Raw genomic sequence first — 243,793 nt, forward strand, 5'->3', positions numbered from 1 at the left:
TGAGATGCAGCCCATCGTTACAATATAGTCTTTTGTTTTTTCCATGTATTGCCCAATCCTCCTATGTACCTAAATCCTTTTTGATGACATCAGGCTTTGAGCCGGCTATTGAAATTTCAGTACTTTGCAAATCTTTTCTCTCCCTTTCCAGAGGTAGGTAGTACTTCAGAGAAAGCTATATTATTTTCTAGTATGTTGGATTATTTTGATTCATATCTGGTGATATTGAGGCATATTTTCAAAGCACTTAGCCTTCCAAAGTTCCATAGGTTTCTATGGAACTTTGGAAGGCTAAGTGCTTTGAAAATGAGCCCCATTGTCTGTGTGTAACATTTAAGGCTTTTATGATCTTTATTTTTATATATTTTATGTTTAAAAAATAGGCATTTTGGTATCCAGTTTTTATTGTATGTGTTTGTTTCAATGCCCCTGACGTAGCCCCAAGGTGGGTGAAACGTGGAGGGGCATAATCGAACAGAAACGCCTATCTCCATGGGCGTTTATCTCTGAGAACGGGTCCGTGAAGGGGCGGACCCAAGCGTATTTTCGAAACAATTAGACGTCCATGTTTTATTCGCCAAGTTGTGAGCTGGGCGTTTTTGCTTTTCAGCGATAATGGACAATGAAATCGCCCAGCTCAAAAACGAATAAATCCAAGGCATTTGTTCGTGGGAGGGGCCAGGAGTCGTAGTGCACTGGTCCCCCTAACATGCCAGGACACCAACCAGGCACCCTAGGGGGCACTTTTACAAAAACAGAACAAAAGGTAAAAGAGCTCCCAGGTGCATAGCACCCTTCCCTTGTGTGTAGAGCCCCCCAAATCCCCCTCAAAACCCACTGCCCACAAGTCTACACCATTACTATAGCCCTAAGGAGTGAAGGGGGGCACCTACATGTGGGTACAGTGGGTTCGGGGGGGGGTTGGACGACTAAGCATTAAGCAGCACAATTGTAACAGGTAGGGGGGGGATGGGCCTGGGTCCACCTGCCTGAAGTCCACTGCACCCCCTAACAACTGCTCCAGGGACCTGCATACTGCTGCCAGGGAGGTGGGTATGACATTTGAGGGTCAAAATAAAAAGTTGTGAAACATCATTTTTTGTGGTGGGAGGGGGTTTATGACCACTGGGGGAGTCAGGGGAGGTCATCCCCGATTCCCTCCAGTGGTCATCTGGTCATTTAGGGCACTTTTTGGGGCCTTATTCGTGAAAAAAACAGGGTCCAGGAAAAGTGCCCTAAATTCTAGCTAAAAACGCATACTTTTGTCCCATTATCTGTGAAATGCGCCCATCTCTGTTCGGCAGATAACCACGCCCCAGTTCCGCCTTCGCCACACCTCTGACACGCCCCCATCAACTTTGTCCGCATCCGCGACGGAGTGCAGTTGAAAACGTCCAAAATCGGCTTTCGATTATACCGCTTTAATCGTTTTTGTGAGATAAACGCCCATCTCCCGATTTAGGTCGGAACTTGGGCGTTTTTCTCGTTCGATTATAAGCTGGATAGTCTGTGTCGGGCAGTTTGTATTTATTTTCCAATAAACATTTGGTTTGACTTTTTAAATCTGGTCTGCTTTTTTTTTTTTTTACTTCACTGGCAAAGCAAGGTCTCAGTTAGAAACTTCTTCAAAAGTTCTTTCTCTGCAAAAGCAGGGTCCCAGGTCTGAAAATTACTGCCATACCATACTGTTATAAAAGCAATGTCTCAGCTTAAAAGTTTTTCAACAGTTCCCTTGCCGCACAAGCGGAGGCCCAGATCCAAAAATTATGGTTTCCTTGCATGGAACCATGGTCTCAAAAAGAAATTAGTGCATGGTCTCAAATCAAAATACGGTTCCCTTGCAGCAAAAGTGGGGTCCCAGATCCAAAAATTCATACGTGGAAACATGGGCTGAAATCACAAACAGGAAAAGAAGCCACCCGCTTCTTAACTCGGATGAGGGGTGCATGAAGGAGTATCAGCTGCAAAGAGTGGCTCCCTTGCAGAGAAGCATGATCTCAGCTCAAAGATGGCTTCCTTGTAGCATGTGAAGCTGGAAAATAGGAAGAGAAGTCATGCGCTTCTTAACGGCAACATGATGATGTCACCGGGGGAGGTCTGTTGGATATGCCAGATGCTTGGATTAGCGGACTTGTGGAGGTCAGATAGTCGAGACTCTACTGTATGTTGCCATTTGTATTGCTAGTGTTGAAGAACATTCATATTCACTGCTGATCACTGCCACTACATTCTACTGAGTTTATAATCTGTCTGTAAAGTCGCTGAATATGCATAGCTTCAAGTAGCCATTCTTACGTTGCCCTCACACACTATACAGATAGTGATGGAACAGTTAGATGGTTTTGCAGCCCACTGCTATCAATATCGCAAGGAGGTTTTATGACAGGAGATGGCATGATATAAAAAAGTTGAAGCCGTTATCCCCCGCAGAGCCGCCATATTGTGTGACCCCCAAATATTCACAGATGCTATTGAAAACAATTGCAAACTTGTGAGTTTATGACTGCCTATGTTTTTTTTTATTTGACATTGTTTTTATTTATTTGAAAGCTTCCCATATGTAACTTGAGGTTTTGTTTTACCTCTGGTGGGGTCCTGGGGTGTGAGCTGCAGGCGCAGGGGCTTCAGAGCGGCAGGCTTGTTTTGGGAGCCGCTGGAGGCTTGAGTTTTGTAGAGGGCATCTTTAGGAAAGGCCCCGACTCTGCCTGAGCAATGGGGCCAAGTTGTGAGGACTCTCGCAGCTCCAAAAACAACTCCAGAGCGCCCATACCTGCGGCAGGACTGTGGCTCATCCCCTAGGCTCATCCCCCCCCCCCCCCCCCCCCCCCCGAGGTTAAAAAACCCTCATGTTACATACGGGAAGCTTTCAAATAAATAAAAAAGCTGTCAAAAGAAAAAAAACACGCATAGGCAGTCATAAACCTTTGGGGTCACACAATATGGCGTCAAGATCCGCCTACTGGCTTCAGCCCACAGAATGGGCTAGATGGGCTCATGCCGTCTCCTGTCATAAAACCTCCTTGCAATATAGGAGGTAATTCTCAAAAGGTCATTTAAAGTTAGACTAGCCGTTGAGCCCGTAAAAACGGGCTGGTATTGGGGTTTTCCTTCCCCCTCCCCGCAAGTTCACCACCTCTACCTTTCCCCCCCCCCCCCCCCCCCACCCCCAGAGTCGCCACCATCCCTCCACCCGGCCCGGGCCCTCTCTCCGCTACTAAACTTACACATCCATTCGCCAGAACGCAGCATGCACATCAGCTGAGCTGCCGTCAGCCCTTCCTTCTCTGCCTGTGTCCCGGCCTCCTGTGACGTAACGTAACGACCTCGGGCAGGGGGAGCGGTATCAACCTCGGCGGCGCAATTTCCCTCTCTGTCCCGCCCTCGTCATCACGTATTGACGCGGGGGCGGGACAGAGAGGGAAGTCTCTACTGCGCATTTGCGAGTGAGTCGGTCACTCGCCGTTTATATGTTTGATACCTAAAGCGTGTGCACTAAGCACACTTAGTGCATAAGCGCTAGGATGTCCCTGACCTGCCAATGCCTCCTCACATCCACACACTGTTCACAGTTGTGTGCTTAAGAAATTATATTATGTTATAGAATCCTAAGTGCAGTCAAACATGTAACTGCAAATTACTGCTAAATAGCTCCAATTATAGCCAATTATTTTGCTAATGCCAATTAGCATCTAATTAAACAATTAAGTTATGGGCATAACTGGCAATATTATATCACCTGCGTGTGCAATTTTGCACGTTAAGGATAAAATGGCTATGAATCAGGGGGATTGTGGACCTATACATTTAGGCTCTAGTGTACCAAGGGCAAGGCGGTGAGGGTGGTCCGCCCCAGGTGCAGGCAGCAAGGGAGTGCGCTGAGCTGATTCTGCCGGTCCCCTGCCCTGAAACAGGAAGTTGATGTCAGATGGGGGCAGGGGACCGCAGAGCTGAAAGTCACACGCCTGCTCAGCGCACCCCCTTCTCCGAGGAGGGGGATGCTCCTGCATGTAGGAGGCAAGTCTATAAACAGGAGCCCAGAATTACACAACACTCGTGCAAAACATTGGTGCAAATAATCGAAAGTAATGTGCATTTATGCACTTGATGCTACTGTATAAGAGAACCTTATTCTACCACAACATTACTGTATTTGCTCATGCCGGAATTGGCAAACATCTTTACGGTACTATGTAAGCCACATTGAGCCTGCAAATAGGTGGGAAAATGTGGAATGCAAATACAGCAATAGTAAATAAGCAAATCTACTGAAACAGAATGTAGGATATCAAAAAATGTGTGGAGTGGGGGGGGGAAGAGACCTCAGACAGGTGAAAATCAGCCAAATTGCTGAAATTGCTCATAGAGAATCACCAAACTTCAATCATCGGTCATCACCCAACCGCCTCCCTTAGTGTGGAAAAATATATTTTGTAAAGAATTTTTTATAAAGAGAATGCTACAGGGGAAAGGCCGTCAAACAGACATCACTATTTGCTATTTGAGCAGTGATCCTTAATTGGGCGTCCTTTCCCCTGAAGACGCCCCAACAGCGAAACGGGACCGTTGGGCGGGGAAGCCCTTTCTTGACGCTGCTTCAAGCTAAGTGTTTTTGTTCTGCACTTGATGTCTTGAAGGTTTTGATTGACACAGTGGATGTAGCATTCTCTTTAGAAAAAATTCTGTAAAAAATATATTTTTCCACACTAAGGGAGGCGGTTGGGTGATGACCGATGATTGAAGTTTGGTGATTCTCTATGAGCAATTTCAGCAATTTGGCTGATTTTCACCTGTCTGAAGTCTCTTCCCCCCCCCCCCCCCCCCCCCCCCACACACACATTTTTTGATATCCTACATTCTGTTTCAGTAGATTCCCTTATTTACTATGGTTGTAATTCACAAATCTAAGCGGCTCTGAGCATGATACCAAACAACATGCACAACTTATGGAATACTATCAGTTGTGCGCATTGATTAGCACGCTTAGAGGGAGATTCTATATAAGGTGCATAAAAATTCTCGCGGAAAACATTTCCAAGCAAGCGTATTCTACAAGCGGTGCCTAGATTTAGGCACGGTATATAGAACACACTCAGTCGATATCCCAGCGCGTAAAACTACACGCCTCCATTTACAGCAGTGAAAACGTGACATAAATCCTGGCGCAGAGGGCCATATTCTATAACTACGAGCGTAAATTTTGGAGTGCCTACAAAATACCCATAAACACTCCCCTTTTTGCCTGCGCAGATTAGACATTAGGTGCACTGCGTTACAGAATAATCTTAATGAGTTATGCGCGTAAATTCTAATTTTTGCTAATTAGTGCTCGTTATTGCTTGTTAAGTGCTATTAACAATGCTGATAGGCTTGTTAAGTCAATTAAGTTGCACTTGTTGTTACAGAATATGCTTGGATTTCAGTGCAGAATGCTAGGCACGCTATATAGAATCCGGCAGTTGCTGTGCCCACTTACACCAGCCATTGACCTGGCAAAGTGATCTCACCTACCTTTTAGCGAACCAAAGCAGATTTGTGCTAGTATTCTATAATGACGTTAGGCACATTTAAGTGCCATTATAGAATCGGCACCCAGCACGTCCTATTGCGATGCCTAATTCAAAATACCCAGTTATAGAATTACCTCCTTAATGGCCACCAGAAAACCTGTAAAACTGGCCCAAATGATTCCTGTTTACATTTTGTTGATTCTCGTTTTAAGTGACCTTCGTCAACTGTTTTAACATTTTCTCTACTAATTCCCTTACTAATCACTTTAAAAATATGCTAAATAGACTAACCTATTTAGTCTGAATTGACATATCACTTTTACTTCACATCATCCGTTAGCTTCTCTTTAATTATTTTTTATTGGTGGTGGTTTAGAAAGTGTTTATTCAAGTTCCCTCTGGCAAAATCCATCAGGTCTGGACGCCTTTAATGTTATCTATTTAAAGAATTTATATGCCACCTATCTCCAGTTCTAGGCCTCATTCATATTTATGGCCAACTGGAGTAGCTTCATCTTGTTTGTGTCCAAGCCCATATCCCATAGCTACTATTAAATATACAGTATGCAAATTTCCAAATATTTACATCCTTTTATTGCTGACAAAATAGCATCTTAAATTTTAAACTTGGACTTTGGCCACAAAACTCAAAATGATGGGTCGTACTATTTGATCTATACTCAGAAGCTTACTGCTGGCCTAGGGCACATTTTGCTTCGTTTAATAATTTAGGGGCCCTTTTATTAAGCCACGGTAGGCTCTATGCGCATGTAGCACGTGCCCAAATGAGACTAGCACCAGGTCAGCACGCCCCCTTGGTGGTAATTTCAGATTTGGCATGCACCCATAGTGCCTGGATGAATTATTTATTTATTTCCTCCCACGCGCCCTGTCTCTAGTGGTAATCAGCCATTGGCACGTGCCAACCAGTCACCGAGCGTGCAGCACGTGAGCCCTTACCGCTAGATCAATGGGTGACATTAAGGGCTCAGGCCGGGTTTAGACGTGTGCTGGTTTCAGTTTTACTGCATGCCCTTTTCCCGTCACATTTTAAAAAAAACCTTTTTTGGCAGATGCGGTAAAAACTGGTCTTTGCCACGACCACTAGGGCCAGTTAATAAAACAAATCTAAATGAGCAAAGTTCTTTGCCTTTGATTAAAAGGTAAATCTACTCAGGCTAAGCTGAATACGTTAGTGCTTTAATTGCCTTCTCCCCCATCATGCACTGCACATTGTAGCTGCTGAGCAAATAAAGTTTTAGACTAAATTAAAAAGGGAATCTTTTGTAGACCACGTCCACTTTAACAACGGGCATAAAGGGCCAAGGGCATGCATGTTATATGTTTTGATTATTAACCACTGTGCTTTATTGTAACTGTCTATTTAGAACTTGTCAAAAAGGTGCTAGAGGACATGAATTGAGGTTGAAGGGAGGCAGACTCAGGAGTAATGTCAGGAAGTATTTTTTCACAGAAAGGGTGGGAGGTGGTGGACATGAAAATGGTAATGGAATTCAAACATGCATGGGATAAACACAAAGGAATCACGTTTAGAAGGAGTGGATCCATGGAATCTTAGTGGAGATTGGGTGGCAACACCAGTAATTGGGAAGGAAAACCATTGCTGGGCAGACTTCTATGGTCTATGCCCTGATCGTTACTGAATAGATATGGATAGGCTGGAGTGTATATTTTTAAGGGGCTTCGACGTTAGCTTCAGAACTTTTAGTACAGGAACAGTGCTGGGCAGAATTTTACGGCCTGTTCCCTGAGAATGGCAAGGACAAATCAAACTCAGGTATACATATAAAGTATCACATATCATGTAAAATGAGTTTATCTTGTTGGGCAGACTGGATGGACCATTCAGGTCTTTATCTGCCATCATTTACTATGTTACTATGTTAGGTGTCATGAAGCATTGTAACCAGACCCCAATCAATCGATTTTCTTACTTTCAGAGCCATTGCAATAGTGTAATTGTAACCAGTGGTGTGCTGGAGCCGGCTCGCACCGGCTCGCAAGAGCCGGTTGTTAATTTTTTAAAGATCTTGCGAGCCGGTTCAGCACAGCGAGCTGGCTCCGGTAAATGAGGTAAGCATAGCAGGAGGGCGCCACAAGTGATGCTTACCCCGTTTACCTCACCTCCCACCACTGCCCTCGTTTGCCTGCGCCACCCAGCGATTCTCCTCACTCCCCTGATTACCTCCATCGAAGTGGCCACGTCATTCAAAGCCCTGCCCGTCTCTAGCTTTCCCTTCATGAGTTCGTTCCCTCAGAGTCCCACCTTCTGACGTCATTTCCTCTTTCCGCAAGGGCAGAAATAATGCGGCCGCTTTAACGGAGGTAATCAGGGGAGAGAGGAGAATCGCTGGGTATGGATGGCTGGAGGGGGGCAGGGGAGAGAAGAGAATCATTGGGTATGGGTGGCTGGAGGGGGGGCAAGGGAGAGAAGAGAATCGCTGGGTATGGGTGGCTGGAGGGGGGCAGGGGACAGAAGAGAATCGCTAGGTATGGATGGATAGAGGGGGCAGGAGAGAGAAGAGAATCGCTGGGTATGGATGGATGGATGGATGGAGGGAGGCATGAGAGAGGAGAGTTGCTGGATATGGATGGAGGGAAGGGGAGAGGAGAGTTGCTGGACATGGGTGGATGGAGGGGAGGGCAGGGGAGAGGAGAGTTGCTGGACATGGGTGGATGGAGGGGAGGGGAGAGGAGAGTTGCTGGACATGGGTGGATGGAGGGGAGGGGAGAGGAGAGTTGCTGGACATGGGTGGATGGAGGGGAGGGGAGAGGAGAGTTGCTGGACATGGAAATACTTTCAAAACAAATAGGAGGAAATATTTTTTCACTTAACGAATAGTTAAGCTCCAGAACTCTTTACTGGAGGATGTAGTAACAGCGGTTAGTGTATCTGGGTTTAAAAAAGGTTTGGACAAATTCCTAGAGGAAAAACACACAGTCGGCTATTGAGACAGACATGGGGAAGCCACTGCTTGCCCTGGGATCGGTAGCATGGAATGTTGCTACGATTTGGGTTTCTGCCAGGTACTTATGACCTGGATTGGCCACCGTTAGAAGCAGGATACTGGGCTAGATGGACCATTGGTCTGACCCAGTATGGCTACTCTTATGTTTTATGTTATCAAGTGCATTCTATGGTATTATTTAGGAGTATACTCACACCTATATGTCTAGTGCCCCCCCCCCCCCCAAAAAAAAAAAACAGTCTGGCTACACCCCTGATCTCACCTGAGCTGTAAATGCTACTTCTGTGACATCCTTATCTTTATCCAGACTGGGGAGTAGATCTGAACTGGGAATCAAACCTAGTTCAGTGTGTACAGCCACTGAAACACCAAACTGGTCCAAAGTCTCTGTTTTTTAAATCAGCTTTGGCAGAACTGCAGAATTAATGCAACTGAACAATCAGCAAAGTTAAGACACTGAATTGGTAAGACAGGAAAGAAAAGTGAGTACACTCAGACCATTAAGAGAATTTGCTAAAAATGCAGGGTAATAATTTATGCACAATGATTGCCCAGCTATCTGTGGCTAAGAATAAAGATACAGTGTTGATGACATCCCTTTTTTTCTCACAAAGCATCTGTTTAGTTCTTTCTTTGTGCATATGTTTGTGCATATGGTATTTTTGGAAACAGCACACCTGTCTTAGGCTTGTTTGTATCTGAGGAAGATTCTTTTGTGCTCACAGCCTGCTCTCTTCAAGTGCTGTTTCCAGATCATCTCCAGCGTCTTACCTCTCCTCCAACAAGGTATTAAGCACTGATCTTCTGCTAAGTGTTGCACACATTCACATACATGTATGCACTTGCTTGTGTGCGCACACGTCCTTGTACATAATAGGGTCAAAGGGTCATGGATTTGATATACTGTCTTTCTGTGATACAACTAAAGCGGTTTACATATCCTATATAATAAAACGCACCTCCAACGTTCTGAAACTGAGAAACTGAAGCCTTGAAGCATTTGTGCTCTCTCTAAAGCTGTATCCATCTCCTTAAGTGATGTCAGCGTACTTCCGGGTACGTCACATGCAGCACTGACCAACCACAGGTGGGAGGGTGGGCACACGGCGGCGATTGGCTCTACCGTTCAGTGGGTGTGCACGCTGAACTGTGCACAGCAGCGGAGGTTGGGCGGTTGGTGGAAGGGTAGAGATTTGGGCTTTGTGGTGCTGTAAGGGGAAGGAGAATCGCTGGGTGGCTGGAGGGGGGCAGGGGAGAGAGCAGAATCGCTGGATGCCTGGGGGGGGCAGGGGACATAGGAGAATCGCTGGCTGGCTGGAGGGGGGCAGGGGAGAGAGGAGATTCGCTGGGTGGCTAGAGGGGGAGCAGGGGACAGAGGAGACTCGGTCGGTGGCTGGATGGGAGCAGGGGACAGAGGAAAGTCGGTGGGTGGCTGGAGGGGGGCAGGGGAGAGAAGAGCATCGGTGGGTGACTGGAGGGGGGCAAGGGAAAAAGTAGAATCGCTGGGGGGCTGGAGGGGTAGCAGGGGAGAGAGGAGAATCGCTGGGTGGCTGGAGGGGGGACAGAGGAGACACACTCACACCCAGCAGTCTCACTCTCTGTCATACACACACACTCGCACATTCACTCTTTCTCTCTCTCTCTCTCTCACACACACAGTCAAACTCACACACATTCTCTCAAACATACACACTCCGAGGAAAACCTTGCTAGCGCCCGTTTCATTTGTGTCAGAAACGGGCCTGTTTTACTAGTATTATATAGAGGTATCTTCTCTGTCCCTTGTGGGCTTACAGTCTAAGAGGCTTGCCTCGCGGAAACCTGGAACAACCACCAATCCAACGCGGCCATGGTGGTAGTTCTATCTCGACTGTGCACTGTTTCTGGCACTATGGAAAATAATTCTGTAATTTCTAGTGCAGCACTAACCCGTCAGTAATCGGGCAGTACCGCCTGGTTACCGCTGGGTTAACGCAGGAGCCCTACCAGCACCTCAGTGGGTGGCAGTAAATTCCCCCCCCCCCACCCCCCCACCCCCATGGTCATGCGGTAAGAATAATCTTACTGCATGGCCCTGTCTTGTGTAGAAGCTTTTTACCTGCTGTGGTAAAAAGGGCCCTGGCAGGCAGCAAAAACTGCCCCTGCTGCTACCGCAGGGCCTCTTTTACCGCAGCTTGGTAAAAGGACCCCTAGGTTTTGTACCTGGGCTATTCCTACATAAGTACATAAGTATTGCCATACTGCTTATCCCAGAAATAGTGGATTTTCCCCAAGTCCATTTAATAACGATCTATGGACTTTTCCTTTAGGAAGCCGTCCAAACCTTTTTTAAACTCTGCTACGCTAACCGCCTTTACCACATTCTCTGGCAACGAATTCCAGAGTTTAATTACATATTGAATGAAGAAAAATTTTCTCCGATTCGTTTTAAATTTACTACATTGTAGCTTCAACGCATGCCCCCTAGTCCTAGTATTTTTGGAAAGCGTGAACAGACGCTTCACATCTACCCGTTCAACTCCACTCATTATTTTATAGACCTCTATCATATCTCCCCTCAGCCGCCTTTTCTCCAAGCTGAAGAGCCCTAGCCGCTTTAGCCTTTCCTCATAGGGAAGTCGTCCCATCCCCTTTATCATTTTCATCGCCCTTCTCTGTGCCTTTTCTAATTCCACTATATCTTTTTTGAGATGCGGCGACCAGAATTGAACACAATATTCCTGCACTCCTTAATCACACAATGGCATATATTTACACAAATCCTTATGTGTACCAGCACACATATATGTATGTGTACATGGCTGTATAGGTTTGTGTGTTCATGTGCACTCATGCATGAACATTTTCTGCTGTTTATGCATTCCAGAGTACATATCTGTCATGAATTAGATTTTTGGCCCAATATTTAGCCAGCAGCTGTATGCTACCAGCGTTAAAACCGGATATTCAATGCCAGACTAATTCCAGCAACTGGCATTGAATATCCGGGGTTTTGTTAACCACTAAAAAGTTAACCGATTATGCAGATTTGCAACATTAACTGGTTAACGTTTTAGCAGTCAAAGATAAGTACATACATGTCAGACCTGATAGTCTTCAAATTTATCAATAAAACTGTTTATTATTCAACATCCTCCAGTTTCTGGCATCCTTGGTCGCTCTCCCACTTTTTCTGCAACAAGACCTGATAGACTTACCACCTAGGAATGCTAAAAAAATCATCCCGCACATTCCTTAATCTGCACTTCCCCAACTGTAAAGGTCTAAAATACAAACTAACGCATGTGTCAACCTTCTCGTACCTGAGCACACAATTCTGGAACGCGCTGCCACGCAACTTAAGAACAATTCTTGAATTAACTATCTTCCGCAAACTACTGAAGACCCATCTCTTTAACAAGGTATAGCTTGTCATACTACTAATCATGTTTTATCATTATAATGTGTACCAAGATCCTTCTGTAAAACTAAATGTCTATTTTCTTATATATTTCCACCATTCATGATGTATTGTAAGCCACATTGAGCCTGCAAAGAGGTGGGAAAATGTGGGATACAAATGCAATAAATAAATAAATAAATATTGCCACACTGGGACAGACCAAACAGGGCCATGCCAAGGGTCTCTGGTGCCCCCCTGCAGACTATCAGTTGGTGCCCCCCCCCCCCCCCGTCTCACTTCTTCATTAGATGTTTCTCCATTGCTACCTGTCTTTCCTTTAGACTGAAAACTACAGGCTCAGCCAGACCTGACAAAACGGTCTACCACACCCTTCAATGTCAAGCATATACTAGAAAACTGTAAATTAGCTTACACAGGAAAGCAGTTTAAAAAAATAAACACAATTCCTGCTGTTTCTTAACACTGCTCTCCAGAGAAAGCACTGCCTTTATAAAGAGGCTTTTCAGTGGGACTTAGCCTATTAAAAACTATTAGCATAATTAGGAATGGCCGGCCCTTGTAACTGCAGAGACCTAAGCTTTGATTATGCATGTTCCTGTCTTTGTTACAGTGGGGGGGGGGGGGGTCTCTTCATCTCATTTACACAGTCTGACCTCGGACCCTGGCTCACTGGGAGCCCAGTCTCTTGGAGACTGCTATACATTGCAAAATAAGATAGCAGATGTAAATTCTCAAAGTGGACATATTCCAAACACTAAAATGAAAATAAAACGATTTTTTTTTTACCTTTGTTGGCTGGTGACTTTCTTTTTCTGATCATGCTGGCCCAGTGTCTGATTCCGTTGCTCGTATCTGTCCTCTTAACTCTGTTTCCAGGGCTTCCTGTATGTATCCCTCATTGATAAGTCTCTGACTCTAAAGTTTAGCAATTTCATTAAAGCAAAATGTATTTTCAAATATCACAAACTCTCCCTATCCAAGCAAAATGTTTTATATAAAAACAAACACACAAAAAAAGCAATCAGATTTTTACTTACCAGCTATTCTACACTATACGTCAGCTAAACTTCCTCTTTGAAGCTCAGCCAATTAAATGGATTTTAGCTGTAGCTATGATAATTATGTACACATCATTGCAGTCATGCCTTGCCCTCCTCTCAGTGTACATGCTCAAAAAACAAAAACTTTGAACCACTTACAGATAACAATTACACTATTTATTTTTTATTTCTCCCCAGTCTCACTTGCACACCTGTCTCCAAACCTATTCTCTTTAATTTGAATGTTGTTCCAGCTCACCCTGAATGAAAGTTGTTCACACACCAAAGCCATAAATAGCTGCTGGTTGTACTCTTTGAAGCAGCTTTAGCAGAGCAGTGTGTCTGTCTCAGCACTGCTGGGCTACCTTCACTTCCTGATGTGGGAAGGGCAGGGGAGAGAGGAGAATCACAACTTCAGGTAAAAGATTTTGCAAGTGAGTGGCGCCCTCTAGAGATCGGCGCCCCCCTGCGTTGCTTACCTCGCTTACCGTGTCAGCACGGCCCTGAGACCAAAGGTCCATCAAACCCAGCATCCTGTTTTCAACCGTGGCCAATCCAGGTCAGAAATACCTGCAAAAGATCCCCAAAAAGTTCAATACATTTTCTGCTGCTTATCCCAGAAATAGCAGGACAGCCATTTATGTGGTCCTATTTCACCGCTAAACTTTTCTGGTTAGGCGCTGAATATTAGTGCCAAACCGGATAAGTCATATGATATAACCCAGAGATTTTCATCTTTTTTCATCTCACGGCACACTTATATGGCATTAAAATTGTCAAGGCACACCCCCCTCACCAAGAGTCCAGCATTTTACCTTCCCTCCCGCCCCACCTTCACAAAAATAGTATACGCTCTTACCTCCACCTCCTCAAAAATAGTCCAGCATTTACCTTCTGTTCTCTTCTCCAGCCAGCAACCAAGCATCTTCCCTTGTCTCTCTTGACCCCCCCCCCCCCCCCCCCCCCATATATTTTTTAAAGTTTTCTTGTCTCTAGAGGTCCTTGGCAGGGAGCAGTGGTTTATACGGCCTGTTCATACCAACGCCAGAGCCTTCTGTCTGATGTAACTTCCTGCTTCCACATAGGCGGGAAGCGTCAGAGAGAAGGCTTCAGGGTTGGTGCGAGCAGTCTGTATGAATCACTGCTCCCTGCCACCGACCGCTAGAGACAATAAAACTTACTCCATTCTGGCACAACTTAAGCTGGCCCAACTCCTTCGGCACACTTGGGGTCAGCTGTGGCCCACTGGTTGAAAAACACTGATATAACCGGTTATGCTGTAGGTGCTAACTAGTAATATTCAGCAGACCACTTATTTCCAGCTGAATATTAGCAGTTAGGGTCAATCAGTCAAAAAAAACCAACCAAACAAAAAACATTAAGGGACAGCGTTTTCACTACAATACATGTGCGGAGGAGCATGCCCCGTTACTGCACCGAAACACAGCCCATGGCGGGTCTCTGAAGATAGTTGTCTAAGCTGTATGATTAAAGGAACTTTTGTCCTGAATTTGAAGGCTCTTGGTGCTTTCTTGTGACATTTGGACTTCTTGTTATGTACTTTGAACCCTCTCTGTGTTGTGCTGTAGCTAAAAATGGAGAACACGTTCCTGATTCTCTTTCAGTATCAAAAGACCTCTCATTGAAGTTTGATTTATCCTCCAAAATTCTTGGCATTATACTTGATTCTTCGCTTACAATGGAACCTCAAGTAAATCATTTAACTTAAACTATTTTCTTTAAATTACATCAGCTCTGTTATATTTGATGCATCAAGCCCCCCCTCCCGGCGCAATGACACCCCCTCCCCAGCGCATCGGACCCCCCCCCCCCCCCCCCCCGGGTCCATTCTTGGCTGCTGGAGGGTGCAGAGAGCAGCCACACGCCTGTCGGCTCCACTGGCTCCCTGCTCCTTCCCTGTTCCGGGACAGAGGGAGCAGGGATCCAGCGGAGCCAACAGGCACGCGGCTGCTCTCTGCACCCTCCAGCAGTGTGCACTCAGGGCGGACCGCCCCGCCCTTGCTACGCCACTAAAAAGGACCCCTCACACACCTAGGCCTAGTCACGGCAATTCCAGCCCCAAGTATAACCACTTAGATTTTGGCTAGATTTAACCTAATCTTCAAATGCAAATCTAGATGGCACGAATGCTCATAGAAAGTGTGTTGGGGGAGGGGGGGCATACATAATCTAGTTCCTTTTCCAGTCCTTCTCGCCCCCACACTAACTGGCTAGATTCAGCTGAAAATGTGCTTAATTTAGCCATCCGCAATCTGTCATCGAAGTCAAGCATTCAAAAGCCCCCCCCCCTAACATCAGCTTGTATTTAAATACTCCCTTTGCTCAAAGATATTCAAAGACAGTGGGGATAATTTAGCCAAACTTTGCCATGAATGCAGTTTAAATAAATCACTCAAAGTGCTGAAAACTGTTCCCTGTCTAACAGGTTAAACGGTATGCTCCATTTTTTCCAGATCTTTGTATACCTGATTATTTAATAGCTGTGTCTCTAACAAATTAGTGAAAATCATATTTATTTTGAACAGCTGATGCCCAGGGTGTGTTAGACAGGACCAGACTCGCCGAGTTTCAAACTTGTTAGTTGTTAGGTTTGTTTTGTTTGTTTTTTTAACAACAGATATAATTTGCATAAGATTTACAGGCATGGCTGTCTCTGAATGTGAACCATTTAATACCCTCAGGACGTGGGCCATTAATTGCGTTGCGATGGAGACTCTGTCCCTGGAGCAACAGATCCAGAGTGTGCAGAGAAACATTGCGTTCCTAAAGAAAGCACAGCTGGAATTACTCCATGACCTGCACCTGGAAATCCTCCACCTACAGAAACACTGCTCTGGTGAGTCCTGTCCTATCATATTAATGAAATCTTGCAAAACATTGGGCTTTGTTCTGCAGCTGGGCAGACTGGATGGGCTGGTTGGTCTTTCTCTGTAATTGGCCAAGATATATGAAACTGCAGATGAAAAGCAAGGAAAGACAACAGATAATGGAGAAACTGTGAATCATTCCATTCAGTCTTTAAAATAAGTAGACTATTGGGCTCATTTTCAAAACAGAAAAAACATCTAAAAAGTGGCATAAAGCAGCATTTGGATGTTTTTCTCACAAAAATGTCCAAATCGGTATTTTAATAAACCTATTTTTAGACGTTTTTCTATGAAGTGCGACCAAATCGCAAGGGGGCATGTCAGGGGGATGTTCAGGCCAGGACTTGGGTGTTCCTAAGACTTAGATGTTTTTCAGCCATAATGGAAGAAAACAAAACCGTCCAGGACTAAAACTAATACTTTTGAGTTAGACCTGTTTTTATAATGAATAAGGCACAAAAAGGTGCCCCAAATGACCACTGGAGGGAATCAGGGATGATCTCCCTCTACTCCCCCAGTGGTCACTAACCCCCTCCCACACTCAAAAAATGTGATTAAAATCATTACTTGCCAGCCTCAGATGTTATACTCAGGTCCATTAGAATAGCATGCAGGTCCCTGGAATAGTCTAGTGGTGGGTGCAGTACACTGCAGACAGGTGGACCCAGGCCCATACCTCCCCCTACCTATTACACTTGTGGAGGAAACTGTGAGCCCTCCAAAGCTCACCAGAAACCCACTGTACCCACATATAGGTGCCCCCTTCACCCGTAAGGGCTGTGGTAGTGGTGTACAGTTGGGGGTGGTGGGTTTTGGGTGGGTTTTTGAGGGCTCAGCAGACAAGGTAAGGAAGCAATGGTGAGATGTGTACCTGTCCACTGCAGTGCCCTCTAGGGTGCCCTATTGCTTTCCTGGGATGTCAGGGGGACCAGTCTACTAAAAATGCTGGCTCCTCCTACATCCTAATGGCTTGATTTTGTGCATTTTCCACGTGGACGTTTGTTTTCGAAAATGGCCCAAAAAACAAAACGTCCAAATCACAAAACCTTGTTCAAAGCAATATTTTGGGGGAAAAAGATAGACATTTTTCCTTTTTGAAAATGACCTTCTTTCCTATTCAGATTTTGGACGTTTTTTGCAAAACGTCCCAATTCGGACTTAGACGTCATATCGAAAATGCCCCTCCACACCGACTAGGATCTATGATGCCAATTGAGGTCAATCTGTGGCACAGAAGACTCGACATAGCCATATTTAGGCACTTGGCCAGCATCAGGAGTCAGCAGTACTTCGCAGAGCAATAACATAGTAAATGACAGCAGTTAAAGACCTGAACAATCCATCCAGTCTTCCCAACAAGATAAACTCATTTTACACGATATGTAATACTTTATATGTATATCTGAGTTTGATTTGTCCCTGGCTTTCTCAGGGCACAGACTGTAGAAGTCCGCCCTGCAGCGGTTTTATTCTCCAAATACCGGCGTTGCCACCCAATGTCCGCTAAGGTTCCATAGATCCATTCCTTCTAAACAGATAAGATAAAGTGTATCTATATCACAAGGTCGCTTTAACGTCGTCGTAGTCTACATGTTGTTTTCCCTTGCTTTTAATCCACATTTTATCATCATGAGGATCTTATCCTTCTTCTGTTTCTCTACATAATATGAAACTGGGCAGCCTCTTATCTCCAAGTTCTTGGAGATGCTGTGGTTCAGACTGTCTCTTCATCTTAAGTACTGCAAAGCATTCTGGACACAAGCATTGATTTCTAGTTAATAAGATGGAGACTAGAAACTTGAATATATAAAAGAAAACAATCCTCTCGTTCCCTTCTTTTCTGGCAGGAATTGTTATTCCTGGGGGAATTTTGCACAAAAAAAATGTACAAATTCTGCATGGTTCACATAAACAGTCGGGTCGATACCGGTGAAAGAGGAGGAAGTGGCCCCGATGTGCAGCGGGTTCACTTCCTCCTCTTCTTCTTGTGAGAATTCTGTGGGGAAGAAGCAGAAGATCTTGCCAGGTATTTGTGGCCTGGATTGGCCACCGTTGGAAACAGGATGCTGGGCTTGATGGACCTTTGGTCTTTTCCAGTATAGCAACACTTATGTACTTGGGATTCTAAATGGAATGTTGCTACTCTTTGGGGTTCTATATGGAATCTTGTTACTCTCTAGGATTCCAGAATCTTGCTATTCTTTGGGGTTCTACATGGAATGTTGCTACTATTTAGGTTTCTGCCAGGTATTTGTGGCCTGGATTGGCCACCGTTGGAAACAGGATGCTGGGCTTGATGGACCTTTGGTCTTTCCCAGTATGGCAATACTTATGTACTTATGTAAGAGTGAGCAGAGCTCCTGCTACCCGTGCACAACTTCTGTGAAGCGCAGTTGCACAGAATTCCCCCAGGAATAAATTGTGAGGGCTTGATTGCCTTCTCGTGAAACTTGAATGCCTCTTATTCTGACAGAGCCAGACGATGGCGTACCTACATTTATTGCCACCTAGGGCGGAGCACACCCCTTCCACCCCCAGCCGGAGCACCCCCTCCTCCGAGCAAGAGGGTGCACAAAGCAGGGGCACAGCTGTTGGCTCTGCTGGTTCCCTGTCCCGGAACAGGAAGTTGACGTCAGAGGGGGCAAGGGACTGACAGATCCAACAGCTGCATGCCTGCTGTTCACACCCCCTTGCTGCCTTTCCCCCTGGGTGGACTGCCCCGTCTTTGGTGCACTAGAGGGGCCAGAGATACTAAGGGTTTTCTCCCTTCAAATGCTTTGTGGTTATTCCCACTGTTACTACTACTCATTTAAATACAGAACAACTAGATGTACTCAGCAGTGTACATAAACACATCAGAGACAGTCCCTACCCTGTGGAGCTTACAAAATAGTGGAAACTATTATAAAGAATACAATTACGGAACACGTAGACAAACATGGTTTAATGGGACAGAGTCAGTATGGGTTCAGCTGAGGGAAGTCTTGCCTCGCCAATTTGCTTCATTTCTTTGAAGGCGTGAATAATCATGCGGATAAAGGTGAACAGGTTGCTATCTAGATTTTCAGAAAGCTTTTGATAAAGTACCTCATGAGAGACTCCTGAGAAAATTAAAGAGTCATGGGGATAGGAGGCAAGGTTCTGTACTGGGACCGGTGCTAGTTAACATATTTATAAATGATATTGAAATCGGAATGACAAGTGAGGTGATTAAATTTGCAGATGATACAAAACTATTCAAGGTTGTGAAATATTGCAGGAAGACCATAGGAAATCAGAAGACTGGGCATCCAGATGGCAGATTTGTAGATAATACGTTGAAATCTTCTGTTCAGTGTGCAGCGGTGGTCAAAAAAGTAAACGGAATACTAGGAAAGGGATGGTAAATAAGACCAAAAATGCTATAATGGCTCTGTATCTCTCCATGGTATGACCGCAACTTGAGCATTGCATTCAGTTCTGGTGCTGTATCTCAAAAAAGGTATAGCGGAATTAGAAAAGGTTCAAAGAGAGCAATCAAAATGATAAAGGGGATGGAACTCCTCTCATATGAGGAAGGGCTAAAGAGGTTAGGGCTCTTCAGCTTGGAAAAGAGACGGATGAGAGGAGGCATGATTGAGGTCTACAAAATCCTGAATGGTGTGAATGGGTAAAAGTAAATCAGTTTTTTTACTCGTTCCAAAAGTACAAAGACTAGGGGGCACTCAAGGAAGTTACATAAAACAAATAGGAGGAAAAAAATTTTCGCTCAACAAGTAGTTAAGCTCTGGAACTTGATGACAGAGGATGTGGTAGAGGTTAGCATATCTAGGTTTAAAAAAGGTTTGGACAAGTTCCTGGAGGAAAAGTCTATAGTCTGCTATTGAGACAGTCATGGGGAAGCCACTGCTTGCCCTGGGATTGGTAGCATGGAATTTTGCTACTATCTGGATTTCTGCCAGGTACTTGTGACCTAGATTGGCCACTGTTGGAAGCAGGTTACTGGGCTAGATGGAGGAAAAAGAACATGAGAAAACCTCCACATAATCAGTCACAAGACCAAAAGACAGCAGTTGTGGTCCAGGAAAGGAGGAAGAAACCAAAGGTTTCAGATGGCAGATAAGTACTCTGGAGTGCATAAACAGCATGTGAAGGTCCCCACAGCCCTGGTATTCCTTGAAACAGGAAAGTTTGCAGCATATTGTCAAATCAACACACATATCTCTCAGTTGGCCATCTGTCACTGCATTGAGTCCTTCCTGTGCTCAGAAGGCTTCATGATTTCATGGTCTTCCTAAACAGCTAAGAAGCAGAAGGAGCAAATAATGAGGACCTTGTAAGCAGGGGCGGCTCGAGGCAATCTACTGCCTGAGGCAAGAGATGAGATGGCACCCTCACCCCCCACCCCCTCCTCAGAGCTACAATCAGGGAGTAAGGTGGTTGGGAGTGATAGAACACTACAAACTGACAAAAGCCAAGCAATTAAGAAGGTGTGTCAAGGGCATTTTGGGGACAGGATTTGGGCGTTCCCAGAACTTGGAAGTTTTTCTGCCATAATGGAACAAAGCTTTTACTATGTTACTATGTTATTTTAGAAACTATTTAGCATCATATGTATGTTAGTTGAATTCTCTAATGCATGCTTATTAGTATTATGGTAACGTTGTTTTGTACGTTTTTGGGGATCTTGCCAGGTATTTGTGACCTGGATTGGCCACTGTTGGAAACAGGATGCTGGGCTTGATGGACCTTTGGTCTGTCCCAGTATGGCAACACTTATGTACTTGGGATTCTGAATGGAATCTTGCTGTTCTTTGGGGTTCTACATGGAATCTTGACACTCTTTAGGATTCCAGAATCTTGCTACTCTTTGGGGTTCTACATAGGATGTTGCTACTCTTTGGGTTTCTACATGGAATGTTGCTAACTCTTTGGGTTTCTGCCAGGTACTTGTGACCTGGATTGGCCACTGTTGGAAACAGGATGCTGGGCTTGATGGACCTTTGGTCTTTCCCAGTATGGCAACACTTATGTACTGGTATTTGAATTCCAGTGCTGTTAAATGTGTATATTTTTGATACTGTTTCACGGTAGTTCTATTATTAGGTTGCAATTAACTGTTCTCAAGTTTACCTCATTTATTATATTTATGTTGATTCTTGGTTATTTTACTATTATGGCGTTAACCAAATTTTAAGTTTTATGTTAAACTTTACCTGCTGTACACTGCCTTGGGCGAATCTCTTCATAAAGGTGGTTAATAAATCCCAATAAATGCATAAATATAGTTGTTTAACATCATTTTTCTCTGGTAAAATATAACATATGTGCTGGTGGATTCATGTTATTCCACTGTCCTTTCCTTTTGTAGTGATGCCATTAATTCATCTATCACCAACGTCAAGTTGGCTGGTCTGAAGTTAATACTATTTCTGCTTTTATGGCGAGAGACAAAGGCTATGTCAGTCCATCTCCAGTCCTCTGTAAGCCCTCCTCTTATCTGGAGCCACCAGATTCCCCCTGAACTCCCTTAATTAATTAATTTATATTGCATTTGTATCCCACATTTTTCCACCTCTTTTGTTACGTCTGTGGCCGTGACCACCCTCAGACTTACCCTGTTTCTGGGAGTCAGTGGCTGTGCTGGCTTCTGCTTGTCTCTGTGTCTGTCTCTGTCTTAGTTTCTCTCTGGCTCTGTGTGCTGATTGCCCTACTGAACCTCACCTGTGTGGGCTATGCCTTTTCCAAGATGGCTGCTGCCGACTCCTCTATGCCAGTATCCAAGATGGCTCCCGCTGGGCTGACTGCTCTGTGTGTCAAGCCTCTGTTTGGATGCAAGGTGATTGCTGCAACTGTGCCTCTGGTGTTGAAGAGCATTATTAATCACTTAGAGACTACAGCCCTTGCCTTTGCATCTCATCTAAGGGCCCTGGTGTATAGCGTGTTCTGTACACTGTTTGCTCTGTGTGAGTTTCTATGTTTGACTAGCTAGCTTAGGCACCGTGTGGCTTGTTAGCCTGTGTATAGCTTTGCTAGTTCTCTGTGTTTGTTCCTAGTGTTAGACTAGCCAGCTTAGGCACCGTGTGGCTTGTTAGCCTGTGTACAGCTTTGCTAGTTCTCTGTGTTTGTTCCTAGTGTTGACTAGCCAGCTTAGGCACCGCTTGGCTTGTGAGCCTGAGTATAGCTTTGCTAGTGCTCTGAGTTTGTTTCCAGTGTATGACTTGTTAGCTTGGGCACAGCTTTGTTGTTAGCTGGAGTATAGCTTTACTAGTCTCCTGAGTTGCCTAGTGTATGTTTCTTGTGTATGACTGGTTTGCCTGGGCATAGCTTTCCTATTAGCTTGGGTACAGTCTACTAGTCCTTGTGTCTAACCTGCCGACTGCCAGAACCCGGACATTCCCTGCCTGGCTACCTTGCCTTCGCCGAGGTGCCAGGGGGCACTCCTGGATCCTCATTCCTGCTGTTCCTGCTTGCAAGTTCCAGTTCCGGTTTTTCCTGTAAGCCCTGCCGGCCGCCCGAACCTGAGGGCTCAACCCTCGTGGAAAGGTGGTCAAGCGTAGGTGAAGCCTAGGTCCAGTGTGTTCCAGTCCAGCGGGTTTTACTCCTGTATGTTCCAGTCCAGTGGGGCCCTCCAGTGTGTTCCAGTCCAGTGGGCTCCACTCCAGTGCGCACCCCCGTCCGGTGCGTTCCAGTTCCGTGTATTCCTGTGTAGAACTCCAGTCCGGGGTTTCGGTCCAGTTTTGTCTTCTCTACCTTGGAGGTGATCTTGCCTGCCACTGCCGCTCCACGGTAGTGGCCCACGGACTCACAAACCCAGTGCTCCCGGGGAGGAAGCCTGACAGTATGCCAAGGTCCTCAAGCATGCGACACTTTGCAGACTCAATGCGGCTTACAGAGTTATTGTTGTTACATAGAGAATAGCAAAATCGAGAGTTAACAAGTGGATATAAGAAGCAAAAACAATATTAATAGTAGGTGCAGGTGTCATAAGGTAACGTGATCGAGATTTGAACAAGCAGATAGAAGCGAAACATTTCTGATATTAGGTTATCGTTCATGATGGGTAGGCAGAGATGTCACAGAATATAACGTAATCAAGTTCAATAAACAAATATAAACAAACACATTCCTGATAGTAGGTAAGGTTGTGATGTATTACATCGGTAGTAGCTGATCTTATTGGTATGCCTTGTTGAATAGGTGGGTCTTCAGGGATTTGCGGAAGTTGGTTAGTTCATAAGTAGTTTTTAAGATGCATATCTCATTTGTCCCCATTTACCTTATACGCTCTATTGTGGTAGTTTCAAGTTTAGACAAGTTCCTGGATTGATCTGGATGAGGTGGCAGGCTTTAGTTACTGATGCTCAAGAGAGCACAGGAACTGCTGAAGAAGCTCTCTCCCTCACAAACTGTCCCTCGCCCTTCTCCCTATGATTCAGCAGGCCACCACATCCGTTGTTCCAAGACTCCCATGACCTGGCATTGACCCTGCTACAGATGTTCTGCACAAGTCCCACATCAGGCAGCACTACATCGGCTGCAATACAGAAGCAGAGAATTAATTTCCGACTGATCAGCCAATTTCCTGGATTCCTGCCAGGCTGCTGAGAGATTGAACCAGGCTCGGGGTAGGGGCGCTGCCGCCGGGCCCGGGGCAGGGCCATCGCAACCCACAGGATCGTCGCTGCTGCTGCTTCCACCTCCCCAGCATCGCTGCCGCCCGCCACAACTGTAAACACATGCTTGGTTTCAAAACTGAACATGCGTGGCCTGAGGGGAAAAGCAGCCGCTTGGCAGGCCATGCAGCAGAGTGAAGAACAGCAGCACCGAAGGAAGATGTCTTCTGCTGGCGGGGCCTGGGGGGACCTCCGCTGGCCTGCTGTGTCTGCTCCTCCGGGTCTTCCCCAGCCTCCAAGGGGGGCCCGGCGCTGGAGTTTTTTCTCTCTTGCTCCTGTCTGAATGCGACCACCCGGATCCTGTCAGGAGCAGGAGAGAGAGAGAGAGAACCCGGCGCCCGGCCCCCCTACCCCCCCCCCCCCCCAACAGCCCTGGATTCCTGTTTTTTCCCCATGGAGTAGTGTCTCAGATATCAGCCATCCTCACGCACTGTGTGTGGAAGTCAGGCAGTTTTTCCCTGGATGCTGATCATGATGGATGGGGTGGATTCAAAAGACTAATTATTAGCAAAATGTCTGCAGCAGAGCAGGGGGTGGTATTGATTACTTCCGAGTGCCATAAGACAACTCAATGGAGTTTTGCTCTGAATGACTGATGGGGGAGATAACTAGTTTATTTAAAGACAAATCAGTCTTTCTAAGTTCCATATGGATCTAAGTGGTTGCCAGTGTTCAGAATTACAGCCACAGTTTCTTGCTTCATGTGACTGTGTGAATATTTTCTCAGGGCCGGTGCAAGAGTATTAAGTGCCCAAGGCAAACCTTCAGCCCTGTGCCCTTCTCAGTTGTATTTCAGATCCTTAGAACACCCCCACCCAAAGATTCTGATAATTCAACCCAACAATCATGAATATCCCAGCATCACCCATCCCAGGATAATCCTGAAAAATTGTACAATTGGTCATGGTCATCATATTTTTAAATATTAAGCTCTTTTTTTTATACGATTTCCAAAAGCTATTTACCCAGTGTGTCCTGGCAAATGAACTCTTTGAAACTTGCATGCCTCCTTGTGGGTAAAAGTATTGCTAGTTTTGATTCTTTGTGTGGCTGTCGGAGCTATTGGTTTGCTTTGAATGCAGCTGTTCTTTGCTTCCTCCAAGAGGGGCCACCCTAGGTGCGCTGAAAAATGGATCTGCATGCGACCAAAACATGCGCCTATAATAGATGGATTTCACAGAGGCCATGGCAAGGTGCAACCCCCCCCCCCCCCCCCCCCCCCCCATATATTTCTAGTTTTTATTTTAGTATAGCCATATTGCATTTCTGAGCTGGGAACAGACCTGAAATTGCAAGACAGCTATAAAAGTGTTTTTTCTTTCTGAAAATTACCTTTCTAAGGCTGTAGACATTTGTGGTTTGACATTTGGCCTATGCTAACTTGTGATAAGTTGCTGGTCAGCAACCAAGAGTCAGAGACTCACCTGCAGTATCCAGATAAACAATCAAAAGGAGAAGTAAGTGGGTGTGCGTGAAATTGTATATTCAGCAAGAGGGTAGGGGCATTAGCATGGTGACTATGCATAACAAGGACATAGGTCAAACCATTATCTAATGAAAATGTATGCTTATATGACAGGCCTTAAACAGTCCATGCAATGAGGAGTTGGAAGATGGTAGAAAGTGCTGGAACAGGATTCGCCATAAAAGGAAATGGAATGTTCTGGAAAGATGCATATTCATTAGGTAGGAAGGGTAATTAAGATAAAAAAGAAAAAAAAGAAAAAGGTGTATAAGAGGAAATAGAACTGAGGATGAAGAGCCTCAGTGTGTCTAGACTAGCAGGTGGACATATTGACAGCTCCCAGGGAAAACTCTGCTTGTTTATTTGCTACATATTATACTCTATTGGGTTTTTAAAAAAAATTTCTTATTGGCTTCTTTGAATAAACATGTATTAAGTCTAATACTTATTTGGTAGCCAGAGTTTTTCTTGCCTGGGCTTCTGCCTGGAGGAGAAAAGATTTACTAGAGGGTCCAGGAGACCTCCAGAAGGTTACTCCTGTCTCTGAGGCAAGGACAGGAATGCATAGTGCAGACCACTTTTCATCGCACCTTTGTAAAAGGACCCCTAAGGCTCTTACAACAGTGGGGTTAATGCAACATGGCTTGTTCCAGAGTCTTTTCTGTTTCCATGTCACTAAAATTTTCTTTACTCCAGAGATTTTAACCGAATTACTCAGCTTCTCTTGTAAAGTCCATAATTTGTAAATGGTTATTCATAGCCCGATACAGTGCTGGGTTTCGCCATATCGGCATCTTCAGGAGCTATCATGGTAAGCTACTATGAATCCATTTATAGCAGGATAGAGGACAGTATATTACATACTTGAATTAAGTTGCAATGAGTGAGTGTAATTAGATACTCCTGCCAGGTTGTGATGCAATGATGGTGGTTTCTATTTCTCCTTTGTCGGAAGGGTGGATTGACAGAGCACTTATCACAAATATTTTAGGTTTGATTGTTTCTAGAATATGCAATTGATGGTTTCCCATTATTTGTTATTGGGTATAGATTTTAGGGGATTTTATATATAATAAAAATTTTTTCCTGAATGTAGTAGTATTTAGTTGTTCCAGAGTTTTGCCATTTTTATTGGCAGGTCTTGATACTTTATTAATTTTTCCAATTATTTTCTTTAATTCTTGTATCTTCTGCTACTGGGATTTCAGGCGTCTTTATATTCCACATGTCGGTCTGTTTGCGGGGATGGGACGACTTCCCTATGAAGAAAGACTAAGGAGGCTAGGGCTATTTCAGCTTGGAGAAGAGACGGCTGAGGTATATAAAATAACGAGTGGAGTGGAACAGGTGGATGTGAAGCGTCTGCTCACGCTTTCCAAAAATACTAGGACTAGGGGGCATGCGATGAAACTACAGTGTAGTAAATTTAAAACAAATCGGAGAAAAACTTTCTTCACCCAACGCATAATTAAACTCTGGAATTCATTGCCGGACAACATAGGGTTTAAAAGGGGGTTGGACGGTTTCCTAAAGGACAAGTCCATAGACCGCTATTAAATGGACCTGGGAAAACTCCACAATTTTGGGAATAACATGTATAAAATGTTTGTACGTTTGGGTAGGTTGCCAGGTGCCCTTGACCTGGATTGGCTGCTGTTGGGGACAGGATGCTGGGCTCGATGGACCCTTGGTCTTTTCCCGGTATGGCATTACTTATGTACTTTTGCCTTGGCTTTTTCATTTCCTATGACTTTTTCTATACTGTAGTTATACCAGCATTTGTTGACTCAAAAGTTGTACCTCAGTGGATCATTGTGGCTACCCTGTATTTCCAGTTGGTCACCATTTTACTTCTCTTTCACCGTGATGATGTTCTCCCTGCAAACTTCCGATTAACTTTATCTCATTGCTGGTCTTGATTCAGTCCTTGTTTTTCCTCCTCTTCAGTCTAACTTGGAGTAGACCCCCCCCCCCCCATACACTAATTTTTTTGTGATAAATATAGCCAGTCAATATCACATCAGGGGTGCAAAGCAGGGTACATTGTCATCAGCTTTCACATTTCCCAGTCTAAATTATTCAGTTCTAGTTGGGTCCAGTCTACAGTTCCAGCTGCATATCTGACTACTGGAATGGTCCAGGTATTTATGGCCCTGAAAGTGTTTTCACCATTTAGTTTTGAGTTTAGGACTATTTAGGTATTCCAATGTTGTTTTACATTTAGCTGCTTCAACTAAGATGTTATCCGATTCTAAAATTCCTAAGTACTTGTATCTGCTGTCTGTGGGCAAACATTTTATCAGCTCTTCTTTATACTGATCATCACACACATCAGACCTAAAATCCATCTTTATGTCTTCATGTAAATTCTTACTGTGTTTAGCAGTGATTCAGTTTCAACTCTCAACTCTCCATAAAGCTTTAGATCATCCACATACAATTACGTAACTGTAGTTCAGTAAACAGCTCTGGACCCTTGGGGGAAGAAAGTGGTCTATAAATACAGGATTAGATTAGAATAGTTAGCGGCCCTTTTATAGAGCGGCAGTAAGCCCAACGTGGGTTTACCACTCATTCTTCCGGGACTACCGCTGGCCTAATGCAGCTGCCGGCGATAGTCCCACCCCGAGCGAGCGTCATTTCTGGGAGAAAAAGAAAACCCCGGAAATGGTTTGAGCGGTGTTAACCCAGCGATGATCGGGTATCGCGGGAGCCCTTATTGCCACCTTAATGGGTGTCGGTAAAGGCGCTCTGCCGCATGGCCATGCGGTAACAGTTCTTCCTTATATGGTGTGAAGCCCTGCCCATGCATCCCAGTATGCACTGGGCAGGGCTGGGCGCTACCATTTTCGAGGTGGCGCCATTGGAAGAGGAGGAAGGCCACATCCCTCCTCCACTGAAAGTATGGGGGTGAGGAAGGTCTGCTAAGACCACCGGGGGGGGGTGGGATGGGGATTGGCTTGCGGTCTACTGGGCCACCAGGACTCCATTCATGTGAGGGGATGCCAGGGGGGGGGTTAGGGGGACTGGAGACCCACCGGATCTCGAACCCCCCTGAACGTGTTGGGGGGTCAGGAGGACAGGGGGGTTGACTCGCGGCCCACTGGGCCACAAGGGCTCTATTTGAGGGGATGCTAAGGGGTTAAGGGGGGGTTGGAGACCCATCGGATCTCCAGCTCCCCCATGTCGCTTGTCTCGGGGTGGGGGTACTTGGGGTCTGGTGGTCCCATGGGCCTTCAGCCCCTGTGCTTGACAGGTCTGGGCTTTTCACAGCCTAGACCTATCAAACAAGTGCGGGAGGATTGTGCCCGAGCGCATGCTCAGACACAATCCTCCCGCACGTTGAACCTATGATCAGAGAGAATACCGTGCTTAAATTTGCATGCTATTATCTGATCATAGGGACAGTAAAGCCGCATGCTGTTCCAGCGCTATTTATAGAGCGCTGTTTGGAACAGCGCAGCGCATTCAATCATCTGCCCATAAGCAAGGCTGTCGGGCTGGCTGCGGCACCACTGGAATGAATGCGTCACAGTGCTGTGACTTCTGTGATACAGAAGTATTTTGGTTGCTGGCTGTTTATATTGATACTAGACTTTGAGCCCGTAAAAACGGGCTATTATAGGAAGGAGGGGTTGAAAGGCCCGCCCCCACCGCCGAGTTCGCCGCTGCCCCTCCCCCTCCGAGTTCGCGCCCCCACCACCGAGCCGTCACCACCCACCTTCCACCCGGCCGGGCCCTCGCTCCGCTATTGAAACAGCGAGGGTCCGGGAACGCAGCACTGAGCTCTGCTGAGCTGCCGACGTCGGCCTTCGTTCTTCTTCTCTGCCTGTCCCGCCCTCGTGTGACGTAACGTCGTCGAGGGCGGGACAGAGGCAGAGAAGAACAAGGAAGGGCGATGTCGGCAGCTCAGCAGAGCTCAGTGCTGCGTTCCCGGACCCTCGCTGTTTCAATAGCGGAGCGAGGGCCCGACCGGGTAGAAGGTGGGTGGCGGCGGCGACTCGGGTGGGGGGAGCGTTAGACGGCGGTGTCCCTCCCTCAGCAATGCGCAGTACAGACCCTCTGTGTTCCGCCCCCCGTCATCACGTATTGACGTGGGGGCGGGGCAGAGAAGGTCTCCACTGCGCATTTGCGAGTGAGTACGGTCACTCGCCGTTTATATGTTTGATACTTTTTGCTTTAGTTAGTTTAGTTAATTCGAGTGTTCAAGTAATAAAAAGGAATAGTGCTTCAGAGCTAGAATAGCTGTGTGCTAGAAGAGATCCAATAGTCTATTTTATTGTTGTGTGATGCCTCTTGGTCATAGGTATTAAAAACTGTATAATAAGTGAGATTATATTATATCCTGTATTTTCTTTATATTGTCTATGCCTGGCACCAGGACCTCCTTGGAGGCTGGGTCCGGGGAATCTTGCCCTCCCCCCTTGGCGACCCTGGACAAGTCATTGTAATTGGCGTACAGAACAAGACATAGTAGACAGGTGGTGTGCTGTTCTTACAAACTGAGCAAAAATGAACAATGAGACATACAGACGGAGCCTATTAATTAAAGAAAAAAAGGAGAAAAGTCAGAATAATTAAATAGACACTTTTTTTTTGCTCTGCCTTGCAAATAAACAATGCCATTGACTTTTGGCTGAGATTTTAGGGATCTTATTTTTTCAGATTAAAGCTGGCAAATTTAGGGGTCCTTTTACTAAGCTGCGGTAAAAAGTAGCCTTTGGTAGTGTGGGCGGGTGTTTTGGGCATGCACTGGGCCATTTTTTACCATGGCTGTGAAAAAGGGCTTTTTTAATGGGCAGGGAAATGGGTGTGCACTGAAATTAAAACTAGCCTATTTATGGCCTGAGCCCTTGCCGCAGTGGCGATCCTAGGTTGGCTGCCACCCAGGGCAGATCGCCCAGGGTGCAGCACGACACCCCCCCCCCCCCTGGCGCATCAAGCCCCCCCCCCCCGGGTGCAGAGAGCAGCCTAGCGCCTGTCAGCTCCACTGGCTCCCTGCTCCCTCTGCCCTGGAACAGGAAGTAACCTGTTCCGGGGCAGAGGGAGAAGGGACCCAACGGAGCCGACAGGCGCGCGGCTGCTATCTGCACCCTCCAGCAGCGTACATCTGGGGCGGACCACCCCCACCACCCCGCCCTTGCTATGTCACTGCCTTGCCGCCACCCATTGACCTAGCGGTAAGAGTTCACGCGCTACCTGCATGGTAACCATGCAGCACGCACCAACTGCTGATTACCGACGGGAACGCCCTCCATGGTAGAAAATAGAAAATTAGGATTCAGCGTGCGCCAAACTCAGAATTACCACCGGGTGCATGCGCTAGCCTGGCGATAGTGCCAATTTGGCATACTTTAGCTGCGCATTAGCCCTCCCATGCCTTAGTTAAGGGGCCCCTTAGTTACATTCTTCCAGAAGGGGGTTGAGGCTTGAGGAAAAAATAGCTATAGGGAATTATAGGATGATTTTCCATTTGCCTTTTGTGGCCACTAGAGAGCAGTAGAACTCAAAGAACTCAGGTCTGTGTGCCAAGAGATTGAAATAAAACTTTTATTTATTTACATTTTGCTCACACCTTTTTCAGTAGTAGTTCAAGGTGAGTTATATTCAGGTACACTGGATATTTCTCTGTCCAGGAGCGCTCACAATCTAAGTTTGTACCTGAGGCAATGGAGGGTTAAGTAACTTGCCCAAGATCACAAGGAGCAGCAGTGGGATTTGAACTGGCCACTTCTGAATTGCAAGACCAGTGCTCTAATCACTAGGCCACGCTTGAGTGCCTGCTGCTTGTGCTGTCTTCAATATGCTCATGATCCTTTATTCTGCCCTCCCCCTCAAAAACCCTTTAGAGGAGCAACCTCAAAGGTCAAAATTTTACATCAGGCATGGATTCTATTCAAAAACACCATCCTGGAAGCCCAGACCAGATATATTCCACTATTTAAAAAGGAGGAAGGCCAAAGGACGGTCAGCATGGTTAAAAAGTGAGGTGAAAGAAGTTATTACAGCTAAAAGAAAATCCTTCAGAAAATAGAAGAAGGATCCGACTGAAAATAATAGGAAATAGCATAAAGAATGGCAAGTCAAAGGCAAAGCTCAAATAAGGAAATAAAAGAGAGACTTTGAAAAAAAGATTGCATTTGAAGGCAGTCAGAAGATATCACTAGGACTGCAGCCTGGTCTGATTTGAAGGAAATTTTTATCAGATTGAACACTCCATGAGTCAGTGCAGTTGTTAAACACATTTTTAGCTCTGCTAGATTAATAATGACTCACAAGCGCACCTGCATGAGTGGCAGTAATTTTCAAGATTTTGTTTTTACAAAGTGGATTGAATTGTACAGCAATAAAGTTTGATTTGATGAATTAAACTTAATGGATTGCCTTTCCTCAAAAGATGACAAAGATTTACAATATACAATAAAATATATAAGAAAGGGTAAAAAGAACGCCTATTTCAAAAGGAAAGGAAAGAAAGAAACGAGAGAGATAAGAGAATAAAACAGTCATAATGATGATACTAGCAACCGCGAAATCAGTGGATTGAGAAGGCTTTCTCAAAGAGTTGAGTCTTAAGGAGAATTTAGAGTATGAATACTCCAGACGAATGGGGGCAGGGAAGGAGTTCACCAGAAGAATGCTCGGGTGCGGGTGGATTCGTAGTATGCTTCTTTCAGAGGAGGAAGTTGTTGAGATAAATACATGAACAGCAGTTGCGGTACTTTTACTCCAAGTATTATATTAGGAAATAACTTTTTTACTTTCATTTAAGTAAATTTTCTTCACTTTTCATTAAGTATGGCTGCCAAGGTGAGTGGTGTGTGCTGGTACCTGTGATGGTTAAGAGGAAGGATCGTTCTTAAGGCACTTCCTCCTTGAGATCTGCCTCACAGATGATGAAGATGGTGTAGGCTAATGTCTCCTGCTATGGGGTCATCAGCATGCCAATGGTAAGAATTGTGTCTGCTGATGCTGAGCTGGGAGAGGGCGTCCCTTTCAGCAGCATGGATTCTTCCTCACGAAGACCAGCCTACTGAGCTCTCCCACTGAAGCAAATTTCTCATAATTGGTGTGCAAGTTCCAGACCAGCCAAGCTTTCCTGACTGGGTTGATAGATCAGAGGTGGGGATGGATTCATGCACCTGACCATCTAATAGAGATTCAAAGAATCAGCCTCCTTGGCCCAAGATCCTCTACTTCTCAAGCAATGGAACTCATTGCCTGGTGACCTTAAGAAAATTGATTCATATATTTCTTTGATGAAGCTGCTTAAAGCTTATTTATTTCAGAGGGCATTTCATAACTTTATTTCATGAATTGAGTAAAGATAGGGACTAGCTCTTGATTGTTATTTGTGATGCGATGTGGAGTTTGTTTTGTGTAATTTGTTAATTTTGCTTTATTTTGTGTATTTTATTATATGGTAAATATTGGTTATATTGTAATCCGCTAGGAAGTGTGGACTAAGTGGAATATAAATATTTTAAATAAATAAATTAAATATTGAAGAGCACTCAGCAAGGGTCATCAATACCAGAGGACAGGAAGATATTTTATCTACTGGGTCCCGCGCAGTGGCTTTGAGTAAAAAGACCACTGAATATTGGCTGGTACTTGCATAACTTTTTTTTTTATTTCAGTGATGCCATAACCCTCCCTGTCCCCAGCCTGTGTCATGTAAAAGCCCCACTCCCACTCCCTGGAACGTTGCCCCCCCACCCTGGTAGTACATGTAGGTCCCCCCACAAAGCCTACCTCTGTTCTTGTTGGACCACTGGAGTGTTGGGGCAGGAGTAAAGCCCCCTCACTCCTGACCCTTATGGTAGGCTAGAGAAAATGGCTGCCATGACCTCTCATGGTAACCTGGCAGTACTAAACAAGCACCGAAAGTTGCCATGGGAGGTTGCGGCAGCCATTTTCTCCAGCCTGCCACAAGGGGGCAGGAGCAAGGGGGCTTCACTCCTGCCACCAATACCCCATTGGACCACCAAGCATAGAAGCTAACTTTTCAAAATTATTGGGGGTGCTAAGCCCAATGGAAATAACCCCTCCCTGGACAAATACATGGAATTTTCTCAATATTGGGGGTGTTCAAGCACTCACAGCACCCACAGAGCCGGCTCCTATGCCAGCAAGGAACAGAGGTACACCCAGAGGGCCATTGGGGTGGGGTGGGGTGAGAGAGGCGACATTCTAGGGGGTGTGGCATGGGTTTTTACATGACAAGGGAAGGGTGGGAAAGAAGGAGGGGGTTGGGAGGGGGATCTTGGTGCTGAAAAAAAATAAAAGTTATGCAGGTCCCAGCCGATATTCAGCTGGGGGCCACATAACTATCTTATGCGGGCCCCGGCTGAATATCGGTTGGGGCACAGCCAGGGCTCTTTCTGTTAGCTTCAGATATTCAGTGCTGGTGCCTGGATATGATCCGGCACCGAATATTGGGGGGCTAATCTAGCCGGTGACAGTTATTATTTTTTTTAAACATTGACCACCGCCGACTGAATATTAGCTGGAAAGTTTATGGGGGTCCAAATTTGTTGTTTTTCCATATATTTCCAGAGTTTCCCAAGACAGATGGAAGTCTTTCTTGGCAATGAGACAGAGAGTTATTGCCTATGAAGTGTTTGGGGGTTGCTCTGTTTTCCATGCTTATTTTGTTGTTAATTATTCTAATGTGAAATATATTTTCAATGACCCTGTTCAACTGAAGAATTTCCTTGATTATAAATTTCCTGTTCCTGCTATTTCTTTGATTGTGGGAGGAGAGGTGGGCTAGATGATTATTATCTACTATAATAAAACTCACCCTCAACATTCTGAAGACAACGTTCTGAAGTCACTCAGTCACTCACTGAAGGGTTCATGGATTCATGGTGGTGAAGCCACAACACTGACCATGTCTCTCTGCCCCGCCCTCGCATGACTGACCAATCAGAAAAAACACCCTCAACATTCTGAAACACATAGGACCATCACAACACCGTTCCCAGGCAACACTAGGCAACGTAAGACGGACCAATCAGAGGAAACTACGTGACAATAAGGGAGGAGCATTCCCCAGCAGAATGGCTCATTATCTGTGCAGCACGGAGAGCACAGAACCACCGCTGGAATGAGAGAAGAATATTCCTGCTGTGAGTATGTACAAAAATAGACCGGGGGGGGGGGGGCGGAGAAATTTTTTAATTGGGATCGCTTGACATGGAGTCAGAGGAGCCGGAAAACAACGTGCCCGTCACCATCTGGGACGTGGGCGAACAGGACAAGCTGCGGCCCAGTTGGAAGGATTACCCGCGACCCAGCCAGCAGCAAACAGCGACCAAGGAAGGGGGAGGAGTAGGGAAACATGCAGAGCGTGTTTCCCTACTCCTTCCCTGCCTAGGAATCGCTGGAGACTGGCTGCCAAACTAACAAAACAACCGCACACCGACGCACCACCTCCATCATTCGAAAGGCATCCACTCTTTCTTCAACAGAAATGCAAACTAATAATACAAAACAAAGAATACATGGTTTCTCAGGCGGCTGCAGGTAACTCCCCACCCCCTTCCTCTCCCCCTTTTGCCGAAGCGGCCAAGGACGTGCCCAACCATCCCCAGCCTCAGGCAAGCTGTCTCCCACCTCGGGGATTCCCCGAGCACCCGGAAAAAGACGGCGCTGATTCCTGCAGCGCATAAATGTTCCAGCATTCCTCTGCAGCCGTCAACAACCTGCACACACTCACACACACACAAAATAACTCTGTGACACATACACACACAAAAAAAACCACATGCTAGCGCCCGTTTCATTGGTTTCGGAAACGGGCCTTTTTTTACTAGTAATCACTATCAGCAGGCTTAAGATTTCTTAGTTTTTCTTTAGTTGTAATTAAGGGGTCTTCTTAACAATCAAGATTGTCTATTTGCAATTTTGAGGGTTTTCCCTGTTTTTTGTCTTGAATTAAATGATTACCTGAATTGGTTATTATTCTGTTTACCATTAACTTTCTCTTTGCTTCATGTACAAATTTCTCATTCATACTGTATTGTAAAATTGGATTCTTACAACAACAAATTACTTTCTTATGCATTATTCTTTGTTATGTATCCTATACTGTTTATTTTAAGCTACACTGAACTCAAACTTGTTTGGGATAAAGTGGGATACAAATGTCAGAAATAGATAAATGAAACCGACTTGTAACAAGCTACTTATTGAAAAAACAAAAACATGTTATAAAATCAGTCAAGGTACTTGTTAAACAAGTAAGTCTTCCACAATTGTGAAAAAGACACATATAATTAGGCATAGTCCATATAGAAGCTGGGAAAAAGTTCCACAACCTACTAGACTGATACTTAAAAGATTTTGTGAAAGTTCATTTAGCTAACACATGCTTAACTATGGGAAAGCCTAAACTTAATGTGGAGCAAAATCGAGATGTAGATCTGTAAGGAATGGATAAAAATTGAATATGAGAACTTGAACATAAACCATAAATAATTTGTAAAAACCATACAAGCAACTTTAAACTCCACATGTGCAGCAACTGGTAACCAGTGCAAATCTCTCAACTATGGTGTAGCTTGATCAAACTTCTTAGCTGCAAAGATCAATTTAGCAGCTGCATTCTGCATTAGAAAGCTCTAATATCCCTAAGCTGACATAACTTAAAATATTTATTTATTTAGTTGCATGTGTATCCCACATTTTCCCACCTATTTGCGGGCTCAGTGTGGCTTACAATACATTGTAAATGATGGAAATACAGTTTGTTACATTACGATTATGGGTTACATTGTGAATAGTTAAGGAAGACAGAGTCAGGTCACTCATCTTTGGGGCGTAGAAACTATAGGATATGACGTTGGGGGATTACTAGGGTGATCGAATAATAGCAAGAGAGCGATGGGGTATAACAGTTTTTATCTGTGGGTAGATTATTGAATGGGAGAGAGTACGGGGAAATGGAGTACATGAGGTAATGTCTTGAGGCATTGTTATGGTGTATATGGGATTTATATGTTTTGATCCTTGCAGTATGTTTTTTCAAAGAGATAGGTCTTCAATCGTTTGCGGAAGTCGGTCAACTCATAGACCGCTCTCAGGCATTGCATTGTTAGCTGAGAGTCCAATATAACACCCAGCAAGTCACTTAACCCTTTGTTGCCCCAGGTACAAAGAAGTACCTGTATATACTATGTAAACCGCTTTGAATGTAGTTGCAAAAACCTCAGAAAGGCAGTATATCAAGTCCCATTTCCCTTTCCCTATTTGAGATTCTACATGGAATGTTGCTATTCCACTAGAAACATTCCATGTAGAAGCCTGCCCTTGCAGATCAGCAATGCGGCTGCGCAGGCTTCTGTCAGATTCACAGAAACAGAAGCCTGCGCAGCCGCATTGCTGATCTGCAAGGGCAAGCTTCTACATGGAATGTTGGAGGAGTAGCCCAGTGGTTAGTGCAGTGGACTTTGATCCTGGGGAGCTGGGTTCAATTCCCACTGCAGCTCCTCATGACTCTGGGTAAGTCACTTAACCCTCCATTGCCCCAGGTACAAATAAGTACCTGTATATACTATGTAAACCGCTTTGAATGTAGTTGCAAAAACCTCAGAAAGGCAGTATATCAAGTCCTATTTCCCTTTCCCCTTTCCAAAAGTATCAAAACTTAATTGTTCCCCTTGTCAAAGATTTGGCTGTGTGATTTGTAAGATCCCATTTCTGCATGTAAAACATGCTTCATACACGGACAATGATTTATAAAATCACCTCCATACCAGGTCCACAGTCTGGCCCTCATCTCCATACAAGGCTTCAAGGCAAGAAGCATTCTGTAATGCAGGGTTGTCCAACCTTGGTCCTCGAGGGCCACAATCCAGTCAGGTTTTCAGAATTTACATAAGTACATAAGTACATAAGTAATGCCATACTGGGAAAAGACCAAGGGTCCATCGAGCCCAGCATCCTGTCCACGACAGCGGCCAATCCAGGCCAAGGGCACCTGGCAAGCTTCCCAAACGTATAAACATTCTATACATGTTATTCCTGGAATTTTGGATTTTTCCAAGTCTGTTTAGTAGCGGTTTATGGACTTGTCCTTTAGGAAACCGTCCAACCCCTTTTTAAACTCTGCTAAGCTAACCGCCTTCACCACTTTCTCCGGCAACAAATTCCAGAGTTTAATTACACGTTGGGTGAAGAAAAATTTTCTCTGATTTGTTTTAAATTTACTACACTGTAGTTTCATCGCATGCCCTCTAGTCCTAGTATTTTTGGAAAGCGTGAACAGAAGCTTCACATCCACCTGTTCCACTCCACTCATTATTTTATATACCTCTATCATGTCTCCCCTCAGCCGTCTCTTCTCCAAGCTGTATAGCCCTAGCCTCCTTAGTCTTTCTTCATAGGGAAGTCGTCCCATCCCCGCTATCATTTTAGTCGCCCTTCGCTGCACCTTTTCCAATTCTACTATATCTTTCTTGAGATGCGGCGACCAGAATTGAACACAATACTCTAGGTGCGGTCGCACCATGGAGCGATACAACGGCATTATAACATCCTCACACCTGTTTTCCATACCTTTCCTAATAATACCCAACATTCTATTTGCTTTCTTAGCCGCAGCAGCACACTGAGCAGAAGGTTTCAGTGTGTTATCGACGACGACACCCAGATCCCTTTCTTGGTCCGTAACTCCTAACGTGGAACCTTGCATGACGTAGCTATAAATCGGGTTCTTTTTTCCCACATGCATCACCTTGCACTTGCTCACATTAAACATCATCTGCCATTTAGCCGCCCAGTCTCCCAGTCTCGTAAGGTCCTCTTGTAATTTTTCACAATCCTGTCGCGATTTAACGACTTTGAATAACTTTGTGTCATCAGCAAATTTAATTACCTCGCTAGTTACTCCCATCTCTAAATCATTTATAAATATATTAAAAAGCAGCGGTCCTAGCACGGACCCCTGAGGAACCCCACTAACTACCCTTCTCCATTGTGAATACTGCCCATTTAACCCCACTCTCTGTTTCCTATCCTTCAACCAGTTTTTAATCCACAATAGGACATTTCCTCCTATCCCATGACCCTCCAATTTCCTCTGTAGCCTTTCATGAGGTACCTTGTCAAACGCCTTTTGAAAATCCAGATACACAATATCAACCGACTCCCCTTTGTCCACATGTTTGTTCACTGCCTCCATTGTATGCGAATAGATCTCATGCATATTCATTGGGGACATCCTGAAAACCCAACCTGGTGAGGGCCAAATTTGGACACGCCTGCTGTAATGGATGGGACCGGGTTAGGTTCTAAAACTAGGAGAAATACTGCATTTCATTGCAAATGAAATCTCCCACACTTCTTGGAGCAAGTATCAGCTGAGGGGAGATATGATAGAGGTCTATAAAATAATGAGTGGAGTGGAACGGGTAGATGTAAATCGTTTGTTTACTCTTTCCAAAAATACTAGGACTAAGGGGGGGCATTCGATGAAGCTACAAAGTAGTAAATTTAATATAAATCAGAGAAAACCTTTCTTCACTCAACATGTAATTAAACTCTGGAATTCGTTACCAGAGAATGTAGTGGGGTTTAAAAAAGGTCTGGTTGGCTTCCTAAAGGAAAAGCAAATCCAAGAAAACAGGAGGAGCCTCCATGGAGAATCAAAGCAAAGCAGCAAAAGTAGAGGCTGACAAATGTGCAAACCAATAGGGAGATAATATCAAAAACGTTTATTCAGAATATTCATATCAAGGACCCGACACGGTCCGTGTTTTGGCGCCAAAGTGTTGCTTGCTGATCGGTTGGCTGTTTCTTTGTTCTCTCTGTGGATTAACTTGTTTTTATAACCACGTGTATACATAAAGGATTTATTCAAACCAATCAGCTTCTTCTCAGAGAAAGCTGTTTGTGACCCCTGAGGCAGGCGCTTTGGCGCCGAAACACGGACCGTGTCGGGTCCTTGATATGAATATTCTGAATAAACTTTTTTGATATTATCTCCCTATTGGTTTGCACATTTGTCAGCCTCTACTTTTGCTGCTTTCCTAAAGGAAAAGTCCATAGACCATTATCAAATTGACTTGGGGAAAATCGACTGCTTATTTCTGGGATAAGCAGCATAAAATGCATTGAGCTTTTTTGGCATCTTGCCAGGTATTTGTGACCTGGATTGGCCACTGTTGGAAACAGGATGCTGGGTTTGATGGACCTTCGGTCTGTCCGAGTGTGGCAATACTTATGTACTTAAGTATTGACTAGGAGATTACTTTCTCTCTGACTGACTGTTGAGCACAGTTATCATTGCAGAGGTCTTTCACCATCGTAGACAGTGATTGTGACCCCTGAGGCAGGCAGGTTACAGCTGAAACATGGTCCTGTGTTGGGACTTATTGTTTATTCAAGTATTTGATATACCACTATATCAGAGTCTGATAAAAGCAGTTAACAATAAAAAAAAGCAAAAATAAAACACAGTTCTTGAAAGGAAAGCAAACACATTCATAGCATGAAGAAATGGGAAGGAAAGACCCAGGGGTCCTTTTACTAAGCTGCATAAGGCTCTATGCGCGCCCAAGGCACGCCAAATTGGAATTACCGCCCAGCTACCACGTGGCTCTTGCGGTAATTTCATTTTTGGCGCTCATCTGATACGCGCAGCCAAAATATAATTTTTATTTTCTGGTGGCATTTGGCGCGCGTAGGTCATTATTGCCCTGTTATCGCGTGAGACTTTACCGCTAGGTCAACGGCTGGCGGTAAGGTCGCAGACCCAAAACGGACTCGTGGCAATTTTGATTTTGCTGCACGTCCATTTTCAGCAAAAATTTTAAAAAGGCCTTTTTTACAGGCGTGCTGAAAAATGGATCGGCACGTGCCCATAACCTGCGCCTACACTGCCGCAAGCCATTTTTCAGTGCACCTTAGTAGTAAACAGAAGGGGGGGGGGGACAAGGATGGGCTGACTGTCCCCCAGTCTTTCAGGCTCAGTAGTATTAATTAGAATCATACCTTGAGTGGCCCAAAGGCTAATTCAAAATATGATGTTTTAAGGTAAGCCTTAAATTTTGTAAAGGAGAATTCCAATGTGATATACTTTGGTGTTTCTACAATAAATTTTACAAATCAGAACATTGTACTGGAGGTCTGTTCTCCATCCCTATTCTTTTCTTTTCTTTTTATATTATGTAAAATGAAATCTCACGGCATCACAGAGGATCAAAAGAGCAGGAGAAACCTACTGAACCATAGTTTCAGTTTTTAGAAAATGCTGAAAAAGACAGTCAAGCAGACAGAGAATAGAAAACCCAAGTGAAAGCAAGGAAAGGAAAATCTGATCTGCAGTGTGCAAACCGATCGATGGGCAGTTACAGTAAGGATACTCTGCCCTTGGTTTTGTGGTTTTTCTGCAGCTGCTTGGACAGCACATGCCTCATTCTGATTAAGTGAAAGGCGAGAACCATAGCAAAATAATCCTTCCAAAAGATTTTTCCAATAATGATTCTTTTTTTTTTTTTTTATATTATTCCTCTTTTAGAACTGACCTGCCAGCTTAAAGCAAAGCAACTGAGACAGCTTCAACAAGGTAAGAACAAGGCTTTATGAGAGAAGATACCAGGTTAAGGTACTAGATGCAGCAGGCTCTGGTTTGAGATCCCGGTCTCTACCATTGAAAGGAAGTACGGAAAAACTAGACTTCTGTTATAATTAGATTTCTGCTGTTAAAGCCATTTGACAACTAGCAGGCTCATTTTCAAAAGAGAAGGACGTCCATCTTTTGACATAAATCGGAAGATGGACGTCTTTCTCCCAGAGACGTCCAAGTATAATCGAAACCCGATTTTGGATGTCTCCATTTGCAGTCCGTCTTAAGGACATCCAAAGTTCAAGGGGGCATGGCGGAGGCGTAATGAAGGCAGGACTTGGGCGTGCCTAACACTTGGACGTCTTTGACCCATAATCGAAAAAAACAAGGATGTTCCTGACGAACACTTGGACGTTTTCACCCGGGCATGTTTTTTTTATATAAATAAGGCACAAAAAGGTGCCCGAAATGACCAGATGACCACCGGAGAGAATCGGGGATTACCTCCCGTTACTCCCCCAGTGGTCACTAACCCCCTCCCACCATCAAAAACATCTTTCAAAATATGTCATGCCAGCCTCAGATGTCATACTCAGGTCCGTGACAGCGCATGCATGTCCCAGGAGCAGTTTTAGTGGGTACTGCAGTACACTTCAGATAGGCGGATCCAGGCCCATAGCCCCCCTACCTGTTACATTTGTAGAGGAAACAGCGAGCTCTCCAAAACCCACCACAAACCCACTGTACCCACATCTAGGTGCCCCCCTTCTCCCGTAAGTGGTGTACAGTTGTGGGTAGTGGGTTTTGGGGGGGGGGGGTTGGGGGGCTCAGCACACAAGGTAAGGGAGCTGTGTTCCTGGGAGCATTTTATGAAGTCCACTGCAGTGCCCCCTAGGGTGCCCGGTTGGTGTCCTGGCATGTCAGGGGGACCAGTGCACTACAAATGCTGGCTCCTCCCACGACCAAATGGCTTGCATTTGGACATTTTTAACATGGCCAAAAGTCAGAAATGTCCATGTCTAGGGACGTCCAAATTTAAGGATTTGGATGTCTCTGATGGTATTTCGAAACGAAAGATGGACGTCCATCTTTTTTCGAAAATACGGGTTTCCCCACCCCTGGATTTTGCCATTTTGCAAGGATGTCCAAATCGCAACTTGGACGTTTCTTTCAAAAATGCCCCTCCACGTAAGTTATGAGTATCTAAGTTGGGATCTAACTCTATGTACCGTGGCAATTAAACATTTTAATTTATTTAATAAAAGACAAGTAGACTAAGAATTATAAAGTAGGCAGTGGCAGGCATAGAGTTATGAGTGGCTTCAAGTCATCTAGGACACAGGCCCCTGATATCCAACCGATGGCCACTGTTCCTACCAAGCTGAGCAGGAGTCCTCCACCTACAGTCCTGACAGTGTGTGATACAGTTTCACTATCCCTTGTTTAATAGCAGGAGACAGGCAAGCTTTATAGGACTCCAGGGAACCTGCCTGATCCCAGAGATCAAAAACACAATATTGAAGCACCGTCCCCCAGTGGCGTACCGAGGGCGGGACGGTGGGGGCTGTCCGCCCTGGGTGCATGCTGCAGGAGGGGTGCAGGGAGCAGCTGCGTGGCTGTTGGCTCCCCCAGTTCCCTGGTCCCTCTGATTTTACTTCCTGTTCTGGGGCAGAGGGAGCAGGGAACCGGTGGAGCCGACAGCCGCGTGACTGCTTCCAGCACCCCAGGAGGTAAGAGCAATGCACCCCAGGGGGGGTGTATTTGGAGGTAATGTGCCAGGGTGGGGCGCTGCACCCGGGGGATGACGACGCTGCATCCAAGGAAGTGCACAGCGGCGATCCGCCCCGGGTGACAGCCGACCAAGGAACACCACTGCTGTCCTCCACTGACAGCAATACAGCTGGAGAACTCCTAGTCAGCTTGGAGGGAACAGTGCCTGTGGCAGCCAGCATTTATGACAACACTGACTGCTGTGGGCAGAATTAGGTCCTGATATTCTATGTTAGAACCTAACCAGGTTCTGGCATTGAATATCTGGGTGCTTGGCATTGCCCGGAAGTTATTGAGGTATGGCCGACCCGTATTCAGTGGCAGTGCCTAACTATGCCCTGTTATATCACTGAACATCTGCAGTGCCCAGATAGCTCCTGAGTTCACCCTAACTCTGCCCCTAAAATGCCCTGGCACTCACCAGATTGGGCTGCAACAATCAGCACTAATATTTACAGCCAGATGCACTAAAGTCGTCGTTAGAGCCATTCCCTACCGAATTCCATAGCGAATCGGTAGGGAACGGCAATGCATCAAAAAAAGGGAGTACAAATGAGCTGCTCGTTGCAGCTCACTAGCATTCTCTAATCCCTCATAAAACAGTCGGAGAATCGGCCGGTAGAGCATGCGCAGAGCAGTCAAGCATTATGCTGGCTGCTCTGCGCATGCCAAGGACGTCAAAAATAAAAAAAAATTAAAAAAAACAATGTGCCTATGGACCTCACCCTAGGGTTTCCACCGTAAGAGGAATCGGTAAACATTAGTGCATATCATTTTAATAGCCTTGCAATGGTACTAAAGCTCATTATAATGATTTGCATTCTGTTTTCGTTATCTGCTACCGTGATAGGGAAATGGCGTTTAGTGCATGTCAGGGTTTACTACTTGCTCGTTAATGGCTCATTAAGGGCTCGTTAAGTTTAGTGCATCTGGCTCTTAGTGCCTTTATCTGGTTAGGTACCTCTGTATATTACAGGTTCAGATGGCCAGTAAGATTTTAACTAGGCAGAAGCCTCTCCTGCTCGGTTAAATTGTTTTGAATATCGGCCCCAGACTTACCAACTTTTTAAGAACAGGTTTTGCCCTCCTCCCCTGCCTGCATAAGCTTGCAGATCTGCCGAGGTACCAAATCATATGGAAGGAAACTTCTTGGGCGGTCCTGGATTTGAACCTACGTTCCCAAAGCAGTATGGTATCTGTAGTCCTTGATTCTATACACTGAAATCAGTGCTTTAGGTATGCATCAGGATAGGGCTGACTGAAATCCAGGAAGTGGTCTAAAATCTTCCTTTTCAAACTGATTAACTTGGTAGTTCCTAGCTGTGTGCCTTGTGAACTTATCTGTGAACTTAAAATTCAAATTTCTTTCAGAACCACCAGGACGGTGCATTTGTAGCTAGAATGTGGCAACACACCATGGCAACATAGTAGATGCTGGCAAAACCCACCATTTGGCCCATTTACTCTGCCCAGCTTCCTCTACCTAAGAGTGTGTCAGAGCTTTGCTGCCATTTCCTAGTAATTGAATTGTCTCCTCTTCTTGGAAGGGGCTGAAGGGATTTTGGATAACACGGGATAGTACATAAGGTGAGGGGGGGGTAAAAATTGTTCAGGTTCATCTCAAAACCAGCATAGCACTCAGGTGGCAGACATCTAATGATGTCTGGTGGTGAAAAGATTGCGGCAGTTAGTTTCAATGAAAGGGACCTTGGACAGAGAAGATTGCATTCCTAGTGTGTTTGTGGAAGATTTCTCGAAATGAAGGCACGGTCAACTGGTTTTGAGTTGAGGATCTTAAAGGTCTAGAGGTCGAATAAGGGATTAACAGTCATTAAAGGTATGGGCGCTCACCACTGTGGTGGATCTTAAGTACTAGGAGTTCTGTCTTTGTAAATTATGCGGTGGGATATTGATAGCCTGTTACATTATAGGAAACAAGAACCAAACTAGCCATTTGTTAAACAAAGTTGCTATCACCCTACCCTGTGGATACTGAGTCATTCCATGCCTCAGTATTCTCCTCATTCCCTTCCACATGTGGTCAGGAAACAATTGGAACTTCAACCTTCCAGTCACATCAAAGCTCACCTCCCCCACCCCCAACCTTCCACATCCTCCTCCAACCTCATCTCCCCCCTTTCCCCTCTTTCCCCAGTATCTAAGCATGTCTTCTGATAATACAGCAGACCTCTTAGGAAGGAAGTAGCAGGCAGGAAGCGTGCATGGATCCATCCAACGGTGCGGTTCCTGTCGCTCAGTAACCCCATAAAAATGATTAAGCAGAATTCAAAATTGTGTAGCCTTTTAATAGTCTTCCAAAGGTACATCCACACAATTAATCTTCATCTGTTCTCTCCCATCATGGTGCACTACTTTGCAGTATTCTTGGTCACTCTCTACCAACTAGGGTCACACAGGGCCCTTCTGGGTTGTGACGGCATCACATTTCCATACTCCTCTACCTGAGGCATATGTCCAGCTGCAACTAGATGGCTCTTAACCTCCGCCACTGATCTACCGCTAAGTTTTGCGATTCAGTGCGAAATGTCTGATATTCATGGTACCATCGTAGGGTGGCAGGCACAATATCCACGTGAAGTTCTACCTCATACTCTGCTCAGCTCACTTTGCCAACCATGTGGCACACAACTCTCAAGCCTCTCCTTCTCATTACATTTATGGAAGCAGGCAATTATATCCCGGGGATAATTGCCCACATGGAGCCCCGCCACCCTATGACCTCAATCCAACAGCACTGCTGCCTGCTCGAGCTGTGTCTCCTCATCCAGCAATACAGTGGTACCAGATTTGCTGAACTACCTGTAGACATCGGGCTTCAACCACCGTTTCATGGACATCCCAAAATCTGAGATTATGGCACCAGGACCTATTCTCAAGGTCCTCTAGCTTCAGGAATAACTCATCCCCCTGCCGTTCCAGTTGTCCCCCCTGCTCTTGAACATAGCTGGTTGGTATCTTCTCCATGTGTTGCAAGATGTGCCTCAGCTTTCTCATCCCTACATCTTTTTTTAAGTCCTCCATGGCCTCTTGAATTTGACTTCTCACTGCTAAATCCAATTTTAGTTCCAGGAACCAACTCTGCATTTCCCCCCGCAACACTAATAGCTACATGTCATGTGGTTCCATGGGCTTCAATCTCTCTGCATCTGCAGCCGCCATTTTGGCTTTCTGCTGAGTGGCTGATGTTGAGCCTGGCATTGGAATATGTTTTAATATCCATTTGGCATTTCTTTGTAGGCATCACATCACCGGAGGCACAGGTACAATATTGCATGCTCTTGCGCACCAAACCTAAGACATAAGAGGAGCAATAAGCTGTAAATTAGCAAGATAGATCTGGAAACAGGAGCGGACTGACAATTTGGGTAACTGGGCAGTGCCTGAGGGCTCAGAGGCTCTAGGGGGCCCCAGAGGCTCTGCCCGGATGCCCAGCGTGCTGCTGCTGATCTAGTGGCTTCAGCGGGGGCGGGGGAGGGACATGTTCTTTCCTGGCCGGCCCGCTGGGCTGCCGCTATTCCCCCCCCCCCCCCTGCCTGGCACCAATGTATTTTAAAAATGGCGGCTGAGACTCCCTCTGGAAGTCTCATGAGACTGTCAAGACCCGCAAGACTACCGCGGGAATTCTCAGCCGCCATTTTGAAAGCACGGCGGGGGGACTAGCAGCAGCGCAGTGGGCAGGAAAGAACATGCCCTTTCGCAGAGGCTGCCAGACTACCAGGACCCCTCAGGTAGGACCAGGGCAGCGGGGGCATCAGCTTTGGCGGCAGGGAATGTCAGGCAGTGGCCGGGTGGGGGGCCCTGACCACCCTCAGTCCACTCCTGTCCAGAGATGAGCTCCTACACTGCCGTCTGCAGTGACGACTTTCAATAGGAAAAGAAAAACCGGTTTGGAATGGTGTTCTTTATGGATATCCTCATCTGATCCGGTGCCTGGATCTTGTGTAAGTGGAATCAGTGCCTGCATGCCTAAGTTGGCACAGATGAACAGACTTACACACAAGTACACTCATGTGCCCATTCTTCTGCCTCAAGTGCATTGCGAAATCCCTGAGTCAGTTACACAGTGTGTCCCTAGATACAGACAATCTCCGTGGTGGAAGGTATGGCACAGGGTTAAACCTCTGCCATGATGGCCATGAGCTGCCTCTCCTTTTGGAGGAGCTGTTCTCTTTCCTTGCGTGTCTTTCTTGGTTGAATATTTGCTGCATCACTTCTTGACTAACCCTGCTGTGGCCAAACCAGAGAACAAAGGGTTTATCTGCCTTGCCTCTGGGCTGGCTCAGTGCTGGATTATTGCTTCTGCTTCCTGCTTTCCGTCATGTTCTGGCTTCTTAGTGGGTCCAAGACCAATGGTCCAGCTAGTATCCTCCTTCCCATAGTGGCCAATCCAGATCACAAGTACCTGGCTGAATCCCAAAGAGTAGCAAGATTCCATGGTACCAATTCCAGGGACAGCAGTGGCTTTCCCCATTTGTATCTCGATAGCAGACTGTGGATTTGTCCAAACCATTTTTTTAAACCCAGATATGTGAACTGCTGTTACCACATCTCTCTGGCAATGAGTTCCAGAACTTAACTGCCTCTGCCTCCCTTTCCACACCTTCCCCCCCCCCCCCCCATCCCCTTCTTCCTCTTCTCTTTCCACCCAGTACCTCGGTAAAAGCAAGCGCGGGGCCGCAGCAGCCTTCAGGCATGCGCTGTTGGCGCTGTCGGCTATGCCGGCCTTCTGCCCCCCGCTGACGTCAGCTTCCTGTTCTGGGGGCAGAGGACTGGCAGAGCCAACAGCGCATGCCTGAAGGCTGCTGCGACCCCTCGCTTGCTTTTCTTGTTGTTTTGCCGTGGCCGCTGCTGCTCAACAAGAGAAGCAGTAGTGGTAACGGTGGCGGCAGTGGATCCCCGGCCCAGTAGTGTGTCTCAGCAGGAGACTTTCCAGCTTTGGAGTAAGTGTGGGAGATGACCTGCCAAAGCAGGAGTCTCCAGCTGAATGTGGGAGACTTGGCAGGTCTGACACCGCTGCTAGCTAGAGTAAGTGCTGGTTTTAACTTGCCCTTACCATTATTATTATTAGTTACATTTATACCCCACATTTTCCCACCTATTTGCAGACTAAATGTGGCTTGCAAAGTATCATAATGGCGAATGCCATTACGGTAGATAACAAATACAAGGTTGTGTTATGGTCGCAGATAGAGGCGTTTCAGGTGTCATGGGGTCGAGGATGATTATCTTGTGTTGCTGGGTGTGGGGATTTATGTTGGATCGGTGGGATAAGCTTTTTTGAAGAGGACGGTTTTCAGTGATTTCCTGAAGTTTAGGTGGTCATGTATTGTTTTCACTGCATTCGGGAGTCCATTCCATAGCTGTGCGCTTATGTAGGGGAAGCTAGATGCTTGAGGGCGGGACACAGGGAGGGAAGGCCCGAAGGGAGGCGATCTGCAGACTGCCACTGCTGTACTTCTTTCACACAGAGCGAGGTTGAGGTGAGGCGCTATGATTTTAATTCAGGGGGACCCGGCCCGGTGGTGTATGGAGGGGGGTGGCGGCAACGATGACCTCGGGGGGGGGGGGTCTCTCGGTGGCTCTGGTAAATAGTCCTCTTGTATTGTCCTGCCTGTCACGTTAAAGAATCAATTTTCCAGTTGTAGTTTAAGGGTTAAAAAAAGAAGCTGATAACTCCTCTCCTTTTGTTCCCTTTTTATGAAAGGGATGAAGCTATGATGTCAGTGGGAGTGGCTGGGCTGCGTTTGATACCTACAGTTTGATCTGAGCAGTCATCTGTGCATCAAAGTCTGCAGGCACAAAAAGAGAGAGAGAGAAAGAGAGCAGGTGCTTTGAATCCCAATGGCATCACAACAGATCTGAGGGAAATGATGAGATCACTTTTGGGCAGTGGTTCTCAACCTTTGTTCGGTTGTGTCACACCCGACAGACAACGTTCTTGTCTGTGACACACTGAAAACTAAAATTCAAAGCTGAAAAAGTTACAAATAATGCAGGTTGCTAGGGAAATATAAAATACTCATAAATAGAATTTATTTTACAAACTGTTGTCATAATTGAAGTATCAAATTTTTTTTTTTTCTCAATCAAGTTTTCATCTTCACTTTATCATTGAGAAATCTAGGACGAATGTGTTGCATACACTTTTTTGGATATGGGATTGCATGGTTGGCAAATCCACACTAAACTTACTTTCAACATCAAGAAAATTGACCCATTTGAGAGTCTACACACAGCGTAGATCTAGGATGTTTCCCCTTACAGCTTGTCATACAACGCAAATATATTCATACTGTAGTGTCCCCTCAGTAACAGCAACACAAAAATCCCGCCAATGCCAGATACTGTGAAGTAACTCAAAACCCTGCAAATATGCTACTCAGAAATTATGCAGCAAACAGAACCTATGGATGGCAATATTTCCAGTAGGGGATGGTGATAGCAGTTATCCTTGAAGGGGTACCGAGTTAAAATAGCCCCGTCAAACTAGCCCCAAGACAATATAGCCCTAACAAAAAAAAACTAACAAAAATGCCCCCCAACAAAATAGTCTCTGACAAAACGGCCTGCCCACATCATGGCCCCTCGACATATTAGCAAAACGCAACTGGAGAGGGTAGTACAGTATACACAAAAAGCATACAAAGGAAAAAAGCACAACTGGGCCTTCAAGACTGAGACAACAGGAGTCCTTTATTAAGATCAGACACGACACGGGCAGTGTTTCAGCGTAAACAACGCCTACCTCAGGGGTCTAAGTTTAGTATCAAGATACGCAGGTAGAGGGCTCAGTATATATGGATTCTACTACTACTACTTATCATTTCTATAGCACTACAAGGCATACGTAGCACTGTACACCATACGCAAAAGACAGTCCCTGCTCAAAGAGCTTACAATCTAGATAAGACAGGTAAACAGAACAATTAAGGATAAGGGAATAAAGAGGTGAGGATAAAAGGACAGGGCAAGTGAGTTAGGAGTCAAAAGCAGTGGTAAAGAGGTGGGCTTTGAGTTTGGACTTGAAAACGGCCAAAGACGGGGCTAGACGTACAGGCTCGGGAAGTCTATTCCAGGCTTGAGGTGCAGCAAGATAAAAGGAACGGAGTCTTGAATTAGCAGTAGAGGAGAAGGGGACAGATACGAGAGATTCTCAAATAGGAATACAACTCCTCACTCTGATTTTTCATCTCTCCTTGGGCTCCGCATGCAAAGGAGTGAAAGATTAGAACAGCAGCTCTTCTTCATATTAGCCCACCGACAAAACGGCCCGACATTATAGCCCCCCTCCCCCCACGACAAACTAGCCCGATCGGGCAATGCTCACTTATCCATTACTAACTGCCACCGGTTGTTTAGATTACTGAGCCATTGGCATTTACATGGTTCCGTTTAAATGAGCTGCTCAAACGTACCATTTTTTTTGGATTAGTACAGCGGTGCTCCTCTTCCAGTGTATATTTGCAATCACGGTGTTAATGGTGAGTGCCTTTCTATATTATTGGCTGTTTACAGTTGTACTCTTGTTTGTTCTTCTAAAAAGAAGCATAATTTTACTGTTTGAGATATTTAACCTGTACTGATCTCTCTCGATCATACCACAATCTGTTCAGTGTGTCGGGTCTTTTCAGATGTAGAACTTTAGCTTGTATTCTGCTTTTTTAATGACATTAGTTTCCACCTGTGTGAGACTCACCCTTTTTTTGTTTTTACTATTGACATTTTTAAGAAAGTAGGAGCATTTTGTCAGGCATATACATTTTTTTAAGCTGGTAATGTGTTGATAGTGTCTTTTGCAGGCTAGGATGTAGAGTTACATCGCATGTTTCTCAGATGGAGTGCCATATTTTAAGAATACATATTTTTATGTATATTTTTTATGAATATTAAGTACATAAGTATTGCCATATTGGGACAGACCGAAGGTCCATCAAACCCACCGTCCTGTTTCCAACAGTGGTCAATCCAGGTTACAAGTACCTGGCAAGATCCCAAAACAGTACAAGACATTTTTTGCTGCTTATCCTAGAAATAAGCAGTGGATTTTTCCCAAATCCATTTTAATAATGGCTTATGGACTTTTCTTTTAGGAAGCTATCCAAACCTTTTTAAAACACCGCTAAGCTAACTGCTTTTACCACATTCTCTGCAGCAAATTCCAGAGTTTACTTGCACATTGAGTGAAGAAATATTTTCTCCAATTCATTTTATATTTACTACTTTTATAGCTTCATTGCATGCCCCCTAGTGCTAGCATTTTTTGAAAGAGTAAACAAGCGATTCCCATCTACTTGTTCCACTCCACTCGGTATTTTATAGACCTCTACCATATCTCCCCTCAGCCGAAGGGAAGCTGAAGAGTCCTAACTGCTTTAGCCTTTCCTCATAGGGAAGTCGTCCCATCCCCTTTATCATTTTTGTTGCCCTTCTCTAGTTGTGGGTATTGTTCCATTTTTATTAAGACTGTCTTTTTACAACAGTGTTGTTACGTCTGTGGCCGTGACCACCCTCAGACTTACCCTGTTTCTGGGAGTCAGTGGCTGTGCTGGCTTCTGCTTGTCTCTGTGTCTGTCTCTGTCTTAGTTTCTCTCTGGCTCTGTGTGCTGATTGCCCTACTGAACCTCACCTGTGTGGGCTATGCCTTTTCCAAGATGGCTGCCGCCGACTCCTCTATGCCAGCATCCAAGATGGCTCCCGCTGGGCTGACTGCTCTGTGTGTCAAGCCTCTGTTTGGATGCAAGGTGATTGCTGCAGCTGTGCCTCTGGTGTGGAAGGGCTTTATTAATCACTTAGAGACTACAGCCCTGGCCTTTGCATTTCATCTAGGGCCCTGGTGTATAGAGTGCTCTGTACACTGTTTCAGTGTTTGCTCTGTGTGAGTTTCTATGTTTGACTAGATAGCTTAGGCACCGTGTGGCTTGTTAGCCTGTGTATAGCTTTGCTAGTTCTCTGTGTTTGTTCCTAGTGTTAGACTAGCCAGCTTAGGCACCGTGTGGCTTGTTAGCCAGTGTATAGCTTTGCTAGTTCTCTGTGTTTGTTCCTAGTGTTAGACTAGCCAGCTTAGGCACCGTGTGGCTTGTTAGCCTGTGTATAGCTTTGCTAGTTCTCGGTGTATGTTTCTTGTGTGTGACTGGTTTGCCTGGGCATAGCTTTCCTATTAGCTTGGGTACAGTCTACTAGTCCTTGTGTCTAATCTGCCGACTGCCAGAACCCGGACATTCCCTGCCTGGCTGCCTTGCCTTCACCGAAGTGCCAGGGGGCACTCCTGGATCCTCATGCCTGCTGTTCCTGCTTGCAAGTTCCAGTTCCGGTTTTTTCTGTAAGCCCTGCCGGCCGCCCGAACCTGAGGGCTCAACCCTCGTGGAAAGGTGGTCAAGCGTAGGTGAAGCCTAGGTCCAGTGTGTTCCAGTCCAGCGGGTTCCGGTCCCGTGGGTTCCGCTCCAGTGTGTTCCATTCCAGCGGGTTTTTACTCCTGTATGTTCCAGTCCAGTGGGGCCCTCCAGTGTGTTCCAGTCCAGTGGGCTCCACTCCAGTGCGCACCCGTCCGGTGCGTTCCAGTTCCGAGTATTCCTGTGTAGAACTCCAGTCCGGGGTTCCGGTCCAGTTTTGTCTTATCTCTACCTTGGAGGTGATCTTGCCTGCCACTGCCGCTCCACGGTAGTGGCCCACGGACTCACTAACCCAGTGCTCCCGGGGAGGAAGCCTGACAGTATGCCAAGGTCCTCGAGCACGCGACAAGTGTTTGCACAACTTGGCAACGACCTTGCAACTTTTTTTTTCTGATGGCCTATTTATTATTATTTTTTATTTCTTTTTAAATTTAACATGTATATTTTTTCTTTTAGCGTGTTTCTGTCAGTTTCTTTCATTGATTTTATGAAGAGAAGTCGCTATTTTACATTCTCATATGTTTTGCATTGATACCAGATGTGGCTTAGTTGATACAATTTAAGTAATTTTTTAAAACATTTTGAGAGATCCCTGTTTTGTCAAGGATTTTTTTGTGGGGGGGGGAGGTTATTTTGTCAGGGCTGTTTTGTTAGGGGTTATTTTGTCAGGGCTGTTTTGTTACAGGCTGTTTTGTCGGGGTTATTTTGTCAGGGCTGTTATGACGGGGTGCCCCTTGAAGCTAGTGGGGAAGTAGAAATAGGGGCCACTTTTGGAGATTTTAAGTACCTGGATCTCTAGTCACTCTTAGCTTGCAGGCACAGATGGTGTTAAGGAAAGCACAGGTTTGCTGTTTATGCGCAATTTTGGGGCACACACTGCTTGAGAGCCACTGCTTTAGGGAAAAGGCAAAGGAGTGATGCAGACTGAGGCTTCTCAAATGCAAACAGGTTAATTTGGTGCAGCCAAGAGCAGCTGCTGTGCTAAAGCCTTGCTGTAGAACTGTCAAGTTACCCAGTTCCAGAAGTCCTGTCCTGGTTTTGAACTTACATCACAGTTCACTTTTATTTTGATATATTGCCCATCAATAAGATATCTAAGCAGCTTAAGGCAGGTAACAATAACAGGCACAATTACTATTGATCCATAATTTGTTACAATATAATATTGCTCATTATTATAACCCCTAACAAATATATTTATGGAAAAGCAAAGTTTTTAAATAATGTTTGAAAGTTCAACAACAGTTAACAGATCTCAGCTCCTTCGGTAAGGAATTCCAGGCCTCGGTTCCTCTGCCAATAATAGTCCTGTTTTGTGTCATTACAATACAACAATTTCTTGTAGTTGTCGGAATGTCATATTTCTTGGTGGCAGATATAAAGATGTAACATGCATAAGATATTTAGGTCTACGCCAGCAGATGACGTTTAATGTGAGCAAGTGCAAGGTGATGCATGTGGGGAAAAAAAGAACCAGAATTATAGCTACGTCATGCAAGGTTCCACGTTAGGAGTTACGGACCAAGAAAGGGATCTGGGTGTCGTCGTCGATAATACACTAAAACCTTCTGCTCAGTGTGCTGCTGCGGGTAGGAAAGCGAATAGAATGTTGGGTATTATTAGGAAAGGTATGGAAAACAGGTGTGAGGATGTTATAATGCCGTTGTATCGCTCCATGGTGTGACCGCACCTTGAGTATTGTGTTCAATTCTGGTCGCCGCATCTCAAGAAAGATATAGTAGAATTGGAAAAGGTGCAGCGAAGGGCGACTAAAATGATAGCGGGGATGGGACGACTTCCCTATGAAGAAAGACTAAGGAGGCTAGGGCTATACAGCTTGGAGAAGAGACGGCTGAGGGGAGACATGATAGAGGTATATAAAATAATGAGTGGAGTGGAACAGGTGGATGTGAAGCTTCTGTTCACGCTTTCCAAAAATACTAGGGGGCATGCGATGAAACTACAGTGTAGTAAATTTAAAACAAATCGGAGAAAATATTTCTTCACGCAACGCATAATTAAACTCTGGAGTGGGGTTCTTTCCTGCCCCAAAGAGGACACTAGACAACCAGGGCGTGCTACGGTAGATTTGGGGGGGGGGGGGAGAAGAAGGCCGGCTCGCCCGCCAGCCTACTAGTCCAAAAACCCAGACAAACAATCTGGCTGGAATAAACCGTCCAGACCCCTGAAAAGGAGGACATGTCCGGGGAAATCCAGAAATATGGTAACCCTAGTAACCCTAGTAGAGCACAATACAGAAGCAAGAAAAAAAGAAGAAAAACATTGGCTTCTGGTATCTTTTCATAATCATTTTAAGCTGTTAATTACCATTCACCAGGTTCACTATTCCTTTATAACTCTTTTTCTCTCAGGATCTCTTGTTCCCTACACACTCTTTGCTCTTCTCAACAGAATCTTTTGACTGTTCCATCGCATCTCGGAATTCAACTGTAATGCTCATTGTTCTTCTTTCTCGATGACTGTTCCCACTTTATGGAACACAACATGAATAGCAATGGGCCAATATAACACACACAAAAACATGTCAAAAATACTAGTTCATTTGAAAATCTACATTTTAACACCTCTCTGGTAAGAAACATCTCTATCAAGAATCTTAGGTTAGAGTCATCGGCATCCAAATTTAAGGGGATCTTTTACTAAGGTGCACTGAAAATGGGCTGTGCTAATGTAGGCGCGTGTTTTGGGCGCGCGCAGATCCATTTTTCAGCATGCCTGTAGAAAAGGCCTTTTTTTTAACATTTTTGCCAACAATGGACGTGTGGCAAAATCAAAATTGGCGCACGTTCATTTTGGATTTGAGACCTTACCGCCACCCATTTCACTTAGCGGTAAGGTCTCACGTGTTAACCGGGTGGTAATGGTCTCTGCTCGTAGAATGAGGATTACCACCGGGTTTCTGGTGTGCATAGCGGATGCGCGTAAAAAATGAAATTACCGCCTGGGCCATGTGGTAGCCGGGCAGTAACTCTGAATTGATGTTCGTTGGACGCGCTTAGGCGCCTACAACGCTTAGTAAAAGGGCCCCTAAATCTTATCTTAAAAACATTCTTATTTGAGAAAGTGGTTGACGTGGCCACATAGCTGGTACTCATTGCCAAACGGCATGTCTGCTTATCAGTTGTGGTCCGATGTTGAGGTGAATCATATTTGGCCTTGTCTACTCCTTTTCTTTTGTTTTCAATATATTATATAACCAAGATACATAACTCATATATCCCCATTTGCCTTTGTATCTCTCATCCTGCGGTAGCTTCTTGCCTATTTTTTTAAATAATGGGGTTTTTTTGTTATATTGTAAGCTGCTTAGATTTATTGTGGCTAGGCAAAATATGAAATAACAATGAACCTTGAACATTGCTTCTTTGTTTCTGCCATGACAAAAGAAGGATTAAGGGTCAGAGGCTGTAATTTTCCCAAAACTTTCTGTAGCTAGTGAGACATACCTAAATGTATTATGCTTCTGCTTGACTCAACTGAAAGAAAAGAAATCAAAGCCAGGATAAGATTACTGGGAAAGCAGCCAGTATGAACAGATGGCATTCATGATTCAGTTGTGGATGCAAAATGCAGGTAATACTCTTTATGAGAGAAATTCCTCATGATGTGAAAACTCAACATCCAACAATGATCAATCAACTAAAACCAGAATAAAATGCCTTACAGCATGATCACAGACTCAACATGACTAGCAATGGGCTAATATAATGCAACAAAAAAAAAAGTCAAAATAATCAAAAATAACATAAAAGAAATGAAACAAATCACAACCAACAAAAATACTAACCAATTCAGGTAAATTTTCTTTGGTAAGAAACATAATATCTATCAAGAATCTTTATTTATTGAGGGCTGAGGGAAGGATGCAAAAGGGATCTGCTCTGGAATTTAAAACTAGAGCTGATTCTTCCAGGTGTATAGACAATGGGGGAAAAAAAGCCTCCCAGTATTTAAACTCTGTGACCAATGTTTCTCTTAAATACCAGTTGTGATGTTTAAATATATACCTGAATGTAGAACATAACATAACATACAAACATAAAAGTTGCTGTACCAGGTCAGACCAAGGGTCCATGTAACCCAATGTCCTGTTTTCAACAGTGGCCAGTCCAGGTTATAAGTACAGAGTTGCAGGGGGGCAGACTCAGGAGTAATGTCAGGAAGTATCTTTTCAAGGAGAGGGTGGTGGATACGTGGAATGCCCTCCCATGGGAGGTGGTGGAGATGAAAATGGTAATGGAATTCAAACATGCATGGGATAAACACAAAGGAATCATGTTTAGAAGGAATGGATCTATGGAATCTTAGCAGACATTGGGTGGCGACGCCGGTCTTTAGAGAATAAAAACGGTGCAGGGCTGACTTCTACGGTCTGTGCCCTGAGAAAGGCAGGGACAAATCAAATTCGGATATACATACCATGTTTCCCCGAAAATAAGACACTGTCTTATATTAATTTTTGCCCCCAAAAATGCACTAGGTCTTATTTTCAGGGGCTGTCTTCTTTTTCGGGAAAACATCGGGGTTGGCCCGCTCGCCCTCCGTCGCTCTCGGAACTAACCTTAAACGCTTCCTTTCACCTTTGCAGCAAGCAGCTGCACGGCAGGCCACTCCTTCCTTCCGTGTCCCGCCCTCGCCTGATGTAATGTCCGCGAGGGCGGGGCATGGAAGGAAGGAGAGGTCTGCCCTGCTGCTGCTTGCTGCAAAGGTGAAAGGAGGCGTTTAAGGTTAGTTCCGGGAGCAACGGAGGGTGGGTGGGGGGCGGCCCGGGGGCGGCCTTGTCCGGCTTTCGGCGGCCCTGCTTTCAAACAAAAATTTGCTAGGTCTTACTTTCGGGGGAGGCCTTATATCTACCAATTCAGGAAAACCTCTACTAGGTCTTATTTTCGGGGGATGTCTTACTTTCGGGGAAACAGGGTATAAAGTATTACCTAGCATGTAAAATGAGTTTATCTTGTTGGGCAGACTGGATGGACCGTTCAGGTCTTTATCTGCCGTCATTTACTATATTACACTGAGCTCCAAAAAGTAGCAAGATTTTATGCTACTTAACCTGAGAGATAAGTAAGTGGCTTCACCAGGTCTACATTATTCATTCATTCATTCATTCGTGACATTTATACCCCACATTAGCCCAAAATAGACTCAAGTTCAATGTGGCTTACAAACAAACAATAAGTGAATAAAACATTAAGAATGGTTTGTGGTCTTTTCCTCCAGGAATTTATCCAAACCTTTTTTTAAACCCAACCACATTACCGGTAACTGCTTTTACCACTAGCTCTGGTAATGAGTTCCCAAGTTTAACTGTCTATTGAGTGAAAAAAAATTTTCTCCTGTTTGTTTTAAATGTGCTTTTAGGTAACTTCATGGAATGACCCCTAATCTTTATACTTTTTGAAAGAGAAAACAATCAATTTGCATTTACACGTTCCACTCTATTCAGGATTTTATAGATCTTTTTTTTTTAATTTGTTTTCTTTATTGAGTTTATATTACATTCAGTCATACAACTTAAATGTCAGGAAGAAGGAAACCAAAATGACCATTAAATTATTTAACAAAGGAAATAGTTCAAAATCTTTTAGACCACTATAAAAGTTGTGGCAAGATACAAGGAATAAATTATAAAAAAACATGGAAATACATTTTTAGTCTAAGAGCAGCAACATGCCTAGTACTCATAGCCGAATATCAGCGATTAACTCTATTGAACTTTCAGGTTTGATGGGATTTTATAGATCTTTATCGTATTTCCAAGCCGAAGAGCCCTAACCTCTTTCTCCCTAATTCTATAAAATTGAGTGTCCAAGGGGCTTATTTTCAAAGCCCTTAGACTTACAAAGTCCCATTGTAGCCTATGGAACTTTGTAAGTCTAAGTGCTTTGAAAATACGCTTCTTCAAGTCTACCATTAGCTTGCAAAGTTGGGCACTCAGTTTATAGAATAAGGTCAGTAGGGCATGCAACTTAATTTTTGACATGAAGCAACCAGAATTGCACAGATATTCAAAGTGTGGCCTCACCAAATACAGAGGCATTATAACACTCTATTTTATTGTCTTTTCGAAATAATTCCTAACATGCTGTTTGCTGTTTTGGCTGCCGCTGCACACTGAGCTAAAAATTTCAATGTATTTTTCCTAATGGCACCTACATCCTTTTCCTCGGTGATGATTCCTATTGTGGAACCTAGCGTCATGCACATACAATTTGTGTTATTCTTCCCAATGTGCATCACTTTATATTTGCCAACATTAAATTTAATCTGCTATTTGGATTCTTAGTCTTCCAAGGTTCTGCTGCAATTTATAAAAACATAAGAGCATAAGCATTGTCAAACTGGGACAGACCAAAGGTTCATCAAGCCCAATATCCTGTTTCTAACAGTGGCCAATCCAGGTCACAAGCACCTGGTAAGAGCCCAAAACAGTAAAACAGATTTTATGCTGCTGATCCTAGAAATAGGCACAAGAGTGGAAGGCTGTTTTGCTGCCTGGAGTGCTACCAACCCCTTGAGAAAGCCACGTAGAGCGAAACAGGCACCTGTCGGGGCTAAATGTGCACCTGGAAGCCTAAGCTAAGTTGAAATCCTATACTCAAAATAAGTACAGCCTAGTCTGATTGTTCAACACGAGTCAAATGTATATATGCGGAGATCTTGAAATTAATCAGTCTATATTTATATCTGCAGATAAGCAAAACGATCAAAAAACAGAAAAGAAAATAAGTAGAAAAGCCTCAAAAAATATATAGAAATATAGGGCAGAGGGAGGTGAATGTCTATGATTATAATTGTCACAAAGTAGGGGTAAGCCAGAACTGGCGAAGAAAATCCCCAGTGACTGTATGAAAAGATTTCCAGCTGTCCAGTCTTCTGCTCAGTCTCTTCCCACTAACCACAACCCAACTTTGGCCAAGGTTTCGACTCCTGCATCAGGGTCCGTGGTGTCCACCAGCTGGTATTTTCATAGCTGGATCGTTACAGATTCATCCATTCATCTTTTCATATTTCGGTTTAAGAGCCACTTGAAAAGGTTTATGCCGGTGACGAATGTGTGGGCCTCCCTAAGGTTGAGTGAAGAATTGACAAAGGAGTTTCCCATCATTTGTTTGAGGCTTTTCCTCCTATAACAGCAACAATAACATCGACACTAGTAGATATCTTAGGAAGTGATCCGTTTATGAACAGTTAGAAGGTATGCCACTATGATGCTGAAACAGTGCTATCGACTGCATGCCTGAGGCACTGGAAAAACTTTTCTGCATGCATTACTATCATTAAGTAGTTTGGGGATGTACTAAAAGAAGTTGTATTTGAGATTTTACAGTTGACATCTGAGTAATATGGAAAAGGAGAAGCCTTCTGACTGGCTGAGTGAAGTCATTTCCCATACCATGTTAAAAGCAGGGTCGTAGCGAGGGCGGCTGACACCCGGGGCGGGTTGCCGCTGTGCACCCCCCCCCGGGTGCAGCACGGCACGCACCCCCCCTCCACAGTGCATCCGCCCCGAGTGCATGTCGCTGGGAGCTGCGTTGGCTCCGCTGGTTCACTGCTCTCTCTGCCCCGGAACAGGAAGTAACCTGTTCCGGGGCAGAAGGAGCAGGGAACCAGCGGGGCCGACACCCCCCCAGCGCGTGCACCTGGGGAGGACCGCCCCTCCCGCCCCCCCCTTCCTACGCCACTGGTTAAAAGCAGTTGTGTTTTTTTTGTACGCTCATATGTGAATATTCTTTTCTTTTTTTTTTTTGCCTTTCAGTTTCCTTATGTTCCTTTCTACTTCTATTTCAGTTGGAACCAAGGCTGTGATCTTGCACCATGAATCTTCATTTACAATTCCATGGAGACTTTTCTCCTATTTTTATATTTCCCCATCCCCAAATATACCTGCTTGTGAAAGGATATATAGGAAGGATTCCTGACCCTCCTACAATGCTCCCTCCCTATCTGCTCTCCTATCAATATTGTACTTCTTATATTTCGCTATTCATTAGCTATGTAAACTGCTTTGCTTGTCATGACAGAAAGGTGGTACATTAAATACCCACTAAACATAAATCTAACCCACCTTAAGAAGAGAAAATTACATAATTGAGCTGTAAGGAACCTCCACAACTTTAGCTGGAAGAGCAAGCGCAGAAGCCAAGAATGGAGTTTAAGAACTCAGAGATGGAAGGGAGTTAGGAAGCCCAGAGTGGAAAAGGAAAGCCCGGATATAAACTAAATCCATGTATGTATAACTACTAGGGCTGCACATTTAATGCGTTAAGGGCCAGATTCTATATATGGTACCTAGAAAATCCACACGGAAAACATTCTATAAGCAACACCTAGATTTGGGTGCGGTATACAGAATATGCTTAGTTGATATCCCAGCACCTAAAACTACGCACTTCCATGTACACCAACAAAAATGTGGCATAAAACCTGGCATGTAGATTAGGTGCAGAGGGCATTGGAGCCGACTCTGTGGGTGCTTGAGCACCCCCAATATTGAGAAAAATTCCTTGTATGTGTTCAGGGAGGGGTCATTTCCATTGGGCTTAGCACCCCCAATAATTTTGAAAAGTTGGCTCCTATGGCAGAGGGCCATATTCTATAACAACGTGGGTAAATTTTGGAATGCCCATGAAGCACCCACTTCCCGCTGTGAAATGCAGGGGGCCCGGCCCGATGGTGGACAGAGGGGGGTGGGTGGGGACTGCGGCGCAGTGGCAATGACCTTGGGCCCGACCCAGTCTCTCGGCGGCCCTGCTGACACCACCACCCTTTTACTTCCATTTGGTAAAAGGACCCCTTAGTTAGATCTCTAGAAACCCAATTTATCAGAAATAAATTATGGGAAAAAATGCTACAAACTTAACTATTGGCTGTCCTTGCAGATCAGGGCCAGGGAAGGAGGAGAAAGTCAGACGCTTACAGATCTCCCTTTACTTCTCTTTCATTCGAGGAAGACAGCTCTACTCAACACTAGTTAAACCCACAAGCTTTGAGTTTAGTTTCCCGAGCTGCCTTTGTTCCAGTTCCTTAATGTCTTGTTCAATATATGAGACCCAGAACCACGTTATCTTACTAGGCTGTACCACAAACTAGATATTTTTATGCTGCTTTGATTTTCATTATTCTCATCTTCGATTCTTTGTTTTCATCTTCTGTTTACAGAAATATCGGCAAAGCATTTATGATCCTAATCCTGTCTAGATGAAAGGGCACTTTAATTAACTTAATTCAATTATTAATGCATGACACTGGAACAAAAGTACATTTTGCTACTAAATTAATGAATTCTAAATTAGATACTTTTGTATGGTTTTCAGATCTACAGTAAACATAATGTCGTCTTCTCATTCTCAGATGGCATTGAACAGCAGATGGAAGCAAAGTGTCAGATCCTGGAAACCAAACTGAATGAAAGAGAGAAGGTAAACTCGGAACTCCGAAGAGAACTCTGGCACAGGGAGGCCCTGGCAGCCGCACTTCAGTCCAGCCTGAGAGTTACGGAGAGGAAGTTCCTGGAGGAACTGAAACGGAGAAGCCATCGGGTGACCATTCTGAACACAGAGCTCCAGAAGCAGACAGAGGCCGCCGTCTATCTCTCCTTCCAGCTGCGTTCCACCAGTCAGAAGCTGCATGGCTCCCAGCATAGTGGCAAACCCTCGGATAGGCCTCCGGATAGAATGCCACCTGGGCAAACAGTTCAGGAGGCGAGACCCAAGAAGCGCATCCATAAGTCTCATGCTGCTCGGAGGCAGACACTAGAATCTTCCTTTAGCAGAGGCTTAACGAGGGACTCCTTCCAAAGAGAACAGATGAGCAGCTTTGAGGATGAAGACTCCATGCCTGACCCAGCGCTCTTCTTGTATGCAAAAAAACATGTGCCACCCCGTCGACAGAAATTGGCAACCAAAACTCACGGGCTTAGCAAGCAGGGGGTGGATCAAAATGATGGCACCACTACCCACTCTCTCCAAAGCCCAACAAAACTCTCCATGGAACACATGGAGACCACAAGTGTAGGACCATCAGTCATAGCCAAGTTACCCAAGAAAGAGAGAAAGAGTCAACATGTTTTTACCCAGGAGGACTCCAGGAGCTCAGAATGAAGCTGAGGTCAAACAATCAATCCTCCTAAAATTTTCTAAGAGGTCAAATAAAAAAAGAAGCCAGGTTAAACCAAAAATGAGTGGACAGGTGTCTGCTGGCACTGCCACCTTGTCCCTTTGCTACCTGGACAGGCCGTGCTTCACGTGTGAGATCTCTGGCTCAGGATCTAAGTTGATCAATATGATGCAAACACTCTCATTTTTTGAAAAGGGATTTCTGTGCACTTCAATTTTATTGTCTGACTTCTTAAAAAGGTTCCTTCTTTTAGCTCAGCTTTTCATAAGTAGCATCCCCACTGTCTCCCATTGCTGCGTTTGCCTGGATATAATTGTTGAAAGCAATCACTTTTCCTGATGTCTGTCCATAAAGCTATTCAGCTGAACAATTCTGACCATCATTTCAGTACCCGAGAGCCATTGTCTTTTCCAGATGGCAGGGCTACAGAGAAAGTGTATCCTCTCATCTGTTATGATCATGCCTTGTTGTGGAGTCATGTGATCTAACTTCACTGATGTTTCATCACATGAAAAATACCAGCAGCTGACTGTAATATTTCCGTTATGCTAGTAGTTGGTGCATAAGAGCCAGCTCTGAGGGAGCCAATGGGTGCTGAGCACCTGCAATATTGAGTCCAGCAAGGGCTTATTTGTATTGTGTTTGATACCCCCGACCACTTTGAAATGTTGATGCCTAGGAGATGGTGAGTTTTCATGCACAGTGTTACGTTTGCTAGACAACAGCTGCCAAACAGAAGAAAAATATGTTGTTCAGTTTCTACACAGCTGTGTGTGGAAAGAAGCAAAACAAATTGGGAACTAACTTACAAAATTAGACTTACTAAATTAAATTTGCCCCTCCTCTGCTGAGCACCTAAATGCGGATGCCCAAAAGTGGGCAGGGCCAGTGGTTCAGTAAGGTCAGGGAAAATTAGATTCTCAGTGCTCATTTCTAGCAACAGGCACCAACGTCATCCCCTGGATTCTATATCGCACAACTTAAGCCACGCACACACAGGGCCGCCGAGAGACTCAGCCGGACCCGGGACAAGGCCGCCCCCCCCCCCCCCCGTCGCTCCCCCTGCCACTGCAGTCTGCGGTCTTACCTACCTGCCTTCATGGCTCCAGGCCCCCTGCATTCAAGGCGGCAGTCACAGATCGCCTCTTTTCTGGCCTTCCCTCCCTGTGTCCCGCCCTCATCTAATGTAACTTATGGTTTCCGCGAGGGTGGGACACAGGGAGGGAAGGCCAGAAGGGAGGCGATCTATGACTGCCGCTTCAAATGCAGGGGGCCCGGAGCTGAGGAGGCAGGCAGGTGAGACCGGGAACGGCAGCGCCGGTGGCCTGACCCCGGCGCCAGGCCCCCCTTGGAGGCCCGGGCCTGGGAAATTTTGTCCCCCCTGCCACCCCCTCTCACCGGCCCTATGCACACAAATCCATTCGTATATTGGATTTGCGAACACAACTTAATTAGGTAATGAGCTAATCAGTGCCGATAATTGCCATGTAACAATCAATTGTTGACACTAATTGACATTAGAATTTATGAGAACTGTCTAAGCATATTCTGTAATGTGATGCGCGTGAATTCTAAGTTGCATACTTGAAAAGGGGGCGTGGCCATGGCCGTGGAATGGGCAGGTTGTGGGTGTTTCTAAAATCTATGTGCGTTTGTATAGAATACACCCGGTCTGCACCTAATTTAGGCGTCGGCAGTTATACTCGTCTGAGCCGGCCTTCTTTTTTCCATTATCGGCTGAACAACGCCCCCGTACCACCTCCGTCCCGCCTTCGATACCCTGTGGAAACGCCCCCTTTAACTTTGGCCAGCTCTGTGACAGAAAGCAGTTGGAGCCGGCCAAAATCGGCCTTTGATTATACCGATTTGGCTGGGTTTAGGAGATGGCCGGCCATCTCCCGATTTGTGTCGGAAGATGGCCTGCCTTCTCTTTCGAAAATAAGCAGGATAGTGGCCACTGACATTTGGGACAGTGGCAGCCAATGTGAAATGAAATCCTTGATTTCTGTGGTCACTACCTGTGCATGATAGACTGAATTTCCAGAAGTTGGCCGATCACACAAAATAGGAAAAGCTATAGGTTTTCTAGGCTTTAACTATACAACCGAGTAAGGGGGGAATTCATTAAGCATCGTTAGGGCCTTCGCACAGGCATTAGGGACTTAATGCATATTAAGGGAATTAACACACCTAAATGCTAAGAAAGCCCATAGGTTTTACCATTTAGCATGCGTTTATTCCCTTAACATGTGTTAAAGTCCTAACGGCAGCACAAAGGCCCTACTGCTGCTTGATGAATTCCCCTTGAAGGGGGTCTTTTACAAAGCATCAGTAAGCCCAATGAGGGCTTACTGAACACTAAATTGGGACTACCGCTGACCCAACATGGCCGCCGGTGGTAGTTCTGCCCTGAGCATACGCCATTTCCGGGGGGATAACCCAGCGGTAATCTGGCATTGCCATGAGCTGCTTGGTTACCACCGGGTTACCGTGGGAGCCCTTATCGCCACCTCAATGGGTGGCAGTGAGGCTTCCCTGCTGCATGGCCATGTTTGTCTGGGGGCTGTTTACCCACTGCAGTAAAAAGGGCCCTGGTTACGGGGAAAAACAGCCCATACCGCAGCTTGGTAAAAAGACCCCTAAGTGACTTACTGAAGCATTTCCTCAGTGGCACCCAACAGAGCAATTCAGATGAATGCAGATGGGCCTCAAGGGTCTTCAAAGGGCCATGTACTACAACATAGCAAAGAATGCAACATGAAATTGAGAGAAGGAAATAGCTGCGATAGATCTGTAGAGGTTTTGCACTTCTTGGGTTGACAATATAGCTTTCTGGCACTGAATGCCACCTGCCACATCACCAAAGTACTGGGCTATTAGTAGATGAGTTTGGATGCAGGAAAATGTGCACTGATATTGTCAGCTCAACCAACAGGTTGGCTCTGGGTTTTTCTTTACTGGGTATTTATGGGAAAACTGTGGTATGTAAAGTTATTCTGGAGAAGGACTGAAATACCACAGATTTAATTCTTCAGAAAATTGAAGCAAAATATAAGAGTCCCCAGTACTGTATTTCCTTTAAATGTTCTGGATTTCTTCTATCTAATCTTCAATCATAGCCGCCGAGAGGGGGGGGGGGTGGCAGGGGGGGACAAAATTCCCTGGGCCCGGGCCTCCAAGGGGGGCCTGGTGCCGCAGTCCCACCTGCCCACCGTCGTCGAAAGTCTGCCACTGGGCCGGGCCCCCTGCATTGAAATTGCAGCGCCTCCCACCTCCGTGTGAAAGCGCTGCAGGCAGCAGATCGCCTCCCTTCGGGCCTCCTTTCCTCCCTGTGTCCCTCTCTCATCTGACGTAACTTCCGCGAGGGCGAGACACAAGGAGGGAAGGAGGCGATCTGCTGCCCTGCTGCCTGCAGCGCTTTCACACGGAGGTGAGAGGCCCTGTGATTTCAATGCAGGGGACCCGGCCCGGTGGCGGACGGAGGGGGGAGGAGAGGGGGAGCGGCGGTAGCGACCTCGGGGGGGCCCCAGGGGCGGGGCCCCGGGGGCAGCCTTGCCCCGGGCCCGGCCCAGTCTCTCGACAGCCCTGTCTTCAATCATGATCAGTAAGGGTCCCTTTACCAAGTGGCGGTAAAAGGGGCCCTGTAATGGCATTGGCACAAGGGTTTGCCACGAACCGAGGCCCAGTAAAAGGGGATTTCCAGGTAGGGGATGGAAATGGCCGTGCAGTAAGTGAAACACTTGCTGCACGGCCATTTCTTGCTGGATCCCTTACCGCCTTCTGTGGTAGCCTGGTGGAAACCAGGCAGCATGTGGTGCTGCCCAATTACCACTGGGCACGCCCCTGCCACTTGCGCTAAAAAAAATATTTGTGGGCAGGAAATGGTGCACAGGGGGGGTGGGAACTACTGCTGGGCTCCCCTAAAAGCCTGGCAGTAGAGCCAGATCACTACAATAGCCCTACCATGCATTGTAAAAGAGCCCCTTAAATGCTGTTCAAAAGTAAATATCCAGATGATAGACAGAATTTTGGACCACGATCCATGATCATGATTTTACATAAGTAATGCCATACTGGGAAAAGACCAAAGGCCCATCAAGCCCAGCATCCTGTCCCCGACAGCGGCCAATCCAGGCCAAGGGCACCTGGCAAGCTTCCCAAACGTACAAACATTCTATACATTTAATTCCTGGAATTGTGGATTTTTCCCAAGTCCATTTAGTAGCGGTCTATGGACTTGGAATTGTGGATTTTTCCCAAGTACGCTATATAGAATCCAGGGTAATCGCATTCTATATATGGCACTCAGAGTTGGGTACAATTTATAGAATAACGTTTGGCGCTGGGATTCATATCCAATTATCGGCATGAGGATTTACACCAACTAAATCTGGTGTAAATTCTTGTGCCTAAATTAGGCGCAGGTCTCCGTCATTCTGTAACACTGTGCGTAAATTCCACCCGCCTCTCTGATGTAACTTTGTTTCCTCAGAGGCAGGCCACAGGGCAGCACATGGTAATCGCTGCCTCTACCACCGCCTTTTGGAAAATGGGAAAAGAAGGTAAACTAAGGGAAGGGGGTGGAAGAAGGAAGGGGGGAAGGGGGTGGAAGAAGGAAGGGAGGAGATGCCAGACCGTGGCCTGGGGGGGAGGGGGCAGAATTTCAGCCCTGCCTCAGGTGACATCTTGCCTTGTGCCACCCCTAGGATAATAGATGGTACAAAATAGGCAGACTGGATAGACCTTGTCATCTTTATTTGTCTTCATTTTCTCTGTTTCTATCCATCTCCCTCTTCTCCATTAAGCCCTGGACAGAATTGTCGGCTCTCTGTCACCTTAGGTCAAACACAGCCTTGAGCCTGGAAAAGCCAAGGGAGAAAGAGGAACTGAGAATGATCTTGGCCGATCAAATCTCTTGGTTCTTCTAGATGGAAAGAAAACCCATCTGTTATGTAAGGGTGGAAAAAAATTACTATCAAAGGGTAGTTACCCAGGTATATTCCTTTGGCTGAAAACTGTCATTCTCAGAGGAATTAAAAATATCTATGGTCTTCCACAGTGTTTTATTCACATTCAAAAGAAGCATTATAGAGGCTGGGTTTAGATCAGGGATGTGCACAGCACACATACATTTAGATTTTCAAAAGTGTGCATGGCTGCTGAAAATTTCCCCCAGTGGCACTTTTTCAAAGGTAAAAATCAGTGTAATTTTTCTATCAAAAAAGGTGTCTGTACTCAAATGCCAGGCCACCCTTCAGGGGTGGGGTGATCACTGAGGGACTCACCCCACAATAGTCAGGCCCCCTGCAACAAGTCACAGAATCTATGACAAGGCAGAATTGGTGTGTTGAGCCTGAGCTCTTTCATTAAAACTTGTGGTCCATGGGTCAAGTTTAGCAGACACTGGAAAAGGTGCCACTACTCAGTACCCCCGCGTACCCCCTCAAAAAAAGCCCTGGTAAAAATATACTTTAAACAAACCCTGATAATGATTTTGCAAATGGTACATGTCTTTTTTTCCACATTTCATAATATGGTATCATGATAATTGGTACCACTGTGATATTACTGCAAAAGCTTGTTTCATGCTCTTCAGTGGCGTGCCAAGGGTGGGCCCGGGTGGGCTCAGGCACACCCAGTAGCAGCAGATCTATGATGTGGTTGGCAGAGATTCAGACACTAGCTGAAAACTCCCAACAACTGTCCCTCCTGCATACCTTGTAAATAGCAAATCTTTACCTGCAGCAAGCAGCGACTGATACATACTGCTCTTACCGGCCCCACAGCCTTCCCTCTGATGTATTCCCAGCTATGCAGAAACAGGAAGTTGCATCAGTGGGAAGGCTGTGGAGCCAACATGAGCAGTGTGTATTAGTTGCTTCTCGCTGCGGGAGAGGGGGATGTTTGAGAGACCATATGGCATGCAGGCGAGAGAAGGAGAGACCAAATCACCTGTGGGGCGGGGCGGGGTTCTTCTGCCCACCCATCTTGGGCCCAGGCCCACCCAAAATTGGGTGTCTGGCTACGCCCCTGTTGCACTTGCAGTGGAAGTTAGGTTTCCACCATCACATCATCAAAGGCAGCCATTTTCCCAGTGACGATCCTAGGTCGGCTGCCACCCGGGGCGGATCACCGATGCGCACCCTCCCCCCCCCCCCCCCCTCCACGGGTGCATACTTAGCTGCTGGGAGCAGCCTCGCGGCTCTCGGCTCCACTGGCTCCCTGCTCCCTCTGCTATTACTTCCTGTTCCGGGGTAGAGGGAGCAGGGAACCAGCGGAGTCAACAGGCGCGCGGCTGCTCTCTGCACCCCTCCAGCGGCGTGCACCCGGGGCAGACCGCCCCCACCGCCCCGCCCTTGGTACGCTGCTGCATTTCCCTTCCTCTTTGTTTTCTGCTTCAGCCAAAGGAAGCCATTCCAACATTCAGTGCCAGTCAAGTCTACTCTGATGCCTGGAGAAGGCTTCTGTGCAACACCTCCCTCCCATAAACCTACACAGATATACAGTACCGACATAAGGAGGTGCCACTTTTGTGAAAGAAGGATTATAGAAATAATTCTTACTCTAGAATACAAAATTAGTCGTAGGTGGTCAATCTGCCCATGGCTTCACCGCTATACCCTGCAATGCAGGAGACCTGCGTCTGAGTACCTGATCTGGTAGGATAGGCACGGTGTGGGTACATCCTGGAAGTGATGTACTGCAGGCTTCAGGAAGAAGGAGGGCCAGGACAGAGTGCCTTGTAGGGGTTTGCATTTATTAGTGGACCTTTAACAAAATGGAATGCATGCTGACTGTTTTAATGCACACTAATCACCACCATGTATTTGTTCAGACTGGAATCGGCTAACGCCACATTGAGCCTGCAAAAAGGTGGGAAAATGTGGGATACAAATGCAACAAATTAATTAATTAACACGCCTTAATTCATTGGTTAGTGCTCCTTAAATCAATTTAGCGTGCACTAAAAATTCCCTATTAAAATGAATGTGTGAAACTGACAAAAACAAATCAGAACAATTCATGAAAAAAAATGAAAGCTATTCTAATCAAATTTGGCATGCCTTTACAAATCCCTAGTGCCTTGGTCATCACTCAAGCAATATTACAGACAGGCAGCTGGTGAGAAAAAAGAAGGTTGAGCCTAATTTATTATTTTTCTACATTACTGTCAGTATAAAGACTAATGATCAGTGCTTGGACTAAAACGGGCCCTGTAGCAGATATGATGTGCTAGTCGTTAGTAGAAGACCCCCTCAGTGTTCGTCCTTCATTCTTATTCATCTTGTTCAAACGTTGCTACCCCTCTGACTAGGGTTACCATTTTGTGTCCTCTGAAAAAGAGGACACATGTCACGCCCCCTACCCCGCCCCCGCCACGCCCCCTTCGGGTCCTCGTTCCGCCCCTCTATTCCCCGCCCCCCGTCACATGGTTCCCCCCCTCACTTACTATCTAGCCCTGGTGGTCTAGTAGGGTCTTCTCTTCGGGGCAGGAAAGAGCCCCCTCTTTCCTGCCCGGAGCGCTGCCTGTCCTTGCCTGCTGCATCCTCCTCGGTCTGGCTGGAGATTCAAAATGGCCGCCGAGAGTTGAAGTGGCCTCGCGAGAGTTCAACTCTCGGCGGCCATTTTGAATCCCCAGCCAGACCGAGGAGGATGATAGACAGGGGAGGCAGCGCTCCAGGCAGGAAAGAGGGGGCTCTTTCCTGCCTCGAAGACGTCACTAGACCACCAGGGAACATGGTAAGGAAGGGGAGGGGACGGGAGTAGGGTTACCACAGCGCCGATCGCTTGCCCACACGCACGCGCCTGCCCGCACCCGCGCCGACGTTTGTCCAGAAATCCGGACAAACGTGGGTGCAGGCAAAATCCGCCGGACGCCCCGGACATGCCCTCAAAAAGAGGACATGTCCGGGGAAATCCGGACGAATGGTAACCCTACCTCTGACCCTAGCTAGCTGAAAACGGAGGGAGAGTTTCCTTTAAGACTGAGCAGTGACCATCATGGGTTCCTATGAGCAAAGTGACCTCCTATTGGATGTATTGCTACTGCCTCAACCTGGTGAAAGAGCCAACCAAGAGGCAAGTTTGTCTCCTGCAAAATGGCATGGGGTTAGAGCAGTGAACGGAGAGCAAGGAAGTCCACCTCAGCTCCTCGTGATCTTAGGTAAGTCATTTAGGACTAAATTCTATAAATGGTACCAAAATTTGGGTGCCGATAAAAATTAGCGCTAAGGGCCAGATTCTGTATATGGCGCCTAGATTTAGGCACGGTATATAGAATACACTTAGTTGATATCCTAGTGCCTAAAACTATGCGCCTCTCATTTACACCAATGAAAACGTGACGTAAATTCTGGTGCGTAGATTTAGGTACAGAGGGCCATATTCTATAACAACGTGTGTAAATTTTGAAATGTCCATTTCCCTGCACATAACCACACCTCTTTTTGCCTGCAAGCATTAAAATTTAGGCACAGTTCATTACAGAATACGCTTAGCGAATTGTGTGCGTAAATTCTAATTATTGCCAATTATTGCTCATTTTTGCTTGTTAAGTGCTGTTAACACCGCTGATTAGCTTGTTGTCAATTAAGTTATGCGCGTTGTTACAGAATACACTTGGATTTCAGTGCGGAATGCTAGGTACGCTCAGTGACAATCCTAGGTCGGCTGCCACCCAGGGCGGATCGCCGATGTGCACCCCCCCCCCCCGGGTGCAGAACGACAACCCCCCCCCCCCCCCGGCGCAATGACATCCCCTGGCACATCAGCCCCCCCCCCCCCCCCCCCCGGGTGCATTCTTAACTGCTGGGAGCAGCCGTGCGGCTCTCGGCTCCACTAGCTCCCTGCTCCCTCTGCCCGAGAACAGGAAGTAACCTATACCGGGGCAGAGGGAGCAGGGAACCAGCGGAGCCAATAGGCACGTGGCTGCTCTGTGCACTCCTCCAGCAGTGTGCACCCGGGGCAGACCGCCCCCACTCCCCGCCCTTGGTACGTCACTGGGTATGCTATATAGAATCCAGGGTAATCGCATTCTATATATGGCACTCAGAGTTGGGTACAATTTATAGAATAGCGTTTGGTGCTGGGATTCATATCCAATTATCGGCATGAGGATTTACACCAACTAAATCTGGTATAAATTCTTGTGCCTAAATTAGGCGCAGGTCTCCGTCATTCTGTAACACTGTGCGTAAATTCCAGGAACACCCCACCCATGGCCACGCCCCATTTTCCGATCTGCGCATAAAATTTACGCACGGATCCCAGCACCTAAAGATGCACGTGTAAATTTAAATTCATGCCAATTAGCACCAATAACTGATTGTGAGCACCCAATTATCGGTGCTAATTAAATTACACATGCAAACTGGATGCGCACCCACATTTGTGCATGCAGTTTTCAGCACCACGTATAGAATTAGGATGTTAATTTTCTATTGCCCCAGGTACGGACTTAGATTATGAGCCCTCTGGGGACAAGGAAATTACTACTACTACTACTACTATTTAGCATTTCTATAGCGCTACAAGGCGTACGCAGCGCTGCACAAACATAGAAGAAAGACAGTCCCTGCTCAAAGAGCTATGTAATAAACGTGAGCCAAGTATAGGACAATCAAGCCATTGTGACATCACTGATGAGGTTGGCTCTTATTGGTGGACTGAGGCATTATGACATCACAATATTAGCTCTGGTTACAAGAGACTACTACTACTATTTAGCATTTCTATAGCGCTACAAGGCGTACGCAGCGCTGCACAAACATAGAAGAAAGACAGTCCCTGCTCAAAGAGCTTACAATCTAATAGACAAAAATAAAGTAAGCAAATCAATGTGTACAGGAAGGAGGCGAGGAGGGTAGGTGGAGGCGAGTGGTTACAAGTGGTTACGAGTCAAAAGCAATGTTAAAGAGGTGGGCTTTCAGTCTAGATTTAAAGGTGGCCAAGGATGGGGCAAGACGTAGGGGCTCAGGAAGTTTATTCCAGGCATAGGGTGCAGCGAGACAGAAGGCGCAAAGTCTACTACTATTGGAGATTATACATGGAATGTTGCTACTACTACTACTACTATTTAGCATTTCTATAGCGCTACAAGGCATACGCAGCGCTGCACAAACATAGAAGAAAGACAGTCCCTGCTCAAAGAGCTTACAATCTAATAGACAAGAAATAAATAAAGTAAGCAAATCAAATCAATTAATGTGAACGGGAAGGAAGAGAGGAGGGTAGGTGGAGGCGAGTGGTTACAAGTGGTTACGAGTCAAAAGCAATGTTAAAGAGGTGGGCTTTCAGTCTAGATTTAAAGGTGGCCAAGGATGGGGCAAGACGTAGGGGCTCAGGAAGTCTATTCCAGGCGTAGGGTGCAGCGAGACAGAAGGCGCAAAGTCTACTACTATTGGAGATTCTAGATGGAATGTTGCTACTACTACTACTACTATTTAGCATTTCTATAGCGCTACAAGGCATACGCAGCGCTGCACAAACATAGAAGAAAGACAGTCCCTGCTCAAAGAGCTTACAATCTAATAGACAAAAAATAAATAAAGTAAGCAAATCAAATCAATTAATGTGAACGGGAAGGAAGAGAGGAGGGTAGGTGGAGGCGAGTGGTTACAAGTGGTTACGAGTCAAAAGCAATGTTAAAGAGGTGGGCTTTCAGTCTAGATTTAAAGGTGGCCAAGGATGGGGCAAGACGTAGGGGCTCAGGAAGTTTATTCCAGGCATAGGGTGCAGCGAGACAGAAGGCACAAAGTCTACTACTATTGGAGATTATACATGGAATGTTGCTACTACTACTACTACTATTTAGCATTTCTATAGCGCTACAAGGCATACGCAGCGCTGCACAAACATAGAAGAAAGACAGTCCCTGCTCAAAGAGCTTACAATCTAATAGACAAAAAATAAATAAAGTAAGCAAATCAAATCAATTAATGTGAACGGGAAGGAAGAGAGGAGGGTAGGTGGAGGCGAGTGGTTACAAGTGGTTACGAGTCAAAAGCAATGTTAAAGAGGTGGGCTTTCAGTCTAGATTTAAAGGTGGCCAAGGATGGGGCAAGACGTAGGGGCTCAGGAAGTTTATTCCAGGCATAGGGTGCAGCGAGACAGAAGGCGCAAAGTCTACTACTATTGGAGATTATACATGGAATGTTGCTACTACTACTACTACTATTTAGCATTTCTATAGCGCTACAAGGCATACGCAGCGCTGCACAAACATAGAAGAAAGACAGTCCCTGCTCAAAGAGCTTACAATCTAATAGACAAAAAATAAATAAAGTAAGCAAATCAAATCAATTAATGTGAACGGGAAGGAAGAGAGAAGGGTAGGTGGAGGCGAGTGGTTACAAGTGGTTACGAGTCAAAAGCAATGTTAAAGAGGTGGGCTTTCAGTCTAGATTTAAAGGTGGCCAAGGATGGGGCAAGACGTAGGGGCTCAGGAAGTTTATTCCAGGCATAGGGTGCAGCGAGACAGAAGGCGCAAAGTCTACTACTATTGGAGATTCTAGATGGAATGTTGCTACTACTACTACTACTATTTAGCATTTCTATAGCGCTACAAGGCATACGCAGTGCTGCACAAACATAGAAGAAAGACAGTCCCTGCTCAAAGAGCTTACAATCTAATAGACAAGAAATAAATAAAGTAAGCAAATCAAATCAATTAATGTGAACGGGAAGGAAGAGAGGAGGGTAGGTGGAGGCGAGTGGTTACAAGTGGTTACGAGTCAAAAGCAATGTTAAAGAGGTGGGCTTTCAGTCTAGATTTAAAGGTGGCCAAGGATGGGGCAAGACGTAGGGGCTCAGGAAGTCTATTCCAGGCGTAGGGTGCAGCGAGACAGAAGGCGCGAAGTCTGGAGTTGGCAGTAGCGGAGAAGGGAACAGATAAGAAGGATTTCTCCAGTCTGCCCATCCATGCCACCTACTCTCTACTACTACTACTATTTAGCATTTCTATAGCGCTACAAGGCGTACGCAGCGCTGCACAAACATAGAAGAAAGACAGTCCCTACTCAAAGAGCTTACAATCTAATAGACAAAAAATAAAGTAAGCAAATCAAAACAATTAATGTGAACGGGAGGGAAGAGAGGAGGGTAGGTGGAGGCAAGTGGTTACGAGTCAAAAGCAATGTTAAAGAGGTGGGCTTTCAGTCTAGATTTAAAGGTGGCCAAGGAAGGGGCAAGTCGTAGGGGCTCAGGAAGTTTATTCCAGGCGTAGGGTGCAGCGAGACAGAAGGCGCGAAGTCTGGAGTTGGCAGTAGTGGAGAAGGGAACAGATAAGAAGGATTTATCCATGGAGCGGAGTGCACGGGAAGGGGTGTAGGGAAGGACGAGTGTGGAGAGATACTGGGGAGCAGCAGAGTGAGTACATTTATAGGTTAGTAGAAGACGTTTGAACAGGATGCGAAAACGGATAGGGAGCCAGTGAAGGGTCTTGAGGAGAGGGGTAGTATGAGTAAAGCGACCCTGGCGGAAGGAAATACCTACTGTACCTAAACGCAACTCCCCTTCTGCTACTAGTGAAAAGGTATGAACTAGATCAGAACAATGACCACGCCAGTCTTTAACAGGCCATGTGTATATTTCAAAAAATAGTCTATATGGCAATGTTCCACCTTTATATTCTGTGACTCGCACATGTGTACATTTCAGCACCTTTTCTGTTTTGTACTTTATCAGAACTAAGGGGTCCTTGTACTAATCAGCGATAAAAAGTGGCCCGCGGTAGTGTGGGCACAAGTTTTTGGCGTGCGCTAGGCAATTTTTTATTTACCGTGGCTGGGAAAAAGGGTCGGGAAATGGCTGTGTGCAAAAATGAAAAGTAGCGCGTGCCTATTTATGGCCCGAGCCCTTACCGCCAGCCATTGACCTAGCGGTAAAGGCTCGCGCGCTACTCGCACTGTAATCATGCGTCATGCCCCAATGTGGCCACTCTGCCGATTGCTGCCGGGAACAACCCCCTCAGTAGAAAATAGAAAAATATTTCCTGCTACAGGAACCAGCGTGCGCCAACTTCGGAATTACTGCCAGGCGCCCGCACTACCCTGGCGGTAGTGCCAATTAGTAAAAGGACCCCCTGAAAGCAAAAGAATGAAGCCCTTATAACAAAAGACGTACGCAGTATACGAGCATATATGTTTGGTTCTTTGGTTCTGTGAGAAGATACCAATCAGTGTCTGTGCGCCATTGGTTTATGACTGATTTGGGAAGCACTGCCCTCTGGTGGCAAATGGAGACTCATGTCAACTTCATTAGAAAGAGAATGGACAATGTTTCATGTGAAAGCTGGATCAACTGGGGTCGAGGACATTACTCTAGCAGTGAGCCTTAGAGTTCGTATCTGACAGTGAAGCAATAACTATGGAGAGGCTGTAGCCCTTTCATGAGACAAAAACTATCAGATGCTAAAAATGTCCATCCTAAGAACCCTCCATGCTTCTCTCTGTATTTTTTCCTTTCGGTTCAGAAGTCCAACTGCTATGTATTTTATACCAGATAATATTAAATTCCTTCACTTCCATTCTTCTCCAGATGTAAACCTTTCCATTACCACTGTAGTATGACATGGTTCCTATTTTTCAGTGCGTGGACAATCTTGATAAGTAATATTGTATTTACAGTAGATTTTACTTACAGGAATACCCATATGGTTAGAAAGATTAAAAATGTTCTTAGAAGCAGTATGTTATTGTCATGGGGATCATGTCTCTAGACTGTAAGCTGTATGAGGCGGGGAAATTATCACACCCCATCCAAATCCAAATACCTGAAAAATGTGTTAGATGCTTTGAGTAAAAACTGGAAAGGCAATCTAGAATTAAAGGAATACAAATATTAAAGAAGCACTTATATATACATCAGAATATTCTTCATTTCTTTCCATTATTGTATTTGCATCCTACCTCTGTAAGGGGCCCTTTTACAAAGGCGTGTAAGGCAGTGGCATAGCTATGTGGGGCCACAGGGGCCTGGGCCCCCATAGATTTGGCCCTGGACCCCCCTGCTGATGACCCTCTCGACCCCCCCTCCTGCCACCAACCTGCCACCGCCGCCATGGGCTACCTTTGCTGGTGGGGGACCCCAATCCCCGCTAGCCGAGGTCCTCTTCTTCCTGCAAAGCTTTCGTTCTGTTTCTGACGTCCTGCACGTTGTACGTGCAGGACGTCAGACTCACAGAAACACAACGTGCAGGACGTCAGACTCACAGAAACAGAACGAAACCTGGCAAGGCTTCGTTGTACGTGCAGGACGTCAGACTCACAGAAACACAACGTGCAGGACGTCAGACTCACAGAAACAGAACGAAACCTGGCAAGGCTTCGTTGTACGTGCAGGACGTCAGACTCACAGAAACAGAACGAAACCTGGTGAGGCTTCGTTGTACGTGCAGGACGTCAGACTCACAGAAACAGAACGAAACCTGGCAAGGCTTCGTTGTACGTGCAGGACGTCAGACTCACAGAAACACAACGTGCAGGACGTCAGACTCACAGAAACAGAACGAAACCTGGCAAGGCTTCGTTGTACGTGCAGGACGTCAGACTCACAGAAACAGAACGAAACCTGGCAAGGCTTCGTTGTACGTGCAGGACGTCAGACTCACAGAAACACAACGTGCAGGACGTCAGACTCACAGAAACAGAACGAAACCTGGCAAGGCTTCATTGTACGTGCAGGACGTCAGACTCACAGAAACAGAACGAAACCTGGCAAGGCTTCGTTGTACGTGCAGGACGTCAGACTCACAGAAACAGAACGAAACCTGGCAAGGCTGCGTTGTACGTGCAGGACGTCAGACTCACAGAAACAGAACGAAACCTGGCAAGGCTTCGTTGTACGTGCAGGACGTCAGACTCACAGAAACAGAACGAAACCTGGCAAGGCTTCGTTGTACGTGCAGGACGTCAGACTCACAGAAACAGAGCGAAACCTGGTGAGGCTTCGTTGTACGTGCAGGACGTCAGACTCACAGAAACAGAACGAAACCTGGTGAGGCCCTCGTTGTACGTGCAGGACGTCAAACTCACAGAAACACAACGTGCAGGACGTCAGACTCACAGAAACAGAACGAAACCTGGCAAGGCTTCGTTGTACGTGCAGGACGTCAGACTCACAGAAACACAACGTGCAGGACGTCAGACTCACAGAAACAGAACGAAACCTGGCAAGGCTTCGTTGTACGTGCAGGACGTCAGACTCACAGAAACACAACGTGCAGGACGTCAGACTCACAGAAACAGAACGAAACCTGGCAAGGCTTCGTTGTACGTGCAGGACGTCAGACTCACAGAAACAGAACGAAACCTGGTGAGGCTTCGTTGTACGTGCAGGACGTCAGACTCACAGAAACAGAACGAAACCTGGCAAGGCTTCGTTGTACGTGCAGGACGTCAGACTCACAGAAACACAACGTGCAGGACGTCAGACTCACAGAAACAGAACGAAACCAGGCAAGGCTTCGTTGTACGTGCAGGACGTCAGACTCACAGAAACAGAACGAAACCTGGCAAGGCTTCGTTGTACGTGCAGGACGTCAGACTCACAGAAACACAACGTGCAGGACGTCAGACTCACAGAAACAGAACGAAACCTGGCAAGGCTTCATTGTACGTGCAGGACGTCAGACTCACAGAAACAGAACGAAACCTGGCAAGGCTTCGTTGTACGTGCAGGACGTCAGACTCACAGAAACAGAACGAAACCTGGCAAGGCTTCGTTGTACGTGCAGGACGTCAGACTCACAGAAACAGAACGAAACCTGGCAAGGCTTCGTTGTACGTGCAGGACGTCAGACTCACAGAAACAGAACGAAACCTGGCAAGGCTTCGTTGTACGTGCAGGACGTCAGACTCACAGAAACAGAGCGAAACCTGGTGAGGCTTCGTTGTACGTGCAGGACGTCAGACTCACAGAAACAGAACGAAACCTGGTGAGGCCCTCGTTGTACGTGCAGGACGTCAAACTCACAGAAACACAACGTGCAGGACGTCAGACTCACAGAAACAGAACGAAACCTGGCAAGGCTTCGTTGTACGTGCAGGACGTCAGACTCACAGAAACAGAACGAAACCTGGCAAGGCTTCGTTGTACGTGCAGGACGTCAGACTCACAGAAACAGAACGAAACCTGGCAAGGCTTCGTTGTACGTGCAGGACGTCAGACTCACAGAAACAGAACGAAACCTGGCAAGGCTTCGTTGTACGTGCAGGACGTCAGACTCACAGAAACAGAGCGAAACCTGGTGAGGCTTCGTTGTACGTGCAGGACGTCAGACTCACAGAAACAGAACGAAACCTGGTGAGGCCCTCGTTGTACGTGCAGGACGTCAAACTCACAGAAACACAACGTGCAGGACGTCAGACTCACAGAAACAGAACGAAACCTGGCAAGGCTTCGTTGTACGTGCAGGACGTCAGACTCACAGAAACACAACGTGCAGGACGTCAGACTCACAGAAACAGAACGAAACCTGGCAAGGCTTCGTTGTACGTGCAGGACGTCAGACTCACAGAAACACAACGTGCAGGACGTCAGACTCACAGAAACAGAACGAAACCTGGCAAGGCTTCGTTGTACGTGCAGGACGTCAGACTCACAGAAACAGAACGAAACCTGGTGAGGCTTCGTTGTACGTGCAGGACGTCAGACTCACAGAAACAGAACGAAACCTGGCAAGGCTTCGTTGTACGTGCAGGACGTCAGACTCACAGAAACACAACGTGCAGGACGTCAGACTCACAGAAACAGAACGAAACCTGGCAAGGCTTCGTTGTACGTGCAGGACGTCAGACTCACAGAAACAGAACGAAGCCTTTGTGGGAAGAAGAGGACCTCGGCTGGTGGGGATTGGGGGTCCCCCGCCAGCAAAGGAAAGCAATGGCGGCGGCGGGTGAGGGTTGGCGGCGGGAGGGGGGTCCAGAGGGTCGTTGGCAGGGGTCGTCAAAGTTGGTGGTGGTGGCAGCGTTGGTGGGGGGGGGGTCGGCGGCGCTGGGGGGGGCTAAAATGTGCCCCCTCACCTCGGGCTCTGGACCCCCCTCCCACTGAAGTCTGGCTACGCCCCTGGTGTAAGGACCTATGCACGTGCAGTGCACATCAAATCAGCATTACCGCCCAGCTACCATGTGCACTTGGCGGTAATTCTGAGTCTGGTGCACACCAAAAAACCCGCTGTGGAAAATATTTTTCTATTTTCTACAGCGGAGGTGATCTCGGCGGTAATTGGCAGTTGGCGCACACTGGATGGTTACCATGTGGGTAACGTGTGAACCCTTATCACTAAGTCAACGAGTGGTGTTAAGGGCTCAAGGCGTAAATAGACGCGTGCTGGTTTTAATTTTGCCGCACATCAATTTCCTGGCCCCAACCCTCCCCCCCCCCCCATTTTTTTCCAGACGCAGTGGAGAAATGCATCCAATACATGCACCCACACTACCGCAGGCCACATTTTGGCATGCCTTTGTAAAAGGGCCCCAATAAGTCTAAAGGGTCCTTTTACTAAGCTGCAGTAAATACTAATGCGTGCTTACTGCAGCAAAAAATGCCTTACTGTGGGCAAGCTCAGGCGTCCCGCAGTAGTTTGGGGATTGGTGTGGGCTACCCTCATGCTAAAAAATAAGGTAGCAGAGAATGAGCATATTCTGCACTAATCGATCAGTGCAGCTACATTGCTATAATAGGTCAGGCCAATGGTCCATCTAGGCCAGTATCCTGCTTCCCACAGAGACCAATCCAGGTCACAAGTACCTGCCAGAATCCCAAATAGTAGCAACATTCCATGCTACCAATCCCGTGGCAAGCAGTGGCTTTCCAATGGTCCATCTACCCAGTGTTCTGCTTCCAACAGAGACCAATCCAGGTCACAAGTACCTGCCAGAATCCCAAATAGTAGCAACATTCCATGCTACCAATCCCGTGGCAAGCGGTGGCTTTCCAATGGTCCATCTACCCAGTGTTCTGCTTCCGACAGTGGCCAATTCAGGTCACAAGTACCTGCAGAAACCCAGTTAGTAGCACCATTCCATCAGAAGCGGAGCCAGGTTGACGGCGCAGGGGGAGCGAGAGTGGACTTCCGCTGGCGCATATTCTCAGTGCAACATGACGAAAAAAGAAAGGCGTCAGTGCCGGCAGAACTCCGCTCCCCTGGCGCCCCACCTAATCCCAGAGACAGCAGTGGCTTCCCCATGTCCATCTCCATAACAGACTATGAACTTTTCCTACAGAAACTTGTCCAAACGTTGTTTAAACCCAGAAACACTAACCGCGGTTACAACATCCTCCGACAACAAGTTCCAAAGCTTAACTATTCGTTGAGTGAAAAAACTATTTCCTCCTATTTGTTTTTAAAGTATTTCTATGCAATTTCATCGAGTGTCCCCTGGTCTTTGTACTTTTTGAATGAGTGAAAAATCGATTCACCTCCACCCACTCACATGCTAATGGGATAATTAGTGCATGGTTATGAATACTGAAAATGGACAAATTGGCCATTTTACCCCTGTGGTAAAAATGGCCTTAGCAAGTGGGAATGACCCACGTAAACACATGCTAAGACCACTTGTTAGCGATTTATTTATTTAGTTGTTACATTTGTATCCCACACTTTTCCACCTATTTGTAGGCTCAATGTGGCTTACATAGTACCGGAGAGGCCTTTGCAGGCTCGGGTGTGAACAAATACAGGGTGATGTTGTGGTAAGATCAAGTTCATGTGGCACAGCCACATTAGGGAATCGGAGAACGGAAGAGTTGTGTTATGTCCGTTACGTGCTTTAGTTTGGTTGTGTTGCAGAGATTAGGCATTTAAGTTGGATCGGTAGGGTACGCCTTTTTAAACAGGTTGGTTTTTAGTGATTCAGTGGCGTTCCTAGGGGGGCTGACACCCGGAGCGGATCGCCGATGCGTCCCGCCCTCCGGGTGCAGCGCCCCCCCCCCCCCCCCCGGTGCAGCGCGACCCCCCCCCCCCCCCGGCGAAAGGACACCCCCCACCCTGGCAAAAGAACCCCCTCCCCCGGGTGCACGCCGCTGGGGAGGGGGGTGCCGCGCGCCGGTCAGCTTCGTTCATTTCCATGCTCCCTCTGCCCCGGAACAGGTTACTTCCTGTTCCGGGGCAGAGGGAGCATGGAAACGAACGAAGCTGACCGGTGCGCGGCACCCCCCCCCCCCCCCCCAGCGGCGTGCACCCGGGGCGGACCGCCCCCACTGCCTCCCCTTGGTACGCCACTGTAGTGATTTCCGGAAGTTTAGGTGGTCGGACGTCATTTTCAAGGCTTTTGGTAGTGCGTTCCACAGTTGTGTGCTTACGTAGGAAAAACTAGCAACCATCATAAGGATTAAAAAAGACATGTATAATAAAATAAAACACCAAAAAAAGTATAAACCCACATAATAAAAAAAAAATACTACCTGTCACCTCATAAACAGTTTGAATGGCAGAATCTCATAACAGTGTTCATATTAGACAAGAGCAGGAGAGGATTTGCAAATAATCTGTTATGGATTGATGAATTTTGAGTAGATCCCAGCTTTACCTATTACTCTGAGCTGCAAGAAAATTCCTGTTGCGTCAGTCTGTGTCTACAGAAGATACATCATTGCCTATACTCCTTGCACCAAAATACTAGCTACCTCTATATCAGACCATGCTCCAATTCAGATAATTATCTTGCTTCCAAACTCCAATACTCCAAAACCTCAATGGAGGCTTAATTCCAAATTTCTCACTGATTCTGATTTCATGACAATGCTTAAACACACACTAGAAGTCTACTCTGAATTACACAATCCTGCTGATACATCCCTATCTGCTCGGTGGGATAATTTAAAAGCTTTCACAAGAGATTCCATCATTAGTTTTATTTCATCCTGGCAGAAAAAAATAAAAGAAAAGAGAATGTTAACACTCCTAGAAACTGACATCAGACGTTTAGAGTTAAAATATTCTAAAAAAAAAAAAAAAAAAAAAACGCACTCCATTTATTTTTGAATCCTTAACAAAATCAAGACACAAGTACAAGAATTAGCAGGCCATCTGCTAGCTGGTTATCTGAAAGGTAAAATACGTAAGTGTGAGTGGAGGAGTGGCCAGGTCTTGCAATCCAGAGGTGGCTGGTTCAAATCCCACTGCTTCTCCTTGTGATCTTGGTGCAAGTCACTTAACCCTCCACTGCCTCAGGTACAAACTTAGAAGATTGTGAGTCCTCCTGGGACAGAGAAATATCCAGTGTACCTGAATGTAACTCACCTTGAGCTACTACTGAAAAAGGTATGAGCAAAATCTAAATAATTAAATAAAGATTCCATTCAGAATCTCACAGAATACCAACATTCCATGTGGAACCCCCAAAGAGCAGCAAGATTCTGGAATCCTAAAGAGTGACAAGATTCCATGTAGAACCCCAAAGAATAGCAAGATTCTGGAATCCTAAAGAGTGACAAGATTCCATGCAGAATCTCAAACAGTAGCAACTTTCCATGTAGAACCCTAAAGAATAACAAGCGGAGGAGTGGCTTAGTGATTAGAGCACCAGTCTTGCAACCCAGAGGTGGCTGGTTCAAATCCTACTGCTGCTCCTTATGATCTTGGGCAAGTCACTTAACCCTCCATTGCCTCAGGTACAAACTTAGATTGTGAGCCCTCCTGGGACAGAGAAATATCCAGAGTACTTGAATGTAACTCACCTTGAGCTACTACTGGAAAAGGTGTGAGCAAAATCTAAATAATTAAATAAAGATTCCATTCAGAATCTCACAGAATACCAACATTCCATGTGGAACCCCCAAAGAGCAGCAAGATTCTGGAATCCTAAAGAGTGACAAGATTCCATGTAGAACCCCAAAGAATAGCAAGATTCTGGAATCCTAAAGAGTGACAAGATTCCATGCAGAATCTCAAACAGTAGCAACTTTCCATGTAGAACCCTAAAGAATAACAAGTGGAGGAGTGGCCTAGTGGTTACAGCACCGGTCTTGAAATCTAGAGGTGGCTGATTCAAATCCCACTGCTGCTCCTTGTGATCTTGGGCAAGTCACTTAACCCTCCATTGCCTCAGGTACAAACTTAGATTGTGAGCCCTCCTGGGACAGAGAAATAGCCAGAGTACCTGAATGTAACTCACCTTGAGCTACTACTGAAAAAGGTATGAGCAAAATCTAAATAATAAATAAGGTTAAAGTAGTCTCACTCAAATCACAATACGACAGTCACCCAATTATGAAATCTTTTTCTCAATTTCAGCAATTGTATAAATCACTCTACACCACTGAATCCAGTGCTACTTCCCAAGACATAGTTGGTTTCTTAAGAAAACTCAGTCACACAAGTCACCCACTATAAACATTCCCATAACCATTACAGAAATTCAATCAGGTATTAAATCTCTTCCCTGGAGCCGATGGATTTAATGCTGAATTTTACAAAAGTTTATTGGATTCTGTTTCTCCCTTTCTTTTTACATATTACTCCAATGTACTTAGGGGTCCTTTTTCAAAAGCACAGAAAGGTCTCCATGCGTCCAGTGAATGCCAATTCTGCGTTATCACCTGGCTACCGCGTGCCCCGAGCGGTAATTCTGAATTTGGCACATGCTGAAAACACACAGCAGAAAATATTTTCCATTTTCTACCACTTGGCGCTTACCCGGCAGTGGGTATGCGCTGCATGCTTACCACCTGGGTAGCGCTTGAGACCTTACTGCTAAGTCAATAGGTGGTGGCAGGAGCGTAGCTATGGGGGGCCATGGGGGCCTGGTTTGGCTGTCAGGGATCCCCAACTCCTGCCAACCGAAGCCTTCTTCAGTGCCGGGGTGCAGCTACGTTGGCTGCCTGCCCCCTGCTCTTCTTTCTTTTTGCTCCTCCTGTGCACGCTGACGCTCAGCATCAGTGTGCACAGGAGGTGCAAGAAGAAAGAAAAGCAGGGGGCAGGCAGCGAACGCGGCTGCGCCAGAGACCGGCGCTGAAGAAGGCTTCGGCTGGCGGGGTTGAGGACCCAAGCCAGCAAAGGTATTTGTGAGGGGAAGCGGCGAGGTGAGAAGGGCGTTGGGGGGGGGGCGAGGAGGCGAGGCATGGCGGTGGGGGAGGCAGCAGGGCACACTGAAAATGTGACCCCAACCTTGGGCTCTGGCCCCCTCCCACAGTGAGATCTGGCTACGCCCCTGGGTGGCGGTAATGTCTCAGGCCAAAAATAGATGCACACTGGTGTTTATTTTGCCACACGTCCTTTTTTCTAGCCCCTTAAAAAAGGCCCTTTTTCCAGGATGCGGCAAAAACTGGCCAGACGCATGCGCAAGAGACGTGCTTGCACTGCCGCAGGCCAATTTTTGCCACAGCTTAGTAAAAGGGCCCCTAAGTGATCATGATATAGGAGGTTCTGTCACAGAAGCACAAATTATAGTAATACCTAAACCTGGGAGAGATCCATGTTTGGTCTCTAATGATAGACCTATCTCCCTTATTAATATTGATAGCAAGATTTATGCTAAAATCCTAGCTTCCCGCCTGACTCCAATTTTATCTCTCTATATAATAATTGGTCAATCTGCATCCCTGGATGGATGGCTGGCTGGCTGGCTGGGTTTGTAACCGTATGCTAATGAGCTTACGTTAGCTCGCCTCCAGCGTTCCCTTCCTTCTCAGTGTCCCGTGTAGGGTTACCATATGGCTCCAGAAAAAGGAGGACAGATTGAGCCAGCCGGGTTTTACTTCCATTGCTTTCATTGGAAAGCAATTGCTTTCAATGGAAGTAATTGCCCATTGCTTTCAATGGAAAGCAATGGAAGTAAAACCCGGCTGGCTCAATCCGTCCTCCTTTTTCTGGAGCCATATGGTAACCCTAGTCCCGTGGAACGACGAAATGACATCAGAGGAGGGCCGGACACTGAGAGAGAAGGCAAGGGAAGGCTGGAGGCGATGCGAGCCAAGCCGAGCCTGCCGCCACTGCGACCTCAGGTATGGAGTAGAGGAGAGGATCGCTGGACATGGATGAGATGGGATGGGAGGGCAGAGGAGGGGAGGGCAGAATCGCTGGACATGGAGGGGAGAGGAGGGCAGGGGAGCAGGGCCATGCCAAGGGTCTCTGGTGCCCCCCTGCAGACTATCAGTTGGTGCCCCCCCCCCCCCCCCCCCGTCTCACTTCTTCATTAGATGTTTCTCCATTGCTACCTGTCTTTCCTTTAGACTGAAAACTACAGGCCCAGCCAGACCTGACAAAAGGGTCTACCACACCCTTCAATGTCAAGCATATACTAGAAAACTGTAAATTAGCTTACACAGGAAAGCAGTTTAAAAAAATAAACACAATTCCTGCTGTTTCTTAACACTGCTCTCCAGAGAAAGCACTGCCTTTATAAAGAGGCTTTTCAGTGGGACTTAGCCTATTAAAAACTATTAGCATAATTAGGAATGGCCGGCCCTTGTAACTGCAGAGACCTAAGCTTTGATTATGCATGTTCCTGTCTTTGTTACAGTGGGGGTGGGGGGGGGGGGGGGTCCTCTTCATCTCTTTTACACAGTCTGACCTCCCTGGCTCACTGGGAGCCCAGTCTCTTGGAGACTGTTATACATTGCAAAATAAGATAGCAGATCTAAATTCTCAAAGTGGACATATTCCAAACACTAAAATGAAAATAAAACGATTTTTTTTTACCTTTGTTGGCTGGTGACTTTCTTTTTCTGATCATGCTGGCCCAGTGTCTGATTCCGTTGCTGGTATCTGTCCTCTTAACTCTGTTTCCAGGGCTTCCTGTATGTATCCCTCATTGATAAGTCTCTGACTCTAAAGTTTAGCAATTTCATTAAAGCAAAATGTATTTTCAAATATCACAAACTCTCCCTATCCAAGCAGAATGTTTTATATAAAAACAAACACACAAAAAAAAGCAATCAGATTTTACTTACCAGCTATTCTACACTATACGTCAGCTGAACTTCCTCAGCCAATTAAATGGATTTTAGCTGTAGCTATGATAATTATGTACACATCATTGCAGTCATGCCTTGCCCTCCTCTCAGTGTACATGCTCAAAAAACAAAAACTTTGAACCACTTACAGATAACAATTACACTATTTATTTTTTATTTCTCCCCAGTCTCACTTGCACTCCTGCCTCCAAACCTGTTCTCTTTAATTTGAATGTTGTTCCAGCTCACCCTGAATGAAAGTTGTTCACACACAAAAGCCATAAATAGCTGCTGGTTGTACTCTTTGAAGCAGCTTTAGCAGAGCAGCGTGGTGTCCGTCTGTGTCACTGCTGGGCTACCTTCACTTCCTGATGTGGGCAGGGGAGAGAGGAGAATCACAACTTCAGGGTTGCCAGCTGGAAAAATTTTTTCCCACCCAATCGAGCCCAAATCCAGTCCAAAACCCGCCCAAAGTCAAACCCCACCCCTGACACCCCCACCCCCGCGTCATCATCCCCGCCCCCGCTGTCATCAACCCCGCCCCCGCCGTCATCAGCTCCGCCTCCCCCGTCACCGGCCCCGCCTCCCCCATCATCGGCCCCGCCCAAAACATCACGAACCCGCCCAAAACATCACTAACCCCACCCCCCGTGGCTGAAAAAAACGCTTTTAAAACCGCCCAAACGACCCAAAAGGAGCCCAAAAAAAAGCAACCCGCCGCGGGCAAAAATTTCCCGCGGCGGGTCGCGGAAAACCGCCCACCTGGCAACACTGCTTCAGGTAAAAGATTTTGCAAGTGAGTGGCGCCCTCTAGAGGTCGGCGCCCCCCTGCATTGCTTACCTCGCTTACCGTGTCAGCACGGCCCTGCAGGGGAGAATCGCTGGACAGGAAGGGGAGGGCAGGGCACAGGAGAATCGCTGGACAGGGAGGGGAGGGCAGGGGAGAGAAACGAGAAAACGCTTAGACGACAGCCTTCCTAGGGCCCGTTTCATTTGTTCTGAAACGGGCGTTTTTGCTTGTCTCATATAATTCACCATGACTAAAATCCCCAAAAGATCTACCACAGATAATGGTAGGCTTTTCTGTAACATTCTCTCACTGAAAGATGATAAGAAAAAAAGACTTTATCTCAATTGCACTGGATCTCAAGAAGGCTTTCGATAGAGTTGAATGACTTTTCTCATTCTCATTCAAAACCCAAATATGGTTTGGTTTTAAAGACACATTTATAAATATGATTAAAATTCTATATAGTTGCCCTTTGGCCAGAATTTATGTTAACGATGCTCTATCGGACACTTTTCACAATCACCAGAGGCACCAGGCAGGGTTGCCCATTATCATCTTTATGATTTAATTTGGTTATGGAAACCCCTAGCTATTGCTATTCGTGAATCTCTTCTTATTACTGGAATTAGAATCCATAATACTAACATTAAGCTATCACTATATGCAGACGACCTCATGCTTTACAAATTGCTTGTTCTTTTGGCTGCTGTCGGTGACAGGGTGCTGGTCTCGATGGACCCTTGGTCTGTCCCAGCATGGTGATGCTTATGTACTTATGTACTCATAGGGGCCCTTTTACTAAGTCACGTAAGTGCCTACGCATGCCCGACACGCGCCAATTCTGAGTTACCACCTGGCTACAGCGTGGCCCTTGCGGTAATTTCATTTTTGGCACGCGTCCGAAAAATATTTTTTATTTTCTGGCACGCGTCAGCTACGCGTATCAAGTGGCATTTGACGCACATAGGTCATTACCGCCTGGTTTCCGCATGAGACATTACCACTAGGTCGATGGCAGGTGGTAAGGTCTCAGACCCAAAATGGACGCGCGACAATTTTCATTTTGCCACACGTCTTTTCTCGGCAAAAATTTTAAAAAGACATTTTTTACAGGTGCGCTAAAAAATGATTCTGCGTGCACCCAAAACACGCGTCTACACTACCGCTGGCCATTTTTCAGCAACCCTACATTCTAGGTCTTGTAAATGGCCAAAACAAATCAAGATGTGGCTGGAGTGGGCTTTGATGGCAACTCCAGTAGTTGGGAAATAGGACTGGTCCCAGGCAGATTTCTACAGTCTGTGTCCCAGGGAACGATGGAGATAAAGGATACCAGTATTTGATCATGAAGTGGAACCTGTGCAGAGAGCCAGATTCAACTCTAGTCACCTTGATGGGCAGACTGGATGGACCATGCAGGTCTTTATCAGCCGATACTTATTAGGTTACTAGTGTGCAAATTTGTGCATGCAGATTATAGAATAAGGTCAGTTGTGCATGTAACTTAATGAGCTAATTGGGGTTAACAAACAGTAGGCTATAAACAACCTGAATTGGTTCAAATTGGCGCCCTTAGTCATTATTCTATAAGTTGCGCACTCAAATTCTAGAGCACACAGCTTCAAGGGATGACGACTTGGGAGGCGCATGGGCATGTCAGGCAATTAGGTGCAGTGGTGGCCCAAGGCAAGATGCCGCCTGAGGCGGAGATAAGATGCTGACCCCCCCTCCGGGCTGAGATGCCGCTCCCCACCCCATGCCAAGATGCTTCCCCCTCCTGAGCTGACATGCTGTCCCCTTCCTACCTCCAGCCCGTTTGCAGAATTTACCTTCTGTCACGTTCCAAACCCGGCAGCGGCAACGATTCCCATACGCTGCCCTGCCGCCAGCACCCACCTCTTCCCTTTACTGTGGCTGCCTGAGCCTCTGATGAAACAGGAAGTTACACCAGAGAGATGGCCGGAGTAAAGAGAAGAGGCGAGTGGCAGCGGCATGGCAGCGTATGGGAATCGCTGCTGCTGCTGGGTTTGGAACGCGACAAAACAGGTAAACGCCGCGAACGGGGTAGAGGAAGGAAGGAGGAGATGCCGCATCCCAAAGAGTGGGGAGATGCCGCTTCCTGAAGAGTGCTGCTCGAGGTCCCCACCTCAGGTGGCCTAATGGTCATGCCACCCCTGCTTAGGTGCATGGGTTATACAATACTAGCATTTAAGCACCTAACTGCTTACTGTTACGTGCAGGCATTTATACCAGGGGCGTAGCAGGGGTGGGCCTAAGCAAGAAGTGGGTGGGCAACAAGTGTTCTCCCCCCCCCCCCCCCCCCCCCCCCCCCACCAAAAAAAAAAATCTCAGCTGGCAGGAAAATGCTTCTTTCCACCTTGGTAGTCTGAAGCAGGCATGAACTGGAAATTGAGCATGCGCAGGTGCCAGTATCGTGGAGAGTAGCGTTTTTATTACCATCAGGGGGAAGTCTTCAGCTGGCGGAGCTTGGGATTCCCACCAGCTAACACTAAACGTGTGCTACTGTTGGGTGGGCCTGAGCCCTAAGTGGGTGGGCCCTGGCCCACCCGGCCCACCTGTGGCTACGCCACTGATTTATACCAGCCATTGAGCTGATGTATGTGTTTGCACTTAAAGGGGGTCTTTTACTAAGGCACACTTAGGGTTACCATTCGTCCGGATTTCCCCAGACATGTCCTCTTTTTGAGGGCATGTCCGGGGCGTCCGGCAGGTTTTGCCCGCACGCATGTTTGTAAGGATAGTAAAGAAGGGAAGGGAAGGGGAGGTGACGGGGGGGGGGGCAGGGGAGGGGAATATGTGACGGGGCGGGATGAGGATCTGAAAGGGACGTGGTGTGGGTGGGGAAGGGGGCGTGGCGTTGGCGTGGCGTTGGCGTGGCATGTGTCCTCTTTTTTCAGAGGACAAAATATGGTAACCCTAGGCGCACTAGCATTTTTAACACATGCTAAACGCTAGAGACACCCATGGCAAAAACACAAGCGCGCCTCAGTAAAAGACCCCCAGCGTTTTTAGCACACTAGAGACACCCATGGGAATATATGGACGATGCTAGCATTTAGCATGTGCTAAAAACGCAAGCGCGCCTTAGTAAAAGGCCCCCAAAGTTAGGTAAATTAATATACACATGCACACACACATAGACTTGCAATAGACCTGGTACCCAGCCTTAGGGAGGTGGGAGGAAAGACTAAAAATGAAAGGCTTTGTTTAGCTTGGGGGCAGGAATACAGAATGAAGGTTCCTAGCTTCGGCAAACAGGAGAGAAAAGTGGTACCATCTGGCTCGGTGGGTGAGAAAAGTAACACCAGTAGGCGACGTAGATAGGAACAATGTCTTTATTTAATTATACACTCGACTCAACACAGCCGTGTTTCGGCGCTACAGACGCCTTCTTCAGGAGTCTTGTGATATATAAATATACGAATATTAAGCTCAAAGAGAATGAAAGCAAGGCTTCTGCTACAATTGTAATCCCCTGCCGATGCAGGAAAAAAGCTCAGCGTATTCAATTGCACAGAAGTAGATTACAATTATATATCACAAGACTCCTGAAGAAGGCGTCTGTAGCGCCGAAACACGGCTGTGTTGAGTCGAGTGTATAATTAAATAAAGAGATTGTTCCTATGTACGTCGCCTACTGGTGTTGTTCAAGAGCCTACGCCTCCTACTCCCCCTTTCCTCAGATTCTACTTTTCGTAGGAATTTGTGTACCTCCACCCTTGTGGTGGTTTGGCTTGCTTGGGTGAGAAAAGTAAAACATGAGTACATATTTTCAAAGCACTTAGCCTCCCAAAGTTCCATATAAACCTATGGAACTTAGCCTCCCAAAGTGCTTTGAAAATAAGCCTGATTGTGTAATGTGCTTATTCCATGCACTTCTTTCTAAAGCATGTTCAATGCTGCTCTATTTTGATTTTGTAACAATAAAAGCAATTAATTGTGCATAACTTCTTAGTATATTTGAGAAAGCTGAATAATAGACTGTCAAAACGTATCCACAGTCCTCCTCAGCTCAAGAAAGAGCAGATTTGAGTGCATCACACTGCGCCTGCTCCGTGAGGTTTGGCCGCAGCCAGTCGCCGTAGATAAGCAGCTGGAGTTTACTGGCGGAAGCACGTGTGTGGCTGGTCCGGCTCTGTCCTTGCAACAGGCACAGGGCGAGGGGGGTGACTGCCTGCCTGCCAGCTACAGCGAAGGGCCATGGTTAGTAAAACGGAGGACAGTAGTCACGTACAGCCGGAGATGCATTCGGAGCCCTGCTGCGGTAAGAAGCTGTTAGGCTGCTGTATGTGCTTTTCATCCCGATCTTGATCTGGACTTTGCCCTCATTACGCCTACCCTGCTCTTATCGACCTTGCTTGTCTTGATGCTTTTACTGACCCTGCTTGCTTACTGTATTTTTCTGGATCATAATATATGCAGAAGCATCATTGGGGACAGCGTCACCTCTCAGTAGGCACTCCTAGAATTGTGACTATTCTGCCTTAGACTAAGGAGGATGGCATGGGGGTGGTTACTCTAAGTTGGGGAACAAACTTAAATCAGGTTTTCTTTTTGCACAGTGCTGACTTACTCTATGAATCTTGATTTGATTTTGCAGTAGAAAATGGAATTCGCTAATGTACGGGCAGGAAAGCTAAAGATGGATTTGCTGCTGCTGCTGTCAGTCACAGAGAGAGTTTGTAGATGAAGATGAGGACATGGTCCTTAAACTAAGCAAATAGCAATCCAGATCGCTATAAAAGTGGTCGCCTGGCACCCATGGAGGCATATTTTCAAAGCACTTAGCCTTCCAAAGTTCCATAGGTTTGGCTAAGTGCTTTGAAAATCTGCCTGATGGTGGCTTAGCTCCTCGTACTATTTAGATCGATAGAGTGCTGTGTAACTTCCTATCGATGCTGCTGATCAGGATAGAATGGAGGAGTGGCCTAAAAATGGGGTTCGATTCCCACTGCAGGTCTCTTAAGGTGCTTGTCTATAAGAGCTTTGGGATTGTAACCACAGAAATCCCCAGCCCTGTTTAGCTGACGTCACAATGCCTTTTTCCGAACGTCCCAAGTCTTTTTCTGACGTCATAATAGCGGAGACCTTGCGAAGCTGAAAAGTCCAAAGCCGCCCCCTGTCCGGATGAAGGTCACCTTCACGGGAGACGGCATTGTGCAAGATCCCGAGGGGGGGAGGAGACGTGCGCGGCACAGGGGCGTGGAAAGCTTCGTGTGTGGGGGATGGGGATTCGTTAAAGGCGTAGTGCAGGCGGTTCTGTTTCGGGAACGGGCATCGGGGTCCTAGTTTTGCAGGGCTAAGGAGAAGCGCCAGACTTTGCCGAGCGGTTCGCGCTCCCCTCTTTGCTACATGGTGCGCTCCGGGACGCCGGAAGTAGTTGCGGTGGGCGCGGCTTGTTGGCTGCTCCTATCGAGGAGAGGGGAAAGGGCTGACAGCTGGAGGGGTGGGTAAGTTTCGCCAAATGGTTCCGCGCAGACACTTTCCATGGCTGAAAGGGAGGGAGGGAGGCGGGGGGGGGGAGCACAGCTTTGGAACTTAAAGCAACAGAGCTGTCAATGTTCGGGAAACGCACGTGGCTCTTAAACTTAGGATAACAGGGGGGGGGGGGGGGGGGGGGCTGGAGCCTTCGGTTTTTGTTAAAAAGAAAAACAAATCGTCTGTTGCCCTTCATGGCAGGTTTCGCTTTACATAGTAACATAGTAGATGAGGGCAGAAAAAGACCTGCACGGTCCATCCAGTCTGCCCAAGATAACTCATATGTGCTACTTTTTGTGTATACCCTACTTTGATTTGTACCTGTGCTCTTCAGGGCACAGACCGTATAAGTCTGCCCAGCACTAGCCCCGCCTCCCAACCACCGGCTCTGGCACAGACCATACAAATCTGCCCCACCAGCTCTGGCACAGACCGTACAAGTCTGCCCAGCACTAGCCCCGCCTCCCAACCACCGGCTCTGGCACAGACCATACAAGTCTGCCCAGCACTAGCCCCGCCTCCCAACCACCACCTCTGGCACAGACCGTACAAGTCTGCCCAGCACTAGCCCCGCCTCCCAACCACCACCTCTGGCACAGACCGTACAAGTCTGCCCAGCACTAGCCCCGCCTCCCACCACCGGCTTTGGCACAGACCGTATAAGTCTGCCCAGCACTATCCCCGCCTCCCAACCACCAGCCCTGCCTCCCAACCACTGGCTCAGACCATATAAGTCTGCCCAGCACTATCCCCGCCTCCCAACCACCAGCCCCACCTCCCAACCACCGGCTCTGGCACAGACCGTATAAGTCTGCCCCGCACTAGCCCCGCCTCCTACTACCAGCTCTGGCACAGACCGTATAAGTCTGCCCCGCACTATCCCCGCCTCCCAACCACCGGCTCTGGCACAGACCGTATAAGTCTGTCCAGCACTATCCCCGCCTCCCAACCACCGGCTCTGGCACAGACCGTATAAGTCTGCCCAGCACTATCCCCACCTCCCAACCACCAGCCCTGCCTCCCAACCACTGGCTCAGACCGTATAAGTCTGCCCAGCACTATCCCCGCCTCCCAACCACCAGCCCCACCTCCCAACCACCGGCTCTGGCACAGACCGTATAAGTCTGCCCCGCACTAGCCCCGCCTCCTACTACCGGCTCTGGCACAGACCGTATAAGTCTGTCCAGCACTGTCCCTGCCTCCCAACCACCACCTCTGGCACAGACCGTACAAGTCTGCCCAGCACTATCCTCACCTCCCCACCACCAGCCCTGCCTCCCAACCACCGGCTCTGGCACAGACCGTACAAGTCTGCCCAGCACTAGCCCCGCCTCCCAACCACCGGCTCTGGCACAGACCGTATAAGACTGTCCCTGCCTCCCAACCACCACCTCTGGCACAGACCGTACAAGTCTGCCCAGCACTATCCTCACCTCCCCACCACCAGCCCTGCCTCCCAACCACCGGCTCTGGCACAGACCGTACAAGTCTGCCCAGCACTAGCCCCGCCTCCCAACCACCAGCTCTGGCACAGACCGTATAAGTCTGTCCAGCACTGTCCCTGCCTCCCAACCACCACCTCTGGCACAGACCGTACAAGTCTGCCCAGCACTATCCTCACCTCCCCACCACCAGCCCCGCCTCCCACTACCGGCTCTGCTATCCAATCTCGGTTAAGCTCCTGAGGATCCTTTCCTTCTGAACAGGATTTGTTTGAAGGAACTCAAGCTTAAGTTCTTTAGTGCGGTTACATTTCTTTGCCATTGTATACAGTAACTGGAAGTGCTATCGGATACAGTATTGAAATGTATTGCCTATTTATTGTATTTTTTTAAAATTATTTAAAACATTTATCCAGGGCCATCTCAAAGGAACCGTTGCCTAAGAGGCAGCAGATCTGGTTTTGTATCTTGTTTGTTTGGGCTACCCAAGATTTTCTTGTGGAATTGAGCAACAATAGGTGTATCTTTATATCCCTTCTTTTGGCATGTTGATTATATCATAGTTCATGTTCATTTTATTTCATTTGATGTACCACCCATCGTAAGGCAATACCTGGGCAGTTTACAATAAATGAATTACTCTAGATAATATGTGATTATTATTATTTTTTGAGTTGGTGGTACTGTTTGTTGAATGCATCATATCTAAGACTTCTATGGGTATTCGTTTTCAAGTTAATTAGGGGTGCATTGCGAGTTCAAAAACTTTAGCATTCATCAGTGTTTTGCATTGCAGGTACCCTTATTGGGGTACCGTCAAATAACATATATTTTGTGTAGCTGAGGCATCATCGGCATGAAGAAGGCACACCAACTGAAATGGAGAATCCACAACAGGCCAGGGGAGAGACGGGAGAGTTTTAGAGAATGTGGTGTTTTCCCAGTAATAAACACCTGTTTTATATTTGTTTCTGTTTTTTTTTTTTTTTTGGGGGGGGGGGGCTTGTTACATTTGTACCCCGCGCTTTCCCACTCATGGCAGGCTCAATGCGGCTTACATGGGGCAATGGAGGGTTAAGTGACTTGCCCAGAGTCACAAGGAGCTGCCTGTGCCTGAAGTGGGAATCGAACTCAGTTCCTCAGTTCCCCAGGACCAAAGTCCACCACCCTAACCACTAGGCCACTCCTCCACTGTTGCTACTATTTGAGATTCTACATGGAATGTTGCTATTCCACTAGCAACATTCCATGTAGAAGTCGGCCCTTGCAGATCACCAACGTGGCCGCGCAGGCTTCTGCTTCTATGAGTCTGACGTACTGCACATACGTGCAGGACGTCAGACTCACAGAAACAGAAGCCTGCGCAGCCTTCTACATGGAATGTTGCTAGTGGAATAGCAACATTCCATGTAGAATCTCCAATAGTAGCAACATTCCATGTAGAATCTCCAATAGTATCTATTTTATTTTTGTTACATTTGTACCCTGCGCTTTCCCACTCATGGCAGGCTCAATGCGGCTAACATGGGGCAATGGAGGGTTAAGTGACGTGCCCAGAGTCACAAGGAGCTGCCTGTGCCTGAAGTGGGAATTGAACTCAGTTCCTCAGGACCAAAGTCCACCACCCTAACCACTAGGCCACTCCTCCACTGTTGCTACTATTTGAGATTCTACATGGAATGTTGCTATTCCACTAGCAACATTCCATGTAGAAGTCGGCCCTTGCAGATCACCAACGTGGCCGCGCAGGCTTCTGCTTCTATGAGTCTGACGTACTGCACATACGTGCAGGACGTCAGACTCACAGAAACAGAAGCCTGCGCAGCCTTCTACATGGAATGTTGCTAGTGGAATAGCAACATTCCATGTAGAATCTCCAATAGTAGCAACATTCCATGTAGAATCTCCAATAGTATCTATTTTATTTTTGTTACATTTGTACCCCGCGCTTTCCCACTCATGGCAGGCTCAATGCGGCTTACATGGGGCAATGGAGGGTTAAGTGACTTGCCCAGAGTCACAAGGAGCTGCCTGTGCCTGAAGTGGGAATCGAAGTCAGTTCCTCAAGACCAAAGTCCACCACCCTAACCACTAGGCCACTCCTCCACTGTTGCTACTATTTGAGATTCTACATGGAATGTTGCTATTCCAACATTCCATGTAGAAGTCGGCCCTTGCAGATCACCAATGTGGCCGCACAGGCTTCTGTGAGTCTGACGTCCAGACTCACAGAAACAGAAGTCTGCGCAGCCTTCTACATGGAATGTTGCTAATGGAATAGCAACATTCCATGTAGAATCTCCAATAGTAGCAACATTCCATGTAGAATCTCCAACAGTAGATTCTCCAATAGTAGCAACATTCCATGTAGAATCTCCAATAGTAGCAACATTCCATGTAGAATCTCCAACAGTAACAACATTCCATGTAGAATCTCCAATAGTAGCAACATTCCATGTAGAATCTCCAATAGTAGCAACGTTCCAAGTAGAATCTCCAACAGTAACAACATTCCATGTAGAATCTCCAATAGTAGCAATATTCCATGTAGAATCTCCAATAGTAGCAACGTTCCAAGTAGAATCTCCAATAGTATCTATTTTATTTTTGTTACATTTGTACCCCGCGCTTTCCCACTCATGGCAGGCTCAATGCGGCTTACATGGGGCAATGGAGGGTTAAGTGACTTGCCCAGAGTCACAAGGAGCTGCCTGTGCCTGAAGTGGGAATCGAACTCAGTTCCCCAGGACCAAAGTCCACCACCCTAACCACTAGGCCATGTTGCACTAACAGTGCTTTATTGATCAGTGTTTAACCTGAGATCAGAGGCCCTATTCATACAAGCACTGTCTCTTGAGTATTATTATTTAAGTGCAACTTCTCCCTGACATTTGGTTGTATTCTCTGTAAAATGGTGTCTCTCAGCACTGCACTGCAGAGTTTTTACAGGCCAAAGGGATTCTTTTGTCAAACTGTGCTAGTGGTCCCCACACAGCAATGCTACCGGAACCCATTCAAAGTAAATGGCCTTTGTCGGCATTACTGCACTGCGAGTTATCAAGCCACACTAGTAAGTCCCAGTGCAGTAATGCCGACAAGAAGCCCGAAGCTTGGTAGCCGTGAAGGGATCATTCTAATGAAAAGCTTTGACACGTTAATAAATAGTGCTATTAAGTGTCACACAATACTGACTGTTCTAAAGTAGCAGCAGATTTTATAGTATAGAAGATATTTTTATAATTTTATTATAACAGAATTGTTTCCCTTGTAATCTACAGGGTCGCTTTACTCATACTACCCCTCTCCTCAAGACCCTTCACTGGCTCCCTATCCGTTTTCGCATCCTGTTCAAACTTCTTCTACTAACCTATAAATGTATTCACTCTGCTGCTCCCCAGTATCTCTCCACACTCGTCCTTCCCTACACCCCTTCCCATGCACTCCGCTCCATGGATAAATCCTTCTTATCTGTTCCCTTCTCCACTACTGCCAACTCCAGACTTCGCGCCTTCTGTCTCGCTGCACCCTACGCTTGGAATAAACTTCCTGAGCCCCTACGTCTCGCCCCATCCTTGGCCACCTTTAAATCTAGACTGAAAGCCCACCTCTTTAACATTGCTTTTGACTCGTAACCACTCGCCTCCACCTACCCTCCTCTCTTCCTTCCCGTTCACATTAATTGATTTGATTGCTTACTTTATTTTTTGTCTATTAGATTGTAAGCTCTTTGAGCAGGGACTGTCTTTCTTCTATGTTTGTGCAGCGCTGCGTATGCCTTGTAGCGCTATAGAAATGCTAAATAGTAGTAGTAGTAGTAGCAACATTCCATCTAGAATCTCCAATAGTAGTAGACTTTGCGCCTTCTGTCTCGCTGCACCCTACGCCTGGAATAAACTTCCTGAGCCCCTACGTCTTGCCCCATCCTTGGCCACCTTTAAATCTAGACTGAAAGCCCACCTCTTTAACATTGCTTTTGACTCGTAACCAGTCGCCTCCACCTACCCTCCTCTCCTCCTTCCTGTACACATTAATTGATTTGATTACTTTATTTATTTTTTGTCTATTAGATTGTAAGCTCTTTGAGCAGGGACTGTCTTTCTTCTATGTTTGTGCAGCGCTGCGTATGCTTTGTAGCGCTATAGAAATGCTAAATAGTAGTAGTAGTAGTAGTAGGAATAGCGCAGTTGTCATTCTGCATAGAACAGGACTGTACAAAGTTTAAAGAAGGGGGTGTTAGCCTGCTGAGCAACTTAGATTGGCTGAAGACTTCTGGTGCTTTTATGATTCAGAAAGGCATCTGCTTAAGAAGGGGTTACGATTAAAAATGCAATTTAATCTATATTCGTCATTGAGTCCCAGACAGTGGTTCCTAGAGCTGGTCTTGAAGGCATCCCAGGCAGTCAGGTTTTCAAGATATCCACACTGAATATTCATAAGAGACTGGCATGCAGTGGAGGTCTCTCTTATTAATATTCATTGTAGATATCCTGAAAACCTGACTGGCTGGGGAGCCTCCAGGACCAGGTTTAGGAACCACTGGCCCCAAGGACTGGGTTGAGAACCTGCGTTCTAGAGCAGCAGAACACACCTAGCCAGTCATGATTTCAGGATTGCTGCAATCAATATGCATGAGATGAATTAGAGTTTGCATAGAATGGAGGTAGCACATGCTGCTCATGGTAGGTATCCTGAATCCCTGACTGGCTAGGTGTGTCCCAAGGACTGGGTAGAGAACTCCTGCTGTAGAGAATTACACCTGCAGTAACTAGACACAATGAGGGGGAACATAAGTAACTATAAATTTAAAGTTTGTGGCCCCAGCTGCAATGCCATGGCCCCCTCCCTTTCCTCTGTCATTTTTGTGCTAGAAGTAAGCTAGAATCTTCTTAGAGTTTGTTTCATATTATACAAAAGTTTGATAATGTACCTGCAGGTCTGAATGACGTACGTGCAGGACGTCAGACTCACAGAAGCAGAAGCTTGCGCGGCCACATTGGTGATCTGCAAGGGCCGACGTCTACATGGAATGTTGCTAGTGGAACCCTGGGCAAGTCACTTAACCCTCCATTGCCCCATGTAAGCCGCATTGAGCCTGCCATGAGTGGGAAAGCGCAGGGTACAAATGTAACAGTAGTATGCAGGTCCCCAGAGCAATTTCACTTTAGTTGGTGCTGCGCGGGACCCATGCAGAGAGGAAAAATCGGAAGAAAAAAATAACAAGCAAGCAAGTGCAGTCAGGGACGTTCAAATTAAAAGATAGTAAAAGGGGGAATTGAACCAGCAATCTTCTGATTACAAGCTCAGTGCACCATGTTATTCAGTTGCTTAGATATCCTTCCCTTTCCATTAAGTCCCTCCAAGTTTCTGTCAGCCAATCACAGCTCGTTTAGCTGACATCGGTGTCAGCTAAACAGCTGTGATTGGCTGACAGAAACTTGGAGGGATTTAATGGAAAGGGAAAGATGTGGTGCACTGGCTAGAGCACTGAGCTTGTAATCCGAAGGTTGCTGGTTCAAATCCCCCTTTTACTATCGTGGTAATTTAGACGTCCCTGACTGCACTTGCTTGTTTTTTTTTTTTTTTCTTCCGATTTTTCCTCTCTGCATGGGTCCCGCGCTGCACAAACTAAACTAAAATTACTTCGGGGACCTGCATACTGCTGTCATGGAGCTGGGGATGACATTTGAGGCTGGCTTACAAGTTGGAAAAAAAAGTGTTTAACGTTCGTTTTTTTTTTGGTGGGAGGGGGTTAGTGACCACTGGGGGAATCAGGGGAGGTCATCCCCGGTTCCCTCCGGTGGTCATCTGGTCATTTAGGACACTTTTTTGGGACCTGTTCGTGAAAAAAACGGGTCCAACAAAAGTGACCTAAATTCTCTCTGAAAACGCCTTTCTTTTTTCCATTATCGGCCGAGCACGCACATCTCTGCTCAGCCGATAACCACGCCTCAGTCCCGCCTTCACCACGCCTCCGACACCCCCCCGTCAACTTTATGCGTTCCCACGACGGAGTGCAGTTTTGAAATGCCCAAAATCGGCTTTCGATTATACCGATTTGGGCACCCACAAGAGAAAGACGTCCATCTCCCGATTTAGGTCAGAATTTGGGCGTTTTTCTCTTTCGAAAATAAGCCTCCTGGTGTTATAAAGATGATGGAATATATTGTTGAATTAAACTCACCTTTCATTGGGACACATGTAATCACATCTTCATCTGTTTTGTAAAACTTGACCTTTTTAGATGCACAAATAGATTATTCTGTTTGAGCATGTTTCCGGGACAAGTGGTTTATAAGTCAAAATAATAAAAATATTTTCTGTCAAACAAACCCCTCATTTGTGGAAGCATAACTAAATGGGCTATAAGCCCCTAATGCAGCCCATTGGTTTTCTTATATTTTGTTCTTGTGATGGCTTATACTGTGCCAAAACTGGAAATACAGTGAGACAGAATAATAGAATTCAGTAACATCCAAAACTTTGTTTTAATCATCTTTATTAAAAGCAAAACATGGTTGATAAGCTTCATATAGATCAAGAAATAAAAACAGTAAACTATCTAACATGGCACAATAAAAACTTGTACTTGTACCCCAAGAACCCTTCCCCTCCCTCCCTATAAGCCCACCTGATTGTTTCCACCCAAAATAACACAACAAATGTAGGACTGAAATCATTTCATAACAAGTAAAGCCATAAACAACACAGTTTATACCAAATTGTTTAACCACACTTTGGTTTTGCCTTCGGGTTTAATAAGCAATGCCATGTGCATGTAAGGTCTAGATAAACAAATATAAACAATCTATGTTTAAGGCATATGCCCTAAATATGTAATACTTGGTAGCAATAATTAAACAGTGATGGAATATTCACATAGCAGGCAGTCAACAGATTTATTTTCCACTGAAAATAATCAACTATGTATAAACTTGGCGACTAATACTGTGCTAATATTTTGTATTTTGGCGGTGTATTGTTTGCCTATATAATAAAAATCGCACTTGCAAATATTTTTCTGACACGGCTTTAATTAACAAGAGCTACCATAAGAGGCAGACATGGTCGTATAATTAACATAATTTTATTTTGTATTTGGGTAATGACTGAGAAAAATACATTGAGCCTGCCATGAGTGGGAAAGCGCGGGGTACAAATGTAACAAAACTACTCAAAATTATATAACAAAGCATGAAGTTGACTTGGTTAACTTCTGCTGTATCTCAACCAGTAGTAAATAATAGTAATAAACAATATTAAGTGCATTTTTATAATATACTACTGCATTCTTCAAAATAGAAGGAGCAAGTTCCTACAAACCATCTAGGCACAGGTAAAAAGCTTTCAAATGCTCCCAGGTTTCAACCTAATACATGTTAAGTGTGGGATATGACTGTCATAAATAAATAGATATAAACTCTGAACGTTAAGCTCCTGATTCTCATAACATGATGTCTGTTTTAGTGGCCCATTATCAGGAGAAAAAAATCTTTGCACAAATATAACACATGCTAGAGTGTCCCTGTAACCAGCCCCTCCAACTGACAACTGATTAAGATTTATAACAAATTACTATTCTACCTATGAAACGTTATCCCGTTTTTAAACATCCGTATGCTACACAAACTGGCATGTTTGAAAATGTAAGTGAGATGAAATAAAAATGCCTGCCAACAGTAAAGAACGACAACGTAGATGCAGCAGTTCATAGCTTTGAGTATACGGGGATGACAGCACCGCGGGTAGGGGAAAACTCAGACTAACCTAATTGGTTTCAGCGTTTTGACGTCACTTCATCTCCTGTCTATTAAACCTCCTTGTGCAAACCGGCCCAGCCCCCACTTCTTTCCACCCTACATCCCCTGGGCCCACCCATAGGCTGCCCCCAGACCTACCTTACCAGAAGTTGGGGCAGGAGCGATTTGCAGTTGCTCCTGCCCATCCCATGGTTGCTGTAACTCGCAAGATTTCCACTGGCGTTTATGGCAGCTGTTTTGAGGTGGGAGCCGGCAACGGCAGGAACAAGATTGTTCCTACCCCAACTGACCACTAGACCTCCAGAGTGACAAGGTAGGCCTGGGGCAGTGGAGGAGAGCCACCGAACAGAAGAAAAAGTTTGTTTCAGACAAAAATGCACAGGCATTTTCAGCTGAAACAAAGCCAAATACGGATTTTGGGCCTGTTTTGATCAGCCTCTAGAGAGAGAGACTTCCCAAGGAGTAAATGTATACTAGAACATACCAGAGGCACGAGTATGGTCATGGAATGAGGGTGGAAGGCTGTAGAATGAAAATGTAATGCCTTTCAGGAAAGGTGGTATATTAAATTTAATAAACCAGAAATCATTTACAGAGAGGGTGGTAGATTCATGGACCAGCCTCCTGCTGGAGACCAAGATAGTATCGGAGTTCAAAAAAGACTGGGAGGAGCACAGCGGATTTGGGGGGGAAGGAGGTGTGTAGGGGCAAATGGTTGAACTATATGCTGTTTATCTACCATCAAGTTCTGTTAGTATGAAAATCTCATCAGGTCTGGTTTTGAGGATATTCATGAGAGAAATTTGATACTGTATACCCTGAAAATCAGATGTGCTGGGGGAAGAGGAAGGTTCTTAAGGGACCCATTGGTAAGAATACATTTTCTCAACTGAGGTGAAAGCAAGAGACAAACCGGTGTGGTGTCTTGTGCACCTCTGATAGCAGCAGTTTTCAGTGCTCTCCAGTCAATTTAATGTCGCAACAGAACAGGGGCGTACCAAACCTTGCGGTGGGAGGGGGCCACATTTTAGTCTGCTGCCTTGCCCCCCCTCCTCCTCACCGCTTCCCCCCACCGCCTCAACGCTCCCCCGCTGCACCCCACAGTAGCAAATGCCCCACCAGTTGAAGCCTTCTTCAGCGCCAGTCTCCAGCGCTGCCCTGCTCTTTTTTCCTGCTGACGTCCTGTGCGTGCTCCTTTAAGTGAAACCGAGCATGCTCAGTTTCACTTAAAGGAACATGCAGGACGTCAGGAGGAAGAAAGAGCACAGGGCAGGGAATGTGGCGTGCTAAAGAAGGCTTCGGCTGGCGGGGGTTGGGGACCCCCGCCAGCAAAACCAGGCCCCCCGTGGACCCACCTAGCTACACCATTGAACAGAATTAACCACCACAGTTCTTCCACATTCAAAATATTTTAACCGATTTGGAAAATGCATCTGCCCTAGCTCAAAGCTTCTCAGTCCTCCCCTGGAAGCACACCTAGCCAGTCAGGTTTTCAGGATTACTACAGTGAACGCACATGAGAGGTTTCCATACAGTGGGTCTCTAATACATGAATATGCTTGAAATAAATCTGCCTTATGGTAATTCTGAAAACCCAACTGGCAAGGACTGCCTGTTAGAGTTACAAAAAAAAAAAAAAAATCCTTGGACTTTACACAGAGTCCGTGGTTTATATGTAATGTTGCAATCCATGCCCCAGTTTAAAAAAAAAAGCTAGTTATCTGCCCTTTTTTGTTTTCTTGTCCAACATTTCCTAATAATCTGGAGTGCTAAACACAGTACAAGTTACACTGTGAAAGAGCTTGCTCAGTACTGAGAGTGTTTGGCATCCACAGAACTGGCTCCGAATTCTTTTCAGAGGGAAATCTTTGACCCCACATAAAAATGCACTGGAAGGAAGAAAGTAGCTCATATGAGGTGGATTTGCCAGCAAACTCCAAGTCCTAAAGGAGAAGCTGAACCAGTCCTGGATTTAGCTTGTTGTATCTATTTATTTGTTACATTTGTATCCCACCTTTTCCCACTTATTAGTAGACTCAAAGTGGCTTACGTTAGTTCCGGAGAGGTGGTTACAGACTCCGGTGTGAACAAATACAGTGTAAAGAAGTATCGGTAAATAGGTTGGGGTGATTCAGACAAAATGTTAGGGTGTGATCATGCGTCGGGGTTGAGAACACTTCTAACTCCAGTTACTACTACTACTTAACATTTCTAGAGCGCTACTAGGGTTACGCAGCGCTGTACAGTTTAACAAAGAAGGACAGTCCCTGCTCGAAGGAGCTTACAATCTAAAGGACGAAATGTCAAGTTGGGGCAGTCTAGATTTCCTGAATAGAGGTATGGTGGTTAGGTGCCGAAGGCGACATTGAAGAGGTGGGCTTTGAGCAAGGATTTGAAGATGGGCAGGGAGGGGGCCTGGCGAATGGGCTCAGGGAGTTTATTCCAAGCATGGGGTGAGGCGAGGCAGAAAGGGCGGAGCCTGGAGTTGGCGGTGGTGGAGAAGGGTACTGAAAGGAGTGATTTGTCTTGAGAGCAGAGGTTACGGGTAGGAACTTAAGGGGAGATGAGGGTAGAGAGGTAAGGAGGGGCTAACATTTGTAGGTTAGTAGGAGAAGCTTGAACTGTATGTAGTACCTGATCGGAAGCCAGTTCTGTAAGAAAGATGGGAACAAGATGCTGAGCCTATCCCCTATGACATGGAGCATGTTGACATATATTGGTGATCCTTTAAGCCGGTGGCTCCAAAGTCTGTACTGAGGGACTCCCAGCTTGTTGTGTCTTTAAGACTTCCAGTAATTAATATGCATTAGGTAGATTTGTATGCACTGCTTCTATTCCATGCAAATTTATCTCCTACATATTCACTGTGGATAGCTTGAAAACCCAGCACCGGGTTTAGGAATCATTGCTTAAAGCTGATTTCATTATAAGGCAAACATAACCCATGAGTACCACGTTGACACAAGGAACCATGAAGGACAAAGGAAGGAGGCTGATTATCGGAAGACAGCTTTCCAAAACAGATTAAAAAGCTGAGTCCCCGGAGGAGGAAGTGACGTCACGGAGTCGAATGGCCGCCTGAGTCCTTAGCTCCGTGCTTCCCTGCTCTTAATTTGCCTTAATAGCGGAACCTTGGTCTTGATCCTGTCCTGGAACGGCTCCTGGAGAACAGCAGAGACTCAGGGAACAAGATGAGTAAAATATCTGCGTCCCAGACGCGTGAGGGAGAGCGGAGCTCGACGAGACAGTCAGCGAAGAATCGATCGAGGCATGTGTCACCGGCCCCGGATCACTCGTCAGGATCCGAATCGGCTGTGTCGAGTGCTGGGGTGCGGAGGGCTTCTCCGAAAGCGTCCCTGACTAAAGAACTGGCTAAATGCTTGAAGGAAATCAGGGTAGAGATTGCGGCGTCCAAACAAGAAATTCTTGAACACGTGGACGCCATCAGTATCGACCTCCGCGAACTGGGGGGTAGAGTTGAAACTCTGGAGGAGCGGATGGACGAAAATGCTGAAAGAACGGAGGAAGTGGAGACCCGTTTTGTGCAGCTGAAGGATCAGACAGAGGAACTCCAATATAAAATTGACGACTTGGAAAATCGTGGAAGGCGACAAAACCTCAGATTTAGGGGGGTCCCTGAAAATGGAAACATGGAAGATGTGCCTGCAATTGTGAAATCCCTGTGCGAGACAATCATGGGAGAATCCATGGAGCCTGCTACTATTTTGTTTGATCGGGCTCATCGGGCGCTTGGTAAGCCTAAAGACAACAGACCCAGGGACATAATTGTAAAGTTTACGTCTTATGCGACTAAAGAAAAGGTATGGCTGAAAGCGCGCCAAACTCCATCTGTGGAATACAAGGAGGAGCGAGTGTACGTGTACCAGGACCTATCATTATTTACCTTGGCGCAAAGGCGCGTGATGAGACCTGCGCTGGAAATCCTGAGGAAGGAGAAGATCCCCTATAGGTGGATTTTCCCCTTTGCGCTGAGCCTTGAGTTTAAGGGAAAGCAACATCGCTTCCGAAAGCTTGCGGAGGTATGGAAGTTTCTGCAGGAGGCAGGTCTGACAACAATGGCGAGCCCCGGGGGAGACTTGGCGCCATCTACTCGAGAAAAATTGCAGCAGTGGAAGAGAGTCTCCCAGAAAACTAAAAAGCAAGGCCTCAAGACGTGACTTTGACTGAGACTATGTTTGATATCCTTTGGTTATTGATTTATACTACTGGGGTGACAATCTACTCCTTTGAGAATGTGTGTTTAGCTGTTCTTTGATATTGGAACTTAGTAGAGCCTGTTCTAAAGTGTAAAAGGTTTGAGTTTTGAAGATTGACGGGAGAGACTGGGTGGAAATATTTAAAAAAAGAAAAGGGGGCGGGGGGGTACTGGGCTGTGCCGGGGACTCGGGGGGGTCTGTTGGATCTCCTGTAGGGCACTTCAGAGGGGATGTTCCCAGTTCGGGCCCAGGATCCCGGATTGGTGGGGGTTATGTTTGGGAAGGATGTTTGGGAGTGGGGGGGAGGGAAGGGGAGATGGGGAGTTAGGGGGGGGAAGGGTAGGGGGAATAACTGGGGTCTTACCGATAACTCTGTCAGAAGATTAACTTTGTTGCAACCAACTGAGGAGGCTTTAAAAGGGAGTGTGCACTGTGAACAAGGTAATGGTAATAGGAAATATACTTACATGTAGATATGAGTGCTGACTTGAAAGTGATATCATACAATGTCAGGGGGCTAAACATGCCTCAGAAAAGACAGAGGTTTTACAGAGAATTGCAGAGGCTTAAACCACACGTGGTCCTACTTCAGGAAACACATCTGAGACGTAGATATGAACGACTCCTGTCCTGTCCGGGCTTTACTGGGGCGTACTTTGCCTCTGCGGAGAGCTCCAAAAAAAGAGGGGTGGCGATATTGCTGCATTCTTCTGTGGCGGCGCAGGTTGAACAGGTCAGAAGGGATCCAGGAGGGCGTTACATATTTATACAAATGACAGTGGATCAGGTGGCCTTAACAGTGGCCTCGATCTATGCCCCAAACAGTGGTCAGGCAGAATTCTTTGTGAGGGTCCGGAACACTTTGGCAACATTTGTTAAGGGGTCCCTGATAATGGGAGGGGATTTCAACGCGGTGATGAGTATTAGCCAAGACCGCTCGGGAGTTCCCAGGGCGGACGACAATAAAGTATCGCAGGCGTTGGCATCCATGGCTGCTTCCCTGGGTACGCTGGACTTGTGGAGACTGACACACAGGACGGATAGGGACTACACGTTCTACTCCCCAGTTCATAAGACACACTCGCGCATTGACTACATTTTCCTGGACGCAAACCTGGTGGAGAGGGGACCAGAGGCTGGCATTGAAAGTGTGACACTATCAGATCATGCTCCAGTATGGGTTTCCCTCCCCACCATCAGGGCGGAATTGAAGGAAAAGAGATGGGTGTTGAATACTAGCCTACTACAGGAAGGGGAGGTGGTGGATGGGTATAGGACTATGCTCAAGGAGTACCTTGAATTTAACATTGGCAAAGGAACTGGGATGCCCATAGTATGGGATGCTATGAAGGCAGTGTCTAGGGGATATTTCCTACAATTAGCTAGCAGGCGCGCCAAGATACGTAGGGCGCAGATAGCAGCGTGCCTGGAGAAAATCCATCATCTAGAGGAGCAACATAAGAAAAATAGGTCACCGCAGGCCTGGCAGGAGTTAAAGAGGGAGAGGCTGCTTTTAGATTCTATATACTCAGAGCAACTTAGTCTGATGCAAGCAAAATACAAGGTGGGAACATATGAGTTCGCGAATAAAGCTGGACGTCTCCTGGCCATTAAGCTACGTAGGCAAAAAGTAGATCGTATGATCAAGCAGGTTCGTAATGGAAAGGGAGAGATGTTGGGAAAATCTGAGCAAATACGTGAATGTTTTGGGAAATTCTACCAGAAACTATACGCACAGGAGATTAACCCCACCCCAGAGGAAATTGGCAAATACTTAGAGGGAGGTGACCTTTCCTCTTTAACTAGTCAGCAAAGGGCATTGTTGGATGCGCCAGTAACTCCTATAGAAATTCAGAAGGCTATTAGTGGCATGCCCTCTTACAAATCACCTGGGCTGGATGGGCTCCCTAGTGAATTCTATAGGCGGTTTGCGCCCGAACTGGCGCCACTGCTTGCAGATCTGTTTAACCAGGTGGGAGTGGGGGGGACGTTGCCTCCATCTATGATGGAGGCTTGGATTGCAGTCATTCCCAAGCCAGGTAAGGATCCTACTGAATGTGGGTCTTATAGACCAATATCGGTCTTAAATGCTGACGTAAAAATTTTAGCTAAAGTGTTGGCAACTCGCCTGGCGCCTTTGCTTCCGGTCCTGATACATCCAGACCAGGTGGGCTTTGTGTCCCATCGTAAGTCGATGGACAATATTAGACGTACGCTAGACCTTATGTACCTTGCTAAGAAAAATCAAAAGCCACTCTGTCTGCTTAGCCTGGATGCTGAAAAAGCTTTTGACAGGGTCCATTGGTCCTACATGTATCGGGTACTGGAGGTCATGGGATTTGGGATGACTTTTCGAAGCTGGATACAGGCGTTTTATTATGCCCCACGAGCATGTGTACGGGTCAGCGACAGTAACTCGGAGTTATTTCCACTTCACAGAGGCACCCGACAGGGTTGCCCTTTATCCCCCCTCTTATTCGCAATGGTCATGGAACCTTTTGCCTCTCGGATACGTCTGGACCCGGAAATGTCGGGGGCTTGGGTGGAGGGTAGAATGCACCAAATGGCCCTTTTTGCGGACGATGTTCTGCTGTATGTGACCCGCCCACTCACCACGTTTCCTAGACTCAATTGTATTATAGATGAGTATGCAGCGGTCTCGGGATTCAAGATGAACATGACAAAGTCCGAAGCTCTAAATGTAACGCTCCCTGAAGAGCTGGTGGGGACATTAAAAGAGTCGCACTCCTTTAAGTGGGCTAGCTGTCATATTACTTATTTGGGAGTGAAATTGACCCCCAAACTTTCAGACTTATTCCAGGCTAATTACAAAGACCTGGTTCGAGACATTGCAGTTGACCTGGAGAGATGGGGGGAATTAGGGGTCTCTTGGTTCGGCAGAATTGCCATAATTAAAATGAATATTCTACCGCGCCTGTTATATCTATTTCAGGTGCTGCCTGTGATGATGCCCAGGCGATTTATAGCTTCCATACAGAACCGTATAATGAGGTTCGTCTGGGCGGGTAAGCGACCCAGGCTCTCGCGCGCGCTCCTTTATCAGAGTAGGAGGAGGGGTGGGCTTGGTGTTCCTAATCTTCTCTGGTACTACAGGGCGGCACAGGGAAAAGCTGCGGTCGAATGGTTTCAAGATTACCCAGATAGACAGTGGGTTCAGCTTGAGCAGTACTCTGTAGGCATAGTACCACTAGCAGCGCTTATGTGGCTTCCGCGGATGTTCCGGGAGATGGACGAAGAGTCCTGTCCGTCAGTTGGAGTTACATTGCATTACTGGGATAGTTTGTTCCCCAATCGCCAGTGTGTCCTATCGAGGCTATCTCCAATAGCATACAATCCTCTCTTCCTGCCAGGGAAAGTAGAAGGGGTCTTCACTAGGTGGTATAAGGAGGGGATCAAAACCTGGGGTCAAGTATTTGAACAGGGCTCTTTGATACCACTAGAAGAGTTGCAGGCAAGGTACCCGGGTATGCGGGTGGATGACTTTGGGTACACTCAATTGTCTCATTTCTTTAGAACAAAGGCAGTTAGATCAGTCATGCAAAGGGACAATTTACCACTGGAAGATATTTGTGAAAAACTTCACACTTCCCGAGGACTGATTGGCTGTCTGTATAGAAGTGTGGGTGCCCAGGTCCAGAGCTATAGTTGTCACAGGAAAAGTTGGAATACGGAGCTGGGTGTCAATTTCGGGGAGACGGAATGGGGGAAGATAGAAAGGGCGGTGGCGAAGGTGTCCACCCATGTGCTGTCACAGGAGAATGCAGTGAAGGTCTTGTACCGTTGGTATCTAACCCCTGACAGATTGCAGAAGATTTACCCGTCCTCGTCGGGACTGTGTTGGAGGGGATGTGGGAATCGGGGAACAATGGGCCACGTGTGGTGGAATTGCCTTAAAGCCAGAGCCTACTGGAAAGCGATACATAGTAGACTGCAGACCTGGGTGGGACGCAGAATTCAGTGGGCCCCTGAGATTTTTCTCTTCTCTGTAAGGATGGAGGGCCTAAATTCTTATCAGCAGGCCCTGGTGCGTCATGCTGTTGGGGCAGCGAGAATGGTACTTGCATCTCAATGGAAACAGAGGGGAGTCCCCTCTGTGACAAGGTGGTGCAATAAACTACGGTATGTGTGCCAGATGGAGCGGCTCCGAGCGGAGCGAACACATCAGATAAGTAAATGGCACTTGACTTGGAACTCTTTTCTTGAAGCAACTAAAAGTGGAATGGAGTAGTAGCAGCAGTGACTGTAGAGAAGTGGGCATTGAGAGCTTCCTTGAGGATTGGTTGGAAGGGGTAATTGGGGGGGGGGGGGGGGAAACAAAACAAAAAAAAACCGAAGTTTAAGGAGAAGTAAATCTGGTGGATGTTAGAATTGCAATGTGTGAGACTCTGTTGCTTTGTTTGATATTATACTTTTGTACAACTGCACTGTCGAGCTGATTTCAGAGTTCACTGTATTTTCTTATTGTTCAATAAAGACTTCATTTAAATTAAAAAAAAAAAAAGCTGAGTCCCTAAATCAGGTCTTGGAGGGCTGCTGTCCAGCACAGACAGAGGCAGTGCATGCAAATAACCTGCATACTCATTACGGATGACAAGGGCCAGATTTTGGGACCCTTGTTATAAACTCTGCAACTGGAGTCATGGAACAGACATGCAGATCTCCCCCTACTGTAAGATTGCTCATGCTAATATACGGGCTAGCATAAAAGCAGCAAAGGTAATGTGGTTGGGCTTTTGTACTGTTTTGGGATCTTGCCAGGTCTTTTGTGACCTGGATTGGCCACTGTTGGAAACAGGATGCTGGGCTTGATGGACCTTTGGTCTGTCCCAGTACGGCAACTCTTACGTACTTAATTATTAACACAGCCCCCCCACCTCCTCCCTTCCCAAGTGTTTTCATGTTATTTAAGAGAGCTTTCACCTTGGTTTTTGCCATCTAAATCTAGGTGAATAGGGAAAGGAAGAGATGGCATATCATGAGGTGCATTTTTATTTAAAGCCCTTTTATAAATACTGTGGATAAGTGCAGTGTTTTTAATACAGCATAAACTAATGGACTGTGGAAGATGAGAATTTTTAAAATATACACTTTTAATCCAAAATGAGGTAAATTCTATGTTTATTTATCACATATGTACCCCACATTTTCCCACCTATTTACAGGCTCAATGTGGCTTACATCAAACCGTAGAGGCAATCGCCAATCCAGTAAATATACAAATACAATATAGTGTAGTGATCAGGAAGCATCAAAAGAACAGGGGAAAAGGAGGGAAGGTTAAGAATGTCCAAAATGGTCCATTAATTTCCTGTGTTGCACATGCATGCTAGACAAGGCTCCCCATTCCTCTCCAATACTTTACAGACGCGGCGTAGGGTTTACAGCAGTAGCAGCACGCTAGTTTGGTGTGCTGAGCATTGGGAATACTAATGTCCCTATTTAGCATGCTCGCTGGCTCTGATCCTGTGACATAAGCAAACGCAGGAGCTAATGGCCTCTAGCGCCTGCATATGCTTTTGATTATTGTCAGTCTGCTAGCAAAGGAATCAGATTAAGGGCCTTCTTCCTCACCCCCCCCCCCCCTCCCAAAAAAAAAATCTGTTCCATTTTTATTCTAAGTATTTGCTAGTATATACAGAGGAGGAGGGTCCCAAGGTTTAGCAGTGGCATACACTGTCACAGTGTGGGTCAGATGAAAGTATGGGGCAATTAAAAAGTCTGATCTAATGCTAAACAGAGGGCCCCATACCAAGTACAGCTGTGTCGTCTTTTTTTTTTTTAAGTTTCTTAAAAGCTGGATCAAACTTATGTGAAAGGTGGACTTTAGTGGGAAAGGAGGGTTAAGAACAGCAGTGATTGGGTTTTTTTTTTTTTTTGGGGGGGGGGGGGTTGTTGTCTGATAGGTTTCCCTCTTAAGAATACAGGGGGAGGTGTTTAATGAAAGTTACTGCCACCCATTTCTACTGGTCTTCTGTATTTATGTGGAAGCTTATTTACATAACAAACTGTCTTCGGCTATATTTGGTACCCAGTTGTTTGGTATGCATGCCTTGTACAGGAGGCCTCTTGCATAGTGTTAACATCTTGGCGTGCGTTCCGATAGCTTTCCCCGGGGCCTAACAGTTCTCTATTTATAGCCAGATTTTTAAAGGGCATCTGAAACTTTGCTCTGGCACAGAATCCTGAAAGAAGTTTATAGAATTTGTGTCCTGGCCTCTGCTGCTCTGTTTTGTTGATCAGGAACGCTTGGCATTTGCAAGATGGGATTGTGGGACACGGAATAGTGCTTGAAGGTTAACAGAACAAGTTCCTTGATTATGGTTGTAGGGTCAGGTTATGTTGGTGGGGTGGGGGAGTAATCTTGCTTTTTTTTTTTTTCTTTCCTTACCGTCTTAAGTGTGGTAGCTGGATATTTAAACCCTACACCAGTTTTCAGGTTTGTAAGAGAAACAGCTTAAGCCTGAATCTGCTGAGAAACTAACGAACCGGTGAAAATCCTTTTGGATAGGCGTGCAGTAGATTTGGAAATGCAGCAGCTGTGCAACTTTGGATTCTAGTGAGTTTTAACTTAAAGTAGTTACCGTAGGATGTTGTGTGGGGATGGGAAACTGCATTCTGGCCGGCTGCTGCCGATACATCGCCGACCTAATCGTGCCCAGGTGGTCCCAGGACTTAGAGGGAGAGCGGGCTCCACTCCTGCCCAAAGCGCCGCCTGACTTCGTACCCTACCACCCAGATCCAACGCTGCACAGCGGGACCACCACTTGCTCCCAAAGCCACCAGCACACGGATCCCAGCCTGCCAGGGTCTGGAGCCTCCGCCACCTGCCTCCTTGACCTTCAAAGCAGCCGCCCTTGGCCGCTTGATTCTGCTACCTGCGGCCAAATGACTTTGCCCGCTACGCCCTGGCAAGCGCCTGGGCAAGGCGGCCGGATAGCGGACGTCAGCAGAGCAAAGGAACCGCAGAAGCAGCTCGAGAGGATGGACTCCGACCCCGTCCGCAGCAGCACTTCCATTAAGCCCCACAGACCCAGCAAGGAACAAGACGACACTTTGCTTCCATCAGGTATTCGTCAAGTTTATGAATGGCTTGTTCTTGCGCTTCACAGTGGCAAAAGGGAAAAGACGGATACAGCGGGATCCTCCCGGATTCCATTTCAAAACCTTTAAAAGTTAATTTTGTTCTTTGCCCTGTCGTTTACATATACCCTGTAAAAGAAATGTTTTTTAAAAAGAAAGCAGCTAATGTATTTAACGATTAGGATAATTCTCCAGGACCCTCCTCTAGCCTTCCTTACCAATCTTATGCTCGGGGAATCCCGCAGATCTCTGAGCTGGTATCGTGGGTTCGGTTAAAGCAGGGTGATCGCGGATCATTTCTATATATTTTAGCTATTTTAAATTCCTTTTACCAGCTCATAATGACACTGTGATATGTCGGAGCCTAGGGCATCATGTGGCAACGTTAATGGTTTTGGTTTGTTTTTTACCTTTTGAAAAATAAATCGTGGCCCCTGTTGATGACGTCTGTGGAGGGTGGGGCAAACCCCAGGTAGTTACTCCTTGCATCACCTCCTTGGGCTGGGTAAATGGCTGCTGCGTGACGTAAATGATTACGTTACGACGAAATGTATTATTTGAAATAGGGCGGAGAAGGTGGGGGGGGGGCGTGTCTCGGACTCGGGTTAGTTTATATGATGTTCATTTCAGCTCACACCGAGTCACGGTTTATGAGAAAAGGAGATCGTGGAGGTTGTTTGGTTCGCTTTGTTTTTCAGCATTCTTTATAAGGTTCAAGAGACTCTTAAGCTGTGGTCTTTTTGGAAATAAGTTACGTGCGGACGGTCCTAGATTTCAGTCCTTTAGTCTTTTTCTGAAGTGATGCTACTTATTTCATGATCCCTAACTTGGACGGTACCATAAGCTCAGTGGTTGATAAACCTGATATTCACAATGAATGTGTCTGAGGGAGATGTCTATGTGTGGCCTCCAGTGGATTCTTGGAAACCAGACTGATTGGGTAGGTTTAAAGGACTGGCAGAAAAATTGCCTTAACGGCTTCAGAGATCAGCCCATTCATGATATATTACTAGTAAAAAAAGGCCCGTTCTGACACAAATGAAACGGGCGCTAGCAAGGTTTTCCTCAGAGTGTGTATGTTTGAGAGAGTGTGTGTGAGAGTGAGCGAGTGTGTGTGTGAGAATGAGAGTGTGTGCAAGTGCATATGTGAGAGACAGTGTGTGAGAGAGTACTACTACTACTATTTAGCATTTCTATAGCGCTACAAGGCAGACGCAGCGCTGCACAAACATAGAAGAAAGTCCCTGCTCAAAGAGCTTACAATCTAATAGACAAAAAATAAATAAAGTAAGCAAATCAAATCAATTAATGTGAACGGGAAGGAAGAGAGGAGGGTAGGTGGAGGCGAGTGGTTACGAGTCAAAAGCAATGTTAAAGAGGTGGGCTTTCAGTCTAGATTTAAAGATGGCCAAGGATGGGGCAAGACGTAGGGGCTCAGGAAGTTTATTCCAGGCGTAGGGTGCAGCGAGACAGAAGGCGCGAAGTCTGGAGTTGGCAGTAGTGGAGAAGGGAACAGATAAGAAGGATTTATCCATGGAGCGGAGTGCACGGGAAGGGGTGTAGGGAAGGACGAGTGTGGAGAGATACTGGGGAGCAGCAGAGTGAGTACATTTATAGGTTAGCAGAAGAAGTTTGAACAGGATGCGAAAACGGATAGGGAGCCAGTGAAGGGTCTTGAGGAGAGGGGTAGTATGAGTAAAGCGACCCTGGCAGAAGATGAGACGGGCAGCAGAGTTTTGAACCGACTGGAGAGGGGAGAGGTGACTAAGTGGGAGGCCAGCAAAAAGCAGATTGCAGTAGTCTAAACGAGAGGTGACAAGGGTGTGGATGAGGGTTTTGGTAGAGTGCTTGGAAAGAAAGGGGCGGATTTTACGGATGTTGTAAAGAAAGAAACGACAGGTCTTGGCAATCTGCTGGATATGAGCAGAGAAGGAGAGAGAAGAGTCAAAGATGACCCCAAGGTTTCGAGCTGAGGAGACAGGGAGAATGAGAGAGCCATCAACAGAAATAGAAAACGGGGGGAGTGGGGAGGTGGGTTTGGGGGGAAAAATGAGAAGCTCGGTTTTGGTCATGTTTAATTTCAGGTGGCATTGAGACATCCAGACAGCAATGTCAGACAAGCACGCTGAAACTTTGGTTTGGATGCAAGGTAGATTTGGGAGTCATCAGCATAGAGATGGTAGGAAAAGCCATGGGATGAGATTAATGAACCAAGGGAAGAAGTGTAGATAGAAAAGAGGAGGGGACCAAGAACAGAACCCTGAGGTATGCCGACAGGCAGAGGGATAGAAGTAGAAGAGGATCCACCAGAGTGAACACTAAAGGTGCGGAGGGAGAGGTAGGAAGAGAACCAGGAAAGGACAGAGAGAGTGTGTGTTTCACACAGATACAGTGTGTGTGCGAGAGAGAGAGTGTGTCTGAGACACAGACTGTCTGTGAGACTGAGTGTATGAGACCAAGAGAGTGTGTGAGTGACTGTGTGACACATAGAGAGTGAATGTGATACAGTGTGAGACATAGCGTGTGTGAGAGTGAGAGAGAAAGACATTGACTGTGAAAGAGAGAGAGTGTGTGTGAGAGAGAGAGAGAGTGTGTGAGAGAGAGTGTGTGTGTGTGACAGAGATACCTCCCCCCCCCTCTGGTGTCAGCCCCCCCCTCCCTTCCTCTCTGGTGTCTGAGCGCTACTGTGCAGGACGCTGAGCTCTGGCTGTGCTTCAAGGAACTGACCAATCCTATTTAATAGAATGCCCCTCCAACATTTTGAAGCCGAGAAACCTCGTGTTGTTGGTCTCTTCTGCTTGTGATGAACCCGGAAGTACGGGATGTCAATTCAGGAGATGGATACAGAGAGCAGAAATGCCTCAGCCATGCAGTCAGCTTCAGAATGTTGGAGGTGCCTTTTATTATATAGGAAAGGAACTGACCAATCCTATTTAATAGAATGCACCTCCAACATTCTGAAGCCGAGAAACCTCGTGTGGTTGGTCACTTCTGCTTTTGACGAACCCAGAAGTGCGTGATGTCAATTCAGGAGATGGATACAGAGAGCAGGAATGCCTCAGCCATGTAGTCAGCTTCAGAATGTTGAAGGTGCCTTTTATTATATAGGAAAGGAACTGACCAATCCTATTTAATAGAATGAACCTCCAACATTCTGAAGCCGAGAAACCTCGTGTGGTTGGTCACTTCTACTTTTGACGAACCCGGAAGTGCGTGATGTCAATTCAGGAGATGGATACAGAGAGCAGGAATGCCTCAGCCATGCAGTCAGCTTCAGAATGTTGGAGGTGCCTTTTATTATATAGGAAAGGAACTGACCAATCCTATTTAATAGAATGCACCTCCAACATTCTGAAGCCGAGAAACCTCGTGTGGTTGGTCACTTCTGCTTGTGACGAACCCGGAAGTACGTGATGTCAATTCAGGAGATGGATACAGAGAGCAGGAATGCCTCAGCCATGCAGTCAGCTTCAGAATGTTGGAGGTGCCTTTTATTATATAGGAAAGGAACTGACCAATCCTATTTAATAGAATGCACCTCCAACATTCTGAAGCCGAGAAACCTCGTGTGGTTGGTCACTTCTGCTTGGGAGGAACCCGGAAGTACATGATGTCAATTCAGGAGATGGATACAGAGAGCAGAAATGCCTCAGCCATGCAGTCAGCTTCAGAATGTTGGAGGTGCCTTTTATTATATAGGAAAGGAACTGACCAATCCTATTTAATAGAATGCACCTCCAACATTCTGAAGCCGAGAAACCTCGTGTGGTTGGTCACTTCTGCTTGTGACGAACCCGGGAAGAACGTGATGTCAATTTAGGAGATGGATACAGAGAGCAGGAATGCCTCAGCCATGCAGTCAGCTTCAGAATGTTGGAGGTGCCTTTTATTATATAGGAAAGGAACTGACCAATCCTATTTAATAGAATGCACCTCCAACATTCTGAAGCCGAGAAACCTCGTGTGGTTGGTCACTTCTGCTTGTGACGAACCCGGAAGTACGTGATGTCAATTCAGGAGATGGATACAGAGAGCAGGAATGCCTCAGCCATGCAGTCAGCTTCAGAATGTTGGAGGTGCCTTTTATTATATAGGAAAGGAACTGACCAATCCTATTTAATAGAATGCACCTCCAACATTCTGAAGCCGAGAAACCTCGTGTGGTTGGTCACTTCTGCTTGTGAGGAACCCGGAAGTACATGATGTCAATTCAGGAGATGGATACAGAGAGCAGAAATGCCTCAGCCATGCAGTCAGCTTCAGAATGTTGGAGGTGCCTTTTATTATATAGGAAAGGAACTGACCAATCCTATTTAATAGAATGCACCTCCAACATTCTGAAGCCGAGAAACCTCGTGTGGTTGGTCACTTCTGCTTGTGACGAACCCGGGAAGAACGTGATGTCAATTTAGGAGATGGATACAGAGAGCAGGAATGCCTCAGCCATGCAGTCAGCTTCAGAATGTTGGAGGTGCCTTTTATTATATAGGATGGTAGTCTGTGGGTAAAATCATTCATATGTCCTGTTTGTCTGTCCTAATTAGATTGTAAGCTCTGTCGAGCAGGGACTGTCTCTTCATGTTCAAGTGTACAGCGCTGCGTACGTCAAGTAGCGCTTTAGAAATAATAAGTAGTAGTATATGCAGTACTGTAGTCAAGTAAATTGTTAATCCTGCATGCATACAAATGTCATGTATGTTTGCACATGGAAACATCACTTAAAACTATTTTGTAGTATTTTATATATTTATTTATTACATTTGTATCCCACCTTTTCCCACTTATTAGTAGGCTCAAAGTGGCTTACATTAGTTCCGGAGAGGTGGTTACAGACTCCGGTGTGAACAAATACAGTATAGGGGAACTATTACAGTGACAAGTACAGTAAAGAAGTATCGGTAAATAGGTTGGGGTGATTCAGACAAAATGTTAGGGTGTGATCATGCGTCGGGGTTGAAAACTGTCCATTTCCTGATTAAAATACCATATTTCATTATTCGGCGTTTGTCAGATACTGTGGGGTATGCCTTCTTGAACAGGTGAGTTTTTAGGTTTTTTCAAAATTCTAGATGATTATTCGTAGATTTCAGGCATTTTGGTAGAGAATTCCAGAGCTGTGTGCATATGTAAGAGAAACGTGACGCGCATATTGATTTATACTTCAGGCTTTTACAACTTGGGAAGTGAAGAGTTGAGTAGGTTCTGACTGATTCAATTGCATTTCTAATTGGTAAGTCGATAAGTTCAGACATATAGCTCAGAGCTAGAACATGTATTACTCTGTGAACAAAGGTACAAATCTTGAAAGCAATACGCTTCTTGATTGGTAGCCAGTATAGTTTTTCCCGGAGAGGTTTTGTGCTTTCAAATTTAGATTTTCTGTAGATAAGCCTGGCTGCTGTATTCTGAGCAGTCTATAGTTTCCTTAGGATTTGTTCCCTGCAACCCGCATATATTCCATTGCAATAATCGACATGTGTTAATACCATTGTTTGAATCATGTTGTGAAAAGTTTCCCTCGGGAAGAATTGTTTTACCCATTTTGAGTTTCCACATTGTGTGGAATGAAGTGGCTGAAAATAACAGATTAGCAAATAAACTACAAATAGAGAGAGACAAACTTTTAACATCTCTTCAAAGACATAATTCAGATGTAATGTCTGCAAGAGACGCATTTAACCGATGTGGCATATCTTAAATTGAAGAGGGGCTGGGTTGCTAAGGTTATTTTTGCCTCTTTGAAGGAGAGAAAGGGAAGGGGTACTACTACTACTACTTATCATTTCTAGCTATCTTACACAATACTTTCTACTAAGAAAATATTGCAGCTGGCTATGCCATTTCATGATGTTATGTGTCTGTCATGGAACACCTAGCCACCTCCCTGGGGCTACCCAGTGGCCACTTAGAGGATTTATCCCCAGCACAGTTCAGGTCTGCCGGCACCTGCCACTTGTGCTCTACACTAGCACTCCGAGTCCCAACTGCCTCTGGGCGAGTCTCCCGCTCTCAAATTATCCCAGATGATTCCTACGTTTCTGGGGCAACACTCCTAGTGGTCCCGCATTTCCTAGAAAGCACCCACAAACGCAGCACACAAACCACCAGGATTCTTAGTCAGTCCAGACAAGCAGAGGCAATAAACTAAAAATGTATGTTTGTTTGTTTTTTGTTACATTTGTACCCCGCGCTTTCCCACTCATGGCAGGCTCAATGCGGCTTACATATTGTATACAGGTACTTATTTGTACCTGGGGCAATGGAGGGTAAAGTGACTTGCCTAGAGTCACAAGGAGCTGCCTGTGCCTGAAGTGGGAATCAAACTCAGTTCCCCAGGACCAAAGTCCACCACCCTAACCACTAGGCCACTCCTCCACTCCACTAGAGGCAGCCCAGACTGAACAGCTTTCATTCCCTGTTTCAGCTATGGAAATTCAGGCAGCTATTAAATGTTTGTTTCCACAAGGACCCAGGCCCAGATGGTTTCTGTTAGGAGTTCTCTAAAATTTGTCAGCTAAAATATCAGTCTCTTGACAACTATATTATACAAAAACAATAGAGCAAGGGTTTTTTTTTTTGTTTGTTTTTTTTTCTTACCCCATGTTAATAAAGCAGTTATTACGCTTATCCCAAAGCTGGGTAAAGACCTATAATATCAGGAATCATATAATCCCATACTACTAATCAATTTAGGCACCAAAATTCTTGCCAAAGTATTGGTCAACCATTCTGGACCTGATTGCAGAAAATCAGATAGGCTACATAAAAAGTAGACAATAGGTCCTAAATGTGTGTAAACTTCTACTCAGCGTTTAGTTACACCGTTCTGCACAAGTGGATATTATCCCCTCCTAGCAGCAGATGGAAGTAGAGAAAAACTTAGGTTTACCAGTGACCTCACCGATATTAGCTTGTGGTGCTCTTTGGAAAGATCCAGTATTTTCTCTACCTCTACAGATGGTAGGTTTGGTACTCCTGGCCCCTGACCTAGCTCCCAGCTCTGCTGGTCACAGCCACACAGCTTGGTTGAGCCTAACGGCTGCTCCGAGGTCACCCGGGCCTCGGATTGGACCGGACCTGTTCGAGTGCAGAGCTTGGCTGTGCTGCCCTCAGTTGTGCATCTTAGTGTCCATTGGGTGAGGCTTGTGGCTTGGCGGTGCAAGACTCTCACCTGCTCACCCTGTTTGGGTGTAATTCCCCCAAGCTCCACTTCAGCTTTCAGGCATTAAAAAAAGAGCACACCAAGAAAGTGGGGAACGAGGGGGGGGGGGGGACAGCAGGCGTGCTGGAGCCTTGGTCAGAGTCAGCTCGAGCAGCAGTACAGGCCTACATGCACTGGCCACAAGGCCAGGCATGCCTACCCTCAGAAGCTTCAGTGTCTGCAAGAGTCGACAGATTAGCACATCTGCCGACTGTCTGCCCCTCTTGTGACTGGCCGTTTCTAGCTTTGTAAATGGCCCTGAATTGGGGTGCTCCTGATGCTGCTTAAGATGCTGTTTGGATTGGGGCTGAATCGGATACAGAAACGAAGTAAGGAGGACTCTGGGGAGGGAGGAGGAAAAGGTAGAGATACTGGATTCAGGTAGCCATGTAAAAAAAAAAAAATTCTGTATGGTGTGTTTATGTATCTAGCGTGCAGAGGTGGTCTCCTTGTTCAAAAATGCATGAAAATATGCTGGTAAAGCAACCAGCAAAGTCTCTGTGCCAGTTTCCACATTTGAAATCCCACTTGGTCTGGGTCCAACAAATCAAACTACTTTCTTCTCTGGTTGGTTCTTGGACCAGCTGCTTCATAAAGCAGTCGTTTATGGCGTCTAGAAACTTGGCTTCCCTGGCATGGCTCGATAAGACATTTATCCAGTCAATATTGGGATAATTGAAATCTCAGCAGGAGTTCTTTGAGATCACTGTAGAGGAGTGTGGTAGCCGTGTTAGTCCACTCTTAAGGTTATCAATAGAAATCAAACAAAATAAAACATGGAAAAGAAAATAAGATGATACCTTTTTTATTGGACATAACTTAATACATTTATTGATTAGCTTTCGAAGGTTGCCCTTCTTCGTCAGATCGGAAATAAGCAAATGTGCTGGCTGACAGTGTATATAAGTGAAAACATTCAAGCATTACTATGATAGTCTGACAGGGTGGGAGGATGGGGGTGGGTCAGAGGTATGCATGGGGACATCAAAGCATATCATTGATATTCTAACAGGGTGGGTGTGGATAGGTGAGGGGAGGGTGATCAACAGAGACATACAGTTTTATGGTTTATAATGGGCTAGGAACCCCAGATCCTTGTTAAGTCCTTTCTGTTGGGTGTTAAAATATTCAATCATTCTGACTTCAAAGGTCTTACGTTCTTGTATGGTTTTAAAGTTACCTTTCAGTATTCTCACTGAGATCACTGAAAATTAGTTGTGAGGTTTCCTGTTTTTGAATGTTATCAGTAGAAATCAAACAAAATAAAACATGGAAAAGAAAATAAGATGATACCTTTTTTAATAACTTAATACATTTCTTGATTAGCTTTCGAAGGTTGCCCTTCTTCCTCAGATCGGAAATAAGCAAATGAGGTAGCAGATAGTATATATGAGAGAAACATCAGAGCATTACTTTGACTGTCTGACAGAGTGGGAGGGTGGGGGTATGCATGGGGACATCAAAGCATTTCACTGATATTCTAACAGAATGGGTGTTGGTAGGTGAGAGGAGGGTAATAAACAGAGAAATAAACAGAGAAATACAGCTTTATGGTTTATAATGAGTTAGAAAACCCAGATCCTTATTAAGTCCTGTTTGTTGGGTGTCAAAATATTCAATCATTCTTATTTCAAAGTTCTTACGTTCCTGTATTGTTTTAAAATTACCTTTCAGTATTCTTACTGTGAAATCACTAGTGCAGTGTTCTGGTCTTGTGAAGTGTTGGCCCACAGGGGTGGGGGCCTGACTGGCACCGGCTATTTTCATGTGATGTCTGTGTAGATTGAATCTTGTCTTAAGCATCTGGCCTGTTTCGCCAATATAGCATCCTTTGTTACATTTCTTACACTGAATGATATATACCACATTGGAAGATGAGCATGTAAAATAGTCCTTTATGTTGAATATTTTTCCTTTGTGAATGACTGTGGGGTCTTGTGAAATGTTTTGGCATAGTTTGCAGCTGGCTGTGTTACACGGGAACGTGCCCTTTTCTTTTTCCGTCTGTGTTGGAAGTTTACTTCTGATCAGCTTGTGTTTTAAGTTTGGTGGCTGTCGGAAGGCCAGCACTGGTGGGGATGGGAATATCTCTTTCAGTAATTCATCTTCCTGAAGTAGTGGCTCTAGGTCTCTTATGATACTGTTTTTGAATGCAATCACAAATTTTTCGGCAGTATAAATGGTAGTACAAGCAAAATACATTTGTAATAAACGGTAAAAATCATACCCTGCAGCATAACCATGCACAAGTATAACAAGTATTATGCAGTGATATACCTTTTTCAGTTTTTTTGTGTTTTATTTTGAGTAATTGAATTTACGGGCTGGTATGCTGCTGTACTGAGGAAAATCCTAAAATGTTTCTGCTTTAGAGCTGTTGGCTCTTTAGCATAAGTAGCGAGGAGGTTCCCCTATGAGAGAGGCGAGAGAGATTTGTGATTTGAATTTAGATGCAGATTAAAAAAGAAATTTCATTCCAGAAATCTAGTGAAGTGGCAAATCACTGTTACCTTAAGCTTTTTTTCTGTAGGAACAAGAGAGTCCAGGTGTGAAAGCAGGTTCAGCAAGTAGCAACACCTTTTCAATTAGGAGACAGGTATGAGCTCAGTACTGTAATGGATTGCTTTGTGACTCCAGTTAAGAGACCATTTCTGGAGAGTATCTGTTACCCCTTTTGGGTGAGGTTGATAGTTTTCTGGGCTCTTGGACAGAGGGGTTGTGATAGCGCTTGCTGAAGTTCTGGAAATGTAATGATGGTGCCCTGTCCTCAGAGTAGAGAGTTGCACAGGGACAGAAATCTTAACCATCCCCAACCCGTCCCCACTGGAATTGAACCCGTAAGAATTTAATGGTATATAAAAAGAAAAATTCTGGTCTGCTCTCTGTCTGTCTCTCTCTGGGTTCGAGCTGCAGCACTGCAGGCTAGGAAGGAATGGAAGTTGGAACACTGTGGTGTGCACATATAAGACTTGTCTCTGATTTACTGGCACTGTGCTAAGAGGTCGCCACATGCACGGGCCAGTAGGTAAGGTGACATCTAATGCTCGTGCCTGTGTCCGAGCTGAGGTCTGTGCATCAGCCCGGAAGCAGAGAAGATTAATAGTAACTTAGTAAGTGACAGCAGATAAAAACTTGAACGGTCCAGTCTGTCAACTAGTCACGCTCATTATCAATTTATAATTAAGTCAACAATGAACGTAATATTATATACTTGATTATGGTCTTTCTTTGGCGTTTCTGGGACATAGACCATAGAAGTCCACCTGGCCCTATCCTTATGTTCCAACTGCTGGAGTTGTCGTCGAAGCACACTCCAGCCTATTTGTCTTCTCATTTGCTGGAAACAGACCGTAAAAGTGTGTCCAGCACTATCCTCATGTTCCAGCCACTAAAGTTACTATCTAAGCCTTTTCCAGCCCATCCTAAACCAGATTGGCATATATGAGACACAGACAATACAAGTCTGCCTGGTATCGGCCCTAGTTCATCACAGCCAGAGGCGCCATCTAAGCGTCACTCGACACATCCACACATACGCAGCCATTTAAGTGTAGGCTTTTTATAACTTCCATTTTCTAATTAGAGATCATCTCTGTTCATCCCTTGCCTTTTTGAATTCTGTCATTATTTGTGTCTCTACCACCTCCTTAAATGGAGACTTTCCACATCTGTACTGTTAAAGCAAGGAGGAGTAGGAGACAGCACTCAAGAACTTGGTAATTGCTAAGTGAGAGGCTGGCACAACTGCAGCGTACACTTCCACAGGAATCCTGCAGGAATGGCTTCCGTCCCCACGGGAACCCCGCAGAACTTCCGTCCCCGCCAAGTGGTACAGCCTGCTGCTTGGTAAGATGAGAAGCAGTGGAGAGCCTGAGTCCTCCGAAGTTTGCTTCCTTTATGTGCCTCACAGGAGGGGGAACTCAGCTAAATTAGGCCAGCAGCAGTATTGGAACAAATTTTAAAAAAATCTGTCAGTTCCATTCTGTCTTCCTTATCTTGATTACTCTGAATGGGTTCTGAATTCTGCTGCTCAGGCCTCACAGCTGGAAATAGCAGTCACAGTGGTATTGTGCCCAGATGGGATTTGGAATCTCCCACTGAGGTGCTTCAGTAGGTTTATTGCCTTGCTATGGTGCATTCTTTGATTTTAGTATAAGACACTTGCCTTTCAACTTTAAAAGTTACCATGTGCAGCCAGCTGAACCTCAGTATTCTCTCTATCTAGCAGGTGGAGGGACATCTCTGTGCAGCTCTGCTTTGATCTGGCTACTGGTGTCCTTTGGGCCTAGTTTAGCACAGACCGGGGTTGAGTGGCTGTTTGCAGCTTGTGGTGTACACCTGGTGGTGGCAGGTCCCTCCCGGTCTCCCCCTACTTTTCCTCCGTCGCCCGGGGCTGTTGGCCTGATCGGGTGTTTCCTTTCTTGCCTGACTTAAAAAAAAGGTTACAGACTTCGTTTTTGTGTTAATCCTAAGGAGGAACTAGACGTTCTGCCGAGTCAGTTTTGGGACAGGCGTTTGTGGAGCATGTCAGTGCCTTCTGAGGCGGCTAAGCGCTGCTCCCGGTGTGGGGGTTGGAGAGCAGTATCAGGGGAGTGCGAGTCCTGCCGCAGTCAGCCCACAGTGGGTGTTCAGCGCAATGGGGGTTCCCCTCAGGTGTCCGGTGAGTCAGAAGCGCAAGGGATAGTTTTGACGGTTTTCTCGGGGCAGTTAGTGCAGCTTGTGTTGGCGGGCGCCATTTTTTCCTCTCAGGTGCGACCCGCTCCACACGTGGCAGTTGATAGATAAGAGGTGCAGCACGCTTCTGTGGCACAGGCTCCGATGGAGGGAATCGATGTACAGGGAGCAGGGGAGTCCCTTGCAGTTCCTTTTTCCCCGGATTTTGTTTTATTAATGCACAATGCCTTTCTTTTGAAGAAATCAGGAGCTTCTCTTCAGGCAGCCCTGTCTCTTCCTCAGCAAACTTAGGTTGCTGCAGCCTCTGTCTTTCTGCCAAAATGTCCCCGGGTGGAGATTTTGGATCCCGAGGAGCTATCTCACACAGCCCGGTTTTGTCTCCGGGCTCTCCCTCTGGATTTGGCAGATGAGGTCACCCTGCCCTCTTGAGGAGTGGAATGATCTGACGGCTGTCTGCCTTTTTCGCAGGGAAGAGCTTCCCTCCCTGATTGTTAGGGCTTTTGAGGTTTTGGCCATTTCCCCCCTGAATCGTCAGGGGGAACGGGTCCGATGCCCTCTATTATGTCTGGCACCAAATGCCCACCTTGTTCCTTTCATGTGCATGAGGCCATGAAGATCCTTATTTTGGCGCAGTGGGATACGCCGGACAGTGGGCTTAAGGTTGCTTAGAGCTATGTCGCGTCTTTACGCACTACCTGCTCCTGAGTTAGACTTGCTGAAGATCCCTACGGTGGATTCCTTACAGCGGTCACTAAGAAAACCACTCTCCCTGTGGAGGGTGGCACAACGCTCAAGGACCCTCAGGATCGTAAGTTGGAGACTTGCTTGAAGCTGTCCTTTGAAATAGTGGCCCTTTCCCTGCAGTCCTCAGTTTGTGGCTTCTATGCGGCGCGGGCATGCATATCGTGGGTACAAAAAACCTCTCCGGAAGATCTCATGGCTGTTTTGCCGGCCTTGGAGTCTGGTTTAGCCTTCCTTGCAGATCTTCTTTATGATCTTTTGAGGGCTTCAGCGAAGGAGGTTTCCCTAGCGGTCACCGCACGTCGCTGGCTATGGTTGCGGCATTGGGCTGCAGACGTGGCCTCTAAGTCACGTTTAGCAAGGCTTCCTTTTAGGGGAAAGCTTTTGTTTGGGACAGACTTAGAACAGATTGTGAAGGACCTCGGTGACTCTAAGGGCCAGCACCTCATGGAGGACAAGTCCAAGTTTGTACGGCCAGCGGGACCTAGACCTGTTTAGGGATATGCGTCTTTACCGTCCAGATCATGGGGCCTCTTTTCAGAGAGTAAGGCCTTCTCAGAGGCCTCAGCCCTTTCGAGGTGATAGGCGGGCCTTCCTTTCCGGTAACAGAAACCAGCCCATAGCCAGGTCTGCCCAATGATGGGGTCCTGGTCCTTATCCAGCCAGTTATTGGGTGCAGACTGTCCCTATTCCTGGTGGAGTGGACCAGGGTAACAACTGAAAAATGGGTCTTGGAGGTTATCAGAGACGGCTACAAGTTAGAATTGGCTTGTCCGATAGTAGGCTCTTTTCTGGAATTTCCTTGCAAATGTCCTGCCAAGGTGCGGGCCGTTCAACACACCCTCCTCAACTTACAACTGTTCAGCCCGTACCCCCAGCAGAAAGAGGGTGTGGTCGATACTCCATTTATTTTGTGGTGCCAAAAAAGGGCAGTTCTTGGCAACCTGTGTTAGATCTCAAGTGCGTAAACAGGTCCTTACAGGTTCGGCTTTTCCACATGGAAACCCTCCGATTGGTGATCGCAGCGGTACAGCCAGGGGAGTTTTTGACCTCTCTCAATCTCAAAGAGGCCTATTATACACATTCCAATCTGGCCTCCCCACAGGCGCTTTCTTTGCTTTGCAGTGCTCAGTCGTCATTTTCCATTCAAAGCAATGCCCTTCGGCCTAGCCACAGTTCCTCGGACCTTTTCCAAGGTCCTGGTAGTAGTGGTGGCCTGTCTCAAGAAGCAAGGTCTGTCCCTATCTAGACGACTGGCTTGTGTGGACGTCTTCTTTCAAGGAGAGTGGGCAGGCAACCGACAAAGTGGTCGGGTTGCTTCAGTTGCTTGGTTGGGTGATCAGCTTTCCGAAGTGCAGCCTAACACCTTCCCAAACGCTGGAATACTTGGGGGTGTGCTTCGATACCCGAACATGGATAGTTTCTCTTCCTTCAGCTTGAGCACAGCGGTTACAGGCTCAGTTACGAGCGCTGTTTCAAACTCCGAACCCGCGGGCTTGGGACTATGTATAAGTTCTAGGTTCCATGGCCTCCACCTTGGACGTGGTAAAGTGGGCCACAGCTCACATGCGCCCCCTCCAGTGGCACCTTCTGAGCCGTTGGTCTCCGCTCTCGGAGGATTATGAGGTTCGGGTGCCATGTTTGGCCTGTCTTCACACAATCATGCACCGGTAGTTCATTCAAAAGAATCTAATGTCGGGCATTCCTCTGGCAGCCCCGGACTGGAAGATAGTGACTACGGATGCGTCACTATCTGGCTGGGGGGCTCATTGCCTGCAACAGACAGCCCAGGGCATTTGGATTTCGACGGAGGCGTCATGGCCCATCAACCGCTTGGAGTTACGAGCGATTCATCTGGCTCTTCAAAAGAGTTTCTCTCTCTTCTCTGCGGTTGCCCAGGTCGAGTTCTTTTGGACAATGCGACGGCGGTCACCTATGTAAACCGTCAGGGGGGCACCAGGAGTGCACCCCTAGCGCATGGCGTTGGGCAGAGACTCATCTCTAGAGACTCATTTCTCTTTCTTGACAGCGGTTCATATAGCGTGGTCACAATGTGCAACCAGACTTTCTCAGTCACCACCAGTTGGAACTGGGGGAGTGGACGCCCTCCCCCCAGGCCTTCGATCAGATAACTGCCTGTTGGGGGATGCCAGAGATGGACTTAATGGCCACCGCATTCAATGCGAAGCTTCCCCATTTCTTCAGCAGGGGATGAGAGATGGGCTCAGAAGGCATCGATGCCCTTCTTCAACCTTGGCCCAGGGGCCTGCTCTATGCCTTTCCCCCATGGCCAGTGGTGGGCAGGTTACTGACTCATATTGCCAGTCATCCCGGTCGAGTGATCCTAGTGGCCCCGGATTGGCCCAGAAGACCCTGGTACGCAGATGTGATCAGACATCTATTCAAATGTCCTCTTCTGCAACCGGCGTAGGATGGTCTCCTGCTGCAGGGGCCAGTCACAATGGAGGATCCCTCCCCCTTTGGTCTTACGACCTGGCCCTTGAAAGAGTGAGGTTGAGAAGAAAAGGGTATCCGGACGCGGTTATCGCTACGATGCTGTAGGCTCGGAAAAGATCCACCTCGATAGCTTATGCTAGGGTGTGGCGTACCTTCGATTCGTGGTTTGCGAGTTCAGGATTGTCAGCGGCTTCGGCTTCAGTATCGGTTATCTTCGCGTTTCTTCAGGAAGCTGTACAAAAATCTCTCTCGTTGAGTTCTCTTAAGGTGCAGGTGGCAGCTCTGGCATGTTTTTAGAGGCCGGCTTCAGGGGGTTAGTTTCTTGAGGGGCGTAAATCATTTGTGCCCTCCTTACGTGCCAGTTCTGCCATCCTGGAACCTTAATCTAGTTCTCAAAGCGCTTCAGCGTCCTCCTTTCGAACCCTTATCAGGGATTACGATTAAGGATCTCACCTTGAAGGCGATTTTCCTAGTAGCCATTACTTCTGCTCGGAGAATTTCAGAGTTGCAGGCCCTTTCTTGCAGAGACCCCTTCCTGCGTTTTACGGAGGCGGGGGTATCGATTAGGACAGTTCCTTCGTTTTTGCCCAAGGTGGTTTCTCGTTTCCACTTGGGGCAGTTCCTGCATTTGCCAGCCTTCCACCGGGAAGATTACCCTGACCAATTCCGGGCTCGTCGCTGCCTCAACGTGAGACGGGCTCTTCTCAGGTATTTGGAGGTGACGAATGAATTTCGTCTTTCTGACCATCTCTTCGTCCTTTTTGGAGGCAGTAAGAAGGGTCATATGGCGTCCAAGCCCCTTTGCAAGTTCGTGCTCATTCTACACGATCTCAAGCTTCCTCCTATGCAGAGTCCCGTTTGGTTTCTCTGGAAGATATCTGCAGGACAGCTACATGGGCTTCGGTCCATACATTCACTCATCATTATCGGGTAGATGTGGCAGCTTGTCAAGATGCGGTGTTTGGCTCGTCCGTGATTTCTGCCGGGTTGGGGATGTCCCGCCCTACTTGAGGACTGCTTGGGTACATCCCACAAGTCTGTGGATTGATCTGTGGGACGCCATGGAAGGAAAAATTAATTCTTACCTGATAATTTTCTTTCCATTAGTTCCAACAGATCAATCCAGAGCCCCCCCCCCCCCCTCCCGGGGTTTACTGTCTGCGGTTTTGTTGCGGTCGGTTATTTTTTTTCGGGTTCCGTTGTTCTGAATATTCCTTCATTTGATTATAAAATAAATAAATATAGAAGTGGTGGAAGTATGTTGGGCAATTGGTCTGACAATGTCAGGAGAGTTTTCTATTGTTTCCATTCCACTGCTTTGGTATCGTTCATACTGAGGTTCAGCTGGCTGCACAGGTCCACATATAGCAAACCTTGGAGGTTCTTTCTATCTCCACCTGCTGGTAGAGGGACACAACCCACAAGTTTCTGGATTGATCTGTTGGGACTAATGGAAAGAAATTATCAGGTAAGAATTAATTTTTCCTTATGAGTTTTGTTTTTGGTGGAGGAGGGCGGGAAGTGGGAGCTGAGATTTGGTGATTTGTTTGTAAATCACCAGGAACAGAGTGGTATCATGGGATAAGTTCTCCTAGAGAAATAAACCACCCCCTGAAAATAAGGTCTGTATATGAATCCAAGAAAAGACAGAAGATCTCTAAGGGAGAGGAAAGGATTGTAGAGTTTAGTAGTTAGTATGGATGGTCACACTGGGTAGGCCATATTCCCCTTGATAATCAGCTGGTGACAGGCAGTGTGGTTAGCTACTACCTGCGCTGACCCTGGATTTTCAGTCCTGAGCCATATCCAGAGACTGGCATTGAATGTCCAGTTTCAATTTTGGCCATGGCAACTTATCCAGCTAAGTGACTATTCAGCGCTAGCCGGTTTAAGTTAATAGCGGTTAAAGATAGGCCTGCTATTTAAGTGGCCCATCTTAACCACTCGACTTAGCTGGTTTAGCGCTGAATATTTGTACGTAGTCAGCTAGCCACTAAGCGCTGATAATCAGTGAAGATAAATTGACTATCTGGTACTTCATATTGGCTAAGCGCCATTTGTCCTGCCAGGAGCTGTTCCTGGATGGTTAAAGTCTGTGGGCCTGATAGTGCTATTTATCTGCCCTCATTGTCTGTGGGGCCCTTTTACTAATGTACATTAGCGTACGCTGAGTGCCACGTGGCCTATAGATATAAAATAGGACATGTGGCATTTAGCACATGCTAATTCTGTTAACGCTTGCTAAGCTTTAGTAAAAGGGCCCCTATGTTAGCTGTTAGTAAGATTTGCCCCTCACCTGCTGTTTTAGGGGACCTGGGTTTGGTCCTCCAGTGCTTTTATAAGCTCAGTTGCTTTCACCTGAGCCATATTATGGAAATGGTGGTGAATGCATGGAATGGCCTGGTGAAGATGAAAACTATATCTGATTTCAAAAAGTGTGGGACATGCTCATAGGATCTCTTAGAGAGAGGAAGAGATAGTGGATGGGCAAACTGGTAGGCCATATGGTCTTTATCTGCTGTCATTTTCTACATTTCTATTCTCATCAGTACCTCTGGATTAAATAAGAAGTAGACACAGCCAGAACCGAGGCAAAGTTAATCAAAAGATTTATTTATTTATTTATTTATTGTACGCTTATATCCCACATTTTCCCACTCATGCAGGCACAATGTGGCTTACAGAAAGTTAAGTAAAATTACAAAGTAGGCAACTTAGAGAAGTATACAAGGAGGAGACAGGGCCACAGGATCTAACAGTTTGAAACTAAATCAAAAGATGCATATCCAAACATTTATAGGCTGGATCACTGGAGAAACAGTCACTGAAAAATGTGTTGTAGGGACCTGGGAATCATCAGTCATCAACACAAGGAACCCTCAAATCATAGCGTAAAACATTAAAAATGTATTTACTGCCTTTTTGAAGGAATTCACGGAAGGCGATGTACAGTAAGAATAAATCAAACATGAGCAATAGTCAATTACAGCAGTTGCATGTCACTTGCACTTTAAGAGTCCAAAAGCAGCAAGAGGCAAAGACCATCAGTGGTCTCTGTTGCTATTCCTAACTGTCGCTGAAAGTACAGATCAAACGTACATGAAACATTTATATTAATTACCTCCACGTTGGTTGGAATAACCGATCTTTCTCTAAGCTTGTGACTTGAACCACCTGTTTATCAAGTATGTAATTTTTTGTTTTATTTTGTCACAGACCATTCATCTGGCATGGCATTAATGAATGGAGAAAGAACTCACAGTCACAACGAGGAGGAATCTGAACAAAATGGACATGAGGAGAGAGAGCCAGGAGATGAGAGCAATGATCAGGAGGTCATTGTCATTCAGGACACTGGCTTCACAGTCAAGATCCAGGCACCAGCAATAGAAATGTTTTCCTTACAGGTGAGTCTGGAAAGGCTGGTTACGAGAAATTCTGAAAATATCCACTTGTTAGTTTTCTAAGTAAGTTCCCCCCGCCCACCCAAACACACATGTACTCCTGCCTTTGGTATCGTTAGGAAGCTTTACTTATAAATCTACCATGGCCTAACCACTGTCAAGGTAGCTTTTAACTGGATGGCATGCAGTTCAGCTGTAGTGCTCTCTAATGTGACAGCAGTAGCCTCATGTTGAATTGGGCCTCCCTCATATCATATTTGAAGCTCTAGTTTAACTGTGTGATCCCTTTGGGTAAGTACTGTGGAATAATTCTCCTCCATCGTCTCTGGCATTGTGTTGTGCAATCTTCTGCTTTGTGGTTTGATCTGATCCAGAACCACAAGGAGAAGACAGATTTGAACTTCATCTTGAAGATCGAACAGTAAACTCCCCCCCCCCACCCCAAACGATATTCAGCACTATTTAACCGGTAAGCTGCTGACCACTTAAATAGCATTTAACTGACTAACCGCAAATCTTCAGTGGGAGATAACCAGTTCTCCAAGGACAAGCAGGAAATTAATTCTCACGAGCGGGTAACGTGGTACTGTATTACCCAGCCAAGGCGTTGACAAGCCAAAGAGCTTTTGTGGAGCGCAAGACACGCTGCACCGCGCATGTGCGGGTGCCTTCCCACCCGCTGCTTGGAAGCAGTTACTGCAGTTCTTTTACTGCGGTGAGGATGAGACTGCAATTGTGACTTCTCTTCATGCCCAATCCAAAGTTTTTTTGGTGCCTTTCTGTGTGTTTTCAGTGATTTTTTTTTTTTTTTTTTTGCTGTGCCTTTTCAGGCATTTGTTTTCCCTATTTTTCCTGTATCTTTTTAGTTTAATTTGTCTAATTTTTAAGTTTACTTTATTTTCCGCCCACTTGTCTTTTTTTCCTGGTGCCATGCCCCCTTTTTTTTTCAGGCACCATTGTGTCTTTTGATTTAGTGTCGGAAGTTTTTCCATCCATGTCCTCTAAAGCTCCCAGTGGCTTTAAGCGCTGTTCCTAGTGCAATCAGACGATCTCTATTCTTGGTGTTTTCAGTTTCTAGGGCCCGACCGTAGCCCTTTTAATTGTGTTCTTTGTCTTCATATGAAGAAAAGGACTCAACTGTTCAGAGAGGCTAAATGAGAAAAGATTTTTGGAGCCAAGGCTGGGTCTTCAGCATCAAGGTCGGCTGCATTGGCGTCAACGTCAAAGACGGCATCAACATCTGAAGCATCCCTATGGCTGCCTCGAGGCCCAGAGACACTGGAAGCAGTAGAGTGTCAAGTGGGTCTCCACGTGATGCTGACTGCTAGACAGGGCCCCCAGGACCAGCCAGCGTTGGACCCAACCCCAAGGCGACGTGAGGATTCGATGTTGTCCTCGTCGGCACCGAGGAGTCTCGACTCCGAGCTTCAGGTGAAGGCCAAGAAGCATCGGTTGTCCTTGTCACATGGTGCCGGGAACTTTAGGGCGTCAAGGGACTCGACACCCACCAAGCGGCAATGCCAGGAGGATTGCTCCTCTATCCAGGACGTGCCAATATGCCTGTCTCCAGGCAGCCAGGACCCAACTCTTAGCCCCATTAGTTCTGCAGCCTGTCTCAGAGCTGACGCCCCAGTCTTTCCTGGTGTCAGCCCTCGATGAGCATATCCAGGCCTTGCTCCCTGAGCTGCTTAATGGCATCTTGCAGCAGTGTGCATCAGTATTGGGGGTGCTTGTGCCTACCGTCCAGCCCGCTGCAGCCCCATCTGTCCCTCAGCCTGTGGTGCGGCTTCGGTGTCGACTGCCACCCAAGCCCCTTTGACGTCAGTGGAGGAAGCTTCGCTGGAGTTGAAGCAAGTGCCGACTCCTTGACACCCTTCTCGGGGACATGGCTCCTCCAAGTCAAGGCAGACTCAGTCTCTGCCCTTCCACGAGGAGTTTTTGACTGACACCGATGAGGACCTCTCCTGGTAGTTAGGAAGATCTACAGTACTTTTCAGAGGATGAGTCCTATGGCATCCCCTCTGAACCTTCCCCTCCACTGGAAAGGAGAAACCAGAGAGCCTTTTGTTCCCTTCTTTTATAAAGGAAATGGCTGAGGCTATACCATTTTTGTTTGGAAGTGGAGGACAAGCACAGGGCTAAGATGCTCGAGGTCCTGTACTACAAGTCTCCTCCTAGGGAGGCTGTGACTGGCCCTCTCCATGAGGTACTCAAGGAAGTCCTCAGTAAGAACTGGGAGTCCCCTCTGTTGGTACTTGTCATGCCCAATAAGATTGACACCCAGTACTGAATCCACAGTACACCTGGTTTTGATAGGCCTCAGTTGCCTCACAATTCCAATTCCATGGTGGTGGAGTCTGCTGTCAAAAGAGCCAGGAGTTCTTGAGACTATGCCTCGGCGCCCCCAGGCAGAGAAGCTAGGACACTGGACTCTTTTGGAAGGAAGATGTTCCAGGCCTCGATGCTCATATCCCGTATACTATCGTACCAGCTCTTTATGAACATCTACTTGCGGGTTTCAGTGTGCAAGTTGATGGACTTTGTAAACTCTCTCCCACCGAAGCAGGCCAAGTCTGTACCAGTTGGCCAAGCAGCAGAAGGCGTGTCAAATTCTTGGCCGGGGCACCAATGACCCTTTCAACGTAGCTTCCAGGATCTGTGCTCAACGTACAGCAATGCGCAGACTCTCATGGCTGCGTGTTTTTGACTTGGAAAAGTCGGCTCAACAGAGGTTGGCGGATGCCCCATGCCAGGGGGATAACCTTTTTTGGAGAGAAGGTTGAGGAGGTCACTGATCAAATCAAAAAGCATACTGATACCATCTGTTCTGTCTCCCGCCAGGCACCTTCTGCATTAGCCTCCTCAGCTAGGAGGTCTTTTGATAAGTTGAAGAGGGGTGCCTACTACTCACAGAGACGTAGATACGTCACTTTCTCTTGCCAGCCTGCTCAGTTCTCATTTAATAGCGTTCGCCTAAGGCCCCTGCTGCTCCCCAGTCTAAGCAAGGAGGTGAGCTTTTGACTGGCTCCAGCAGAGCATAGCTGCTGTCAGTGTCTGTACCGGATGACCTTCCATTTGAGGGGGGGGGGGGGGAGGCTGAAGTTTTTCCATGAAAGATGTCCCCTTATAACCTCCGACCAGTGGATTCTCCAAATAGTCCATCTCAGATAAGCACTAAATTTCGCTTTGAAAACCTTCAAATTGCCCACCGAGATCTCATTACTTCAGCTCTCAGCATGAGCAGGTACTTGCAGAGGAACTCTCTGCCCTTCTACTGGCTCATGTGGTTGAACCCGTTCTACCAGGGGAGGAAGAGCGGGGATTCTATTCAGGTATTTCCTTGTGGAAAAAAAAACGGGGGATGTGTCCCATCCTTGACCTAAGGGCCCTGAACAAATTCCTGGTCAAAGAAAAGTTCAAGATGGTTTTCCTGGGCACCTTTCTCCCCATGATTCAAGAAAATGATTGATTGGTTATGCTCGCTGAATGTAAAGGATGCATATACTCACATTCCGATACTGCCAGCCCACAGGAAGTATCTTTGGTTTCGGCTGGGAACACATCAGTACTAGTACCATGTGTTGCCTTTTGGCCTCGTGTCAGCTCCCAGGGTATTTATCAAATGTCTAGCGGTAGTCGCAGCGTCACTATGCAGACTGGGAGTCCACGTGTTTCCTTACCTCGACAATTGGCTGGTAAAGAGCACGTCAGAGGACACTGCTCAGGAAAGATGCTAGAAATACTAGGGTTCATTATAAACTACCCCAAGTCCTGCACAACAATTGGAATTCATTAGAGCCCTGCTCAATATGCAGAAGGTTCTAGCCTTCCTCCCAGGGCCGAGGGCAGACACTCTAGTCTCATTGGTCTCTCAGGTTCGAGCCTCTCAGCAGATCATGGCTTGGCAGATGTTGAGGTTTTTAGGCCACATGGCTTCCACAGATCACGTGACACCCATGACACATGCCTTCAGATGAGATCAACCCAATGGACCCTAGCCTCCCAGTGGTACCAGGTTGCAGGAGTCCTGGAAGATGTCATCCGAGTGTCTCCAGACCTTGTTCACTCTCTGCTCTGGTGGACTGTTCAATCCAATTTGACCCTGAGGCTTCCATTCCAAATTCCTCAGCCACAAAAAGTGCTGATGACGGATGCGTCCCCTGAGTTGTGGAGCTCATGCAGATGGGCTTCATCTTCAGGGACCATGGTCCCTCCAGGAAGCAGGTCTTCAGATCATTCTTCTGGAGATCCGGTTGTCTGGTGAATAGTACATGAATTTTAAGGCTTTGCATGGTCTTTCCCCAAATATTTTCAAGCCATATTGCATAACTGTCTGAATGATCTTTATATTCTTCAAATCAGGGCCTGTTGTATGTTCCCAGTATAAAATCTTTATAAAAGGTTGAAACTTGCTAAAATATCCCTCCACTTGGAGATGGTTGGAGATGGTTTATTACAGTTCAGAAAAATGGTTAAGGTGTTTTTCTTTCAGCAAGTTTTTATGGGTAATTATCATCACTGGTGCACATGGGAAATTTTTATGAGGTAGCTTTTGTTTTTGTTTGTATTTTGTTGTTCATGTTTGTTGTATTTTGATGTTTGTGTATTTATTTGCTTGCTTATGTAAGCTGCATAGATCTTTGGGATTGGTGACATATAAATGTTTTAAAATAAATACTGCTGATGTAGCTCAGGATTAATCACTTAGATTACTAAGGCACGCTAGAAAGTGGCTGAAAAATGGCTGCGGTCGGCTTTTCTTTATTTAATTTTTTTTTTAAATAGCAACGAGCTAATTTCCTCATTATGCCACATATTTAGCTGGCAGTTTGGGCTCCTGTGCTACTTGGGTAGTGCACGGTAATGTGCCCACGCTACCCAACTAGTGCGGGCATGCCTATTCTCTGCCCCCAAACGTGCCTGCTGTGCTGGAAAATGTAAAAAAAAAAAAAATTTCAGTGCAGGATTAGTGCGCGCTAAATAGGACACTACTGCGAGACACCTTAGCACATCCCATGGTAGCGCTGTTTTAGCGTGTGGTAGGCCTACAGTGGCTTAATAAAAGTGCCCCCAAATGATCTGTGTCATTGGGGTAGTCATTACAAAATGCTGCTCGTAGTTCTGCTTGTGATTTGCAAACAAACCTTCAGCAAGGATGAGGAACCCGTGCTGGGAAAATCTTAAACATACAAATCTCTGGATGGAAATGCCAAGGATAGAGTAGGGTCTGCAACAAGCCAGGCAAGAGGCAGAAATGAACAGATTTATGGGCTTTTTATCTGTCATTATCTTTTATGTCTCTGTTTAAATAAACATTTGAACAAGAAGATATGAACTGTCCTTTGGTGCCTTCACTTTTAAAATCCAGAGGTGGCACTTAGGAGCAAGGAAACTCTTCAGACAGTGATCGAGGACCACAGCTTTTTGTCTTGCAAGAGTCAGGGAGCATAGTTTCTGCTGAGAAGATTGAAGGGATTCATGGAGGTACTTGGGTATGACAGCAGAGGTACAGTGAGCTGTAAAAATGTCCATGGCTGCACTCCCCACACATCTGTGGGGGATGAAACCAGGGTTGAACTACAGGCATGCAATAGAATAAGAAATGGAAGCTATACAGCTAGGCAAAAAACAAAACAGATTAGGGAGTTCCTTTCCTCAGGCAACATCATTCCACAGTGTAACAAGGAGCTTTATTAGGAGTCGGTGCAGCAAACTGCTTAACAGAAGAGGTATCGTGTTTGGGTGTCTGAATATTTAATAACTGGAATTACCAGCTGTCAGTGGGTGGAGCAAAGGTGTTTCACCACCTAGAAATCATTCTGTCTTCTCAATTAGTAGTTGCCTCGGAAATGCAGGTCCACTAAGATGCCCAATAGCCTTCTCAAAGAGTTCCATTATGAAAATATTTTTATAATATTGAGCGCTGTTAGTAGCCAGGGAACCAGGCAACTGCTCCACTATAGTTCAGCATTTCCACCTCCTCCGCAGAGAAGTCACTATCTTGTAAAGTCTGATAAAACCAGAGCTGGAGAGGTTTTCAGAATATTCATCGTGAATATACATGAAATATTTGCAGGCATGAATGCAGCTATCGCTCATGCATATTCATTGTGGACAGCCTGAAAACTCGACTGGCTGGATGGCCTGGAAGACAGGGCTAAGAACCCTGACCTAGTCCTTGCCCTGTCTCTAGGCCCCGAACAGTGTCTGCTCTTAAAAACCCCTCTAGCACTGCAGAACTGTAAACAGCTACAGCAATATGGTGTCTTAGAGTTGAACATGACGGATGGCAGAACTAATTTAGGAATCGGGTTTCAATTATATCCCACACCCACTGGCGTCACGTCTCAGTTCCCATCCTGTAATCCTTCCTTACTGTCATTCATGCATCTTTCACATGCATTCATAGATCAATCGTCTTAAACATATCTACCTGAAGTGAGAGTACTTTTGCTAGTTCATGCTTGGATCAAGAAAGGGCTGGTGGGTGTTTTAGGCTGAAAACTCTTAAGGAGTTTCCCTGGGAAGTGTTAAATATCAGTAAATAAACACTCTACCAGAGGTCTTAATTGTCCAGGGAGGACTACTACTACTTAACATTTCTAAAGCGCTGCCAGGGTTACGCAGCGCTGTACAATTTTAACACAGAAGGACAATCCCTGCTCAAAGAGCTTACAATCTAATGGACAAGTGTAGAGTCAGTCAAGTAGGGGTAGTCAATTTGGGGCATGCACGATTACATGAAAGGTACAAAGGTTAGGTGCCGAAAGCAATATTGAAGAGGTGGGCTTTGAGCAATGATTTGAAGACGGGTAAGGAGGGGGCTTGGCGTAGGGGTTCAGGAAGTTTATTCCATGCGTAAGGTGATGCGAGGCAGAATGGGCGGTGATGGAGAAGGGTGATGAGAGGAGGGATTTGTCCTGTGAGCGGAGGTTACGGGCGGGAACGTAAGGGGAGATGAGGCTAGAGAGGTAATGAGGTGCTGCAGACTGAGTGCATTTGTAGGTAAGAAGGAGAAGCTTGAACTGTATGCGGTATCTGATCGGAAGCCAGTGAAGCGACCTGAGGAGAGGGGTGATATGAGTATATCGGTTCAGATGTGCAACAGACTTGTTTCCTGGATATTCAGTGCCGGATCTAGACACAAGGCAGCCACCAGGAATTACTCCCATACTGCCAATATTCAGTGGTGGTACCCAGATAGCTACACAGTTAACGCTTTGCTGTCTTAAGCTGACCGGATTGCTATCTGCAGAATACCAGAGGTGCTTAGATAGTTCCCAGCTCTAAGCAGTTTATGCTGCAATGGTCTGACCACATTTTCAACAGCACTGTTTTGTTATGTGTTGCTGAAAAGCCAGCTCTGATCCAGTCAGCTCAATTTAACTAGTCGGTTAACTCTCTTAACCGGTTAAGTAGCACTGAATATCAGTTGCTATGACTCTAGTAGCAGGGCATGAGAAAATAAAGAATTTTGCTTATTGAATAGAAGAAAAGATCATTTCAGAAAATTGCTTGTTAAGAATGCCTAGTACCAAACCTTGGGTTGTTCTGACATGTGCTCCAGATTTGTGCAAATGGGGTAATACCTCAAGCTCATATTATTAGCAGGGCATTTTTTTTTTGGTGGGGGTGGGGGGGCATTAACAGTAGGATGGTGAGCTCCTACTTTGGGGATGCTGGGTTTCGTTGTACCTGACTTACGACAGGTGGTACCAGACCCCCTAATGTATGGTTCCTGAGGGATCTCTGGCGTTTTAATTTTTGCTGGGGGAGCATCACTACAGTTCTGCTATAGGAGTAGGGTTAGAGGGGAGATAGTGGTTCCCAAACGTGGTCCTGGAGGCACCACAACCAGTTAGGTTTTCAGGATATCCACAATGAATATTCATGAGAGAGATTTGCATGCAGTGGAGGTAGTGCAAGCAAATCTCTCAATGAATATTCATTATGGGTATCCTGAAATGGGCTACCTCCAGGACCAGGTTTAGAAACCACTGCTCTAAAAGTTAGAAGTCTTCATGCCCTCATCTGGGGTAACTAAATTTGTTCTTGGCTGATAAGTAGTTTATAGTCAGTTTGGATCAAATGTAATATAAACCCTTGGTATCTTTCAGTGAACTCCCAAACTGATGGGGCTGGCTGGTAAGTTAGTCAGCTTGTGGAGTGCTGGGCCGTTGTTATTTTTCTTTAGCTTTAGCTCATGTTTTCTCATTGGTAGCTTGACTTGAGCTACAGATTTTCCTTATCTGTCTGCATCATTCTGAACAAGTAGGTGTTATCCTGTCCTACCAGCAGATTGAAGTAGAGGAAAAACTGATTTGATTTTTTTTTCCAGTGAACTCACCAGTATAACCTGCTGGTGGCTCAGTACAAATCTCTAGTATTTTTGTCTACCTCTAGCAGATGATAGGTTGCTCTGACCGGTGCTCCTGATCCCTGGCCTAGCTCCCAACTCTGCTGGCTGTGGTCGCACAGCAGGTTTGAGCCTAACAGCTGCTCCCAGGTGACCTAGTACCTGGACTGGTTCTGGTTGAATCTGGAACTTGGTTCCGCTGCCCCACTCGCCATTTTTAGCGTCCACTGGGTGGGTCCCCATCCTCCACCTCTTGTAGCCCATACACCCTGTTTGAATGTATTTCCCCTAAGCACTCTTGCAGCTTCCAAGCATTGAAAAAAATAAATTGGGGTCTGCCTGATTTTAACTTTATTCCCTCTGTTGGGTAATTAAGCTAATTGCATGAAAAATAAGGGCACGATTTGCTTTTAAATAAAAATATAGAAAGTTTCTAGAACACGTGCAGGGGGACAGCAGAGATGCTGGAGCCTCAAGCCAAAATCAGCCTGAATTCTGTGGCAGGCCTGCCAGCAGGCACTGTTGCCTGCAAGAGCCGGCAGCTTAGTAGAACTGCCAGCTTTGTCTATCCCTCCTGCTGCAGACTATTTCTGACTTTGGAAACAGGGTCGGGAGGGCCACTGGAGTCATCTCTGAGCTTCCCCGATGACTTAGGCAAGAACTGTTGCCATCTTGTGCTGCTCATCTGTCTCCTGCTGCTGCTTTGCAACAGGGTAGCTTACAGTCTCCATCAGGGCTTGGAAGGGTGAGGGTGGCTTTCCTTTCTACAGATCTGTTTGCTGTGGGGGGGAGGATCTTGATGGAGCCTCCAAGGGGGGGAGGCGCTATCATTTTACTATTTATCGAGTCTTTGGTTCAGTGTGGCTTACAGTATAACAAAGAATAATTAACATATTCCATTATGTCCCACAGATCAATCCAGAGACAAGTGGGTTATGTCCCTCTACCAACAGGTGGAGATAGAGAGAACGCCAGAGCTGTGCCATAAAGGACACTGTGCAGCAGCCTCACTTTCAGTATTCTCTCTATCTCAGCAGGTGGATAGACATCTCCTGTGCAGCTCTGGTTTGATGCTTGCTCCTAGTCTGTTCCCTCAGGCTTAGTTGAGCCTGGGGGCTTGCATTTGGACGTCTTTGGTTTCGAAAATCGCCGAAAGTCAGACATCCATGTCTAAGGACGTCCAAGTTCAAGGACTTCCTTGGTATTTTTGAAATGAAAGATGGACGCCCTTCTTTTTTTGAAAATACAGTTTTCCCCGCCCCCAGATTTGGACGTTTTACGAAGACGTCCAAATGCAAACAGAGATGTTTCTTTCGAAAATGCCCCTCTATGTCTATCCATGAATATGGTGGGGTCAACTAAATCAAAGGCAGAAGAAAGGACAAGGGATAGTAGTAGAACAGAGTTGTTGTTATCTAATCTGGGAAATATGAAGATAGTAATGCCACGTAGAGTGGTTTTGGTACTGTGGTGTGGCTTGAATCCAGTTTGATTGGGATGAAGTGCATTCGTTTTTGTCAAAGTCTAGAAGCTGAGAGTGAATTGTTGTCTCTGCGATCTTATTGAGGAATGGAAGATTGGCAGTGGGGTGGTAGTTACTTTTATCTGAAATGGATTTTGAAGGATCTTTGTTTGGGTTTTATGATGGCTAGTTTCCAAGCTGCTGGCACAATTCCCAATGAGGGAGAGGATGAAATCATATGAATAAAAGGGCTGAGTTGTATATTAGATTGTTTAATGAAGATAGATGGAATAGGGTTGTGGGGAGTTGTAGATTTCATTTTAACAATAGTACGTAGGTGCTGTTCTGTCAGGGGAAGCAGGCTCATTCTGTGAGGCGTGCAACGACATCCTGGGCGGAGGTTACCTTACTGTCTCTGGCGGATATTTGCAAGGTGGTAACATAGTCGATGCTGCATACTTTTGCCAAGCGTTACAGGGTGGATGTTGCAGTACACTCTGAAGCCAGTTTTGGGGCTGCAGTCCTCAGGGCGGTGGTGCCAGGATCCCACTCACTCTAGAGACTGCAAACTAATATTAAACATTGCACAGGTTCTGGAATAGTAGGAAGCTACGTAATGGAAGCAAAAATGAGGTCTTACCTGATAATTTTCTTTCTGTTAGTCCTTTCCACTATTCCAGAGGCTCATCCGAGGTTTCTAAGATGTTTAGTTTGTGTGATGTAATAGGTGAAATAACGACCATCTCTGTGCATGGTGCCTCCTTACATATCTTTTGTTCTCTACAAGTTGTCCAGATATGAGAGCGTTCCACACGTGTTTGCTCGTCTAATTATTGTTAGGTTAGTGAGTTGTTTATAACCCTTTAGTGTCCAGTGTTCCTGTAATAAGCCATATGGGAACAGATTGATGGGAACATTGGATACTAAAGGGTTAAGGTGGTTGTGTTTATTCTTTCTCATTACTATTTGTCTGCATAAATACTGGGGGACTGGATGCCAAGAGAGAGATGTCTTGGTTCAGTTTTCAGTTCTCCACCTGGTGGGCACAACTATCCCATATGTTGTGAAATAATTTTTTTTCCATTAGACCTCATTATCGGGTAAGACCTAATTTCCAAATCGTCAACTCCAACTTCTCTATTTTCCGACTGTTTGACCCAGACCCCGTCTCCTATACCTCATAGGATATTTCTTTATGTACACAATTAAAACTAATTGACTGCAAAATATATTTATTTGAAGTTTGAACAAAGAACCTGAAGAAGTATGTAAGTATAAAATGATAAATTTACCATGTATTATAAAGTTGTAAGTTTTTTTTTGAAGCTAGATAGAGTTGGTAAATTTCCCGCAGGGATGGAAGAAGTTGCTGCAGAACCTAGGAGATTCCTGCAGGGATCTAAGAAGTTGCTGAGGAAGTGTAGTCAAAATCTCTGGCAACGCCAGAATGAGGCTTGAAATGCACAATGATGCAATTGTTTTGGGATCTTGCCAGGCACTTGTAACCTGGATTGGCCACTGTTGGAAACAGGATGCTGAGCTTGATGGACCTTTGGTCTGTCCCAGTATGGCAATACTTATACTCCTTTGTAGAACAAGGCTTGGAAAGGAATGAGAGGGGTAATTGGAGTTCCAGAATGAGGCTTGGAATGCCCAGAGGCACAGCTGGAACACCAGACTGAAGATTGGAACACTCACTGGTTGAATAGCAAATACCACTGAAAAAATTATGGGAGGCTATTGAGGTTGGGAGGAAATGGAGGGCTTAAAGCAAGCAAGCAAGTAAGTAATAGCATCAACTGTGGATGGGGATGGAGGAGATTTAATTATAAGGATAGGTGGGGATGGAATGGATGTTAGTAGGTATGGGTGGGTAAGGCTACGTTCTAGTGTGGAGGAATGAAATTTTTGTCCCTGTGCAAATCTCTAGAGGAAGCTTGGCCTTCAGTAAAATACATCTATATGTACATACATACTCATGCATACAGTTTACCTGTCGGCTTTATAACTAGTTGTGTCCATGCTCCTGTTAGCTGAGATGGTCTCTTTTGGTACAGGTCTCTCCTCAGGAAATGGTACAGGAGATCCATCAGGTGCTGATGGACAGGGAGGATACCTGCCATCGGACATGCTTCTCCCTGCAGCTGGACGGCAATGTTCTGGACAACTTTGCTGAGCTGAAGACCTTTGAGGGGCTGGCGGAGGGCTCACTGCTGAAAGTAGTGGAAGGTAAGGCACTTCTGCATTTTGTTCTGATTTAAAGTAGCAAAACTTCACAGTGGATCTCTAAAATGACAACATTATAATAAAGAAATAGATTTTTATATTTTGCTGTAGCCAAGAAAGAGATTCCAGATGCCCTTTCCCCACCTTCATTCACCACACCCTCATGCAGAATAGAACACGAGCAGGCTTTATTGGTAGGTATATATTGGTGTAGCACAGTGAGTCCCACTCCTGTCTGTATCAATTAAGTCTTTAATAGCCGTAGGAGCACTTTGGTCAGCATTGAGCAATTATGAAATATAACTGACTGCTCTCATACGTACGTGGTGACGTCTGATCAGTGAGAGTTTAGATTAGGTTGTTGCTTGTTCTCTAGTCTTGTCTCTGAGTTGTAGTTTTGTATCTAGTCCTTGTCTGTTTGTGTCTTTAGTGGCTGCTCCGCAGCTTCCAGTCCTGTCCTTTAGCTTATCCCTTCCTTGCCCTGCTGTCCCGGTGTGTTCCTTTCCCTCTGACCCTCAGTCCTGGTTCAGCCTAGTGGGTATCCAGTCCTGCCTTGCCCAGTAAGTCCTGCCGGCCACCTGCAGCCAGGGGCTCAACTCCTGGTGAAAAGCAGCCAAGCGCAGGTGAAGTTTAAGTGTGCCTGCTCTGCTTATTCCTGCTTGTTTGCCTCTGCTGCAACTCCAGTCTGGGGTACCAGTCCTGTTCTGCCTAGTCTCCGGTGTGGGGTGGTTTTGCCTGTCACTGCCGCTCCTCGGCAGTGGCCCTAGGGCTCACAAACCTAGTTCCAGCTTTGAAAACGTGCCAGCACTTTAGGCTTAAGTTGTAGAAATGCCTTATCGCTAACCTGTGTTTTTGCTACATCTGGAAATAGTTGCTTTATCCACAGAAGGAAATATTCATTCTTAAAATACATCTCTAGTACTAGTAATATTTTGTTTGGTTTGAAATACTGAATAGAAAAAATTCCTGGAAAGATTAGTTGTGCTTTCTGCAGTTTCAGGATTGTCTCTTCCTCCTTGCTTTCTCAGAGCCCTATACAGTGCGAGAAGCCAGAATTCATGTGCGCCACATCCGAGATCTCCTGAAGAGCCTTGACCCATCGGATGCTTTCAATGGTGTGGACTGCAACTCGCTTTCCTTCCTGAGTGTCTTCACTGATGGTGATCTGGGAGGTATGATATGAAAGCGTTCGTCATTGCAACACACACCAAGGTGCACATGATTGCCTTTGAGAAATAGGGTTACAGTAGCAATCGACTCCGTGTCCTAAAGGACTGTCTAAGCCATTTTTGATCTGACTTCATTGCATTTGAGAGCTTCTGGTTTCTCTTAAGAATAACAGGACTGTTTGCCTATAGAGTCAATGGATGATAACTAGGCATGTCTCAGCCTATGCTAGGGTGACATGGAGCCAGTTGTGGTATTCCTACTCGGTGACATGGGATCTTTGCAGAAAGAAGGGAGGGTAGTAAATATAGCACCTTCTGGCACCTTTCACAAGAAAGCATAGTTGAGACATATGCCTACCTACTGCCTCACCTTCCAAAAATCTGCGTTCTTATTAGAGAGGGTAAGAATACCCTTCCCTACCCCAAATTTCCAAGCTTATTATATATTTGGCATACTGCCTATTGTGAAAAACTATCTAAGTGGTTTACAGAGTACAATAAAGGTAAAGAAAAGAAATTACAATAGGTACAGGTTTGCCTGCTGTGTGTCCAGAGATACCATTGCCAGAAAAAGGATAACCTAACCATGTCCAGATGTTTTTTCAAAGAATAAGGTTTTAGTTGCATCTTAAAATTTTTCATGAGAGAGTTCCATTATGTAGGTTAAGGCCCAACAACATTGAAAATGGCTGTACGTGTAAAATCATAGAAAATCTGGTGGAAAGACTGCATCACTAGAAGTAGGTGCTGAGACTAGTGTATATTGTTGGTGTATATTGTATTAATGGTTGCAATATGAATAGGGGAAATCCCAAATTATAAATTGTATAAACCAAGGTTAATATTTTATATGGGATACAAGCTAATACAAGTAACCAGTGCTGCTGTTTGCGCATAGGGGTAACACGATCTCATCTTCTGGCACCCACAATCAGTTTAACTGCTGTCTTCTTTCCATGTCTGTCAATTGAAAACCTGAAAAAAGTGAGTTCTAATAATGTAGGTGTCCTAGCACTGAGTATAAAGCATTTTGATTGAAAAAAAAGACAGCTGAGTAGATTTGTCTCAATTTAAAGACACTTGCACCGTAGATGAATATCTAAGTGAAAACTGATTTGCTCATCAATATCTCCTAAGATCTTTAAGGCTTTGTAACTTGCAAGCCTGCAGTAGTATTTATGTGGATCCTGCTAAGATCTTAGCCCTTGTTTTGTCTGCATTAAGTTTCATTTTATTTGATTATAACTGGTCAGCTATCGTATTGAGCTTACTGTTAAGAGAAAGGATGACTGAAGGTTATGTATGATCCAGAACGCAGAAATGAAGGATGTTTGTGCATTTTCTGCCCTCGTAATCTTTCTTCCAGGATACCAGTCTCTGAATGTTCTTTTGTTGGTTTCTAGCCCAATGTCATGTTAATATGGCAGAGAGAGATGGTGTTTCTCTAATTTTCAACACATTGTTGATCTGTGACAAGGTAGGGGGCAGGGTTGAAACGTGCAACCTATGGAAATGAGGATTGATGGAGTGGCAAGATGTAGGGATGGGGGGAGATGAGGATGACATATGGAGGCCAGTTCTATAAACGGGTGCCTATTCGGAGCCTATTCTTATAAAGGAAAGTAAACACGCTCGGGAGGGGGGGGGGGGGGGTTAGGTATAATTGAGGTCATATGGCATTCTGGTTAATACAAGGTAATATTTGACTAATGGCAAGTGGGGGGGGGGGGGGGTAAATGTAAAACCTTTGATGATGGTGTTGAACATTTATGCAAATGTTATGAGATTCAATGGATATAAATATGGAATCTTGTGTTTATGCTGGTTATGCAGAAATATCAATTAAAAAAAAGGAAAGTAAACACTTGCTTTCCTTTGTAGACTACTAGTGCAGCAGTACAATACACATGTACAGCAGGGGTTCTCAACCCAGTCCTTGGGACACACCTAGCCAATCGTTTTTTCAGGATACCCACAATGAATATGCATGAGATAGATCTGCGTGCCCTACCTCCATTGTATGCAGAATTATCTTGTGCATATTCATTGTAGTTATCCTGAAAACCTGGCTGGCTAGGTGTGTCTCGAGGACTGGATTGGGTTGAGAACCCCTGGCCTAGAGGTGTGTACCACTTAGACGTGTCGAAGGCGTTTTTAATTCACAGGTGTCTATGTGCACTAGGCCCTATTCAGTAAGATAGCGCCTAACTGCAGGGGGGGGGGGCATATCCATGGTGGGCCATGGGTATATCTCCCAGTTGTGCACTTACCCCCTAATTCTATAAGCTTACGCACAAAATTTATCGAGTTATATAATAATGTCACTTGTGCATGTAATTTAATAGCATAATTAACTGATTTTCATTAACAACCAATTATTGGCTATAACATAGTAACATAGTAGATGACGGCAGAAAAAGACCTGCATGGTCCATCTAGTCTGCCCACGATAAACTCATATGTGTATACCTTACCTTGATTTGTACCTGTCTTTTTCAGGGCACAGACCGTATAAGTCTGTCCAGCAGTATTTCCCGCCTCCCAACCACCAGTCCCGCCTCCCATCACCGGCTCTGGCACAGACCCCGTATAAGTCTGCCCTCCCCTATCCTAGCCTCTCAACCACCAACCCCTCTTCCCCCCACCACCCAATTTCAGCTAAGCTTCTGTGGATCCATTCCTTCTGCACAGGATTCCTTTATGCCTGTCCCACGCATGCTTGAATTCCGTTACCGTTTTCATCTCCACCACCTCCCGCGGGAGGGCATTCTAAGCGTTCACCACCCTCTCCGTGAAGAAATACTTCCTGACATCTTTCCTGAGTCTGCCCCCCTTCAATCTCATTTCATGTCCTCTCGTACTACCGCCTTCCCCTCTCCGGAAAAGATTCGTTTGCGGATTAATACCTTTCAAATATTTGAACGTCTGTATCATATCACCCCTGTTCCTCCTTTCCTAGGAGTAGCCTAGTGGTTAGTGCAGCGGACTCTGATCCTGGGGAACTGGGTTTGATTCCCACTGCAGCTCCTTGTGACTCTGGGCAAGTCACTTAACCTTCCATTGTCCCAGGTACAATTAAGTACCTGTATATAATATGTAAACCACTTTGAATGTAGTTGGAAAAACCACAGAAAGGCGGTATTTAAGTCCTATTCTCTCTCTCTCTCTCTCTCTCTCTCTCCAGAGTATACATGTTCAGGTCAGCAAGTCTCTCTTCATACGTCTTGGAACGCAAATCCCGTACCATTCTCGTAGCTTTTCTTTGCACCGCTTCCATTTTTTAAACATCCTTCGCAAGGTACAGCCTCCAAAACTGAAAACAATACTCCAGGTGGGGCCTCACCAATAACAAAACACAGCAGTGAGATTGATATTCAAAAAGTTGAAATATGATAGAGCAGCCCCACTACTCATAATGCTACATTGGCTCCCGATCAAGGCCAGACTGTTTTTCAAAACCAGCGCAATTATCTTCAAAATACTGTTTGGCATATCACCGGATTACATGCTAGACATGATCACCAAGAAATGCAAACCTAGGACCCAGAGGTTGCCTACTACTTTACCTGCCCAACTGCAAAAATGTGCTATACAAGTCCACCTACACTGCGGGATTCAGCTATCTGGGCTCAAAATGGTGGAACTCAATTCCCTTAGTCATAAGAAGCATCACAAACTACTTCCAGTTCAGAAAATATCTAAAGACCTACCTCTTCAGGAAATTCTATGAGTAAAATGTACACTAATCATTCTGGAACAACAATACACAACATTCTTTTGAATGACTTCCGGCCTTCCCCCAGTTTCTAGTTTAATATTTGCTGTATCTCCTTTTTAAATGCCGATTCCAGCAGCCTGGCCCCACCCTGGTTAAGTTGGAGTCCATCGTTCTGGAATAGGCTCCCCTTCCCCAGTTCCTTTCAAATCTAAAACTCTTCTACCCTGTGCCATCTCCTCATCCACACATTGATACTCTGGAGGTCTGCCTGTGTCTTGTGCCCTGTGCATGGAACAGGGAGCGCTTCTGAAAATGCAACCCTAGAGATTCTGGATTTGAGCTTTCTACCAAAGAGCCTAAATTTGACTTCCAGAACCCCCCTTTCCACATTTTCCTATGTCATCTAAAATCTATCTAGGCTACGCGTGAGGTCCACCAGCTTTGCACCTAATAATCGAATCACCAACAACAGCCATCCTTCCCTCCTGGACAGAAGCTCCTGAATACACATTCTTGGTGCAAGAGGATATTGCATCCCCTGATGGGCTGGTCCTGGCTACAGGATTACTTCCAACTTCACCAGGGTGATGCTCTACTTTTAGAAGACCTCCCTTCTCCAAGGCAGCACAGGGGCTGCCAGACTGGGAGTGGGACTTCTCTGCAACGTCCCTGTAGACCTCCTCTTTGTACCTCTGTCTCCCTCAGCTCCTCCAAGTCTACTACTCTAGAACACACACATATAACCTCTCACCAACTGGGAGATATTCATACACTCAGTTCAAAAGACTGGATAGCACCCCTCTTGCTGCTTGACTTCTGTCTGCATCTTAGTATTATACAGTTGTTTAATTAAAGCTTCTTAAGGTACTAGGGATATCAAATGAATATAAAGAGCCTGAAGACTATATGGTATAATATGTATTTTATTTAGTGTTTGCGTCTCAGAAACTCTTTGACTGGAGGCTGCTAACCAGTTCAACAAACACAGGCTGCTCCACTGTTCTTATAAGTATATTCACTGAACAGCAAAATTTAAGATGAGAATATCCACTGTATGGTTGGCAAGGAAAAACTGCAACCATTAGATATAACTGAGTAAACGTAGTAAAAATTGGTAAAATTATTACTTAAGTAAAAGCAACAAATGTTATGCTGTACTTCTTTACAGGTAAAATATAACAGAACTTTTACTTAAGAACAGTAATCAGTCACCTTACTTTCTAACTCTTCTCACTCTCTTACGTATCTGTGTTCCATCTTTGCTTATACTCATCACTATCAATTAAAATGTTCTATGACGCATTGTTGACATTGTAAGTAGTATACTATACCGAACTTTGTATTGTTGCTTGAATATTTTTACTGCTGTAATTGCCTATTGCTCATGTTTGATCTATTCTTACTGTACACCGCCTTGAGTGAATTCTCACAAAAATGCGGCAAAAAAAATCCTAATAAATATTTACCTAGTTACCTCCACAAGTAAGTTGAACTTGATGCTCAAAAATTAGTAGCTCAGAACTATAGCTGTGTAAAAATGTGACTCGCCGCAGGAGGAGAATAAGTGGCCTCACAGCTGCATCTAGAATAACTACTGTAGAAAGTTAGAGGAAGAGACTGCACACTTTGGTGTTCTTTCTCTTATGCTAAAATGTGAATGTAGCTTTAATTTTTTGTGTGTTTTTTTTTTTTTTAGACTGTGGAAAACGTAAGAAGAAAGGCCTAGAAATGGAACAAATTGACTGCACTCCCCCAGAATATATCCTGCCGGGAAGCAAGGATAGGCCCCTCTGCCCCCTCCAGCCACAGAACCGAGATTGGAAGGTGACTGACCTGTATGGGTGAAATGTTTCAAGTTAATTTCCAATGCTTTTTCCTTTTTGAAGATATTTCTTTGTTTTTCGTAAAGATCTTTAACAAAAAAAAGTGTTGACCACTGAATGACCTTCCCCTATAACTAGTCAGAAGAGTCCATGAAAAGGCAGTGTTGCAAATCTTAACACCAGTCCCTGGCTAGAACACACCTCTTGCTGAAGTCACACTGCTAGAAATCCCTGCAAAGAAACTACTTACTACTACTACTTATCATTTCTATAGCACTACTAGACATATGCAGCGCTGTACGTTTGAACATGAAGAGACAGTCCCTGCTCGACAGAGCTTACAATCTAATTAGGACAGACAAACAGGACAAACAAGAGGTAGGGACAAAGAGTAGCAAGATTCTGTGCAGAATCCCAGAGAGTAGCAAGATTCCGGAATCTCAAAGACTACTACTACTACTTATCATTTCTATAGCTCTACTAGACATATGCAGCGCTGTACGTTTGAACATGAAGAGACAGTCCCTGCTCGACAGAGCTTACAATCTAATTAGGACAGACAAACAGGACAAACAAGAGGTAGGGACAAAGAGTAGCAAGATTCTGTGCAGAATCCCAGAGAGTAGCAAGATTCCGGAATCTCAAAGACTACTACTACTACTTATCATTTCTATAGCTCTACTAGACATATGCAGCGCTGTACGTTTGAACATGAGACAGTCCCTGCTCCACAGAGCTTACAATCTAATTAGGACGGACAAACAAGAGAAAGGAATATTAAAGTGAGGATGATAAAATAAGAGTTCTGAACAAGTGAATAAGGGTTAGGAGTTAAAAGCAGCATCATTAATTCATAGGTTAATAGGCAATTTTGGAAAGCATTAGCACAGCAAGACCACCACAGCCATATTAAAGACATGCTGCTGTTAGAGCTAATTCAGGGTAGAAGAGCCTTGCTTTATTAATTTGATTGCTGGATTTGTTGAATGTTGTAGTTAGCAGGGAGTCACACCTGAAGTAATTGGCGATGTCTTTTCAGCCTTTGCAGTGCCTGAAAGTGTTAACCATGAGCGGCTGGAATCCTCCCCCAGGTAACCGGAAGATGCATGGTGACCTCATGTATCTGTACGTTATCACAATTGAGGACAGGCATGTGAGCATCACTGCATCCACTCGAGGCTTCTACTTGAACCAGTGAGTACCAGCAGCAAAACTGAGGCATGAGAGGCTTCATGTGCATAAGGACGTAAGCAGCTTTATATTCTGTACCAGGAATAATGGGCAAACAAATATTTTATTTAAAAATATGGCAGATAATTATAGTGATGCCTGACTGGAAAGATATCTAATGAGGATTCTTGGTTGACAGATCAACTGCATATAACTTCAACCCTAAGCCTGCCAACCCCAGTTTCCTCAGTCATTCCCTGGTGGAATTACTCAACCAGATCAGCCCAATCTTCAAAAAGAATTTTGCTGCACTCCAGAAGAAAAGGTAAACCTTTTGTTTTTCTCCCGGTTTTGCTTTTAAAAGAGAAGGTCTCACAACCAGATACCCCTAAATATAGTTTTAAAAATTGTTGCGTACTTTTTTAGGGCTCTTGGGTATTTTGATTATTTTGGACACTTCGGGGTATGTTTACTAAGGTGCGTTAGCGTTTTTGACGTGCCTTTAAAGTAATGGCGTATTAAACGCTAACTCCAATACATTCTTATGGTGCATTAGCGTTTAACAATGCTAACGTGCCTATAGTGTGCCTTAGTAAACACAGCCTTTCATTTTTCATAAATAGCATTGCTGGATTTTAAATAGACATGAAATGGGAACCAAAGGATGGCCAGTTTGGTTTCCAGGACTCTTGAAGATGATGTCACACACAAATGACAGTCACAGGACAAAAGCATGTTGAAGAGTAATTGTCTTGTGCAGTAATTGTCATTTTCAAAAATAAATACTGTAGAATCTTACAAAACAACTTTTTATTACATATCTCTTGGAATAATATCAAGTTACAAATATACCATTCACTCGTTCATTTATCCCAGTCATACCACGCCACTTTGTGAAATATTTCCCCCCAAATTAATAATGTCAATAGAAAAATCCAGTGGAAGATTCCAAAAAAAACGACTTATTTCCCTTGTAAAAACAATGAAGAGTCCATATAGACCAAAGCCCCTTCTCTATAAATCCACACAGGTAATGTCATTGGAATGCAAATGTTATAATCACTGTTTCCTTAGCGTCCCTCCGGACCGGACCAGGATTGGACTGATGGGTTGTGCTCGCCTACCAGCAGGTGGAGACTGAGAAAAACTCTGACTCTTGAGAGCCAATAGGAGCCCTGGCCATGTGACCTTAGCCTCAGTATTTTCTCAGTCTCCCAGCAGGTAGGAAGTGAGCCCTTTAGTCTCTCTCTATCTCTTTCTCTTTTAGAGGTTCATAATTACAACAACAATAATACTACCTCTTCTTCTGTGCCTAGGAATTCTCTATTAGACGCTGGGCAGGTAGGAATTTCTTTTCCTTTCTTTTACAGCCTCTGGGGGTGTTAAACTCGGGTGTCCCCGGGTCCCTCCCCCCTTCCTCCCCATCTCCCATATGTAGCTGGGAAGGGCTACCCTTTGTTAGAAAGGTGTATGTCTTTGGGAGAGGCAGCCACTCTAGAAAGTCACAATTTTTATGAGCAAGCTCAACTGTTTAAAAAAAAAAAAAAAAAAAGGTATATACCCAGGCTGTTAACGAGCAGGCAGCTCTGTGCTAGTCTACTTCTCTTCAGCACTGTCTTTTCTAACTCGAAAAAAAAAAAAAAAAAAAAAAGAAACTTAAGAGAAGATTTCTCTTTGGGGATTGTACTTTAAAAGAGTTAAAACAAATAGAAGGAAATTACGAGGAGAAGCCCTTTTTTTCTTTCCCCACATTTTTCCTGGCAGTCAGCTCGGAGCTTTTTCTTTTCTAGTTCAGCTGTGCAAAAATAAATAAATAAATAAAAGATTGGAACAATTCAGTGTTTTAGACTTTAAAGGGCGATTTTTTCGCAATTATGTTCCTCCGTTTTCTGGCGTTTTAGTAGCTGTAAATGGAAATTGAAAAAAAAAAAAAAAAAAAAAAAAAAATGGCGCGAACCGCTATGGCGCGAACCGCTTCGGCGCGCGCCTGCTCTTCTCCGATCGGTCTGAAAAGCTCAGGATGTGCTGCGCTGTCTATTAGCGTCGGAGGAGAAGCTAAAGCATGTTTTTGCTCGGCACTGGAGGGTAACTTTTTTCTCGGCAGCGATTTCCGGCTTCTTCGTTTGCGATCGCATCTCCTTTCATGTCCTCCGTGTTTTTTCTTCTTTGATCCTCGTTCTTTTACTTTGGGCGCGCTAGGTAGCCATGTTTGCCTCCAGCTGCAGTTCCCTTTACGAGGCAGCGTTTCTCCGGTTCGGTTTTGTTTTTTCTCGGGAGTGTAGAAGGAAACGGAGAGGTTGTTTCTGGGGTAGTCTGGGGATTTGCAGCAGACGGGTATTTCCCTCGGGCCTTTTCTTCTTTGGCCCAGGGTCTGGCCATGGGTCAATGACTGCTTCTCTATACTATATGTTACATAAAGACTTATGTGGGTTTTTTGGAGCAGGGATTGTCTTTCTGTGTGAGGTGTTCTGCGCTGCGGGCATCTGGTACCGCTATACAAATGTTAATAATACTTATAATAATATTTTGCTTGTCCCTTATGTTCTTAATGTCAGGTCACCCTTTAGGAGATACCTGTATGTTTTGGTGTCGATATCTTTTGCTTTTGTATTTGGTCAGACTGTTTGATATTTGTGTGTGAGTAGATAGCGTACAGTGAGGACCTCTTTCACAGTATTTTTGCCTTTTCTCATGTCAGGTATCTGATTTTTGTGGCAATTCAGGTAGCTGCACTTGCTACAGTCCTGTCTACCAAGCTCCCAATCATTCAGCTGCCTTAGCAGGCATGCTTTATTCATGTCTTCCCTTCTTTTCCAACTGCCTTGAAGCCTCTCATATTTCATTTTAGCTTTCTTCTGGTTATTACAGGACATATGGTCACTTAGAGAATAAAGTCATCCTTTCACTTAAAGATAGTGGACGATCCTCAAACCATCTACTCGTGTTTGTCTCTACTCTATCAGTTCAGCATTGGCAGATTATAAACATCCTGTTTTGGTCCAGTATGCCTATATATACCATCTGCTATCTCTTCCTCTTCCTTAGAGACCTGATGTTATATCAAGCTTTCTTGAATTCAGATACAGTCTTGTCTACACTGCCTTCACCAAGTGGCTGTGGCACAACTTCACTTTTTTCGTTACAGGTAATTTCCAGGTTTCTATGCGCCTTCACTCCAGAGTGTTCTTTCAATTGGAAGGGGATTCAATCACTTCCTGTGTATTTATACCATAGGTACATAAGTATGGTTATGCTGGGTAAGGCCTAAAGTCCAGCATTCATATCTAATGGGCATAGGTACATAAGTTTTGCCATTCTGGGGAAGCTCAAGTGTCCACCTTTCTACAGCCAGAACAGCATTAAAAAAAAAAAAAAAAAAAAAACCTCTCACGAGAGTATTGAACAGAAATCTCTGCTCCAAAAGCAAGGCTTGGCAGTAATTCTGCAAACTAACGCATACAATATTTGCCATGGCTGTTCACCACTAGGAACACCGGGGACCCTGGGCCTAGGTTCGGTGTTTTAACCTGAAACAAGCTCAACATTCATATCTATTGGGTGTGAGTCTGGTACTACTACTACTACTTAACATTTCTAGAGCGCTACTAGGGTTACGCAGCGCTGTACAGATTAACGGAGAGGGACGTTCCCTGCTCAAAGGAGCTTACAATCTACATCTCAGTGAGGGAGGACGCATGACCGTGGTACGTGGATTAGTGGTATGTGGATTAGGGAGATCCAAGAAATTACAGGCCGGTGAATCAGACGTTCATACTGGGATAATTTTTTTCTGTCCGGAGCGTACTACCATAGCTGGTGGACTCCTATATTCAGAACTTTCTATATTCAGAACTTACCCAACTATGGAACGCCATAGAGATAGGGTTGGAGTTTGTAGCCCTATTTAACTGGTGTCCTTGGTCACCCTTCCTCTTCTCCTCAGGATCCAGAGAATGGCTAGTTTTTTGCAGTACTCTCTCTTCCGTTCTTTTATAGATCTAAGAGGATGTTCATTGCGCTCTTAGGGTCATTTCATTCTTACCTAGACGACTGCCTAATTGGAGAAAGTCTTATCAGCAGAGTTCTCAGGTCACGCACCGGGTGTTGCATTGCTTACAGTCTCTAGGTGGTGTGGTGATTGTAGCCAGGCCTCTCATTTGATCTCTCATTTGATCTCTCATCAGATATCTCTGATTTTCTCTTTGTTTAGTCAGGTTGGCGCACAGTCTTTTGTCTCCTCTGCAAACATCCCAGTTTATATTTTTCTTGGTGACCTTGGGCCTTCGGCCATTTCCTCGCTCTATTCTGCAGAATGCAATTTTACTTTCTAATGCACAAGACGGAATTTTCCTTCATCCTATTGCGCTATTTAAGTGTCATCTAGTTATCTCAAGAACCTTAGTTCTGTCATTGGGATGCTTCGTGCAGTACACTTTTTGGCAGAAGCTTGGCCTCAGCAATTCGTTTTACCTTCGGGTGAATTTTGTTTTCCCTACTGACAAACAAGGCGGAGAGAGCTATGTTGGTCCTTGCCATGGCAATGGGTTAGGTCATCCGCCAAGGAGGAGTTAAGAGTATACTCTTGAGTTTGTACTTATTTTTTCTTAGTTGTGTCACCCTGCATTTAGGTGAATGGACTCTCATTTTTTTCAGCCTTACTTCCTCACTGCGACACTTCAGGGCTATCTCTTTTTGCCTTCAGGCTCACGAACATTTCTTGCTTCTTCCATTCAGCAGTCACTCAAACTTATGGCGTGGTTACTGGGTCCGCAACATCTTTGATATTTTCGCAGGAAGTACTTCAAGTTTTAATTGCTTCCAGACAGAAATCTACATTAAAGTCCTATGAATCAAAGTGGCGACAGTTCACTCTGTGGTGCTCCTCTCGCCACTTCATTCCACAGACAGTACTATTTTGCATGTTTTGGAATGTCTTCTGCATCTTGCGAAATCTTGTCTGTCTTACTCATCCATTAGAGTTCATTTGGCAGCTCTATCAGTGATGCATGATACTGTTGACAACCGCACGCTTATGCAGCATCCACTGTCAAAGCGGTTTCTTAAAGGAGTCCGGCACCTGTACCCCCCGCTTCGTCCACCAGCTAGGTGAACTAGGTGAACAGACTCTTAAAGTTCTGTTTTTCTAGTAGCCATAATTTTTTCTATAAAGTTTTCCTCTTCAAGCACTGTTTCCTAGTAACCATTGCAGCAAGTAGATCTATGTGTGGAGTACTTCTACGGTTGGTAACTTCTTTTTGGTCTGCTGTAGTTTAAAGTTTTCACCTTTCCCAATCGGTTTTTTCTTATTGGTTTTGTCCTTCTAGCCAGTAGGCGTAAAAGATTTTCATTGTTTCTACCCCGCTATATCGCGAAGGATCAAGGAAATGAGAATGTCTATTTCTCTTCTCGCTGAGAGGGCAGTTCCACAGCGTATTACAACATATTCCACAACTTCAGAAGCGGGCTCTATTCTTACTATGGCGATTTTTGGTGCTCTCGGTGCACATTGATAAGTTGGTAACTTAGTCCTAGTTTCAGTTTATTTTTCTCATTGGGACACACTACATGTTAGTTGTCGCCAGATGGCCTATGCAGCATGAGCATTTCTCTGCAGTTTTCATAGGGTCCCTCCCTTCAGATTACTGCTTTGGTACTTCCCATCAGTCCAATCCTGGTCCGGTCCGGAGGGACGCTAAGGAAGGAGAAATTAGATCTTACCTGCTAATTTGCTTTCCTTTAGTCCCTCCGGACCGGACCAGGCCCCTCCCATGTTCTCTCTACTCTTTAGCTTCTTTTATTAAGTAGGAAGTGTATTCATTAGGAAGTGTATTCATTCCTTTACGATTCGTGGAACAATACTATATATATACAGAACTTTACCTGGTCTATATTGCTGGTGAGCTCAATTGCTGGAATCTATCTATAAAACCTTAAATACGCCATACCACTAAAACCTTAAATACGCCATACCACTTCTCTGGTGAGAGTTGTGGCTGAGCTCAGTTGCTGGAATATCTATAAAACCTTAAATATATATAAGATCGTAAGTGGGCCATACCACTTCTCTGGTGAGAGTTGCTGGTGAGCTATAAGACAAGTGAGCCATACCACTTCTCTGGTGAGAGTTGCTGGTGAGCTATAGTACAAGTGAGCCATACCACTTCTCTGGTGAGAGTTGCTGGTGAGCTATAGTACAAGTGAGCCATACCACTTCTCTGGTGAGAGTTGCTGGTGAGCTGTAATACATATCGGGCCATACCACTTCTCTGGTGAGAGTTGCTGGTGAGCTCTGATACTTGGCATTGCCGAGTGCTTTGTGGCTGCTAGGATTCCATACGGCACAGAAGGTCTTTCTTTCCTGCTTTGTTATTCAAATACTGAGGCTAAGGTCACATGGCCAGGGCTCCTATTGGCTCTCAAGAGTCAGAGTTTTTCTCAGTCTCCACCTGCTGGTAGGCGAGCACAACCCATCAGTCCAATCCTGGTCCGGTCCGGAGGGACTAAAGGAAAGCAAATTAGCAGGTAAGATCTAATTTCTCCATACTTCCACTTCTTTATCGAGTGAAGCACTTCGACGCATCTGCTTCAGTCTTATATCAAGTGAATCATTGTTATTCACATTGCATGATTTATGGGTCCCGCACACGTCAGTATTATACTGATGTAATCCTCCGTTACTGCACAATGTGAGACCACATTTCGCAATCTGCGAGGGTTTACAACAACTCCTATCCCACAGAAACTTAATTTGCATCACTTCACTGGGGACAACAAGTAGAACTAGAAACTGAGTTGAGCATAACAGCAGCAAAATGGGGTGGGGGTTGGAGCAGAGAAAGAAATGGATCCATTTTATAGATTATTCCGAGAAATTAAAACGCAGTTTCAGGGACTTCACATTTTAATGTTCTAGGGAGTGTTTTTGTGTTTGTCAGTATGGCCATTGGGTTTCTGGGCATCAGGGGTCACTGCCAGTCTCAAGGTCTTTAATTTTGATTTGAATGTTTTAAGAGGTTTCAGCGCGGATGTCAAGTTGGAGAGAATTCAAAATAGAAAGCACGATGTTGAGTAGACTCTGTAAATTTGAGACCAGGCAGAATTAGACGGTGAGGGAAGAAAGGTAGTGGGGTAAATGTACTTACGTGCTAATGGCTTTACCACATTATTTACCTCTGGTCCTATTTTATACAGTGGCACTTAGTAAGTAAAAATACGCATTAATGCAGTAGAGCACATTAGTAACTCTAGCCCTGTGTGTCTTTACAACCGAGATTGTGCAAGTTTTGTGAGACTAAATTGCAGCCGTGTAAATGTATGCACATAAGTGCGTAATGTACAACCTCGGTGTGTAATTTATGACTGTGACCCCAAACACACCAAGTATACAAACAAAAAAAGCAGCACTGGGCCTTCAAGGCTGGGACAACAGGAGTATTTTATTGAAAGATGACCCTACACGGGCCGTGTTTCGGCGTTAGATAACGCCTGCCTCAGGGGTCTTATCATGTAAAAACATATAAATAACCATAATGAATATTAAAAATATATAGAAATATTTGAAACAGTATCATATATATATATAAACATATATAAAATGTAATGTAGTAAAAAGTGTGAAGAGAAAGTATCACTATGAATTATATATATACAAAGGTATAACTGTAACTTTCATCTCAATGATCGATAATGTAGAGATACTTAAACTTATTGAAAATAATGTGATAAAACTGTTTTTGAAATAATGAGATAATTATAAAAAAATGCAAGAAAAAGCATAAACATAGACAATCATATATGAATATAAAAATCATAATGATAAAACTGTTTGTAAGCTGTTTATAAAAATATCAGAAAGCTAATTGAAAATTAAGTCACATAGAGGCATATTTTCAAAGCACTTTGGGAGGCTAAGTTCCATAGGTTTCTATGGAACTTTGGGAGGCTAAGTGCTTTGAAAATGAGCCCCATAGTAACATAGTAGATGACGGCAGAAAAAGACCTGCACGGTCCATCTAGTCTGCCCACGATAAACTCATATGTGTATACCTTACCTTGATTTGTACCTGTCTTTTTCAGGGCACAGACCGTATAAGTCTGTCCAGCAGTATTTCCCGCCTCCCAACCACCAGTCCCACCTCCCATCACTGGCTCCGGCACAGACCCCGTATAAGTCTGCCCTCCCCCATCCTAGCCTCTCAACCACCAACCCCTCTTCTCCCCGCCACCCAATTTCAGCTAAGCTTCTGTGGATACATTCCTTCTGCACAGGATTCCTTTATGCCTGTCCCATGCATGTTTGAATTCCGTTACCGTTTTCATCTCCACCACCTCCCGCGGGAGGGCATTCCAAGCGTTCACCACCCTCTCTGTGAGGAAATACTTCCTGACATCTTTCCTGAGTCTGCCCCCCTTCAATCTCATTTCATGTCCTCTCGTTCTACCGCCTTCCCCTCTCCGGAAAAGATTCGTTTGCGGATTAATACCTTTCAAATATTTGAACGTCTGTATCATATCACCCCTGTTCCTCCTTTCCTCCAGAGTATACATGTTCAGGTCAGCAAGTCTCTCTTCATACGTCTTGGAACGCAACTCCCATACCATCCTCGTAGCTTTTCTTTGCACCGCTTCCATTTTTTTAACATCCTTCGCAAGGTACGGCCTCCAAAACTGAACACAATACTCCAGGTGGGGCCTCACCAACGTCTTATACAGGGGCATTAAAACCTCCTTTTTTCTGCTGGTCACACCTCTCTCTATACAGCCTAGCAACCTTCTCGCTACGGCCACCGCCTTGTCGCACTGTTTCATCGCCTTTAGGTCCTCAGATACTATCACCCCAAGATCCCTCTCCCTGTCCGTGTCTATCAGGCTCTCCCCACCTAACACATACGCCTCCCTTGGATTTCTACTCCCTAAGTGCATCACTTTGCATTTCTTCGCATTGAATTTTAATTGCCAAACGTTAGACCATTTTTCCAGCTTCTATACATGTAGGTATAGTATTCATATTCATGTATGTACCAAATTATACAGCTTGATCAAAAGTTGCTTATATACACAACATCAGTAATTAATGAAATTGTAATAAAATAACCGTTCTGTGACTTAATTTTCAGTGAGCTTTCTGATATTTTTATAAACAGCTTACAAGCAGTTTTATCATTATGATTTGTATATTCATATATGATTGTCTGTATGTTTAACATACATAGATGTTTATGCTTTGTCCTGCATTTTATCTTGGTTTGAATAAATTATTTCTTTGTTTTTATATATGTGTATCGGTCTACTTTTTATAATAGACTTTTATGTAGCAAGTAGACTGTTGCCTTTTTTTGTTTTTATTTTTTTGTATACAAAGTATTACATGGTATGTATAAAACACCAAATATACTTCTAAGCGTGATACACCCTTATCATAAAATTGCTGGAGTGGATTTAATGAAATTGGATCACACACATTGGTAGGTGGGTCCTAGAATTTAGCAGTTTCTGGAGGTTTTCAGATTCATAGAAAGAACAGTGACTTGTTAGCATACCTTATTGGTTTACTTAAGTATTGGAATTACGAAAGTTAAGACGTGCAAAATTTCAGAAAGCCTTTCAAAACCTGGTTGTTTCCTGTGGGTGAGGGGAGAGGTTAAGTGTTATTCCAGATGTTGAGATAGACATGGGGGAAGCCACTGCTTGCCCTGGGATTGGTAGCATGGAATGTTGCTACTAATTGGGTTTCTGCCAGGTACTTATGACCTGGTCTCTGTTGGAAGCGAGATACTGGGCTTGATGGACCATTGGTCTGACCTAGTATGGCTATTCTTATGTTCTTATACCACTACGATATCCTCATGTTGTCCATCAAAGCTCGATCAGACAACTTAAGGACATCACTTCTACGACTCATGATTTCACGTTTATCTCATAGGACTCAGTTGATTAAAGATCCCTCCTGTGGATCCAGCAATTCTTACTGTCTACCTGCTGTTTTTCCAAACCAGACAGATGGTGACGGAAATGTGTGTTACAAAACATACAGCGCATTACAGAAAATTTGCACACCTTGACAGGCTTCAGTTGCAGAAAGCCTCTACTGTGGTTTTTTTTTTTTTGTTACATTTGTACTCCGCGCTTTCCCACTCATGGCAGGCTCAATGCGGCTTACATAATAAGAGGGTATTTTTATAAGGGGGTGCTTTATAAGGCAAGTGGACGATGACGAAGAAGAGGTAGTCGACTGCAAAACCAAAATGTAAACAAAAGCTGGACACAACAGTTCAAAGGCACTATGCTGTCCAAATAGCTTTACTGATGACCTAATACCTGATGCAGCCATGGTTTGGCCTCAGCCTGTAACAGGGGTACGTAAAATTGCAGTATTATTGGATGTCAAAAATTAAGAGTGTTCCACAGTGTTCTGCTTCCTTGTGTAGTCTCACAAACAACTTACAAATTTCTAAGCAGGACTTAGAAAACAAGTACGGTAAGGGGGTGCACGGTAAAGCTTACCTCCAAAATATACAGCATGATTTTATGTACCCCAATAACAGGCTGAGGCCAGAATGAAGCCACATCAGGTTTTGTCATTAGAAAGCTATTTGTGCACCATACTACTTCAGTATGTTCTGTTCTGCCCAGCTTTTGTTTAACTGCACTCTAAATACAAATAGGTTCCTACTTGTCTTTATAAAATTCTAGTGTAAGCGGCAGAAATTGCACCTACATCACAGGTACAAATATTTACACCTTCCCTGGAGCAGATATAAATGTCTGTGCTTGTCATTTTTTAAGTACGTGCATACATTAGCATTTTATCATCTACTTACATATATGCACGCTCTGCCCAAACTCCACCCCTGCATGTTCCTACCAGCAAAGTATACAACATCAAGTCATCACAGGTACTTTTACACCAATCGGAGACCAATGTGACAACATGCACGCAAACTGTTTTTATAAAATTAACCCCTAAAAGTGGGTACACTGTATGTAGTTGGTTTGGTGGACTACTGGCCAATAGATAAGTAAAGAAATGAATTGAATAGCTCCAGAAAGTGGGAATTCCCTTAGCTTAAAAGATCCCAGCAAGGAAGACTGTCAAGGACTCTGGTGATTTAGGCTTCCATCACTACACTACACACAGTGTTTTTCCTCCTACACTGACCCAGCAAAACTCAGTCCCAGAGATCATGACTGAAGAGTCCTATATGGGATTCTGCCTTAATATAAAGGTCATCTTGTCAAGGACTAGGAATTTGGCCACCACATTTGTCATCAAGCCAAGTTACAATCACAGCTGAATTTCATGTCTGAGCTGTGATAATACTTCTTGGCCCTTGGAGCAATCAAGGCCACATGAGTGCTGTTGGTAGCCCTTGGCACACTGGACAGGTGAATTATCTCTTAGATGCTTGTTTGTACTATCTGCTACTTATTTACACAGGTATTAAATATAGTGAAACAGCCTTGACACACTGGAAGGAATTAGTTATTCATTAACACAGAATGGTCACATTTTTATGTCTTGAGCCAAACGGTGAGGGTGTTCCTTGTGGAAGCCTGAGCATCTGCACAGCTTGTCCACAGTGGGGTACTCCTGGGAGAATTCTGTGCAACCCAGTTAAAAATTGTTTGTGCAGTAGTTTACTGTTTTGGATTCTTTGTTTTTATTTTAATTATGTTTTGCTTTTATTTCAAATTGTTGCTTCTCCAATTATTTAAAATTCAGTAACGTAAAAAGTTGTTATTCAATAATTTAAAATTCAGTAACTTAAAAAGTTATTACTCAGGTTTAAAGTATTTCATATGTGTATTCTGAACAACTAGGAAACAGCATAAGGAATGAAAAGTCAAATGCAAAAGCGCTGACAAGGAAGGCAAGGAAAGGCTTTGAAAAAAAGTTTATGTTGGAGGCAAAAACATTTAGTAAAAACTTTTAGGTATATTAGAAGCAAGAAGCCGGCAAAAGCATCAGTTGGACCGCTAGATGACCGAGGGGTAAAAGGGGCACTCAGGGAAGACAAAGCCATAGTGGAGAGATTAAATGAATTCTTTGCTGCGGTCTTCACCGAGGAAGATTTGGGAGAGTTACCATTGCCAGAAATGGTGTATAAAGCTGACTAATCAGAGAAACTGAATGAAATCTCTATAAACCTATAAGATGTATTGGGGCAATTTGATAATTGATAAATGAATTCTTTGCTTCGGTCTTCACCGAGGAGGATTTGGGGGGGACACCGGTGCCGGAAAGAATATTTGAAGCGGGGGAGTCGGAGAAACTAAACGAATTCTCTGTAACCTTGGAGGATGTAATGGGTCAGTTCAGCAAGCTGAAGAGTAGTAAATCACCGGGACCTGATGGTATTCATCCCAGAGTATTAATAGAACTAAAAAATGAACTTGCGGAGCTACTGTTAGAAATATGCAATCTGTCCCTAAAATCGAGTGTAGTACCGGAAGACTGGAGGGTAGCCAATGTTACTCCGATTTTTAAGAAGGGTTCCAGAGGAGATCCGGGAAATTATAGACCGGTGAGTCTGACGTCGGTGCCGGGCAAGATGGTGGAGGCTATTATTAAGAATAAAATTGCAGAGCATATACAAAAACATGGACTGATGAGACAAAGTCAGCACGGATTTAGTGAAGGGAAGTCTTGCCTCACCAATCTAATGCATTTTTTTGAGGGGGTAAGCAAACATGTGGACAATGGGGAGCCGGTTGATATTGTATATCTGGATTTTCAGAAGGCGTTTGACAAAGTGCCGCACGAAAGACTCCTGAAGAAATTGCAGAGTCATGGAATCGGAGGTAGGGTATTATTATGGATTAAGAACTGGTTGAAAGATAGGAAGCAGAGAGTAGGATTGCGTGGACAGTATTCTCAGTGGAGGAGGGTAGTTAGTGGGGTCCCGCAGGGGTCTGTGCTGGGTCCGTTGCTTTTTAATGTATTTATAAATGACCTAGAGATGGGAATAACTAGTGAGGTAATTAAATTCGCCGATGACACAAAATTATTCAGGGTCGTCAAGTCGCAGGAGGAATGTGAACGATTACAGGAGGACCTTGCGAGACTGGGAGATTGGGCGTGCAAGTGGCAGATGAAGTTCAATGTTGACAAGTGCAAAGTGATGCATGTGGGTAAGAGGAACCCGAATTATAGCTACGTCTTGCAAGGTTCCGCGTTAGGAGTTACGGATCAAGAAAGGGATCTGGGTGTCGTCGTCGATGATACGCTGAAACCTTCTGCTCAGTGTGCTGCTGCGGCTAGGAAAGCGAATAGAATGTTGGGTGTTATTAGGAAGGGTATGGAGTCCAGGTGTGCGGATGTTATAATGCCGTTGTATCGCTCCATGGTGCGACCGCACCTGGAGTATTGTGTTCAGTACTGGTCTCCGTATCTCAAAAAAGATATAGTAGAATTGGAAAAGGTACAGCGAAGGGCGACGAAAATGATAGTGGGGATGGGACGACTTTCCTATGAAGAGAGGCTGAGAAGGCTAGGGCTTTTTAGCTTGGAGAAGAGACGGCTGAGGGGAGATATGATAGAAGTGTATAAAATAATGAGTGGAATGGATCGGGTGGATGTGAAGCGACTGTTCACGCTATCCAAAAATACTAGGACTAGAGGGCATGAGTTGAAGCTACAGTGTGGTAAATTTAAAACGAATCGGAGAAAATTTTTCTTCACCCAACGTGTAATTAGACTCTGGAATTCGTTGCCGGAGAACGTGGTACGGGCGGTTAGCTTGACGGAGTTTAAAAAGGGGTTAGATAGATTCCTAAAGGACAAGTCCATAGACCGCTATTAAATGGACTTGGAAAAATTCCGCATTTTTAGGTATAACTTGTCTGGAATGTTTTTACGTTTGGGGAGCGTGCCAGGTGCCCTTGACCTGGATTGGCCACTGTCGGTGACAGGATGCTGGGCTAGATGGACCTTTGGTCTTTCCCAGTATGGCACTACTTATGTACTTATGTACTTATGAGTAGCAAATCGCATGGACCAGATATTATTCATACCAGAGTACTGATAGAATTGAAAAATGAACTTGCAGAACTAGAGGAGTGACCTAGTGGTTAGAGCACTGGTCTTGACATCCAGTGCCCGGTTCAAATCCCGCTGCTGAGCCTTGTGATCTTGGGCAAGTCACATAACCCTCCAGTGCCTTAGGTACAAACAGGGGGTTGTTTACTAAAGCATAGCTCAAGTTATCTGCAGCAGGGCCCATAGGAATAAAATGGGCCCTGCTGTAGATAACTCGAGCTAAGCTTTCGTAAATGGGGGCTAGATTGTGAGCCCTCCAGAGACAGGGAAATACCCAGTTTACCTGAATGAAATTCAGCTTGAGCTACTACTGAAAAAGGTGTGAGCTAAATCTAAATAAATAGTGTTAGTAATATGTAATATGTCTTTAAAATCAAGCCTGGTACCAGAAGATTTGAGAGTGGCCAATGTAATCATTTTTTTAAAAAGGTTCCAGAGGTGATCCAGGAAATTATAGACCAGTGATCCTGACGTCAGTACCGGGCAAAATGGTAGAGACTTATAAAGAACAAAATTACAGAGCATAATCAAAAGCATGGATTAATGAGACAAAGCCAAAACAGGTTTAGTGAAGGGAAATCTTGATTCACCAATCTACTACATTTCTTTGATGGGGTAAAAACTGGTTAAAAGATAGAAAACAGAGTAGGATTAAATGGTCAGTATTCTCAATGGAGAAGGATAGATAGTTGGGTTCTCTAGGGGTCTGTGCTGGGACCGCTGCTTTTTAACATACTTATAAATGATCTACAGATGGGAATAACTAGTGAGGGTAATTAAACTTGCTAACGATACAAAGTTGTTAAATCGCAAGAGGATTGTGAGAAATTACAAGAGGACCTTATGAGACTGGGCATCCAAATGGCAGATGATGTTTAATGTCAGCATGTGCAAAATGATGCATGTGGGACAGAGAAACCCAAACTGTAGCTATGTGATGCAAGGTTCCACGTTAGAAGTCACCGACCAGGAAAATGGGATTTAGGTGTCATTGATGATACGTTGAAATCCTCTGGTCCGTGGGCTGCGACAGCTAAGAAAGCAAATAGAATGTTAGGTGTTATTAGGAAAGGAATGGAAACAAAAATTAGGACGTTATAATGCCTTTGTATCGCTCCATGGTACAGCCTCGCCTTGAATACTGTGTTCAGTTCTGGTCACCGCATCTCAAAAAAAGATATAGTGGAATTAGAAAAGGTGCAGAGAAGGGAGACAAAAATGATAAAGGGGATGGGATGATTTCCCTATGAGGAAAGGCCAAAGTAGGTAGGGCTCTTCAGCTTGGAGAAAAGACAGCTGAGAGGAGATATGATAGAGGTCTATAAAATAATGAGTGGAGTGGAACGGGTAGACGTGAATCGTTTGTTTACTCTTTCCAAAAATACTATGCTATACTAAAGCAAAGCCTGTGATACGGTGCCCCACAGAAGACTCGTGAATAAGATGAAAGGGTTGAACTTAGGACAGAAAGTGGTGAACTGGATAGGAAACTGGTTGACCGACAGGAATGGAATCCGCTCGGAGGAAAGGAAGGTGAGCAGTGGAGTTCCTCAGGGGTCGGTGCTGGGGCCTATTCTATTTAATATATTTGTGGGAGATATTGCTGAAGGGTTGGGAGGAAAGGTGTGCCTTTTTGCGGATGACACGAAAATAGCCAATAGAGTGGATACCTTGGAGGGAGTAGAACGATGAGAAGGGATCTCCGAACCTTAGAAGAATGGTCGAGGGTCTGGCAGTTAAAATTTAATGTAGGACACACCCACCTATGCAAAATCGAATTAAGCTTATTAGATGGAGAAAAAAGCTTCAGTGTCGCCACCCAGCCAGCCTAACACAGCAGGCTATAAGACGTAGGCTCGGCGTGCCATCATATAGCTTAAAAAACCTCCATCAATTATTAACTACTCCCACTCAGATGATTTGCTTCAACTCTTTTTATAGCCTGTTCTATTGGGCTGGCTGTCCCGCCCTCGTGTGACGTAACGTCGTCGAGGGCGGGACAGAGGCAGAGAAGAAGAAGGAAGGGCGATGTCGGCAGCTCAGCAGAGCTCAGTGCTGCGTTCCCGGACCCTCGCTGTTTCAATAGTGGAGCGAGGGCCCGACCGGGTAGAAGGTGGGTGGCGGCGGCGACTCGGGTGGGGGGAGCGTTAGACGGCGGTGTCCCTCCCTCAGCAATGCGCAGTACAGACCCTCTGAGTTCCGCCCCCCGTCATCACGTATTGACGTGGGGGCGGGGCAGAGAAGGTCTCTACTGCGCATTTGTGAGTGAGTACGGTCACTCGCTGTTTATATGTTTGATTGATTAGATTTTGCATAGGTGGGTGTGTCCTACATTGCATTTACACAACTGGTGTGAGGTTGTGTTGTGATTTTCAAGTACTACTTCAGCTTGAGTGAATTATTAGTTAAAATTTAATGCCAAGAAGTGTAGAGTGATGTACCTGGGGTGCAGAAACCAGAAAGAGAGATACCAAATAGGAGGGGAGAGATTAGTAAGCTTGACTCAGGAGAGAGACCTTGGGGTGTTGGTGTCTGAGGATCTGAAGGTGAAGAAACAGTGTGACAAGGCGACGGCCATGGCCAGAAGGATGCTAGGCTGCATAGAGAGGGGTATAACCAGCAGAAGAAAGGAGGTGTTGATGCCCCTCTACAAGTCGTTGGTGAGGCCCCACTTGGAGTATTGTGTTCAGTTTTGGATGCCATATCTTTCTAAAGATGTAAAAATACTGGAAGCGATGCAAAGAAAACTACAAAAATGGTATGGGATTTGCCTTGCAAACCGTACGAAGAGAGACTTGCTGACCTGAACATGTATACCTTGGAGGAAAGGAGAAACAGGGGTGATATGATACAGATGTTCAAATATTTGAAAGGTATTAATCCGCATACGAACCTTTTCCGGAGACGGGAAGGTGGTAGAAGTAGATGACATGAATTGAGGCTGAAGGGGGGCAGACTCAGGACTAATGTCAGGAAGTATTTTTTTCACGGAGAAGGTGGTGGATATGTGGAATGCCCTCCCACGGGAGGTGGTAGAGAGGTAATGGAATTCAAACATGTGTGGGATAAACACAAAGGAATCCTGTTTAGAAGGAATGGTTCCTCGGCATCTTAGCAGAGATTGGGTGGTGACGCCGGTAATTGGAAACAAAGCGGAAGCCGGGCAGACTTCTACGGTCTACGCCATGATCGTGACTGAATTGATAGGGGTGGGCTGCAGTGTAAATTTTAAAGGGCTTCAACGTTAGCTTCAGAACTTAGTACAAGAACAGTGCTGGGCAGACTTCTATGGTCTGTACCCTGAGAATGGCAAGGACAAATCAGACTCGGGTATACATATAAAGCATCACATACCATGTAAAATGAGTTTATCTTGTTAGGCAGACTGGATGGACCGTACAGGTCTTTATCTGCCGTCATTTACTATGACTAGGGGGCATTTACTATGCAATGAAGCTACAAAGTAGTAAATTTAAAACAAATCAAAGAAAATATTTCTTAACATATAATTAAACTCTGGAATTTGTTGCCAGAGAATGCGGTTTAAAAGGTTTGGATAACTTCCTAAAGCAAAGTTTATAAGGCATTATTAAGATGGACTTGGGGAAAATCCACTGCTTATTTCTAGGATAAGCAGCATAAAACGTATTGGTCTGGCCAGGTACTTGCAACCTGGATGGGCCACTGTTGGAAACAGAATGCTGGGCTTGATGGACCTTCGGGCTGTCCCAGTATGGCAATACTTATGTTTTTATCCATACTCCAGATCTTAAACTGTTTAACATTTTTACTGGTCTCTCTAACTTTTACTATCTTCTGAATTTCAGTGATATAAATCATTCAACCAGCCAAGCTTTGACTGACTTCCCCCCCCCCCCCCCCAAACAAAAACGCCAAAAGATCGTCCCGAACCTTCCTCAGCCTCCATTTCCCTAAATGCAAAGGCATAAAATACAAAGCACTGCATGGATCAACCTTCGCTTACATGAGCACACAATTCTGGAATGCACTGCCACGCAACCTGAAAACGATCTACGAGCTGACCGACTTCCGCAAACTACTGAAGACTTATCTATTTGAGAAAATCTACTGCAAGGATCAAAACACATGAAATCTATACACAATTACAGATACGCATCAATACAAAATCTTCTGAACTCTCTTCCCCCGCATCATCACCAATCTTAAAACTCTATCCACAGATAAAATTGTTAGACCTTTATATTCCCTTGTTATTGTCTTTCCCCCTCTCAATTCCCCTACCGTTACTTTCCACTGTTCTATCCCTATATGACATCCTGAATTTACTCTGTCTTCCCATAACTCTTCACAATGTAACCCATAATCTTACTGCAACTAATTGTATTACCATCACTCATAATGTATTATAAGCCACACTGAGCCCGCAAATAGGTGGGAAAATGTGGGATACAAATGCAAATAAATAAATAAGTAAGTAAGATACATTAGATTTAAGGCCATCTGAATTTTGTCGATCTTGTATTGTCTTTTGAATTCACTCCGCATTCTATACCTGGTGATTGAAGCTGGGTTGATTTGCTACATTTACAGTTTCTGATGTTTATACTCTTTGGAAATGTTTCTCATGGTCTCAGTGTGCCCTGCACTTTTGTCCTTCTTATTTGTTTACATCTGCTTCTCCAGAATTTGTAGCCTGATTAGTCTTCTTTATCTGAATTACTTCGAGAGAGGAAATACCTGACTTCACTAGGTAGTACAAGGACCAAAGGATGGTACTCTAAACATCTTGGAACCATCTACTTATAGACCTATTACAGGCCTGTTTGCTAAAATCACAGAGTATTATAGCCCAACAGCTGTCTGTTTGGAAGACCTCCAGCCCCTGTGTTTGACAGGTTTGGGCTTTTGACAGCAGGGACTGTCCTTCCCCATGTTTAAACTTGTACAGCGCTGCGTAACCCTGGCAGTGCTATAGAAATGGTAAGCAGTAGTAGTAGTTGACAGCCCAGACCTGTCAAAGAAGTGCGGGAGGATTGTGCTGAGTGCATGCTCAGGCACAATTCTCCCGCACTTCTACCCCATGATCAGAGATAATTGCGCTGCTTAAATTTGCATGCATTATCTCTGATCATAGGTCTAATAGCGCCCCGCGCTGTTCCAGCGCTATTTTAGAGTTCGGAACAGCACGGGGCTTTTGATCATCTGCCTGTGGGTGTGATATATTAGTGTTTTAGGACCTGGTGTAATATTTACAGTACTATGTTTTTAATGCATAAGGTTGTTGCTCTTTGAGTCCTGGGAGTTAGCGCTACTGTGGTAAGGTTCCAACTCCTTTTTTTTTTTTTTCTTTTGTGCATAGGTTTTTGCAGTGGAGTGATTGTGTGTTAGCCTTACTGAGCTAATATAGTTTTAGTTTGACATAACATCAGACAATGCTTTAGACATTTTGCAGTATCTGACCTGTATTGAGGTGCAGAGCCTCTTGATCTTGTAACTCCCAACTCGAGACAGCAAAATGAACAAACTCTGAAAGAGGGAGGGGCAGACAGGCTGGGAGCAGGTGGGATATTTGTGAGAGATAAAGAGAAAGAGAGCAGGTGAGATGTGAGTGGAAGTCTGCTGAGGCAGGAGGAATGTGCGAGAGGGGCAAACATGCTGAAGGCAAGTGGAATGCAAAAGAGAAGGAGCAGCAGACTTGCTGAAGGTGGGTGGGATGTGAGGGAGGCAGTCTGGCTGAGGACAGGCGAGATGTGTGTGAGAGAGGGGGGGCAGACTGGCTGAGGACAGGCGAGATGTGTGTGAGAGAGGGGGGGCAGACTGGCTTGAGGGCAGGTGGGATGTGAGAGAGAAAGAAAGTAACAGCCTGGCTTAGGGCAGATGAAATGTGAAAGGGGGGAGGGGGGGGGGGACAGACTGGCTGCAGGCCTGAATGGAGGTGTAGGCATAATCTTGGAACACTTTTATTCAATTGCTGCCACTCTGGGACCTTCCCTTTGCTTCACTGAAACACTGCAGAATATTACACTGGGGAAATATTACAGTATGTTGGCAGATGCAAGAAAGGGAATTCCCACAGCTAATAAAAATGGCTCTTATGGAACGTCTTCCTTTTGCTTAAGTATACTTAGAAACCAACTTATTTCATCTAATAGTTCTCAAATGTGAAATAAGAAACCACTTCTGATGGGAAAGCGACTTGTATTGTGGAAACCAGACACTGAAACCCAGATTCAGAATCATATTTCATCCAAAAAGCCCAGCTCTCCCATTAAAACTGTAAAAGCAAAATGTGTGCCAGTATTTGCCCACACTTTTCAGTTTCTCTGGAAGTGAAATGGACAGTACATAAGTATTGCCTACTGGGACAGACCGAAGGTCCATCAACCCCAGCATCCTGTTTCCAACAGTGGCCAATCCAGGTCACAAATACCTGGCAAGATCCCAAAAAAGCTCAATGCATTTTATGCTGCTTATCCCAGAAATAAGCAGTGGATTTTCCCCAAGTCAATTTAATAATGGTCTATGGATTTTTCCTTTAGGAAGCCATCCAGACCTTTTTAAAACCCCGATAAGCTAACCACCTTTACCACATTCTGTGGCAACAAATTCCAGAGTTTAATTACATGTTGAGTGAAGAAACATTTTCTATGATTCGTATTAAATTTACTACTTTGTAGCTTCAGCACACGCCCCCTAGTCCTAGTATTTTTTGAAAAAGTAAACAAACGATTCACATCTACCCATTCCACTCCACTCATTATTTTATAGACCTCTATCATATCTCCCCTCAGCTGTCTCTTCTTCAAGCTGAAGAGCCCTAGTTGCTTCAGCCTTTCCTCATTTTCTTCGGCCTTCTCTAGGATTACCATATGGCTGTAGAAAAAGGAGAACACATCGATCCAGTCCAGGCTTCGCTTCCATTTGAAAGCAATGGAAGCAAAACCCAGACTGGCTCAACCTGTCCTCCCCCCCTCTGGAGTCATACAGTAACCCCATGGATGAAGTTACTCTGAGGCATATCCACCTGGAAATAAGTCATTTTCCATTTCATTACCTGCTTGCTTCAACAGTCTTGTATTGCATCTTGTTCAACTGTGTGATATGGAGAAGATTCCTTTAATTTCATAGGCCGTACTACCCTCGTGGTAATGTATGGGGCTGTCAAGAGTTTCTGGTCTTGCTTTCCTTGCGTGTCTGACTGAGTGCTAGGATGGCTGTACTAGGAGCTGGTGCACCACACCTCTCGTTTTTCCAACTGGTCCTCTTGGGCTGGTATTAGGACACCCAAACGGTGTCTTATTATTTGTTTTTCAGACTAAGGAGGGAACAGCATACATTCTGCTCATAGTGTGGGACAGCCTCCTTCCTGACTATCCAGAGGTGTAGAGGTGGTGAATCTGTTGGCTGGAGGAGAGTCTGGATGGCTTCCTTGGCCTAGGAGACCAACTTTGGATAGTGGTTTTCATTCACAGGGTGAGTCCTTGTTGCTGCTGTTTTTGCATGCATGATTGTGTGTGAATGGAAGTGTGTTTATTTTAAACATAATGTGTGTATGTTTTACATGACTACTTCATCCATGGGGTGTTTGTGAGTCTGGCCAAGTCGTTCAGTCACACGACATGTCCATTGTTGTGCTGTTATGACTGTAATGGTATGTTGTTGTAAAGCACTGTATGTGTGTAGGCTGGATAAGGGGACATGGATGTGGCACTTGCTGTTGTACATGTTTTCTTTTCCTGCTTTAGTTTGGTGTCTTTATAATACATTAGGTTAATTTGTATTGATTTGTTAAGTTGTAATCTGCCTCGATCCCTGTGTTTGGTGTAAGTGGACTATAAATGCCAAATGATAGGAATATAAACAGGTAGTCTTGTTACTTTGTTTAATCGTCTGCAGTCACTAGATTTTTACTTTCTATCCTGTATTGTGTTTTCCTGCTTGGGTCACTCCTTGCTTTGTACTCTGTTTTTCAGTCTTGATGTGATGTCTGAGACGAGTGCTGTCATTTGCAAGATAGGGCTAAAGTAAACCTTTAAATACAGTTTTCCTTATCTTCTGTTCCTTCTTTTTCAGCTCCACCATAATACTTTGGTCCTCCAGGACTTGCAGGGTTCAGAAGAGTAAGAAAATTCAGGTCCCCCATCTCCAGCAAAAGATGGGTTGGGAAAGGGGGGGGAGAGCCAGGTGTGCATCAGCCCTTCAGGAGAAGGCTGAGGGAGTCATTTTGTGGGGTTTTATTGTTCTGTTTTGCTTTTGTATGTAAGTAAATATTTTATATCCTTTGTGTATCGGTTACATGTTTTTGGTTTGTTGTTTGAGCAGTTGTGTGTTGTGCTCAGTGTGAGATGAAGGATATAAGTGGTGAGGTGCTCATGGATGTGTCCTGTTTGATATAATAGTAGCTATAAAGAGAATAGGAAAAGAGTGGCATGCATGTCGTATGGGGTAGGAGAAGCTTAGATTACCCCTAGTGGTAAAGAGGCAGTAGGATTGAAATTGGGTAGATTAGGTAAAAGCTATTATGTCTGTCTGTCATAATATTTGTTTCTGTATTAATGTCGGCATTAGGGGTAGGCCAGAATAAAGATAAATGACCTTGTCCTTCTGCAAATGTGGATTTGGGTGGGAAACTCTAGACATTATCAATAACTAGACAACAATTTGTTTTGTAGTGTTATCTGCTAGATCAGTGGTTCCCAAACCTGATCCTGGAGGCACCCAAGCCAGTCGGGTTTTCAGGATACCCACAATGAATATTCATGAGAGAGATTTGCATACACTGCCTCCACTACATTCAAATCTATCTCATATCCTGAAAACCTGACTGGCTGGGGTGCCTCCAGGCTCAGGTTTGGGAACTACTGTGCTAGATGCATTTGAGCAGAGGGAAAGATGTTAGTGGAGTGTCCACGATGGTTTCACCTCTCTAAATGTCTTTTTATCCTGGCTGCTAAATATTTTTGAAGAACAAAAGAAAAGCTATGCCGAGTCAGACCAAAGATTTGACAGTAGCCAGTCCAAGTCACTAGTAAGTACCCAACAGATATCAAAGAATAGCTCCATTTCTAGCCGTTTTCATCCAGAGAGGAGTGGTAGCCTTCCAAGATCTAGGAATTTGTCCAAACCCCTTTGAAAAGTAGCTGTGTCAGATATCTTGACCACATATTTTGGCAACATTCCACAGCTTGATGGTTGGTTGAGTGAAAAATGACTTGTTCCAATTTGTTGTAAATCTACTACCTGTTAGTTTCTAGTCCTGGTACAGTTTGATGTACAAATTTCTATTTTCTTGTTGACTGGGTTCCACCATGCTCATGATGCTCAGATTCCCTCTGTCTTCTCTTTCCCAAGCTGTAGAGCCCTAATCTGTTCAGCCTTTCTTCACAAGGGAACCGTTTTTGTCACCCTTCTCTGTACTTTATCCAGTTCTGCTAATTGTTCTTTGAGATGAATTGACCAGAACTGTACACAATATTCAAGATTTTACAAAGTTCTTCAGGTGTCTCCATAGCCTTTATTATTACTGTCACCCTTTAAACTGAAGTGGGTTTGTGGCTTGTGTAAAAACTGACATTTCCGTGAGGGACTACCTAAAAGAGTGATATATAAGGCTTGTTTAGTAATGTAGGCAACTTAGGGGCCCTTTAACTGAAGGGCAGTAAAATTTGCAGTTATCACAATTTAATGTGGGGCTTTATTGCACAGTAGCTGCAAATTGTATACAGTGGGGTCGAGCCAGCATTTTCATATGCAGGTCCCATGTTAAAAGTGCCAATTAGCACATGGTACCTGGCCGCAGTTAACACGGCAGCGCTTAAAAAGCAATTCTATAAGCTAATTCCTAGTTTAAAGAATACTAAAGCTTAGGTGTGTAATTGTTGCCGATAACTACTACTACTACTTATGTGCGTAAGTGTTCAGCGCTATTCTATAAACAGTCCAAATTCAAAAGGATTTAACCAGGCGGGAGAGGCTCCTGCCTAGTTAAACCCTTCTGAGCGACCCAGCACACGATATTCAGCAGCACTTAACCAGTTGGTGCCACTGAATATCACCGCTAGCCGGTCATCTCCTAACCAGTTAGGTTAGGAGCGGGACGGTGGGCGGAGTGCCTATTTAGCCGGTTAGCAACGATTTCAGTCCGCTAACCTAATTTTATGTGTGTTGGTAAAGGTGTCTATCACTCCTTATCTTCAAAAAAGAATCTTTGAAAAGTGAAAGGTAGTGGGCTTTATAAAGACCTTTGATGGGTTTTGCGAATGCTGTTGCTTCTGGACGACGCTGTTTGCCAAGACTCCTGAAGAAGGCAATTATAGTGCCGAAACATGGTACCGTGTTGTCATCCTTTATTAAACTTTGTCATTCATAATCGGCGTCTTTGGTCTGTTTTGAAGAGCCGGTTCCCACTCCTTGTCTCTTCATGCAATTCCCTGTGGGATATTGGTGTTCGTTTCCACTTTCACAGATTTTCTGTGCCTCACAGTTATCAATGCAGACAGCTGGAATGATCTTATCCTGGTAGACAGCTGTTTGTTTTTCACTGCATGGAAGCTCCCAATAGGAAGACGAGAAGAGCGAATAGCACTATTATCTAAATACTAGATAAACAGAGGCACAGTGAGCATAGTAGAAGCCTATTCTATAAACAAACCTAGGTGCCCAGGATCAATTATAGAATACTAATATAATTAGCTATCAATGCACCTAACATTTAAGTGGACATACTTATGCCAGCCACAGAGGAATTTGCATAACTTACAGTGTTCACAAGTTACATGCATAAGGGAAGGGGAGGCACCCATACTCCCCCCCGTGTATGCCCTCCTTGCAAATATGAGCTATATAATGTAAGTGGGTATTTTCCAGAATAACCCTTAAGTGCTACACTATCTTTTATTTATTTAAGTGCATACATACCTGGATAAATGCTAGTATAAACATTCATTCTCAATAAATCAACTTCCCATCAGACTCAATTGACTTTCTCTGTACCTCAGTGGTGCCACTCGCTATTATACCAACTTTTATACAGCCTAATGGTTAGTGCAGTGGGTTGCGGACCTGGGGAATCGTGTTTGATTCCCGTTACTGCCTGATGGACAGCAGTGGGTTGAGATCCTGGAGAAATAGGTTCAGTTCTCTCTGCAGCTCCGTGTGACGCTGGACAGGTCGCTTAACCCTCCATTGCCCCATGTACAACAGTAGTACAATGTACTACTTATACTTACGACTGTGAGCCCACTAGGGACAGACCCAATGAAACTGTAAAGCGCATGATCTAAGCGGTATATAAATACTGAAATGAATGAATAAATACCACTTCAACAAGTTTCCGATATGCTATTTAAATCAGACCAGAGTACTGAATGTTATGGTGCTTTATTCAGAAATATGACTTTTTAAATTAGAAAACTACGATTATTGAAGTTCTTCCAAAGCCGGGGCAAGATGCACAGATGGCAAGTTCTTATAGGCCAGTCTCTGCTCAATGCAGACATTAAATTCTTTGCACAAATAGGCTGGATATTATGAATTGTTGCTTATGGAGAGACTCTCAGTTAAAACTACAGGGTTATTCCTTGAAAGTGTGTTTTCTTTAAGGACAAAACTTATTTCTTTGAATCGGTTCAACTACGCAGCTTTTTAAACTCACAAGGATCTCTGGGACCTATTCCAATTTAGATCACAGGTTAGAAATTAATGGTAGAAGGATTATATTACTTGTAGTAGTTTAACTAGTTTCCAGCTTCCTCTGGTTTCTGTATATCTTGGATCTTCCCAAATATGGACTTTGAGCCTAGAAGATAATTTCCTTTTGTTTCTGTTTTTTATTTCTTCAGGTTTTATTTTGTTTGTTTGCGGGGGGGGGGGGGGGGGGGGGGTTGAGTTATTTGTGAATTTCTAGGCTGTTTTCTTACAAAGATGGTATCTCTGTTATATTTTCACAAGTTTATAAATACATTTTTGTTGTTAAAAAAGGAACTACAGGGTTACAAGCCCGAAAATATGTTCTAAAAATTTGGGATCCCTACTTTGAATACTTTAACAATCGGCTTTGTTGAATGTTTTGAAGATCCTGAGCCTATTCCCACTCCTTGATAACTGGGAGGCACATTTGGTGCCTGTTTGATGGAGGGATGCTGTTGCAATCAGAAAACGCAGTTCTTTATCTGATCGATCCATGCATGTTGCTGTGATCTCTGTCTAATCTGACAGACTCCCTGGATATTTTGCTCTGTTCTCTTATTACTCTGCATAGTTCTTTCAGCCTTTTGATTGGATAGAGACCATTGATTTTCTAGCACTTTTCAGGCAAGAGAATACGCATCACTGAGAGAGGCCTTGGGGAGATGAGAGAGAGGAAGTTTGGGGGTATAAGTTGTGAGGGTGGGGGAAAATTAAAAGAGTGCAAACTGTATTGACTTTAATCAACAGGGTTCAAAGACATCCGTTTGAAAGAATCGCCACCCCTTTCCAGGTGTACAGCTGGACGGCGCCCCAGGCGGAGCATGTCATGGACTGTGTGCGGGCGGAAGACGCATATACATCCAGACTGGGTTATGAAGAACACATTCCTGGACAGGTATCTTGTGCTCGCACAGAAAGATCAAAAACAAAAGGGACGCAGTGGGCGATAGTAGCACATTTCATATCAGAAGCACAGTTTGCTTGGATTGGGTAATGTGTATCATAAGTGGAACCCACACAAGATTCATCGTGGGAGATTAGTGATAAAAGTGGTATTTGCAGGCTGTTCCCATGGTTCAAGTGGTACATGTTAATCCTGGGAAGATGACGGCCACTACAGTGATAGTCCCTGCTAGGTAGTGAGGAGTGCTGAGGGTAAAGCTTTTGGAATAGGCAGGATTATCTAGTCCTATGCAAGTATACTGTGTGGATAGAGAGACCGAGGAATGAATGAGAAAAAGGAGGAAAGGTATTTTTTACAATATGGCACTTGGAAATTGAAAGCAGTGTCCATCACAGATGAGCATCTTACCTGGTATCTGGGCAGCACCTAGGCAGTCTCCAGTCTAACTGGCAGGTTACAGTGTGTAAGCTTTCTGACTCAGCTCAGCAGTGTCATCTGTGGTGAATAAGCTTATCAAGATGGCAAAAACCTATATTCATTCCCAAGATGAGAGATTTCCCCCTGTTATTACCTGTCTGGGACATGTGTCTTGCATTGGGTTGGACTGGTAAACTCTGCAGCTAGGAGAGCGCAGTGTCAAACTCATTTGAATAGAGTGAGGCGATGCTATGACTTGTTTTTAAAAATAAAGAAAACGATGGCAGGTAAAAGTCATACAGCCTATTCAGTCTGCCCGTCTTCATCAGCAATGAAGCTGTTCAATCCCTTCCTGTCCTTCATACATCCCATATCTTTTTCAATTCAGATAGTCCTTATCTCCACGACCTCCACTTGGATGCTGTATTATTCCTGACTCTGGCCCCTTTCACCTTCAGGGCTTCCTTCCCATTACAAAAGGCCCACCATGAAGATATTTAAATGTCTCTATTGTATCTCCCCTCTCCCACCATTCATCCTAAGTATACATATTTAGCTTTCTTGTGCTTTATGATGACCACTTACCATTTTAATAGCTGTTCTCTGGACCGACTCCATTCAGTTTATATCCTTTTGAAGGTGCAGTCTGAGATCTGACCAGAAACTTATACACAGGCACTATTTCTCTCTCTCTCCCCTCCCCCCCCTTCCTTTTTTTTTTGCATTTATTATTATTATATATATATATATATTTTTAGTATTAAATCTTATCTGCTCTCTCATTCTCCCTGTCTCCTCAGCTCGAAACCTTGGGGTCATCTTTGACTCTTCTCTCTCCTTCTCTGCTCATATCCAGCAGATTGCCAAGACCTGTCGTTTCTTTCTTTACAACATCCGTAAAATCCGCCCCTTTCTTTCCGAGCACTCTACCAAAACCCTCATCCACACCCTTGTCACCTCTCGTTTAGACTACTGCAATCTGCTTTTTGCTGGCCTCCCACTTAGTCACCTCTCCCCTCTCCAGTCGGTTCAAAACTCTGCTGCCCGTCTCATCTTCCGCCAGGGTCGCTTTACTCATACTACCCCTCTCCTCAAGACCCTTCACTGGCTCCCTATCCGTTTTCGCATCCTGTTCAAACTTCTTCTACTAACCTATAAATGTACTCACTCTGCTGCTCCCCAGTATCTCTCCACACTCGTCCTTCCCTACACCCCTTCCTGTGCACTCCGCTCCATGGATAAATCCTTCTTATCTGTTCCCTTCTCCACTACTGCCAACTCCAGACTTCGCGCCTTCTGTCTCGCTGCACCCTACGCCTGGAATAAACTTCCTGAGCCCCTACGTCTTGCCCCATCCTTGGCCACCTTTAAATCTAGACTGAAAGCCCCACCTCTTTAACATTGCTTTTGACTCGTAACCACTTATAACCACTCGCCTCCACCTACCCTCCTCTCTTCCTTCCCGTTCACATTAATTGATTTGATTTGCTTACTTTATTTATTTTTTGTCTATTAGATTGTAAGCTCTTTGAGCAGGGACTGTCTTTCTTCTATGTTTGTGCAGCGCTGCGTATGCCTTGTAGCGCTATAGAAATGCTAAATAGTAGTAGTAATGTTCTAGACCATTCCTCAAGCTTTCCTGGATCCCTCTTCATGCTATCCATACCTTCCAGGGTGTCTTCCCTGTCATAGATTTGCTATCGTACACAAAGAGGAAAATTATTTCCTTTTGAAATACTGTCTACAAAATGATGAAAACAGCTGGACCAAAGAGAGATCCTTGTAGTACACCACTGGTAACATCTCTATCCTAAGAGTGTACTTCATTTGCCACTATCCTTTGTCGCCTTCCAGGCAACCAGTTTCTGACCCAGTCAGTCACTTTAGAACCTTATCTAAGGATGTCAAGCTTATGGTTCATCTATGTGGAACCATGTCATACACTTTGCTGAAATCTGAGTACACCACATCCATCAATCTAGCTTGCTGGCCACCTAACCAAAGAAAGTGATCAGCTTTGTCTAACAGGGCATACCTCTAGTGAAGTGCCTTCTGTCTTAAATGTAACAAGTGGCACAAGTTTGACAACTCTTGTTTGAATTGAATAATGAAACACAAATATAGTTGCTGTGATTTGGTCAAAGTTTGATATGAATTCCTATTTGCTGTCTCTTTCCCTTAAAACTTTGACTCCCTTTCAGACCCGAGATTGGAATGAGGAGCTGCAGACCACCAGAGAACTGCCACGCAAAAATTTGCCAGAGAGGCTTCTTCGGGAGCGAGCCATTTTCAAGGTGAGGGGGTAAAATTGCAGGAGCATCGTCATAGGCAGGCAGGATTTTCATAGTTGCAGTGCACAGCACATCTGAAAGGTTTTAGGCCCTAAGAGTTATAGTTTTCCATGTTAGAACAAAATGTGTGTGTGTGTGTGCACGCACACAGGTATATGATTCAAGCTCAAAATATAAACAGTGAAATAGCTAAAACTGATCTGTCCTGAGATCCTTGAACAATGATTCCTACCCATTGCTTTGCTGGGACACCTTTGCCATGAGGCGTGACAGTCTTGCTATTGCAACCTGAATTCAGAGATCCTGCAAGAGGCCCACCACTGACAGTGCCTCAATTCCAGGAAACTGTCACTTCTGACTCCTGTTACCTGGGCTTTACTCAGACTTTGGTTTCTCTAGAGCAGGATCCGACAATGCTGTGGCAGGTTTTTGAGGTGGATAAGTAACCAGGATGCACCAAGTTGATGCTCATCAAACCAAATTTAAGGTGTAGAGCCAGGGTTCAAATCCCATGTTGAAACATTAGGAGAGCATGTAAACCTTCAGCATATTTTGTGATATCTTCTTTGCTACATGTTGTATAAGTATATGTTTTTGAAAAGTCTCAAGATTTTTGTGTAAGAGAAATTCCTCATGTTCATTCGCATGATTTAAAATCATTCCCTATTAAGTCACTTAGTTGCTGCATGCCTTATAGGTCACACTGGCTTAGTTTATTGGTCAAAATCATTTTTTACATAGTAACATAGTAGATGACACAGATAACGACCTGTACGGCCCATCCAGTATACCAACAAGATAAACTTGTAGCATAAGGTTGCATGTTTACCAGTAACCAAACTATGACAGTAGGTTACAGAGCTTAGGCTGTTCTGTCATGGATTGATAATTCTGCTGTAGACAACCAGGAATTGGTCAGACATGGTAGATGCAAATCCTTGTGGTCCACAAATAGTGCGACATCACACAGTTGGCCCTTTGAGAGAAATATTATCATAGTTTTGTTGTTGTCTTACTCATGAGTTTGTCTCCACTCAGGTCCACAGTGATTTTACAGCTGCTGCCACAAGAGGTGCAATGGCGGTGATAGATGGCAATGTCATGGCCATAAACCCTAGCGAAGAAACCAAGATGCAAATGTTTATCTGGAACAATATCTTCTTCAGTTTGGGCTTTGATGTCCGTGATCATTACAAGGACTTTGGAGGTGACAGTGCAGCCTATGTGGCTCCCACCAATGACCTAAATGGGGTACGAACCTATAATGCAGTGGATGTAGATGGGCTTTACACATTGGGCACAGTGGTGGTGGACTACAGGGGTTACAGGGTAACAGCGCAATCCATCATTCCGGGGATCTTGGAGCGTGAACAGGAGCAGAGTGTCATTTATGGGTCCATAGACTTTGGGAAAACAGTGGTCTCGCACCCCAAGTACCTAGAGCTCCTGGAAAAGACTAGCCGGCCCCTAAAGATCCAGAAGCACAAGGTCCTGAATGACAAGGATGAGGAGGTAGAGTTGTGCTCCTCCGTGGAGTGCAAGGGTATCCTTGGAAACGATGGCCGTCATTACATCCTGGACTTACTGCGCACATTTCCTCCTGACCTCAACTTCTTGCCCATGGAGAGAGAGGAGATGCCAGAGGAGTGTCAGAAAATGGGATTCCCCAAGGAGCACAGACACAAGCTTTCCTGCCTCAGGCAGGAACTCGTGGATGCTTTTGTGGAACACAGGTACGCTCACTACATAGCCTTTTCTTGATTCTGAGGAGCCACAAGTCCTGCTTGTGTTAAGAGCTGTAGCCACACAATTAATAACTATCAGTTCAGAAAGTATATTTAATTACTGTAGATGTGTGTGTGAGTGATTATTGTACTCCCCTCCACGGGTCTGCTAGTACACCACCACTCCTGCATTTCCCCCTTAAGTTCAATGCCCTGTGTTTATTTTTGGGCCAAGGTGAATGACTGTTCAGAACTGTACCAACTTTTGTAGTAATTTTCTGGGAAGGATGTCTCTCAACTGGTGTAATAGATCATTGTTACTTGGCACTTCAGCTGCAACCCGCCCCCCTACACCTCCTAGGTCTCCCTATACTACTCTGCCAGATTGAGTCCAGATTAATTATGCCCCCAGCCCCACCTCTCATTCTCGGCATACATGGTGTAAATGAGTTCCTGTTTTTGACTCTTGTGAAGATCACCCAAGCATTTACACTTTTGATTTCTTTGGATTTTTATATATAAACTCTTCACTAAGGTCATATATAAAACAAAACAGAATAATATCTTCATCTGTGTTTTCTCATTTCATTTGTAAATGGGTTGGATTTTCGTGGTTCTTTGCAAGGATCCTGGGAGTCAATGGCTGGATAATGGAAGGGTGAACTTTGGAAGTAGAGAAGCTGGGTAGAGCATGTTGATGAAAGAACATGGTTCATCCCTTGGCCATTTTGGGATCACTTAACATTTCTCGCTACCATAAGGGGAAGAAAAGGAAAGAGAATTTGACATTGAACTTTATCATCCTGACTGTCTCCCTAGATACCTCTTATTCATGAAATTAGCAGCTCTCCAACTTATGCAGCAGAAAAACAAGGAGGAGAACACCAGCGCACTTGAAAATGGTGCTCCACCTACCCCAGAAGACGGGGAGAGCAAGAACCTGGAAAACCTGCAGCGGTCCGAAGATGGTAAGAAAGAGGAAGGTGTTGCGGGATTAGCTCAGGTTAAAGAGCTGGCGGAGACCATGGCCTCTGATGACAGAACAGGTACTTTGCACAACCTGGAACTAAGATGTTCTCCTTGGCTTTTGGCCTGGGGTACTGCATGATGATTAATGTGCAATCAACTGTGAAATAAATCACTGATAATCAGGCTGATGTGGTATTTGTTTTTGGTACCACATCTTACCCTGTCCTTTTTTGTTTGTTTTTGTTGTCTAGAGCAATATCATTTGGGGTACATCAGAATGCATACTTGCCAACTCTTTGGCATCCCCAGTTATAGTCGTCAAAAAATAAGGATATTTCCACTTTTTTGTTCTTTCTGTTTAGCAGAGGTAGGCTGTTTGCCTTTTATCTGTCGTAGAAAGAGAAGCCTTGCCTCTAGTCCTTTTTCTTGCTTGAGATGCAGCAACACTTAATGTTGGATAGTCTCCAGAGATCCAAATATGATGGGGGAGGTGGATTAGCATGCTGCCTCTATCTCTCAAGCGTTGATAACACTGGTTGTATCAGTCCACCAGTATTGGGCAGTCAGAAGAGAATGATTCACAGCTCATGAAAGTGTTCCTGTTAGCATGTCTGACTTACCCTTAATATAGTTGAGTAACATACTGTCCGTCTCGGCCATCTGTTGCTTCATTAGACTGGGGAAATGAGGATGACACATCATTAGGTGATCGCTCACTTTTATCTCAGTTTTAGTCACTTTTGAAGCAGTTTTAGGCTCTAGGTGGAGGAGATGATGGGGTTAGAAACCAATTACAGGAGCTCCTGAAGGGGAGTAGTAGTGTTCCTGGATACTCACTTTTTGAGGTTCTTCTAATTGCTAGGTGTCGAGCCAGGGTTTTAATCTGATTGTCATCCAGCCACTATTTTATCTGTGGAAATCACAGCCTTCCGTTGCACACAGTTCCTTTGACCTTCCTCTGGATCACTCAGGTAATTGTCCCAAAATAGGAGGAGGTGAAGTTCAGTGGGTTCAGATTGTCCGTGGAGCACAGGGACCGTGGTTCTCTCATCCCCCTGTCTGAGAGTGGGGAGCCCCTGTGTGTGATACCTTCTTTCCATTTTACTCTTCATGGCAACTTTTCCTTTTGCTGTAGATTTCTGCCTGCTTGTTTTAAATCTAGCACACGGGCCTACTGCGACACTGTTAGAAAAATCTCTACATTTATATTGGGAGTCTGTTAAGAAGCAACAAATGTAAGAAATGTAGGGCAAAGGACTGCATTTGTAGACGTTTTTGGGGGGGGGGGGGGGGGGTGTCACATCTAAAGACTCAGGATTATATTTGTGCTTTGAAATTCTTCAATCCTTTAAGGGCTGTCAGACCAAGCAACAAATGAGGCCTGAGCATCAGGCATCTGTAATGTTGGTTTCTTTGATTTATGCATGGTGGGTTTTCACTGGTGAATTAAAGGGTTATAGACTGAGTACAGCTTAAATCCTGCACAGACATCCCCACACAATGCTGTCAGTGTTCCTAAGCCTGCCTTGTCCCTACTTTCCTTGAACGGAGAGCATAGTGAGGTGTTACTCTAGCTGCGGAGCTGCCTATGGTTCCTTTAGAGGCCTGGGCTGGAATAAACACCAGTCCCTAGAGATAGAAAGACAGCGTAGAATTCCACTTTCTTAGCAACAAATTCTTCATCTCACTAGAAACCAGGGAGATGCACATTCCCTGACATATCTGCACCCTCACACTTGGCCATAAGGAATGTTTGTAAGCATGATGCTGTAGCGGTGATCACAGCATTCAGAACAAGTCACTTTATAGTGGAGGTCAGCATTCCCACAGAGCAACCTAGAACCAGATGTACTGCCGCACGCCAGCCACAGAATACCAGGTTCCTATAAGTCCTCTGTTCCTGGTTAAATCTTTTACAGAAGGAGTATTTAATGGGAGTAGTGCACCACTGTTTGGTTTTCCAGTGAGCCACAGCTATGCATAGTATTTCAAAGAGCCACTGTGGTATTCTATATTGTCTCTGCCCCTTACGTTTAAATATTATTGCGGCAGTAATCATTCGCATGTATCGGTGTAAAATTTATCTGTGAATCCTGTGTCTGGCCAAAGCATGCATAGTTCAGAAACTCCAAAACTACATGTTGCCTCTCCCAACCTAAAAAAAAGTTAGAATTAGAGTTAACTTGAGGTACTAAAGAGAGAGAGAGATTGATGTAGGAGAATGCATAGTATTTTAATCACAAGCAGAAGAGAATATTTAACCTGGTTTATAATAATATGATCAGTTAATGGATCTGGATTATTGTCCAGAAACAAAACTTTAGTCTTCTCTGGATTTAATTTGAGCTTATAATGTAACATCCAAGTGCAAATGACAGAAATACAACTCTGAATAGCTGTAGAGATATCTAAGAGTAAAGACATTCTCCAAGGACAAGCAGGCCATAATTCTCACAATTTGGGTAACGTGATCCCACACTGCCCTCTGACCTTCTAACAAGCTTCAACAGAGCTTTTGTGATTGCGAGACACGCTCCACTGCGCATGCATAAGTGCCTTCCCACCCGCCGCAAGAGTGCAGTTACCGCAGTTATTTTTCTACCACAGTGGGGAAATAGCTGCTTTTTGTAGCTGCTCTTCACAGTCTGGTCTGGAAAGAGCTTTTTGGTGCCTTTTGGTGTGGGGTTTTTTTTCGGTGTGCCCGTGTTTGGGTTTTCTTTTTTCCCTCTTCCCTTACAGTTTTTAGTTCTTTTTTCACAGATTTAAGTTTCCCTTATTTTCCGCGTCATAAGAGCAGGAGTAACCATCAGACCAATGGTCCATCTTGCCCAGTATCCTGTTTCCAACAGTAGCCAAGACAGGTCACCAAGTACCTGGCAGAAACTCAAATCATGGCAACATTCTACGCTACCAGTACAGAGCAAGCAGTTTGTTCCCCATGTCTGTCTCAATAGTAGACTATGGGCTTTTCCTCCAGGACCTTGTCCAATCCTTTTTTTAAACCCAGATATGCTAACTGCTGTTACTACATCCTCCGCATTTAGGCCTTTACTTCAGCTGAGTTTTTCCCTTTCTTTTTTTCTCAGGTGCCTTGCCCCTTTTTCTGACACCATCGCTTCGTTTGATTCGGCTGCAGAGGTTTTTCCCTCCATGTCCACTCAAGTTCCCAGTGGCTTCAAGCACCATACCCAGTGCAATTGGACCATCTCTGACAGGGACACCCCTTCTTGGTGTCTCCAGTGTTTAGGGCTCGACCATAGCCCTGCTAACTGTGTCCTCTGTCTTCAGAGAAGCTCAACGCAAGAGAATTTTTGGAGCCAGGTTTGACGCTTCATCATCGAGGTTGGCAGTGTTGACGTCTAGTACTGCACCGGGAGCGTTGATGCGTATGGCTGCTGCTAGACCTGTTGACACTGGGAGCAGTGGTACATCGAGTGAGTCTCCACTTGTCTGGATGCCAACTGCTGTGCAGGGCCCCCGGAACCGTCCAGCATCAGACCCAACCTTGAGGCGACATGAGGATTCAACGTCGTCCTTGGCACCAAGGAGCTTCAATGTCGAGCTTCAGGCGAAGGCCAAGAAGCATTGGCATTGATCGTCCTCAATGCACGGTGCTGGGCGCTCCGAGACATCAAGGTATTCGGCACCCAAGAAGTGTCAGAAGACCAATGCATCGGCACCTCCTGAATAGAGGAGGAGTGGTCTTCCCAGCGACCAGGATTCAGCTCCTGTCTCAGCCCCACCAGTTCTAAAAGCCTGTCTCTGAGCTGGCACCCCAACCTTTCCTTGTGATGGCCCTCGATGAGCGCATCCAATTTATTTCCTCATGTAGAAGAAGACAGGGGGGGATGTGTCCTATCCTAGACCTAAAAGCCCTGAACAAATTCCTGGACAAAGAAAATTTCAGGATGGTTTCCCTGGGCACCCTTCTACCAGTGATTCAGGAAAACAATTGGTCATGCTCTTTGAACTTGAAGGATGTATATACACACATCCCGATACTTTCAGCCCACCAGATTTTGGCTGGGAACACATCACTTCCAGTACCGCATGTTGCCCTTTGGCCTTGCGTCATCTCCCAGGGAAGTCACAGCGTCTCTACACAGACTGAGAGTCCAAGTGTTCTCTTATCTCGACGATTGGCTGGTGATGAGCGTGTCAGAGGACGATGCTCGGGAGCCAATACAGAGGACTATTCAGGTGCTCGAGCTACTAGGAATCGTTTTAAACTACCCCCAGTCCCATTATTACCCTGCCTAGCAATTGGAATTCATTGGAGCCTTCTCAATATGCAGAAGGTTCAAGCTTTTCTCCCAGGGCCAAGGGCAGATATTATGGTCACACTGGCTTCTCAGGTTTGGCCACATGGTGTCTACAGTTTGTGACGCCCATGACATATGCATACAGACATCTGCCCAGTGGACCCTGGCTTCTCTGTAGTGTTAAGCACGGAAAGTCTGGAAGATGTCGTCCGAGTGGCCCAGGAGCTTGCTCACTTTCTACTCTGGTGTATCATTCAATCCAATTTGACTCTGGGACTTCCATTCCAAATTCCTCAGCTGCAAAATGTGCTGATGACGGATGCATCTCTCCTGGGTTGGGAGCTCATGTAGATGGGCTTGACATTCAAGGGGCCTGGTCCACCCAAGAAACAGATCTCCAGATCAATCTCTTGGAGCTTCGGGCAATCTGGAACGCTCTAAAGGCTTTCAGAGATTGGCTGTCTCACCAGTGTCAAACGGACATTCATGTTGCCATGTATTTCACCAACAAGCATAGAGGCACCAGATCACGCCTTCTGTGTCAGGAGGCTGTCCAGATGTGACACTGAGCTTGCAGGCACAGCATGTTCCTTCAAGCCACTTATCTGGTGGGCAAAAGCAACAGTCTGGCCGACAGGCTGAACGGGGTTATGCAACTGCACGAGTGGTGTCTCAACATGGGTGGGAGATCTTCCGAGTGTGGGGCACCCCCCTGGAGGATCTCTTTGCCACTCAGGTAAATCACAAAGTCCCTCAGTTCTGTTCCAGGCTCCAAACCCACAACAGATTAGCATCAGATGCTTTCCTCCTTCATTGGGAGACAGGTCTTCTGTATGCATATCTTCCCATTGCTCTTTGGGGGAAGACTTTGCTGAAACTCGGGCAAGACCATGGGACTACAATTCTGATTGTGCCTTACTGACCTCAGCAGATATGATCCCCTCTTCTTCTGTAGTTATCCTCCAAAGAATCATGAAGATTGGAGGTTTTTCTGACCCTCAAGACTCAGAACGAGGGATCTCTTCTGCATCCCAACCTTCAGTCTCTGGCCCTCACAGCCTGGATGTTGAGAGCCTAGAATTTGCTTCCTTGGGTCTTTCAGAGGGCTTCCAGGAAAGATACCACTAAGAGGTGTTACTCTTTTAAAAGGAGAAGGTTGCCATCTGATGTGAGGGCAGGGCCCTAGATCCCCTTTCTTGCCCTACACAGACCCTGCTTGAATACCTTCTACACCTTTCCGAGTCTGGTCTTAAGACCAACTCTGTAAGGGTTCACTTCAGTGCAGTTAGTGCTTGTCATCAACGTACAGAGGGTTAGCTCATCTTTGACAGCCTCTAGTTATTCACTTCAAGAGAGGTTTGCTTTTGTCAAAGCCCCCTGTCAAACCTCCGCCTTTGTCATGGGTCCTCAACGTCGTTCTAACCCAGCTGATGAAATATCCGTTCGAGCTACTGAATTCCTGCCATCTGAAGGACTTGACTTGGAGGGTCATTTTCTTGGCTGATACTTCAACTCGTAGGGTCAGTGAGCTTCAGGCCCTAGTAGTGGATGCAACTTATCCTAAGTTTCATCACAGCAGAGTAGTCCTCTGCATGCATCCTAAGTTCCTGCCTAAGGTTTTGTCGGAGTTCCATCTGAACCAGTTGATTGTCTTGCCAACTGTCTTTCCCCGACCTCATGCCCATCCTGGTGAGAACGTCTTGTACACCTTGAACTGCAAGTGAGCATTGGCCTATTACATGAAGCGGACTAGGCCCCACAGACAGTCCACCCAACTTTTTGTTTCTTTTGATCCCAACAGGATGGGGGTTGCCATCGGGAAATGCACAATCTCTAATTAGCTGGTAGATTGCATTTCTTGCACTTGTGCCCAGGCTGGGATGACCCTGGAGGGTCATGTCGAGGCTAATGTCAGAGCCATGACTGCGTCGACAGCCCAGTTGCAGTCAGCTTTCATTGAAGAAATTTTCAAGGCTGCGACGTGGTCTTCTGTCCACACATTCACATCTCATTACTTGAGCAGGATACCTGATGTGCAGAATCTGTTTGGGGTGTAGAATTCAACTCCACCCCCGACCCGTTTTATTCTGTTCCAGGCTGCACTCTCACTCAGTTTGTTTATAGTTTTAGGTTAATCTGAGTTCTGTCCTCACCATTGCAAGGCCCAGTTGACCAATGTTTGTTGTTTTCAGTGAGCCTGATTGCTAGGGATACCCCACGTGAGAATTATGGCCTGCTTGTCGTCGGAGAAAAAGAAGATACTTACCTTGTAGCTTGTATTTTCCAAGGACAGGCCTTATATTCTCACAAATCCTCCCACCTTCCCTTGGAGTTGTCTCCTATTTTTACTTGCTGTAGTATTTAACTGCGGTAACCATGCTCTCGCTGCAGGAAGGAAGGCACTCGCGCATGAGTAGTGGAGCATATCTCGCGCGCCACAAAAGCTCTGTTAAAAGAAGCTCCAGACGGGCAGCACAGGTCACGTTACCCAATTGTGAGAAAATAAGGTCTACTGTCCTTGGGGAATACCTGGTACAGGTAAGTATCTTCACTATACTATCTACACGACACACTGTGTTTCTAAAAGTAAAACACGAATAAATTATGTTCTTCATAGCATAGACAATTGGGGTTGAAGGAAAAAGCCTGCAAGAGCTCCAGGTACAGAGACTGGCAGGCCTGATACTGTTTGATTAGTGCCAGGGATCCCGGACTGTCCAAGGCAGGCAGCAGGAGAGGAAAATGGGATCAGCCCCGTAGCAACGCCTGTGACAAGGAGCAGCCCCAGTACTTCGGACCCTGAAGAAGCAAAGCGAAATACTGGCCATCATTGGTCCTGGGATCTCTACTTTACTGTGGAAAAGAGGGCTCAGGGGACACAGTGCACTTTTTTTGAGCTCTATGAAGCCCAGAGTTTTTCGTTAGGTTTGGGTTGTTTTTTTTAATCTACTTAGCTTTTATAGGCCTGTGTACCTGGGGCTCTTTGAGGCTTTTTTTCTTCCACCCCAATAGTCAATGCTAACATACTTTATTTGTGTTTTACTTTTAGATACACACTTCTATGTGTTGTGTAGACAGTGTTGTCCGTATTCTTTTTAACTTAATTTACACCCCATTGTGATAGTATTAAGAAATCTGTCATGGGTTCAGCAGTACTAGCATATAAAGGCTTTGAACATTAGTTCTCGTTTTCAGATTTCTCCTCCTAAACCAAATGATAAATCCTACTTTTATGAAATTTATTGTGACCTGCTGAAAAGACCGTTGTGATCACGCCTGTTTTCATGTGTCTTTTTTTTTCTCCAAAATTCCGTATGATTTGTGGTGTGTTTTTTTGGGGGAGGGGGATGGGGTTTGAATCTGGTAAGTACCCTTTTTCTTTCTTTCCTCCTTTGCTGCTGCTGCTGCTTTCCCACCAATATTCAGTGGATCCAAAAAGTCGGGAGGTGATTCAAAATGCGTGCAAGGCTGTGGGCTCTATCAGCGATACGTCCTTCGATATCCGCTTCAACTCTGACATCTTCTCACCAGGTAGGAGCATGCTGGGGGCAACTGTAATAGAAAGACATGCCAATGTATTTATTGTTCTCATGCATGGTTTTCTTGTGGCATCCCAGACACCCTGTACAACCTAGGGCTTGGAGTTCATTAAAACACACTTGGAGGTAATAAAAAAAACCACTGGGTGAGATTCCCCCACCCCCTTGTTCTTATTTTGAAGCAAATTAGCTGTGCTGATCCTTCTCAGAAGCCAGCACAAACATCATGCTGATAACAGCTATTGAGCTCTGGGTAGGAGCCATATTTGTAACAAAAGATGTCTTTAGTAAGGTACCTACTATTTAAAATAAGTGCCAAACTATAAAATAAACAGAATACTGAGGAGGAAGTGACATCACCGCTGGGTAAAGGATGTCTTGGAGCATTGCTCCGCTGGAGTTCTGGTTTACACTAGTGAGATCCTGTTCCCCCTCGGGCTTAGTCCTCCCCAGTTACATGTTCCGTGCAGGTGAACTGATGTCGATGCAGAAGAAACTTGAAAAACTCAAATTTGCAACAGATAATAGATCCACGTCTTCAAGCGGCATGCAGAAGGAGGCTGCAGCAAGGCACAAAATGGCGCCGGCCAATTCTGAATCTGAAGATGATAACCTTGTGGAGCGACCAGTGAGGTACTGAATCCGGATGTGGCCAGATGGTTCCAGGAACTGAAAATGGAAATCTCAGCAGTCCAGAAAATATCCACACAAAAGTGGCAGAGATCAGAGCAGAGGTGCATGAAATCGGGAATAGGACTGAACAGGCTGAAGAGCTTTTGGAGGGGCTGGAACAGTCTGTCAGCACTCTGCAGTTGGACCTCCAGCAAGGGTGCAAGATGTGGCAAGAATTGCAGACAGCCCTGGAGGACTTGGAAAATCGATCCAGGCACTGGTTAGAGAGTTAAAGGTATGCCTGAACTGGATAGATATAAAAATTACATCCAGGTAATTTGTGAGATTTGTGAATTCCTGATGAAGAATAATAATGGAGCAGTGACTGGCCTGGTTGAGTGTTCTGTTACATTGGATATGGCTCATCGAAGCCTGGGATACCCACTTGATTGTATTCCTTGAGACATTATAGCATGTTTCCACGACTATTGTGTTAAGGAGGCAGTTTGAAAGAGAGCTGGAGTGATGGAGGAAGTGCTTTGGGACAACTGTAAAATAACTGTTTCAGGACCTGGCACAATCCACCTTGCTAAAGCAGAGGGATATGCAGGACGTTACCCAGTATCTTCAAAAAGCAGGCCTGTACTACTGCTGGCTACACCCCTTGGGCTTTTGATTACACTGGGGAGCCAGTTGTGCAGGGTGCATATAGCTATAGAATTTTTGACTGAGTTTGGCTGCACAAACCTCCCAGTGACGCTCTCCCTGAAGCGGCAAACGTGATCAGCAGGCATAACCCACCTGGCAAAAAATGTGATTTATCCATGAGCAATCTGCTGCAATAGAGGGAGCGCCTGATATTTCAGCTACATTTATTTATTTTTATTTCTTTATTGCATTTGTATCCCACATTATCCCACCTCTTTGCAGGCTCAATGTGGCTTACAATTCATCGTGAATATTGGAAATAGAGGGTTTGGGTTACATGGTGGTAAGTACATGGTTGTATTACAGCAAAAGACGTTATAAGACATTCTTATCTGTATTAAAGATTGTGCAGTTACACGTGTTAATCTTTGTGATATATCTTCTCGAAGAGATAAGTTTTTAGTAGTTTGCGATCTGAGGAAGAAGGGCAACCTTCGAAAGCTAATCAAGAAATGTATTAAGTTATGTCCAATAAAAAAGGTTACTTATTTTCTTTTCCATGTTTTATTTTGTTTGATTTCTATTGATAACCTTAAGAGTGGACTAACACGGCTACCACACTCCTCTACTTATAGTAGTTTGCGGAAATTGGCCAGTTCATGGACCGTTTTCAGGTTGCGTGGTAGTGCGTTCCATAGCTGTGTGCTCGTATAGGAAAAGGTAGATGCATGCAACAATTTGTATTTCAGACCTTTACAATTGGGAGGGTGAAGATTGAGGAATGTGCGAGAAGATTTTATTGCGTTCCTGTGTGGTAGTTCTATTAAGTCTGACATGTAGGCTGGGGCGTCTCCATGACTCTTCCTCTGTATTTTAATAGGGGGACTTAACTAGTCACCATTTGATGGCTTCTTTACACAGGGGCTTGGGTCTGGTGATTTGTTATGATAATAGAGGGTGGAGGTTTTGCTGTGAATGTGGGAAAGAATGTTGTTGTTTGGCAGGGTGTTAGGCGATGGAGGAGGGTATTTGACTGCTTGTGCATGAGGGAAAATAAAGGGGGAGTGATGGCTACCTTTCTCCAGGGAACAGCATGCTGGTCAGCCTGAGTTGGGGATGGGGGGGGGGGAGGGTTCAGGAGTGTTGGGAGGTTGGGGACAGGAGGGGTTGGGGGAGGGGGCGGGCGGAAGTCCAGGTTAGTTCCTGGAATGTGAATGGTATGAATGATCTGGGAAACAAAGTATTGTTTGGTGTGAATTGAAGCGTTTGCACTGGGCTGTTATACTCACATCAGGAAGAGAGATGCTCACCAACTTCATTCCCATATTTTCAATGAGTGGTACATTCTGATCCCTCAGGTAGAAAGAAGGGTGGGCTGGTGATCTAGGATAGGATTCCTTTCAAGAGGCGATTTATAGGGATCCATTGGGTAGGTGTCTTGCAGTTCGCAGGTGGGTTGCTGAGAAACAGTGATTTATGCATTTATGCTCCCAATGTGGGTCAGGGAGATTTTTTTCAAAAGCTTTGCAGGATGATCTGTCTTGACTTTACCAGGGGTGCAATCATTATTGGGGGGGAGGAGGGAATCTCAATCTTCCACCTCAGGCCTCCATGGATCATTCCAAGGGGGCACTGAAATGAGTCATGCTCACAGGAAAAAATTGTTGCATTTGGTAAAAGATCTAGATCTCTTAGATGCCTGGAGGCTCCAGCACCCGGGTCAGAGAGCGTACTCTTTGTTTACATGCTCGGGATACCTATACCAGGCTTGATGTGCTTTGGTGTAACCATCAGATTTGGGATCAGGACTTTGATACCCATATTGAGAGCATATAGATTTTGGACCACACCCCTTTTTGGCTTAAATTGAAGGGTCTGGAGGTAGATAAGCGCCAAACATTCTGGAGACTTAATGAAGATCTTTTGAGGGATAAACAGATTTGTGAGGAGATTAGGGGGTTACACAGCGTAATATGACAAGTAGTGATAAAGGAGAGGTCTCTGATGGGTGTTAGGGAACACTGAAGAAAGTAGTTCAGGGTCATCTAATTAAATGGGGAGCTCATAAGAAGCATGCTCGGGAGTATCGGGAACTGGAGCTTTGGTCTCGGTTGCTAGATTGCGTCAGAGGAGGGCTACCCCGGAGCTATTGATTTAATTGAAACAATGTTGGAATGAGTTGCATTGTTTACAAGTAGAAAAGGTAGAGTTTTTGCGGCGAATGATCCAGCAGAGGTTCTTTGAGTTTGGCAATAAGTTGAGACGGGTTTTTGCTAGGCATCTGAAATAGTGTATGCTGTCCACCATTACTAAACTTAAAAGGGTAGGATGTACTTCACATAAGATGATTAGAGATCTTCTATTGCGATTTACGCTGCTGCTGGTGTGAGTTTTGCACTGCATTTCATTCGGAGGAACATATCACACAAAATTTTGGAAAGCATCAGCCTTTGAAATTAGTCTGTTGAAGCCTCCTTTGTCATTGGTGTGACCCCTGACGCAGGTGCGGTAGCACCGAAACACGGCCCGTGTCGGGTCTTTCTTCAATCAAAGTTCACTATTAAAAGTTTTTTTAATGAAAGAACTGTGTTCCCTTTTGTTTTTAAATGCCCTTTGTGCTGTTTTTTTTGTTTGGTCTTTTTCTGTACTTGGTTCCCTCTCTTTGTCACATTAGAGATCTTTTTGTACAATTCTATAAGAATCATTATGGGGAAAGGAGGAAATGAGGCTGTGGGTTGCGATTATTTGTCTCAGGTGGCACTGCCCTGCTTAACAGATAACGAGTGCAGCCAACTAGATGCTCTGTTTTCATTAGCTGAGATGATATGGGCGATTAAGGGTCTTAAAAGCGGTAAGGCCCCTGGACTGGATGGCTTCTCCACCAAATTTTACAAGTCTTTTTCTGGTGAGGTAGGTCCCCTTCTTCAGGTGGATAATACTGGTTTTGAGGGGGCTCTCATGCTGCCAGTATACAGGAGACTGAGGTGTCCATTCTCTTGAAGCCAGGGAGGGACTGGCGTTTGTGGCTCCTATCAGCCAATTTTGCTTTTGAATTTGAATGTAAAACTTTTAGGTAAGATTCTGAAGGACAGGCTGGGCAGGGTTAGGTTGATCCATTCTGATCAGTTAGGCTTCGTCCCCAGGCGAAAGGTGGCGGATAACATTAGGTGAATGTTTTGTGGGCAGCTGAACGAGTTAGTGACAGGCAGGGATGTCCCCTCTCTCTCCGCACTCTCGATGGAGCCCTTTGCGCAGAAAATTCACCAGTTGGTGGATGTTAAGGTGGTTCTAGTGGGTGGAGAAGAACATAAATTGTCTCTCTTTGCGGATGATCTCTTGTTTTATGTGAGGGCTCTGGGGCTGACATTACCTGTATTGCTTAGAGAGTTGAAGATGTTTGGGGAGTTATTGGGTTTTAAAGTCAATTATGATAAATCTGAATTGATGGGGTTCACTACTATGGCCGGGGAAGAGGCTCTTTTATGGCAGAATTTTCCTTTTAAGTGGTGGTGCACAGCTTTAAATATCTGGGGATTCAGATTTCAAGAGATTTGACTCAGGTTTTTTCATTGAACCTTGCACCCCTGTTTGTCCAGTTACAGAGTGATCTGTGGCGAAGGCGTGGTGGATGTTTGTCCTGGTGGAGGCGGATAGCTGTGATTAAGATGAATCTGCTTCCGCATTTGTTACTGCTCTTTCAGACCACTGTTGGTTCCTAAGGCAGACTTGTTGCAGCTTCAATTGGAGAGTTCAGCTTTCATCTGGGGGGAGGGTGGCATCCCACATCATTAAATAAGAGGGTGATGTGGTAGGTGGTTGAGTTGGGGGGACGGGGTTCCTAAAAATTTTTTTTTTTACTTTATCTTTATTAAGCTTTTTAACAAACATAATTTCACATTTATGAATGATAATACACAATTTGGAAATAAAAATTATATAGACAAGCAAATATTTTTTAAGTTTCAAATAGTTATCGACCACAAGAATAAGAAATCAATCCAAGATGTAAGATTAATAATATAATCTAAAGGAAATAAACATACATTGTAAATTATATTAATGAAGCGTCACGTCCCCGAGAGATTCACTCCAAGACTGTTAAACAGTGTACATATGGGATTAAACCACTACATTAACCTCTTCCTTACTGATTAGAAATTCCTCTAGCTGTTTGGGGTCAAAAAATTGAAACTGTTTAGATTGAAACACTATTCTACATACACAAGGAAATTTCAACAGGAAGGTAGCTCCTATTGCCACAGTTCTTGTGCGTAAAGCCAAAAAGGCTTTATGCCTCTTCTGAGTCTCTCTTGATAAGTCTGGGTATATTCTTATTTTTGACCCCCAAAAAACGGAATCCAAATGTCTTAAAGAAAGTCTCAGTACTGCATCCCGATCCGTCTCCAAGGCAAATGAGACTAATAATGTTGCTCTTTTCGTTATAACGTCTAATGACGACTCCAAAAAGGTAGTCAGATTCATCACTGCACCACCTTGAGGAAATTTTTCTGATTCCATTCTAGAATCAGTTGGCAAATAAAATGCTCTAGTTATTGGTGGTAGTGAATTTTCTGGCATAACCAATATTTCCACAAAATATTTTTTTATCATTTGTACAGGGGTAACGAGAGGTGAACTAGGAAAGTTTATTAGTCTCAGATTAAGTCTCTTAGACTGATTTCCCAGATATTCCAGCCTTCGGGAAGTAAAGTTCTTATCTTTAATCAATGTTTGACCCCCAAGTTCCATTTTTTGAGTTCTTTCAGTAAGAGATTTTACTTCCACAGCTTGTTTTTCAGTCTTTTGCAATTGAATTAATGCAGTTTCTGATAAAGTCTTAATGATTGTAGCATTTTTTGTTACCACAGATTGTAGGGAGGAATATGCAGTAAAGGTTAAGTCCCATAGTGACTCTAGCGTCACTACAGCTGGTTTTTCCATTTTCTCCAATGTTAATTCAGGAAGGGGTGCTTTAGCAGCATTTTCCAGAATACTCACTGTCTGTGCAAGCAGTACAGGAGCTGATGTCGTTTCGGGAGCTCCCAAACTGTCGTCCCTCTGATCTCCCCTTGTCTCCAAAGGACTCCCTCCCTGCAGACTCTGCTCTCCACTAGGGGTTGGACCTGCAGGGCTCCTCTGGAGACGCTGGCTTCCTGGTTTTGGAGGAGCTGCACGTTCGGATGGGGCTGAGAGAGGCCCCATCTACACTGTCGGCCGACGCAGAAGCCCCAGCCTCAGCTACCGGAGTAGAAATCTGCCTGGGACCCAGTGCGACTGCAAAATCTTCCATCTTAGCCTGCCGAAGTTTACTTGTCCCGTCAGGGAGAGAGGGAATCTTTCTGACTTTGCCTCTCCTTTTCCCCATTCCGGGGTTCAGGTAAGGAGCAACTTGCTGGCGTTTGCAAAGAAGAGTGAGACGCATCTCCGGGGTTCCTAATCTTTTATGAGATTACTGGGCTTATCAGTTGAAGCTTATTTCAATCTGGAGCCTGGAATTGGAATCTGTGGTAACTAGGATGGAACAACAGGCAGTACGAGGGGCACTGTTGGGTGTAGCTGTTTGGACCTCTCTCTCTCTCCTAAGGACTACTTACAACGCATCCATTTCTGTTGCATTTGGTCACTTTATAGAGTCGGCTTAAACCCAGACTGTGTGGATCTAGGCGAGTATCTTTTCAGGTAGGGTGTGGGAAAGCTAATTTTGCTCTGTGGGCTAAAAAAAGGACTAGTTAGATTTAGAGATTTATTGGATGGGAGGGAGCTAATTTCATTTGAAGACCTAAAGGAAAGATTGGAACTCCAAGGAAACATCTTTTTTTACTTACTTACAAGTTAAGCACTATATGATTCAGCAGGGCTGGCTGTGGGGAGATCCTGAAGATACAGGGCATTTTGAAAATCTCTGGGTGGCCCTGGGTAAATTGCACAGGCCAATTCAATTCGCTTTCTTTGGGGTAAAGATTTTTGCAAATTTCTTTTTATACTACAGTGGGAAAGGGTTTGTGGACTGAATTGAGTGCGGATGAATGGAAGAATGTCAAAGTGAAGAAAATGTCTTTATAACGCATACAAGATTTTGTCTTGATGGTATTACACTCCTGCTAAGTTGAAGGCTGTGTTTCCTACTGCTTCTGATGTACGCTGGAGACGTGGAAGGACAATGGGTTACTTTTTTCATATATGGTAGACTTGTGTGAAACTTGATGACTTTTGGACCTCTGTGACATTGACCCTTTCTGAAGTTTTCTTTCCCCAAGGCCCTAAGTGGTGTCTCTTGGGGCTGGGCAACCGGAGAGGTCTTAAGTGGCAGAGGCATCAGATGAATGGGATTGGCTGCAGCTAAAAGTGTTCTCACTTTCCATTGGAAACAATGTGATGAGCCTAACTTCGTGGATTGGACTTTGAAATTGGCTGTTGTTGGGGAGTTGGAAAAGCTTACAAAACAACAGCTAGGATGCTATGTTTCTACAGCTGAAGAATGGGCTCGCTTTGGTCAGCTGGGGTGCAGGGGTTTCTTCCAGTTTTGGGAGGAGGGTGGGGTTGGTGAAGAGAAGTTTGTACTGGTGTTTTTTGGGGTTTCTGAAAAAATAAGTAAGTGTGACTGTATGTTTGAGACAGAAATGACACTTTTTTCTTCAATTGAAAAATGTATTGTTAAAAAAAAATGGAATAATGATAGAAAGAAAGGTGACCTGAGAATAAGACCAAAGGAGGATGCGGGAATCCATCAAGTTGATGTTTTTGAACAGTCTTGCTGCTATACTGCAGCTTTCACTGACCTCCTTTCTCCGTTAATGGAAATACTGCTGTCCATACTATTGTCTTCTGCAGAGGTGACTCCTTCCATGTATCGTACACCGCTATTCCCTTCATATCCTGCCGAACATCTGGCACTCAGAAATGATGGCTAATTAGGCACCTCTTCTGCTTCTACAGAAGCAGGTGATAATTGTATCCATGCATGGAGTTTAATAAAGCAAAGCTTTCTACTAATATCCTTGAGTTTGCCTTTCCCTCCCGCTGCAGGTGTTCGTTTCCCCGACTCCAGAATGGAAGAGGTACAAAGTCAAAAGCAGTTGTTGAAGGATGCTGCTGCCTTCTTGCTGTCCTGCCAAATCCCATGCTTGGTAAGAAATCTATAATCAGGTTATCACCTGCTGCATCCTCATCTGCCATATCACAAAGTATCGAGAGACTGCCTCTGCCTTTGTTGCATGCATTAATTCTCATGGTTGACTATGGTAATCCCAAGTGACATCTCTGCTTCAGCTGTAGAAGGTTTGGAGTTAACAGTGGTACATGCACAGTGGAAAAGTATGATAGTTTTCCCTAGTATTCTGTCCCTTTATTTTCCCAACAAGAAAGACCCAAGTTCTTGATAATTCACTAAGCAAGATTTAAATAAAAAATGGAGGAGAGAGGAGCCAGCCTCACCTCAGAGGGCTTAGTATTGTATACAAACATCAGTAGATTTACCGAGAGACTAAGCTCTAGGGGAATACCTGGATGTGGGCACAATGAACGAGTCATGAATGTTTTATTTCAGGTCTGATTCTAGAGAAACCTCAGTAGACCAGTGTCCCTGGGCAGTCTGGTTTTCAGGATATCCACAATGAATATTTATGAGGTATATTTGAACACATGGCCTCCATTTCATGCGGCTGTATCTCATGCTTGTTCATCATAGGTATCCTGAAAACCCTAACTGGCTGAGCAGTATTCCCTTTTAATAGTCCTAAGAATTGCCCAAAGGTAATGTTGACTCTGAAGATATCTCAGTCACTGTTTGAAGCCATTAATGTGGATAAGAACAGGTTGCTCCAGGAGTTACCTGATTAGCAGCGATATTCAGTCGGTATTCAGATAACTGGCTGGATGAAGATAAACTAGCCTCTGTCTAGATACAGCATAACTCACTGCTGTGTCTGGCTATTCAGCACTGGCTGCCATCCATTAGTGGCACTGAATACCCGTATTTAACCCAGCTGCAGTGGCTGGTATTTAATTAAAAAATTAAAAAAAACACTGCCCCAGCTGAATGTTGACCCAACCATTTTTAAATGAGAGGGTTGGAAGTTGGATCTTCAGGTTTTCCTTACCTGTGTGGCCAATAGACTAAAAGTGCCTGCCCAGACTGGGGTGTCCGAGAGAGCTTGCCTTGGGTGGCAGTGGTATAACCCCAGATGGGCAAGTAATCTCATTGTAGTGTAACCCACACAACCCAATTTCCCCTCCCCCCCCCCAAAAAAGACAACACTTATTTTAAGCATGAAGACAGCAGCAAACTGCAAATCCTTAATTGCCATTGATATGATACAGACTTTCAAAAATTTGAAAGGTATTAATCCGCAAACAAACCTTTTCCGTAGAGGACTAGAGGGTGTGAAATGAGATTGAAGGGGGGCAGACTCAAGAAAAATGTCAGGAAGTATTTTTTCATGGAGAGTGCTGGATACTTGGAATGCCCTCCCGCGGGAGATGGTGGAGATGAAAACGGTAACGGAATTCAAAAATGCGTGGGATAAACATAAAGGAATCCTGTTCAGAAGAAATGGATCCTCAGAAGCTTAGGGGAGATTTGGTGGCAGAGCCGGTGGGGGGCGGGGCTAGTGCTGGGCAGACTTCTATGGTCTGTTCCATGAAAATGGCAGATACAAATCAAGGTCAGGCAGTGGCGTAGCCAGAAGTCAATTTTTGGGTGGGCCAACAGGTTGGATGGGTGGGCACTAGACAGTGGTGTGCTGGTAAATGTTTAACAACAGGCTCTCTCCCCGGTCCACCTCTGCGCCCCCCCCCCCCTCCACCTGTGCACCTCCCCTCAAAATTGCAGAGCTGGCTATAGCCAGGGAGAGAGCCTGGGGGGTGGGGGAGGCAATGCATTACTCTCTCCAGGAAAAAAAACATTACATGATCCCAGGTTCTAATCTAATTCATGTTTAATGTGGGATAAAATGCCATAAATAAGTAAATAAATATAAACTTTTAATGTTGAGCACCTGATTCTCAAAGTGGACATGTTTCAATCATAATGAAAATAAAATGATTTTTTTCTACCTTTGCTGTCTGGTGACTTTGTTTTTCTGATCATACTGGCCCAGTATCTGATTCTGCTGCTATCTGTCTTCTTTACTCCGTTTCAATAGCTTCCTCTCCATTTATTTCTTTACTTTCCGCCTTTCTTCTTCATTTCTTGCTCTGGGTCCTCCGTAGACTTGACTGTCCAGTGGATCCAGCTTCTGCCTATTTTCTTCATCCATGTGCAATTTTCTCCTCTCTTCCTTTTCCCTCATCTCATCTCCTTCCTCACTCTTCCCGCTCCTCCAACCATGTCCAGCATTTCTTCTCTCTCTCTTCCCTCTCCTCCATCCATATCCAGCAGCCTCCTCTCTCCTGCCCTTCCCTCCATCCATCCATGTCCAGCAACCCTCCTCTGTCCCCTGCCCTCCCCTCCATCCACCCATGTCCAGCAACCTTCTTCTCTCCTCTTCCCTCCCCTCCATCCACCCATGTCCAGCAACTCTCCTCTCCCCTCCATCCATCCATACCCAGCAATTCTCTTCTTTCCCCTGCCCCTATCCATCCATCCCCAGCAATTCTGTTCTTGCACCTGTCCCCTCCATCCATCCATTCCCAGCAATTCTCCTCTCTCCCCTGCCCCCACCTCCATCCATCCATCCCCAGCAATTCTCCTCTCTCCCCTGCCCCCCACCTCCATCCATCCCCAGCAATTCTCCTCTCTCCCCTGCCCCCACCTCCATCCATCCATCCCCAGCAATTCTCCTCTCTCCCCTGCCCCCCACCTCCATCCATCATCCCCAGCAATTCTTCTCTCTCCCCTGACCCCCACCTCCATCCATCCCCAGAAATTCTCCTCTCTCCCTTGCCCCCCACCTCCATCCATCCATCATCCCCAGCAATTCTCCTCTCTCCCCTGCCCCCGACCTCCATCCATCCATCCCCAGCAATTCTCCTCTCTCCCCTGACCCCCACCTCCATCCATCCATCCTGTGACTCTCCTCTCTCCCCTCCATGTGTCCAGTGATTCTCCTTCACCCCCATGCATCCTTCCCTCCCATTCCACCTGCCCGCCCTCTCTCTGATGGCAGCGCTTCCCAGAAGCTGCCTACCGCCGCCACGATCTACCTCCTCCCTCTGTCTCACTCTCAACAGCAGCGGTAGCGATTCAAACACGAGGCAGCGTGTTTGAATCGCGACGCTACCGCTGCTGTTGAGAGTGAGACAGAGGGAGGAGGTAGATCGTGGCGGCGGTAGGCAGCGTCTGGGAAGCGCTGCCGTCAGAGAGAAGGAGGCAGATGCAGGATCAGCGCTGCCTGCTCCCTCCGCTCCGCTGCTGGGTGGGCCTTAACCCAAACTGGGTGGGCCTAGGCCCATCCAGGCCCACCTGTGGCTACGCCCCTGAGGTCAGGTATACACATAAAGTAGCACATATGAGTTTATCTTGTTGGGCAGACTGGATGGACCGTGCAGGTCTTTTTCTGCCGTCATCAACTATTTTACCTTCCCTCTTACCTACCTCAACACAGGTTTTTAAAATTCTGTGTCAAACTCTAGTTGAGGAGCAGCCAATACTGTCTCTAATATCACACTCGGGCTCAGCAAACAGGAGGATCCTCTAGGAAGGAAGGAAGTGGGGTTTTCTTTGTTATGCTTTTCTGCTTCCCCTGAACTACAAAAGGAAGTTGACCAGCAGTTAAGAATTTGCCATTTGCTGCTCTCTTTATACTTGAGATAAGTAGCTTCTTTAGCATTTACAACTTATACAAACTATTTCATTTTGCAGAGTAGAGTATTACTGAACTATTTGATGCATTTATGATTTTGGACAAAAGCACCTGTAATGTTGTTTTGAAGTTTGCCACATTTTGCAAGGATACAGGTGTTTAAAATTTAGTTACCCTGGAATTTCTGGAGAACCAATTAAGGAAAAACAACTTGAGAATGATAAATTTACCTATAATATCTTATATATTAGCTACTGAATTCTTGAAGAAATATTTCTCTGGAACTTTGCTAATACTTTCTGATAGCCACCTTTTGGTGACTAAAGTGATTTATATTTCCTTTAAAATTTTCTTTGTCAGAGAAAAGAGATGTAAGTTTAACTGACATTTTGGAAAATTCAGAAGTTATAGAGTTATATTATTAGTGACTTTCGCCTTTGTTTTAGATAGGAACAATGTTTTGAAATTGTATTTCCGACACATGGTTGATAGTTTTTTTGGGTTCAAAGATGAATATATTTCCTGACACATCAAGGGAATCGCAGACTGGGAGGTGTGAAGTCTTGGCTTTCAAGCCAGGAATCATTGCCCTAGGTGGGACCTTCCTAGCACGATTTCCTTGTAAGTGTTTTATTTCCTTATTACTTATTTGTTTGAACCTAAGAAATTATAAGAGTTTGTGGAAACAGATGATGAATCCTCTGCAGCAACTTCCTTCAGTTACCACTGTACCGGCTGCAATAACCGATTAACCTTCCTCCCTCAGAAAATGTGAAGTGTAAGATTAACCATTTTGAGTTTTTCTTATTTTCTTTAAGGTTGTTTTTCTGATCTTGGATCTTCCAATTGTGGACAATTGTATAAATATATATGTAGTTGAAAGAAGATGTTTTCCTTTTTCTTTATATTGATTTCTGTGTTTCCTTGCATTTATGTGATAAATGTGAATGTAATTATGTAAAATGATTTTTAAAAAAATTTAGTTACCCTAATAGACAACTCACTATTGTTGGGTTGCATGAAGGGTGTGCAAATGGTTCTGAACCCCAATCACACATTTTATGACAGTGCCGTGGGGTGCACTTCTGTTTCAAGTATGTTTCAACAATACTGCTATTCGTATTGAACTATTTGTACTTGAAACAGTAGGATAGCTAAGAATTCCTAAAACCAATAATGTGAAAAAAAGTCATTGGGGCAGCTACCAGATGAGTCAAATGTGCTAAGGGCTTGCCAATGAATCTAGTATCCTTTTGCAGTGTTGTGGATGTCCTATTGCGAGATCATCACAACTTGAAACTGAGTTAAAATTTTTATTTGCAGATAAAAGATTGCTTGGATCACACTGTTCTACCTATGGATGGCGCTACCTTATCAGAAGCAATGCACCAAAGAGGCATTAACATGCGATACCTTGGCAAAGTTGTGGAATTTATCATGAAGACTCCTGCCAGGACACAGCTGGATCACATCTATGTGAGTACACACAGTGCTCAGTAGGGAGGAATTGATGCCGAATAACTTCTGGGCCCACTGATACACATTTTTTTTTTCTTCCTTTGGACAGAAAATTGGAATAATTGAGTTGATCACCAGATCGGCCAAACATATCTTCAAAATTTACCTGCAGGTAGGTCAGTGTACAGCCAGCATTCCAGTCCCATTAGCTGTCAGCAATCCTCAGTTTTCAGGTGACTCCTGGGAAGTCGGCTCCTGTCCAGAACATTTTTAAAGTGCTGACCAAATATGAATAAAAATAGACTATTGTCAAACTAAGATGAATAAACAGAACAGAGGTTGTGAAAAGACTTTTATGTTATTGGGTCTCAAGACCTGCAAATATTGTTGCAGGGAAATGTGTGAAGCAGTTTAATAACCAGATTGCCAATTTTGGTGGGCACAGAATTTTCTCTCTGCCCCTGTTCCCTCACCATTCCCCCCCCTTCCAACTCAAAATATGAATACCTTAGCTGGCAGAGATTCCCAAGTCATGCCAGCTGAAGATATCCTCATCTGGCGGCCAGAACTCCTACCAAGCTCAGCAGTGTCTTTGAATGTGTGAAGAGTTTGCACTGCTGCTTCTGGGGTATCTGTTCTGTGTTTAACTGAAGGAATTTGCAAGTGGAGTCACTTGCATCTTACATGAGTGCTAATTTTTTTTTTTTTTTTGTTACATTTGTACCCCGCGCTTTCCCACTCATGGCAGGCTCAATGTGGCTTACATGGGACAATGGAGGGTTAAGTGACTTGCCCAGAGTCACAAGGAGCTGCCTGTGCCTGAAGCGGGAATCGAACTCAGTTCCTCAGGACCAAAGTCCACCACCCTAACCACTAGGCCACTCCTCCACTCCTAGAAATGTTTAAAATGAAGGAGCTACTTGTTTTTAACCTCCCTGGTTTGCTTTTGTGCAGGGTGTGGAATTGTCCGGTTTATCTGCTGCTATTAGCCACTTCTTGAACTGCTTCTTAAGCTCCTTTCCCAATCCCGTTGCCCACCTTCCCGCAGATGAGCTGGTCTCTAAGAAAAAGAGCAAAAAGCGGAAAAATCGAAACTTAGGGAATGTGGACAATACGGCATGGGCAAGCACAACACCCCAGGAACTGTGGAAGAATATCTGCTTGGAAGCGAAAAGTTACTTTGATTTTAATCTTGAATGGTAAGGTGAACACTCTGAATTCAGTCCAGATGTCACTTTCAGCCTCCCTCCAAAGACCATGTAAGAATTCTTTAAAATTGGGGCTGGAATTAGTTGTAAGATGGGGAACAGGGCTTCAATCTTGCTAAGATGCCTGAATGTGGGCATAGTGAATTAGAATTGTGAATTATTTTTGTTAGTAAACCAGTATTTCTCAGGTGGGTCCTGGAATCTCACCCAGGCAATAGTGAGGGTCAGGGCTGACTGACAGTGGTTGGGGCCCCCGGGTAGTAAAGGTCATTGGGGCCCTCCTGACCACTGCCCACCGCTGCACCGCCACCCCTCTCCTGCACACTGTAGCCCCCCACCCCCGGCACACTACAGACCCCTGAAGCAAAGTGGACCCTTCTCGGTCCTACCTTGAAAGGGCCCTGGTAGTCTAGTGGCTTCTTCGGGGGCAGGAAAGAACCTCACTCTTTCCTGCCCATCACTACTATGCCCAGCGCTGCTGTGTTTTCAGAATGGCTGCTGAGACTTCCTGTGATAGTCTTGTGGGTCTCGGCAGTCTCGCCAGCCATTTGTAAAACACAGTGGCACTGCCAGGCAGAGTAGTGGCAGCGGGCAGGAAAGAGTGGGATTCTTTCCTGCCCTCGCAGAGACCACTAAATCACCAGTGCCCTTCAAGGTAGGACCAGGGAGGGGCCACTGTGGCCGGAGGGTGGGCTGTAATGTACGACTGCGGGCAACCGGGCAGAGCCTCTTGGCCCCCTTAGAGCCTCGGGTACTTCCTGGTTGCCCAAATGTTCAGTCCAGTACACAAAGTATATTTGCATACATGACATCTATTTCTTACAGCTCTATCTCATGCTTGTACATTGTAGGGTCAGCTTGAGGAAACTGCTGTGGGTTCTGACACCTTTTCTATTGGACCAAACTAAGAATTGTCCAAAGAAAATAATTCAAGAGCACATCGCTTCTGAAGACATCATTTTAAGTGAAAAAATATTTTTCTTTGTCAGCCTATTCAGGCTGGTCCAGACATTTTTAAGGTTATGTATTCTTACCAGGGTACATGGGGACAAAGTTTGTCCCTGCCCCGTTTCTGTGGATTCTGTCTCCGTCCCCGTCCCCGCGGATTCTGTCTCCGTCCCCACCCTGTCCCCACGGATTCTGTCTCCGTCCCCACCCTGTCCCCACGGATTCTGTCTCCGTCCCCGCCCCGTCCCTGCGGATTCTGTCCACGCCCCGTCCCTGCGGATTCTGTCTCCGTCCCCACCCTGTCCCCACGGATTCTGTCTCCGTCCCCGCCCCGTCCCTGCAGATTCTGTCCCCGCCCCGTCCCTGCGGATTCTGTCCCCGCCCCGTCCCTGCAGATTCTGTCCCCGCCCCGTCCCCACGGATTCTGTCTCCGTCCCCGCCCCGTCCCTGCGGATTCTGTCCCCGCCCCGTCCCTGCGGATTCTGTCCCCGTCCCCACGGATTCTGTCTCCGTCCCCACCCTGTCCCCACGGATTCTGTCTCCGTCCCCGCCCCGTCCCCGCGGATTCTGTCCCCGTCCCCGCGGATTCTGTCTCCGTCCCCACCCTGTCCCCGCGGATTCTGTCTCCGTCCCCGCCCCGTCCCTGCGGATTCTGTCTCCGTCCCCGTCCCCGCGGATTCTGTCTCCGTCCCCACCCTGTCCCCACGGATTCTGTCTCCGTCCCCACCCTGTCCCCACGGATTCTGTCTCCGCCCCCGCCCCGTCCCTGCGGATTCTGTCTCCTTCCCCGCCCCGTCCCTGCAAATTCTGTCATTGTCCCCGCTCCTTCCCCATGGGCTCATCTGCAGAAGCCTCAAACAAATATGATTTTACATTTAAATCTTTTTATTAAAATATAAAAAGGAACAATATGCTGTGCAACTATTGTGTATAAATTACAAATAGAAAACAATAATAACAGCGAGAAGCTATAATAACCCTCCTCACTACCACCCTCTACCCTTCCAACCCCAACAATAACAGATTTCTACTACCCGAAGGAATGCTAATCCACCCTGTTAGAATGTCCAGGGGTACAAAATACAACCCATTCTGTATGCCCTAGAGGGGAGGAATATTCCCTTTGAAGCACTGTCTAGCTCTCCTGTCTTCCACAATCCTTCCTTCAACAGAAGATGTCTTCTTAGAAGCATCCCCCATGCAAATTTTGCTAAACATAAATAACAGTCCAGTTCATTAACAAACTTCAAAGTAGAAAATGAGACAGGGACAAAGTTTGTCTCCGTCCTTCTGGGCTCTGTCCCCGTCCCCGTCCTCATGTCATTCTCTAGACTGAACACTTGAGCTTTGATTCTTATAAGATCCTTGTGCAGATACCAGGCAGCCAGTATGTTCTCATTCTTTACTAGGTGATGAACATGCAGCCTGTGTCTGGATCCGGTAGGCCCTAAGAGGGCAGGTTTTTTTTTCTGTAGGGCAGCTGCTTTTTTTTGTTGTTGTTAAATAAGGAAATCAGGAAAATACCTTCCTGGCTGTTCCCTTGAGAGGACCAGATGTCTTCGCTCCAGCACTTCTTCCTGCTAATACCAGTACTAATTGTAAGTTTGATAGAAAAAAAAACCCCAAAACACCCTACTAGCTGTAATGTGGTTCTCCACGGCTCGAGCACGGTCAGTGGGGGAGCGTTAAGCTCCGTTGGATTTGGGTGGCATGAACACCAAAAAATCACGCCATTGCAAGGCCTGTGGCTGCAAGGGGGTTGGGGGACCCAGTGCCAACTGCGGTGACCCTAAACCCACAGTTTTAGTGGTTCAGGAGAGGAATCGGCATGACTGAGTGGGAGATGAGGGCTTTGTGTCCTCGATGGTGGAGGCGTGTTCTTCTTCTCCCAGTTCAGCTTTGACAGAAAACATTATCACTGATGTGGGACATGTGTCCAATGTGCCTCCATGGTTTATTAGCGAAGTGCTTCCTGGCCCCTCTTTAGCAGTGGTGGTAGTGGGGGGGGGGGGGGGGGTGGCTTCCCCCCAGAGTTTGTTTGGGCCATGTTCAGGGCATTGAAGGCTGGGGATTCCACAGGGAGTGATAAGCCGGTGCCTATGCAGGTGCCTTTGGCTACCAAGAAAGCAAGGCTGGACTGTGTTGGTGTCTGAGGATGACCTTAGTGGCACTGAGGAGGAGGAGAGGCAGCTGTAGGGAGGCTGGGGGAAATCCATTGCTCTTTTATGATGTCCAGGACTCCTCTAGGTTCCCGTCCAAACATCAACTTGAAAGGGGACACCCCTAAGGAGGCCTGGACCGCCTCACGACAGGCATATACAGCACAAAGGGTAGCAATTTATCTCAGTTCTCTTGCTTTGTGCCTAGCCCTCTCCTAAGCATCCCCTTCAGCGTCCAGTTGAACCGCTTAACCAACCCGTTAGTTTGGGGATGGTAGGTGGAGGTCCATATGTGCTGGATCTGGAAAGCCTCCCAAACCTGTTGCAGAGTACTCGACATAAAATTCGATCTCCTATCTGTGAGTGCCTCCCGAGGAAATCCTACATCACAAAAAATTTTGATGAATTCCACTGCAATTACTTTAGCCGAAGTATTTCTCAAAGGGATAGCCCACAGAAAATGGATGGCCATATCCATCACTACCAGCGCATAGTTATGGCCCCTACTGGACCTAGTGACCGGGCCAATCATGTCCATAGCCAACCGAGCTATGGGCTGGGCAATACGCGGCATTGAACATAAAGGGGTGTGTGGCGGAGGTTGGTCTGCTACCTTCTGGCACCCCAGATAGGAGCGGCAATACCTCTCCACCTCCTTGTAAACCCCTGGCCAGTAAAATCGACCCAGGACTTGCGTCAGAGTGGCTGGAGCCCCTTTATGCCCCCCAGAGGGTGGTCATGTGCTAATCTGACTACCAAAGGTCTGAAGGCTCTGGGCACCACTAGTTGCCTCTTGCCCCCCATGCTGGGACCTTCCTGTACAGAACTCCCCCTTCTACTATGAAGTTGGCCGAACCCTTCCTCCCTCCCTGACGCGCACTCTCCCAGGCATACTCCAGGGTGGCACCATCTGCCTGTTCCTTTGGGAAGTAGGGAAACTGTTGCTTAAGCTCTCCCGCCTCTAAGGGCAAATAATTTTCACTTTGCGCGTGTTTGAAAGCATCCCGCTTTTCCTTTTGGTCCCCCCTCTTTAGGGCCTTTTCCCTATGGGTCTTCCCAGGCACCCCCATGATCTCCTCTTGAAAGGGGAAGATTTGGGCCAGGCCAGGCTCGGCCTCCTGCTCCTGGCTAGCTTGGGCCCTAGTGGTTACCATAGCCTTCTGCCTTCCTAAGCATTCTGCAAATGGGGACCAATCTCTCCCTAAAATCATTTCCTGCAGCAGTCTGGGCAAAACTGCTATGGCCATTCCCACCCGTCCAGTGGGCCCCTTAATGGTCACCCTATGGAGGGCATAGTGAGTACTTGCCATGTGTATACACTGTATGTTCACTTTGCCTTCAAAGGTTCCCCTCTGATCCCTGTTCCTTGCCATAATCTTCCCCCATATAGGGCCTTTGAAACCATGGATTGGTCGGCAACTGAGTCTGATAGGGCGACTACCGGTACCCCCCTCCACCTCTACTCCTTGCATATAACGTGGGCTAACCCCAGGGAAAACTTGGGAGGTCCATCCTACCCTCCCGGGGCAGTTATTCCTGAAATGCCCTCTTTGTCCACACCGATAGCATAGCCTGTCTTTGGGGCTTTGTTTCTTCTCCCAAACCCCGGTGTCCTAGCTTTAAGGTTGTAAGAGGGTAACTCCGGCCCTGGCAGGCCCCCACTAGATTCGAGGAAGGAAGGCCTGGGCATAGATGTTGCCCTAGTGCTGATATCTCCCCTTTCCTTCCCTTCCCTCAATCTTTTTCCTGCTTTCCCCAATGCTGGGATTCCATATAGCACTCCAAGCCCCTGACGGCCTCATCTAAGGTTCTACACCCCCTTCTCACCACCACCACTCTGGCACTCTCCGGTAAGGTCTGCAGGAATTGCTCCATTACTATCTCATGCAGGATATCGGCCATGGTACGCCTCTCAGGTTCAAACCATTTCTTAGCCAAGTCCATCAGTTTATTGGCCAATGCTCTAGGAGAGTACCCCTTGTCCCAGGACATTGCCCTGAATTGCCTCCGATAGGCTTGGGCACTCAACCCATACCTATCCCGGATGGCCTCTCTCAATTTCCTATAATCAGCGGCATCCCCTGGGGCTAAGTCCCTAAAGGCCGCTAAGGCTTCCCCCGACAGGGAAGGGGCCAACCGGATGGCCCATTGTTCCTGAGCCCACCCCGGCCACCCTCTCGAAGGCACATAAGAAATCATCCACACTGTCCTTTTCAGACAACTTGCCCCAGGTAAGTCCATTCATAGAAAAGAGTCCTACCGCACCACCTCTCTCCAATTACCGGTTCGGCCCGTCCTTCCTGTCCGGAGCCCCCGGGAACTGAGGGTCCCTCCTTAGGAACTCCTGGAACAAATCCAAGACCGGCTGCTGCTGGACCTGGGTTGCGGCCAGGGATTCTTCAATCATTTTCTCTGCCAGCTCCTGCTGCTTTTGAAATTGTAAGGTCATCCACGCAAAGATCTCCTTGTGATCCATCCTTCCTCCCGGAGCCGTCACCTACAGGGAAGGAAACAGAGAGACCTCCAAGTGCAGCTCCAGATCAAGTAGCCCCTACCCGGCCACTACTCACTGACACTTCCCCACCCCTGCTCCTGCTTACCAGAGACAGAGATGGGTCTGAGCCTTTCTCTGTGTTGGCCTCCTGGTTGCGACTCCTCTTGGAATATGGAAGGTCTCACTCGATCCCACCACTGCCACCACTTGTGAAGGACCTGCGCTCTGGTTTGTTCAGGAACGCCTCCCTCCCCCACAGACATCCAGGGATTTTTCCAGGAAATCCCGCAGAAGCTCATGCACTGCTCCACTCTCCTAGGCTCCTCTCAACCCCGACTCAAAATAATGACTCAGCAACTCAGTCAGAGCCATATATATTTATATATGTAAAGCAATTTCCCAAAGGTTCAAAATCATAGCAGTTCATGTAAAGCAGTTTCCTCAGGGTTCAAAATCACCATCCACTGGGCCAGCACTACCTTCCAGCCACCTTTCCCCATTGGACCCTCCAGGAAAAACAGCTTCTCAGCTCCCCTTTGGAGAAAACCACCTTCTTCCTTTTTATACCAATGTCCCAACTGCTGCTTTATCTCACCTTTTAGTTTAGCTAGAGCTGAGGTATCCATCTGCTCCTCCTGTTTTCTTTCTTCTCCCTTTGCTGCCCCTTGCCAGTCCATGGGTTCCTCCCCACACCCCCTCTCCCAGCTGCCCCTCCTTTCCTTGATTGGGCAGATGCAGGACCTCCTCCCCTACCCTAGTTCTCTGTGTCAGGGTTTTCCAATTCCCCGCCCTTGTCCTTCTCTCAACCTCCAGTCCCTGCTGTGATGGTATGCCTCCCTCCGGGACTGCTGGGAAACGTAGTCCTGCATTCTAGATTGCGCTTCTCTTGGGGACTGGTGGGAGTTGTAGTCTTTCTCCTTTCTCCTCTTCTCTGGGGAATAGGATCTGCTCCTTTCTCTAGCCCTGTCTTCCTTCCTACCCCCCTCATATTCCTTACAGAAGTCATCAACAATCTCAGGATTCAGTCTAGCTCTCCTATCTTCAACAGTCCTTCCTGCAATAGAGGATGTCTTGTAGCAGGATATACAGGATCCCTCATGCAAATTTTGCTAGTTGTGGCCAGCATGTTTACTTGTTTTCCCAAAAAAATTAAACTATCGTTGTCTGTATCACTGAAACATAACAGTCCACTTCATTAACAGGCTTCAAAGTAGAAAATGTATGTCTCTGTCCCCATCCCCACTCATTCTTTACTCTGAACTGAGTTACATTTTTTGTCTCTGGCTCTAGCTCTAATGCTGCAAAGAAATTAAATAGGATTCTATGGGGCAAAGGTTGGGAGGGTGAATACCTCTGTGACATAGGTTGTAATCTACCTGAGCCTACTGTGACCCATCTATTCCTTTGTTGCTTTATTCTTTGTGGCACTGCTGGTAGTAAATTGGATAGTCTTGGATGCTTCTTTAATTGCAGCCAATGCCTTTTTGAGTTTGTAGATTTTTTTCTTTCATAGCTGAGAACTGGAGACAGATAAGACAAGCCCTAAGGTTCCTCGTTTTTCCTTAAATATCCCTGTAAGTGTTTGGTAAAATACCTTGGCAGTTCCTATATATTTTATGTTCCAGAGCAGTTTAGATCTTTCCTTGATGCTAAGAAATCTTTGATTCTGGTAACGTCTATAATAGTGTCTAATACAGGTGACAATGGCTGAATGTGATTTGCTGTTGAGTGTTAAAACCTTCTCTGAACTGTTTCTTTAAAAATCCCCATATAATTTTGTTGTTCCACCCCTACTTTTTATGGCCTGAGTTTTTTCTTTAATTTTTCACTTAGAAGGGAGGTGGTTGTTAAAAGTTGTCTATGAAGCTCATTTTCAAAGCACTTAGACTTACAAAGTTCCATAGGTTAATATGAAACTATGTAAGTCTAAGTGCTTTGAAAATATGCCTGTATATATTGTAAGTATTACTGTACTGACAATTTCTTTTGTATTTTACTTGTTAAATTGCAATAATTAAATCATTTAGGGCCGTGCTTACTAAGCCATGCTGTAGGTACGCTAACTTTTTAGCACGCGCTAAAAATTAGCGTGTGCTGATAGACACCCATTACATTTGTATAGGTGTATCTATCATTAGCGTGCATTAATTTTTTAGCGCATGCTTAAACGTCCAAATTCAGCTTTCGATTATACCGCTTTATTCGTTTTTGTGAGATAAATGTCTATCTCCCGATTTGGGTCGCAATATTGGAGGAGCAAGCATCATAAAACAACTGCACTCTGTCGCGGATGTTTTATGATGCTTGCTCCTCCAATAAAGAGATTTCAAACTAATCAGATGGCAATACACCTTCCCCCCCCCCCCCCCTAAATTAAACTACTGTCTCCCACCCATTCCCATATACAACATACTAAGAGCCTTGTTTACTAAGCTGCGCTGTAGGTGGGCAAACGTTTAAGCATGCACTAAAAAATTAATGCACGCTAATGATAGATACACCTATACAAATGTAATGGGTGTCTATCAGCACACGCTAATTTTTAGCGCGTGCTAAAAAGTTAGCGTGCCTACAGCATGGCTTAGTAAGCACGGCCCTAAATGATTTAATTATTGCAATTTAACAAGTAAAATACAAAAGAAATTGTCAGTACAGTAATACTTACAATATATACAGGCATATTTTCAAAGCACTTAGACAGGATTGTTATTAAGGGTATTTTGGGAGATTCTAACATTCTGATGTATGCCAATAAAAATAAAAAGGTATCCACAGTATACATTGCTTCCATTGTATGCAAATACATTTATTTATTTATTTATATCATATGTATTCACTATGGATATCCTGAAAACGACTGGCTGGGTGTGTCTCAGAGACTATGTTGAGAATCACTGCAGTAACGTTTGATTTGTAGGAAGTGGAAGGGTTTTACTGTAACATCAAATGTGGGAGTAGTTCTGTGATAAAGCGGAGTATATTCCATTGCAGTCCACTTTCAGGCTTCATTAGTAACATAGTAGATGACGGCAGAAAAAGACCTGCACGGTCCATCCAGTCTGCCCAACAAGACAAACTCATATGTGTATACCTTACCTTGATTTGTACCTGCCTTATTCAGGGCACAGACCGTACAAGTCTGCCCAGCAGTATTTCCCGCCTCCCAACCACCAGTCCCGCCTCCCATCACCGGCTCTGGCACAGACCGTATAAGTCTGCCCTCCACTATCCTCGCCTCCCAACCACCAACCCCTCTTCCCCCCACCCAATTTTGGCTAAGCTTCTGAGGATCCATTCCTTCTGCACAGGATTTCTTTATGCTTATCCCACACATGTTTGAATTCCGTTACCGTTTTCATTTCCACCACCTCCCGCGGGAGGGCATTCCAAGCATCCACCACCCTCTCCGTGAAAAAATACTTCCTGACATCTTTCCTGAGTCTGCCCCCCCCCCCCACCCCTTCAATCTCATTTCATGTCCTCTCGTTCTACCGCCTTCCCATCTCATGTTCTTAAACTAAACCTGGCCTGAGTCAGGGGATACATGGTTTCTGTTTGGTTCTGTTGGGATGAGGAAATCCTGGCTTGTTCTGTGAAGATATAGGGTTTCCTTGAGGCACCACCTGATAGAAAGATGCATTCTTTACTCATTCACAGTGAAAATGTTGACCACGCAGCAGAGACGTACGGCTTCCTGAAAATCACCCTCCTGAGAGAGATTTCAATCAAAACTGGCATCCAGGTAATGTCCTGCAACAAGGAGTCTTTTTATGATTAGATCAGCAGCTGAGTAGAACTACAAATCCCAGCATGCACTGAGCTGAAACCAGGACCTTCACTAGGCTTGGGTTCACTCTGGAAAACATCAGTAACCTGAAGGGTTGTTCTCTTTTATAGCTTATTATTATCACTTGTGTGATAATGGTCTTATTTCTCAAGACACAAGTTTGTTTGTTTTTTTCAAACTGCAGCATTATTTTATTAAGAGAAATGAAAACATGGACTTCTATTTTACAAATCATAACCAGGAAGACAAAATGCAATCTGGATGTCAAACTAATTACCGTATTTTTCGGACTATAAGATGCACTTTTTTCCCCAAAAATTTGGGAGGAAAATGGGGGGTGCGTCTTACAGTCCGAAGGTAGCGAGGTCCGATTTCGGGATCGCCCTCCCCTACTCACGTCACGCGATGTTCTCTGGTGGTCTAGTGACGTCGGGGCAGGAAAGAGCCCCCTCTTTCCTGCCTAGCGCGCTGCTCTCCGTCCTCCTGTATGCATTGCTGCCTGACGGTCTCGGCGAGATTCAAAATGGCCGCCGAGAATTGCAGTCTCGGCGGCCATTTTGAATCTCGCCGAGACCGTCAGGCAGCATACAGGAGGACGGAGAGCAGCGCGCTGGGCAGGAAAGAGGGGGCTCTTTCCTGCCCCGACGTCACTAGACCACCAGAGAACATCGCGTGACGTGAGTAGGGGAGGGCGATCCCGAACTCGGACAAGATGCACCGGAGCACCTAGGTTTTAGAGGAGGGAAAAAGGAAAAAAATTTTTTTTCCTATTTCCCTCCTCTAAAACCTAGGTGCGTCTTATGGTCCGGTGCGTCTTATAGTCCGACAAATACGGTAGTACAGTACATTGTGCGTAACAAAAAGGGGGAAATACCTGTGGTACATGAATGTAAACCAGAGCTCTCTTGAGCTTGAAAATAAAGCAATATTAGAAATCACAAAGTACTGCAGTGGCAACACACCAACTGAAAGCACATCACCTTAAGACAGACTAATGTCAAAGGTTGCCACAAAAATTTGAAAAATAATTTCAGAGAGAAAATAAAATTGCATGATCTCACTGCAGTACTAGGTTTAATTGCTAGAAAGGTTAAGGGATTTAGAGCACATATTTAGAATTAGCTTTTTGAAAGCTATACTAAACCTTTCTGTATATTGCCCCTGTATTTTTGCACCATTGCCACCTTTTTCCTATATATGAAGGTTAAAAAAAATTGTAATACTGAGCTGTCTAACAAAAACATTACAAAATGGAAGAGCTTTGTTATCTGTAAAAATGAATTCCACATGAAAAGAATTGCTAAGTGGAAGACTGTAACATTTGGACAAAATTTAGACTGTGATGTACAAAAATTAAGAGCATAAAACTTTACTGTGAAAGTTGGTTATTGAAAATAGTTTCCTTTGAAGTAAATTTGCTTGTCATTTTAAAGCTTCACATTCACTTGGGCAATCAAATACAAGTTTGCAAACCTAATTAGGGGCTTCTCTTACAAAGCCACGCTAGCGATTCCTGTGCGGCAAATGAAAGGAAGCTCATAGGAACTGAATGGGCTTCCTTTCATTCGCCGCACAGGAACCACCAGCGCAGCCCCCCAAAAGAAGTAACAAATTACTAGTTAAATCCAGAAAGGACAGTGAGAAAGAGAAGTTATTTTGAAGCCTTGTGACGCAAAGAAAGAAAAAGAACCAAACACTTTATATTTTGCTTCCTGAGATTCTTAGCACATCATTTCAAAAAAAAATCTATCGCTAGAACAAGTCACGTCTATCAGACAGAGTGTGAAGTTAAATCCACTTTCCACATTAAAAAAAAAGATCAGGAAATTCCAAGACACAAGTTATTTTGAGTTCTTTAATTTACAGGAAATGTAAGACCTTTTGAACTGCAGGCTGCTGAGGAACAGGAACTTTATCAAATTGTGGACACAGACATATCTATTGGGTTGTGCTCTGAGTCTTTTGTGAACCTAAATATTCTATCGCACTTTGACCAAACACAGCTGATGAGAATTCCTTCTTCTCTCTGTTGCAATCCAGTAACAAGCCAGTCAGGTTTTCAAGATATCCACAATGAATATGCATGAGATAAATGTGCTTGCGTTGTATCCAAATGTAGCTCATGCATATTCATTGTGGGTATCCTGAAAACCTGACTGGCTGGGTGTGTCCTGAGGACTGGGTTGAGAAACCCCTGCTCTACTGCTTGGGTCTTTGATCCTTTTCACCTTTAACTTCAGTAGGATCATAATTAGACCTTTTGTAGCAACTCGCCTTACGCAGGTAAATATGCATAATAAAACCCAAAGAAAACTGTCCTTGTACAAAGACTACAGGCCCATTGTGCTGTTCTGCAAAGAGAATTTCCTTTCCAATTTGCATATAGAAAGGAGCTTCCATTAGGGTTGGGTAGGCCAAGGGCAGGAGAAGAGGGGCTGGATTTCTCTGTAGAGCAGAGCAACTGTTTATTTTATTTTATTTTTTGTTACATTTGTACCCCGCGCTTTCCCACTCATGGCAGGCTCAATGCGGCTTACATGGGGCAATGGAGGGTTAAGTGACTTGGCCAGAGTCACAAGGAGCTGCCTGTGCTTGAAGTGGGAATTGAACTCAGTTCCCCAGGACCAGAGTCCACCACCCTAACCACTAGGCCACTCCTCCACACAGTTTACTGCTCTACATTTGGATTTTTTGACACACAAAGCCCCTCCGTGCAACCAGACACAAGGCTTGAACTGAGACCCTGGTATAGCGTGTGATCCTATGAGTTTCTGCAGAGAAGGAAATCTTGAGTTCTTGTCTCCAGACTTCTCATGGGTCCTACTTAACTGCTGTAACCATTAGATTATTCTCTCCTGGCTCATGCCAGACGGCTGGGGGCTCAAGCCATCAGGTTCTACTCAGTCTAGATAGTTCCCATATGAGTAGTTTAGGTTTTACACTCACAGCAGTTGATCATCTCTCACCGGTGTTAGTTGCAAGGAGCAGATCTGGAGGAATCTCAAAAAGTGAGCTTCTTTTTGTCCTCTCCCTGTTATGTGACCTCCATCAGCAGGCACAACTGTAACTCACTGGCCCTGTAACTTTAGCCCTAGAAACCAAATTAAAATCCAGACGTTCCGATGTGCAGTAAACTCTAAACTATCTCTGTGTCCTCAGATTCTGCTAAAGGAGTACAACTTTGACAGTCGCCACAAGCCCACGTTCACAGAAGAGGACATTCTTAATATCTTCCCTGTTGTAAAACATGTGAACCCTAAGGCATCTGATGCCTTCCACTTCTTCCAGAGTGGGCAAGCTAAGGTTCAGCAAGGTAAGAGAATGTATGCAGATAGTGTTAATTTTGGAGTGCACAACTTTTTTCACCTGGGTATTTTTATCAACATCATCTAACCCTGCCTCAGAAACGTGCCAAGTTGGCTAACATGTAGATCTGTTATTAGATGAGTGTTTGGCCAGAAGTTCTGCAGAGATGTGTTAATCGTCCCATGCCTCAGAACTGGCGATAACATGGTTCTTTCTGGCATAAGGGACTGGGGTTCTGGTCCCAAAAGTGATGTAGTCACATCCTGGGGAGGAGACAGGGTGACCCTATTATCTTCAGACTCTGAAGGGTTCAACATTGGGATAAGATGTTGCTTTCCGAGCTAACAAAGAGCACCAAGCTTCTGGTAATCTTTCTAGGATATACAGTATGAATAAGTGAGCTACAATAGCAACATTACTAGCACCAAAAAATGTAAAGCCAGACGTCCTTCACTGTTGTTGTTGTTGTTGTTGTTGTTTTTTGATCATTTGATTGCATGGATCAACAGGAAGAGATATTTGCTGCTTGTAAAAATAGTGTGGGTGTTTTGTTTTTTTAATTTAAGGTTTCTTGAAGGAAGGCTGTGAGCTGATTAATGAGGCCTTGAACCTATTTAATAATGTGTATGGTGCTCTGCATGTGGAAATCTGTGCCTGTCTCCGACTCCTTGCCCGTCTGAACTACATCATGGGAGACTACTCGGAGGTAACTCTATATATCCCGGCTTAGGAGCACGTTCATTGCTGTCATGCTATGTGTAAACGTAGCCCATTTGGAGACAGGGCCCCCAACAACCAATGGTGATTATTTCCATTATCTCCACATGGATTACTAACTCATGTTTACTCAGATTCACACCATACAGAGATTTGAAGGGGGTGTTACGTCTGCGGGACAGAAATCTACACGTGTATTCCACATTTTACAAAGGCAGCACAGGAGTTAGCAACCTGTGATGTAGCAGTCCTGTAGGTTGCTAATTACTGTGGTAAATGAATAACTTTGCTTGCAAGCCACGTCACAAGCAACATTATTCCAGAGGCTTAAAGCTACAGCCTAATATTCACGGGCTGTTCCCCCACCACCATCTGTTAGGGCCTACAAGTCTTGTACCTGGTGGTTCAGTAGGCATTAAGCAGGAATAAGTCCCAATTGCTCCTGCTCTGTCCTACCTGGGCATTTGAATTCCAGTCTCAACAATGAATGTAAAATAGGTCTTAATATGTCTTATAATGTGTGTACGATGGTGACTGACCCTTTATATCTCAAATTCACTGTGAAACTTTACCAGGCTGCTCAAATATGCCATAACGACATGTTCCTTCTTTTATAATCATACAATCCTCCCTACGTTGTGACTGACTTCCTCTGTGGGGTTTTGTTTTTTTAAATGCAATTAAATCATGTGTTAAAATTTACTTGGTGTTTTAGGTGTAGTAAAAGCTTTTGTTATAAATCCACTATCTGTGCCTTGTTCTGGAACAGGAGTGCCTTTGTCTTAGGTCAAGGTGCTGTGTCTTTGCCCTTCTCAATATAAGTAGATTAATGAGGAGTCTATTACCTGGTCAGCTTTCACTTTATTCGGCCAATTTGTGTATTGACCTTGAACCTTACTAAGTCATTCACCTATGGAGAGCCTACCCAGATTGTGACCCCCAACATGAGTTTGGTGACCCTATTTGGAGTCCCTGACCCACAGTTTGGGAAGCTCTGCTTTAAAGGATTTGAAGATTTTATTTATATTACGCATAAGATGTAGGAACATTAAAAATGAAAGCTGTTGGGTTTTTGTAGCATGTTGTGCAGTTTGGCCAGAACTACAGGCAGACGCCTTGCACTAAAGCCTTTGATAATAAGGAAGAGCTACTGAAGCAGCTGGATCAGGGAGTCGGCAATGTGGGAAGAAAGGATATTTATTGTCATGAAAAATGGATACCTTTCATTCTAAAACGCCAAGAAACAAAACCATAAAACTAACATTTGGGCATAAAACCAAAAGGGGGAGCAAAGAATTTAGTTTGGTGTTTTGAAGACATTTAACTCCTCCTGCTGCAGTATGGTTTTCCTGGTCTTTCCAGTGCGATAGACTGCTGTAATGAGCCCAGGTGTCCAAAGATATTTCTTGAAAGCAACTGCTGCATGGAGCATGCTTTAGGCACTGTTGTCAGTCCTGCCTCCCACCCTTGACGTTTTTCCTCTCCTTCCTTCTCTAGGCCTTAAGCAATCAGCAGAAGGCAGTGCTCATGAGTGAGAGAGTGTTGGGCATCGAACATCCCAGCACCATCCAAGAATATGTAAGTGTGCACGAACTCCTCTGGGATTATTGTTTTGCAAGTGAGGGCAGGGATGTTACGCTTTTGTCTTCATTTGGCCTTGATTTGATACTTAATGAGGTTGAAAAACTAGTAGCACTGGGCAGATTGGCATAGCCCAGGTGCAGTAGATACCTTGCACATAGGTCTGCCAGTGGAGCTCTGTTACCCACTGCTTGTCCAGGCATGGTGCCTTGTATGCAGCTATCCATTCATGCCTTCCTGCTGTTCAGGTGCTGAATTTAAATCAGGATTTAAAATATAATTATTTTATATTTAGCATTCACCTTTCCATTGGTTATGTTCAGATTGCATTGGAGAAGACTTACAACCTAAGCATATTAATGCAATCTCTGTCATTGTCGGTGAGGCCTGTATACTAAGCACGTAACTCGCATTAATGCACATTAGAAAATAAAGCTTGACGTTTGTATCTGAGTTAACAAAGAGTGTAGTGACTTGTCCAGGAGATTTAAAAGTGAAAGAGCAGTGTGATTGATTTTACACTACCATATTCCAGGATCCCAGAATGAATGGTTTTGGGTGGGGTGGTGGTGCTGATTAATTCTTTGTGAGGTAGTTGAGGCTGAAGTTTAAAATTGTGTGTGTAGACACTGATGGAGAGGTGACGATGGATACCTGCCTCCTGGTACCTCTCTAACAGTTTATTTCCTGCATTGTAGATGCACCTTGCTCTGTACTGCTTTGCAAACAGCCAGCTCTCCACTGCACTGAATCTGCTTTACCGTGCCCGCTACCTCATGCTCTTGGTGTTTGGAGAAGATCACCCTGAGATGGCGCTCTTAGATGTAAGTAATTATTCCTTATCTTCTTCAGACCAGACAGTGGGTTTCCAAGCTTGTGAACTGTATTATTTCACGATGTTCATTTCCCTTGTTTGGCCAGCAGATGGTGACCGTCTTTTTTTTTTTTTCTTTTTTTTTTTTGTAAAGCTGTTACAGAAGTGACAGTTTTTCCCTGCCTAGCTGTGAGGTAATCTTTAGTCTCAGTATGGGAGCACAGAGGTAACCATCTCTGTCCTGAGACCCTGTTCAGGCTTGGGAGCAGTTAATTTTCTGAAGCTTCCCAGGCAGTGACAAAGTGTTTAGACAGTTTTAATATTGATCCTTATTCAGTTACCTGTTATTACCTGTTAACTTTTCCATTTGTTTTATATGGTTCACTGTTCTAATTCTGTAACAGTAAACATTGATATTTATTGACTCTGTTGTCCTGGACTGATTAAGAATCCTGGTGGTTTGTTTGTTGGGTCTGTGAGTGTTTTGTAGGAACGGTGGGACCCCTGAGACTGTGGCCCCAGTAACCTAGAAATCACTGAGGAACAACTTGACAGTGGGAGACTCGCCCAGGGGCATGGTGGGGTGGAGGGTGCTAGTATAGAGCACAAGTGGCAGGTGCAGGCAGACCTGAGCAGTGCTGGGGACAGACCGTCCAGGTGGCCTCAGGGATTAACCGCAGGTGGGTGCTAGGCATTTTGTGACCCCCTCCTACCAGCAGATGGTCTGGAGAGACTCGAGGAAAGAAACGTAGCAGTTAATATCTAATTTCTCCTTTAGAAAAGACTCATGATCTCCCAAATCTTGGCTTTTAGGGTTCAGCACTAATCTGCTAGTCAGGTTATCGCCATGGTGATAAGAGGAAAGAAGGAAAGCAAGGCATGTTTGATCTCCTGCATGTGTCCTTTTCATTTGTGTAAAAAGAATTATAATTATTATGATTTGGGGTTTGTTTTCTAAGGTTTTATAGCCCTTGTTATTGTTTTCCTCTCACTCTTTGAGGTAGATTCTAGTAACTTTGCTGGCACTAACCAACCCTTAGTTTTGTAATGTTTACCCATTCCTCGGTCCTTGGTCAAGAAACCAGCTGCCATTTTGAGATTATTTTTTTTCTCCATGGTTTGAAAGTGCTGCAGTAGGTTTAGATGCTCCATATTATTCCTATAGCTGCAAAGATGATCTGTCTTTTCTGGGAACTGATTCTTAACATTTCAGGTACTGTTTTGTTTTTGACATTCTTTCCTGGACTCTCTGCCCTATCTCCTATAGAATAATATCGGTCTGGTTCTTCACGGGGTAATGGAGTATGACCTCTCACTCCGCTTCCTAGAGAGTGCACTGACAATCAATTCCAAGTATCACGGAGCAAAGTCCCTCAAGGTGGCGCTCAGGTGAGCCAGAGCTATAGGTAATACATTTAGGAATAATGACAAACAGTTGTGCACACCCCATTTGGCCACTGTCAAACTGGTTTCAGATATAGTGAGAGAGAGTACAATAATTGTCTTGTGACATGGTTGGCAGAGAAGGAAAGCAGGCAACAGAGGTGTCAATGAAGCTCCAGCTGCATTCTCTGAGTTACACACGATCAAAAGGGAGAAACGGCAGAAGGGAACCTGGCCACTTCAATAAGCGGTGATGAGCTTGGGCACCACTCCTAGGCCCTCAAGGTTAACCTCTTATGGTTTATAGTGTATTTAATTTGCTATACTGTCTTTCCTGAAGACATATGGGGGGAGGCGGGGCTGGTGGTTGGGAGGTGGGCCTTGTTCTGGGCAGACTTCTACGGACTGTGTCCTGAAAATGGCAGAAACAAATCAAGGTCAGGTATACACATAAAGTAGCACATATGAGTTTAAATTGTTGGGCAGACTAGATGGACCGTGCAGGTCTTTTTCTGCTGTCATCTACTATGTTACTATGTTATATCAAGGCAGTTTACAGAATAAAAATGAAAGGAACACCAATTGATAGGAAAGAAAAATTAGAGAAAACAGTCACACTAGAATGATACAACAGCTACAGACCATGAAGTCGGTAAGAAAAAGGAGCAGGCAGAGATGTAAGGTTCAAATCTCTTCTGTGTATCTTTAACCTGTGGTCACCACAGTCTTATCACATCACTGGGTTTAGAAGTCTGTTGTCAGGGGAGGAGGGAGCAGCAGCAGTGGGGGGGGGGGGGGGGGGGGGGGTGATTTTGAAACTCATCCAGAACGTTCCTCAACCTCCACTTTCCTAAATGCAAAGGCATAAAGTATAAAGGATTACATGCATCAACCTTCTCCTACAAAAGCACGCAACTCTGGAACGCACTACCACGCGGCCTGAGAGCGGTCTTCGAGTTGACAGACTTCCGCAAACGATTGAAGACCTATCTCTTCGAAAAAGCATACCGCAAGGATCAAAACATATAAATCCCATACACATCACAACAATGCCTCAAGACATTACCTCACATACTCCACTTCCACGTACTCTCTCCCTTCCAACAATCTACCCATAGATAAAAACTGTTTACCACATCGCTCTCCTGCTATTATTCCATCACCGTAGCAATTCCCCAACGTCTTATCCTATAGCTTCTACGCACCAAAGGTGATTGATCTGACTCTATCTTCTTAACTTTTCACAATGTAACCCATAATCGCAATGTAACAAACTGGATTTCCATTATTTACAATGTATTGTAAGCCACACTGAGCCCGCAAAAAGGTGGGAAAATGTGGGATACAAATGCAATTAAATAAATAAATAAATAAACTATTTTTACTTACAGGCAATATCAACAGGTACCAATTTAATTTCACATAATGGTCGAGGGATAACAGAGTTTTAGGATGTAATTGGTAGTTTACAGGGTGACAGAGCCAGGACGTTTTGCCACCCTAGTCTAGCAGGTCTATGTGGAAGTCCAAGCGTTGAACTTTTAGGGTTGTTAAGGGTGTCTTGTCCTTTTCCAGCTATCATCTGGTCGCCCGGGTGTATGAAAGCAAAGCAGAGTTCCGGTCAGCCCTGCAACATGAAAAAGAAGGTTACACCATCTACAAGAACCAGGTCTGCTTTCCGTTCTTAGTTCACATGCTAAGGCTTTTCTGGCCTTCTCAAGATCTGCATAGTCGAGTACTGCTTTTTGAGACCAGAGCTCACCCCTGCCAGGTCCAGCTCAGTGATTGACCTAAAGTGGTTCTCAAAGATCTGTAATGGTGGTCATTTTTCCCAAATGTAGAAGTAGCAGCTGCTGGTGAAAGGGGATAGTATGCTTACTCATGACTTGTCAATCAGATTTGAATGCAAATGAAAAAATTAAGATGAGAAGCCACACAGCAGGTGAGGGTCCTTTCTCGGGTACCTCAGTAGGATCTTTCCACTAGCAGAGCCATGCAGGCATGCTTCAGCAGCTGTACGATGTTTTATTCAAGTAAATCAAGAAAACATTGCACAGAAGGACTATGACAGCTGGTTACATAATGAAGACTGAGAAGGATAAATATGTTGATTTTCATCTCCCACCAGTCTGATTTGGATTTTAATGGGTACCAGTAATATTTCCTTATGCCTTGCAAGAAAATGTTGGGAAGGAAGTCTTAAGCCTCCAGGCCAGTGTTTTAGCGGCAGGAAGACTCATGATTTTCACGATCCTAGTTCTCGTCATGTCTCGGAACCTCTAGATGGGCCTTGGCCCAGTCACTATTACTCAGGCATTTCTTTTTTGACTAATATAGAAACAGTGCTTCTAAAGGAATAGAACTCATGTCCATTTAGAAGCATTTCTCTGAAGAAGGGTAGGATAATTTATTTATTTGTTATTTACAGCACTTATCTAGCCTGCTCAATCCGAAATGTTTTGGCGATTTACAAAAGTAACATATACAATTAAAAAATACAAACATAAAAATAAATACATAACCAAAGCCTCACCATTAAACTTGCTACTTGAGGGGGGTTGGGGGGGGGGGCAAAGTTTAACCTGATCATTTCATACTGATTTATTGGGACATAAACGTTTTATTTGAACAGATGCCAATAGGTTTAACTCGCTGTCCCTAATCAGAAGATTGGTGTTTGATAGTCATTGTATTAAAGGTTTTTTTTAAAAGTTGATGATGGTGGACAATGTTTCTGTTTACATTAAATGTTGAAAGAATTTTGTGGTTTGTGTCTTCAATAAAAATTATTGAAACATAAACTTGCTACTTGTAAAAACAAAGTTTTAAATTCTTCCTTAAAAATAAGCATACTCTGAGCTACTTTTAAAGGCACTGATAAATGGGCCCATCACCCTGAAGGTCGTTTTACAGTGCTACCATAGGTTTGGTAAGTCCTGTGAAATCTCGCTAAGTTTAGAATCCAAATGCATCCATGCCCAGGATCCTTTTTCTATTATGTCCAGGTTGTCTTCATTAAAAAAAAAAAGTACAAAAAGGGTCTTGTTGGCAACAAAAACCTGTCATTTATTGCCTGTTGGCAACTCTCTTTATTTTCTAATGTCCCCTTTATTGTTAAAGGCATTTTGTAGCTAGAACTGCAGAAAAGTCGTGTATCTGTAACAGGTGCGATCGAGGACAGCAGGATATGCAGCTCTCAGAATAACACCATAGCTGTATTCATAAGTGAGGTGATAACATCAGCACTGGAGAATGCACACAAGTACAATTCACTGCTCTTAAAAAGTTCTCATGGCTTTTAGTTTTCTCTATCAGATAAGGTCATTCATGTGCGAGCACATTGCCTTACTGATTTGTGCAGGCCTTGTCACTGTACCTTGACATATAACACCCTCTCCTCCATGTTATGCACCTTTCTGTATGGCATCTGGTTTATTTTCTTCTCGCTCTGCTTGAACAGCTCGGCGAGCAGCATGAAAAGACCAAAGAGAGCTCGGAGTACCTGAAGTACTTGACCCAGCAAGCAGTAGCCCTCCAGCGCACGATGAATGAGATATATAAAAATGGATCCAATGCTAACATTATGCCTCTCAAGGTAATCATGGTGCTGGCTCGAGCAGAGACCTGCACTGCATCAGCCAAAACACCTTCTTTTGCTTAAACCATTTTGTCGTTTATTCAGTGAATAGCCAAAAATAAAATGTTAAAACAATAACAACTTAATAAAAACAATTAAAAAGTTGTTAATTACAAGAATATTTCAAGGTAGATAATATGGTAAAAAATGTAAGGCCACAGTTATTCACTGGAAGGAAGTCGTCCAAAGTCGTTTGATCAGGTTTTTCAGTCCTACAACTTGTGCTTAGAATGTTGATGGTCACAAGGGAATGTTTCGACTTCAGGAAATCGTCATAAGGTACCAAAGTGGGGTAAGTGACTTATACCGTAGTATCAACAGCATAATCCTGCCAAATTTCAGCCTCAGGTTTGTGTCAGCATGACATGGAGCTGTTCAGGGCCTAACCTGAAAGTTAGCCTAACTAAAGATTTTGGGCCTACCCAGACAGTTAGCTTGAAGGCCTCTGGGAAATACTACAAGCAGCTCTGACACCCCCCACCCCTTCCCCAAACCCCAGTCTGATCTCTGGTGATGTCAGTGTAGGTGGATAGGAATTCTTTCTACCTGATGGGTTAGTTGGCCTGGTGAGATTAGTTTGCAAGAGTAGCCAGTTGAGAACTGTGCCTTCAAAGGAATACTCACCTCCCTCCTTAGTAATCAGGAGACATCAGATCAAACAAACCAAATTATGACACAAGAAGCAACATACACAGACACGCAAAAGGACCGGCAGACACTGTGACACACACACACACAGAAGCAGCGCTGCAATCAATTTATATTCTAAGTGCTGTACACTTGTAAGAACCCTATTTCTGTATAAAATACCATTTTCCAAGCCACGCCTGTCTGTTGTATTATTCTGAGCAATGAACCTGGGACCACAAGAAAAGTACAAGTCTAGAAATAAAGCTGACATCATGGAGTAATTACATCTTTAAAAAATGAGAAACGTTTATCAATGAAGTAATTAACCAAAGAAATCGCATACCCTACTTTAGGTACCTTTTAGAAACTTGCAGTTTTTAGGCTGTAGAACAGGAAAATCAAAGTTGTGGGGAAAAAATGCACAGTTCTATTCTACTGACCCTATAGTACACAAATCTTTCAAAAATGAAAGTTGCCCGTCCAACAGCCGTTATCTGCTATTTGTAACCCCACTTTTAGTACCTTTTCGCTCAGTGGGTCACATTTACAGTTCATCAGCTTCTTTTACCCTTTTTGTTTTGTTTTTTTGTATGCACAATGCAAGCTTCATTGGGTGAAAATGCATTGGTAGGCAGTTATTAGCAGGATAGATAGTGGTGAGGCATAAAAATATTTATGCCTAGTTGTAGATCTCTCCAGTGTTTCTTGCTTCAATTATTTACATTTTATCTATTCTAACACCTTGAGCAATTGATAGAAAGGATTGAGTTCTCTGATACTAATTACATGGAGAATGTAACAAGGGGTAACCTGAAGAAGGGGCAGCCATCTTGGCTTCCAGTGATATTACTACACAAAGCCAGGGATGCATATTTCAAAGTCAGGCGCAAACAAGGCCACCTCAACCACTAGGCAACTGCAATCAAAACAATAGGTCTCGACAGCCACACAAACTCAAAAGAATGGTCAACATTTACTATCACCTACAAGGATTGTGGATTTTGGGATGTTCAGGATCTTTCTGAAAGGGGTGATGTTGAGATGATCATGTTTGTTTGATATTCTGGATATATTGCTTTTCAGTGGTACAACCAAAGCTCTTTCCATATTAAATATAGGTACAGTGGTTGAGTGTACACTAAGGGCTGAAAGTGAACTTCCCTATCATCAAGCCGATCAATCCATAGACTGGTGGATTGTGTCCATCTACCAGCAGGTGGAGAGAGAGAGCAATCCTTTTGCCTCCCTATATGTGGTCATGTGCTGCTGGAAACTCCTCAGTATGTTCTCTATCTCAGCAGGTGTGTGGTCACACAGCAGCAGCTCTGGCTAGGTCTCCAGGCCTAATTCTTAGGTTTTGTTGAGTACCTGGGGTTGAGGGCTCTTCGTGAGCAAGTGCAGACCTGGTGGTGCCAGGTCCCTCCTTTTCTCCCCCCTCCTGCTGGACGTCCATTTGCAGCTGCTCACTGGAACAAGTCGTCGCTGCTCGAAGCAAGAAGCAGGTAATTTTTACCTTTTACTAGCGGGCAGGGGGTTCCCCGAACGGTCTCCACGTGGCTATGGCAAGGGCGCAAAAAGATGCTCCCCGGAGCGCGTTCGCGCACCTAGCGGGGAAGCGGGGGGATCGAAGGTAGAGTCGTCCTTTTTGGGCGCCCTTTCGGAACCGGGAGAGTTCACTGGTTTTTCCTCCGGCGCGGCGGCCTTTCCCGCCTTAGGCGCCCATCCCCCGCTGGCCGCCCTCCCGGTCGTGACCGGCCACGCGGCTCGGTCGGCTTCTTCTTGGGCCGCCCTCGAGATGGGAGACGTTAACAGCTTGGTCGCCCTTGAATCGGGCGACAGTAAGAAGTCGGCGAAATTAAAACGCCCTTCTTCCCGCGCGGCTCCTTCTCGGAGTTTCGTGCCGGATGCCATTTTGGACGCACAACACGCCTCTCCCCCGCTACTGGGAGCGCAGATGGAGGGCGCCTCTAGGGCCGCGGCACAGGCTGCAGAAATGCACAGACTGGGGGGTTTCTCCCCTGAGTTCATTTTGCTGCTGCATCAAGCCTTTCTTATGCAGAACACTGCCCCTGCCCAGATCGGGGTGATGAGGCCTCTATGCTTAAGCGCCCTCGGGTGGATCTTCCACCCTCGGGGGACTTGGTCTCCTCTGATATTGATGACGGTAGCATGTCTGAGTTCTCCCAGAGATCCTTAGCGGAATCGATGGAAGAGACTGATCCTCGCTCGGATGGAGCAGACGACCCCTCTGCAGCGCGGCTTTTTCGCTCAGAGGATTTGCCCAACCTGCTTGTGCAGGCCATGAGCATTTTGAAGATTGCCTCTCCGGAGGAAGGCTCTCTCTCAGCCTCTACTGGCTCCGCCATTATGCTGGGAACGAAGCGCCCGCCTAGAACCTTCCACGTTCATGAAGCCATGCAGACCTTAATTTCAGCGCAATGGGTTGCCCCTGAGGCGAGCCTGAAAGTAGCCAGGGCTATGTCCCGTCTGTACCCCTTTCCTGAGGGGGAACGGGAAGCCTTTGTCTGGCCCACAGTAGATTCCTTAATCACTGCCGTGACTAAGAAAACAGCGCTGCCGGTGGAAGGTGGCACTGCCCTGAAGGACGCCCAAGACAGGAGAATGGAGGCGGCCTTAAAGTCGTCCTTTGAGGCGGCCGCTCTGAGTTTGCAAGCCTCGGTTTGCGGCTCCTACGTGGCTAGGGTGTGCCTGACTGTGTTACAGCGGGCTTCCCTCTCGGACCCTTCCTGAAGGGCGGAATGGCCGACCCTGGAGTCTGGTTTGGCCTACTTGGCAGACTTGCTGTATGATGTTTTGAGAGCCTCGGCCAAGGGCACGGCTCAGACAGTCTCTGCGCGGCGGTGGCTCTGGCTTAAGCACTGGTCTGCTGACCATGCTCTAAATCTCGCCTAGCCAAGTTGCCTTTTAAAGGCAAGCTGCTCTTTGGGGACGAGCTGGACAAGATCGTGACGGAGCTCGGCACGTCCAAGGGCAAGAGGTTGCCGGAGGTCAGGGCTCGGGCCGGCAGTGCCCGTCCTGGTCCCTCTAAGGGCCGATTCCAGGACGCCCGTCTGTATCGCCTGGGCAAGTCGGCCTCCTCTGCCTCCGCTTCCTTCAATCGGAACTTCTCCCCCAAGCAGCATTCCTTTCGTAGGGACCACCGTCCCGGAGGTTCGTCCTCCGGCCCGCCCCCAGGGTCGCGTACCCAATGACAGGGACCTGGTCCATGGCCCAGTGCAGATAGGAGGAAGGTTGTCCTCGTTTCTGGGCGAGTGGACCAGGGTAACTTCAGACGCTTGGGTTCTGGAAGTCACCAGAGACGGCTACAAGCTAGAGTTTTGCCGACCCCTAAGAGACGGGTTTGTAAACTCTCCTTGCAAGTCTCAGGTCAAAACAGCTGCCGTGCAGCAGACTTTGAGCAACCTGATCCGCCTGGGCGCGGTGGTCCCGGTGCCAGTAGATCAGCTTGGCAAGGGGCGCTGCTCCATTTACTTTGTGGTGCCAAAGAAAGAAGGATCTGCTCGGCCTATTCTCGACCTCAAGGGAGTCAATCAGGCCTTGAAAGTTCGGCACTTCCGGATGGAGACCCTCCGCTCCGTAATAGCTGCGGTGAAAAAGGGAGAATTCCTGGCCTCCCTGGACATCAAGGAAACTTACCTACATATTCCCATCTGGCCGCCTCATCAGCGCTTTCTGCACTTTGCAGTGCTGGGCCGACACTTCCAGTTCAGAGCCCTCCCGTTCGGGTTGGCTACGGCTCCGCGGACCTTCTCCAAAGTAATGGTGGTCATCGCGGCCTTCCTCCGCAAGGAGGGAGTGCAAGTCCATCCCTATCTGGACGACTGGCTGATCCGAGCCCCTTCCTATGCGGAGTGCGGGAGAACTACAGACAGGGTCATTGCTCTTCTGAGCTCCCTGGGATAGATCATCAACTGGGAGAAAAGCCAGCTGCACCCGACTCAGTCCCTGGAGTATCTGGGAATTCGATTCGACACCCAAGTGGGCAGAGTGTTCCTGCCGGACAACCGGAGCGTCAAGCTTCAGACCCAGGTGGGTCAGTTCCTAGCCTCCTCTACTCTTCGGGCTTGGGCCTATGTGAAGCTGTTGGGCTCCATGACGGCCACGATGGAGGTAGTGCCCTGGGCCAGGGCTCATATGAGACCACTACAGCACTCTCTTCTGCGGCGGTAGACTCCAGTCTCGGAGGATTACGCCGTACGCCTTCCTTTGGACTCAGCGGTGCAAAAGGCACTGAGCTGGTGGCTGAGGCCAGGCAAGCTGTCCGCAGGAATGCCTCTTACGACCCCGGAGTGGGTTGTCGTCACGACGGACGCCTGCTTGATGGGCTGGGGAGCCCACTGCATGGGACGGACAGCGCAGGGGCTCTGGTCTCCTGCAGAGACGAAATGGTCCATCAACCTCCTGGAACTCCGAGCCATTCGGTTGGCGCTGCTAGAGTTTCTCCCGGTACTGGTGCTGAGGCCTGTACGGGTCCTGTCGGACAATGCCACGGCTGTGGCCTATGTCAATCGCCAGGGAGGTACCAGGAGCGCCCCTCTAGCCAAGGAGGCCATGAAGCTATGCCTGTGGGCGGAAGCGAATCTGGAACAGCTGTCGGCGGCCCACATTGCAGGAGTCATGAATGTCAAGGCGGACTTTCTCAGTTGCCATACCTTGGATCCCGGAGAGTGGCAACTGTCTGCTCGGGCGTTCTTGAACATCACAAAACGCTGGGGCCGGCCGAGCCTGGATCTGATGGCGTCCTCGGCCAATTGCCAAGTGCCGCGTTTTTTCAGCAGAGGACGGGACCCTCGATCTCTGGGAGTCGATGCTCTTCTCCAGCAGTGGCCGGCACAGGAGCTTCTCTACGTGTTCCCGCCCTGGCCCATGATGGGCAGGGTGCTAGGCCAGGTGGCAAAGCATCCGGGCAGGGTGATCCTGGTGGGTCCGAATTGGCCCAGACGTCCCTGGTATGCGGACTTGGTCAGACTCTCGGTGGATGGCCCTCTGCGGCTGCCAGCAGAGCGGGGCCTCTTACATCAGGGTCCCGTGGTGATGGAGGATCCCTCCCCCTTTGGTCTTACGGCCTGGCTATTGAGCGGAAGCGGCTGAGGAAGAAGGGCTTCTCAGACAAGGTCATCGCCACTATTCTGAGAGCGAGGAAGCGCTCTACTTCCACCACTTACGCCAGGGTTTGGCGTACCTTTGCGTCGTGGTGCGAGGCAGGCTCTATATCGCCCTTCACTGCTCCAATATCTTCAGTGTTGGCGTTCCTGCAAGAGGGGCTGGAGAAAGGCCTGTCGCTCAGTTCGCTGAAAGTCCAGGTGGCGGCTCTAGCTTGCTTCAGGAGTCGTCTGAAGGGGGCTTCCCTGGCTTCACAGCCGGATGTGGTACGCTTTCTCAAAGGAGTTAATCACCTGCGCCCCCCTCTGCACTCGATAGTGCCTACGTGGAATCTCAATCTGGTACTACGGACCTTGCAGAAGCCGCCCTTCGAGCCCTTGCCAAGGGCATCGCTGAAGGACCTGACGTTGAAAGCAGTCTTCCTGGTGGCTATCACATCAGCCAGAAGAGTTTCCAAGCTCCAGGCGCTCTCGTGTAGAGAACCGTTCCTGCGATTCACTGAGGCAGGAGTATCGATTCGCCCAGTGCCTTCCTTCCTGCCCAAGATTGTTTCTCGATTCCATGTGAATCAGCAGCTTTACCTACCCTCCTTTCGTAGGGAGGATTACCCAGAGGAGTACCCTGCGCTCAAATACCTGGATGTTAGACGGGTCATCATCAGATATTTGGAAGTGACCAATGATTTCCGGAAGTCGGATCATCTGTTCGTGCTGTTCGCAGGCCCTCGTAAGAGTCTGCAGGCATCTAGGCCTACAGTGGCACGTTGGGTCAAGGAGACGATCACATCAGCTTATGTGGTGGCGGGGAAGATTCCGCCTATTCAGCTGAAGGCACACTCTACTAGAGCACAAGCAGCCTCGCTGGCGGAGTCCAGATCTGTCTCCTTGGAAGAGATTTGCAGAGCGGCTACTTGGTCGTCGGCTCATACCTTCTCGCAACATTACCGCTTGGATGTGGCTGCTCGGGCCGAGGCCCAGTTTGGGGCTTCAGTGTTGCGTTCAGGAATTTCCATGTCCCGCCCTGGGTGAGTACTGCTTCGGTACATCCCACCAGTCTATGGATTGATCGGCTTGATGATAGGGAAGGTAAAATTATGTATCATACCTGATAATTTTCTTTCCCTTAATCATAGCCGATCAATCCATAGCCCCTCCCAGATATCTGTATTGTTCGTGGTCTGGTTATATTTCAGGTTCAAGTTCAGTCTTTATTTCCTGTTCACGAGGACTTCGTGTTCAAGTTCTTCCAATTGAAGTCTCTTCGAGTTGAGACGATTTTGTGTTACAGTGAGCTGCTGCTTCCTCTCCCCCCCCGTTTCGGCGGTGGCTGGATTGATAACTAAATTATGCCGGCGCTCCCTCCCGCTTCGTGCGGCTGTAGGGTAGCTTTGTATCCCTCCCGCTTCGGCAGTGTTAGGGTAAGCCAGCTCCTCCCGCGGTTGCGGTAGCAAGATAAGCCAGTTCCCCCCGCATCGGCGGGTGTGGTTTCCCGCCCACCGCCCCAGCGGTGGTGCGCTGGAATATTTCCCCTCCCCTGCTTTGGCAGTGGTGAGCTGGGCAGAGTGTCCCTTTGTGGGTGTAATTCTCTAAGTGCTGAGTCCTGCGGATGGAGCTTTGATATCGACATACTGGGGAATTTCCGGCAGCACATGACCACATGTAGGGAGGCAAAATATTGCTCTCTATCTCCACCTGCTGGTAGATGGACACAACCCACCAGTCTACGGATTGATCGGCTATGATTAAGGGAAAGAAAATTATCAGGTATGATACATAATTTTAGCTTGAGGGGGTTGCAGGGCAGAAGGTTCACCTAGGTCTCCTAATACACCTGCACCAGCTCTGGGCACAAAACCAGAGAGCCTGGGGCTACTTATGAATGTGTTTTAAGCTGAATCAAAGCCTTTGAAAAATGAGTGGGCTGAGCAGATAATTTAACCACCTAAGGCTGCTGGGACTTTTAAAATACAAATTACTATGGGAGGGAGAGAAGAGAAATCATTAGCTTTATGGTGATGGCAGACTTTACCTGTTAGCACTGATTTTGATTTGGAAGAATTTTTAACTTGAAAATCTATTCAGGTTTAGCTGAAGATTTACTTGCAGGTAACTGGCTGTGTAATTAACTGGTTATCTTGCCTGCCTAACGGCTGTTTGAAAATTGGCTCCTAATTGGATGCAGCGAATTAAAGAGAAAAATTCATATTTTGGTAATAAAAGAACCTGTATAACTGGGGGGGGGGGGGGGGGGGAGATGTTGGTAAGATTCACTTTGCAGCATTGCCAAACAAGCATTGTGCTGGCGGCAGCCATGATCCTTGCCCTGCTTCAGTAACTTCAATCCCAGTGTAGTCAAATTTATTTATTAGGATTTATTTACCGCCTTTTTGAAGTAATTCACTCAAGGCAGTGTACAGCAAGAGAAAGTCAAACATAAGCAATAGACAGTTACAGCAGTAAAAATATTCAAACAACAATACAAAGTATGGCATAGTATGCTACATTATAATGCCAACGCAATACACAATAAAACATTTTAATAGACAGCATAGAAAGATAGAATATACAGATAGAGTAACAGGAGTTAGAAAATAAGAAGATTAATTTAAAGATAGTTGCAGTGAATTAAGAAATGGTTCTTCAATATTATCTTAGCTAGGATAGGACTGGATAAGTATGTGCAGCGATGTCACTCCTTGTGTGTGTGTGTGACTTGCAAGTTAGTTACTTCTTCCATTAAATGCTGTTTCTCCTGCAACATGTTTTGGGATGGTTGTTTAGGTTAAAACTTACTGTGGGGTCCTTTTACTAAGGTGTGCTGAAAAAATGGCTTTGAGTTAGTGTAGGCGCAAGTTTGGGGCCTTTTTAAAATTTCTGTTGAAAATGGACGTGTGGCAAAATCAAAATTGCCGCGCGTCCGTTTTGGGTCTGCGACCTTACCGCCTGCCATTGACCTAGCGATAAAGTCTCACTTGCTAACCGGGCAGTAATGACCTACGCGCGCCAAAAATGAAATTACCGCAAGAGCCACGTGGTAACCAGGTGGTAACTCCATTTTGGCATGTGTTGGGCGCACATAGACGCTTACATGGCTTAGTAAAAGGCTTCTTCCCTTAATTGGAAAAAATATCAAAAGAAGAAAGAGATCAGGAGGACATGGTGGGAGTTGGCAATGATGACCATTACAATGGTGTGTGATCAATGGTCCCCCCTAAAATGTAGCCTCTCGTCTAAGAAACATTCCTTTCTACAACCATTGGATTAGGCAAGGCTTCCCAGAGAAGACTTAATGAACCTGCACTGATTAGACTAGCAACTCTTGGTACAGATCCATCTTAATGTATCATTTGCTCTCGTCTGGCTTGCTTTGTTGTGGTTACTGTTGTGCAGTGGCTTCATGGCACGAGCACCTCCTCTCCTGTCCTTGACACCCAACTTGGCACAGCTACTGCTTGTGATCTTTAGAGCAAAGCCAAATATGAAGGTTGCCTCTGATTCAGGGCCCATGGATAGAAGGAAAAGCAAATTCCAGGAGGTGCTGCTCTACCTCCCCAGCAGCAACTGGATCTGCAAATAAGCTCTAAAATACATTTGAAAGACACAATTAGAAGTGCTGACTATATCAATTCACTGGGATAGGTTAGGAGAGCACTCATCCTTGATGTATTGCAGAAATTTATGACACACTGTAAACTTGAAGTTGATTGAGAAGGTGCTTTGCCCTTAAAACCATGTTAACTCCTCTCTCTCTCTTTTTTTTTTTTTTTTTAATCTCTCCCCCCCCCCCCCCCCCCCCCCCCACAAAAAAAAAAAAATCTGTGGGTACATCTTGTCCTCCTCAGTTCACAGCTCCAAGCATGGCCAGTGTGTTGGAACAGCTGAACGTTATCAATGGAATTCTCTTCATTCCTCTAAGGTATTGTATTGTATATTATGATTTTTATTCAGCTTTTAACCCAATAGTAGAGGAGTGTGGTAGCCGTGTTAGTCCACTCTTAAGGTTATCAATAGAAATCAAACAAAATAAAACGTGGAAAAGAAAATAAGATGATACCTTTTTTATTGGACATAACTTAATACATTTCTTGATTAGCTTTTGAAGGTTGCCCTTCTTCGTCAGATCGGAAAATGAATTAAGTTATGTCCAATAAAAAAGGTATCATCTTATTTTCTTTTCCATGTTTTATTTTGTTTGATTTCTATTGATAACCCAATAGTACAAAGCAGATTACAAAAGTAATGAGAAATAATCCCAGTCAGAAGGAAAAGCTTGCAATCCTGTATTATAAATTCCAATATTAAATAAACTAAGTCACTTACTATGAATCAGAATGTTGAAATGAAAATAGGTACATCTTAAGTGCTGTGTAGATGAGGTAGAGTGAAAAATATTTTACTTGGTGCAATGTATCTTTCTGACTGTAGTGAAATTTTCTGTACTGTGCGTGAGTGGTGAATAATGCCTACTCCACGGTGACCACCGAGAATAACTTTTATCAGGAAGTATCAAAAATTACATCTGATTGGCTGGTTGCTGATTGGTTCACGTAATGTAGTGGAACAGGTCAGTGAGATACAACATACTGAGTCATGTGAGACACTGCAGAATCAGCTGCATACCTCCATTTCGGAAGTAAAAAGCGGTCATAATGAGATAAAGAATAGAATTGGCAGTTTTCCTGTTAAGCGTTGAGTGCAAACCTCATCAACAAAGCTGCATACATAACCAGGGCTTATGCACAGTGCAACAGCGTGCTTAACCCATTTTTAATTTCCCGGACTGGAGTCAAATGCATCCTTTTGGAATCTGGAAGCTAGAAACACAGACAGGCCTGGTTAGAACTTTTCCATATAAAATCCATAATTTCCAGACTACATTTGAAATCCTTTTAAACACAAGGGCCTGTTCTGGATTGCAGAACTGAGCTCTCCAGATGAGCACCTCCGGTGATGAAGGGAAAAGGGCAGTATCAACCAGGACCTTCTATTTTAAAAAGATAGAAGAGCTGCTTTCTTTAGTAATAGCTACACTCACAAGTGAGGCGATAACACACCAGCAGTGGAGAATGCACACAATTCACCACTTTAGAGTTCTCACTTTTCTATTTCTGCTTATTGCATTGTTCAGGATAATGCTTATTTCTGTAAATGGTTCTTGTTTAACTTCTCCCAGCAAGGAACAGTAAAGGGCCGATATAATATGCATTAATGGTAATTTGTTATCTACTGCAAGCTGCTAATGCATGTAAACAGAGTTATAAAAATATGCCAGATAGTTCAGTGAGGGTAATTCTGTAAGGTGGCACCTGGATTTAGGTGCTAGGAAAGCACCTATTTGAAGTCTGTTCTGCAAAGAAAAGGTGCCTACTTTTCTTTACAGAATACTAGTGTAGGCCACTTAATACACCCCAGTATTGCTGTTGCAGATGTTCAAGCCTAGATTGACTCTATAATATACATCTATGTATGCAGTCCACTCATGGCATCCATGTGAATGCCCACCTGCAAAGTATTTATCTTATTTATTTATTTAGATTTATTTACCAATTTGTTTTGAAGGAATTCACCCAACACAGTATACAGCACGATCAATCTGCTACTTTCTATGTCAACACAATACATATATAGTAAATGACGGCAGATAAAGACCTGTACGGTCCATCCAGTCGGCCCAACAAGATAAACTCATTTTACATGGTATGCAGTATTTATATATATACCCAAGTTTGATTTGTCCTTGCCATTCTCAGGGCACAGACTGTATAAGTCTGCCCAGCACTCTTCTTGTACTAAACGTTCTGAAGCTAACATCGAAGCCCCTTAAAATTTACACTCAAGCCCGTCCCTATCCAGTCACGATCAGGGCGTAGACTGTAGAAGTCTGCCCAGCACCGGTTTTGCTTCCCGATTATCGGCATTGCCACCCAATCTCCACTAAAATTCCATAGATTCATTCCTTCTAAACTGGATTCCTTTGTGTTTATCCCACGCATGTTTGAATTCCATTACTGTTTTCATCTCCACCACCTCCTGCGGGAGGGCATTCCACGTATCCATCACCCTCTCTGTGAAAAAATACTTCCTGGCATTACTCCTGCCCCTCTTCAACCTCATTTCATGTCCTCTAGTTCTACCACCTTCCCATCTCCGGAAAAGTTTTGTTTGCAGATTAATACCTTTCAAATATTTGAATGCCTGTATCTTGTCACGCCTGTTTCTACTTTCCTCCAAGGTATGTATACGTTTTCAGGTCGGCAAGTCTCTCCTTTTACAGTTTGCCATGTAAATCCCATATCATACCATACACAATAAAACGTCTTAATAGACAGCACACGGGGTAAGCAAAGGTGGAGCCTATAAGATAGAGAATAAGTGGACTAACTTAAATAAAGTTACATGTGGAATCAATAAAGGTATAGCAGAGTTAGAAAAGGTTCAAAGAACAGCGACCAAAATGATAAAGGGGATGGAACTCCTCTCATATGAGGTTATCAATAGAAATCAAACAAAATAAAACATGGAAAAGAAAATAAGATGATACCTTTTTTATTGGACATAACTTAATACATTTCTTGATTAGCTTTCGAAGGTTGCCCTTCTTCCTCAGATCGGAAATAAGCAAATGTGCTAGCTGACAGTGTATATAAGTGAAAACATTCAAGCATTACTATGACAGTCTGACAGGGTGGGAGGATGGGGGTGGGTAGGAGGTATGCATGGGGACATCAAGAAATGTATTAAGTTATGTCCAATAAAAAAGGTATCATCTTATTTTCTTTTCCATGTTTTATTTTGTTTGATTTCTATTGATAACCTTAAGAGTGGACTAACACGGCTACCACACCTCTCTACATGTAGAACCCCAAAGAATAGCAAGATTCCGGAATGCTAAAGAGTGACAAGATTCCACAGCAGAATCTCAAAGAGTAGCAACGTTCCATGTAGAACCCGATCTGACGAAGAAGGGCAACCTTCGAAAGCTAATCAAGAAATGTATTAAGTTATGTCCAATAAAAAAGGTATCATCTTATTTTCTTTTCCATGTTTTATTTTGTTTGATTTCTATTGATAACCTTAAGAGTGGACTAACGCGGCTACCACACTCCTCTCATATGAGGAAAGGCTAAAGAGGTTAGGGCTCTTCAGCTTGGAAAAGAGAAGGATGAAGGAAATTATGACTGAGGTCTTCAAAATCCTGAGTGATATAGAATGAGAAGTAGTAAATCGATTTTTTTCTCATTCCAAAAGTACAAGGGGACAAGTTACATGGAAATACTTTTAAAACAAATAGGAGGAAATATTTTTCACTCAACAAATAGTTAAGCTCTGGATCTCTTTGGCAGAGGATGTAGTTACAGCGGTTAGCATATCTGGGTTTAAAAAAGGTTTGGACAAGTTCCTGCTGTTGAGACAGACATGGGGAAACCTCTTGTCCATGGGATTGGTGGCATGGAATGTTGCTACCATTTGGGATTCTGCCAGGTACTTGTGAACTGCGTTGGTCTGACACAGTATGGCTACTCTATAAGAATATAATTCTTTTTCTGCCCGGCTTTGGTTTCTTCGAAAGGCTGTGGTTATGGTTTTAGCTGAAACTGTTCCAGTGGAAGCTGAAAATGTAGTTTTTTATCCTCTGTCTCCCTCCCTCCAAACAGGAGTTGCCTCTCCCCCTGCCTACCTCAGGCCTATTCCTGGCGGTCTAGGGGTGTAGTTGGGACAGAAGTGAAGCTCGGTCACTTCTTCCCATGCTGGCTCTACTCTCAAAATGGCAGCCATGACCTTTAATGGCAATCTCACAAGATAGCCACTGTGATCTCTTGCAGCAATGTTGAGAGTACAGCTGACATGGGCAAGAGAGACTGGGGATCACTCCTGCCCTGAATATACTACTAGACAAGGGATTGTAAGGTAGTCTTTGGGACCGGGGGAGGGGGGGCACTACTCTTTGCATTCTTTTTTTTTGTATGTGTGTAATGCAATTATGATCTTGTGTAGTAATTTATATGGTAAATAGAGTGCTCCAAATAAATGTTTTTGATACAAAAGTTTAACAGGAATTTTAGTCTGTAAATCTGAATGATAAGTTCCTAACCAATTAGCCTCTCTGTGAAGATATGACATCAGCTGTCAGCCATTGTAAAAGCAGTGTGGCTACTATTTTGCTTGGAGGTTCCTGAGACTGGAGGGTAATAATCTCCTGCGGGTTTAGCAGAGAATTACCGAATGCAAGCTCCGACAATCCTCAGTGGGCCTCATTAGTTGTGTGAATGTGAATTATTCTTTCGTTTTCAGGTTCGGCTTTGGTCGAAACCAGGTGATAAGTTGCGGCTGCAGTTTCGGTTTCAGTCGAAAGTGTTTTGGTTGGCCTCTACTGATTAGGCCCAAAGTTACAGAATTTCACATAACTGCAAGGGAGCATGGATGTAGCTGAGTCTTGAGTCTTATCAAATACTGTCAGTATAACTGTCAGCATTTTGGTACGGCGATTTACATGGCATAAGTGGTTGCCCTTAAAGATGCGCATGTGTGGACGTGTGCTAAAATTCTGTAATGGTAGTTAACTGCATAATTCTCATTCTTCTTAACTTGGTAACCTCCTTTATATCTAAGTGTTATAAAAAGAAAGCAATGTAAGGCAGATCCCTTGACACAGGCAACTGTAATCGAATTTTTCTGCTTCTAGTCGCAGTGAAACATGTTTTATCATCAATGTTAATGCTGGCCTTGGTCTCAGTTGTTAATATGCAAGTTTAATACTGCGTACGTAGGCAGTGGAATGGGGTGGGCCAAACCAATATCTTTCCCCAACACAGTGTCGGGGGGTGGGGGGGGGGGGAACAGCATGGAGGCCCCTCCAACCAGAATGTTGTTCCTCTGTTCTTGAAATACCATATTAACGCCATCTGGTTTATTGACTCCATGGGATTGTTTTCAAAACTGGGCAAGTGGAAAGTCACATTTTGTAATTTTCTCTTTGAAATTGTGCAAAAAACAGTTCAAACTTATTCAAGCCATGCACAGTTGCCTTCTCTGTCCTGCCTTTGCCCCAGGAATACTTTCTCCCCATATATAAGATGCACAGTTTTCAAAATCCCTTTTACCCGTGCACTTAGATGTTGAAAATTGCTCTCTTAACGTATGAACATAATGTACTGGTACTGACCTGTCTGAGATGGTCTTGGTAAGGTCCTTATTAAAGAATGTGCTTCAGACTGGGTCATGAGCTGAAGTTACTTTAGAGTATCACTGTTCACTTTGTTTCTGCCTTTTTTCTCAGCCAAAAGGACTTGGAGAATCTCAAAGCAGAAGTACAGCGTCGACAGCAGCTCTCAGAGGCAATGGGAGACAGCGAGGAACCTGACACGAAAAAGACTGATGCAACTGCTGCTTCCCGTGAGGCCCCAGTGGTGGAGAGTTCTGCTTGATTCCTCTCTGGACCTTTGCTTTGGTTCTCAAGCTTCTCTCGAGGGTGGAACACTTTCAGCAATTTTGTTAACACTGGTAACCGTCCACTATCCAATATGAAGGCCTGTTCAAGTTAAAGCACCATAAGCTGTAGGTGTTTAAATCCCTGCAAGCTGGAGCTGATTGGCTGAACAGGAAGAACATCCTGGACCATGTGCCGTTGCTGCCTGGGATCACATGTCATCTCTTATCAAATCCCTTCTCTGTCATGTTAGATGAATTCCCAAAAGCTTCTGTACAGAAGTAATTTCCAAGGTCTGCCTTCCTGTGACAGAAGGGTCTGGTTTTCCAAGGAGCATCCTGCTTGTTGAGTTTACCAAGATTAAAGCCAATCTGCATGAAGTGGGTGGGTGGGGGGGGAGGAATGAAAGGAGGGGACCTCCTGAAGAATATTACATCCATACTTGTAATTAGCAGGCAGTGGAGTCATGGGCTATGTCCGGCTTTTATACTCGCTAGGAATTAACTAATTACACCCTCTGCAGATTTTGCTTTTTTACTGAACATTTGGGCTAGGTTCTGGTGGGAGTTTTGTTTAAAAAACACATGTATAATAAAAACGTTAGTTTTAATTTTGTGAGACGGTGTGTGCTCGCACATGCCTGCATTTTCATTCATGTGCTGCTTGCTGAATTCTCAGTAACCGGTAGAACATTTTAGCTAGAGTAAAAGGGCAAAAAATATTTTCTAAAAACTCACAGTTGGATCCTGTAATAGTGTTGAATGATTTGAGTTAAAAAAACAAAACTAAAAAAGTGCCTGCGTGTAGAGAAACAGCCCTGGCATTTGAGGGCACAAAATGGAAAGTACAGAGAAAAGATTGTTGAAAACCACATTAACCCTATGGAAAGACCTGGAGTCTACTGGTCCATGTCTACTTGTAATACAAATCTGATATGCTAGTGTAGTTATGGGTACACAAGGAAATGATTAATTGACAAGTAATTGTGAACCATGGTGAACAGGATCAAGAATCATGCATCTGTGACACTGTAATATAAAGTTTTCTCCATCTTTACAACAGCCTCCCCCTCAAGCCCATGTCCTCACAAATGGCCCTCAATTCCATCCTGTTCTTAGGTTGAACAGATCAACGAACACGTCATGGTCTAAAGGCTCCTTCTGTCTTTTATCTTTATTCCTATTGCCACTGCCGTAGGTGATAATGGTGGAAGCCTGCTCCAAGCAGTTTGCAGTTTTTCAGTGTTTGTATTGCTGGAAGCAGCTTCCATTTCACCTAGATATTGGGGGTCAAGTAGAGTCATCATTTTGTGCAAGACCCTTGTTCCTTCAAATATTTGAATTTTCTTGAAACTATTCAATAAATAATGTAATTAAAAAACATCTTCTAGCAAAGGAAGGGTATTGTGTCTTTTTTTAAGAAATATCTTCTACCGCATCTGAAATGGGAGGAAGTAATAGGCAGTTCTAGTAATTTAATAAAATTATTCCTACTGTAATTAACTCTCATGTACCACTTAAGTTTTTACGATATTCTCCCCAGTGGATGCATAGCTAAAGCCTGTAATATCATTTTTAAAGTATCTTTTACTTTAAATAGAAATGCTACATTTTTCTTTGTAATCCCCTTCCCCTCCTCCCCCAGTAGGCCAAATCCAGTTTCAAAGATGGTAGGTATATGCGCTTGTTTTGAAATGGTTCTGTTGAATTACTTTAACATGCACTATATAGATGGTTCAGTAAAACGTACCAAACCCCAACCTTGGCTGACCTCTAGAATCCGCTACCTACGTTCCTGTGCCTGCTCTGCCGCACGCCTTTGACTGAACTCCTGTGCCCATGCTGACTTCATACATTTCAAATTCTTGCTGACCTCCTTCCAGTCTGCTCTTCCAGTTGACTAATTATCTTGGCTCAAACCCTCGTCGTCTCTTTGCCACACTGAACTCTCTCTTCAAAGTGCCTTCGCCTCCAACTCCCCCCCTTCACTTCCCCCCCCAGACTCTGGCTGAGTTCTTTCATGGTAAGGTTCACAAGATTAAACTTGAATTCTCAACCAGGTCACCTCCCCCTCTCCCTCCCTTAGTCCATTCTGTCAACCCTCCAACCCCTGCTTCCTTTTCTGAAATCACTGAAGAGGAAACTACACATCTTCTTTCCTCCTCAAAACTAACTACCTGTTCCTCTGATCCTATTCCCACCCATCTACTTAACACTCTCTCTCCTACTGTCATCCCGTTTATCTGTCATATCCTCAATCTTTCACTGTCCACTGCGACTGTTCCTGATGCCTTCAAACATGCTGTAGTCACACCACTCCTTAAAAAACCTTCATTGGACCCTACCTGTCCTTCCAACT

The 243,793-nt window shown here is 45.3% G+C and overlaps 2 protein-coding genes across 6 annotated transcripts; both read left to right on the plus strand.

Annotated features, from left to right (window-relative positions):
- The first annotated feature begins 15,667 nt into the window (after positions 1-15,667).
- Positions 15,668-61,826, plus strand: CCDC92B (coiled-coil domain containing 92B). The gene is made up of 3 exons (XM_030186255.1): positions 15,668-15,797; positions 40,475-40,522; positions 61,078-61,826. Exons 1-3 carry the CDS (start codon positions 15,668-15,670, stop codon positions 61,824-61,826), a joined length of 927 nt encoding a protein of 308 aa, XP_030042115.1.
- Positions 61,827-90,650: 28,824 nt separating this feature from the next.
- CLUH (clustered mitochondria homolog) lies at positions 90,651-242,817 on the plus strand. 5 transcript variants are annotated; one of them, XM_030186225.1, is made up of 26 exons: positions 90,651-90,815; positions 130,836-131,026; positions 142,899-143,070; positions 144,096-144,239; positions 149,651-149,778; positions 150,817-150,971; positions 151,147-151,272; positions 177,403-177,550; positions 180,178-180,270; positions 181,306-182,000; positions 182,811-183,037; positions 190,649-190,753; positions 199,048-199,148; positions 204,087-204,239; positions 204,331-204,393; positions 205,176-205,420; positions 214,688-214,772; positions 217,977-218,130; positions 218,690-218,829; positions 220,338-220,418; positions 221,120-221,245; positions 222,503-222,624; positions 224,194-224,287; positions 226,079-226,213; positions 235,851-235,924; positions 241,286-242,817. In XM_030186225.1, exons 1-26 carry the CDS (start codon positions 90,752-90,754, stop codon positions 241,431-241,433), a joined length of 3,969 nt encoding a protein of 1,322 aa, XP_030042085.1. In that variant the 5' UTR covers positions 90,651-90,751; the 3' UTR covers positions 241,434-242,817. The 5 variants fall into 5 exon arrangements, with proteins under 5 accessions (XP_030042085.1, XP_030042086.1, XP_030042083.1 ...); XM_030186226.1 differs by lacking the exon at positions 90,651-90,815 and adding an exon at positions 91,961-92,001; XM_030186223.1 differs by lacking the exon at positions 90,651-90,815 and adding an exon at positions 112,067-112,532.
- The last annotated feature ends 976 nt before the right edge of the window (positions 242,818-243,793 follow it).

This window comes from Microcaecilia unicolor, chromosome 13 (assembly GCF_901765095.1).
Source record: "Microcaecilia unicolor chromosome 13, aMicUni1.1, whole genome shotgun sequence".
Classification (NCBI taxonomy): Eukaryota; Metazoa; Chordata; class Amphibia; order Gymnophiona; family Siphonopidae; genus Microcaecilia; species Microcaecilia unicolor.

Coding starts and splice junctions, on each gene's coding strand:
- CCDC92B (XM_030186255.1), top strand. CDS start 15,668: ATGGAGACTCTGTCCCTGGAGCAACAGATCCAGAGTGTGCAGAGAAAC. Junction 15,798..40,474: donor CCTACAGAAACACTGCTCTG/GTGAGTCCTGTC, acceptor TTCCTCTTTTAG/AACTGACCTGCCAGCTTAAA. Junction 40,523..61,077: donor ACTGAGACAGCTTCAACAAG/GTAAGAACAAGG, acceptor TCTCATTCTCAG/ATGGCATTGAACAGCAGATG.
- CLUH (XM_030186223.1), top strand. CDS start 112,067: ATGGGAAACTGCATTCTGGCCGGCTGCTGCCGATACATCGCCGACCTA. Junction 177,551..180,177: donor AAGAACACATTCCTGGACAG/GTATCTTGTGCT, acceptor ACTCCCTTTCAG/ACCCGAGATTGGAATGAGGA. Junction 218,131..218,689: donor GCAAGCTAAGGTTCAGCAAG/GTAAGAGAATGT, acceptor TTTTAATTTAAG/GTTTCTTGAAGGAAGGCTGT.